This window comes from Oryctolagus cuniculus, chromosome 15, assembly GCF_964237555.1.
Source record: "Oryctolagus cuniculus chromosome 15, mOryCun1.1, whole genome shotgun sequence".
In the NCBI taxonomy this organism is placed as follows: Eukaryota; Metazoa; Chordata; class Mammalia; order Lagomorpha; family Leporidae; genus Oryctolagus; species Oryctolagus cuniculus.
Genome location: NC_091446.1, coordinates 60,224,748 through 60,446,199, shown reverse-complemented (window position 1 = coordinate 60,446,199; position 221,452 = coordinate 60,224,748). Strand labels below are relative to the sequence as shown.

At 44.5% G+C, this 221,452-nt stretch overlaps 5 protein-coding genes, 1 long non-coding RNA gene, 1 other non-coding gene and 1 pseudogene across 33 annotated transcripts in view; 6 read left to right on the top strand and 2 right to left on the bottom strand.

The window, feature by feature from the left end:
- The first annotated feature begins 18,560 nt into the window (after nucleotides 1-18,560).
- SLC25A16 (solute carrier family 25 member 16) lies at nucleotides 18,561-83,171 on the top strand. The gene is made up of 9 exons (XM_002718453.5): nucleotides 18,561-18,831; nucleotides 33,026-33,118; nucleotides 51,772-51,905; nucleotides 55,020-55,083; nucleotides 56,050-56,171; nucleotides 56,425-56,491; nucleotides 73,565-73,727; nucleotides 76,932-77,000; nucleotides 81,522-83,171. The coding sequence occupies exons 1-9, from the start codon at nucleotides 18,708-18,710 to the stop codon at nucleotides 81,676-81,678; spliced, it is 993 nt and encodes a 330-aa protein (XP_002718499.1). The 5' UTR covers nucleotides 18,561-18,707; the 3' UTR covers nucleotides 81,679-83,171.
- LOC138845373 (uncharacterized) lies at nucleotides 41,257-43,792 on the top strand. The gene is made up of 2 exons (XR_011382426.1): nucleotides 41,257-41,408; nucleotides 43,564-43,792. It is a non-coding gene; the product is annotated as an uncharacterized lncRNA (long non-coding RNA).
- On the bottom strand, nucleotides 75,113-75,212 carry LOC127484325 (U6 spliceosomal RNA; annotated as a pseudogene).
- Nucleotides 83,172-92,217: 9,046 nt separating the features above from the next.
- On the top strand, nucleotides 92,218-150,089 carry DNA2 (DNA replication helicase/nuclease 2). Of its 2 annotated transcripts, XM_070057764.1 has the most exons (21): nucleotides 92,218-92,426; nucleotides 94,048-94,230; nucleotides 96,377-96,560; nucleotides 99,418-99,563; nucleotides 108,074-108,199; nucleotides 112,316-112,535; nucleotides 118,236-118,353; nucleotides 119,413-119,578; nucleotides 122,539-122,733; nucleotides 125,664-125,894; nucleotides 129,315-129,431; nucleotides 129,520-129,629; nucleotides 130,328-130,437; nucleotides 133,869-134,093; nucleotides 136,991-137,184; nucleotides 137,908-137,997; nucleotides 138,082-138,286; nucleotides 141,944-142,033; nucleotides 142,632-142,814; nucleotides 146,174-146,319; nucleotides 148,926-150,089. In XM_070057764.1, the coding sequence occupies exons 1-21, from the start codon at nucleotides 92,353-92,355 to the stop codon at nucleotides 148,993-148,995; spliced, it is 3,183 nt and encodes a 1,060-aa protein (XP_069913865.1). In that variant the 5' UTR covers nucleotides 92,218-92,352; the 3' UTR covers nucleotides 148,996-150,089. The 2 variants fall into 2 exon arrangements, with proteins under 2 accessions (XP_069913865.1, XP_069913864.1); XM_070057763.1 differs by having other exon boundaries at nucleotides 92,219-92,426; nucleotides 146,174-150,089.
- A 7,712-nt stretch (nucleotides 150,090-157,801) lies between these two features.
- On the top strand, nucleotides 157,802-199,224 carry RUFY2 (RUN and FYVE domain containing 2). 9 transcript variants are annotated; one of them, XM_008270046.4, is made up of 18 exons: nucleotides 157,802-158,139; nucleotides 160,572-160,745; nucleotides 164,436-164,553; nucleotides 168,299-168,400; nucleotides 170,334-170,457; nucleotides 170,631-170,692; nucleotides 171,901-171,966; nucleotides 174,377-174,446; nucleotides 175,942-176,043; nucleotides 176,167-176,283; nucleotides 176,751-176,918; nucleotides 179,271-179,368; nucleotides 181,776-181,895; nucleotides 190,783-190,912; nucleotides 191,252-191,346; nucleotides 192,461-192,509; nucleotides 196,762-196,839; nucleotides 196,925-199,224. In XM_008270046.4, the coding sequence occupies exons 1-18, from the start codon at nucleotides 157,932-157,934 to the stop codon at nucleotides 197,066-197,068; spliced, it is 2,025 nt and encodes a 674-aa protein (XP_008268268.3). In that variant the 5' UTR covers nucleotides 157,802-157,931; the 3' UTR covers nucleotides 197,069-199,224. The 9 variants fall into 9 exon arrangements, 6 of the variants coding, with proteins under 6 accessions (XP_008268268.3, XP_017204229.3, XP_008268269.3 ...); XM_008270047.4 differs by having other exon boundaries at nucleotides 157,871-158,139; nucleotides 174,380-174,446; XR_011382422.1 differs by having other exon boundaries at nucleotides 157,874-158,139; nucleotides 181,733-181,895.
- Nucleotides 199,225-199,544: 320 nt separating this feature from the next.
- HNRNPH3 (heterogeneous nuclear ribonucleoprotein H3) lies at nucleotides 199,545-210,389 on the bottom strand. 18 transcript variants are annotated; one of them, XM_070057750.1, is made up of 10 exons: nucleotides 209,863-210,389; nucleotides 204,961-205,095; nucleotides 204,318-204,456; nucleotides 203,668-203,807; nucleotides 203,083-203,169; nucleotides 202,793-202,908; nucleotides 201,405-201,540; nucleotides 201,029-201,124; nucleotides 200,856-200,948; nucleotides 199,545-200,748 (listed from the first exon to the last, which is right to left on the bottom strand). In XM_070057750.1, exons 2-10 carry the CDS (start codon nucleotides 205,070-205,072, stop codon nucleotides 200,672-200,674), a joined length of 996 nt encoding a protein of 331 aa, XP_069913851.1. In that variant the 5' UTR covers nucleotides 205,073-205,095; nucleotides 209,863-210,389; the 3' UTR covers nucleotides 199,545-200,671. The 18 variants fall into 18 exon arrangements, with proteins under 18 accessions (XP_069913851.1, XP_008268275.1, XP_002718501.1 ...); XM_008270053.3 differs by having other exon boundaries at nucleotides 203,623-203,807; nucleotides 209,844-210,384; XM_002718455.4 differs by having other exon boundaries at nucleotides 203,623-203,807; nucleotides 209,863-210,384.
- Nucleotides 208,868-221,452, top strand: part of PBLD (phenazine biosynthesis like protein domain containing) — a 38,485-nt gene continuing 25,900 nt past the window's right edge. The window contains exons 1-3 of the mRNA XM_070057146.1: nucleotides 208,868-208,891; nucleotides 209,076-209,301; nucleotides 213,685-213,730. Of these exons, the coding sequence (XP_069913247.1) occupies nucleotides 208,868-208,891; nucleotides 209,076-209,301; nucleotides 213,685-213,730 (296 nt within the window). The remainder of the gene's footprint in view (nucleotides 208,892-209,075; nucleotides 209,302-213,684; nucleotides 213,731-221,452) is intronic.
- On the top strand, nucleotides 210,832-212,857 carry LOC127484265 (uncharacterized). The gene is made up of 2 exons (XR_011382425.1): nucleotides 210,832-210,964; nucleotides 212,649-212,857. It is a non-coding gene; the product is annotated as an uncharacterized protein (transcript).

Sequence of the window (221,452 nt, the reverse complement as noted above, 5' to 3'; positions counted from 1 at the left end):
AGTGGGTTAAGCCGCCACTTGAGACACCTGAGTGCCATAGTGGAGTGCCAGGGATCAAGTCCTGCCTCTGCCTTCCTGCTAATACACACCCTGGGAGGCAGGAGGTGATGGCTCAAGTGATTGAGTATCTGTCACCCACATGGGAGACCCAGTTGGAGTTCCTGCTCCTGGCTTTGGGCTGACCCAACCCAGCCCCAGTCATTGTGAGCAGCTGGGGAGTGAACTAGTAGATGGAAGATTGATCTCTCCCCTCTCTCTTTCTCTCTCTCCCACGCTCTGTCTCCCCCTCTCTCTATCATTTTGCCTTTCAAATAAACAAATAAAGAGTCAGCTTAAAAAAAAAAAAAAAGAGCCAGAATCCAAATCAGAAACTATATAAAGGGTGGGAGGGAAGTTATGGGGGGTGGGGGGAGCCATTGTAATCCATAAGCTGTACTTTGAAAATTTATATTCATTAAATAAAAGTTAAAAAAAACTCAAAAAAAGGAAACTATATAAAAAGTAATTGTTGTGGCATAGCAATTAAGCTGCTGTTTAGGACGCTTGCATTCCATTTTGAAATACCTGCTGACAGTTTGGAGTCCTGCCCCTCCAAACTGCTTTTTAAAATTTTCATTATTTTTTAAGATTTATTTATTGAGTCAGTGTTGTGGCATAGTAGGTTAAGCCTCTGCCTGTGGTGCTGGCATCCTATATAGGTGCCAACTTGAGTCCCGGCTACTCCACTTCTGATCCAGCTCCCTGCTCATGGACTGGCAAAGGAGTAGAAGATGGCTCAAATGCTTGGGCCCCTGCACCCATGTGGGAGACCCAGAAGAGGCTCCTGGCTCTGGTCTGGCCCAGCTCTGGCCATTGTGGACATTTGGGGAGTGAACCAGCAGATAGAACACCTCTCTCTCTCTCCTTCTCTCTCTAACTCTGCCTCTCAAGTAAATAAATATTTACAGAGTTACAGAAAGACAGAGGGAAAGAGAGAAAGAGAAATATTCCATCTGCTGCTTTACTCCCCAAATGGTCACGAGGACCAGGGCTTCATCAGGGTTTCCCTTGTGAGTGCAGGGGCCCAAGGACTTGTGCCATCCTCCACTGCTTTCCCAGGGCATAGCAGGGAACTGGATCTGATGTGAAAGCAGCACAGACTGGAACCAGCACCCATATAGGATACCACTGGCTCAGGCAATGGCTTAACCCACCATGCCACAACACCGACACCCAAACTGCTTTATTTATGCAGTTCTTGTTCTCTTAATAAGTCCCTCTTTCTAACAGGTTCAGTCTCTTATTCATTTGTTCCTTCTCTCCTGTCCATAGATCTTTTGTGCTCACCATGCCCAGATGGCTCCTTTGCTTGATCTTGGTAATTTCAGCCTTATTCCTCTCCCTGACAATTGCTAATGCTTCTTGTTCCTGCAATGCCCATTTATTCCTCAGTCCACAGACATGCTCCCCTAGGGCTACACTCACAACCTATCTTCATTTTCCTTTGTCTAAAAATGCCTTCTGCCTGGAGTTCTGGGACATCTACAGGCCACCTGGGTCTCCCTTCCATGTCAGCCAAATTGCCTTCAGCATCTTATCTCTCCCTTCTTCAGGAATCCTTGGTACTGCAAGCGCCTCAGGACTCCTGGTCCAGGCAGAAGACTCCCAAAGTGAAGTCTGAGCCCTGAAAACATTCATCTGTAATTCCAGTCTGTTATCTCTAACTTGCAAAGCCACATGCTGAATTCCTGGTGCATTTTCCTCTTATTCTCACCTGAGACCTGCTGGGACCCGCTCTACCCTGCTACTTTATGTCATATGTCCTGACCTCCAGGTGGTAAGAGCTTTAAAAAAACCAGTGCATGAATTGAGTTATTTCTTTTTTTTTTTTTTTAAGATTTATTTATTTTACTGGAAAGAGTTACATAGAGAGAGAAGGAGAGGCAGAGATAAAGAGAGAGGTCTTCCATCTGCTGGTTCACTCCAGAATTGAGTTACTTCTCAACATTTTCTTCCTCCTTCCTGTGAATTCCTTTACAGCTACCTTAACTACCTTTGTGACTTGAGGGGCTCATGGGTTGGAACCTGTGTGGGTCTACCTAGGATGTCCGCAGCCAACCTGACCATCCTCTCCTTCCCACATCCTCACACTGACCTTATTCTGACCTGGCAAATCCATGCTTCCCCCTTCCCCCTAGCTCTCAGAGCTCCTAGTCTGTGAAGCCTTGCGCAATTATCCAGGCAGAATCAGGGGCACCATAACTCTATAAGCTTGCTTCTCCAGCATGTCCACCTCTCTCCTTGTAATTCTCTCTGTCTCTCTCTCTGTCTCTGTCTCTGTCTCTCTCACACACACACACACACTTCATAAAGATTTATTTATTTATTTGGAAGTCAGAGTTATGGTGGGGGGTGGGGAGTGGGACAGAGACATCTTCCATTCATTTGTTCACTCCCCAAATGGCCACAACAACCAGGATCAGAGCTGAGCCAATCCAAAGCCAGGAGCCAGAAGCTTCTTCTGGGTCTTCTACATGGGTGCAGGGGCCCAAGAACTTGGGCCATCTTCCACTGCTTTCCCAGGTGCACTAGCAGAGAACTGGATCAGAAGTTGAGCAGCTGGGACTCAAACAGGCACCCATATGGGATGCTGGCATCGCAGGCAGCGGTTTTACCCGCTACACCACAGCACCAGCCCCTCTTTTTGTTTGTTTGTTTGTTTGTTTGTTTGTTTTAAGATTTATTTATTTATTTACTTGGGAGGCAGAGTTACAGAGAGTCAGAGAGAGAGAAATATCTTCCATCTGCTGGTTTTATCCCAAATGGCTGGAGCTGCACTGATCCGAAGCCAAGAGCCAGGAGCTTCTTCTGGGTATCCCACGCAGGTGCAGGGGCCCAAGGACTTGGGCCATCTTCTGCTACTTTCCCAGGCCATGGCAGAGAGCTGGATCAGAAGTAGAAAAGCCAGGACTCAAATAGGCGCCCATATGGGATGAGAGCACTGCAGGCAGTGGCTTTATCCTCTATGCCACAGCCCCAGCCCCCCTATAATTCTATTATTTAAATTACCCTGCTAAGGGTGGAGATTTAGCCTGGCAGTGAAAGTGCCACTTGGGATGCCACACTCTGTATCGGAGCACCTGGGCTTGACTCCCAGCCTACTTCCAATCCAGATTTCTGCTAAAGCATGCCCTGGAAGGTAGCCAATGATGGCTCAAAGGCTTTGAACTCTGCCACCCACATGAAAGACCCAGACTGAGTTCCAGGCTCCTGACTATAGCCTGGCCCAGTCCTGAAATTTGTGGGCATTTGGGGAGTGAACCATTAGTAAATAAGACTTATCTGTCTGTCTCTGCCTCTCAATAAATAAATACATACATACAGTGGCAACTCAGTTCCTCTAGGAAACCTTCTTGAACCATGTCAAGACTTTCTCTGTGTGTGTGTGTGTGTTTTAGATTTATTTTATTTATTTGAAAGACAGAGTTACAGAGAGAGGTAGAGACAGAGAGAGAGGTCTTTCATTCTTTCATTTGCTGGTTCACTCCCCAGATGGCCGCAACGGCCGGAGCTACACCAATCTGAAAACAGGAGCCAGGCGCTTCTTCCAGGTCTCCCACATGGGTTCAAGGGTCCAAGGACTAGGCCATCTTTCAATACTTTCCTAGGCCATAGCTGAGAGCTAGATCAGAAGAGGAGCAGCCGGGACTAGAACTGAAGCCCATATGGGATGCCAGTGCTTCAGACCAGGGCTTTGACCATAGTGCCGGCCCTGAGACTTTCTGTTTCTTTTATCTTATTTTCCAGTAGGTTCTCATATGCACTACCCATACAAAATCTGACAAATCAAATATTACTTGCAGAAACAATTGGATAATTTTTCCTCTTCTGGGAGTTACACATTAAGTGAAAACCTCCAGTATTGTTGCTGGGGTGTGTGACTAGTAATTGCTACTGTTGATTGAGTGCCATCCTCACACAATTATACTCTACACTGTAAATCAAGGGTAAGGACTCCAGACTGCAAGTTGTATTGGTCCTATGAAATCATTTGGTCTGGTCCTAACAAGGCAAACATAGGCAGGAATCAAAATTCAATAAATCTATAGCAGGCTAGTTTTAAGGGGATCATTTTGCACGGACCATGAATGCTATAAATATCCAAATGGCCTTTGGCAGAAAAGATTCCCCACCTCTGGAAATAGGAGTGTTTCTGAAATCCAGAATGACTCTATCTCAATCTGAAGGCCTCAGAGACTTTTTAAATGTTGTTGGTAGCTTTTTAAAGTTTTTTTTTTTTTTAAGATTTATTTATTTGAAAGTCAGTTACACAGAGAGAGGGAGAGATAGACACAGAGAGAGTGACTTTCCATCCACTGGTTCACTCCCCAGATGACTACAATGGCCCAGGGCTGGACCAGGCCAAAGCCAGGAGCCAGGAGCTTCTTCCAGGTCTCCCCCATGGGTGGCAGGGGCCCAATCACCCAGGCCATCTTCCACTGCTTTTCTTAGGCCATTTAGCAGGGAGCTGAATCAGAAGTGGAACAACCAGAAATTGAGCCAGCTCCCATATGGGATTCCAGCATTGCAGGCAGCAGCTTTACCTACTATGTCACAATGCTGTCACCTTAAATTTTGCTTTTTTAAAAAATATTTATTTGAAGTGCAGAGTAACAGAGAGAAGGCAAGGCAGAGATTGATCCTCCATCCACTAGTCCACTCCCCAAATGCCTACAATAGCCCAGGCTGAAGCCAGAATCCAGGAGCCCCATCTGTCACCTCTTTGGATGGTAGAGACCCAAGTAGTTGGGCTATCATGTGCTGTCTCCAAGTGCATTAGCAGGAATCTGGGTTGGAAGCAGAGGAGCCAACAGCTTTTGATAAGGGATACAGGTGTTCCAAGTAGCAACTAACCCAACTGTGCTGTAATGCCAGTCCCTGTTTCCAGAGACTATTTCATCATGCTCTGGCCTCTACTTCTTTTTTAAAAAAAATTGTTTATTTATTTGAAAGGCAGAATTACAGAGAGGCAGAGACAGAGAGATCTTCCATTTGCTAGTTCACTCCCCTGATGGCCGCAATGGCCAGAGCTGGGCCCATCCAAAGCCAGGAGCCAGGAATGTCCTCCGGTTCTCCCATATGGACGGCGGCTTTACATACTATGCCACAGTGTCAACACCACACTAGCCTTTTTTTTCAGAAGCATTTAATCTAATTTAAATTTTCCATTAGTTTCTGCAATTATCTGCTGAAGATCTGTCTCTCCCACTAGAACGTAACCTCTCTGAGGGTCAGAACCAAGGTTTTTTGTTTTTGTTTTTTAAGATTTATTTATTTGAAAGGCAGAGTTACAGAGAAAGAGAGTGACAGAAACACAGAGATCTTCCATCCATTGGCTCACTCCCCAAATGACCACAGTAGCCAGGGCTGGGCCAGGCTGAAGCCAGGATCCAGGAGCTTATTCAAGTTCTCCCACATGGATGTAGTGGCCCAAGGACTTGGGCCATCTTCTGCTGCTTTCCCAGGCCATAGCAGAGAGCTGGGTTGGAAGTGGAGCAGCCAGGACTCTAACTGGCACCAATATGGGATGCCGGCACTACAGGTGGGGGTTTTACCCACTATTCTACAGCGCTGGTAAATTAATAATAATTTTAAAAAGTTTATTTGAGGGGCCAGCCCTGTGGCATAGTGAGTAAGGCTGCCACTTGCAGTGCCGGGATCCCATGCAAGTGCTGGCTTGAGTCTCGGCTGCCCTACTTCCAATCCAGCTCTCTGCTATGGCCTGGAAGGGCAGTAGAAGATGGTCCAAGTCCTTGGGCCCCTGTACCCATGTGGGAGATTTGGAAGAAGCTCCTGTCTCCTGGCTTTGGATTGGCCCAGCTCCAGCCATTGTGGCCATTGGGGAGTGAAGCAGCTGATGGAAGACCTCTCTCTCCGTCTCTCTTTGCCTCTGCTCTCTCTGTGTAACTCACTCTTCTTTCTTTCTTTCTTTCTTTCTTTCTTTCTTTCTTTCTTTCTTTCTTTCTTTCTTTCTTTCTTTCTTTCTGACAGGCAGAGTGGACAGTGAGAGAGAGAGACAGAGAGAAAGGTCTTCCTTTTGCCGTTGGTTCACTCTCCAATGGCTGTGGCTGGCGCACCGCGCTGATCCAATGGCAGGAGCCAGGTGCTTCTCCTGGTCTCCCATGGGGTGCAGGGCCCAAGTACTTGGGCCATCCTCCACTGCACTTCCCTGGCCACAGCAGAGAGCTGGCCTGGAAGAGGGGCAACCGGGACAGAATCTGGCGCCCCGACCGGGACTAGAACCTGGTGTGCCAGCGCCGCAAGGCGGAGGATTAGCCTAGTGAGCCGCGGCGCCGGGCTGTGTAACTCTTTCAAATAAATCTTAAAAAAAAAAAGTTTATTTGAGAGGCTGGTGCTATGGAGCAATGGATTGCTGCTGCCTGCAATGCCAGCATCCTATATGGGTTCTGGCTCAAGTCCCAGATGGTCCACTTCTGATATGGCCCCTTGCTAATGGGCTTGGGAAAGCAGCAGCAGATGGCCCAAGTGCTTGGGCCCCCTGAACGCATATGTGAGACTTGGATGAAACTTCTGTCTCCTGGTTTTGGCCTGGCCCAGCACTAGCTGTTGTGGCCATCTGGGGCATGAACCAGCAGATAAAAAATTCCTCTGTCCTTCCTCCTCTGTAACTCTGCTTTTCAAGAAAAATAAAAAAATAAATTAGAAGAAAAAATAAGCCTCAAGTGAAGTCTCTATCTTTTCCTAATCTCCCTGTCCCTCCCATGAAACTGATCTGTTCCCACTTCATACCTCTCTGTACTCCAGGTACATGGTAATTTAGTACAGATAACTGACAATCTATACTTACTATTTGTAGCTGCTTGCTCTGTTATAAATATCCTTGTAGGAATTTTATGTTGCTCATTTTTTAAAGCATTTCTTAAAAGATTTATTTATTTACGATTTTATTTATTTGGCCAGCGCTGTGGCTCACTAGGCTAATCCTCTGTCTGTGGTGCCGGCACCCCAGGTTCTAGTCCTGGCTGGGGCCCCGGATTCTGTCCCGGTTGCTCCTCTTCCAGTCCAGCTCTCTGCTATGGCCAGTGGAGGATGGCCCAAGTCCTTGGGCCCTGCACCTGCATGGGAGACCAGGAGGAAGCACCTGGCTCCTGGCTTCGGATCGGCTCATTGTGCTGGCCACAACGCGCCAGCCATAGCAACCACTTAGGGGGTGAACCAACAGTAAAAGGAAGACCTTTGTCTCTGTTTCTCTCTCACTGTCTAACTCTGCCTGTCCAAAAAAAAAAAAAAAAAAGATTTTATTAATTATTTGAAAGGTCAAGGTACAGACAGTGAGAGGGACAGAGAGAAAAGTCTTCCATCTGCTGATTCACTCCCCAAATAGCCAGAACAGCCAGAGTTGGGACAATCTGAAGCCAGGAGCCAGGAGCTTCTTCTGGGTCTTCCAGGCAGGTGTAGGTGCCCGAGTGCTTGGGCCATCTTTTGCTGCTTTCCCAGGCCATAGCAGAAAGCTGGACTGGAAGAGGAGCAGCCGGGACTAGAATCGGCGCCCATATGGGATGCCAGTGCCACAGGCGGAAGATTAACCTACTGTGCCACAGCACCAGCCCCCAATAATTATTTATTTATTTGAAAGAGTTATAGCAAGAGAGGCGGAGACAGAGAAAAAGAGAAAGAGAGGAGAAAGATCTTCAATTCTCTGATTCACTACTCAAATGGCCACAGAAACCAGGGCTGGGTCAGGCTGAAACCAGGAGCCAGGAGCTTCATTCAGGTCTTCCATGTGGGTGCAGGGGCCCAAGCACTTGAGATATCTTCCACTGCTCTCCCAGCCACATTAGCAGGGAGCTGATCGGAAGTGGAGCTGGATCAGAATTGGCAACCATATGGGATACCGGCATTGCAGAAGGCAGCTTAACCTGCTGTGCCACCGTACTTCCCCAAAACATATTTTTTAAAAGATAGATTTTATTCATTTGAAATGCAAAGTGACAGAGAGGGAGAGACAGAGAGAAAGAGATATTCCATACACTAGTTCACTTCCTGAATGGCCACAATATTTGGGGCTGGTTCTGGCCAAAGGCAGGAGCTAGGAACTCCATCGGGTTTCCCAGGTGAGTTGTAGGGGCCCAAGTATTTGAGCCATCCTCCTCTGCTTTCCCCAGCACATTAGCAAGGAGCTGGATTGGCTGGGAGTAGAACTGGTTCTCTTATAGGATGCCTGTACTGCAGGCAGGGGCTCAACCTATTGTGCCACAATCCTGGCCCAATGTTACTCATTTTTATATCTCAACCACCTAATATAATGTCTAGCACACTAAAGGTAATCAGTATTTATTGACTAAAAGTGGTTTGTTCTGAAGGCCTAGTGGTGCACATATTAAGGAAAAGAGAGGAATATGCATCACTTACTAGGCATTAAGTGCTGTGGTGAGGCCTATGCCTAAAATATTGTATTTCATGTTCATACCATAGCTTAGAGGAAGAGTCACCCACATTGCACTGGTTATAAACTAAAGATCATATAGTAAATCCTTACAGTCACTCACCTAGTAAGGAGTGAAGCAGACATTCCATGTTCCTGTTCTTTTACCCCACACTGTATTGGCAGGAAGTTAATAGTTAATGTGTGGATTTGATATGCTGTAGAAAAAGACTTGACCAGAGAATATCAGTTTTCTTTCTTTTTTTTTTAACAAATATCTGATTACCAAAATCAAATAGAAATCTGCAATTTCTTAAAATCCCTGCTTTCCTGATGAAACATCTCTGTTTACTAACATTCCCCAAGTACCTGTGCACGTTAGCCATGAAATTCTAACTTCCTTATTTAAGAATACTGTATATTATTTCTAGAGTAAAGATAGTTGACTTGGAGCAGGCATTGGGTGCAGAGGTTAATTCACTGCTTGGGACTTCCACAACCCACATTGGAGTGCCTGGTTCAAGTCCAGGCTCCTCTGCATTGCAACCAGCTTCCTGCTAATGTGCAGCCTGGGAGGCAGCAGAGGATGGCTCAGGTACTGAGTCCCTGCCATCCAAAGGGGTCAAGTTCATTGTTCATGACTTTGATCTGCCCAACCCTAGCTACTGTGGACCTCTGGGGTATGATCCAGTTGGTAGAAGATCTCTCTCTGTCTCTTTCGTTCTGCTTCTCTGCCTTTCAGATATAATGAAAATAAATAAATAAAGAAGATAAATGAAATAGAAGAAATTATGTTTATCTCATGGAATTCCTTTTTTTTTTCTTTTTTAAGATTTATTTTATTCACTTGAAAGAGTTAGAGAGAGAGAGACAGAGAGAGAGGTCGTCCATCCGCTGGTTCACTCCCCAGATGGTCACAACAGCTGGAGCTGTGCCGATCCAAAGCCAGGAGCCAGGAGCTTCTTCTGGGTCTCCCACGTGGGTGCAGGGGCCCAAGGACTTGGACCATCTTCCACTGCTTTTCCAGGCCATAGCAGAGAGCTGGATCGGAAGAGGGGCAGCCGGGACTAGAACTGGTGCCAATATGGGATGCTGGTGCTTCAGGCCAGGGCATTAACCCGCTGTACCACAGCACCGGCCCCATGGAATTCTTTAGTATCTAATTACTTACAGCCAAAAATATAATCATAATATGGTTTTAAAAAATTGAACTATGTGGAAAGTGTGCAATGACAAGTCAAAGATAGAATTCCTCATCTTTGATCCATCCCACACCCCAGTGATCATTGTGGGTCTGACTGATCTTTGTGTGTCCTGCCAGAATCCATATGGCATTTTGCCTGATATATTACAATGTCATACTTTATGCATATGGAAAAGAAAATTAAGATGTCTTATTTTATGCAAAATTGTGTAACATATACAATACCTAAAATTTTATCTATAGATAAATTTTACTGGAGCAGTGATATATAGTGGGCAAATTATCTATGACTTCCAAATTTTTGAAACTCACACTCATTCCTAGTAAATATAAACTCAAGTTAATGATCTGTGGTCTAAAACAGAGTACATAAAAGAAGACTTGAAATTTGCTGGCCGATGCCGTGGCTCACTAGGCTAATCCTCTGCCTGCAGCGCCGGCACCCCAGGTTCTAGTAGTTGGGGTGCTGGATTCCGACCCGGTTGCCCCTCTTCCAGTCCAGCTCTCTGCTGTGGTCCAGGAGTGCAGTAGAGGGTGTCCCAAGTGCTTGGGCCCTGCACCCGCATGGGAGACCAGGAGGAAGCACCTGGCTCCTGGCTTCGGATCGGCACAGTGCCAGCTGTAGCGGCCATTTGGGGGGGTGAACCAACAGAAGGAAGACCTTTCTCTCTGTCTCTCTCACTCACTGTCTAACTCTGCCTATCAAAAAAATAAAAATTAAAAAAAGGCATTTAAAAAAATAAAATTGCTAAGGTCTAAGATAATATTTAATCAAAATGCACATTGATTCCTCTGTACTTTTTTTTAAAGAACATTTATTTAGGGGCTGGCGCTGTGGCGCAGTGGGTTAATGCCCTGGCCTGAAGCACCAGCATCCCATATGGGCGCCGGTTCAAGACCTGGCTGCTCCACTTCCTGTCCAGCTCTCTGCTATGGCCAGGGAAAGCAGTAGAAGATGGCCCAAGTCCTTGGGCCCCTGCACCCATGTAGGAGACCTGGAAGAAACTCCTGGCTCCTGGCTTCAGATTGGTTCAGCTCCGGCCGTTGCGGCCGTTTGGGGAGTGAACAAGTGGATGGAAGACTTTCTCTCTCTCTCTTTCTGCCTCTCCTCTCTCTGTGTAACTCTGACTTTCAAATAAATAAATAAATCCTTTTTTTAAAAAAAGAACATTTATTTATTTGAAACTCAGAGTGACAAGGGAAAACACAGAGAAATCTTCCATCTGCTAGTTCACATCCCAAACGCCTATAGTTATGGCTGGACCAGGCTGAAGCCAGGAAGTCTGTCCTGGTCTCCCACATGAGTGGCAGGGTCCCAAGCACTTGGACTGTCATTTGCTTCTTTCTAGGTGCATTAGCAGGAAGCTGGATTGGAAGTGGTGCAGCCAGGACTGGAACTGGAATTCTGATAAGGGGGTGCAGTTGTTCCAGGTTGTGGCTTAACCTGCTTCTTCATGACGTCAGCCCCTAATGTTTATTTGTTTTCATTTACTTCAAAGGCAGAGAGAGAGTGAAGGAGAGAAAGAGAGGTTGATTTTCCACGTACCAGTCTACTTCTGAAATGTTTGCAACAGCCAGGGCTGTTCCACGGCAAAGCTAGGAGCCAGAAATTCCAGCTAGGTCTCCAGTGTGGGTAGCAGGGACCCTAGTGCTTGAGTTATTATCTGCTGCTTCCTAAAATACGTTAGCAGGAATATGGATTGCAGGAGGAATAGCTGTTACTCTTTCCATGGACTCAGATATGGAATGTATGCACCCCAGGGAGGGGCTTAACCCTCTGTGCTGCAACGCCCACCCCTTCTCCCTATATCATGATATGATTGGGTACATATGGAGTTGGGAGGAAACTCAAAAAAGGCTCCATATGGTTGTATGGTAAATATAATATGTCTATTTAAAAAAATGTATTATCCAAGTGTGAGCCTTTTGGTGCTTTTGTATGCTTTTATTGCCTTTACAGTTTGTGCCAACCAACCTCAACCCCCTTCTGGGCCTTAAATAAGTGCCTGTTTTGTCTTGCCTACTCCGTTCATGCCATTATCAAGTATAGAAAAAAAAATCCAGCAAAAATGAAAAAGATCTCTGCAGCAGCTTTGGCTTTCCTGTACCTTGGCCTTGCTCTCCATATTTAATTTCTTAGCAAGGTCATAGGTTCTCTCTTCTCTATCCATTTCCTTCCTGATCACCTCATTTCCATGCTCCTACCTGCCCTCTTGCCTGGATTGTTGCAAAAGCTTCCTGATTGGTTTTCCTACTGTCAGGTCTGTCACTGCTTTCCCAGTCATCCTATCCATCTCTCTCGAATTAGTTTTTCTAAAACATAGCTATCACCATGTCGCTCCCCCTCTTCGTGGAGGAACGACACCAAACCCTGCCTAGGCTTCATATCCGAGTCACGGCACCATTATGTCGCTCCCCCTCTTCGTGGAGGAACAACACAGGACCCTGCGCTGTTCTTTTGTCTGCTCGGCCCTCCCGGGGTTTGCTGCTGGTTCTTCCCGGGTTGGCTACCGTCCCTTCCACCTCCGTGGAAGGGCGGTTCCCCCTGCCACATTCCCCACTTCCGCAGGGGAGCGGCACACCGCCGGCTGGCTCTCTCGGGGGCTGCACAGGTGTTCCCTTAGATGTTCCCCTTAGATGTTCCTGGTGCATGTTGTCTCTCTCCTCCTTTATAGTCCTCCTCTGCCAATCCTAACTCGGCTGCCCACACGCCGAGTACGCTGCTCTCCTCCAATCAGGAGCAAGTCCTACAGTTTATTGGCTGAACTGGAGGCAGCTGTGCAGAAGCTGTTTTCTTCTCTTCCAGCGCCATATTGTGGGAGAGCAGATGCATAGAATAAGTCTTAATTCCAGTAACTTAGTCTAGTCCGAGCTGCTCCCCACATCACCAGTTTCTTATTATCTACTGGATTCAATCTAAACCCTTTAGCCAAGATGAAAACAGTTTATGGTACAACCTTGACCTACTTCTCTCATGTTATTTGTCAGTGGTATGCCTTACAGGAACTGGGGAGTCCCAGGATAGGGGTCAAGGAACATGAGCTAGGCACACTGGACTATTCCTTGTTCTTTTAACAAGTTCTGGTTCCTTATTTGATTGCGTGGGTGTCTGCCAGAGCCCAGGCTTAGCCAAACAATAGTTCAACTACCTCCTTCCCTGATGACCACTGGCAAGCTTGGTCTGTCTTTTGTCTGCACCCTCATTTTTTACCATGTTTGTGTATTATATATATTTTAATATTAGATTCACATTTGTCCTGGAACTGAAGAAATTCCTGGAAGGACAGCGGCGTTTTTCTCTCTCTTTTGGAGCAGCCAGGTCTTGAACTGGCGCCCAAATGGGATGCTGGCACTGCAGGTGGTGGCTTTACTCACTATGCCACAGCACCGGCCCCCAAGGCTTGATCATTAAGTAGATTTATCAATATTTATCTGTTATTCAGTGCCAAGTAACACATTCATAAACAAAGCAGATAATCTCTATCTTCATGGAGTTTATATTCTGGTGGGGGAAAACTTGGGTAGGCAGGGTGTTGTGTACAGGGGGTTAAAGCACCAGCTTGGGATGTCTGCTTGCCATGGTGGAGTACTTGGCATCAAGTCCTGCCTCTGCTTTCAATCCAGCTTTTTGCTGTGCACCTACGAATCAGTACACGATGGACGAAATACATGGGTCCTGCCACCCATGTGGGAGACCTGGACGGTTCTGACTTCGGCTTTTTCCAGCCCTGGCTGATGCAGGCATTTGGAGAGTGAACCAGAAGATGAAAATGCTCTCTCTCTCTCTTTCTCTTCCTTTTTGTCACTCTGCCTTTCAAAGAAAAACAAAGAAAAATCATTTCGGGGTCAGGTGTTTGGTATAGTGGTTAAGATGCTTCTTGAGATGCCCGTATCCCATCCACTGCCTGGGTTCATGTCCTGGCCCCACTCTTGATTCCAGCTTCCTGTTTAATACACACCTGGGAGGCAGCAGTAATGACTCAAGCACTGAGGCCCTGCCACCCATGTGGGAGACATGGATTGAGTTGTAGAACCCTGGTTTCAGCCTGGGCCTGTTTGGGGAATGAACCAGTGTGTGAAAAATCTCTTTTTGATTGTCTTGCTTTCAAATAAATAAAGTTAAAATATTTCACACATAAATAAATGTGTATATTGAGTGGCTGCAAAATGCTTTGAAAAAATTTAAAGCAGAAGAAAGAGGGTGAATTGTGGTAGAGATGAGGTATCGTGGGTGGTGAATTTAGATATAGCAGCTGGTAAAAGCCTCTAGGGGAAGGTGGCATTTGTGTAAAGACTTTAAGGACTAGGAGGGAAGGGGAAGTTACACAGGATATCTAAGGGGAAAAGCAGTACGAGCAGAGGAACAGCTGTGCAAAGGCCTTGAGGGGAAGGGTGCTTGGTTTGCACATTTGTTTTAAGATGTATTTATGTATGTGAAAGGCAGAGAGAGAGAGAGAGAGAGAGAGAATCCACTAATGACCTCTCCAGATGTCCAGGATACCCTGGCCAAAGCAGGAGCCAGGGACTCCATCCAGGTCTCCCACTTAGGTGACAGGGGTCCAGGTACTTGGGCCATCATCTGCTGCCTCCCAGAGCTTTAGCAGGAAGCTGGTCAGGAGGAAGGAAGCAGAGACAGAGGCCATACTCAACCCCAGGCAGGTATCGGAAGCAAGGCCTTAAGCTGCCCTGCTACAACACTTGCCCCAGGTGCTTGGTGTTTGGAGCAACCACACAGCAGCCAGAGCGACTGAAGGAGTGAACGGAGTCCCAGTTGAGGTCAGAGATGCACAGGAGGAATTCACTGGACCATTCCCAATGGGACTTCTTCTGTGTGAAACTGGAAGCCATCAAAGGATTTTGGGAAGAGGAATGACAAAATTTGTTTCAGGTTTTAGAATTGCTTTGATTGCTATGTGGAGAACAGACAGCAGGGGGCAAGAGAAGGCAAGAAGACAAATTGGGAAATTAATCAAGGTTTATGGGAGGATGGCATTGCTACTCACTGAAGAACTGGAAGGCTGCAGGAATAGCATGTTTGACAAAGAAAATCGGGAATTTAGTTTGTTTTGTTTTTGGGAATTTAGTTTTGAGTATGATAAATATGTGCTAGTTACACACACAGATGGAGATGTTGTAGATGTGAATCATCGGCATTGAAGAGTGGGTAGGGATGACTGGATATGGAGAGTTGGCAGCAGCAGATAGGTGGTGTTTAAAACAATGAGGTTGGGGGCCAGCACTGTGGCATATGGGCCAGCATCCCATATGGACACCAGTTCATGTCTTGGCTGCTCCTCTTCAGATCCAGCTCTCTGCTCATGGCCTTTCCCCATATCTCCTGAACCCACGTGGGAGATCCAGAAAAAGCTCCTGGATCCTGGCTTCATTATGGCCATTTGGGGCCGTTTGGGGAGTGAACCAGTGGAGGGAGATTTTTCTCTCTGTAGCTCTGCCTCTCAAATAAATAAATAAAATCTTAAAAACAAACAAACCCGGCCGGCGCCGCGGCTCACTAGGCTAATCCTCCGCCTAGCGGCGCCGGCACACCGGGTTCTAGTCCCGGTTGGGGCACCGGATTCTGTCCCGGTTGCCCCTCTTCCAGGCCAGCCCTCTGCTGTGGCCCGGGAGTGCAGTGGAGGATGGCCCAGGTGCTTGGGCCCTGCACCCCATGGGAGACCAGGAAAAGCACCTGGCTCCTGGCTCCTGCCATCGGATCAGCGCGGTGCGCCGGCCGCAGCGCGCCGGCCGCGGCGGCCATTGGAGGGTGAACCAACGGCAAAGGAAGACCTTTCTCTCTGTCTCTCTCTCTCACTGTCCACTCTGCCTGTCAAAAAAAAAAAAAAAAACAAAACAAAACAAAAAAAAAAAAAACAAACAAACCCAAGACTGGGTGAAACTCCTGAGAGTGAGTGTTATTACAGGAGAGATACACAGACTGAGCTCTGTGACATGAGAATTTGTGCAGGCTAAATGAAGTAGGAATCATTTTTCAGACATAATGTAAATCAACTTTCATTTTTTTTTCCAAAGAGTTTTTAATTTGTTTGAAAGGCAGAGGCAGAGAGAGAGAAAGTCTTCTTTTTTTTTTTTTTTTTGACAGGCAGAGTGGATAGTGAGAGAGAGACAGAGAGAAAGGTCTTCCCTTTGCCGTTGGTTCACCCTCCAATGGCTGCCGCAGCCAGCACACTGCGCTGATCCGATGGCAGGAGCCAGGTACTTATCCTGGTCTCCCATGGGGTGCAGGGCCCAAGCACTTGGGCCATCCTCCACTGCACTCCCTGGCCACAGCAGAGAGCTGGCCTGGAAGAGGGGCAACCGGGACAGAATCCGGCGCCTGGACCGGGACTAGAACCCGGTGTGCCGATGCCGCAAGGCGGAGGATTAGCCTAGTGAGCCGCGGTGCGGGCCAAGAGAGAAAGTCTTATATTCACTGCTTCACTCCCCCAGTGGTCGTAATGGCTGGAGCTGGGCCAGTCTGAAGACAGGAGCCAGGAGTTTCTTCCGGGTCTTCCACTCGGGTGCAGGGGCCCAAGGACTTTCCCAGGCCATAGCAGAGAGCTGGATCGGAAGTGGAGCAGCCGGGACTCGAACTGGCACCCATATGGGATGCTGGCACTGCAGGCAGTGGCTTTACCTACTACACCATAGCGCCAGCCCCAATAGATACTTTTAAAAAAGATTTATGAGTTGGCTGGCGCCGCAGCTCACTTGGCTAATCCTCCACCAGCGGCACCGGCACCCCAGGTTCTAGTCATGGTTGGGGCGCTGGGGTCTGTCCTGGTTGCTCCTCTTCCAGTCCAGCTCTCTGCTGTGGCCAGGGAGTGCAGTGGAGGATGGCCCAAGTACTTGGGCCCTGCACCCCATGGGAGACCAGGAAGGGGCACCTGGCTCCTGGCTTTGGATCGGTGCAGCACGCCAGCTGTAGCAACCATTTGGGGGGTGAACCAACGGAAGGAAGACCTTTCTCTCTGTCTATCTCTCTCTGTCTAACTCTACCTGTCAAAAAATAAATAAATAAATAAAGATTTATGTGGGGCCGGCCTGTGGTATAGTAGGTTAAGCTGTTGCATGCAGCACCAGCATCCCATATAGGCACCGGTTTGAATCCCCACTGTTCTGCTTCTGATCCAGTTCCTTGCTAATGTGTCTGGGAAAGCAGTAGAGGATGGCCCAAGTGTTTGGGCCCCTGCTCCCATGTGGAAGACCCAGAAGGGTCTTCTGGCTTTGGCCTGGCCCAGCCCTGGCCATTGCAGCCATTTTGAATGTGAACCAGTGGGTGGAAAACCTCTCTCTCAGTCTCTCCCCCTCTCTCTAACTCTGCCTTTGAAATAAATAAAATAAATCTTCTAAAAAAATTATTTATTTAAAGGCAGAGAAAAAGAGAGAGAGAAGGACAGAGGGAGGGAGAGAGATTTTTTCCTTTCACTGGTTCACTCCCTAAGTGGCTGCAACAGCTATGTCTGGGCCAGGCTGAATCTAGGAGCCAAGGACTCCATCCTGACCTCCCACATGGGTAGCAAGGGCCTAAATACTTGGACCATCTTCTGTGGCTTCCTAGGTGCCCTAGGAGGAGCTGGATCAGAAACAGAGCAGCTGCCACTCCAAGGGGGCATCCCAAGTGGTGGCTTAACCTGCTGTACCACAACACAGGGCCCTGCAATAGAGTCTTAGGTTTTATATCTCACCTAGCCGTTAAGATGCCACTTAGGACTTCCCATAGAGAATGCCTGCATGTGAGTCTCAGCTCCACGCCTGATTCTAGCTTCCAGCCAGTGCACAACCTGGTAGGCATCAGGTGATGGGTCAGTGTCACCCTCCTAGGAGATCCCGGATGAATTTCAGCTTCAGCTCTGCCCAGCCCTAGCTGTTACTGGTATTTGGGGAATGCACCAGAGGATGACAGACCACTCTTTATTTTTCTTTTCTTTTTTTAATATTTATTTTATTTATTTGAAAGAGTTACAGAGAGAGAGAGAGAGAGAGAGAGAGAGAGGTCTTCCATCCGCTGGTTCACTCCCCAGCTGGCTGCAACAGCTGGAGCTGCACCGATACGAAGCCAGGAGCCAGGAGCTTCTTCCAGGTCTCCCACGTGGGTGCAGGGGCCCAAGGACTTGGGCATCTTCTACTGCTTTCCCAGGCCACAGCAGAGAGCTGGATCAGAAGTGGAGCAGCCGGGACTAGGACTGGCGCCCATATGGGATGCTGGTGATTCAGGCCAGGGCTTTAACCTGCTGCGCCACAGAGCCGGCTCCAGACCACTCTTTCAAATAAATAAATAATTGAAAAAGGAAAAGAAATAGAGCCTTGTAGGGCAGCAGGACAAGGGAGAAGAAATTACAGGTTCCTAAGACTTGGGTGGGGGCAGTCTTGGGGTCGGTAGAGTACAGCTCAGCAGAATTTCAGAACTAAGCAGAAGACACAAACACAATGGCAGAGCTGTTTGTGTTAAGGGTCCCAGGTAAAAGGATAACCTGGCTTAGCAATTTGGAGATGGGGTGGAGTGGGCAGAGGTCCTAAGGATGGACCAGAAGCTTAATGGAAATTTAGGCAGGGCAGAAACTGAGGTTCAGGGACCAGCTCTGAGAAGCCAGAGCAATTAGGTGGGAAATGGGAGCAAGTTCAGAGATGCCTGGAGTGGGTGAGGTGCCCTAACGTGGTTATAAAAGAGTGCATTTTAGCCCTGTGCAGGTTAGCGGCTAATATAGGTCAATGTTCGAAGGAGAATTTTCCGAGGCAGTTGACTTCGATGGGGCCCTCCCGCAGACCATCCTTCTCTCCCTCAGTCAGCACAGAAGGGGTCTGCAAAAGGAAGCAGGCAGTAGGGGGTTTGGGGACGCCCCCTACGGAGCTCTCGCCTCGTCGGTCACCCCGCTCCTCCCGGAGCACTTCCGGCCGCGACCCAGGCCCCGCCCCACGGTCACGCCATCAACACGCGCCGCGCCGCGCCGCGCCGCCCTGCTTGGTGTATTCGGCCCCGCCCGCGCGGCGGTCGGCACCCTGGCACAGCCAGTTCTTGTCATGGTCCTGGCTTGTGCTTTGTGAGTTGGCAACCGCAGTTCCCGACGCGGCCCTTTCCTGATGGCGGCAGCCGCGGCGGCCCTGGCAGCGGCCGACCCCCCTCCCGCAATGCCGCAGGCGGCAGGGGCTGGAGGGTCCACCGCCCGCCGAGACTTCTATTGGCTGCGCTCCTTCCTGGCCGGAGGTGGGTGTCCGTCCGCAGGACCTGGTCGCCGGGGCAGGGTCGCGGGCAGGGCAGTTGCAAGCATATGCTACAGTGCCCTGCTGAAACCTCTTTCTAGTGATAGTCACCTAGCTGGTGACAGCCGGGTCCTGGGGAGCGGGCCTTGGGCTGTCGTGGGAGAAGCCGGGCAGGTGGAAGGACTGAACTAGAAAAGTGTCCTTCAGGGTTGGGACCGCGTAGAAAGACCCCAGGTTTTAACGCAACTCGCTGGATACCTCTTCGTTTTACAAAGACCGTAGGTGACCAAATGTAGAATTGGATTTCACTGTTTGCTTATAGGAAAACAGTTACTAGAGGTTAGCTTTTTAAAGATGACTGGAAAGCTTTGTTAAACTTTACAGCCAAATCTGCTTCCGGTGATTCTCTTTAAACTGTTTTAAACTGCCAGAACTACTTGACAAGCTCGGCTGTTAGTATGACTGTGGAGCCACAGGTTCCTGTGCTTTCTGCCTACTTATAAAGACACCTTTAAATCTTTTCAGAGATATTTATTTTTATTTGTTTGAAAAGTAGAGCAACAAAGAGAGATCTTCCATCCGCTGATTCACTCACCACATGCCTATAACTAGCAGGGCTGTGCCAGGCCAAAGCTAGAAGCTGCGAACTCCATCCAGGTCTCTCAAGTGGGAGTCACCTGCTGATTCCCTGGATTGTAAGAGGAAGAATGAGAACTGCAACCAGCACTTTTATACTGGCTGTGGGCATGCTAAGCAGTGGCTTAAACTGCTTTGTGCCACAGTTCTTTTCCCAAGAGATGTTTCAATCTTTGCATTCCCATAATTGCTTGTCTGAATTGTCATCACTTAATTAAGGCTGGAAATTTTAAAAGTCTTACATTATGAGGACTTACAGAAAGTAAGATTTGTAGACTGTAACACCAGTATACCTGGATGTTGTTCCAGGCTCGTGGCTTTGATGTGCCCAGCCTTGGCTGTCGGTTTGGGGAGTGAACCAGCAGATGTAAGATCTCTCGCTTTCTCCCTCTCTCCCCCCTTTTCTTTGTCACTCTGCATTTCAAATACGAATAAATGAATCTTGTAAAAATTGGTGATTTTTTTCTTCTGAGAAAAAGGACATTCATTCCTGCCAGGAATATTGGAGTGCCAGCTATGTGCCTGCTTTGTGCTTGGTATACATCACAGAACAAAATAAAGATGTGTGTCCTCCTGGAATTCACATTGCTTGGGGAATTGTGGGGAGAAAGACAGTAAACAAAATTAAAAAGTTATATTGTATGCTAGAAAGTGGTGAATGCCCAAGAAGCAGTGAAAGGGAGAGCATGCAGAGATGTGAAGTGGGGTATGTGCAGGATTAAAAAGGATGCAAACACTTGAGGATGCAAGGGAGTTTAGCAAATTGATGTCTAAGGGGGAGCATTGCAGGTGGAATGTAAAGCTAAAGCAAAACCTGCAAAGCTAGAGAAGGCCTGGTCTGTTCAAAGCATAACAGCAAGACCTATGACTCAGGCAAGTGTTGATCAAAGGACATTAGAGGCCAGAACCGCAGCTCACTAGGCTAATCCTCCGCCTTACGGCGCCGGCACACCAGGTTCTAGTCCTGGTCGGGGTGCCGGATTCTGTCCCGGTTGCCCCTCTTCCAGGCCAGTTCTCTGCTGTGGCCTGGGAAGGCAGTGGACCCCATGGGAGACCAGGATAAGTACCTGGCTCCTGCCATTGAATCAGCGCGGTAAGCCAGCCGCAGCGCGCCAGCCGCGGCGGCCATTGGAGGGTGAACCAACGGCAAAGGAAGACCTTTCTCTCTGTCTCTCTCTCTCACTGTCCACTCTGCCTGTAAAAAAAAAAAAAAAAAAAAAAAAAGACATTAGTGCCGGCACTGTGGCTCACTTGGTTAATCCTCCGCCTGTGGCGCCGGCATCCCATATGGGCACCGGGTTCTAGTCCTGGTTGCTCCTTTTCCAATCCAGCTCTCTGCTGTGGCCCAGGAAGGCAGTGGAGGATGGCCCAAGTGCTTGGGCACCTGCACCCGCATGGGAGAGCGGGAGGAAGCACCTGGCTCCTGGTTTTGGATTGGCGTAGTGACTGCCGTAGCAGCCATTTGGGGGGTGAACCAACGGAGGGAAGACCTTTCTGTCTCTCTATCGCTGTCTAACTCTGTTGAGTTAATTAAAAAAAAAAAAAGAAAAAAGAAAAGAAAAAAAAAAAGGAGATCAGAGAAAGGGAAGCCAAAAAGGAGTATACCTTGTATACCATTATAAAGATTCTTTTGGGGCCTGCATTTTGGCATAATGGCTTAAGCTGCTGCTTGCAATGCCAGCATCCCATACAGGCACTGATTCTAGTCCCTGCTGCCTTTCTTTTTATTTTTTATAGGCAGAGTGGACAGCGAGAGAGAGAGAGAGAGAAGGGTCTTCCTTTTGCCGTTGGTTCACCCTCCAATGGCCGCTGCGGCAGGCGCGCTGCAGCCGGCGCACGGCGCTGATCCGAAGGCAAGAGCCAGGTGCTTCTCCTGGTCTCCCATGCAGGTGCAGGGCCCAAGTACTTGGGCCATCCTCCACTGCACTCCCAGGCTACAGCAGAGAGCTGGCCTGGAAGAGGGGCAACCGGGACAGAATCCGGCGCCCCGACCGGGACTAGAACCCCGTGTGCCCCGGTGTGCTGGCTCTGCAAGGTGGAGGTGGAGGATTAGCCTATTGAGCCATGGCGCCGGCCCATGCTGACTTGCTTCTGATTCAGCTCCCTGCTGATGTGCCTGGGAAAACTGCAAAGGGTGGCCCAAGTACTTGGGCCCCTAAACCCACATGGGAGACCCAGATGACGCTCTTGGCTCCTGGTTCCAGGCTTTGGCCTCACTCAGCCCAGGCGTTTGCAGCCATTTGGGGAATGAACCAGCAGATGCCAGATCTCGGTCTCTCCCTCTCTCTGCCTTTCAAATAAATATTTTAAAAAATGTATTTTATTTTTTTTTTTTTTTTTTTTGACAGGCAGAGTGGACAGTGAGAGAGAGAGAGACAGAGAGAAAGGTCTTCCTTTGCCGTTGGTTCAGCCTCCAATGGCCACCGCGGTCGGCGCGCTGCGGCCAGTGCACTGCGCTGATCCGATGGCAGGAGCCAGGAGCCAGGTGCTTTTCCTGGTCTCCCATGGGGTGCAGGGCCCAAGCACCTGGGCCATCCTCCCCTGCACTCCCTGGCCACAGCAGAGAGCTGGCCTGGAAGAGGGGCAACCGGGACAGAATCCGGCGCCCCAACCGGGACTAGAACCCGGTGTGCCGGCGCCGCAAGGCGGAGGATTAGCCTAGTGAGCCGCGGCGCCGGCCAAAAATGTATTTTATTTTTTAAAAGATTTATTTTATTTATTTGAAAGGTAGAGTGTCAGACAGGAAAAGACAGAGATCTTCCAATTGCTGGTTCACTCCCCAGATGTCTGCAACAGCCAGGATTGGGCCAGGAGTCATATCCATCCCACTTTCCAACTTGGACAACAGGGGCCCAAGTACTTGGGCCAGTCTCCAGTGCCTCTCAGATGCATTAGCAGGAAACTGGATCAGAAGTGAAGCAGCAGGAACTGGTGTTGTAGTGTGGCTGGTAAAGCCACTGCCTGTGTAATACCAGCATCCCATGTGGGCGCTGGTTTAAGTAATGGCTGCTCCATTTCTGATCTAGCTCCCTGCCCATGCACTAGGGAAAGCCACAGAGGATGACCCAAGTGCCTGGGCCCCTGCATCAAATAGGAGACCTGGAAGAAGCTCCTGGCTTCTGGCTTCATCCTGGCTCAGCCCTGGCTGTTGTAGCCATTTTGGGAGTGAATCAGCAGATGGAAGACCTCTCTCTCTGTCTCTGCCTCTCCCTCAGTAACACTATCTCTCAAATAGATAAAATAAATTTTTTTTTTTTTAAAGAGAAGCAGCAGAACTTGGGATGTCGCCATCACAAGGGGTGGATTAACTCACTGCAATACAACGCCTACCACCCCTGTTATAAAAATGTTATTATTGGAGTACCTTCCATGGTGGTTGTTGGGAAGAGATCAGAGTTCATTTTTGGACATATTAAACTTTGTGATGTTGATTAAACACTGAACTAGTGTTTTGGGAGTGTGGAAATGATAGTAACTGGGACTTTTATGTACTTATGCTGGTAGGAAACCACTTTGAGGAACTGGTTGGTAACTAACTATAAATACATTGATCATTTATATGACATATGATCTAGTGGTTCCAAGATATATACCAACGTATATATATTTCTTTTTTCTTACATAGTAAATACAGTAAATAATATCTTTAAAAAAAAAAAAAGTCACCGGCGCCGTGGCACACTAGGCTAATCCTCCGCCTTGCGGCGCCGGCACACCGGGTTCTAGTCCCGGTCGGGGCGCCGGATTCTGTCCTGGTTGCCCCTCTTCCAGGCCAGCTCTCTGCTGTGGCCAGGGAGTGCAGTGGAGGATGGCCCAAGTATTTGGGCCCTGCACCCCATGGGAGACCAGGATAAGTACCTGGCTCCTGCCATCGGATCAGCGCGGTGCGCTGGCCGCAGCGCGCCAGCCGCGGCGGCCATTGGAGGGTGAACCAATGGCAAAGGAAGACCTTTCTCTCTGTCTCTCTCTCTCTGTCCACTCTGCCTGTCCAAAAAAAAAAGTCTGAAGGGACTGGTTGTGGGGAGCAACTCGGACTAGACTGTTACTGGAATTAAGACTTATTCTATGCATCTGCTCTCCCACAATATGGCGCTGAGAAGGGAGTAACAGCTTCTACACAGCTGCCTCTCACCAACTTGAGTGATGACCTGCAGGAGCTGATCCTGCTCCTGATTGGAGGAGAGCAGTGTACTCGGCGTGTGGGTAGCAGAGTTGGGATTGGTGGAAGAGGACTATAAAGGAGGAGAGAGACAACATGCACCAGGAACATCTAAGGGGAACACCTGAGCAGCCCCCAAGAGAGCCAGCCGGCGGTGTGCCGCTCCCCCGCGGAAGTGGGGAAAGTGGCAGGGGGAACCGCCCTTCCACGGAGGTGGAAGGGTCGGTAGCCAACCCGGGAAGAACCAGCAGCAAACCCGGGGAGGGCCGAGCAGACAAAAGAACAGCGCAGGGTCCTGTGTCATTCCTCCGCGAAGAGGGGGAGCGACATAATGGTGCCGTGACTCGGATAGGAAACCTAGGAGGGAAGAAGCGGGAAGAAACGGGAAGAAGTGGGAAAATACCGGAGAGAGAGACTAGCAAAGAGCCTAGGGAAAAGCCGGACGGAAAAGGTGCCGAAAGAAGCTATCGAAAGCCTAGACATAGACTCGGATATGGACTGTGGGAAAGAAGTTAGGATTGAAAGCTAGGATTGAAAGTGAAAGTGAAACCAAGAAGAAACTTAGACTCGGATGCAGACTATGGCGGGGAAGCTAGGAGATTAAAAGCGAAAGTGAAACCTAGAAGAAACTTAGACTTGGATACGGACTGTGGGGAGAAGCCAGGAGAAATGAGAGGGGAATATTGTTGGAAGAAAAGTTAGGAAACATACCGGGTAGAGAAAAATGTTAGGGAGGATGAAGCCGCGGGGGCAGGCTGAGGTGGAGACGGAAGCTAGCTTGGGGTTCGTCAAGTCAGCCCGGGGAGCAAAAGGCGAAAAGCTAAAACCAGAGGCGGAGATGCGTAAGCTAGGTTGGAATCCTTCAGATTAGCCCGGGGAGCAAAAGACGGGAAGCCAAACCGAAGCGGAGACGTGAGCCAGGTTGAATTTGCCAGGTTAGCCCGGGGAACTTAGATTGAATACCGGTGGCGGAAACGTGAACTAGGCTGTGTGATTCGCGGAAGCCGCCGCGCGCAGAGAGAGCGCGCAGGGCACAAGTGGGGAGAGCGCACGGGGGCGAATAGATAGGGAATGCAGGGCTAGTGCGAAGGCCGTGGTGCAGGCGCGAAGGGCACGGAGACCACGGAGTGCGCGCGAAGCCGGGAAGCCGCCGCGGGGCGAGGCACCGAGAAGCTGCCTCGGGGCGGGCGCCGGGAAGCCGCGGGGATAAGAGAAACAGAAGTTTAGAAGTAAAATGAGAGAAATAGGAATGCTGGCAGATAGAAGTGAAATAGGAGAAATAGGAATGCCCGGAAATAGAGAAATAGAGAAAAATAAGGCCTCCCCACAACATGGCAATGAGAGGGCTTGGATTCGGTCTGCCTGATTAGTAAGACGATAAGCACCTGCAGGCAGTATGCGCCGCAGGTCACCTAAGAAAGGCATGAATCAACATCAATAAGTCTCCCCACAATACGGCACTGAGAAGGCTTTGATTCGGTTTGCCTGATTGGTAGGGCTTGTAAGCACCTGCAGACAGTTCTAGCAGAGCAGAGCATGCGCTGCAGGGCACCGAACTCAGGCACGCATCAGCGCCTAAAAACCTCCTCACAACATGGCGAAGAGAGGACCCGGATTCGGTTTGCCTGATTGGTAGGGCTTGTAAGCACCTGTGGGCAACTCTAGCAAGCAGAGCAGAGTGTGTGCCGCGGGGCACCGAAGACAGGCGCGTTTCAACGCCAAAAATAAAAAGGGGGATCTGTGGGGAGCAACTCGGACTAGACTAAGTTACTGGAATTAAGACTTATTCTATGCATCTGCTCTCCCACAATATGGCGCTGAGAAGGGAGAAACAGCTTCTACACAGCTGCCTCCAGTTCAACCAATAAACAGCAGGACCTGCTCCTGATTGGAGGAGAGCAGCGTCCTCGGCGTGTGGGTAGCAGAGTTGGGATTGGTGGAAGAGGACTATAAAGGAGGAGAGAGACAACATGCACCAGGAACATCTAAGGGGAACACCTGAGCAGCCCCCAAGAGAGCCGGCTGGCGGAGTGCCGCTCCCCCGCGGAAGTGGGGAAAGTGGTAGGGGGAACCGCCCTTCCACGGAGGTGGAAGGGTCGGTAGCCAACCCGGGAAGAACCAGCAGCAAACCCGGGGAGGGCCGAGCAGACAAAAGAACAGCGCAGGGTCCTGTGTCATTCCTCCGCGAAGAGGGGGAGCCACATAATGGTGCCGTGACTCGGATATGAAGCCTAGGCAGGGTTTAGTGTTGTTCCTCTGCGAAGAGGGGGAGCGACAACTGGTATTGTGGTGTAGTGGGTTAAGCTGCTGTCTGCCACACCAGCATCCCATATGAGCACTGATTCCAGTCCCCATTAATCTACTTTGATCCAGTTTCCTGCTAATGAGCCTGGGAAAGCAGTAGAAGATGGCCCAAATCTTTGGGACCCTGCACCCGTGTGGAAGATCTGGATGAAGCTCCTGGCTTCTGCCTCGCCCAGTCCTTTGCATTGCAGCTGTTTAGGGAGTGAACCAGTGGATAGAAGATCTCTCTATATATATATCTCTGTCTTTCCATTCCTCTCTGTAACTCTGACTTCCAAGTAAACAAAAACAAAATCTGTAAACATTTGTTTGAAAATGGAATTAAAACATGAATTAAAAATACTATCCTTTCTAAATATAGGTTTAAAAAGTTGGAAGAGTGGTTGATTACCTCTGAGAATGAGGGGCAGATGGTGATTTGGGGAGTGTAGGAGAGCGGCTTCTGGACACCTTTTTCTTGACCTGGGTGTCCTTACTTGGGTGTGTTCCTTTGCAGTAATTTCATGCATGAAGTGACATTCTTAAAATTTGTGCAGTGTTCTGTTTCCAACTTATACTTCAGTACAAAATAGCTATTGTAAGGGGGAAAGGAATTGGAGACAGAAAGTATAGGATACACTCAAAGGACTCTTGATTCAGCTGTTTGTTTTTTTGACAGTTACAGAGTTTTTCTTAAAAAGGATTACTGAAATATAACTTACTTACTTGTTTTTAACTCTATAAAGAAATGAGGTTTATTTAGCTCACAGTTCTGAAGGTTTGTGGGCATGGTTCTGTCATCCTGGCAAGGACCTTCTGGCTATATCACAACATAGTGGATAGCACCATGGTGAGAGTGCTGGGGAGAGGGAGGACTTACATGGTGAGACAGGAAGCCAGAGAGTTTTGGTGGGGGCGGGGAGGGGCTGGCTTTTTTTTTTTTTTTAAGGATTTATTTATTTAGGGGCCAGCATCATGGTATAGTGGGTAAAGCTGCCGATTGTGATGCCGGTTCGAGTCCCGGTTGCTCCACTTCCAATCCAACTCCCTGCTAATGGCCTGGGAAAAGCAGAAGAAGATGGCCCAAGTCTTTGGGCTCCTGCCACCCATGTGGGAGACCCAGTTGAAGTTCCAGACCTCTGGCTTCAGCCTGCCCCATCCCTAGTGGCCATCTGTGGAGTGAATCAGCAGATGGAAGATTTCTCTCTCTCTCTCTCTAACTCTGACTTTCAAAATAAATAAATATTTTAAGAATATTTACTTATTTGAAAGGAACAGTGATAAAGAGATTTATCTGTTGATCTTCCATCTGCTTGTTCATTCCCCAGATGGCTGCAACAGCCATGGCTGGGCCAGGCTGAAGCTGGGAGCCTGAATCCCATCTGGGGCTCCCATGTGTATGGTAGGGGCCGAAGTATTCATGCCACCTGCTGCTGCTTTCCCAAATGCATTAGCAGAGAGCTGGATTGGGAGTGAAGCAGCTCAGTCTTGAACCTGTGCTCCAATGTGGGATACTAGCATTGCAAGTGGTGGCTTAACCTGCTGAGCTACAATACCTGCCCCCAGACAATCTGCTCTCATGGAAACTCATCAGGGAGTTGAGGGACTTACATTAATGCCTTCTGAGAGTAGAGCCCCCAAGACCTAATCACCAGCCAGCAGCTTTCATCTCTTAAATATGAAATATACACACAGTAGAATCCACTCATCTTAAGTATATAGTTAAATGTGTTTTGAAACATGTTGTATAATGACCACCAAAGTCAAGATATAGAATAGTTCATCACCCCAAAATGTTTCCACCTCTCTTTGTAAAAGTCATTCTCCCTTTATCTCAGCCCCTGACAAACACTGATTTGTTTTTTTTTTTTTCCCTCAGTAGTCTTGTCTTTTCTAGGGTGTTATATAAATGGAATCATACAATATGTAATATTTTGATTGTGGCTTTCTTAGCTAAAGGAATTTGAGATGCATCCATGTTGCATTTATCAGTAGTAAATTCCTTTTCAACCAGTGATCATTATTCCTTTGTGTGGATGTACCACTTTTCATCTGTTGATGAAAATTTTGTTTATATTTTTTGGCTATTTTAATAAAGTGATTACAAGAAGTTGCATACAGATCTTTATATGGGTGTGTGTGTGTATGTGTGTGTGTGTTTGTATGTTTTTAACTTATTTGAAAGGTGGAGAGACAAAGAGAAAGCTAGGAATACACAAAAGTGATCTCTCATCTGCTGGTTCATTCTCCAAATGCTTGCAACAGCCAGGGCTGAGTGAAAGAGTCCAGAACTCAGTCAAGGTCTCTCACATTGGTGGCAGGGGCCCAAGTACTTGAGCTGTCACCTGCTAACAGGAAGTTAGAATCAGGAGATGAGCCTTCATTATGGTTTGGGGGCATACTAAGTAATGTCTTATGTCTTAACTGCTAGGCCAAATGCCCACCTGGATGGTTTAGTCTTAAGAATTATTAGAGGGGCCAGCCCTGTGGTGCAGTAGGTTAAAGCCCCAGCCTACAGTGCTGGCATTCCATATGGGTACCTGCTGCTCCACCTCTGATCCAGCTCCCTGCTAATGTGCCTGGGAAAGCAGCAGAGGATGGCCCAGGTCCTTGGGCCCTGGGCCAAGGAGACCTGGAGGAAGCTCCTGGCTCCTGGTTTTAGATCAGCCTAGCCCTGGCAGTTGTGGCCATTTGAGGAGTGAACCAGGGAATGGAAGATCTCTCTCTTTCTCTTTTTCTCTACCTCTCTCTATGACTCTGCCTTTCAAATAAGTAAAACAAATCTTAACGAAACAAAAACAAAAAAAATCACTGGACATTTCATCCTATATCAGGTGCCTGGGTTCAATTCCTGGACCCACTTCTAACTCCAATTTCTGCTAACACAAATCCTGAGAGGCAGCAGGACCTAAATAATTGGGTCCCTGCCACCCACATGGGAATCCTGGATTGCATTCTCAGCTCTTATATATTTGGGGAGTGAACAAGCAGGTGGGATATCACTCTCTAAATAAATAAATAAATAAATAAAACTTCAAACGGGTTTAAAAGAAAAAAGATTGTTATATGTTTAACTTTATAAGAAACTGCAAAACTATTTTCTGAAGTGTGTGTCCCATTTTGTATTCCTGCTGCCTTTCAGCACTTGTTACTGAGCTATCTATTTGTGCTCATTAGTTTGCATTTTCAGAGCATCTTTTCACATGCATATCGGCCATCTGGTCTCTGGTTAGGTGCTGGTTCAAATTTGGGGGATTTATATACTTTGAAAAGTATGTAGGAGTTCTAGGCCCAAATGAAAAGTTAGCATTAATCAAGTTATTTAAATGCTCTGTGCCTCAGTTTCTCTGTCCTTAAAATAGAATACTTAGAGTAACTACCTTAAAGGATTGTTGTAATGCCTACAGTTCAATCTCTTAGCCTATTGCCTGGTACGAAGTAAAACTCAATACTTATAACTATTACTGTTAACAGTGAGTGACCTTGGGAAAATCTCATAACTTTAGTTGTTCACAGTTAAAAGGAAGATAAAAGCTACTTGACCTAGCTCAGTAGACTGTTCAAATGATTGAAATCTAAGGTAGTGTGAAAACAAGTTAAGATACTGATAAAGGAAACTGCTTACTGAAAGCATTCCAAAAATTTTTATTCTACGTTTAATTCATACGTAAGTAACTAACAAGATACTAGAACAAAAGAGTCTGATAGCAAATAAAAAATATTTTTAGTTTATCCTCAGTTTTGGGTGTGTATGGTTGTAACTGCAAGGTGTCTGGTGTGTAACAGATCTTCCCAGGCAGATGAATCGATTAATTCACAGGCTTTTATTGGGGTTCCGCTCCCGGGTGAGGTTCACTGGTCCCAACAGAGCAACAGTGGGGATGGGGGAGGCACAGGAGAAGTCAGAGATTGGGAGAGCTCCTTTTATAGATTCAGGGCATGGGAGTTAAAGGTTGAGGCGGGTCTGATCCTCATTGGTTGACCTTTAGGCACCCGCAGGGACCTTGACAAGGACTTTCTTCCCAGGAAGTAGGCCTCTCCCTCCTTGCGGATCCCAAAGCTACCAGTAACTTCTATTAGTTCAGACAAGAAAAGTTTGATAACAAATTATATGTGGATATAACATTTGAGTACAGATCTATTTTTGGATATCTCAGAATATAGTTTTTTGTTTTATTTATTTATTTTTAAGATTTATGTATTTATTTGAAAGAATTAGAGAGGTCTTCCATCCCTTGTTCACTTCCTAAATGGCAGCAATGGCCAGAGCTGGACTGATCTGAAGCCAAGAGCCAGGAGCTTCTTCTGGGTCTCCCATGTGGGTGCAGGGGCCCAAGGACCTAGGTCATTTTCCACTGCTTTCCCAGGCCATAACAGAGAGCTGGATTGGATGTTGAGCAGCTGGGAGTTGAACCGGCACCCATATGGGATACTGGCACTGCAGGCGGTGGCTTTACCCACTAAGCCACAGCTCAGGCCCCAGAATATGGGTTTTAATATCAATTGCATACAAAACTAGTAAGTATATATGTGGACTTTGATTTTGTCTTACATTTTTATTTTTAAAATTTTTATTTTTTTTTTAGTGCAAGCAAGCGAGCTTCCATCCTCTGGTTCACTCCCCAAATGCCTGCAACAGCTGTGGTTTGGCCAGGCCAAAATAGAGCCTGGAATTCAGTCCAAGTTTCCCAGATGAGTGTCAGGGACCCAAGTACTGGAGCCATCTCTTAGTGTTTTCCAGATCGTTCATTAGCACAAAGCTGGAATCAGGAGTAGAGCAGGGAGTCTAACCCAGGCACTTTGATATGGGATACAGATGTCCCAGGCTTCATCTTTTAATTAAAAAAAATTATTTGAAAGGCAAAGTGTCAGAGGGAATTGGTGGGGAAGGGGTGATAGTTCATCTTGCTGGTTCATTTCCCAAAGGGCCACAACAGCTTGGGCTGGGCCAGGCTGAAGCCAGGAGCCAGGAACTCCATCCCGGCCTCCCACATGGGTGGAAGGGACGCAAGCACTCAGGCCATTTTCTGTTGCTTTTCCAGGCTAGCAGGGAGCTGGACCTGGAAGTAGAGCAGCTAGGACCCAAACTGGCACTCCTAAGGGATGCCAGAGTCTCAAGTGGTGGCTTAACTCCTTAGGCCACGCCACCAGTCCCTGGGCCATCTTTCACTGCCTCCCTAAGCACATTAACAGGACCTGGAGCTGAAGCATGAAGCAGCCAATACTCCAACCTGTACTCCATTGTGGGATGCAGGCATTGCATGCAGTAGCCTGTCCTGTTGCACCCCAATGCCAGCCTCTCAAGCTTTTCTTAACTGCTAGGCTAAATGCCTGCCCCTTGTCTTACATTTTTAAAAGTTTGTAAAGAAAGATTGTCTTCATTCAATCAGCCAATAGTTACTACTATGTACCAGATCAGATCCCTTTCCTGGTCAATGAGGATGTAATAGTGAGGGAGACCCACAAAATCCTAGTCCTCTTACATCTTCTTTAATACATATTCAATAATAAAGAATTTAATGTTATAAAATACACCAAGGTCTTTTTATTTACTTTTTAATAGTAGCAGCACTAGGGCCAGCACTGTGGCACATCAGGTTAAGCTGCCATTGGCATCCCATATCAGAGTGCTTGTTCAAGTTTCATCTGCTCTACTTCTGATCCAGTTCCTTGTTAATGCTCCTGGGAAAGGAACTGAAGATGGCCGAGTACTTGGGCCCATGACGCCCACATGGAAGACCCAGATGGAGTTCTTGACTTAAATCTAGCCCAGCCCTAGCTATTGTGGCCATCTGGGGAGTGAGCTAGTAAATGGACAGACTCACACCCATACTTTCTCTCTCCCCTTCCGCACTGCATCACTCTGCCTTCTAAATAAATAAATACATCTTTTAAAAAAGCAACTCCTCATATTATTGCCCACATACTACGTGCTAGGTATAAAAATATTATTGCTTTTTTTTTTTTTTTTTTGACAGGCAGAGTGGACAGTGAGAGAGAGAGACAGAGAGAGAAAGGTCTTCCTTTGCCGTTGGTTCACCCTCCAATGGCCGCCGCTGCAGCCGGTGCACCGCGCTGATCCGATGGCAGGAGCCAGGAGCCAGGTGCTTTTCCTGGTCTCCCATGGGGTGCAGGGCCCAAGCACCTGGGCCATCCTCCACTGCACTCCCTGGCCATAGCAGAGAGCTGGCCTGGAAGAGGGGCAACCAGGACAGAATCCGGCGCCCCAACCAGGACTAGAACCCGGTGTGCCGGCGCCGCAAGGTGGAGGATTAGCCTATTGAGCCATGGCGCCGGCAAAAATATTATTGCTTTAGAAACGTGCCAACCTAGTAGGATTAGCCTGCCTTCTGACCTGCACCAAAGCCATGTACCTCACTGTACTCTTACCTGTATATCTGCTCAGTGGCACACTCTAGGGACCAAACACACATTTGCTGAATGTATAAATGAATGACTTATTGGTAAAAGTTGGTTGTTTCAATGACAAAGTCATTCAGAGGAATTTTTTTTTTTTTTTTTTGACAGGCAGAGTGGACAGTGAGAGAGAGAGACAGAGAGAAAGGTCTTCCTTTTGCCGTTGGTTCACCCTCCAATGGCCGCCGCACCGCGCTGATCCGAAGTCAGGAGCCAGGTGCTTCTCCTGGTCTCCCATGGGGTGCAGGGCCCAAGCACTTGGGCCATCCTCCACTGCACTCCCTGGCCACAGCAGAGAGCTGGCCTGGAAGAGGGGCAACCGGGACAGAATCTGGCGCCCCGACCGGGACCAGAACCTGGTGTGCCGGCACCGCTAGGCGGAGGATTAGCCTATTGAGCCACGGCGCCAGCTGATTCAGAAGAATCTTATACCTTTAAGTGTCATTGTTTGTAACCAATTTTAGTAAGATTTCCCATGTTAGAGATTAAGGACTGATGTGCACTCCTGAAACTTATTGTTGAGTTTGAGATACTAAGTTACTAAGTTACATGGAAGGAGGACTCATTATCTGCATATCCCTGCTGCTCTTCTGCCCATGGAGACCAAATTAGAGCTCAGAAGGTTTGCTGGCTGAGCAGTAATGATTTCCATCTGGAAAGAAATTGCATGCAGTTTCTCCATGACCTTTTACAATTCTTTTAGGTATTGCTGGATGCTGTGCCAAGACAACAGTTGCTCCTTTGGATCGAGTAAAAGTTCTGTTACAAGCTCATAATCACCACTACAAGCATTTAGGTAAGTTAATAGATGTTAAAGATAAAAATGAATGAAAATGTTGTCCACCTGACAGTTTGGTTTTCAGATGTGATTTATAGTGGAAAGATGACACAAAAGGGAATTCAGGTTTGGGGGTAAATTTTGCAAAGAGTTTTCCATTCTAATCATTGCATTTGCAATAGTGGTTATATACATATTATTATAGGGTACTGATTTTTTTCAAGCCAAAATCTTGGAATCGTTGAAGTATTATTTGTTTATTGGGATGAATGAGTCACATACTTCACAGACACCTTTAATTGCTTAGCCTAGTTTTTAAATCTAGTGGTAGAGACAAGGTTTGGTCATCATAAACCTGAAATAATTACTCCTTTAAGCACTGAAACAAGCTTTTTAGAAATCTTAGTGTGAGAAGTATCCAATATAATTAGTATATATGAGTGAACTTGCTCATTAACAAACATTAAAAAACTTCCATTTAATTAACATGGGCTGTAATAATTTATCATGGAGGGAGTTGGTTGTTTCAATAAAAAAGTTATCATTCTTAGCTTGAGGATTGATCACCATCATTAAAGACCAGAGAGTTCCTGACCAACTGACTACAGAGGAAACAAATCCTGGGAAAGAACTTACCTAAGATAGAAATTCAGGAAAGGTTGGTCAAAATTTATATATATATATATTAAAGACTTTTATTACTTATTTGAAAGATAGTTACAGAGAGAAGACAGAGAGAAAGGTCTTCCATCCACTGGTTCACTCCCTAAAAGGCCATAACAGCAGAAGCTGAGTCGATCTGAAGCCATGAGCCAGGAGCTTCTCTGGGTCTACCATGTGGGTGCAGCAGCCCAAGGACTTGGGCCATCCTTCCCAGGCCATAGCAGAGAGCTGGATTGGAAGAGGAGCAGCTGGGACGTGAGCTGGTATATGGGATGCTGGCACCACAGGTGGAGGCGTAGCTCACTATGCCACATCTCCAGCCACAGTCAAAATTTGTATTATTACCACACCAGGCATAATCTTTGTATTTGGATTCAAAACCCACTTTGTTGTGGTAAGACAATTGGATTTCATATTATTTATTTATTTTTACAGATTTTTTTTATTTGAAAGTTAGAATGACAGGATAGAGAGAGAGAGAAGAGGGGACGGAATGGAAGGGGAAGAGAGGAGAGGAGAAAGCTTGGGGGGTGGGAAAGATCTTTCTGCTTGTTCATTCCCCACATGGCTGCATTAGCCAGGCCTGGCCCCAAGCCAGGAGCCAGAAACTCCCTCCAAATATCCTGTTTGCTTGGCAGGGACCCAAATACTTGAGTCATCATCTGTTGCCTGCCAGGATGCATTTAGTAGGAAGCTGGATCAGGAGTAGCCAGGACTGTCACCTGCACTCCGACAGATATAATATGGGTGTCCCAAGCAGCAGTGCTACAATGCCTGCCCTTAAAAGAATGTTTTCAGTTTTTTGGGAGGACAGTTTGGCAGTCTGCATCAAGAGTCTTGAAACGTATGTACTTTTTTTTTTTTTTTTTTTTTTTAGATTTTGTTTATTTATTTGAGTGGTAGAGTTATAGACAGAGGGAGAGATAGAAAGGCCTTCCATCCCCTGGTTCACTCCCCAAATAGCTGCAACAGCCAGAGTTGGGCCAGTCTGAAGCCAGGAACCAGGAACTTCTTTTGGATCTCCCATGTGAGTGCAGGGGCCCAAGCACTTGGGCTATCTTTCATTGCTTTCCCAGGCCACAAGCAGAGAGATAGATCTGAAGAGGAGCAGCTGGGACTTGAACTGGTGCCCATATCGGATGCTGGCTCTGTGGGCAAGGTTTAGCCTGCTATGCCACAGCACTGGCCCTGTGTATATACTCTTTTACTTTGTGATTCCAGTTCTAGGAAGTTATTTCAAATAAGTAATCAAAAATGTGTCAAAGATTATATGAAATGATCGAAGCATTATTTGTGTTAATGAGGAAAAAAATCTAAGCAAGCAGAAATATTCAACAATAGGAAATTGGCTAAATAAGTCTTGATTTGTCCATGTCATAGACTATTTTTACAATCATAAATTAGAATTGGGGGGCACTGGCCAGCACCACGGCTCACTTGGCTAATCCTCTGCCTGCCTCCGTTCTAGTCCCGGTTGGGGCGCCGGATTCTGTCCTGGTTGCTCCTCTTCCAGGCCAGCTCTCTGCTGTGGCCTGGGAAGACAGTGGAGGATGGCCCAAGTGCTTGGGCCCTGCACCCCATGGGAGACCAGGAGAAGCACCTGGCTCCTGGCTTCGGATTGGTGCAATGCACCGGCTGTAGTGGCCATTTGGGGGGGTGAACCAACGGAAAAAGGAAGACCTTTCTCTCTGTCTGTCTCTCTTTCTAACTCTGCCTGTCAAAAAAAAAAAAAAAAAAAAAGTGGGGGGCACTGGGAGTGCTGACATCCCATATGGGCACCTATTCCAGTCCTGGCTGCTCCACTTCCCGTCTCGCTCCCTGCTGTTGTGCTTAGGAGGGTAGCAAAGCATGGCCCATGTGCTTGGGCCCCTGCACCCGCATGGGAGACCCAGATGAGGCCCCTGGCTCCTGGCTTTCACCTGACCCAGCCCTAGCTGCTGTGGCCATTTGAGGAGTGAACCAGTGGATGAAAGATCTCTCTCTCCCTCTGTCTCTCTCTGTAACTCTGACTTTCAACTAATAAGTAAATAAATCTTAAAAAAATTATAATTGGGGAACAGTGTTAGTAATCCATTAGTTTGGGGCTAGTGCTGTGGCCTAGCTGGTAGAGCCACCACCTGCAGTGCCAGCATCCCATAGGGGCGCCAGTTCGAGACCCAGCTGCTCCACTTCTGATCCAGCTCTCTGCTGTGGCCTGGGAAAGCAGCAGAAGATGGCCCAAGTCCTTAGGCCCCTGCATCCACGTGGGAGACCCGGAAGAAGCTCCTGGCTCCTGGCTTCGGATCAGCGCAGCTCCAGCCATTGCAGCCAATTGGGGAGTGAACCAGTGGATGGAGGACCTCTCTCTCTCTCTGCCTCTCCTTGTTTCTCTGTGTAACTTCTGACTTCCAAATAAATAAATAAATCTTTAAAAAAAGAAAACCCATGAGTTAAATGAAGGAAGAGTATTGCAAAATGGTTTAATCATAGTGTATTTCACATAATTTTATATAAATTATAATTATATAAGTTTATATAAACATTTGCTTAGGCCACAGATTGTAAAGACAAACATTAACACTTAATAGTTAGTATTGCATAGTGGGGCCGGCAACGCGGCTCAGTAGGCTAATCCTCCTCCTTGAGGCACTGGCACATCGGGTTCTAGTCCCGGTCGCGGCACCGGATTCTGTCCCGGTTGCCCCTCTTCCAGGCCAGCTCTCTGCTGTGGCCCGGGAGTGCAGTGGAGGATGGCCCAAGTGCTTGGGCCCTGCACCCCATGGGAGACCAGGAGAAGTACCTGGCTCCTGACTTTGGATCAGCACGGTGCGCCGGCCGCAGCGGCCATTGGAGGGTGAACCAACGGCAAAGGAAGACCTTTCTCTCTCTCTCTCTCTCTCTCTCTCACTGTCCACTCTGCCTGTCAAAAAAAAAAAAAAGTATTGCATGGTGGGATTATAGAAAATTGTTTCTTCCAAGCCCATTTGTAATACATTTTGAACATACATTACTTTTTCACTTAGGAAGGGAAAAAATTTAAAAGAAAATGAACGTGGATAGAGGCCAAGGGAGAAATTAGGTTTGGGCAACTAACGCATCCCATGCCAATGCTTTACAGTTTCTCACCTCAGCAGGTAGGAAAGCTATGTGCAGTGCATGATCTCTGCAGCACTGCTGCACAGAAGATTGTAGCATGGTGAATAGTTGTCAGTTATTTTTCTGGGGCTGGCGCTGTGGCATAGTGGGTAAAGCCACTGCCTGCAGTGCCAGCATCCCATATGGGTGCCAGTTCGAGTCCCAGCTGCTCCACTTCCTATCCAGTTCTCTGCTATGGCCTGAGAAAGCATAGGAGGATGGCTCAAGTCCTTGGGCCCCTGCACCCATGTGGGAGACCCGGAGGAAGCTCCTGGCTTTGGATCGGTGCAGCTCCGGCCATTGCTGCCAATTTGGGTGTGAACCAGCGGATCTTAAAATCTAATTAGGGGGCCAGTGCTGTGGCACACTAGGTTAATCCTCGCCTGCAGTGCCGACATCCCATATGGGCGCAGGTTCTAGTCCCAGTTGCTCCTCTTCCTGTCCAGCTCTCTGCTGTGGCCTGGGATAGCAGTGGAAGATGGCCCAAGTGCTTGGGCCCCTGCACCTGCATGGGAGACCAGGAGGAAGCACCTGGCTCCTGGCTCTGGATCGGAGCAGCTCTGGCCTTGTGGCCATTTGGGGAGTGAACCAATGTAAGGAAGACCTTTCTGTCTGTCTCTCTCTCACTGTCTGTAACTCTACCTATCAAAAAAATAAATAAAATCTTTTTGGAAAAAAAAAAAAATCTGGGGTTGGCGCTGTGGCACACTAGGTTAATCCTCTGTGTGCAGTGCCGGCATCCCATATGGGTACCAGTTCTAGTCCTGGTTGCTCCTCTTCCAATCTAGCTCTCTGCTATGGCCTGGGAAAGCAGTAGAAGATGACCCAAGTGCTTGGGCCCCTGTACCCATGTGGGAGACCTGGAAGAAGCTCCTGGCCCCTGGCTTCAGATCGGCACAGCTCCGGCCATTGCGGCCACTTGGAGAGCAAACCAATGGAAGGAAGACCTTTCTCTCTCTCTTTCTCTCTCTCTCTCTCTCTCTCACTGTCGGTAACTCTGCTTGCCAAATAAATAAATCTTAAAAAAATCTAATTAGAAAATAATTCTTTTAAATATTTCTTTATTTATTGGAAAGTCAGAGTTACAGAGAGAGAGAAGGAAAGGCAAAGAGAGAGAAAGGTCTTCCATCTGCTGGTTCACTCCCCAATTGCCTGCAATGGCCGGAGCTGTGCCGATCCAAAGCCAGGAGCCAGGAGCTTCTTCCGGGTCTCCCATGCGGGTGCAGGGGCCCAAGGGCCTTGGCCATCCTCCACTGCCCTCCCGGGCCACAGCAGAAAGCTGGATAGGAAGTAGAGCAGCCAGGACCCGAACCAGTGCCCACATGGGATATCGGCACTGCAGGCTGGCGGCCTTACCTGCTATGCCACAGCGCCAACCCCTCTAATTAGATTTTTAAAGTGTCATTTTTCTTAATTCCAATGGATATTTATCCTGTATGTTAATAATAGGTCATTTTCTTGTCAATGTTTTTAATATTAAGGAAGTCTATACTTAAAATTGAAAGAAAAAAAAACAAACTACGACTATTTCTATATCCACCAGTGAGTGCTGTATCTTCCTATAGTGTCCTGCTTGTGTATAGAAAGAATCAGATGCTTGTGTATAGAAGAATCAGAATTTAAGAGATTACAAAAAAGCTGGAAAGGAAGGAATTGATACTCATCTGTTGTGTAAATTGATGGTGAAAAGGGCGTGAATACCAGTATCAGAGGGCGTTTACAGTGACCCAGCATCTGAATGCCTGAACAGGATTGTTTCATTCCTTTAACCTCCTCTCCATGCTCATGTGTGTTGTTTTGTTTCCTAATTTGTAAACGTTAGACTACATATTCACATTAGATTTCACGCTCTGTGGGCTGCTGTGCTACAGGCTACAGTGTATCCAGGCATCCAGAATTTGAAATAGAATTCTTTTAGTGCATCAGTGAACTTTTGGCAGAGTATTTGGAGTGTTATGTATCTTTAAAATATACAAACAACAAAAAAAGCTTTGATGGCTTTTAATTTTATATTTAAAATATTTTTGGATATTTTATTCTTTGTTTTGTTTTTGTTTTTGTTTTTGTTTTTGACAGGCAGAGTGGACAGTGAGAGAGAGAGACAGAGAGAAAGGTTTTCCTTTGCCATTGGTTCACCCTCCAATGGCCGCCGCGGCCGGCGCACCGCGCTGATCCGATGGCAGGAGCCAGGATCCAGGTGCTTTTCCTGGTCTCCCATGGGGTGCAGGGCCCAAGCACCTGGGCCATCCTCCACTGCACTCCCTGGCCACAGCAGAGAGCTGGCCTGGAAGAGGGGCAACCGGGACAGAATCCGGCGCCCCGACCGGGACTAGAACCTGGTGTGCCGGCGCCGCTAGGCGGAGGATTAGCCTAGTGAGCCGCGGCGCCGGCCTGGATATTTTATTCTAGGTATTTCCCTTCTTATATGTCTGATAGTTCTTAGAAGTTTGCTTTTTTATTTATTTTGAAAGTCAGAGTTAGAGAAATCTATCCTCAGCATCACTCCCCAGATGGCTGCAATGGCCAGTACTGGGCCAGGGTGAAGCCAGGAGCTTTACCTAGGTCTCCCATATGGTGGCACAGGCCTAAATAGTTGGGCCATCTTCTGTTTCTTTTCCCAGACCATTAGCAAGGAGTTGGATTGGAGGTGGAGCAGCCTGGACTCAAACTGGTGCTGCTTGCAATGCCAGTGTTGCAGGTGGCACATTACCCGCTATGCCACAACACCTGTCCCAAAAGTTTACTTTTTCTTTTAAAATTCATTTTAATTTATTTGAAATCTAGAGAGAGATGTTTTCATCCACTGATTGGATGTTGCAGGCATTTGAATATGAATATGCCTGCAGCATCCACCTCTGGGTTAGATCAAAACCAGAAGCCCAGGACTCAGTCTGAGTCTTATAGATGGGTGCCAGGAATTCAGCTACTTAAGCACTACCTGCCACTTCCTAGGGTGTATACTAGTAAGAAACTGGATTCTGAAACTGAGCTCTGACTGGAACCCAGGTGCTCCAATATGGCAGCATCCTGAGTTTAGTCTTTTTTTTTTTTTTTAAGATTTATTTTATTTATTTGAAAGATAGAGTTACAGAGAGAAGTAGAGACAGAGAGGTCTTCCATCCTCCGGTTCACTCCCCAGATGGCTGCAACGGCTGGAGCTGTGCTGATCCGAAGCCAGGAGCCAGGAGCTTCTTCTGGGTCTCCCACATGGGTGTAGGTGCCCAAGGACTTGGGCCATCTTCTGCTGCTTTCCCAGGCCATAGCAGAGAGCTGGATTGGAAGTGGAGCAGTCAGGAGTAGAACCAGCGCCCATATGGGATGCCGGCACTGCAGGCCAGGGCTTTAACCCACTGCGCCACAGCACCAACCTCCCAAATGTAGTCTTAAACACTGTGCCAAACTCCTGCCCCCACATTTTTTTTTTAAACATGACTTTTTACAGTCAAATTAAAGATAAAGATACTGCTATTGAACAAACTTTACTTTTACTTTAGATGATTATTATTATTATTATTATTTGGGAGGCAGAGTTAGAGAGAGAGAGGGAGAGGGAGGGAGGGAGAGAAGGAGAGAAAGAGAGAAAGAGGTCCTCCATTTGCTGGTTCACTTCCCAAATGGCCACAATGGCCAGGACTGGACCAGTCTAGTGCCTGGAGCCGGGAGGTTCTTCCAGGTCTCCCATGTGGGTACAGGAGCCAAGCACTTGGGCCATCTTCTGCTGCTTTTCCCAGGCCACTAGCAAGGAGCAGTGGGACTTGAATCAGTGTTCATATGGGATTCTGGCACTGTAGCCGGCAGCTTAACCTGCTACAGTTTAACCAGCCATAATGCTGGCCCCCTTAGATTCTTTCTAAAAATTTGTTCTGTTATTTCCAAGGAAGCAAAAACTGTTTGTTACTTCAAATCAAAAATTATTGTGGCACAACATTATTGTGGTATAGTGGGTTAAGCCACCATTGCAAGCTTAACATATGAGTACCAGTTCCTGTCCTGGCTGTTCCACTTGTAATCCAGCTCCTCATTAATGCACCTGGTAAAACAGGAGAAGATGGCTGAAGTACTTAGGCCCCTGCCACCCACATGTGAGATCTCAGATAGAGGTTCATGCTTTGGCTTTGGGCTGGTGCAGGCTCAGCCATTGCTGCCATTTGGGATTGAACCAGTGGATGGAAGATCTCTCTCTCTCTCTTTCTCTCCTTCTTTCTAACTTTTTTTTTTTTTTTTTTTTTTTTTTTTTTTTTTTGACAGGCAGAGTTAGATAGTGAGAGAGAGAGAAAGGTCTTCCTTCCGTTGGTTCACTCCCAAATGGCCGCCACGGGCATTGTGCTGCGCTAATCCGAAGCCAGGAGCCAGGTGCTCCCTCCTGGTCTCCCATGCAGGTGCAGGGCCCAAGTACTTGGGCCATCCTCCACTGCACTCCCGGGCCACAGCAGAGAGCTGGATTGGAAGAGGAGCAACCAGGAGAGAACATGGCTCCCCGACTGGGACTAGAACCCCGGGGTGCTGGCACCGCAGGCGGAGGACTAGCCAAGTGAGCTGTGGTGCCTGCCTTTCAAATAAATAAATAAATGTATAAAAAAAAATTTGTGACCAAATGAAAATGATGAAATATATTTAAAATTTCTACTTCCTCCAATTTGTACTCTTAGTGTAAAGAACTTTTCCTGAAACATATTGAAAATCTTTTTAGACTTATTTAGCTTTTTGCAACCAAATGTGATATAAAAATGAGTAGGGCAGTCATAATAGAATTATTTTAAAACCTTTATTTTTAATATTATTGCTTTTATACTTTATTTAATATGTAATATTTTCACAAAGTTCATAGTTCAAAAAGTATAAAAACATCTTTTTGCTGTTCTTGTGCCTTCCTTAAATTCAGTATTTTTGGCCTGCACCGCGGCTCACTAGGCTAATCCTCCGCCTGTGGCGCTGGCACCCCGGGTTCTAGTTCCGGTTGGGGCGCTGGATTCTGTCCTGGTTGCCCCTCTTCCAGGCCAGCTCTCTGCTGTGGCCCGGGAGTGCAGTGGAGGATGGCCCAGGTGCTTGGGCCCTGCACCCCATGGGAGACCAGGAGGAAGCACCTGGCTCATGGCTTTGGATCAACGCAGTGCGCTGGCCGCAGTGGCCATTGTGGGGTGAACCACCGGCAAAAGGAAGACCTTTCTCTCTCTCTCTCTCTTTTATTGTCCACTCTGCCTGTCAAATAAATAAATAAATTCAGTATTTTTACAAGTTTTTTTCATTTTCTTCCACAGCCAATGAATATAAACAAAAGCTTACATTTACATTTTGCCAAATGTTAGTTCCTTCTAATTCTGGCTTGGTAAAATAAATAAAGATATAGAGAAGGCTTACATAATAACAGGCAAGTTTGATATAATTGATACACAGGGAACTTCCCACCCTGCTATGAAAACACATTCTTTTCAAATATCCTCATAATACTTGGAGAAGTTGGCTCAGTGTTATGCCATGAATAAATTCTTCATCCATTTCCTAAGTAAAAATAGTATAGATTGTAGGCTGAAGAAGGAAAATGGTGTGATTATTTTCACAGCTATTTAAAAGTTGGGAAGATATAACATCCATTCTTTGTCCATTTATTTGGCATTGCCTATTATTTTGTGTTAGGTGAGATTTTTGTAAAAAATGATTAAATATGGTCTTTTTAAAAAAATTTATTTGAAAGTCAGAGTTACACAGAGAGAGGAGAGGCAGAGAGAAAAGACTTCCATCCGATGGTTCACTCCCCAGATGGCTGCAAGGGCTGGAGCTGTGCCGATCCAAAGCCAGGAGCCAGGAGCTTCTTCCCGGTCTCCCACGTGGGTGCAGGGGCCCAAGGACTTGGGCCATCTTCTACTGCTTTCCCAGGCTATATCAGAGAGCTGGACAGGAAGTGGAGCAGCCGGGTCTCGAACTGGCACTCATATGGGATGCTGGAGCTTCAGGCCAGGGTGTTGACCCACTGTGCCACAGCGCTGGCCCCTAAATATGGTCTTTTAACGCAATTTAAGGGATTTTTGGCTTAGAAGAGAAATTTAAGGTGTTTGTGGATGCCAGCACTGCTGGTGGTGGTTTAGCCCATTGGGTCACAACATCAGCCACACACTATGTTATATTCTCTTTTGTTAATTGAAAATTGTATTTATTTAGTTTTTAATTTTAACTTTCTTCATTATTCCATTGGGAATTTATACATCAGATTCAATTTCTTTTCTTTCTTTTTTTTTTTAAGATTTATTCATTTAATTTATTTGAAAGGCAGAGTTACAGAGAGAGAGAGAGAAAGAGGTATCTGCCATCTGCTGCTGGTTCACTCCCAAAATAGCTGCAACGGGCAAAGCTGGGCTGATCCAAATCAGAAGCCAGGAACTTCTCTGGGTCCCACAGGGTACAGGGGCCCAAGCACCTGGGCTGTCTTCTGCTGCTTTCCCAGGTGCATTAGCTGGGAGTGGGATCAGAAGTGGAGCAGCCAGGATTCAAGCTGGTGCTCATATGAGATGCCTGTGGCAGTTTTACTTTCTATGCCGCAGCACGGGCCCCCAGAGCCAGTTTCAATGTTAGATTTCTTTGTCATCTAAGATCAGTACCTCTTGAATGTACAGAGTACACAGTTGATCCCCAAATCCCAAAGATTCTTTAGCTCTGATTTACTAACACTGAAAAGTCTCCCTCTTTTTCAGCTGCCCAATTAAGATGTGAACTTATTTGGCTGCACAGATGGGCGCTTTGACTGGAGTCAAACAGGGACAGGTGAAATCCTCTTCCAGCAAATGGATTGCTGCATGATCCTGCACCCAGTCACTTAGTCTTGGAATGCCCTCTCCATTTCCTTATCTGTTCAGTGGGACTAATACATCCTAGAGGTTCTTTGATCACTAAATAAAATAAATTTTAATTGCTTAAGGATAATACGGTGCTTGACTGGAGTCTTTTACTAATGTATACGTATATACACTTGGATAATGGTTTGTTTCTGAAACAGTATATGCATAAATATGTGCATATTCATATACACACAGATAGTTCTCTAAAAAATGGTGTGCTACATAGATGAATGCCTCTTGAAATTGTGCAAAACGGTGATACTTCCTGACAAATAGAAAGAGGCTATTTTCACATTTTTTGTTTTTGAAAATTGTTATTTTTTGTTTTTTAATTTTTATTAATATAAACAGAACAGATTTCATGTATTTCATAGATAAAATTCTCAGAAGTCACTATCTTATTGTCTGTTAACTGTATGTTCATATAGCCTGTACTTTCCAGCCTTCCTCTGACATTTTTGTTTCCAAGATTTCCTTTTATTGAAAATTCTATATCTATCTCACTTCTAATGATTTCTCTGAAAAAATATATATTTTTAAAGATTTGTGTATTTTATTTGAAAGACATAGAGAGAGAGAGAGACAGAGAGATCTTCCATCTGCTGGTTCACTCCCCAGATGGCTAACAGCCAGTACTGGGCCAGGCTGAAGCTAGGAGCCAGGAGCTTCTTCCAGGTCTCTCATGTGGGTGCAGGGGACAACATTTGGCCATCTTCTAGTGTTTTCCTAGGCCATTAGTAGGGAGCTGGATCAGAAGTGGATCAGGTGGGACACAAACAGGCACTCACATGGGATGCTGGTGTCACAGGTGAAGACTTTACCTGCTACACCATAACAATGGTCCTTTGAAGATTTTTTTATTTTTATTTATTTATTTATTTATTATTTTTATTTTTTGACAGGCAGAGTGGACAGTGAGAGAGAGAGACAGAGAGAAAGGTCTTCCTTTGCCGTTGGTTCACCCTCCAATGGCCGCCGCGGCCGGCGCGCTGCGGCCGGCGCACCACGCTGATCCGATGGCAGGAGCCAGGAGCCAGGTGCTTTTCCTGGTCTCCCATGGGGTGCAGGGCCCAAGCACCTGGGCCATCCTCCACTGCACTCCCGGGCCACAGCAGAGGGCTGGCCTGGAAGAGGGGCAACCGGGACAGAATCCGGCGCCCCGACCGGGACTAGAACCCGGTGTGCCGGCGCCGCTAGGTGGAGGATTAGCCTAGTGAGCCGCGGCGCCGGCCACTATTTTTTATTTTTTTGACAGGCAGAGTGGACAGTGAGAGAGAGAGACAGAGAGAAAGGTCTTCCTTTTGCCGTTGGTTCACCCTCCAATGGCCGTCACGGCCGGCGCGCTGCGGGCTGGCGCACCGCGCTGATCCGATGGCAGGAGCCAGGTGCTTTTCCTGGTCTCCCATGGGGTGCAGGGCCCAAGTACTTGGGCCATCCTCCACTGCACTCCCTGGCCACAGCAGAGAGCTGGCCTGGAAGAGGGGCAACCGGGACAGAATCCGGCACCCCGACCGGGACTAAAACCTGGTGTGCCGGCGCTGCAAGGCGGAAGATTAGCCTAGTGAGCCGTGGCGCTGGCCTGAAGATTTTTTTAAAAGATTTTTTAAAAAAATATTTGTTTATTTGAAAGAGTTACAGGAGCTGGCGCTGGGGTGTAGAGGGTAAAGCCTCCGCCTGCAGCACCAGCATCCCATATAAGCAACAATTTGAGTCTTGGCTGCTCCTCTTCCTATCCAGCTCTCTGCTATGGCCTGGGAAAGCAGTATAAGATGGCCCACGTGCTTGGGCCCCTGCACCTGCATGGGGGACCCGCTAGAAGGTCCTGAGTCCTGACTTCAGATTGGCCTAGTTGTGGCCATTGTGGCTATTTGGGGAGTGAACCAATGGATGGAAGACCTTTCTCTCTGTCTCTCTCCCTCTGTAATTCTACCTCTCAAATAACTACATAAATAAAAATCTTTAAAACAAACAAACAAAGACAGGGAGAGACATAGAGGGATCTTCCGTCCACTGGCTCACTCTCCAAGTGGCTTCAACATCCACTGCTGGGCCAGGCCAAAGCTAGAATACAGGAGTGTCATCTGGGTCTCTCATGGGGGTGGTAAGGGCCCAAGCACTTGGGCATCTTCTGCTGCTTTTCCCAGGCCATAAGCAGACAGCTGGATTGGAAGAGAAGCAGCAAGGAAATGAACTGGTACCCCCATGGGATGCCCATGTTGCACGTGGTGGCTTTACCTGCTATGCCATATCTTCAGTCCCAAGATTTTTTTTTTAATTTATTTGAAAGAGAGAAAGAGAGGGAGAGGGAGGGGAAGGGGAAGGAATTGATTTTCCACCTGCTGATTCACTCCCTACATGGTCACAATGACTGGGGCTGGTCCAGGTCAAAGCCATGAGCCTGAAATTCCATCTGGGTTTCCTTCTTGGGCATCAGGAGCCCAGATATTTGGCTTTAGAAAAAACATTGTCAGTTATTTCTATGAACAGTTGAAATTGATGTTCTAAATTTGGTTACTGTTAAATAGTTTTAAACACTTTCCTATCATTAAACAGTGGTTAGGGCTGGTGTTGTGGTGTAGCAGGTTAGGCCACCACTTAGCAATGCTGCCATCTGATGTTGGAGTGCTGCTCTGCTTCCAGTCTAGCTCTCTGCTTATGTGCCTATGAAGGCAGTGGATATTGGCCCAAGCGCTTGGACCCCTGCCACCCACATGGGAGACCCAGATGGAGTTTTGGGCTCCTGGCTTCTACCTGGATAAGCCCCAGCCATTGAGGTCATTTGGACAGTGAACCAGAGGATGGGAGAACTCTTTCTCTTTCTGTCTCTCCCTCTCTCTGTAACTTTGCCTTTCAAATAAATAAAAAATTGTAAACAGGGCTCAACCTTTGCTTCCTGATAGCAAGAGGAGGTATTAGAATATATATATATTTAAGTTTATTTACTTTTATATACTTGAAAGGCAGAGCGAGAGTGAGCAAGAGAGAGAGAGAGAGATCTTCATCCCCTGGTTTGTTCCCCTAATACCTACAACAGCCAAGGCTGGGCTGGGCCAAAGCCAGGAACCTGAAACTCCATCCAGATTTCCCATGTCGGCAGCAGGGGATCTAAGCACTTGAGCTATCGTCTGCTGCCTCTCAGGATGCATCAGCAGGAAGCTAGATCAGAAACAGAGTAGTCGGATCCGGAACTGGCACCCTGACATGGAACAGATGTGGACGTCCCAAGGAGAGGGTTAGCTGCCTGTACCACAACACTTGCTCTAAAGCCAGGAGCCAAGAGCTTCTGGGTCTCCCACGTGGGTGCAGGGGCCCAAGAACTTGGACCATCTTCTGCTGTTTTCCCACTTGCATTCACAGGAAGCTGATAGGAAGTGAAGCAGCCGAGACTTGAACTAGCACCCATATGGGACGCCAGCCTTGCAGGTGGTGGCGTTACCCTCTACGCCACACAGCACTGGTTCTTGGAATTTTCCATTTAATATTTTATGTCACACTTTACTGCTGGTCCATAAAACCTCAGGAGGTGAAACCACAAGTAAAAGAGGACTGCTGAATATAAACTTACCATCAACACATCAGTACTTTCAGTATTTAACACTTTGCTAAAGGCTTCCTTCCCAGGTTGTTGTTTTTTCTTTCCTTTTTTTAAATGACTTATTTATTTGGAAAGCAAAGTTACAGAGAAACAGGGAGAAGAGAAAAAGTGAGAGACAGGGAGAGATTTTTCCATCTGCCAGTTTACTCTCAAATGGCTGCAACAGCCAGAACTGGGTCAGGCTGAAGTGAGGAGCCAAGAATTCTTTCCTGGTATCCCACATGGATAGCAGAGGTCCAAGTACTTGAACTATCTTTGGATGCCTTCCCAGGTGCAATAGCAGGAAGCTAGATTGTAAGTAGAACAGCTGGAGTCAAACTGGTACTTCAAAATGGGATGCTGGTGTCACGAGCAGTGGCTTAATCTGGTGGGTTACAACTCTGCTCCCTTCCCAGTTGTTGAAGCAAAGAGTTGATTGAATATGCAATAAGTGGCTGGTGTTGTGCAGCGGGTTAAGATGCTGCTTAGGATACATACCCACATACCATATCAGAGTGCCTAAGACCGAGTTCCACTTCCACTTCAGATCCAGCTTCCTGCTAATGTGCACCCCAGAAGGAAAAAGATGATGGTTTAAGTATGGGTCCCTGCTACCCAAGTTGGAGACCTGATGGATTTCCTTGTCCCTGAGTTTGGCCTGGCCTATTCCTAGCTGTTGTGGACATTTGGGGAGTGAAGCAGCAGATGAAACTTCTCTCTCTCCTTCTGTCACTCTGCCTTTAAAATAAATAAATCTTTAAATATGAAAGTCACTAGACTCAATTAAATTTCTAAAATATAAGAATCATAAGCCGGCGCCGTGGCTCAATAGGCTAATCCTCCACCTTGCGGCGCCGGCACACCGGGTTCTAGTCCCGGTTGGGGCGCCGGATTCTGTCCCGGTTGCCCCTCTTCCAGGCCAGCTCTCTGCTATGGCCAGGGAGTGCAGTGGAGGATGGCCCAGGTGCTTGGGCCCTGCACCCCATGGGAGACCAGGAAAAGCACCTGGCTCCTGGCTCCTGCCAGGATCAGCGCGGTGCGCCCGCTGCAGCGGCGGCCATTGGAGGGTGAACCAGCGGCAAAAGGAAGACCTTTCTCTCTCTGTCTCTCTCTCACTGTCCACTCTGCCTGTCAAAAAAAAAAAAAAAAAAAAAAAAAAAAAAAAAAAAAAAAAAGAATCATTAAGAGTACTTCTCAGCAATTAAAACTATAGATGGGGCTGGCTCTGTGACTCAGTGAGTTAAAGCCCCAGACTGCAGCACCGGCGTCCCATATTGGTGCTGGTTCCAGTCCCGGCTGCTCCACTTCTGATCCTGCTCTCTCCTGTGGCCTGGGAAAGCAGTAGAAGATGGTCCAAGTCCTTGGGCCCCGGCACCCATGTGGGAGACCTGGAAGAAGTTCCTGGCTCCTAACTTTGGATCAGTTTAGCTCTGGCTGTTGTGGTCATCTGGGTAGTGAACCTCTGGCTCTACCTCTTTCTCTAACTCTGTCTTGCAAAGAAATAAATCTTAAAAAAACTATAGGTGCCTAATATCCAAGAAGAGATATATCCCAAGTATTTTTATAGAAGCAGGTATTTACATGGACTGGAGTAAAAGAAATTCTACCAGAGCAGAATCTACTGGAGGTAGAGACACACACACACACACACACACAGAGAGAAAGAGAGAGAGAGAGAGAGAGAGAGAGAGAGGTCTTCCATGCATGATTCACATCCCAAATGGCCGCAATGGCCAGAGCTGAGCTGATCCAAAGCCAGGAGATTCTTCCTGGTCTTCCATGTGGGTGCAGAGGCCCAAGGACTTGGCCATCTTCTACTCCTTTCCCAGGTGCATTAGCAGGGAGCTGGATAGGAAGTGGAGCAGCTGGGACTCAAACTGGCACCCATATGGGAATGGTGGTACTACAGGCTGGAACTTAAACACTGTGACACAGTGCTGGCCCCCATAATGCATGAGTTTTATATTGCATGATGTAGTAGTCAACTTTTCGTTACTTTAACTAAAATACTTCAGAGGACCTTTTGGAAAGGAAAAGGTTTATTTTGGTTTACAGTTTAGAAGTTCACAGTTTAAGATTGAGTTACTCTACTTAGGAGAACTGGATGAAGCTCCTGGCTCCTGGTTTTGGCCTGGTCCAGTCCTGTCTACTGTGGCCCTCTGGGGAGGGAACCAGATGGAAGGTCTCTATATCTCTCCCTCTCTGTAACTCTGACTTTCAAAAAAAAAAAAATCCTTAAAAGAAAAAAAGATTGGTGTCACTGTTAGTCTGGTATCTGGTGGAGGCTGGCAGTGGTGGAGAGTGAGCAGATTAATGATAATATGGTGAGCCAGAAAACAGAGAGAGATGCAAGACCCAGTTTATGTAAGTAACCATCTTAAGGGAATCATGTTCTGAGGGAACGTTCCACCAGGCTCATATATTAGGTCATAATTAGATCAAGCCTCTACCTTTGATCCATTGGCTGTTAGCATAAAAGACTTCAGGAATGACATATCCTCATGAGATTCAAAAATAATCTCAATTCCTTCTAAACTGTCCACATCATATAAACCACCTGCCCTTTAGTCAATGCCCCACATTTAAATAGTTTTAGTAGATGGTCTTGGGGCTAGTGTTTGGGATCTGCTTTCGTAGGAGTGCCTGGTTCCAGCCAATATACGCCTGGAAAACAGTAGATGATCCCTTAGGTGCTTGGATCCCTGCTACTCATGAGAGAGACCTCTTTGTATTCTGGGCTTCAGCCTGGGCTAGCCCTGGCTGTTGGGACTATTTGAGGAGTGAACTAGTAGATGGAATATCTCTATCTTTCTGTCTCTCTCTCCTACAAATAAAATGAAAATAAATAAAAATTCAATTAAAAAGTTATTTACTTGTTTAACAGTTTTCTTATGTAAATGAATAACACACATGACCTGGATCAGTCTGAGAAACCTGCCTTCATTTTTCCAGGTAGAGTTGATCATCTTCAAGGCAGTTTCTGGACTTTGAAATATATATATATATATATATATATATATATATATATATTTAAATATATATATATTTAAACATTTTTACAGTAGAATGTATTTCAGTTACTATTATTTTTAGGTTACTGTAGTTCACTATAATTTGTTGTAATTACAAATATAGTTGACTGTATTATAGCCGTTCTTGCTGCCATATCTTAATAAGTAAAAGTTTATTTTTTGAAAGGCAGAGTGACAGAGAAGGAGCTTTTTTTTTTTTAAGGTTTGTTTGTTTTATTCAGAAGGCAGAGTTACAGAGAGAGAGGGAGAGACAGAGACTGAGAGATCTTCTGTTCACTAGTTTACTCCCCCGATGGCTGCTATAGCTGGAGCTCAGCCAGGCTGAAGTCAGGAGCTAGGAGCTTCTTCCCGGTCTCCCACTTGGGTGCATGGGCCCAAGCTCCTGGACCATCTTCTTTTGCTTTCCCTGGCCTTTAGCAAGGAAATAGATTGAAGTGGAGCAGCCAGGACTTGAACTGGCACCCATGTGGTATGTAGTGCCGCAGAGGCTTAACCTACATTGCCACAGTGCTGGCTTCAGAGGTTTTGTTTTTTGTTTGTTTTTAAAGATTGATTTATTTGCTTGAAAGGCAGAGTTGCAGAGAGAGAGAAAAAGAAAAAAAAAAAAACACAGAGGAAGAGAGAGAAAGAGATCTTCCATCTGCTGCTTTACTCCCCAATGGCTGTAACAGCTGGGGTGGGCCAGACTAAAGCCAGAAGCCTGGAACTCCATCTGGATATTCCACATAGGTGGCAGGGGCCCAAACTCTTGGTCCATCTTCTACTGCTTTTCAGGTGTGTTAGCAAGGAGCTGGGTTGGAAATGGAGCAGTGAGGACTCGAATCAGCACCCATATGGGATGACAGCCACTTGTAGGTGGTGGCTTAACCTGCTGAACCATGACAGAGATCCTTGAAAAAGATTTATCTGCTGGTTCACTCCACAATTGATCACAACCTCTGGGGCTAGGCCAGACTGAAATCAGAAGCCAGGAGCCAGGAGCTCCATCCTGGTCTCCCATGTGGGTAGCAGGGGCCCAAGTACTTGAACCATCTTCTGCTGTTCTCTCAGGTGCATTAGTAGGAAGCTGGATCAGGAGCAAAGCAACCAAGTACTTGGGCCATTTTCTGCCGCTTTTCCAGGTTCATTAGCAGGAAGGCAGATGAGAAGCAGAGCAGCCAGACTTGAACTGGCACCCCAATTTGGTATGCCAGTATTGAAAGCTGCAGCATAAACTACACTGGCATGCTGGCCCCAGGTTTTATATTTTTATATGAGGTATACTTATATAATTTGGATATGTGTTATCTTTTAAGTAAGTTTATTATAGAACATTTACTATTTATGTAATTTCTATGGCAAAATTATATCATGAATGATAGCATAGTAATCTTTGTTGGTGATTGCAAGGACAATTTGAATTTAGATAGTTTTCTGCATCTTAATAGTATTTTTCTTCTTAAATCTTTCTTAAAATAGGAGTATTTTCTGCATTGCGTGCTGTTCCCCAAAAGGAAGGATTCCTGGGATTGTATAAAGGAAATGGTGCCATGATGATTCGAATCTTTCCCTATGGCGCAATCCAGTTCATGGCATTTGAGCATTATAAAACAGTGGGTGAACTTTTCTGTTTCTGTCTCTTTCTTTCTTTCTTTTTTTTTTTTAAATATGATGCTGATTTACCAGGCATCTCCTCTGAACTTTAAAGATACTTTGAATAAATGAATAAAGTAATGGCTTCGTTAAGGAGTAAGATTTGAAGGAGCTTAAATTTTTAGTATAGTTTGGGTTTTAGAGTTACTTATTCCAAAATCGTTAGTCATTCGTGAGTAAATGTTTTTTGTTCATGCTTAGGAAAAAAAGACAAAATATATTTCAATAAGATAAAGATAAATACATAAAATATAAATTTTTTTAAGATTTATTTGAAAGTCAGAGTTACACAGTAACAGAAGGAGAGGCAGAGAGAGAGGTCTTCCATCCACTAGTTCACTCCCCAAATGACCACAATGGCCGGAGTTGGGTCAGTAGAAAGCCAGGAGCCAGGAGTTTCTTTTTTTTCTTTCTTTCTTTTTTTTTTTTTTTTTTTTTGACAGGCAGAGTGGACAGTGAGAGAGAGAGAGACAGAGATAAAGGTCTTCCTTTTGCCGTTGGTTCACCCTCCAATGGCCACCGCGGCCGGCGCGCTGCGGCCGGCGCACCGCGCTGATCTGATGGCAGGAGCCAGGAGCCAGGTGCTTTTCCTGGTCTCCCATGGGGTGCAGGGCCCAAGCACCTGGGCCATCCTCCACTGCACTCCCTGGCCACAGCAGAGAGCTGGCCTGGAAGAGGGGCAACCGGGACAGAATCCGGCGCCCCGACCAGGACTAGAACCCGGCGTGCCGGTGCCGCTAGACAGAGGATTAGCCTAGTGAGCCGCGGCGCCGGCTGAGCCAGGAGTTTCTTTCTTCAGATCTCCTATGCAGATGCAGGGGCCCAAGGACTCTGACCATCTTCTACTGCTTTCCCAGGCCACAGCAGAGAGCTGGATTGGAAGTGGAGCAACCGGGACTCGAACTGGTGCCCATTTGGCATGCTGGCACTGCAGGTGGCAGCTTTACCTGCCATGCACAGTACTGGCCCCTCAATTGCTTTTATTATTTTTTTAAATATTTATTTATTTATTTGAAAAGCAGAGTCACAGAGAGGCTCTAGAGGTAGAGAGGGAGAGAGAAGTCTTCCATGTGCTGGTTCACTCCCCCAGATGGCTGCACTGCCCAGAGCTGAGCCAATTTGAAGCCAGGAGCTTTTTCTGGGTCTCCCACGCGGGTGCAGGGGCCAAAAGACTTGGGCCATCCTCCACTGCTTTTCAAGGCTGTAGCAGAGAGCTGGGTCGGAAGTGGAGCAGCTGAGACTTGAACTGGTGCCCATATGGGATGCCGGCGCTTCAGGTAGTGTCTTTACCCTGTGACACCACAGCACCAGCCCCTCAACTGCTTTTTTTTTTTTTTTTTTTTTTTTTTTTTTTTTTTGACAGAGTGGACAGTGAGAGAGAGAGACAGAGAGAAAGGTCTAACTTTTGCCGTTGGTTCACCCCCCAGTGGCCGCTGCAGCCGGCACGCTGCGGCCGGCGCATCGCGCTGATCTGAAGCCATGAGCCAGGTGCTTCCTCGTGGTCTCTCATGTGGGTGCAGGGCCCAAGCACCTGGGCCATCCTCCACTGCACTCCTGGGCCACAGCAGAGAGCTGTGCTGGAAGAGGAGCTACCAGGACAGAATCCAGCGCCCCGACCGGGACTAGAACCCGGTGTGCCGGCGCCGCAGGCGCAGGATTAGCCTATTGAACTGTGGCGCCGGCCCCTCAACTGCTTTTTAATACTCCTTGTTTCTCAATTTTAGGAAAGGAACACTGTGTCTTTTGTTTTGCTTATTATTATTATTTTTGAAAGGCAGAGTAGACAGTGGGAGAGAGAGAGACAGAGAGAAAGGTCTTCCTTTTGCTGTTGGTTCACCCTCCAATGGCCGCCGCGGCCGGTGCACTGCGGCCGGCGCATCGCGCTGATCCGAAGCCAGGAGCTAGGTGCTTCTCCTGGTCTCCCATGGGGTGCAGGGCCCAAGCCCTTGGGCCATCCTCCACTGCACTCCCTGGCCACAGCAGAGAGCTGGCCTGGAAGAGGGGCAATCGGGACAGAATCCGGCACCCCGACCGGGACAAGAACCTGGTGTGCCGGCGCCGCTAGGCGGAGGATTAGCCTATTGAGCCGCGGCGCCGGCCTTGTTTTGCTTATTAAATGAAATTGTGAGATCATATTGTAAAAGTATATTTTGGAGTAATATAATAGCTATTCCTAACCAACTTATTAAGTTTCCTTCTGTTCCTGAGTGAGTTTATCCCCTCAAACATTATCTTTTTTCTTTTTAAAGATTCTTTTTTTTTTTTTTTTTTTTTAATTTAAAGAGAGAGACCAACAGAGGGAGTGACAGAGGAAGATTGAGAGAGAAAGATCTTCATGTGCTGGTTCACTCCCCAAATGCCTTTTAACAGCTTGAGCTGAGCCAGGCTGAAGCTAGGAGCCAGCAGCTTTACCTGGGTGTTCCACATGGGTGGCAAGAAGCCAACTACTTGGGCTATCTTCTGTGGCCTTTCTAGGGGTAGTTTCAGTAAGCTGTGTCAGAAGCAGTATATCCCGATCTCAGAGCTGCACTCTCATGTGGGATGCAGGTGTTGTAAGCCAGGGCTTAACCCACTGTGCCAAAACACCTGCCCCTCTGACATTATCTTAACACAAGAACTAGGAACTGTAAGTTTCAAAGGGTGTCTTAAGAATGAAACCTAAATGATAGGGGTGTGAACAGCTTTTAAAGCTAGGCATTAAGAGTTGATGCCATTAGTATATCAAGACTTCGTTGTTGCATTCCTGTAGTAGCATCTTACTCCTACTATGCCCACTCACAACCTTTCAGGTTTGTGCTCAGTAATATATAGTATTATGTATTTCCTATTTTACAGTTCTAAGCTAGATTGCTTGTGCAAAAGGACAAAGAATAGAATGGTGACAACAGAGGAAAGACCTTGTTCGGATGTAATACAATACTGCCCAGATTTGTATAATTGTGCTCATTTCGTTAACTTTATTAAGTTGCTTTTTACTAGTCTAGCAACCCTTTTGAAGTTAGTCATCATTATTAAACAGTGAACGGGCAGCATTTAAAAAATACCTTGTTTAATTCAGTGTTTTCGATTTCTAGTTAATTACTACAAAGCTGGGAGTTTCTGGTCATGTGCACAGATTACTGGCTGGATCTATGGCAGGTAAGAGGAATAGGTATATTTTGCTTCTGACATTGATTTTATTTTATTTTTTTCAGATTTATTTTATTTATTAGAAAATCAGAGTTAAAGAGAGAGAAGGTGAGAAGGAGAGACAGAGATCTACTATCTGCTGGTTCATTCCCTAAGTGGTTGCAGTGGCCAGGCTGAAGCCAGGAGCTTTATTCTGATCTCCAACACGGGTTTGGGGGCCCAAGGACTTGGGTCATCCTCTACTGCTTTCCGAGGCCATTAGCAGGGAGCTGGATCAGAAGTGGAGCAGCTGGAACTCAAACTGGTGCCCATGTGGTATTCAGTGTTGCAGGCAGCAGCTTAACCTGTTCTACCACATTGCCAGCCCCTCTGACATTGATTTTCTATGGAAATACTTAATTTGGTTTAGGTAATATGTGTGACATTGACTACATAGCACGCCACACATTTGTTATCTTTCTGTTCTTAGTCATACTTGTACAAGAAATCATTAATATCCCAACTTAAAAAGTATTTTACAGTGGATCGTAAGGAATAGTCTAAATATATGGCTATATGAAAAGCATACAGTGCTTTTGACAATTCTACTTGTGGAAATTTGTCTTTTTTCTCTGAGAAAATTTTCTTTAGATTTATTTATTTGAAAGATAGAGTGACAACATGAGGGACAGACAGAAAGAACGTGATCTTCCGTCTCTTGGTTCATTCCCCAGATGGCCTCAACAGTTAGGGCTGAGTCAAGCCGAGCCAGGAGCCTGGAGCTCCATCCAGATCCCCCACATGAGTGGCAGGGGCACAAGGACTTGGCCATCTTCCACTGCTTTCCCAGGCACATGAGTAGGAAGCTGGATCAGCAGCAAAGCAGGCAGGACTTGAGCTGTCACTCATACGGGATGCAGTGCTTTAGCCTGCTGTGCCACAGTGCTTGCCCTTGCCAAATTATTGTTTACATTTAAGTTTCTACTTTGTTTTTAGGTATGACTGCAGTTATCTGTACATACCCTCTTGATATGGTGAGAGTACGCCTAGCATTCCAGGTGAAAGGAGAACATACTTATAAAGGAATTATTCATGCATTCAAAACAATTTATGCAAAGGTATATATTATGTTTGCTTTTCTCATTTATAACATGTCATTTTATATTTAGGAAAATATTCTAAATTTTTTTCTAAGTGATTATTCTCTTAGTTATAACTATTGATATTGATAATAATTATGAAAATGTATCTTTGTGTTTCGGAGGGTGGTTTCCAGAATATTGATTTCATGATAATGTGTACATTTGTTCTTTGATGTTTATCATAATGAACATAGTGTAATCTCACTTCAAATTTTCCTTCACTTGAAAGGAAGGTGGTTTCCTTGGATTTTACAGAGGTCTCATGCCTACCTTATTAGGAATGGCTCCATATGCAGGTATGTTTCAAATTGAGCAGAATTGTAATTGTGTGTACATTTAAAGAATGTCACCAGTTTTCTTCTGAAATGGTTACATGAAAAGATGCTATCTGAGCCGGCGCCGTGGCTCAATAGGCTAATCCTCCACCTTGCGGCGCCGGCACACCGGGTTCGAGTCCCGGTTGGGGCGCCGGATTCTGTCCCGGTTGCCCCTCTTCCAGGCCAGCTCTCTGCTATGGCCAGGGAGTGCAGTGGAGGATGGCCCAGGTGCTTGGGCCCTGCACCCCATGGGAGACCAGGAAAAGCACCTGGCTCCTGGCTCCTGCCAGGATCAGCGCGGTGCGCCGGCTGCAGCGGCGGCCATTGGAGGGTGAACCAACGGCAAAAAGGAAGACCTTTCTCTCTCTGTCTCTCTCTCACTGTCCACTCTGCCTGTCAAAAAAAAAAAAAAAAAAAAAAAAAAGAAAAGAAAAGATGCTATCTGGAAAGTACTTTTACTCAAGAAATTTTGAAAATTATGGTCTGTATGTGGTCAATAATATATATGTGAATATAACTATTAACATATAATGAATAGAAATACACTTTTACATATTTTCCTTCATATATGAGCCAGTTGTGGTGTTGCGTTTATACATACTCAGGTTAGATGAATGCTAAGGATTCAGTATTTTTGAGTGTGTTAATTAGAAATAAGAATTAAGAAGTGTATTTTTCCTCAAACAGGAAAAAGATTTTCCTATAAATAGTGAATATTTTCATAATGTGAAGTTAGGAAATAAAGAAAAATATAAACAAAAAAAATAAGGATTCTTATCATCCTGCAGTCAGTCTCCATGGATATCTTGTTTACATTCCTGTTTTTTTTAACTATTCATTTTGAGATAATTTTGAATATACATCCATTTATAAAAAATAATACAGAGGAGATTGGATTAAGATTGCGGAGCAGGGAGGGAGCTTACTGCTCTAATCCACGAAAAGATAGTTTAAAAAAGTGGAAAGAGTGCAGTCTCAGGGAAGAGTTAGAGAAAACAGCAGAAGAAACTACACAAATTAGAGGGACACAGTGCACCTACACGGAGGACGTGGACATGCACAACTCAGGACCCCAGCAGCCAAGAGCCTCCACACCAGTGTTGGAGAATGAGGTGAGACCAAGCCACTGGTGAAAAAGCTGCAGGAAGAGCCTAGAGAGAATCTGGCTTGGAGCCCCATGAAGGATAGTGTACCTGCCAAACTAGAGGAGAAAACACAAACGGGGGCACGTTTCTCTCTCCCCAGTCAACCTGCAACAACATCCTGTAACAAGCTTATAACAGGCACCACTTTGGACATATATAACAGCTGTGTCAGTTTATGTCTACACCCAGCAACCAGCCAAGCAGAGACTCCTGAGTCTGGGTGCTCATGACTGTGGCTTTGTTTTTGTTGTATAAGATTGCTGTAGCTATTTGAGGTCTTTTGTGTTTCCGTATAAATTTCAGCATCATTTTTTCTATATCTGAGAAGAATGTCTTTGGTATTTTGATTGGTATCACATTGAATCTGTAAATTGCTTTTGGAAGAATGGACATTTTTGATGACGCTGTTTCTTCCAATCCATGAACATGGATGATTTTTCCATTTTTTTGAATCTTCTTCTATTACTTTCTTTAATGTTTTCTAATTCTCATCATAGAGATCTTCGACATGCTTGGGTAAATTTATTCCAAGGTATTTGATTTTTTTTGTAGCTATTGTGAATAGGATTGATCTTAGAAGTTCTTTCTCAGCTGTGGTATTGTCTGTGTATACAAAGGCTGTTGGTTTTTGTGTACTGATTTTATATCCTTCTACTTTACCAAACTCTTCTGTGAGTTCCAGTAGTCTCTTCGTGGAGTTTTTTGGATCTCAAGACATACTACAAGGCAGTTATAATCAAAGCAGCCTGATAGTGCTACAAAAACAAATGGATAGACCAATGGAACAGAATGGGGATGCTAGAAATCAATCCAAGCATCTACAACCAATTTATTTGGCCAAGGAGCTAAAACCAATCCCTGGAGCAAGGACAGTCTCTTCAATAAATGTTGCTGGGAAAACTGGATTTCCACATGCAGAAGTATGAAGTAGGACTCCTAACTTACACCTTACAAAAATCCATTCAAAATGGATTAAAGACCTAAATCTATGACCTGATACCATCAGATTATTAGAGAATGTTAGGGAAACGCTGCAAGACATTGGCACAGGCAAAGAGTTCTTGAAAAAAAAAAAAAAACCCAGAGGTACAGGCAATAAAAGCCAAAATTGACAAATTTTTTGGATTCCACCAAATTGAGAAGCTTCTGTATGGCTAAATTAACACTCAGGAAAGTTAAGAGGCAACTGACAGAATACAGGGAATTATTTGCAAACTATGCAACTGATAAAAGATTAATAACCAGAATCTACAAAGAGATCAATAAATGCCACAACAACAAAACAAACAACCCAGTTAAGAAATGGGCAAAGGACTTAAACAAACATTTTTCAGAGGAGGAAATCCAAATGGCCAATAGACACATGAAAAAAGTTTGGGATCACTAGAAATGCAAATCAAAACCACAATGACGTTTCACCAACCCCAGTTAGAGTGGCTTAAAATAAATCAACAAACAACAAATGCTGGCCAGGATGTGGGGAAACAGGTACCCTAATCCACTGTTTATGGGAATGTAAACTGGTACAGCCACTATGGAAGAGAGTATGGAGATACCTCAGAAATCTGATTATAGCCCTGCCATATGACCTAGCCATTCCACTCCTGGGAATTTACCCAAGGGAAATGAAATTAGCAAATAAAGGAGTTATCTGACCCCCATGTTTATTTCAGCTCTATTCACAATAGCTAAGACATGGAATCAACCTAAATGTCCATCAACTGAAGACTGGGTAAAGAAACTATGTGATATATACACTATGGAATACTACAAAGTGGTAGAAAAAATGAAACCTGATCATTTGCAACAAAATGGAGATATCTGAAAAACATCACATTTAGTGAAATAAACCAGTCCTAAAGGGACAAATATCATATGTCCTCCCTGATATGTGATAAAAGAGCACCTAGAAGGAAATCTGTAGAAGGGAAATTGACACTTTGAGAAACAATTACTTGAACAGCCCTTGTCTCAGCTGTTTATAAACTTTTTTTTTCTTTTTCATACTATTTGTTGAATTCCCTTCTTAACATAGAGTTAATCATATGTGAATAAGAGAGGGAGAAGAAAGTTTGTAATTGTAAAATAGCATAGTTCTGCATACATTCCCTCATATGTCTAAGGATACTGTTTAAAAACTTGCCATGGGACCCCAAATCCCATTAAGCTGGGTGGTAAAAATGCCATCTTAAGTGTTAAAGTGATCGTATAGATAGGATTAAGTGTTAAAGGGATCATATAAATAAGATCAAATGTTTGGCAATAATAATAAATAGAGTTAAAGGAGAGAATGCTCCAACATGGAGAGCAGTCCATACAGCAGACTCATAGAATGACAATTGCTTTAAATAGCACTCTGACCTCAGAACAGCCCTTAAGACATTCTGGCCTGGTTGAAAAGCCCATGAGAGAATTTCAGGCATGGAAAGCCAAGACACTGCAGCAAAAAATGTCCTACATGAAGGATCTCTGTGAGTGAGATTCCAGTGGAAAGAAGCAGCCATCAAAGAAGGATGTGCTTGTCCCTGAAGGGAGGAGAAAACTTCCACTTTGCTTAAGGCCTTGTGTAAATACTAACAGAAATTGTGCATTCAAAAGGCTCCCATAGCCTTTGCAGCTCATGTCAAGAGCCTTGGGTGATTATTGATGTCATACATAAGATTGTTAATTGTTAAATTAACAATAGGAGTCACTGTGCTCTTACTTACCATGCAGAACCTCTGTCCTCAATGAGTTGTATTATGAGAGTTAACTGTAAAACTTGTTCTCAAACAGTTTTTCCTTTTGTGTGTGTGTGCGAACTTAGTATAGAGTTGGTCTTCTGTGTATAAAGTTAATTGAAAATGAATCTTAATGGAGAATGGGAATGGGAGAGGGAGGAGGGGGTTGGGTGGGAGTGGGGGTGGGAGGGTGGGTTTGGTGGGAAAAATCACTATATTCCTAAAGTTGTACTTATGAAATTTATACTCATTAAATTAAAGGTTTATTTGGGGAGAAAATAATAATACAGAGATTCCCTTATACCGTTTACCCAGTTTCTGCAGTAATAATGTCTTCCAAAACTGTAGTACAAACTCACAACAAGGATACTGACATGAATATAGTTAAGATACAAGATAGGTCCATCACCCAAGCATGCATCCTGCTGACTGTCACAGGCACTTCCTCCCCATCCCCTTCCCTAACTCTTGGCAAGTGCTGATCTGTTTTTTCAGTTCTATATATAATGCTTCACTTCAAGAGTTTATATAAATGGGCCGGCGCCGCAGCTCATTTGGATAATTCTCCGCCTGCGGCACCGGCACCCTAGGTTCTAGTCCCTGTTGGGGCGCCAGATTCTGTCCCGGTTGCTCCTCTTCCAGTCCAGTTCTCTGATGTGGCCCGGGAAGGCAGTGGAGGATGACCCAAGTCCTTGGCCCTGCACCTGCATGGAAGACCAGGAAGAGGCACCTGGCTCCTGGCTTCGGATTGGTGCAGTGCGCTGGCTGCAGCACGCCGGCCACAGCAGCCATTTGGGGGGTGAACCAACGGGAAAGGAAGACCTTTCTCTCTGTCTCTCTCTCTCACTGTCTAACTCTGCCTGTCAAAAAAAAAAAAAAAAAAAAGTTTATATAAATGGTATCATACAGTATGTGACCTTTGGGGGATTGGCTCTTTTTCCACTCACCATTAAGCCCCGAGGATTCATCCATGTAGTTTATGTCAATGGTTTGTTCTTTTTTTATTGCTTAGTTTTTTCTGTGGGATGGGAGTATCAATACTTTTTTTTTGTTTGTTTCTCAGATTCATTATATTTCAAAGATTTATCCATGTTGTGTATAACCATTCATTTATTTCTCCAGTGGTCATCTGGTTAAAGAGTTTATTTCTGGAGGATATATCTAGGACCAGAATTTCTGAGTCTTAAGTCATGTATACTGAGTTTTATCAAATGAGATCAAAATAATTGAAAATGGTTGTATCTTTTATATTTCCACCAGCAGTGGCTAAAAAATCCCATTGATATTTATTACATGAGTTTTAAAAAATATTTATTTATTTGAGAGAGTTACAGATAGTGAAAGGGAGAGACAGTGAGAGGGGTCTTCCATCCTCTGGTTCACTCCAGATGGTTCCAGTGGCCGGAGCTGGGCTGTTCCAAAGTGAGGAACCAGGAGCTTCTTCTGGGTCTTCCATGTGAGTGCAGGAGCCCAAGTGCCTGGGTTCTCTTCCACTGCTTTCTAAGGCAATAGCAAGGAGCTGGATCAGAAGAGGAGCAGCTGGGAGTAGAACTGGTACCATCTGGGATACCTGTGCCACAGGTGGAGAATTAACCCACTGTGCCAAAGTACCGGCCCCAAATGAGTTTTAAATATTTGTGATTTTTAAATTTGGTATGAAAAGTAATTTATGGGGTAGATGTATGGCTTAGCTGTTAGGTTAGGACACCTGTGCCCCCACGTTGGAATACCTAGGTTTGATTCTCAGCTTTGGCTCCTGACTTTAGCTTCTTTCTGAGATGGAACCTAGGAGACAGATGATGGCACAAGTAGGTGGGTTCTTGCTACTCATCTGGGGGAATAGGATTGAGTTTCTGTGTCCTGTCTCCCAGCTTTGCCCTACCCTTCTGGCCAGTTTGGTTATTTGGAGTGTGAAACAGCAGATGGGAACTCCATTTCTCTGTTTCTGTCTTTCTCTGTCTCTCAAGTAAATATATTTTTTTTAAAAAGATTACAATGGGGATTGGGGTTGTGGCACAATAAGTCAAGTCACTGCCTGCAGCACTGGCATTCCATGTTGGAGCATTGGTTTACGTCCTGCCTGTGCCGCTGCTGATCCAACTCTCTGCTGATGTGCCTGGGAAAGTCATGGATATTGGCCTAAGTACTGGGCCCTTCCCACATTGGAGACCCAGGTAGAGCTCCAGGCTCCTGGCTTTGGCTTGGACCAGTCCTGGCCATTTTGGCCAATTGGAGAGTGAACCAGCAGATGGAACATATAAAGATCTCTCTTTCTCTCTACTCCCTTCAAATAAATAAATAAATAAATAAATGTTTAAAAAGGTGGGGGGAGGGGATGGCACAGCATTGTTGTGTGGCAGGTAAACCTACCACATGCAATGCCGGCATCCCATATGTGCACCAGTTCAAGTCCCAGCTGCTCCACTTCTTATCCAGCACGCTGCTAATGCACTTGGGAAAGCAGCAGCAGATGACCCAAGTCCTTATGCCCATGCACTCACTAGGGAGACTTGGGTGAAGCTCTTGGCTCCTGGCTTCAGCTTGGCCCTGCTTCAGCCCTTTCCTCTGTTTGAGGCATGAACTAGTGGATGGAAGATCTCTCTATTTCTCCCTCTCCTCTGACCCCCCCCCCTTAACTCTTTCATAAATTTTTTGAAGATTATTTATTTATTTATTTATTTGACAGGTAGAGTTACAGAGAGAGAGAGAGAGAGAAAGGTCTTCCTTCTGTTGGTTCACTCCCCTAATGGCTGCTACGGCTGGCACTGCGCCGATCCAAAGCCAGGAGCCAGGTGCTTCCTCCCAGTCTCCCATGTGGGTGCAAGGCCCAAGCACTTGGGCCATCCTCCACTGCACTCCCAGGCCACAGCAGAGAGCTGGCCTGGAAGAGGAGCAACTGGGACTAGAACCCAATGCCCATATGGGGTGCTGGCACTGCAGGCGGAGGATTAACCAAGTTAGTCATGGTGCCGGGCCCTCCTGTAACTCTTTCAAATAAATAAAAAAGAAATCTTAAAAAAAGAAAAGATGATGCTGGAGCTGAACAATTTGTATTAAGTAAAAATGTAAGTGGGCCGGTGCTACGATATAGTGGGTAAAAGCCGCTGCCTGCAGTTCCGGCATCCCATATGGGCACTAGTTCAAGTCCCAGCTGCTCTACCTCTGATCCAGCTCCCTGTTAGTGCACCTGGGAAAGCAGCAGAAGATTATTGTCCTTAGGCCTCTGTACCTACATGGCAGACCAGGGAAAAGCTCCTGGCTGCTGGTTCCTGGCTTAGGATCAGCCTTGCTTGTAATGGCCATTGCAGCCATTTGGGGAGTGAACCAGTGGATGGAAGACCCCTCTCACTGTCTCTCCCTCTCACTATGGATGGAAGATCTCTCTCTCTCTATCTGCTTTTGCTTCTCTGGATTTTTCTTTTTCTTTTTTTTTTCTTTTTTTTTTTTTTTTTGACAGGCAGAGTGGACAGTGAGAGAGAGAGACAGAGAGAAAGGTCTTCCTTTGCCATTGGTTCACCCTCCAATGGCCGCTGCGGCCGGCGCACCGCGCTGATCCGATGGCAGGAGCCAGGTGCTTCTCCTGGTTTCCCATGGGGTGCAGGGCCCAAGCACTTGGGCCATCCTCCACTGCACTCCCGGGCCACAGCAGAGAGCTGGCCTGGAAGAGGGGCAACCGGGACAGAATCCGGCGCCCCGACTGGGACTAGAACCCGGTGTGCCGGCGCCACAAGGCGGAGGATTAGCCTAGTGAGCCACGGCGCCGGCCTTGCTTTTGCTTCTCTGTAACTTTACCTTTCAAATAAATAAATGAATCTTAAAAAAAAAAATTTATGAGGTCTTATTTTCTATTTCCCTGATTACGAATGGGGTTGAACAACTTTTGATATTTTTATTTTCCAGTTTATATATATATATATTTAAGATTTAATATATATTATATATATATATTAAGATTTATTTATTCCTTTGAAAGTCAGTGTTAGTGGGGCTGGCACTGTGGCTCAGTGAGTTAACGCCCTGGCCTGAAGCCCTGGCATCTCATATGGGCACCAGTTCAGCTCTTGGCTGCTCCACTTCTGATCCAGTTCTCTGCTGTGGCCTGGGAAGGCAGTGGAAGATGTCCCAAGTCCTTGGGCCCCTGCACCCACATGGGAGACCAGGAAGAGGCTCCTGGCTCCTGGCTTTGGATCAGTGCAGCTCCGGTCGTTGCAGCCAATTGGGGAGTGGACCATCGGATGGAAGACCTCTCTTTCTTTCGCTCTCTCTCTCTCTCTCTCTCTCTCTGCCTCTCCTCCCTCTGTGTAACTCTGACTTTCAAATAAATAAATAAAGCTTAAAAAAAAAAAAAGTCAGTGTTAGAAAGGCAGAGACAGAGAGAGAGTGAGAGACAGATCTTGTTCATTCCCCAAGGCCTAAACCACGTTGAATCCAGGAGCCAGGAGCTTCTGGGTCTCTCATGTGGGTGCAGGGGGGTCAAACACCTGGGCCATATTCTGCTGCTATCCCAGGCACATTTGCAGGGAGCTGGATCAGAAATGGAACAGCTGGGACTCAAAAAGCCATATGGGATGCCAGCGCCACAGATGGCAGCTTTGTCCTCTATGTGACAGTTCTGGCCTGGAGATACATTTCTTTTTCTGTGAATTTTATATGTGTTTGACCTAGTTTCCTATTCAGTAGCCTTTCTGTTATTGATTTATATTAATTCCTTATATAATTTGATTACAATCTCTTGTTACTTACATATGTTGGAGATTTTCCTTTGTTTGTTATTTGACTTTTTGATGTCTTTGTGGTTTCATTAATTAACAGAGAAATTCTACTTCCCTTTTTTGGTAACAGCTTTATTGAGATACAGTTTACATATCATAAAATTTACCCATGTAAGTGTACAATTTGATTTTTTAATTGATTTATTTATTTACTTGAAAGGCAGAGAGGCAGAGAGAGAGAGAAAGAGAGAGAGAGAGAGAGAGAGAGAGAGCTTCCATTGCTGGCTCACTCCTCATATGACTGCAACAGCTGGGACTAGGGGCCAGGTTGAAGCCAGATGGCAGGAACTCCATCCAGGTTACCCATGTGGGAGGCAGGGGTATTTTGCTGCTTTCCAGGCTCATCAGCAGGGAGCTGTATTGGAAACAGAGTAGATGGGACTCAAGCACTCCAATTTGTAGTACAGGCATCCAAAATTCTGGCTTGGCTTTACACTGCTCCACAATGCCCACCCCTATTTTTTCATTTCTTTTGGTTTTATACTTAGGAATGTTATTGCTGAATTAAATGGTCACTATGGTTAATATTTTTAGGAAACACCAACCCCTTTCCCTAGTGTCAAAACCTTTTTCTAGTGATACTGTCATTTTAAATTCCAGTTAGCAATATATGAGAATTCCAAGTTCTCCATGTCTTTGCTGACACTTGTTATCTGTCTTTTGGTTATGCCACTGGACATGAAGTATATCTTGTGGTTTTGAACTTCATTCCCTTTTTAATTGCTGAGTAGTATTTCATTGTATGGGCATACTATATTTGTTTATCTATTCTGATGATGGACATTTGGATTATTTACAATTTAGGGATGTTTTGAATAAAGTTGCAATAAACATTCTTATAAAATTCTTTTTGTGGGTATATATTTTTATATCTTTTGGGCAAATACTGGAGTAGAATTGTGGTGATGGAATAAGTATATGTTTAACTTAATGGGGAACTTCCAAACTGCTTTCCAGATAGTTCTGTCTGCCTGCTATGTATGAGATATGTAGTTCTTCCACACTTCCCTACCTTTTGCTATTATTACTAAAAATTTTTACCTTTTCTAGTAATTCAGAAATTCAAATTTCTGTGAACTTATCAATATATTCTTTTATGGATAGTGTTCTTTGTGTTTGAATACATTTTATTTTTTAAGATTTATTTATTTATTATTTATTTGAAAATCAGAATTACACAGAGAGAGAAGGATAGGCAGAGAGAGAGAGAGAGAGAGGTCTTCCATCTGCTGGTTCACTCCCCAGTTGGCCATAATCGCTGGAGCTGCGCCAATCAGGAGCCAGGAGCTTCCTCTGGGTCTCCCACGTGGGTGCAGGGGCCCAAGCACTTGGGCCATCTTCCACTGCTTTCCCAGGCCATAGCAGAAAGCTGGATGGGAAGTGGAGCAGGTGGAACTTGGACCAGCGCCTATATGGGATGCTGGCACTGCAGGCAGCGGTTTTGCCTGCTACACCACAGCGCCAGCCCCTGAAATACATTTTCTTCAAACGCATTTTAAAGTTTAGCATTTTATCTTTAAGCCCCTAATTTTCTGGAAACTTTTTTTTATCTTTCTTAAGGAAAACTACTAGACTTGTACCATTCATTAACTAGTCTGTCCTTTCCCCAGTGTTCTGCTGTGCTACTTAAAAAAGTGCAGTGCAGTTTTGTCATGAATCTTTATATTTGATTGGACAAATCCTGCTCCCTTATGTTTCTTTTTTCAGGAATGTCAAGACTGTAGGTATTTCTGCATCCATGAATGTTTTAGAATTACCTTTTGATGTTGTACAAAAGCCCTTTTTGGCATTTTGAATTTCAGACAAGTCATATATATATAACTATATATATATATATATAGTTCAGTATATTTGTAGATACTGTTAGGTTTTTTGTGTGTCCTTTAGATAATTAGACTGCTTGATTTAATTTTATATGATTTTTTTTCCTGATCATTTTCTATTTACTTATAGCCAGTCACCATGTTACTTGTAGGTGTTTTGGGTGGGTTTTCTATATAGACAGTCACATCCTGTACAAATAATAATGTTTTTATTACTTCCATTCCAGTCCTTATTTTGTTGTGTTTGTGTCTTATCTTACTGATACTACGTAAGGACCTACAGTGAAGCAATTAATAGAAATAATGATAATTAGCATTTTGGCTCATGGTTGATCTTCAGAGGAATGTTTCCAATACTTCTTTATTTAGCATAATGTCTGATTTAGTTTTTAGCATATACTGTTTATCTGCCCAAGGAAATTCTCATAAGAATTTTTGTTTGAATTTGTATTGAATTTTATCAGATTCCATTTTCTGTAGTTACTGAGATGATCATGAGTTTTCTGTTTTAATCTGTTAATATGATGAGTGATATTAATAGGTATTCTAATGTTAAATGATTTTGAAATCAACCCAAGCTATGCATATAATGATTTTTTTAATATCCAGCTGGATTCACTTTGTTAAATGTTTTTAGAAGGTTTACCTGCATATGTCTCAAGTTGAAGAGACCATTCAGATTTTCTCTTTATGATAGTCATTTTTTGTAATTCATATCTCTTTTTACCCCTTTAACCTTGAATGTTTTATATTAGCTCCAAATTTTTTGGTAAATGGCTTTCCTTATTTATTCATTTCTTTTTATAAGTGCTTTATCTGTTGTCATCCTTTTTTTCATTTTTGTTTTATTATCAATTTTTGCAAAGGATCAAATTGTTCATTTCTCATTTTCTTGATTTTTCTTCTTCATTCCTTCTTTCAGCTCATTCTTTTGGTTTCTTACTTGGGTATGTACTTCATTAATTTTCAACCTTTCTTCCCCCTAATTTAAGCACTTTTTCTAGATACTGCTTCAGCTGCACTCTATAGGTTGGTTATTTTATTTAGTTTTACTGAATCTTTGGAAAATTTCAAATGTACTTAAAAGTGCAAACAGTGATGCAATGAGTCACCATTTACCTACTATATAACATCAACAATGGCCAATTTTGTTTCCTTTATTCCTCTAATTACTTCATCTGTCTCCATCCTAAACTGTTTTAAAGTAAATTCACTTGATTACTTCTACCACAATATTTTCATATTTAGTTCTCTATCCTTCTTTAAAAGCTATAACCAGGGGCCGGCGCTGTGGCTAGCGGGTAAAGCTGCCGCCTGTAGTGCTGGCATCCCATATGGGTGCCGTTTTGAGTCCTGGCTGCTCCACTTCCAATCCAGCTCTCTTCTGTGGCCTGGGAAAGCAGTAGAAGATGGCCCGAGTCCTTGGGTGCCTGCACCCACATGGGAGGCCTGGAAGAAGCTCCTGGCTCCTGGCTTCTGATTGATGTAGTCCGCCCATTGCAGCCAATTGGGGCATGAACCAGTGGATGGAAGATCTCTCTCTCTCTGCCTCTTCTCTCTCTGTGTAACTCTGACTTTCAAGTAAATAAATAAATCTTTTTTTTAAAAGCTATAACCATATACTATTATGAAGCTAAAATTTTCTTTATATCATTTATACTGTCATGGTTCAAATTTTCTCATCTCATAATGAGTTTTTGGCCAGATCCAAGTTAGTATCTACCCGGTTTTTTTTATTATTATTTTTTTAAAAAAATTTTTGACAGAGTTATAGACAGTGAGAGAGACAGACAGAAAGGTCTTCCTTCTGTTGGTTCACTCCCTAAATGGCTGCCATGGCTGGCGCTGCGTCGATCCGAAGCCAGGAGCCAAGTGCTTCTTCCTGGTCTCCCATGCGGGTGCAGGGGCCCAAGCATTGGGCCATCCTCCACTGCCCTCCCAGGCCACAGCAGAGAGCTGGACTGGAAGAGGAGCAACTGGGACTAGAACCCGGTGTCCATATGGGATGCTGGCGCTGCGGGTGGAGGATTAACCAAGTGATCACAGTGCTGGCCTCATTTTTTTTTAATTCTTTTATTTTCTGCCTTTTTTTTCCTTGTTTTTTATGTTTTGGATGTTTCTTTTGTAATAATATCATGGAGCTACCCACTTTTAAAAATCCAATCTGAAAAATCTTTTGATTTTCATTTAGTCCACTTAAATGTTTGTTGTGATTGTTGGTTTATTGGAGCTTATTTCTGTATCTTACTATTTGATTTCTACGTGTTACATTTATTTTATCTTTCTTTTTATGACTTTCTAATCTTATTTATTTATTTTTCTGAATTCTTCTTCCCCTACTCTTTCATAAATATTTATTTATTTGCTTTGTCCTATGCCTGGTGCTTTTTAATTAAAATCTCCTTGCTTGTTCTTAATCTCTGAGTACTCTAGAGGTCTAAATTGGGAATTGTTTTTTCTAGAGTATTCATTCTGTTCAGCTTCTGCCGGGAGCTCCTCTTGGGAACTGTGCTGACTTAGGTAGGCCCAGTGGCAGGGTCCATCTCAGTGCTCCTGCTGCTACTGCATCTGTGTGTAGAGTCCTTCCAACTTAGTGTCACGGGACACAGCTCCCATTCAGGCCTCAGCTTATATTTTTGGGAGGTGATGGTACTAGAGTGATTCCTGGAGACCTTCTTATCCTTTGTGTAAGGCTGGATGTAAATGCAATTATTCTTCAATGGCAAAGTCATTCAGACTCCTTAGACTCCCATTATGCTGGAAGCAGGACTCTCAGATCTGCTGTATTTTCCTTACTCTTCTTAGAGTTTTTACAATATATTTATTGCATAGTAATAGGAGGTTATATAGTTTCTTTCCCCAATTCCCAACTATTTTTCAGTTTTATATATTCTTCACAAACATTTTTATTGTGTCATGTTACACTGAATGCCATTCCATAGCATGAAGATATTTAAATTTTTTCTCTAGTAATGTTTAATTGGCTACTAATTTCCTTATCATGGGACTGCTGTTGTGGCACAGCAGGTTAAGCCTCTGGTTGTGATGCCATCATCCTATATTGGAGCTCTAGTTCAAGTCCTGGCTCCTTCACTTCCAATCTAGCTTCCTGCTAATGTGTCTGGGAAGGCAGTGGAAGATGGCCCAAGGCCTTGGGTCCCTAATATACACGTGGGAGACCAGACCACAGTTCCAGCTCCTACCTTCAGGCTGGCCCAACCCTGGCTGTTGAGACATTTTGGAAAGTGAGACACCAAATAGAAACTCTCTGTCTCTCTGTCTCTGTCTCTCTGTCTCACTACCTCTGTGCTCTTGTACCTTTCAAATAAGTAAATAAATGAATCTTTAAGTGAAATAAAAACAAAATGAATTTATGTAAGTCTAGGGTAGGCATTTGGCCTATCTGTTGAGATGTCTGCTTCCTATCCCAGACTGCTGGGTTTGATATCTACCTGTACCTACTGGCTGTGAACCCTGGGATGTGAAGGCTGAAGTGGTTGCATCCCTGCCACCCATGTAGGAGACTAAAATTGAGTTCCTGACTTCCAGCTTTGGCCTGTCCCGACTTCAATTGTTCTGGTCCTTTGAGGAGTGAACTAGCAGATGGGGATTCTCTCTTTGTCTAACTCTCAAATAAAGATAAAAATAAGTTAAAAAATAAAAAAGAAATGATTAAATGGGCTGGTGTTGTGGCACAGTGAGTTAAACCACTGCCTGTCATGCTGGCATCCCATATGAGCGCCGGTTCAAGACCTTGCTGACCTGCTTCCAACCAAGATCCCTGCTAATATACCTGGGAAGGCAGCTGAAGATGTCCCAAGTGCTTGGACCCCTGCCATCCACTTGGGAGACCCAGATGAATTTCCTGGTTCCTGGGTTCAACTTGGCACAACCCCTTCTATTGAGGACATTTGAGGAGTAAAGTAGTCTATAGAAAACCAATTAATCAACTTCTCTGTGTAATTGCCTTTCAAATAAATCTTTTCAAAAAGATTTAAGTTATTAGACTTCACAAATATAGAAGTATATGAATATTCTGAGGCTGGTGCTGTGGTGTAGCAGGTAAAGCTGCTGCCCATAGTGCCAACATCCCATATGTGTGGTGGTTTGCATCCCGGCTGCTCTACTTCTGATCCAGCTCCCTGCTAATGCACCTGGGAAGGCAGTGGAAGATGGTCCAAGTCCTTGGGCCCCTGTACCTATGTGGGAGACCTAGAAGAAGCTCCTGGCTCCTGGCTTCAAATCAGCCCAGTTCTGGCCATTAAGGCCATCTGGGGAGTGAACCAGCAGTTAAAGATCTCTCTCTCTCTGCCTCAGTCTCTGCCTTTCTGTAACTTTGCCTTTCAAATAATAATATAAAATAAAATAAAAATATAAATAATAAGAAACATGTATTTGTTTATTATTTGAATGGCAGAGTTAGAGGCGGAGAGAGAGAGAGAGAGAGGTCTTCCATCCACTGGTTCACTCCCCAGATGGCCACAACAGCCGGAGTTGAGCCGATCCAAAGCCAGGAACCAGGAGCTTCTTACAGGTCTCCCATGTAGGTGCAGTGGTCCAAGGACTTGGGCCATCTTCCACTGCTTTCCCAGGCCATAACAGAGAGCTGGATTAGAAGTGGAGCAGCGGGACTGGAACCACTGCCTATATGGGATGCTGGCACAGCAGGCTGGGACTTTAACTCACTGCACTATAGTGCCAGCCTCTAAATAAATCTTTTTTTTTTTTAAAGAAGTATATGAAGGGCCGGTGCTGTGGCATAGCGGGTAAAGCTGTGGTCTCCTGCAGTGCTGGCATCGCATTTGAGCACCGGTTCAAATCCCAGCTGCTCCACTTCTGATCCAGCTCTCTTCTATGGCCTGGTAAAGCAGTGGAAGATGACCCAAGTGCTTGGGCCCTTAAAACCATGTGGGAGACCTGGAAGAAGCTCCTGGCTCCTGGCTTCAGATTGGCCCAGCTCCAGCCATTGCGACCATTTGGGGAATGAACCAGCAGATGAAAGGCCTCTCTCTCTCTCTCTGCCTCTGCTTCTCTGTTACTCTGCCTTTCAAATAAACAAATCTTTTAAAAAGTTTTTTAAAAGTATATGAATATTCCAAAATTGTATAGGGGAGGGCTTTGAGTCTCAATGGATTAAGCAGCTACTTGTGCTACTGGCATCCCATTTCATAGTGCCAGTTTACATCCTGACTGCTCTGCTTCTCATCTAGCTTTCTGTTAATGTGCTGGGAGGCAGCAAATGGAGGCCCAAGTAGTTGGGCTCCTGCCATCCACAAGGGAAACCCAGATGGAGTTCTTGGCTCATAGGTTCAGCCTGGCTGAGTCTTGCTGTTGCGGGCATTTGAAGAATGAACCAGCCAATAGAAGATCTCTCTCTTTCCCATGTCTCCCTTTCTGTCTGTTACTCTGTCTTTCAAATAAATATTTTCTTAAAATATTAAAGAAGTATCATTTCAAGATGTCAGATTGTAATTTGTGTGAAGCGTAAGTGTATATATTGAGGCATTATCCTAGACTGCGTATTTGTTAGTTCTTATTCTTCAGTGTCAAATATTTTTTCAAATACATTTTTTATTTTATCTTTTTAAAAATATTTACTTATTTGAGAGGCAGAGTTATAGACAGAGAGAGGGAGAGACAGAGAGAAAGGTTTTCCATCCACTGGTTCACTCCCCAAATGGCTGCAACAGCTAGAGCTGGGCTCAACCGAAGCCAGGAGCCAGGAGCTTCTTCTTGGTCTCTGAATGGATTTAGGAAGAACTTGGGCCAGCCTCCTCTGCTTTCCCAGGCACATTAGCAGGGAGCTGGTTTAGAAGTGGAGTAGCCGGAACTCAAACCAAAGCCCGTGTGTGATGCCAGTGCAGTAGGTGGATGCTCAGTCTGCTGAGCCACAGTGCTGGCCCCTCAAATATGCTTTTTCAATTTAGTATATACAGAGATATCTTGAGTACTGCTTCCTTAATAGGATTCTTGAATTCCATTCTTAATTTTCTTTCTATATGACTTTAATGGTTCTATTATAAAATCATGTAAATGTTTAGCTAACACCATCTGTGTACCATTTTTTTTATTCAGTTCTATGTGTCTTATGGAGCCAATATGAACATTTACCTTATGGTCATAATTCTTCCTTGAAGACAAAATTAGACATTGAATTATAATAGCAATACTTTATCACTTTGAATTTGCCTTTTTCTAACATTGTCAATATCATTGTTATTGTAAATATAAATTGTCATATTTACTTATAATTATTAATCATAAATTTAATTTTAATTCATGTGGAACCTTGGAAACTAGTTCTGTTCAGCTATCAGGTGGCTTTCTATTTGCAGCTGCTTCCTTCAGTGCCTTGAATTACAGATTAATGTGTGAAAAACTATTGCTATAACTTTTTGTAGGTGATAATTTTGTCAGCTTTAAATTATTTATAACATAATTAAGTATTCTTGTCTTACAATAAGCCACATAACAGAAAATAGAAAATGTATAATTAGGTCCTTTAGTAAATTGGTTATTATGTAAGAGTGGTGACTTTTTCACAGCTCATGTTCTGTTAACCATCATGGTGAATTTATATTTTGTTTTTCAGGTGTTTCATTTTTTACTTTTGGTACCTTAAAGAGTGTTGGGCTTTCCCATGCTCCTACCCTTCTTGGCAGACCTTCATCAGACAATCCTAATGTCTTAGTTTTGAAAACTCACATAAACTTACTTTGTGGTGGTGTTGCTGGAGCAATAGCACAAACAATATCGTAAGTTTCTTCATCAACTTAATTCAAATTGCAGTTAGCCAATCCTGATTTTCAGCATTGGTTAATAATTCTAATTTTTCTAATAATTATTCACAAACATGATCCCTTGTGAAACGAAAGTATTAATTTAATAAATTTTTCATATGTATCTGTACTTTAAACATATTATAGTTACACGCAAATTGTCCAAATTAATCTGAATCCATTCAATTTCCTGTGCTTACTTAAAGGAAAAGAAACACTGTAATCTTCATTCATATTTCCTAATGAATTTACCTTTATGAAGTTTCTGAAATTTTCTTAATTATTATATACACATGTAAGGGGGCGTAGCTTCTCTTCCATTAAATCTTGAAGGCCTACTTTGTGCCAAACAGTAGGTGTTAGGAAGTTCACTGAGGAAAAACAAAGTTGCTACCAGTAAACTTGTCCTAGATGGCCCTAGCAGTGGAGTTAAGTTACAGGTCACAGTATAGTAGGAACATACATGTGTCACTATATTGCAGTAGGAAAGGTGGCTTCAGAGAATTTCCTAAACCAAGATAGATGGAACAGGGAGAGATAAAAAGAGGCTGGAATACTAAGAACGTTTCAGGAACCGGAAGAAGAAAATCTTTCTGTGACTGAGAGGAGTATCCTGAGAAACAGGAAGACAAAAAGGAAACGATAATGTCATAAAGAATGGAAAAGAAGGATCCAGTGGGAAAAGAATGTAAAGGATGAGAACCAGGGTATTCATTGGAGTTTATGACTAAGGATTATCCTTGGGTAGACTCAGTGTATTCTACTAGACTGAGGGAAAGAAGAAAAGGTGTGTGATTTACTTGGTTGTGCAATGATAATCATTTCAGAGACATGATCACCTCTAGCTATTCTGATTTTTGCTTCATTTTAATGCCTCTTTTTCTTCACTATTCACTTTCAGTGTGGATCCTTTAGTCTATCTTGTGTTGCCTCTTTCTCTTCTTAAGCTATATTTTACACCCATTGGCTCTTAATCCAGTGGCTCCCTTTCTAGTTCTTTTATCCTTGTTCCAACTGTTCTAGTTCTTGGCTGTTTTAACAGTGCCCTGTCTTGGCAGTCATCCTCACTAGTTATCTCATATCCTCCTCTTCCTGTCCATATGGATGGATTTGTTAAGGCCCGAATCTTCTGCTCTTCCCTCAGATATCTAGAACAGCTTATCTGTCTTGGTGGTTTCAGAGGTCACTTTGGTTTAGATAACTGTTTCTGTTTAAATCTTTGTTACTGACTCCCCATTATATCTTTACTAAACTTTTGGGTGTATCTCTTTGGATCTCCTGCTGTTGGTGCAAGTGCCATGTTTCAAATATTACTTTCTTGTACTTTTCTTTATGACAATCCTCTGCTCCCAACTCCCCTATTTTTTATTTTATTCATTTAATTTTGGTGTACCATCCTTGTGCAGGGACCATGCTAATCTCTGCGTTGTTCCAATTTTAGTGAATATACCTCTGAAACACGCTCCTTATTATTCATATCTGTCAGTGTACTAGTCCTGGTAACTTGTAATCATTTTTCCCATCAGACGTATCCGAAAAGCTGCTTAGTCTTTTTTTTTTAAACTTAAAACAATAGCTACAGTGATGTTTTCTTTCTTTCCCACCATTATTTAGCTGGTTCTGGTCCTTGAATTCTTATAGTCTCTTCTTCCTACTAATCATTTCCTTCTACCCACATATATCTTTCCATGGTTGGAAACTCAATCCCTCAGGTTTTGAGGTTTTTGGTCTTTGCACCCCATAGGATTTTTTTTTTTCTTTTTTTTTTTTTCCTCCCTCATCAAAAAATAATACCTGGAGATGCAATTGAGGTACATGGGGAGCTTCAACGATAAGTAATGCTACTTTTTTTTTTTTTAAGATTTATTTATTTTATTTGAAAGTCAGAGTTACACAGAGAGAGGAGAGGCAGAGAGAGAGAGAGGTCTTCCATCCGCTGGTTCACTCCCCAGATGGCCGCAACGGCCGGAGCTGCGCCGATCCAAAGCCAGGAGCCAGAAGCTTCTTCCAGGTCTCCCAAGCCAGTGCAGGGACCCAAGGACTTGGGCAATCTTCTTCTGCTTTCCCAGACCATAGCAGAGAGCTGGATTGGAAGAGGAGCAGCCGGGACTAGAACCGGTGCCCATTTGGGATGCCGGTGCTTCAGGCCAGGGCGTTAACCCACTGCGCCACAGCGCTGGCCCCCAGTAATGCTATTTTTTAAGTTATTATGGTTCGTGGGAGTTTCTTTTTAATCATATTGATTTCATTGTAAACGTGAATGTGAATAAGAATATATAGTTGTTTTTTGGATCTATCCCTTTTACTTACATTAGATACCTTGAAGAATGTCAAATGAGAAGATAGTAAGTAGCTTTGTGACACTGAGAATGTCTCAGACTTAGTTTTTTTTTTTTAATTTTATGTTTATATTGGGATAATAGTACCTACTTCATGCAATTGTAAAGATGAAGTGAGATAATGTACATAAATTGTTTAGCACAGGACCTAAAATAAGTAGTTAATATTATCAAAATCAAAGTACCTTAAAAAAACCACCTAGACTCCTACTCCTAAAAGATATAACGTTTACATTTCTATGTCCCTGAAATGCAGTTAACTGTATGATGAATTTTAGCCCTTAAGATATATTTTGTATATTTTGAGTCTGTGGTATTTGAGGGGACTTGCTGAGTACTGTTAGAGTGATACTTCTCAACTAGGCTGGTTTTGCCTCCAGGGGCGTTTGTTAATGTTGGGAGACATTTTTGGTTGTCAAAACTAGGGGAGTGTTATTGGTATCTAGTGGGCAGGGGTCAGGGCTGTATAGTAAAGAATGATTCAACTCAAAATGTTAATAGTAGCAACATTGGAAAACCCTATTTTAGGTTGACAACAATGAAAAGCACCCAATTTGTTGTCTTCAGGAAGTGGCATTTAATTTTCTCTTTAGGAATGAATAGCAGTTGATATTGTGGTGATAAGACAGAAAAATTGTCCTACTATACTGCAAGGAATCACATAAGCAAAGAAGGAGACTCCTATATTGTTAATTTGGTTTATTCATGTGCCCATATCCTGACTCCCCAATCAGACCAAACAACAGAAGAACACATTATTTCCTAGCTTACACAGGGCTTTGCTTTCAATAGCTGTTGAGTAAAAGACTATTTATGTCTTTATGCCTCTTTCTTCTTTTAGCTACCCGTTTGATGTAACTCGTCGACGAATGCAATTAGGAACTGTTCTGCCAGAATTTGAAAAGTGCCTGTAAGTTCTCTCTATGTCATTGCTCATTTTATTTAAGAAGTATAATGTTTAATGTAAGTAGAGAGACAGGACTTTGATCTCACCAACAGTCTATATCTTCCATTTTATTTCCTATTGTACACTTAGTTAATTTCATCAGGTTTCAATCAATTTCTGATTCTCAGAAAAATTCTGTTTAATGGGGTACATGTTTAATCTGGTGATTAAGACTGATTAAGGGCTGGCGCTGCGGCTCACTAGGCTAATCCTCCTCCTGCGGCGCCGGCACACTGGGTTCTAGTCCCGGTTGGGGCGCCAGATTCTGTCCTGGTTGCCCCTCTTCCAGGCCAGCTCTCTGCTGTGGCCCGGGAGTGCAGTGGAGGATGGCCCAGGTCCTTGGGCCCTGCACCCCATGGGAGACCAGGAGAAGCACCTAGCTCCTGGCCTCGGATCTGTGCGATGCACCGGCCGCGGCGGCCATTGGAGGGTGAACCAACGGCAAAGGAAGACCTTTCTCTGTGTGTCTCTCTCTCTCACTGTCCACTCTACCTGTCAAAAACAAACAAATAAATAAAAATTAAATAAATAAAATAAAAACAGCGATAGGAAGACCTATTTAAAAAAAAAAAAAAAAAAAGACTGGTTAAGATGCCTGGGCCTAGCCGGCGCCGTGGCTCAATAGGCTAATCCTCCACCTTGCGGCGCCGGCACACCGGGTTCTAGACCCGATTGGGGCGCCGGATTCTGTCCTGGTTGCCCCTCTTCCAGGCCAGCTCTTTGCTATGGCCAGGGAGTGCAGTGGAGGATGGCCCAGGTGCTTGGGCCCTGCACCCCATGGGAGACCAGGAGAAGCACCTGGATCCTGGCTCCTGCCATCGGATCAGCGCGGTGCGCCGGCTGCAGTGGCGGCCATTGGAGGGTGAACCAACGGCAAAGGAAGACCTTTCTCTCTCTGTCTCTCTCTCTCACTGTCCACTCTGCCTGTCAAAAATTAAAAAAAAAAAAAAAAAAAAAAAAAAAAAAAAAGATGCCTGGGCCTTGGCCGGCGCCGTGGCTCAACAGGCTAGTCCTCCACCTAGCGGTGCCGGCACACCGGGTTCTAGTCCTGGTCGGGGTACCGGATTCTGTCCCGGTTGCCCCTCTTCCAGGCCAGCTCTCTGCTGTGGCCAGGGAGTGCAGTGGAGGATGGCCCAGGTGCTTGGGCCCTGCACCCCGTGGGAGACCAGGAGAAGCACCTGGCTCCGGGCTTCGGATCAGTGCGGTGCGCCGGCTGCGGCGGCCATTGGAGGGTGAACCAACGGCAAAGGGAAGACCTTTCTCTCTGTCTCTCTGTCTCTCTCACTGTCCACTCTGCCTGTCAAAAAAATAAAAATTAAAAAAAAAAAATAAAAAGGTGCCTGGGCCTCACATTATAGTGCTTGAGTGCTTGATTCCTGACTCTGTTTCTAACTCCTGCTTTGTGCTAATGCATACTCTGGAAAGTAGGACTTGATGGCTCAAGTCCCATATGAGACACTTGGATTGAGTTCACAGTTCCTGGCTTTGGCCTTCACCCCTACCATTTGTGGACCCTGGGGAGTAAACCAGTAGATGGAAGCTGTATCTGTCTATCTGACTCTCAAAAAATAAGAATTTTTGTAAAAATAAAGTTTAAAAACAATTCTGTGAAATAGAAATATGTGAGTTATGTATATAATTTAAATTTTTAGATGGCCAGATTATTTATTATTATAAAAACATAAAATTGTTTTAAAAGTTTTTTTGTTTAATATACCTAAAATATTATTTCAACACTTGAATATTTTGTACTTTGTTATATTAGATGTTTGAATATATATATATTTAAATATTTTATTTATTTATTTTGAGAGGTAGAGTTATAGACAGTGAGAGGGAGTGCAGAGAGAAAGGAGCCAGGAGCTTCTTCACTTCCAGGTCTCCCATGCTGGGGCAGGAGCCCAAGGACTTGGGACATCTATTGCTTTCCCAGGCTGTAGCAGAGAGCTGGATCAGAAGAGGAGCAGCTGGGCCTAGAACCAGCAACCTTATGGGATGCCGGTGCTACAGGTGTAGGATTACCCTACTACACCACAGCCCTGGCACCTGAATGTATTTTATTCTCATAGCACATCTCAGTTTGGACTACCACATTTCAAGGGCATAGTAGCCACATGAGGCAAGTAGCTACCATTATTGCCCAGCACGGTTCTAGAATTTTCTATAGTCTGTAGAAATTTAGAATCCTGTGTGACGATACGTTGTCTTCAGTAAAAGATCTGAATGTTTGTTTAGGACCTTAGATTGCCTTGTTCACCCCAAAGATCTTTAGAAGATTTTATTCAGATTGCCTAATAAAAAGGAAAGGCAAACCCCAAAACGTTGATTTGAAAGGAAAGGGAGCGGCGCTGTGGCTCAATAGGCTAATCCTCCGCCTTGCGGCGCCGGCACACTGGGTTCTAGTCCCAGTCGGGGCGCCGGATTCTGTCCCGGTTGCCCCTCTTCCAAGCCAGCTCTCTGCTATGGCCCGGGAGTGCAGTGGAGGATGGCCCAGGTTCTTGGGCCCTGCACCCACATGGGAGACCAGGAGAAGCACCTGGCTCCTGGCTTTGGATCAGCGCGATGCGCCGGCTGCAGCGCGGGGGCCTCGGCGGCCATTGGAGGGTGAACCAACGGCAAAAAAGGAAGACCTTTCTTTCTCTCTCTCTCTCTCTGTCCACTCTGCCTGTAAATAAAAAAAAAAAAAAAAAAAAAAGAAAGAGAGAAAAGGGAAGTCTTCACTGCTGAAATCTAAAAAGTAGGGTTTTAAGCTTAAGTTCTATAGTTACCTACTAGTTATAGAATAGAACCTGAGCTTTAATGAAAGCTTAAAGGGCTACTATTCATACATCCTTTAGTAGGATTATAGCAGTGTTCCACATGTGAAATAGTGTTGTCAGTAAATGTCATAGACATAACACGAACATCATGCATTGTGTTGATGAGCCTGAAAGTCAGTGCACATTGCTTCTGCTTGTTCAGAGTGACTGTAAAATTTTAGCTTGTTAAAAATATTTGCCTTCCAAAAGCTATTCAAGTTGGCAATTTTTTTTTGCTTAATATTTATTTATTTATTTGAGTGTCAGCGTTACACACAGAAAGGAGAGGCAGAGAGAGAGATAGAGAGATCTCCCATCCAATGGTTCACTCCCCAGATGGCTGCAATGGCCGGAGCTGTGCCGATCTGAAGCCAGGAGCCAGGAGCTTCTTCCAGGACTCCCACGTGGATGGATAGGCCCAAGGACTTCGGCCATCTTCTATTGCTTTCCCTGGCCATAGCAGAGAGCTGGACAGGAAGTGGAGCAGCCGGGTCTCGAACCAGCGCCCATATGGGATGCTGGCGCTTCAGGCCAGGGCATTAACCCACTGTGCCACAATGCCGGCCCTGGCATTATTTTTATATTTATTTATTTTTGACAGGCAGAGTTAGACAGTGAGAGACAGAGACAGAGAGAAAGGTCTTCCTTTTTCCGTTGGGTCACCCCCCAAGTGGCCAGTACAGCTGGTGCGTTGCAGCCGGCACGCTGTGCCAATCCTAAGCCCGGAGCCAGGTGCCTCCTCCTGGTTTCTCATGCGGGTGCAGGGCCCAAGGACCTGGGCCATCCTCCACTGCACTCCCGGGCCACAGCAGAGATCTGGACTGGAAGAGGAGCAACCGGGACAGAATCCGGTGCCCCGATCAGGACCAGAACCTGGTGTGCCGGCACTGCAGGCGGAGGATTAGCCTAAGTGAGCCGCGGTGCTGGCCGGCATTTTTATTTAAAGATTTATTTTATTTACTTGAAAGTCAGAGTTACACAGAGAGAGAGGAGAGGCAGAGAGAGAGAGAGAGAAGTCTTCCATCCACTGGTTCACTCCCCAGATGGCCACAATGGCCAGAGCTTCGCCAATCCGAAGCCAGGAGCCAGAGGCTTCTTCCGGGTCTCCCACATGGGTGCAGGGGCCCAAGGACTTGGGCCATCTTCTGCTGCTTTCCCAGGCCATAGCAGAGAGCTGGATCAGAAGTAGAGCAGCCGGGACTCAACTGGCACCAATATGGGATACCAGCACTTCAGGCGGTGGCTTTACCCGCTACACCACAGTGCCTGCCCCCCCACCCCGCCCCGATGGCATTTTAAGCTTTTAAAAATACTGTTATGGGTGTTGGCATTTGGCCTAGTGGCTAAGATCGTCACTGTGCCTGCATCCCATATTGGAATGTCTGGGTTTGACTCCCAGCTCCATCTTCCAATCGCAGCTGGCTGCCAGTGCAGACCTTGTAGGCAGCATGTGATGACTCAGGTAGTGGGTGCCTGCCACCCCTTGCGGCTGGCTTCAGTCCAGCCCAGTCCTGGCTATTACAGGCATTGGAGGAGTAAACCAGCAATGGGAGCTCTCTCTTTCTCTTCCTGTTTCTCAGCCTCTTGAATAAATTAAATAAAATAGCATAAAAATTCACTGTGGATCCTAAACTTGTGTCTTCATGAGTGAGCATAGAAGTGTCATCATTTAACCACTGTCTTTCAGTACCATGCGGGAGACTATGAAGTATGTCTACGGACACCACGGAATTCGGAAAGGATTATATCGCGGTTTGTCTCTTAATTACATTCGCTGCATTCCCTCTCAAGCAGTGGCTTTTACAACATATGAACTTATGAAGCAGTTTTTTCACCTCAATTAAAAATAGCTGTGATTTCATTTCCTTAATAAACTCTCAGAAGGAATAATTTTAAAATGTTACTTTAATTATGGAGGGAACATTACTTGAAGGGGATATTTACCCTATCACAGGAACCACTGGTATGTTAGTAACTTGATTTTTTTTTTTTTAGTCACAACTCAAAGTGCTTACCATACTTTGGGATGCCAAACATTATATTTTGGAACATTGGAAAACCATTCCTATGCTGATGTTGGCTAATCAGTTAGGTTATTTGCAACATTTAAAAAGTGTTATTTGGAAGTTGAACTAACTTCACAGGGGGTCCAAGGGGTTGCAGTTAGCTTTATTGTGCTGTTCCAAGCTTTTAATTGTAATTATGGTTTTCTGAAGACTGTAACATTGTTTATTATTATGGAAATAATTGAACTTGGTTATATTGCAAAAGAACAATGAGAACTGAATTTTTAAGTTCTTTAAAACAGCCAGCATTGAAGTATTATTCTTACCTCTCTTCTCATACTTCTGTTCCATTGGGAAAAAGGACAAATGCTTTTTCCTTCATTTTTAGTAAAATAAGTGTAGTATTTAAAAGTAGCCATGTAGCAACTTAAAAATGAAGTATCAGGTCTTGCTGAAATGTTATTACTGAGTACTTTGAGTGACTTGTGTTTGTTTTTAAAAGTCCATGGAGTAGTTTTCATGCCATGAGGGGAAAAATTCAATGTATTTTTCCCAAAGGCAGTGATAATACTGAATATCTCTGCACACAAAAACAGAGTAGCAATATACGTATGTTTTTGTTAGATGATTTGTTTGTAAACTAGAAAATTTATTTAAGTGGACTGTGAAATATCCATTAATATAGATGTGAATATCAAAGAACGTTTCTAAGATATTATGTCATGATATCTCAACTAGTTCTTCCATGTAACATAATTTAAATACAATATAAACTTAAGTGGAAATGTAAAATATGATTTAAATTGTTATCCTTTATATTAAGAAAATAGTTTCAAATGTCAAATTTCCACTTACTGTGTTTTAATGTTTTATTGTAAGCATGATAGAAATGGGTGGGGAAGAGTTAAAGTTCTATATTCAAATATAGTGATTTGTAGAATTGATGTGATTTTTTAAGACATCGAGAAACTAAGTATTATTTCTGCATCAATTTTTATTTTATTTTTTGTATAAAAATTTCTTGTTATTCCTTGGTAAAAATTTAAACTGTTTTTGTTTTTCAAGTCTTTAAGAATAAATATGTATCTTTGTGTGATTTATAAGTGTACCAGCAAGTAAAAATTACATATGTTCCTAAAACTATTTTGCATATTTTCATTTCTGGGTCACATTGTAACTAACTATTGTTATTAAATCTTAAGATAATGTAAGTATAAGATAATTATGTTATGTTATCAATAAAAGGGAATTGCAAATATTTTTAAGTAAAAATTCTATGTCTGTTAAGAATACATAGTATATTAAAAATAAATTTTACCTATGTTTCAAAAGTGTCTTTCTTTTAACTATATTATTGAAGCAAATATGCTAAACATAGGGGCTGGTGCTGTGGTGCAGTGGGTTAAAGCTCCAGCCTGCAGCACCAGTATTCCATATGGACACTAGTTCAAGTCCAGACTGCTCCACTTCTGATCCAGCTCTCTGCTGTGACCTGGGAAAGCAGTAGAAGATGACCCAAGTCCTTGGGCCCCTGCACCCGTGTAGGACACCCAGAAGAAGCTTCTGGGTCCTGGCTTCGGATCAGGCCGTTGCAGCCATTTGGGGATTGAACCAGCTGATCGAAGACCTCTCTCTCTCTGTCTACCTCTCTCTGCCTACCTCTCTCTATAACTCTGTCAAAGAAATAAAATAAATCTTTAATAAATGCTAAACATAAGAAGTCAGAATGGAATAATATGTATATCTGTTATTAAATATTTTTGTTTATTTAAATATTTATTTTTTTTTTCTAAAGTCAGTTACACAGAGAGAGGAGAGTTAGAGACAGAGAGAGAGAGAGAGAGAGGGAGGGAGGTCTTCCATCTGATGGTTCACTCTCCAATTGGCCACAATGGCTGGAGCTGCACTGATCTGAAGCCAGGAGCCAGGAGCTTCTTCCCAGTTTCCCACACAGGTGCAGGGGCCCAAGGACTTGGGCCATCTTCTACTACTTTCCCAGGCCATAGAAGAGAGCTGGATTGGAAGTGGAGCAGCTGGGTCTCGAACCGGCACCCATATGGATGCCGGCACTTCAGGCCAGGGCGTTAACCCACTGCGCCACAGCACCGGCCCCTTTATTTATTTATTTGAAAGTCAGAGTTATACAGAGAAAGAGAGGCAGAGAGAAAGGCAGAGAGGTCTTCTATCCGCTGCTTCATTCCCCAAGTGGCTGCAGTGGCTGGAGCTGCACTTATCCGAAGCCAGGAGCCAGGAGCTTTTTCTAGGTGTTCCCATGCAGGTGCAGGGGCCCAAGCACTTGGGCCATCTTCTACTGTTTTCCCAGGCCATAGCAGAGAGTTCGATCAAAAATGGAGCAGCCTGGACTCAAACCGGCACCCATATGGGATGCCAGTGTTGCAGGTGGTGGCTTTACCTGCTATGCCACAGTGCTAGCCCTGAAGAATATTTATTTACTTTTTAAAAATATTTGTTTATTTGAAAGCATCACAGAAAGAAGGAGAGACACATAGAGAGATCTTTAATTCACTGGCTCACTTCCCAAAGGGCCACAGTGACCGGGGCTATGCCAAGCCAAAGCCAGAAGCTAGGACCTTCCTCTGGGTCTTCCTCCTGGGTGCAGGAACTCAAGAACCTGGGCCATCCTCTTCTGCTTTCCTGGGTGGTGCTTTAGTAGGGAGCCAGATCAGAAGTAGAGCTTCTGGAACTCGAACCAATGCACCTATGGTATGCCAGCATCACACTTTAGCAGCTTTAACTTGCTGCTAGCCCTGAAGAATATTTAAAATAATGACAGTGTTTCTGTCTGATTTATTTCTGATTAATAACCCACAGTGCATTTTGCTGGATAATCTGAAGATTAGCAGTTGATTTCTTTTTTGATCTTCATTGTCCCTCTTTCTGCTTTTCATTGGATATAAACTTGTGGTCTATAGAATGGGACAGAGCAAGTTATCACCTTTAGCTCTCAATGGTTGTCTGTATAGAAGTGGAAATGTTGGCCAGTGCCGCGGCTCAATAGGCTAATCCTCCACCTGCAGTGCTGGCACACCGGGTTCTAGTCCCGGTCGGGGCACTGGATTCTGTTCCGGTTGCTCCTCTTCCTGTCCAGCTCTCTGCTGTGGCCTGGGAGTGCAGTGGAGGATGGCCCAAGTGCTTGGGCCCTGCACCCCATGGGAGACCAGGAGAAGCACCTGGCTCCTGGCTTTGGATCAGCGCCATGCACCGGCCACAGCGGCCATTGAGGAGTGAACCAATGGAAAAAAGGAAGACCTTTTTCTCTCTCTCTCTCTCTCTCTCTGTCCACTCCGCCTGTCAAAAAAAAAAAAAAAAAAAAAAAAAAAGGAAATGTTGTTAGGTGTATATATAACAGTATGTCACTCCGTTCTCCACCAGAGTTCTAAACATCAGTTTATTCAACACCTCTAGTCCCAGGCATTGTGTCAGCATTTTGGGAGACTTCCCTCGGGAAGCCCATTAGCTATACTTGCAGCCAAACACTGCAATCTGTACAGCACTTAACACTAGGTATTTCTTTAATAGTGTATATACCAAGCTTTATGGCTGCCTGTTGATCCATATCCTCCTGCCCCTCAAAGGTAGAGTCATGTCTTTGTCGCCAGCAAGCAGCATAGAGTATAACACTGTAATGTAACAGGTGCTTAGTGACTTTTACTGCTGGGAAAGAAGGTCTTAGTCTCTGTTTTTGGAGACTTTAAACTCTAGTAGAAGAAATGAAGTACAAATAGTTCAAGAAAAGGACGATTTAAAAATAAAGTTTTAGGGGCCGGCACTAAGACGCAGCAGGTTAAGGCCCTGGCCTGAAGTGCTGGCATCCCATATGGGCGCGGGTTCAAGTCCTAACCGCTCCTCTTCTGATCCAGCTCTCTGCTGTGGCCTGGGGTAGCAGTGGAGGATGGCCCAAGTGCTTGGACCCCTGTACCAAGTGGGAGACCCAAAAGAAGCTCCTGGCTTCTGGCTTCGAACCTGCACAGCTCTGGCCATTGTGCCCATCTGGGGAGTGAACCAGCAGATGGAAGACCTCTCTCTCTGTCTCTACCTCTCTCTGTGACTCTGTCTTTCAAATAAATAAAATAAATCTTAAAAAACACCCAAAGTTTTGGGGCTGGCATTTAGCTAGCTTGTAAGATGCCCATGTCCCACTTTGGAGTAACTGTGTTCAGTACCTTGTTCTGGCTCCAGACCCCCTCTTCTTGCTAATGGGGCCCTTGAATGGCAGTGGTGATGGTTCCAGTGATTGTGTTCCTGCCATCATGTGGGATACCAGAGTAGCATTCCTGGCTCCTGGTTCTGGCTCTGGCCAGTGCCATGTAGGCATTTAGGAGTGAACCAGTAGATGGGAGCTGTCTCTGTCTCTGTCTCTGTATTCAAATAAAACTCGAAATTCATATATAAAAAAATTAAAAAAAGAAAGAAGGGTCGACATTGTGGCACAGCGGGTTAAATCATGGCTTGCAACACTGGTATCCCATATGGGAGGGCTGGTTCAATTCCCAGCTGCTTTGCTTCTGAACCATATCCCTGCTTATGGGGTCTGGGAAAGCAGTAGAAGATGGCCCAAGAGCTTGGGTCCCTGCCACTCACGTGGGAGACAAGGATGGAGTCCTGGTCTCCTGACTTTGGCTTGGACCAGCCTTGGCCAATGCCACCATTTAGGGTATGAACCAGTATATGGAAGATCTCTGTCTCTCCCTCTCTCTCTACCACGCAGCCTTTCAAACAAGCAAACAAATTTTTTTTAAGATTTATTTATTTACTTGAAAGAGTTACACACTTAAAGATTTATTTGAAAGGCAGAGTTATATACACATGAGAGAAACAGTGTCCATCTGCTTGTTCACTCTCCAAAATGGACACAATGGCCAGAATTTGGCCAGGCCAAAGTCAGGAGCCTGGACCCCTATCTGGGTCTCCTGGGTTGGTGGCAGTGGCCCAAGGACTTAGTCCATCTTCTGCTGCTTTACCAGGTGCATTGGCAAGGAGCTCTATCAGAAGTGGAGCAGCTAGTACTTGAACCAGCCCTCATATGTGATGATGATGACTTAGTAGGCAGTGGCTAACCTGCTGAACCACAATGATTGCCCGCAAAATGGGCGAATTATTTAAACAGCCATTTTACAAAGGAAGATATACAAGTGACCAAATTCATGATGAAGTACTTAATATCATCAGTGATTGAATCATACAAATTAAGACTAAAACGGCTGATAGCATCAACTGTTGTCAAGGATCCATAGACACTCGAATTTTCTGGGTCTGGTGTTGTGGCACAGTGGGTTAATTTGCTGCCTGCAGTGCTAGCATCTCATGTGGGTGCCAGTTCATGTCCCGCTGTTCCACTTCCGACCCCATTCCCTGTCGCTCCCCCTCTTCATGGAAGAACGACACTAAACCCTGCCTAGGCTTCATATCCGAGTCACGGCACCATTATGTCGCTCCCCCTCTTCATGGAGGAACGACACTAAACCCTGCCTAGGCTTCATATCCGAGTCACGGCACCATTATGTCGCTCCCCGTCTTCGTGGAGGAATGACACAGGACCCTGCGTTGTTCTTTCGTCTGCTCGGCCTTCCCCGGGTTTGCTGCTGGTTCTTCCCGGGTTGGCTACCGACCCTTCCACCTCCGTGGAAGGGCGGTTCCCCCTAGCCACTTTCCCCACTTCCGCGGGGGAGCAGCACACCGCCGGCCAGCTCTCTCGGGGGCTGCACAGGTGTTCCTTCAGATAGATGTTCCCGTTAGATGTTCCTGGTGCATGTTGTCTCTCTCCTCCTTTATAGTCCTCTTCCACCAATCCCAACTCTGCTACCCACACGCCGAGTACGCTGCTCTCCTCCAATCAGGAGCAAGATCAGCTCCTGCAGCTCAGTCAATCAAATTGGTGAGAGGCAGCTGCGTAGAAGTTGTTACTCCCTTCTCAGCGCCATATTGTGGGAGAGCAGATGCATAGAATAAGTCTTAATTCCAGTAACTTAGTCTAGTCCGAGTTGCTCCCAGTTGCTCCCCACAATTCCCTGCTAATGGCTCAAGTCCTTAGGTCCTGAAGCCACTAGGAGACAGGAATGAGGCTCCTGCCTCCAGTCTCTTGGCTTCAGCCTGTCTGAGCCCCCACTGTTGCAGCTGTTTGAGGGAGTGAACTAGTGGGTGGAAGATCTCTTTGTCTCTCCCTCTCTCTCTGCAACTCTGTCTTTCAAATAAATAATCTTTTTTTAAAAAGGGACCAACATTGTGGTATAGGGGGTTAAAGCTGCTGCCTGTGACATGGGCATCCCATAAGGGCACTGGTTTGAGTCCTGGCTGCTCCACTTCCAATCGAACTCCCTGCTAATGGGCTTGGGAAAGTAGCAGAAGATGGTCCAAGTGCTTGACCTCTGCACCCACGTGGGAGACCTGGAAAAAGATGAAGCGCCACAGGGCCAGCCCCAATACATAAAACAAAAAACTGAAATTTTCATGCATTGATGATGTAGTATAAAATGTTACAGCCACTTTGAATAAACATCTGACAGTTCTTTGTTTTTTGTTTTTGTGGTTTTTTAAAAAGATTTATTTATTTGAAAGAATTATAGAGAGAGGCAGAGACAGAGAGAGGTCTTCTGTCCACTGGTTAGCTACCAAAATGGTTGCAATGGCTGGAGCTGGGCCCATCAGGAGCCAGGAGCCAGGAGCCTTTTCTGGATATCCCAAGTGGGTGCAGGGACCCAGGGACTTGGGCCACTCTATACTGCTTACCCAAGAGCATTAGCAGGGAACAGGATGGAAAGTGGAGCAGCTGGGACTTGAACCAGTGGACATATGGCATGCAGGGTGCCGCAGGCTGGGGGCTTTATTCCTCTGCACCACAACACCAGCACCCAACAGTTCCTTATTAACTGATGTATGGCCCAGAAATTTCATTTCAAAATACTTCACAAGAGAAATAGAAGCATATATCCACAAAAAGTCTTGTATAAGAATATTTGTAGGGGCCAGCGTTGCGGCATAGCGGTTCAAGCTGCTGTTTACGATGTTGCCATTCCATAAAGGTGCCGGTTTGAGTCCCAGCTGCTCTACTTCCAATCCAACTCCCTGCTAATGTCCCTGGGAAATCAGCAAAAGATGGCTCAAGTGCCTGGGCCTCTCTACCCAAAGCTCTTGGCTCCTGACTTAGGGCTGGCTGTAGCGGCCATTTGGGGAATGATCCAGTGTATGGAAGATGTCTGTAATTCTGCCTTTCAATTAATTAAATAAATAAGTATTTGGAAAAAAAGGAAGACTATTTGTAGTAGCTTCATTAAAGGTAGTCATTGTCCATCATCAGGAGACTGGCTGAATAAATGTGAATTCACACAATCAAATACTGTTCAGCAGGGGCACACTTTTGGCACACAGGTAAGATGCTGCTTGGGATGCCTACATCCCAGGGCTAGGTTTCAGTCCCAGCTCTGTTTCCAGTTCCAGGGTTCTGCTATTGCTCAAGTACTTGGGTCCCTGACATTCAGGAAGGAGTCCCAAATTGAGTTCCTGGCTGTTGGCTGCGGTAGCTGCAGCTGTTGGTGGGCATTTGAGGTGTGGATCAGTGGATAAAAGATTTCTCCAGTTTTTTTTTTTTTTTAAGATTTATTTATTTTATTTGAAATGCACAGTTACAGAGAGAAGAAGAGACAGAGACTGAGAGAGGTCTTCCATCTGTTGATTCATTCCTCAAATGGCTGCTACCCCATCAGAGTGCCTGGTTTTAGTCCTACCCACTCTGCTTCTGATCCAGCTTTCTGTTCATGTGCACTATGGGAAGCCACAGATACCTGATGGCTCAAGTATGTGAGTCCCAGGGCTGGTGCTGTGGTGTAGCAGGTAAAGCCACTGTCTGCAGTGCTGGCATCCCATCGCCAGTTCAAGTCCCAGCTGCTTCACTTCTGATCCAGCTCTCTGCTATGGCCTGGGAAAGCAGTAGAAGATGGCCCATATCCTTGGGCCCCTACACCTGTGTGGGAGACCCAGAAGAAGCTCCTGGCTCCTGGCTTCAGATCAGCACAGCTCTGGCTGTTGTGACCATCTGGGGAGTAGACAGGTGGATGGAAGACCTCTCTCTCTCTCTCTCTCTCTCTCTCTGCCTCTGCCTCTCTGTAACTCTGCCTTTCAAATAAATAAATCTTTAAAAAAAGAAAAAAGTGAGTCCCTGCCACCTATGTGGGAGATCTGGATGGAGTTCTGGGCTCCTGGCTTTTCGCTGGCCCAGCCCTGGATGTTGTGGGCAATTTGGGAGTAAACCAGCAGATGGAAGATATGTCTCTGTCTCTGTCTCTTTTCTCTCTTGCTCTGCCTTTCAAGTAGATGAAAACAAATCAAATTATGCATTTTGTTCATCCATTTATCTGTTTATGGGCACTGAGTTTTTTTAACTCTTCGTTTATTGTGAATAATGACACTCTGAACATAGATTTACAATTCTCTGTTTGAGTCCCTACATTCAATTCTTTTGGGTGCAGATCCAAAAGTTAAATTGCTGTCTTGAGGCTGGTGTTGTGGTATAGCAGGTTAAGCCGCCACCTACAAAACTGGCATTGCATATGGGCACGTGTTCAAGTCCCAGCTATTCCACTTCCAGCTCTGTTAATGCACCTGGGAAGGCAGCAGAAGATGGCCCAAATACTTGGGCTCCTGCCACCCACGTGGGAGACCCAGATGGACTTCTGGGCTCCTGGCTTTACTCTGGCTCAACTGGTTGTTGCAGGCATTTGGGTAGTGAAATAGCAGATGGAAGATCTCTCTGTCTCTTTCTCTCTGCGTAACTCTGCCTTTCAAATAAATGAATAAATCTTAAAAAAAAAAAAGTTGCTACCTCATATGGTAATTCAGTGTTTATTGTCTTTGAGAAACTGCTGTCCTTATTTATACTCTTTAGATTTATTCTCATTTTCTTTCAAGTTCTTTAGGCGCCATCTGCTGCTTCCCAGGTGTATTAGCAAGAATCTGGATCAGAAGTGGAGTAGCTGGGGCTCCAACAATTGGCACTCCGTTATGGAATGTGGGTTTCCCAGGCAGCTGCTTAACCCACTGTTAACAGCACAACAAAATTCTTTTTTTTTTATTTTATTTTATTTTATTTTTTTGACAGGCAGAGTGGACAGTGAGAGAGAGAGACAGAGAGAAAGGTCTTCCTTTGCCGTTGGTTCACCCTCCAATGGCCGCCTTGGCCAGCGCGCTGCGGCCGGCACACCGCGCTGATCCGATGGCAGGAGCCAGGAGCCAGGTGCTTTTCCTGGTCTCCCATGGGGTGCAGGGCCCAAGCACCTGGGCCATCCTCCACTGCACTCCCTGGCCACAGCAGAGAGCTGGCCTGGAAGAGGGGCAACCGGGACAGAATCCGGCGCCCCGACTGGGACTAGAACCCGGTGTGCCGGCGCCGCAAGGCGGAGGATTAGCCTAGTAGCCGTGGCGCCGGCCAAAATTCTTTTTTTATTTAAAGATTTATTTTATTTATTTGAAAGAGTTACAGAGAGAGGTAGAGACAGAGAGAGAGAGAGGTCTTCCATCCGCTAGTTCACTCCTCAGATGGCTGCAATGGCCAGAGCTGCACCGATCCGAAGCCAGGAGCCAAGAACCTCTTCCGGATCTCCCACGTGGGTGCAGGGGCCCATGTACTTGGGCTATCTTCTGCTGCTTTCCTAGGAGCATTAGCAGATAGCTGTATCTCAAGTGGAGCAGCCGGGACTTGAACCAGCATCCATATAGATGTCTCCAGCGCAGGTTGTGGCTTTACCTGCTAAGCCATAGTACAGGCCCCAATCTAACATCTTTTAAAGATGGGAGAAACTGGGTCCTATTAAAAATGTGGTAGCAATCCAGTAGTGTGGGTGAGGTTGATTACAGGAGAGAATGAGGGAGTAACTGAAGCAGCAATGCCATGGACAGTGCCAGAAGTCCGGGGTACGGGTTGGGGGAGTAACCATTTCTGGGAGGAATACGTATTCACCATTGCGAAAAAGTGTGGAAGGGTCGTTAAGACGGGTGCAGATCTTGGAAGTTTTGTGGATTTCGTCGCTGTGTTACGAGGGAGTTCCTATCCAACGACTTCTCTTTTTCTCAACAAGTTTTCCAGCAAAAAAAAAGAGATTGTTTCCCCGCGGATGTGAAATTCCAAAGGCCAGCACAGGCAGCTGGTTTGGGCGAACTCCAAATGCTGCTGCTCAAACCAACAGCGTGTGTCTGGCTCGGGCCCGAGCTCTGAGAGCGACGGCCTTGCGCTTTTAGCCTGGGCCGGGTATGAAGACTCCGGTTTTGCAGGCCTGGGGCCAGGAGGGCCTCAGCCGGGCAGGTGCGGCGCTCCACGTGTAGCCGCCGGCGCTGCCGGGCCCGCCCCGCGCACGTCACTCGGGGCCTCGGCGCGCCGGCGCATGCGCCCTTGCTGCGCGGACGCTCGCCCCTTTCCCGCGTTTTGGCGGTTTTTGTGTTGTTGCCCGCCGTCCCCCCTCCCCTGAGGTTCCCCGGTGACAGTCTGTGGTCTCCGCGCCCGGGATGGAGCCGCTGGACGAACTGGAGCTGCTCATGGAGAAGACCTTCGGGGAGGAGGCCGCGCCGCCGCCGGAGCTGTGAGCGGAGGCGCGGGGAGGCTGTGGGAGCGCAGCGGGAGATTTGAAAGTCGGGAGCGGGAGAGACCGCCGCGGCCCCGGCTCGCACCGGGGACCCCGCGTCGCGCGGTGCTCTCTGCGGGCGCACTCGGCAGCTGAGGCTTTCCCTTGATTTCGCCTCTTTGCCGAATGTGGGGAGTCCCGGCCTCCTGCGGTAGTGTCTTCGTACGTCGATGGTTGCTTGGTTGTGAGACTAACGTCAGGGAGAGCTCCGAGCCCTCGGCTTAGCCGCAATGGCGGGTGTCGGAAGGACAACCAGGCTAAGCAGTGCCTGCGCCTGCGGTTCTCCGTCTGCACCTTTTGCAGAGACCATTAAAGCCTCGCGGCCAGCCTTGGGCTGTTCGTGGGCTGCAGCCAGGTGGGGTAGCCTAGTGCAGCGTTCACAGAGCCGTGCAGCCTTCCGTGAGCGAGCTGGGTGGCCTGTAGCGTTACAGGAAGGCTGTTCGGTACACGCCTTGCGGGAGATAATGGCTCTGGCCTCTCGTTTGGCCCCACACCGGTTAACACCTGCTGTGGTCGAACAGAGAGGACTTCAGAGGGACTTACTAGGAACAGCGCGGGTTTCTACAGGAGAATTCTTTTGTAGAGTTTCAGGCGGCTTGGACAAGTGCGTAAAAGGATTACCAAATTCACTGGCCCTTTATCAGTAAAACATCTGGTTATTCTATGAACGAGTGAGCTAGTCTCGACGGGTGTGACAAGCTTGCTTTCCCGACCACGCAGGGACTAGCCCCAGGTTTATAAAAGTATTTCCTACCCTAAGTTCTAGGTTGGGCTAGACGATTTCTAAGCAAGCTCCTGACTTAAAGACGAATGTAGTTCTGTGTCTCAGGATTTCCAGCAAACCACACCTACCATGCTTACCTCTCATCTGTAAGTCACCCGTACGCCTCACAGCACAGAGAATAGTGTACAAAACGTCTTGTACTAATACTTTGGAAAGGCTTGCTCCAGTGGTAGTCATTGTTTAATATTTTCCATTTTTTTAAGGCTACTTATTTATTTTGAGAGGTGGGGTTACAGACAGGGAGAGGGAGAAACAGAGGAAAAAATCTTCCATCCACTGGATCACTCCCCAAATGGCGGCAATGGCCGGAGCTGAACCGACCCTAAGGCAGGAGCCAGAAGCCTCTTCCAGGTCTCCCATTCGGGTGGCGGGGCCCAAGCACTTGGGTCATCTGCTGCTGCTTCCCAGGCCATCTGCAGGGAGCTGGATAGGAAGTGGAGCAGCCGGGACTGGAACTGGCGCCCATATGGGATGCCGGCACTGCAGGCAGATGCTTAACCTACTACGCCACAGCACTGCTCCCCTCCCCATTTGTTTTTAATCCTGACAGTGATAGATGGTCCACAAAACTCATAGAGGTTAAATTGGAAAAGCTCTTAGCATAAGCTTGTTTTAAAATGGCATTGCGTCTGGGAAGTTTTTATAACAGGAGTTCTTTGCTGTCTTAATTTTACCTGAAGATCTTTGTGAAGAAGCAAACCTAGAAAGCTAGACAGCTGCTTTACAGGTGAAACTGGTTGAGTGGCTTGTTATTTCATGTTTGTGCTAAAATTGTTTTGTATGTATATGTTTTAGATTTCAGAACAAGGTGGAAGCTTCCTTCCCAAAAACAGTCTTGAGCCGAGGAATGGATAACCGATACCTGGTGTTAGCAGTCACTGTTGTACAGGATGAAGAAGGCAGCCAGGAAAAGCACTTAATCATCACTGCTTCCCAGTCGCTGGAAGACAAAGAACAGTGCATCCTTAGGAATGGCTGGTAATTTTTTGTGTGACTTTGAGCATTGAATTGGCAATCTTCAGGGTAGCATCTTAAAACCCATCACATGGCTTGTGTGGATGTTCCTATAATTTAATGGTGTAAAAAAGGGATAGCTTAAAATAGTTATTTATTTGACAGAGAACTTCCATGTACTGGGTCACTCCCCAAATTCCCACTCATCTAAGACTGGGCCAGGCTGAAGGCAGGAAGCTAGGAGCACAATCCAGATCTCCCATGTGGGTGGCAGGAATCCGATCGCTTGTGCCCTTACCACTGCCTCCCAGGGTCTACATTAGCCAGAAGCTGGAACTAGGAGTCAAATGGTGGTACTGTGATGTGGAACATGGACATCTTAACCACTAAGCCAAATGTCTAATTCATTAGATTTAGTAGATTTGAACCTGGCTTAATTTTACATGAAAATTGTATCTATTACCCCAACATCTGTAGACTCTTAATTCAAAAATTTATTATTATTATTATTGGGAAATCAAGTGAAGGTTGAGTATCTCTTATCCAAAATACTTGGGACCAGAAGTATTTCAGATTTTGATTTTGTCATATTTAGAATAGTTTCACATACATAATGAGATCTTGAGGGTTTGACTCAAGTCTAAACACAAAATCCACTTAGGTTTCACATACCCATAGCCTGAAGGTAGTCTTTTTTGTTTTTTATTTAAAGATGTATTTTATTTATTTGAGCAAAAGAGTTATAGACAGAGCGAGGGAGAGACACAGAAAGGTCTTCCATCCGCTGCTTCACTTCCCAAATGGCTCTTGCAGCTGTGGCTGAGCCGATCTGAAGCCAGGAACCAGGAGTTTCTTCTGGATCTCCCATGTGGGTACAGTGGCCTAAGCACTTGGGCCATCTTCTACTGCTTTCACAGGCCCTCAGCAGGGAGCTGTTTCAGAAGTGGAGCAGCTGGAACTCAAACCATAGCCCACATGGAATGCCGGGCAGAGGTCTAACCCTGTACATCACAGTACCGGTCCCTGAGGTTATTTATCTATCTATTTTTTTTCTTTTCTATTTTTTCTTTTGATTTTGTTTATTTGTTTGAGAGATATAGACACAGGGAGAGTTAGAGAGAAAGGTCTTCCATCTGCTGGTTCAGTCCCCAAATGGTCACAATGGCTGGAGCTGAGCCATTCTGAAGCCAGGAGCCAGGAGCTTCTTCCAGGCCTCACACGTGGGTGCAGGGATCCAAGCACTTGGGCCATCTTCCACTGCTTTCCCAGACCACAAGCCGAGAGCCAGTTTGGAAGAGGAGCAGCCAGGACATGAACCAGCTCCTATATGGGATGCTGGCACTCCAGGTGGGGGCTTAGCCAACTACACCACAGTGCCAGCCCCTGAAGGTAATCTTATACAGTATTTTTAGTGCACGTGGGTTTGACTGTGACCTGGCACACAGGTGTGGAAATTTTCACTTATGATTTCATGTTGATACTCAAAATACATTAAATTTTAGATATTCAGATTAGGGATTCTCAATCTGTCTTAAGGGGCAGTGACTGCAGTACATTCTGTTTTAAGGTTGTTAGTTCTCAGTAACAGCAAAATTAATTGCAATGTAGGAGCAGTCTCAAACCTTAGATGTCTCTACTCAAGATGTGGTGCATGGGAGGTGGGAGGAAGATGCAGAGAAGGTGGAGGCCTAACTTTGTCTTTGCCTTGGCTGTGAGTGAGATTGAACTAAATAAAAGTGATGTTGTTCTTGCTGCACTTGGTTTGGCTTTATACCTCAGAATAAGTGGAAGCTATAGGACTTAAGAATGACAAAATTAATGATTTAAACAACCCAGTTCCTAACTGGATCTATCTATATATTACACTAGCATAGATTTGATTGCTTTTGGAATAGACATTACTAGCACTAAGTAAGTTGCCTCTTTGGTGCTTAAGCAGAATTCTTGCATATTCTGCAGGATGCTTCACCAGGTGAAAAGGGATGGTGCGACTAGGAGTTGACTCAAAAGACTGCATCTTGGTATTTCAGTTTTTAACAAGACCTAGAAACTTAGAAATACTTACTGTTTCTTCAGATAAAACATTCATTAATTTTCAAAGCCTTCTTTCTAGGTTTTAATGTAGGCACTTAAACTATGTGTTTATCCTGTCATTTTGTTTAATTTGCAGGTGTTCTGTTCCAGTACAGCCAGGGGATATCATTCATTTGGAGGGGGACTGTACTTCTGATACTTGGATAATAGATGAAGATTTTGGATATTTGATTCTGTATCCAGACATGCTGATTTCCGGCACAAGCATCGCCAGTAGTATTCGATGTATGAGAAGAGCTGTCTTGAGTGAAACCTTTAGGGTAAATAACATTTGTTTTAATATTTATTTCATTGTACTTGTTTATTTTCCTAAATATCCCCTTTACTTATTTGAAAGGCAGTGACATAGAGAGAACTCTTCCATCTATTGGGTCACTCCCCAAATGGCAGCAATGGTCAGTGCTGGGCCAGACAGAAACTAGAACTCCATCTGGGTCTCCTGCCTGGGTGGCAGTGACCCCAGTGTTTGGGCCATCTTCTGCCGTTTTTCCAGCTGCATTAGCAGGGAGCTGGATTGGAAGCGGAGCATCTGAGAATCCAACAAGTGCCCAAATGGGATACCGCAATGCTGGCCCCTAAAGATTTACTTTATTTATTTGAAAGGGAGAGTGATAGAAGGGGTGGGAGAGACAGAGATTGATCTTCCATCTGCTGGTTCACTCCCCAGATGCCAACAATAGGCAGGGCTGGGCCAGGTTGAAGCCAGAAGCTGGGAACTCTGTCTTAGTCTCCCACCTAGGTGGCAGGGACCCAAGCACTTGGGCTACCTTTTGCTGCTTTCCCAGGTACATTAGAAGGGAGCTGGATCGGAAGTGGAGCAGCCAGGACTGTAACCAGTGCTCTAATATGGACAGCTGGTATTGCAGATACTGTGCCACAACACCAGCCCCAGGGTGAACAATATAAACAGTTAAGTTCTTAAAGGATCTTAGAGTTTACAGAGCACTTTCGCATTTATTATCTCATTTGATCTTCCCAGCAGTCCTGCAAGGTAGATGCATTTTGCAGAGGAGGAAATGAGCTCAGAGAGGTTAGGTGACTTGCCTGGGGTCATAGAACTAGTAAAGGGCAGTGCTGAGACTCAAGGCCAGATGTCTGACTCCTCTGAATCTTCTTCAGCACTTAATAGTTTATTTTGTTGGTAAGAAAATTAACAAGTGATAAGATTTTTTTTTTTAAGATTTATTTATTTATTTGAAAGTCAGAATTGCACAGAGGAGAGAGAGAGAGAGAGAGAGAGGTCTTCTTTCCAATGGTTCACTCCCCAGTTGGCCACAGCGGCCGGAGCTGCGCCGATCCAAAGCCAGGAGCCAGGAGCTTCTTCCAGGTCCCCCACTCGGGTGCAGGGGCCCAAGGACTTGGGACCATCTTCTACTGCTTTCCCAGGCCATAGCAGAGAGCTGGATTGGAAACGGAGTAGCCGGGTTTCGAACTGGTGCCCATACGGGATGCTGGCATTTCAGGCCAGGGCTTTAACCCGCTGCGCCACAGTGCCAGCCCCGATAAGATTTTAAATTTAATATACTTAGGCATTCCCAAACTTAACTTCATGTGATTGCCAAAAAACTAAAAATCTGAAAGTCTCTTTAAAAAAATTAAGGAATATTTCAAATATCTGTAAAAGTATGATTACAATAAACTCTCGTAATAAACCTACCATTAATCACTAACATTCTGTTCTTAAACATATATATTTTTAAATTTATTTATACTCAGTAAAATTACCAGTAATTTCTTACATTAATCAATTGTCCAGTTTATCTTGATAATGTTCAAAGAAATTTTTTATTTTTTTGCATTTTATTTGAAAGGCAGAAAACTTGGAGAGTCAAAGGGAGATCTTTTATGTACTAGCTAATTCTGCAGATACCCACAACAGCCAGGGCTGGGCTGGGCTGCATTTAAGAGCCTGGAATTCATCTAGGTCTCCCTTATGAATAGCAGGAGCCCAAGCACTTGGGCCATCATCTGCTGCCTCCCAGGCACATTAATAGGAAGCTGGATCAGAAGTGGAATAGCAAGGACTGAAACCTGTACTGTGATATGGCATACGGGCATTCCAAGTGGCAACTTAAAACCCATTGTGTCACACCAGCTGCTTTAACTATGCCTTTATTGACTTTTCTATTTGAGTAAATTATAAAGTCAAATTAGAGAAGAATTCTTTGAAAATATTGAATATAATTGAACTTTTTAATATTATTTTAATTTTTCCCAAGTGGAAATTATTATTTTTAAAAATAACTCATTCATAAAATAATACAGCTTGTAAAAATAATTCAGGGGTGGGCATTTGGCTTGGTGGTTAACACACTGCTTGGGTCACCTATGTCCCCTATCAGAGTGCCTGGATTACTGTCCTGGCTCTGCTCCCAATTCTAGCTTCCTTCTTACGTATACCCTGGAAGGCAGCAGATGATGGCTCATGTACTTGGGTCCTTGCTACCCTTGTGGGAGCCTGGATTGAGTGCTGGGCTCCTGGCTTCAGTTTGGCTCATCCCTAGCTGTTACAGATATTTGGATAATCCGACAGATACAAGATCTCTCTGTCTCTGTCCCACTGCTTTTCAAATAAGTAAAAATAAATGAGAAACTTTTTTTTAAAGATTTATTTATTTGAAAAGCAGAGTTACAGAGAGGCAGAGGCAGGGTGAGAGAGATCTTCCATCTGCTGGTTCACTCCCCAAATGGCTGCAGTGGTTGGAGCTGGGCCAATCTGAAGCCAGGAGCCTGGAGCTTCTTCCAGGTCTCCTATGTGGGTGCAGGGGTCCAAGGACTTGTGCCATCTTCTGCTTTCCCAGACTGTAACAGATAGCTGGATTGGAAGTAGAGCAGGCAGGACTCGAACCAGCAGCCAAATGGGATGCTGGCACTGAAAATGGCAGCCTTAGTTACTACACTGCAGCACTGGCCCCAATAAATAAGAATTTTTAAATTCTGAATAGAGGAAAGGGGAAGCTACCTATGATCTCATCTGCCAGAAAAAGCATTATTTAATATATTTGTATTTTTCTATTCAGTGTACTTTGGGCATAATAGTTTAACAGATTTAGGCAGTAAATATGTGCTCCTGTGTGTTAACATGCTGTGAAATAAAATGTATGATTTGTTTCTTAGAGCTCAGATTCAACGACCCGCCAAATGCTAATTGGTACAGTTCTCCATGAAGTATTTCAAAAAGCAATAAGTGATAGCTTTGCCCCAGAAAAGCTCCAAGAGCTTGCTTCTCAAACTGTTCAAGAAATAAGACATTTGAAGGAAATGTAAGTAGTTATGAGAAAAACTGCAGGTACAGTTTTATTTTGTCACTTCTTTCTTGGTAGCTATATGGTTTTGTTTTGTTTTTGAAATTTTATTTACTTTGATAAGCAGAGTTAGAGAGAGAAGTGTTCTATCCACTGGAGCTGGGCCAATCCGAAACCAAAAACCAGGAGATTCTTACTGGCCTCCCACCTGGGTGTCGGGGCCCAAGGACTTGGGCCATCCTCTGGTGCTTTCCCAGGCACGTTAGCAGGAAACTGGATTGGAAGTGGAGCCTCTGGGATATGAACTGGCACCCATATGGGATGCCAGCACTGGAGGCGAGGAGCTTAACCTGCTGTGTCATGCACTAGCCTCTGTATGGTTTTTAGAATTAGACTACACTGTATATATTGACGTAGTCTAGATTGTGGATTGTAGAGTTGCAGTACCCCATTGCAGCATTGTGAAGAGTTTCTGAAATTGTAGAACACCAAGTCTTTAGCTAAAATGCTGAAATTATCTGAATGTATACAACAGATTCCTTAGCTGCTCTCAGAGATGCGCAAAAAATCTTTTTGCACTAGTTCTAGAAACTGTGACATACTAAAAATTGTGTGGGTGTAGGAGTCAGATGGAATGAGTTTGAAAATACAGCTTTGCTAGTTTGATGAGTAACTAAAGATTATGAAGAACAGGGTAGGCATTTGGGCATAGTGAGTTAAGTTGCCACTGGGGATGGCTGTATCCCACATCAGAGTGCCTAGTTCATGTTTTGGCTACTCTGCTTCCTATCTAGCTTCCTGCTCATGCACAGCATTGGTGACAGCAGATAATGGCAGGCTTTGGGTCCTACCACCTTCCCACTCAGATTGAATTACAGTCTCCTGGAGCCAGGAATCAAACCCAGGCACTCTGATGCGTATGAAGGTGCCCTAATTGCTAGGCTAAATGCCTGCTTCTTTCTTTTTAGGTTTTTTTTTTTTTTTTTTTTTTTTTTTTTTAAGATTTTATTTATTTATTTGAGACAGACAGAGTGAAAGGTCTTCCTTTGATCACTCCCCAAATGACAGCAACAGCTGGAGCTGTACCAATCTGAAGCCAGTCTTCTCAGTCTCCCATGAGGGGGCCCAAGCACTTGGGCCATCTTTTACATCTTTTACTCTTTTTCTAGGCCATGGCAGAGAGCTGGATTGGAAGAGGAGCAGCTGGGACTAGGAACTGGAGCCCATATGGGATGCCAGTGCTGCAGGTGGAGGATTAACCTACTGCACCAGTCGCTGGCCCCTCTTTTTAGTTTTTTTTCTTCATACACTTATTTATTTATTTAATCTGAAAGCTGCAGAGAGAGATCTTTCATCAGTTGGTTCACGCCCCAAATGCCTATAACAGCCAGTGCTGTGCCAGGCTGAACCAGGAGCACAGAATTTAATGTGTGTTTCCCATGTGGGCGGAAGGGATGTGCATTAGCAGGAAGCTGCAGTGGAGAGCAGAGCTGGGACTCACGCCCAGACACTATGATACTGGACGCAGATGTCCCAAGTGACAGCTGCTCTGCCAAATACCTACCCCCTTTTCTTTCTTTTTTGGCTCCTATGCAGTCTGTCTTTTTTCCACATAAATGTTTTTATTAATGGTGACTTTGACTCCCAAGCTAGTTGACATGAAGCTACATTTTCCAGAATATAATTCTATGGCTAACTCTCTGTGTGTTTATATGTATGTGTGTGTTAGTTTCATTTTTATTTGAAAGGCAGAGAGAGACAAAGAGAAAGGTATTCCTTGTGCTGGTCATGCCAAATGTCTGCTATAGCATGAGCTAGGCTAGGAAGAATCCAGGAGCTAAGAATTCAGTCTGGGTTTCCTGGATCACATTATCAGGAAGCTGGAACTGGAAGTAGATCTTGGACTTGAACCCAGGCACTGTAATATGAAATGCAAGTGTCCCAAGTGGTATCTTAACCACTGTATCAAATGCCACCGTAGTTAACACTTTAAATATATATATATTTAAAGGCCGGCGCCGCGGCTCACTAGGCTAATCCTCCGCCTTGCGGCGCCGGCACACCAGGTTCTAGTCCCGGTCGGGGCGCCGGATTCTGTCCCGGTTGCCCCTCTTCCAGTCCAGCTCTCTGCTGTGGCCAGGGAGTGCAGTGGAGGATGACCCAAGTACTTGGGCCCTGCACCCCATGGGAGACCAGGAGAAGCACCTGGCTCCTGCCATCGGATCAGCACAGTGCGCTGGCCGAAGCGCGCCGGCCGTGGCAGCCATTGGAGGGTGAACCAACGGCAAAAAGGAAGACCTTTCTCTCTGTCTCTCTCTCTCACTGTCCACTCTGCCTGTCAAAAAATAAATAAATAAATAAATATATTTAAATTATATATGTATTCAATATTAATTAATATATTTAAATATTTATTTTGTAAGTTAGAGTTACACAGATAGAAGGAGAGGCAGAGACAGAGAGAGAGGTCTTCCATCTGCTGGTTCACTGCTCAAATGGCCGCAATTGCTGGAACTGTACTGATCTGAAGCCAGGAGCTTCTTCCAGGTCTTTTTTTTTATTTTTTTTTTATTTTTATTTTTTTATTTTGACAGGCAGAGTGGACAGTGAGAGAGAGAGACAGAGGGAAAGGTCTTCCTTTGCCGTTGGTTCACCCTCCAATGGCTGCCGCGGCCGGCGCACCGCGCTGATCCGATGGCAGGAGCCAGGTACTTCTGGTCTCCCATGGGGTGCAGGGCCCAAGCACTTGGGCCATCCTCCACTGCACTCCCTGGCCACAGCAGAGAGCTGGCCTGGAAGAGGGGCAACCGGGACAGAATCTGGCGCCCCGACCAGGACTAGAACCCGGTGTGCCGGCGCTGCAAGGCGGAGGATTAGCCTATTGAGCCGCGCGCCTGCCCTTCTTCCAGGTCTTTCACATGGGTACAGGGGCCCAAGGACTTGGGCCATCTTCTACTGCTTTCCCAGGCCATAGCAGAGAGCTGGATTGGAAGAGGAGCAGCTGGGTCTCAAACCAGCACCCATATGGGATGCTGGCAATGCAGGGCTTTTCCCGCTACCGCACAGCACCGTCCCCCTGGCTTTGCTTTCTATTCCAGTTAAGTCATTAAAGGAAAATATGTGTTTTGTAATTATGAATTATGTAATTATGAAATATTCTATCGTAATTCTCCCCATCCAAGGTCACATCTTAAGCAAGAGAATGCTTCTTTAAAATGAACAAATCCTGTGGTGGGTGTTAGGATGTTGCTTGAGATACCCACATCCCATATCAGAGTGCATGGTTTCACATCCCAACTCCGTCTCCAATTCCAGCTTCCTGGTGGTGCACACTGTCAGAGGCAGCAGTGATAACTCAAGTGTTTGGGCCCCTGTCAACTACATGGGACCCTGGTAGAGTGTTAGGCTCCTGACTTCAGCCTGGCTCAGCCCCAGCTCTTGTGGGCATTTGGAGAATAAATGAGTGGGTTAAAGATCTTTCTGTCTCTGTCTCTGTCCACTTCTTAAAATAACTAAATAAAAATGAAAACTCCCCCAATCCATCAACCTTTCCCCCTTGGTACAGGGAAAGATCTGTTCCTGTGCTACTCTTTCTTCTGGACAGACCAGCCTTGAAAATCCTGCCTTAAATTCCTCAATAATCTCAGCAAAAACCAGGCTGTTATGTGACATTTGTTGAGGCTGTGCTAAAAGTAGTAATGGAGACTTTGAATGCCAGAGTTTTTAAGTAACCAGTATGGACTGTTTTGGAAAACTAAGAGGCTTGGTATGTGAAAAACCAAAACTCTGAAAGAATCTAAGCAGATCATGACAGTGAAGAAAAGCTCCTGGGGGCTGGCATTGTGGCGCAGCAAGGTTTTTGTTTTTTTGTTTTTTGACAGGCAGAGTTAGAGAGAAAGAGAGAGAAAGGCCTTCCTTTTTCCGTTGATTCACCCCCCAAGTGGCCGCCACGGCTGGAGTGTTACGGCCACCGCACTGCGCTGATCCGAAGCCAGGAGCCAGGTGCTTCCTCCTGGTTTTCCATGCGGGTGCGGGGCCCAAGGACCTGGGCCATCCTCCACTGCCCTCCCGGGCCACAGCAGAGAGCTGGACTGGAAGAGGAGCAACTGGGACAGAATCCGGCGCCTGGACCGGGACTATAACCCCGGGGTGCCGGTGCTGCAGGCGGAGGATTAGCCTGGTGAGCCGCAGCACCAGCCGGTGCAGCAAGTTAAGCTGCCACTGCAACACTGGCATCCATATGGGCATGGGTTCGAGTTCCAGCTGCTCCACCTCTTCCAATTCAGCTCCCTGGTAATGCATCTGAGAAAGAAGCAGAAGGTGGGCCAAGTGCTTGGGCTTTTGTACCTACATTGGGAGACCTGGATAGAGTTCCAGCCTCCTGGCTTCAGTCTGGCCTAGCTCCAGCTGTTGATGGACATAAAGGGAGTGGACCAGCAGATGGAAATAAATATATATATATGTGTGTGTGTGTATATATATTTATATATTTTTTAAAGCTCCTGGTTCTTGGAAAAAGTAATTTAGGAAAAAGATTATCCAATTGTGCTTGATTTTTAAAATTGTTCTTTAGAATCTCTAAATGGGTTATGGGGGAGGCATTATGGTGTATTGGGTTAAGAATCTTCTTGGAATGCTTATAGCCCATATTAGAGTGCTGATTCATGTTTTGGCTTCTTAGCTTCCAATCCTTTTTCCTGCTTATGCATACTGGCAGGCAGTATGCATGGCTTAAGTGCTTAGATTCCTAGTTCTCACGTGAGAGGCCAGGGTGGAGTTCTGAACTTACGGCTTCTGCCTGGCCCAGTTCTGGCTGTTGTGGGGATTTGGGGAGTGAAATAGCAGATGGAAGATTGCTCTCTGTCTCTCTGTATTATTCTACCTTTCAAATAAACATTTAATATAAATATGTTATAAATTCATGTATACCGTGTTATAATAATACAAGAGGGTATATACAGTGAAAAATAAATCTGTTGTGGTATGGTGGGTTAGGCTGCTGCCCGTTACGCTGGTATTCCATGTGCGTACTTGTTCACATCCTGGGTGCTCTGTTTCCAATCCTTCTCCCTGCTAATGTACCTGGGGAGGCAATGGAGAATGGCCCAAGTATTTAGGCCCCTGCTACTCATATGGGAGACCCAGATGGAGTTCTGGCTCATGGCTTCAGCTTGCCACAGCCCCTGCTGCTGGAGCCATTTGGAGAGTGAACCAGCAGATGGAAGATCTCTGTTTTCTTCTCTGTAACTGTCTTTCAAATACATAAATAACTCTTTAAAAAGATTAAACTTTGGAGGCAGGTGTTTGGCCTAGTGGTTAAGGTGTCCATTTCGCTCATTGGAGTACCTGACTTCAATTACTGGCTCTTTGTCCTGACAGTCCAGACCCTAAGAGGCAATGATGTTGGGTCCCTGCCACTTGCATGGGAGGACTAGATTAGAGTTCCTGGTTCTGTGCTTTGGCTCCAGTCCAGCCCTGGCTTGTTGTGGGCATTTTGGAACGAAATCAGAAGGGAGCTCTTGCTTTATCTCATCAAATGAGAATTTTAAAAAAATGAAAGAAAAAATATTTTATAAATTTGGAGATAATTTCAAATTTAGAGAAGAGTTATAAGAGTGGTACAAGGGGCCGGTGCTGTGGCATAGCGGGTTAAAGCCTTGGCCTGAGGTGCCCGGCATCCCATATGGGCGCCGGTTCTAGTCTGGCTGCTCCTCTTCCAGTCCAGCTGTCTGCTGTGGCCCGGGAGGGCAGTGGAGGATGGCCCAAGTGCTTGGGCCCCTGCACCCACGTGAGAGACCGAGAAGCAGCTCCTGGCTCTTGGCTTTGGATTGGCTCAGCTCCAGCTGTTGCAGCCATCTTGGGGGTGAACCAGGGATGGAAGACCTCTCTCACTGTCTCTACCTCTACCTGTAACTCTGTCTTTCAAATAAATAAATCTTTAAAATAAAAAAAAAGAGTGGTACTAAGAGCATTCATATACCCTTCACCCAGACTCACCAGTTAGCATATCTCCTCCTTTGCTCTGTTATTGGTGTTTTCTCCCTCTCCTTCCTTCTCCTTCCCTTCCTCTCTCTAGATTTTTTTTCTAATCCACCTGAGAGTAAATTGTATACATGATGGTCTTACCTCCAAGTGTGTGGTTGCCAAGAGGCAGAATTTTCTCTTAGTGAACTGCATATAACATTGCTAGAATACTTTTCTCTGATAAACTTTGCACATTTCAGTGTTGTCAGTTGTCCACTGATGTCCTCTCTAGAATTCTTTTTTTCAGAGTAGGATCAGCCCTATGCCTTTAAAGTCTTGATCCATCTAGCGCCAGATTGCTGCAGTCATCGTCGCAGTTCCCATTTCTGCCAGTCGCATGCGAGTCCCTGTTTCCCACCGCGATCCCTTAGCCGTCCTGTGTTAGGACTTCAGAGAGCCTTTTGCGAGGATAGCTTCCCATTGGGCAGCCGCAGTGTGTTGCTGTGGGTTTTGGCTATTAGCAGTAGCTACCACGAGCTTGCTGTTGTGCTTGAGACAAACAGTTTGAGAGCGCTGCGGTTGCCAGTGTCGTCCTCCCTGCTGACCTGGCTCACTCGGAGGCCTGCACAGCTCTGTTCTCTCCTGTTCCGGAAAGCCAGAGGCAGCAGAAATCTCGGAAAGTGAGAGCTTATTAAATGTGGTGTTGAAAGTATTGCAAAGTTACCATACAGTACATTCGTAGTATCCTAACATTGCCATGTTTATGAATGTGTTTAGGATGGAGCTGTTGTGAGTATGTTAGAAAAATGACAAATTATTTTTGAAATACTCATTGGAGAGTTTGGCAGTACTGAAGGAAGTGAGCTCAGGTCTTCAGGGAGACAGGAATGGCAGTAACTGTTCCAACATGGTGTAGAAGGGAGCATGGAATAAGAAGTTAGGTTCCACAGCTAAAGCTATATGTCCTTTTGAAGTTAGAAGTAATCTGACCTGTGGGCTCAGTTCCCTTGGCTATAAAGTGGCGATGACAATGCCAATGCCTGTCTCATAGAATTATGGTGAGGTATGAAGGTGTGTGTTCGCGGGAACCCCCTAGAGTCCTGCCTGGCCTGTAAGTCAGCGTGTTATAAGTATTCCTCATTACCTTCCTCTTCATACCCTAAAACATTCTTACCATAAGCTCAGTACCTTGCGTTCATTGAAAACTGACTCTGAGAGGTGGTTATTTTTCTCTGCCATACAGATGAGGAAACAGATCTGATGGACAGTCAACACATGGGGTTACTGCAGAGTTAGCACTCACAGCCAAGTATGGTCTGACGCACACACTGACGGGCTTCTCATCTCCTAGAGTAGTTATAAAGGTTGGGAAGCTTAAAGTAGGGGCCATCCTGGGAGTGTGAGTCTACTCGTATACAGCAGTTCTCCAGACATTTAAATTTTCTTTTATTTACTTGAAAGGTGTGAGGGTGGGGGATAGGTCACAGGCAGGCAGAGAAAAGTCCTGTCCACTGACTTACTCTCCAAATGCCCACACCAACTGGGGCTGGGCCAGACCAATCCGTATCTCCCACGTGGGTGGTAGGGACCCAACTACTTGAGCTGTCACCTTTTGCCACCCAGGGTGCATATTGCAGGAATCTGGAATCGGGAACCGAGCCAGAACTCAAACCCAGGCACTCTGATATGGGATGCAGGTGTCCTAAGGAGCATCTTTTTTCTTTAGTTATTTTAAAGATTCAAAGATTTTTTTTTTTATTTGAAAGGCAGATGTATATATATAGAGGTCTGTCTGCTGGTTCACTGTCCAAATACCACAATAGCCAGGGCAGTACCAGGCCGGTGATTGGAGCCTGGAACTCCATCTGGGACTCTCACGTGGGTTCAGGGGCCCAAGTACTTGGGCTGTCTTCTGTTGCTTTCCCAAGTGCATTAGCAGAGAGCTGGGTTAGAAATGGAGCAGCCTGGACTCAAACTGGCGCTCTGATGTAGGACGCCAGCCTTGAAGGCATTGGCTTAATCTGCTGTGCCACATGCTGGGCCTCCAACTGGCATCTTTTTTTAAAGAAGATTTATTTATTTGAGAAGCAGTTATAGAGAGAGAGAGCTTCCATCCACTGGTTCACTTCTCAAATGGCCGCAAGGGCCAGAACTGGGCAGATCCAAAACCAGGAGCCAGGAACCAGGAGCTTCTTCCAGGTCTCCAGGTAGGTGCAGGGGTCTAAGCACTTGGGCCGTCTTCAGCTGCTTTCCCAGGCCATCAGCAGAGAGCTGGATCAGAAGGAGAGCAGCCGGGACTGAACCAGCACCCATTTGGGATGCTGGCTCTGTAAAGGAAGGCTTTACCTACTGAGATGCAGTGTCAGCCCCCCAGGTGCCATCTTCATCACTAAGTCAAATTCCTGTTCCAATTGCCTTCCTTTTAAAAACTGTAGTACTCCCATTCTGTATCTGCGCTACATTTTGCTTATCCATTTGTTATCCAGTGGACACTTGAGTTTCTTGCTTGGACCTTGTCCTTCTCTCATGTGTACATTCTCATGTTTAATATCTACTTTTGGCAGGTACCGCTTAAATCTCAGTCAAGATGAAATAAAACAAGAAGTAGAGGAGTATCTTCCTTCATTTTCTAAGTGGGCTGGAGACTTCATGCATCAGAACACTGACTTCCCTCAGATGCAGCTCTCTCTGTAAGAAATGTATTTTCTTTATTTATTGTTCATAGGATCCCATCTTGTATGTTGAATCAAAGCTTTTTAAAGATTGAGCTATGATGATTGGCCTTTTCTTGTTTATTTTTAAATTATGGTCTTGACAATCAATGGAATAGAAATTTTATTTTCATTATAATAAAGCCATCTAATTTTTCTATGTAGACATTTTTAAAAATAATTAGTTTATAAATATTTTGGGGGGCCTACTCTGTTAGTATTGTATGGCTTGTGTTGTATATTTAAATACTATGTTGGCCATTTAATGCCATTTGTCATTTTGCTTATTTTTCAGGTTTTTTAAAATTTGTTTAAAGTTTTACTTATTTGAAAGGCAAACTTTGGGGAAGGGGGCGGTGGTCGAGTTTCTGTCCATTGGTTCACTCTCCAAATGCCCACAATAGCATGGGCTGGGCCAGGCTGAGGCTAGGGACCAGGAACTCTATCTGGTCTCCCTCAGGGGTGACAGGAACTCAAGTACTTGAACCATTATCTGCTGCCTCCCAGGCACATTAGCAAGAAAGAAGCTGTATCAGAAGCACAGAGTATCTGAGATTTGAACCAGTGCTCTCTTATGAGATGTAGGTGTCTCAAGTGGTACCTTACCCCTTATGCCACAGCGCTGGCCCCTCTACTTTATATTTTTAAGAATTTGACCACTTTAGATACCCCATATAAGTGGGATCATACAGTAGTTGTCTTCTTGTGGCTGGTTTATTTCACTTAGCATAGTATTTTCTTTTTTTATTTTACAACATTTAAATTTTTTCTCTGCCATAAAAAAATCATACCATTTTTTATTTTCAACAGTTGATTGATTTTGGGTGCATATTATTCCAGTGTTTAAGAACCAGCTCTGTTTCCTGACTTCCTGAGAGGCAGCAATAATTCAAATAATTGGGTCCCTGATCTCACAAGGTAGACCTGGCTTGTGTCACTGACCTCCCTGGGCTTGGAATCAGCCCTGCCCTTGAAAATTAGTGCATTTGGAGTGTGAAACAGTGATCGGGAGCTCTGTGTCTGTCTACATATACAAACTGGTTGTTTCTTCACAAACTCACCCTAGTAGAAGAGTTTCTTTGTTTTAATCAAAAGTTGCAGAGTGTTTTATTAATAATGTTTACGTTGATTACATGTTGAGATAATAATTCTTGGTCATTTTATATTAAATCAAGTACATTCTTAAAAGTAGCCGGCGCCGTGGCTCAATAGGCTAATCCTCCGCCTTGCGGCGCCAGCACACCGGGTTCTAGTCCCGGTCAGGGCGCCGGATTCTGTCCCGGTTACCCCTCTTCCGGGCCAGCTCTCTGCTGTGGCCAGGGAGTGCAGTGGAGGATGGCCCAAGTGCTTGGGCCCTGCACCCCATGGGAGACCAGGAGAAGTACCTGGCTCCTGCCTTCGGATCAGCGCGGTGCGCTGGCTGAAGCGCGCCGGCCGCGGCGGCCATTGGAGGGTGAACCAACAGTGAAAGGAAGACCTTTCTCTCTGTCTCTCTCTCTGACTGTCCACTCTGCCTGTCAAAAAAAAAAGAAAAAAAAAAAGTAATTCACAGGGCTGGTGCTGTGGCATAGCATGTGAAGCCGCCGTCTGTAGTTCCAGCATCCCATATGGGTGCCAGTTTGAGTCCCAGCTGCTCCACTACTGATCCAGCTCTCTGCTATGGCCTGGGGAAACAGTAGAAGATGGCCCAGATGTTTGGGCCCCTGCACCTGAGTAGGGAGACCCGGAAGAAGCTCCTGGCTTCTGGCTTCAGATGGGTGCAGCTCTGGCTGCTGCGGCCATTGGGGAGTGAACCAGCAGATGGAAGACCTCTCTCTCTCTCTGCCTCTGCCTCTCTGTAATTCTGCCATTCAAATAAATAAGTAAATCTTTAAAAATTATATATAAAAAAGTAATTTGCATGTTTTACTTACTGAGAGGCGGGGACAGAGCAAGAGAGCTCCCATCCACCAGTTTACTCCCCAAATAGCATAGTATTTTCAGAGTTCATCTGTGCTACAGTGACAGGATTTCCTTTTTTTTTTTTTTTTTAAAGATTTATTTATTTATTTGAAAGGCAAAGTCACAGAGAAGCAGAGGTAGAGAGAGGTCTTCCATCAGCTGGTTTACTTCCCAGATGGCCACAACGGCCGGAGCTGGGCCGATCCAAAGCCAGGAGCTTCTTCCGGTTCTCCCATGTGGGTACAGGGGCCTGAGGACTTGGGCCATCTTCCACTGCTTTCCCAGACCATAGCAGAGAGCTGGATCGGAATTGGAGCAGCAGAGACTCAAACCAACTCTCACATGGGATGCTGGCACTGCAGGTGGTGATTTTACCCACTGTGCCACAGCACTGGCTTGGATTTCCTTTTTAAGAAGAAATAATAATCTGTTGAATGAGCAAGTGTATCTGTTTTGTTTATCCATTCATCCATGGATGGGCATTTGTGTTACTTCTAACTCTTGGCTCTTGTAAAGAGTGCTGCTATGAATAAATTTGCAAATCTTACTTAAGAATCTACTTTCAAAACTTCTGGATATGTGCCTAGAATTGAGTTTGCTAGGTCAAATCATAGTTCTATTTTGAGTTTTTAGAGAAACCTCCATTCTAGCTTTGGAGCCATTGGACCATTTGACAGTCCCAGCAAGAGTGCACAAAGGCTCCAGTCTCTTCACGTCCTTGCCACCGTTCTTTTTTTCTGAGTTTTTGATAATCGCAATTCTTTTCATATAAGATTTTCATTAGATATGGCTTTGCTTATGCTTACACAGTCTAAAAGTTTAAAATATAGCTGAGATTAATAAATATGAGATAGCTGTTGTCTGACTTTTTTCTGATCCTTTCAGCAGAATAGCTATAGCTGCTCTGAAAAATGAGTAAATCTTGATCATGCATAAGGATTAATTTTGTTGTTGTTAAAGATTTATTTGTTTGAAAAGCAGACTGAGAGAGGGCAAGAGAGCATGTGCGTGCACAAGAAGGATATCTCTTCTGTCTGCTGGTTGACTCCCAAGTGGCTTCAAAGGCCAGGCTTGGCCTGGCTGCATTCAGGAGCCAGGAAGTGCATCTGAGTTTCCTACATGGGTGATAGGAACTCAAGTATTTGGGCCATCATCTGCTGCCTTCCATTCACATTAGCAGGACAGTGGCTCAGAAGCTGAGTAGCAGGACTTGAACTGGCACTATGATATGGGATGTGGGTATCCCAAGCAACTGCTTGAGCTGCTGCACCGAAAGACCTGCCTTTGTATAATAATTTTCATTGTTGTTTCCATTTGTTCCAATTCTCTCAACACTTATTATATTCCCTTTTTTTCTCCTTTCTTTGCACTTGGCTAGTTAAGATATTAACGTCTGAACCTCCTTTATAATTAAAAAGCAATATTGAGTGCTTAATTTTAGATGTTGATAGAGGCCAAGATGGATTCACTTAATGATTAAGTAAAGAACATAATGGGGATGTGTAGGTGTGGTCACGAGGTCCTTTGAAGATTGCTCTGTGTGGATTGTGGGTGAAAAGTTAGGTGAAGAAGCCCAGTGCTTCATAGATGGTGGGCTGAGCACACGTGCTTACACAGTCTAATAAGGTATTACATGAAGGAACACATCCCTTGCTGTATAGGTGCAACACATTCAAGCCATTGCATATTAATTTGTGTAATAATTGTCAGAATACTCAAATTGATAATTGTGCCTCCAGCTGTCCACATAGTAATCTTGGCTTCAGGAAAGGTCTTGAGAAGATTGTAGTGGGAATGAACTGACAAGCATAGATGATAAATATTAGCAAAGATTAAATTACATGAGAGCCTATAGAACCATGACACTTAAACTTGAGTGCACATCAGAATTGCTTAGGGGGTTTGTGAAGTAGATTGCTGGGCTTCATCCTTGCAGATTCTGCTTGAATCAGTCTGGAGAGGGAACCTTTGAATTTACATTTATATCAGGTTGCCAGGTGATGCTGATGTTACTGGTCCAGGGACTATACTTTGAGAATCATTGCAGGAAAACTTTCCAATCCCCACATTTTTTGTGTGAGGTAGTCAGTCAAGACCAGCAAATGTGTAATGAGCCAAATATTCTAATTGAGTATTTTGTGTTTTCTTTTTTAGGCCAAGCGATGGCAGTAATAATAATTCGACATGTCACATTGAAGTAATCAATTCATTGGATATTGAAGAAAGCATTTGGTCCCCTAGGTTCGGACTAAAGGGCAAAATAGATGTTACAGTTGGTGTGAAAATACATCGAGGTCATAAGACGAAATACAAGATAATGCCCTTGGAACTCAAGACTGGCAAAGAATCAAATTCTGTTGAACACCGTAGTCAGGTATACATTTTAAGAAAATAGTTACAATGGAGGTGTTTTGTTTTGTTTTTAATTTGAGAGAGTGAGAGCAAGTGAGCTAGCCAACTCCTGTCTGCTGGTTCACTCCCCAGAGCAACAGCAGGGGTAGGGCTGGGCTGGGTCAAACCTGGGAGCCGGGGACTCAGTCCAGATCTCCCAGATAGGTGGCAGGGAACCAGGCCCTTGAGCCGTCACTGTCACTCCAGAGTCTGCAATAGCATGATGCCAGAGCTGGGTAATGAACCTGGCCCTGCAGGGTGGGATGCAGAACCCTAACTGACATCTTCAACTGCGAGGCCAAACGCTCATTCTGAAGACGTTTTTTATATGTAACATTTACTTAGGGTACTTACGGATTCATTGGTGTAAGTTCGTTCTTTTATTTCTGACATTATATTGATTTTTTATCTGAGATAAAACAGTAGAACTGCCTCTTATCATTATAATAAGTTGAAGTTTAAAAAATCATCTATTAAATAAATATTCATCTTGGATAAACATAACAGTCTTCTCTTTCAAACTTATTTGAAATTTAGGGGCAGGTATTTGGCACAGTGGTTAGGATGCTGCTCGGGATGCCTGCATCCCATTTCGAAGTCCTGGTTTGAGTCCCAGCTACTCCATTCTGACCCAGCTTCCTGCTAATGGAGTCAGTAGATGATAGCTTTAATAGTTAGTTACATGCCTCCCACATGGGAGACCTGAATTGAGTTTTAGGCCCTTGGCTTTGGCTTGGCCCTGCCTTGGCTATTGAAGACTTTTTTGAAGTAAACCAGTAGATGAAGATCTCTCTTCTCTCTGTCTTTTTGCCTTTCAAATAAACTGAAAATAAAATAAGTAAAAATTACAAAATAATTTTGAAATTTATATGATAGTGACTTAACAGATCAAAGTAATTAATTAACACAGAGTTGCTTTTTGTTTTCTACTTATTTCTGTCCACTCCACCCATATCTACAGTGGCAATATGTGATCTGTTTTCACAGGAACTGAAATCTGTGAAGAGAAAACTCAAAGTAGTAGTATTTTATTTTTATGATATACTAAGGAAGTTATATGATGTAACAGCATAGCATTTGTGATAAAACACAAATGTATTCTTGCCTTTGAAATTTTGCCTGTTATTTGAGCAGATTTTATGTAAAATAAGGTTCAGATTTAAAGTATTGAATTGGATAATCAGTAGTAAAAAAAGATTTGCTAAATCTTTCTTGCCATTCTTAATTGTATACCAAACATTAAAGATTCTCATGAAAGCTTTGAAGTTTGAGAAAAAAAATAAGATAGCCTTCTTTTCTTTTCTTTTTTTTTTTTTTTTTTTTTTTTTTGACAGGGTGGACAGTGAGAGAGAGAGAGAGACAGAGAGAAAGGTCTTCCTTTTGCCCTTGGTTCACCCTCCAGTAGCCGCCGCGGCCAGCGCGCTGTGGCCGGCGCACTGCGCTGATTTGATGACAGGAGCCAGGTACTTATCCTGGTCTCCCATGGGGTGCAGGGCCCAAGGACTTGGGCCATCCTCCACTGCACTCCCTGGCCACAGCAGAGAGCTGGCCTGGAAGAGGGGCAACCGGGACAGAATCCAGCGCCCTGACCGGAACTAGAACCCGGTGTGCCGGTGTCGCAAGGTGGAGGATTAGCCTAGTGAGCCGCAGCGCCGGCCCAATAGCCTTCTTTTCTTAACTATTGCTGGGTTATAGAGACACTGAACTTTTCACTTTAGTAATACACAAATGGCTGAAATTACAAAGTAATTATTTGGCTAGATTAAAGCCCTCTTCAAGAAGGAACGTTGTATCAAGATAGAAGAAAGGATGTTTATGAGATTGAAAATTTTACTTGACTTTATTTTAAGCACAAGTTTGGTGTCACTTTAGAATACTACTTGGAGGGAAATATAAAAGCATTTCAAGGTATAAGGTGATTTGGATTTGTGAATCCTTTTTCATTTAGTTTACTGTTCTAATATTTGCTATACCATCAAGGCAATGAATATTACTGCATTAAATTTTGTTCAGTAGGGATATCTTTTTTTAAAGATTTATTTATTCAAAAGTCAGAGTTACGCAGAGAGAGCAGAGGCAGAGAGAGAGAGAGAGAGAGAGAGAGAAAAGTCTTCTATCCGCTGGTTCACTCCAGTTGGCTGCAACAGCTGGAGCTGTGCCAATCTGAAGCCAGGAGCTTCTTCCGAGTCTCCCATGTGGGTGCAGGGGCCCAAGGACTTGGGCCATCTTCTACTGCTTTCCCAGGCCATAGCAGAGAGCTGGATAGGAAGTGGAGCAGCCAGGATTAGAACCAGTGCCCATATGGGATGCCAGCACTGCAGGTGACTGCTTACCTTCTATGCCACAGTGCTGGCCCCTTGTTCAGTTGGAACTTTGTCTTCCCCAGAAGAGAAGCTACAAAAGGAACTTTAAAGGAAAAAAAAATAGTAATTCTTATATTGGGGAAAATGAAAAATTTTCTGGTGCAAGGTTCAAACAGAAATGTTGGGTTTGGGGGCCAGCCTCGTATAATGGGTTAAGCTGCTACCTGTAATGCTGGCATCCCACATGGGTACTGGTCAAGTCCCAGCTGCTCCACTTCCCATGCTGCTACCTACTAGTGCACCTAGGAAAGCAGCAGAGGATGGACTGGGTGCTTGGGCCCCTGCATCCACATGGGAGACCAGGATGAAGCTCCTCGAATTGGCATCTGGCATAATAGTTAAAAAACTTGTTAAGATGCAGGTCCCACATTTTTGTGCCTGGGTTCAATTCTTGGCTCTGGCTCCTGATTTCCAGCTTCTCAGCAAAACAGACCCTGGAAAGCAGCAGGTGTTGGCTTAAGTAATTGGGTCCCTGCCACCTACACAGGATACCTGTATTGAGTTCCAAGCTTCTGACTTCGGCCCCAGCCGAGCCCCAGCCTTTCTGGACACTTGAGGAATGAACCACTGGATGGAAACTCTCTTTCTCTCTGCTTCAAATAAATAAGTGAGTAAATAAGTAAATTTATGCTGCAGATAATGCTGTCTGCCTCCTATGTGTTAATCATATTTTAACTGCACTTTACAAAGCCGGAGTATAATTATAGTCTGACATCTTTATGTATGCTGATTTTGTGATTTTAAACACTGGGCCTTCTTAAATCGTTTAATCTTCGAATCTTGGAGATCTGGAAAACAAGTGAACTTGTCCTTATTTTGTATATGAGTCCACCTAAATGATTTGCTCTTGCTGTTAAAGCTTTCTGTTAAACTAAAGGGATTTTTTTTCTTTCTTTCTTAATTTGAAAGACAGACAAATACATATGCAGACACAAACACACACTGAGTGATCTTTTATCCGCTGATTCACTCTCCAAATGCCCACTCAGCCAGGGCTGGCCAAAGCTGGCAGCTCAGAACTCAGGATAGCTTTTCCATGTGGTTGGCAGGGACCCAAGTGCTTCAGCCATCCTCTTGCTGCCTCCCAGAGTGCACATGATTAGGAAACGAATCCAAACTGAAACTGGGACTCCAACATGGAATGTTAGCAGCCCACGTGATAATTTAACTGCTGTGATAGATGCTCATCTCTAAAGGACTTTTTTTTCTTTTTTTTTTTAACGTATTTTTTTAAATTTTATATTTTATTTTATTTAATGAACATAAATTTCCAAAGTACAGCTTATGGATTACAATAGCTTCCCCCCCATAACTTCCCTCCCACCCACAATGCTCCCCTCTCCCACTCCCTCTTCCGTTCCCTTCACATCAAGATTAATTTTCAATTATCTTTATACACAGAAGATCAATTTAGCATATATTAAAGATTTCAACAGTTTGCACCCACACAGAAACACAAAGTGTAAAATACTATTTGAGTACTAGTTATAGCATTAATTAAACACCTAAGAGTAATTGTGTATTAATTACAGAGTTCAACCAATAGTTTTAAGTAGAACATAAAAAATACTAAAAGGGTAAAGTATTAAGTTCTTTTTTTTCTTTTTTTTTGTTATATAGTTATTTTTTTTATTTAATAAATGTGAATTTACAAAGTGCAACTTTTGTATTGTTGTGGCTCCCCCCCCAACCTCCCTCCCTCCCGTGGTCTTCCCCTCTCCCACTCCCTCTCCCATCCCGCCCTTCATCGAGTTTCATTTTCAATTACCTTCATATACTGAAGATCAACTTAGTATATATTAAGCAAGGATTTCAACAGGCTGTACTCACACAACCGCACAAGGTATAGGGTATTGTTCGACTAGTAGTGTTGTTTTTAAGTTTCATAGTAAAACATATTAAGGACAGACATCCTATGTGGGGAGCATGTACCCAGTGACTCCCGTTGTTGATTTAACAATTGGCACTCTTATTTATGAGGTTAGCAATCACCCGAGACTCTTGCTATGGGCTGTGTAGGCTATGGAAGCCCCTGGAGTTCACCGACTCTGAACTTGTTTAGTCAAGGCCGTATCACAGTGGAGGTTCCTTCCTCCCTTCAGAGAAAGGCGCCTCTCTCCTTGATGGCCTGTTTTTTCAAGTATTTTTAAAAGATTTATGGGGCTGGTGCTGTGGCGCACTAGGTTAATCCTCTACCTGCAGTGCTGGCATCCCATGTGGGCGCCGGGTTCTAGTCCTGGTTGCTCCTCTTCCAGTCTAGCTCTCTGCTGTGGCCCGGAAGGGCAGTGGAGGATGGCCCAAGTGTTTGGGCCCCTGCACCCGTATGGGAGACTGGGGGCGGGGCGGAGGCACCTGGCTCCTGGCTTTGGATCGGCATAGCTCCGGCCATTGCGGCCATTTGGGGAGTGAACCAGCAGACGGAAGACCTTTCTCTCTGTTTCTCTCTCTCTCACTGTCTGTAACTCTACCTGTCAAATGAATAAATAAAAATCTTAAAAAAAAAAAAAAAAAGATTCATTTATTCATTTGAAAGGCAGGGTTACAGAGAGAGAAGGAAAGACTGCTGGTTCATTCCCCAAATGGCCACAACAGCCAGGACTGAGCCATGCCAAAACCAGGAGCCTGGAGCTTCTTCTCGGTCTCCTACCTGGATGCGAGGGCCCAAGGGGTTGGGCCATCTTCTGTTGCTTTTCCAGGCACATTAGGAAGGAGCTGGATTGGAATTGGAGCATCCAGGCTTTGAACCTGCATCCATATGGGATGTTGACACTGCAGGAGGCCTCTTAACCTGCTATGCCCCAACACTTTTCCCAGAGGGGCTATTTTCTAACATCTGAGTTTTTCTGAAGAGCATTAGTAAACTTAAAGTAGTTTAATGATGCGTCATACTTTGGAAAAATAGCATACTCTCTGTAGATTTATTTGTCTCAGTAGCTATCATGTAAATGCTAAACTTTTTAGTGTTTTAAATAGTAAAAATAGTGTCTAAAGACCATTGACTTAAATGTCAAACATAATTTGATTAATTTCTCTCCTTAATTTATTGGAAATCTAAATATTTGCTATGTAAGAGAGATTCACTATATTTCATTATTATCTTAAGTAAAACCAGGCAGCATGAACTGTGGTTGTTTTGTAGAAGTTGAATGTTTGACATCAGTTTTGTTGTGTTACCTTCACCAGTTCAGTTCATGTTATTTTCAAAATGAAAATAGGTTCATTTTCCTTTTTATTATAAAATTATGTGTTGATTGCAAGACAATGTAAGGAAGTAAAGAGACCTGTGGTTTGGCTTAACAGTGTGTTCAATGTCTGTGCAGGTTGTTCTGTATACACTGCTCAGCCAAGAGAGAAGAGCTGACCCCGAGGCTGGCTTGCTTCTGTACCTAAGGACCGGTCAGATGTACCCTGTGCCTGCCAACCACCTAGACAAAAGAGGTTGAGCTGTTTTTTTTTTTTTTTCCATTTTACATCTCTAGTTCACTTCCTCCCACTTTAACTTTCGCAGTATCTTTGCAGGGAAATAAAATCAAGGAGAAGTTTCTTTTGATGTGAGAATTTTTGAAATCCAGGCATATAAGGGGTCTTCAGAATGTTAATGGAAAAATATGTATTTTTTAAGAATTATGCATGATTTCAAAAATTTTTTGCATCAAAATAAATGTCTCCTTTACTTCCATTTTCCATGAAATTATAGAGCTATCTTCATGTTTATACCTGACAGTTTGCTTGCTGTACTTGCTAGGCCTACTACAGGTTGTAATTTGTAGTTGTGGTAGTTTTTTTTTTTTTTTTTTTAAAGATTTATTTTATTTATTTGAAAGGTAGAGTCACAGAGAGAGGTAGAGACAGAGAGAGGTCTTCCATCCACTGGTTCACTCCCCAGTTGGCCGCAACAGCCGGAGTTGCACCGATCTGGAGCCAGGAGCCAGGAGCCAGGAGCTTCTTCCGGGTCTCTTACTTGGATGCAGGGGCCCAAGGACTTGAGCCATCTCCTACTGCTTTCCCAAGCCATAGCACAGAGCTGGATCAGAAGAGGAGCGGCCAGGACTAGAATGGTGCACATATGGAATGCTAGTGTTTCAGGTCAGGGCTTTAACCTGCTGCACCACAGTGCTGGCCCCCAGTTGTGGTAGTTTTTAAAAGGAAGTTGATGTTAACTCATCTTTAAAAATTTTATGACTTGAAACTTTCTTTTGAAATTCTTGTGTTAGAGATAATCTAGATAGCTCTGTTTATTCTCAGCATCTAGCCAATAAAATATCAACATCACAGTACTTCCAGTACTTTGACATATGTAGTTATTTAAAGAAGCTGTTCAAGTGAACACAAGTTAGAGCTAATACATTACAGTGGTTATTCTACTATGGTGGGGAAAATATGTTCCCTAATTTTTTAATTCTGTTTAAATCTGGAGGTTTTACTTTTATAGTATAAGAAGATATATGGTATACTTTATTAGATTCTTAAAAAAACACTTACCTTTTTTTTCCATAGAATTATTAAAGCTAAGAAACCAGATGGCCTTCTCTTTGTTTCACCGTATTAGCAAATCTGCTACTGGAAATGATAAGACACAACTTGCTTCTTTGCCACAAATAATTGAGGAGGAGAAAATCTGCAAATATTGTTCACAAGTGGGTACCTGTGCTCTTTACAGCAGGTAAATGCAAGAGCATTATTTCCGAAAGTACAGTTGAATGTGGATTGATGCACTATGATTCAACATTGATTGTGGGCCTTGGCTTTTATGATTATACACACAGAGAGAAACAGATTTATTTCTCACTTTTTTTTAAAGATTTATTTATTATTTGCTTGAAAGGCAGAGTTAGAGGCAGAGGCGGGGCGGGGGGGGAGTCTTCCATCTGCTGGTTCACTCCCCAGATGGCCGCAATGGCTGAGGCTGCACTGATTTGAAGCCAGGAGCCAGGAACTTTTTCCCGGTCTCCCACGTGGGTGCAGGGGCCCAAGGACTTGGGCCAACTTCTCAGCTTTCCCATGCCATAGCAGAGAGCTGGACTGGAAGTGGAGCAGCTAAGATTCGAACCGGCACACATATGGGACGCCGGCACAGCAGGCAGTGGCTTTACCCACCACGCTGGATCGCTGGTCCCTAGATTTATTTCTCTTCTGCTGGTTTATTCCCCAAATGCCCACAATATCCAGGGCTGGGCCAGTCCCAAGGCAGAAGGCGGGAACTTCTTCTATTTTTTAAAGATTTATTAATTTATTTGAAAAGTAGAGTTACAGAGAGGCAGAGAGAGAGAAAGAAACAGAGTTCTTCCATCCACTGGTTCACTCCCCAAATGGCTGCAGTGGCTAGAACTGGGCCGATCTGAAGCAGGGAGCCTAGAAATTTCCTCCAGATCTCCCACACAGGAGCAGGAGCCCAAGGAATTGGGTCATCTTCCACTGCCTTCCCAGGCCATAGCTGAGAGCTGGATCAGAAGTAGAGCTGGATTGAAAGTAGAGCAGTCAGGACTTGAACCCATGCCCATATAGGATGCTTGCACTGCAGGTGGCTGCTTTTACTGCTGTGTCACAGCACCAATTGTCGACAGTGACTTCATCTGGATCTCCTGTGAGTGCAGGGGCCTATGTACTTGATCTGCTGCCTCCCAGGCAATAAGCAGGAAGGTGAAATCACAAGTGGAACTGGGCCTTGGGTCCTGGTACTTGGATATGGGATGTGGGCATTCTAAGTAGTGTTTCCTCTCTCTTTTTCTTTGTCTCTCTCCTTCCTTCCTTCCTTCCTTCCTTCCTTCCTTCCTTCCTTCCTTCCTTCCTTCCTTCCTTCCTTTCTTTCTCTTTCTCTCTCTCTCTCTCTCTCTTTCTCTCTCTCTCTTTCTTTCTCTCTCTCTTTTTCTCTCTTTCTCTCTCTCTCTGTTTTTTTAGATTTTATTTATTTCTTTGAAATGCAGAGTAACTAAGAGGCAGAGAAAGAGATTTTTCATTTTCTGATTTACTCCCCAAACTGTGGCTGGGGCTGGGCCAGGCCAAAGCCAGAAGTCTGGAATTCCATCTTGGGCCATCTTCAATTACTTTTCCAGGTGCATTAGCAGGGAGCTGGATCAGAAGTGGAGCTGGGATGCTGGTGTTACAGGTGGTGGCTTAACCTACCCCTTAAGTGGTATCTTAAACAATGTACCAGACCCCAAGCCCTATTTTTCTTTTGTGTTTCCCTTTGTGTGTTGTATTTCTAAGATTAAGAGAATAGAAAAAACACAAGAACTAAGTTAGTTTATATTTTCTAACAAGCTTATTTCCTTGGAAAATAATAGAATGGTTTAAAACTTTCTCCAGAAATATATATTTTATTCTTGATGCATATAATTTTTGTGGAATAAAAGAATTTTAGGACATATGTAATCTGGTTAAGAAATACGTGTAGGCATTTTAAATACCATACAAGTTTCCTTAAATGATAGTTCAAGAAGTCTTCCATGTCTTTGTTGCTGTTTTAATCTTGGGCCTTTTGTAGTTAGATATAGGGAAGTTGGGTCATCCAGATGGATGGTTTGATATGATTCAACAGGAGACTGTCCTGTTGATATACGGCTGTTTTTCTTTTTTTTCTTTTTTTTCTTTTTTTTTTTTTTTTTTTTTTTGACAGGCAGAGTTAGACAATGAGAGAGAAAGACAGAGAGAAAGGTCTTCCTTCCGTTGGTTCACCCCACAAATGGCTGCTACTGCTGGCGTGCTGCGCCAATCCGAAGCCAGGAGCCAGGTGCTTCCTCCTGGTCTCCCATGCAGGTGCAGGGCTCAAGGACTTGGGCCATCCTCCACTGCCTTCCCGGGCCACAGCAGAGAGCTGGACTGGAAGAGGAGCAACCGGGACAGAATCTGGCGCCCCAGCCAGGAGTAGAACCCTGGGTGCCGGCGCCACAGGCAGAGGATTAGCCTAGTGAGCCGTGGTGCTGGCCAATATGGCTGTTTTTCTACAAATGGCAAGTTTATTAGCTGTCATGTGGTCATAGGTCAGTGAAAGTTTTGAAGGACACAAAGAAGTGACTAAATGTAAATATAGACTAGGAAACAAGGCAGGATCAGAGCTGAAGTTCTAATTCAGTTTGAAAATTCACATCAAGTGCTTTTATACTATTACAAGTATTATACAAACTTTCCTTATGGCAGGGGACTGACACCCAAGGGAGTTCAGGGCCTATAGTCCAAGCACATTTCTTTGAACTCTTTATTTCTAGCATTTGTCTTATATTTGTTTCAATATGTAAATGTTTTAAGTTAGTATTAACCAAAATTGTAAGTTGAGATAATAATTCTTTCTGTGCTTATGTTAACTTGCTTATGTCACAGAGCTTGTGGTAGTAAAAGGCCTACCTTGCTGTGTGTTGGAATGAGGACTACACCAGAATGAGGTTGTCATTTGGGGGATAGTCACTGGAGGCAAAATAATGCAGTATGGGATTTCTTACGTATTTTTGTTTGGTAAAAAGCCATATGGCTTATTCAACATTGACATGCCTTTTAAGAGAAATTAGTGGCTGTGAATTTGAGTTGTGTTAATTATCATGTGTATGTACTTGTTTTAGAAACACCTCATTTCATAGCCAGCCATTGAAGTTTTTTAAGTGCTTCTCTAACTGGGATCTTCCTGTTTAGAGCAGTTGAACAACAGATGGATGACAGTTCCATCCCAATTGTCATGGTGCCCAGAATAAAAGAAGAAACCCAACATCTGAAGCCTACACACTTAGAGTATTTCAGACTTTGGTGTCTAATGTTAACCCTGGAGTCGCAATCAAAAGAGAATAGAAAGAATCACCAGAATATCTGGCTAATGCCTGCCTCAGAAATGTAAGTGATCTGTTTAATATGTGCAATGAAATTTCAGTAGTTTGAGTTAACTGGCTTGATGGCATTTGAAATTCATGACAAATACAAGTGTTTTTTTTTTTTTTTTAATATTTATTTATTTATTTGAAAGTCAGAGTTACACGGAGAAGGAAGGGTAGAGAGAGAGGTCTTCCATCCACTGGTTCACTCCCTAGTTGGCCACAAGGGTTGGAGCTGCACCAATCCAAAGCTAGGAGCAGGTCCCAGGGGCCCAAGGACTTGGCACATCTTATACTGTTTTCCCTGGCCATAGCAGAGAGCTGGATAGGAAGTGGAGGAGCTGGGACTCGAACTGGCGCCCATACGGATGCCAACACTGCAGGTGGCAGCTTTACCCCCTATGCCACAGCTCCGGCCCTGACAAATATAAATTTTATAGCATGGTAAAGGTAAGTGATTTCATCCATTCATGACAACTCCAGATGGTTATTGGTGAATTGTTTCTATATGCAGCAGCATCTCTACATAGGCTGTGATGTTGCAGTCAGTGTTATAAGTATTTTTTTTTTAAGATTTATTAATTTATTTGAGAGGTAGAGTTACAGACAAAGAGAGCGAGAGAGATGAGAGAAAGGTCTTCCATCAGCTGATTCACTCCCCAAATGGCCTAAATGGCAGGAGCTGGGCTGATTCAAAGCCAGCAACTTCTTCTGGATCTCCCACAGTGAGTGCAGGGGCCCAAGTGCTTGGGCCATCCTCTGTTGTTTTCCCAGGCCATTGCAGAGAGCTGCATCAAAAGAGAGAACAGCTGGGGCACAAACTGGCGTCCATATGGGATGCCAGTGCCACAGATGGAGGCTTAGCCCACTACGGCACAGTGCCGGCCCCAGTAATTCATTTTCTTTTTTCTTTCTTTTTTTTTAAAGATTTATTTTATTTATTTGAAAGAGTTACAGAGAGAGAGGTAGAGCCAGAGAGAAAGAAAGGTCTTCCATTTGCTGGTTCAGTCCCCAAACGACCACAACAGCCAGAGTTGTGCGGATTCAAAACTAGGAGCCAAGAACTTCTGCTGTTCTCCCATGTGGGTACAAGGGCCCAAGGACTTAGGCCATCTTCTACTATTTTCCCAGGCCATTGCAGAGAGCTGGATGGTAAGTGCAGCAGCCGGGACTTGAACTGGCACCCATATGGGATGCCAGACCTGCAGGCTGGGGCTTTAACTCGCTTCGCCACAGTGCTGGCTCTGTAATGTATTTTCAATAGATAAAATATGCCTCAAGGGGGCCAGTGCTATGGTGTAGTAGGTATAGCCACTTCCTATAGTGCTGACACCCTATATGAGTGCCGATTCAATTCCCATCCAGCTCTCTGCTATGGCCTGGGAAAGCAATAGAGGATGGCCCAAGTCTTGGGCCCCTGTACCTGTTTGGGAGACCTGGCAGAAGCTCCTGGCTCCTTGCTTCAGATTGGCATAGCCCCGGCCGTTGTGATGGTCTGGGGAGTGACAGCAAATGGAATACCTCTCTTTCTGCCTCTGCCTCTCTGTAACTCTGCCATTCAAACAAATAAGTAAATCTTTAAAAAGAAATATGCCTTGAGGCTGGCGCTGTGGCACAGCAGGTTAAAGCTGCCGTCTTCAGCACTAGCATCCCATATGGGCACCAGTTTGAGTCCTGGCTGCTCTACTTCGGATCCAGCTCTCTGCTATGGCCTGGCAAAGCAGTAGAAGATGGCCAAAGTGCTTGGGCGCCTGCATCTGCATGGGAGACCTGGAAGAAGCTCGCTGCTCCTGGCTTTGCATCAGCTCAGCTCTGACCATTGTGGTCATTTGGGGAGTGAACCAGTAGATGGAAGACCTCTCTCTGGCTCTACCTCTTTCTGTAACTCTGTCTCTCAAATTAAAAAAAAAAAAAAAAAAAAAAGCCTCAAGAAATCTTACTTTAAATATTATTCGTAACTTTTTTTAATCAGTGATAGCCATGTAAACTTGATAATATTTTAAGATGAATTTTTACTTATTGTAGAGAACAAATTAACCGGCTTTTAAAATTAATTAATTTGAAAAGCAGACAGAGAAAGATCTCCCGTCTGCTGGTTCATTTCCTTATTGGCTGCTACAGCTAAGGCTGGGCCAGCCTGAAGTTGGGACCCTGGAAATCAGTCCAGGGCTCCTGCATGAATGACATTTTTCGAAGTATTTGAGCTGTTACTTTTTTTCCTCCCGGGGTCTGCACTAGCAGGAAGCTGGATTGGAAACAAAGCTGAGGCCGGCGCCGCGGCTCACTAGGCTAATCTTCCGCCTGCGGCGCCAGCACACCGGGTTCTAGTCCCGGTTGGGGTGCCAGATTCTGTCCCGGTTGCCCCTCTTCCAGGCCAGCTCTCTGCTGTGGCCAGGGAGTGCAGTGGAGGATGGCCCAAGTGCTTGGCCCCTGCACCCCATGGGAGACCAGGAGAAGCACCTGGCTCCTGCCTTCGGATCAGTGCGCCGGCTGCAGCAGCCATTGAGGGGTGAACCAACGGAAGAGGAAGAACTTTCTGTCTCTGTCCACTCTGCCTGTCAAAAATAAAACTAAATAAAAAATAAATTAAAAGAAAGGAAACAAAGCTGAGACTCAATCTCAGGGACTCTGTTATGAGATGAGAGCATCCCAACTAGCAGCACAGCACAGAGCTGGACTGGAAGAGGAGCAATCGGGACTAGAACCTGGTGCCCACATGGGATGCTGGTGCCGCAGGTGGAGGATCAACCAAGTGAGACACGGCGCCGGCCCCAATAGCGTGAATGTTTACTAGGCATTGCTAATGCTAAGACTTTGCTGTAAATTGTGGAAAATTGAAAACAGACAGACTCATCATTAGCGTTCATGTTCAGGGGTCAGTTAAAACATGTAAATTGTGGGAAAATGCAAATACTGTACTTACCATAAGATGTCTTTCTTTATCCTTCATAGGGAGGAGAGTGGCAACTGCATTGGCAACCTGATTAGACGAGAAAGTGTAACAAGAGTGTGTGATGGACAATATTTACATAACTTCCAGCGGAAAAATGGTGCCATGCCTATCACAAATCTAATGGCAGGTGACAGAATTATTTTAAGTGGAGAAGAGAGAACACTGTTTGCTTTGTCCAGGGGGTATGTGAAGGAGATTAACCTGACGACAGTAACCTGTTTGTTAGACAGGTAATGAAACTACTTTTTTTTGGTCATAGCTGTATCAATCTAATTGGCAGCATACAACTCATATAGTTGGTTTTCTAAGTATGCACAGTATTGTCCAACCATCACCACAATCCATTTTAGACTAATTTTTTCACCCCAGAAAGAAACCTGTACCCTACAGTGGTCACTTCTCATTTTCTTTCAACTCCTCTGTTGCCTTGGCAACCATTAATCCACTTTCTGCATTTATAGATTTACCTGTTTTAAACAGTTCATGTAAATGAAGTCATACAATTTGTGTTCTTTGGTGATCCGCTTCTTTCACTTTGTATTGTTTTTGAGGTACATCTTTGTGTTACAGCATTTATTGGTATTTTATTCTTTGTTTGGAAACATTGAGATAAAATTCACATAAACTCACATAAAACTGACATTTATCCATTTTAAAGCATATTACTGAGTGCCATTTTCATCTCCCTAAAAGGGAACCTCATACCCACTAAGCAGTCACTTCTATTCTCTCATCCTTGTAGCCCCTGGCAACCACTAATCTGCTTTCTGTCTCTATGGATTTATCCACTTTGGATATGTGATAGAAGTAGAATCCTGTACTCTGTGGCTTTGCTTTGCTTTGCTTTTCTTTTCTTTTCTTTTCTTTTCTTTCTTTCTTTCTTTCTTTCTTTCTTTCTTTCTTTCTTTTTTTTTTTTTTTTTTGGCCTGACGTCTTCAAATAAGCGAAATATTGATAAGATTGGCATGTGACCTCATCTCTGTGGCTGGTAATGCTCCATTCTGTAGATAAGACCTCACTGTGCTCATCCATGTGCCAGCTGATGGACATTTAAGTTGTTTCCACTTTTTTCCTGTTAGGAGTAATGTTGTGAACCTTTACATGTAAATTTTTATGTGGACATTTCCAATCTCCTCTGTGTTGAGCTGGGAGTGGAATCGCTGGGTCTTGTGCTAATGTCTTGTTTCGCAATTTGAGGACCCAGCAAATTGCTAAACTTTTGTTTAGTACATTATATTCCGTAGTGCTAATGTGGACAAAATCTTATCTGATTCTTTTTTAAAAAATCTATTTATTTGAAAGGCACAGTTCCAGAGCGAGTAAGAAATCTTTCATCTGCTGGTTCACTCCCCAAATGGCTGCAACAGCAAGGCCTGGGCCAGAAGCTTCTTCCTGATCTCCCACGAGTGACAGGGACCCAAGTACTTGGGCGATCTTCTGCTGCTTTTCCTAGATCATTAGCAGGAAGATGGATTGGAAGTGGAGCAATTGGGACACACACTGGCACCCATTGAGATGCCAGTGTCACAGGCTTTACCTACTGTGCCACAACACTGTCCCAAATCTTATCTAACAACTGCCCATAACAGAATAGATACTCCCTGTGGTCAGTGAAAGACTCCTTCCTCCCTCCCTTCCCTTCCCTTCCCTTCCCTTCCCTTCCCTTCCCTTCCCTTCCCTTCCCTTCCCTCCTTCCCTCCTTCCCTCCTTCCCTCCTTCCCTCCTTCCCTCCTTCCCTCCTTCCCTCCTTCCCTCCCTTCCCTCCCTTCCCTCCCTTCCCTCCCTTCCCTCCCTTCCTTCCTTCCTTCCTTCCTTCTTTCCTTCCTTCCTTCCTTCCCTCCTTCCGACAGGCAGATTGGACATTGAGAGAAACAGAGAGAAAGGTCTTCCTTTGCCGTTGGTTCACCCTCCAATGGCGGCCACAGCCGGCGCGCTGCGGCCGGCGCACCGTGCTGATCCGATGGCAGGAGCCAGGTGTTTCTCCTGCTCTCCCATGGGGTGCAGGACCCAAGCACTTGAGCCATCCTCCACTGCACTCCCGGGCCACAGCAGAGAGCTGGCCTGGAAGAGGGGCAACCGGGACAGAATCCAGCGCCCCGACCAGGACTAGAACCCGGTGTGCCGGCGCCGCTAGGCGGAGGATTAGCCTACTGAGCCGCAGCGCCGGCCTAGAAGACTTATTTCTCCCTAGCATTCTGACCCTCCCCATTCCTTTTTAAAAAAAGTACTTTTTTTTCTATTAATCACTGCTATGCATTTTATTTCAGTTTAAGTGAATAGAATTTAGAAATCTGTCTTGGTTATTATCTGTATTCCTTCTTCATTCTGGCCAAGGCTTTCTTGTAGTTAATTCAGGCCATCTCTTTTTTTTTTTTTTCTTTTTTTTTTTTTAAGATTTATTTATTGATTTGAAAGGCAGTTACCAAGCGGTAGAGGCAGAGAGAGAGAGGTTCCCCCATCTGCTGATTCACTCCCCAAATGGCTGCAACAGCCAGAGCTGGGTTTATCCGAAGCCAGTGGAGCAGGGTCCAGCACCTTGGCGTAGTGGGTGAAGCTGCCACCTGCAGCACCAGCATCCCATATGGCTGCCGGTTTGAGTCCTGGCTGCTCCACTTCTGATCCAGCTCTCTGCTATGGCCTGGGAGAGCAGTGGAAGATGATCCAGGTGTTTGAGCCCCTGTGCCCACATGGGAGACCTGGAAGAAGCTCCTGGTTCCTGACTTTGGATTGGCTCAGCTCTGGCTGTTGCGGCCATCTAGGGAGTGAACCAGTGGATGGAAGACCTCTCCCTCTCTCTCTCCCTCTCTCCCCATCTCCCTCTCTCCCTCTCTCCGCCTCTGCTTCTGCCTCTCTGTAACTCTACCTTTCAAATAAATAAATAAATCTTAACAACAACAACAAAAATAGTGGAGCAGCGAGGATGGGATATGGGATGGCAGTACTGCAGGTGGCAACCTTACTCTCTACTCTCTATGCCACAGCACTGACCCCAACTCAGGCCTTCTTGAAGTAGGCCTTTTTGGGACTTGGTGAGGTATGGGTAACCACAGTGGAGATGTCCAGACTTGTTCCCTACCAACCAGTAATCCTAGTTGAGCCATAGCCCTAGTCAGGGGTTCAGACTAGTACGGGAGCATTAGCCGCACCATTGCTTTTGTCCTTAGGATTCTCTGAAGTTCATAGTGCTTACCATGTGTTAGGTGCTTTGCAGATTCTTGAGGAATTTAATCTCATGTGTGGACACATACACATATTCTCAATCTAATATAGTAAGTGTTTGAATTGATGGGAGATACAGGAAGCACTTAACCCAATTTTAGGAGGCTTCAGGAAGACTTTTTGAAAGAGCTAATTCTGGGTCTTCATCCTGTGGATTAATAAATTATCCTGGTGAAGCAGTGTGAGAAGAATATGCCAGACCAAGCAAACATGCAAAGGCATGATTGTCTGAGAGGAGGGGGCAAATTCACATTACCCTCTAATTCAGTTTTTCCACTAACTTTCTGAGGCCCCCCTTTTATATTACAACATGGATTTTAATAGCTGTTCTGGCCCATTTAACTCTGTTAGTGGGTAGCAGTGTGTTTCTTGCACAGACTATGTGAAATTTAAAATATTCACATATATATATGTATGTTTTGCTGTTTCAGGAATTTGTCTGTACTCCCAGAATCAACAATATTCAGATTAGACCAGGAAGAAAAAAATTGTGACATAGACACCCCTTTGGGAAATCTTTCTAAACTGATGGAAAATACTTATGTCAGGTTTGTAACAATGAATGAGTCTGATATTCCACCTCTCCCCTTCTAGGGAGTATTACTAAAAGCATGCTTTGCCTTTTCATCTTTACAGCCAAAAACTTCGAGAGCTGATCATAGACTTCCGTGAGCCCCAGTTTGTATCCTACCTCAGTTCAGTCCTCCCACATGACGCAAAGGATACAGTTGCCCACATTCTAAAAGGTGGGCTACAGTCAGCACTTTTGCTTTGTTTATGTTCTCTTGATTCTGGTTGAATTTAAACTGAGCTACGATCTAATAGAATCATTGATGAGGAGTACAGTTATGTTTAGATAGAGACTCAGGAAGTCTTCCAAAGGTTATATGAGAAGTCTTCCAAAGGTTCATGAAAAATTCACATTTTTTTAAAAGATTTATTTACTTTATTTGAAAGGCATAGTTAAGAGAAAGAGAGAGATCTTCCATCTGCTGTTTGAGCCCCACAAATGGACACAATGGCTGGAGCTGGGTCAGATTGAAGCCAGGAGCCAAGAGCTTCTTGCAGGTCTCCCACGTGGATACAGGGGCCCAAGCACTTGGGTCATCCTCCACTGCTTTTCCAGGTGAATTGGTAGGAGCTGGATTGGAAGTGGAGCAGCTATAGAAATTGAACCAGTCCCATGTGGGATGCCAGCGTCATAGGCAGTGGGTTAACCCACTATGCCACAGCACTAGCCCCCACATTGTCTTTAGTTCCATTTTCCTACCTGCTTTTTGAAGCCTCCTCGTATATATTATTTAAAGTGACCATGACATGGTTTTTACTCTGGAAAGATGTGTTGGAGAACAAACTCGGATAGAAACTGCTATTGTTATAAAATAGTTAATTTGTGTTTTAAAATTCAATACTTTTTCCTGTTCTTTTTCTAATTTAATTGTAGGTTTGAATAAGCCTCAGAGGCAAGCAATGAAGAAGGTTCTTCTCTCCAAGGACTACACGCTCATCGTGGGAATGCCTGGGACCGGGAAAACAACTACGATATGTACTCTCGTAAGGCTACCATCCTTTGGCTTAGAAGCTAAATGTTTTTATCAGCTTCTTCTCAGCTCACAGTATGTGATATTTGATATCAGAAGGGCAGAATTTTAATTAGAAAATCTTCATTTCAAATTAACTTTAGAAAGACACAAGAAATAAGCTCAATGACAAAGAGTTGTGGTCATGTTACTGATTTCTTGCATTTTCACTATTGTAAGGGCTTTTGTGTTGGTGGTGAGAGAGATTCATTTTTTGGTTCACTCACCAAATGGCCACAGCGGCTAAAGGCTGGGCCAGGCAGAGCCAAGATTCCAGAACTCCATCTGGGTCTTCTGGGTCTCCCATAGAGGTGACAGGTGTCCATATGTACTTTGAGCCATGTTCTGCTGCTTGCCCAGACACATTAGCAGGGAGCTGGATTGGAAGCACAGCAGCTGAGACGTGAACTGATGTTCAGATATGGGTTGCCAGCTTTGCAGGTGATGGCTTATCCTTCTATGCCACCAACTGGCTTCTCCTTTCTCTTTAAAACTAATAAATTGAAGATGATTTTTTTTTTTTTTTTTTTTTTTTTTTGACAGGCAGAGTGGACAGTGAGAGAGACAGAGAGAAAGGTCTTCCTTTGCCATTGGTTCACCCTCCAATGGCTGCTGCGGCCAGCGCACCGCGCTGATCCGATGGCAGGAGCCAGGTACTTCTCCTGCTCTCCCATGGGGTGCAGGGCCCAAGCACTTGGGCCATCCTCCACTGCACTCCCGGGCCACAGCAGAGAGTTGGCCTGGAAGAGGGGCAACCAGGACAGAATCCGGTGCCCTGACCGGGACTAGAACCCGGTGTGCCCGGTGTGCCGGTGCCGCAAGGCGGAGGATTAGCCTAGTGAGCCGCGGTGCCGGCCCGAAGATGATTATTAAACCTCTGCTTGGGATGCTTGTATTCCACATCCAAGTGCTGATTCGAGTCTCTGCTATTTCGTGCTTCCCACTAATAATCATCTTGGCAGGCATCAGGTGCTGATGTCTCATGTACCTGAGTCCCTGTCACTCATGTGGGAGACATAGATGGGGTTCCAGGCTCCTGCCTCGGACTAGCCCAGCTCCAGCTCTTACAGCCATTTGGGGAATGAACCAGCAGATGGAAGATTCTCTCTCTCTCCCACTCTTCTCTTCATTGTTCTGCCTTTCAAATAAATAAGCATTTTTAAGAATGATAAATTAGTGGCAGGCATTTGACTTACCAGATAAGAAACTAGTTAGGATACCTGTGTCCTCTGTTGGAGTGTATGAGTTTGATACCTGGTTGTGACTCCTGGTTCTGGTTTCCTGCTAATGCAGACCATGAGGAGGTAGTGGTAATGGTTCAAGTAACTGGATTCCTACCTCTCACATGGGTAACTTGGATTGAGTTCAGGTTCCCAGCTTCAGTCCTGGCCATTGTGGGCATTTGGGTAGTGAGCCAGTGAATGCGAGATCTTTTCTACCTCTCAAATAAGCAAAAAGAAAAAAATTTTTTAAATAAATTATACAGAGGTGATTGAGCAGCTTTTTTTCCTTCATGGCACTAAATTTCCAAGCTGTCTGAGAATAATCAGGAAGATGGCAACAAATAATTATTTTTAAATTTTCATTTATTTGTTTTCATTTTGTTTGGAGAGAGAAAGATATGCCATCTGCTAGTTCATTCCCTAGATGCCTGCAAAAGCTTGGACTGAGCCACGAGCCTAGAACTAAATCCAGGACTCCCTGTGGGTGTCAGGGACCCAAGTTCTTGAGTCATCACCCGCTGCCTTCCAGTGTGTGCATCAGCTGGAATCGACAGCAGAGCTAGGACTCAAACCCAGCATCTCCGTATGTGATGTGGGCATCCCAAAAGACATGTTAACCATTGTGCCAAATGCCTGTCCCAGCAAATATTTATTGACTGATACTGTCTGCCAGATACCACTAAAAGCTGATAGGTATTCAATTCATTGTCATCTATAAGGTATTATTCACATATCATTGATACATAGTAATACTGTATAATTTTTGTTAAAATATTTGGTTTTATGATCTTTTAAAAATTTAAAAATTTTATTTGTTTTTATTCATTTGAGAGACCGAGACAGACAGATCTCCTTCCTACACCTCCCAAACTGTCGTAACAGGGCTGGACCAGGCTGAAGAGTGGGGCCAGGAACTCAGTCCCTATCTCCCTCATGGGTGATAGGGACCCTATCACCTGTTACCTCCCCTATGTATTCTAGGAGGAGGTGGAATGGGGAGCAGAGCTAGGACTTGAACCTGGACATGTCCCAATTGGCATCTTAATCACTAGGCCAAATACCTACCATTTATAGTGCTTTTTTTTAAAAAAAAGATTTATTTATTTATTTGAAAGTCAGAGTTACACACAGAGAGAAGGAGAGGCAGAGAGAAAGGTCTTCCATCCACTGGTTCACTCCCCAGTTTTGCAGTGGCTGGAGCTTTGCTGATCTGAAGCTAGGAGCCACGAGCTTCTTCTGGGTCTCTCAACGGGTACAGGGGCCCAAGGACTTGGGCCATTCTCTCGTGCTTTCCCAGGCCATAGCAGAGAGCTGGATTGGAATTGGAGCAGCCAGGACTAACTGGCGCCCATGAGGCAGATGGCAGCCTCACCCACTACACCACAGCTCCGGCCCCTATAGTGCTTTTAAAAAGTTACTTGGTGGCGCCAACACTGGCTCAAGTGGATTAAACTACTGCCTGTGATGCTGGCATCCCATGTAAACACTGGAGTCTTGGCTGCTCCATATCTGATGCAGCTCCCAGCTTCCCTGGGAAAGCAACAGAAGATGGTCCAAGTGCTTGGGCTCCTCCTAACCCATGTGGGAGATGCAGTTGGAGTTCAGGCTCCTGGCCTGGCCCAGCCCCAGCTGTGCAGGCATTTGTGGAGTGAACGAGTAGATGGAAGGTATCTTTCCCTCTATCTTTGTAACTTTGCCTTTCAAATAAATAAATAAATCTCTCTCACTTTTCAAGTTACTTGGTAGGGTAGGTGTTGTAGAGCACAGTAGATTTCACTCTTTGGAATACCCTGCATCCCATATCTGAGTGCTCTGCGATTCTGATTCAGCTTCCTGCTAATGAACCTGGGAGGCAGCAGATGATGGTTCAAGTGCTTGGGCCCCTGCCACCACGTAGGAGACCTGGATGGAGTTTTGGGCTCCTGGCTTCAACCTAGCCTAACTCTGACAATGGTGGGCATTTTAGGAGTGAAGAAAGGGATGGAAAATCTCTCTCTTTCTCCCTGTCTCTCTTTTTGTCTCTATCTCATTCTGCCTTTCAAATAAATAAATCTCTAAAAAAAAAAGTTACATGGCTCAGCTCTTACGTGTGCTTCCTGTTAAGTTTTTTGAAACATATAAGCATCATAAAATTTATCTGGAATCTAAAATAATGCTAATTTTCTTTCTCATCCATTTTTAGGTAAGAATCCTCTATGCCTGTGGTTTCAGCGTTTTGTTGACCAGCTATACACATTCTGCTGTTGACAATATTCTCTTAAAGTTAGCCAAGTTTAAAATAGGATTTTTGCGTCTGGGTCAGACTCAGAAGGTTCATCCAGATATCCGGAAATTCACAGAGCTGGAAGTTTGCAGATCAAAGTCCATCAAATCTTTGGCTCTTCTAGAAGAACTCTATAATAACCAAGTAAGTACAATTGTTGTATACTACTGACAGTAATTTCTATAGCCAGATGAGCAGAAAAATTATACCCTGGGAAGTTCAATCACATTGACCAGATTTGCATGTGACTAATTTAATACATTCTCCAGGACTGGTTTATTTTTTGCTGTTTTTCTTCTGAACTGAAATCAGATTTTTGGTTTATTCGGGATTTCTCCCTTCTCGTTTCTTAGAAAACTACCGATAATATTTTTTAGTGAGTTTGAATCAGAAGCAATAGTAGTACCTAGCGTGTTATAATATATATTTTTTGGTTTTGATGTAGAACCTGTTTTTGTTTTTTGCTTTAATGTCTGTTTTTTCTTTTTTTTTTTTAAATTTTTATTTGAAAGACAGAAAGAATCTTTTATCTTGTGGTTCACTCTCCAGATACCCAGACTAGCCAGAGTTGGGCCAGGCTGAAGCCAGGATCCCTGAACCCAATCCGAGCCTACCACATGGGTGTCAGGCCCAAGTACTTGAGCCATCAACTGCTACCTCCCCAGAGGGTGAGGTGGTAGGAAGCTGGATAGAGGAGTATCCAGGACTTGAACTGGACACTGGTATGGGATGCAGGTGTCCCAAGTGACAACTTAACTGTTGCTCCATGTTTGTATTTGTTTGTTTAATTAATGAGGAGGCAGATACTGAGAGCACGCTCCCATATGCTAATTCACTCCCCAAATGTCTGCAGTAATCAGAGCTGGGCTCAGAGTCAAAGGCAGGAGCCAGGATTGCAATCCACTAGGGTGATGGGATCCCAGTTATTTGAGCCTTAAGCTTCTGTCCCCCAGAGTCCCTGTTGGAGGGAAGGTAGAGTCAGCAAATAGATCTGGGAATTGAATTTTGGATTCAGGTATCCTAATCAATAGACTAAATGCCTGTCCCTGGTACAAAAAATTTTTGAGATCCATGCATACAGGGAATCTTCAAAAAGGTATGAAAATTATATAAAAATACTGTGCTGTTGGGGTACTAGTGATGTTTTGTTCTTTTTTCTTTTATTTTTAAGATTTATTTATTTATTTGAAAGGCAGAGTTACAGAGAAGCAGAGACAGAGAGAGGACTTCCGTCCGTTGGTTCACTCCCCAAATGGCCGTAACGGCCGGACCTGGGCTGATGCGAAGCCAGGAGGCAGGAACTTCTTTTGGGTCTCCCACATGTATGCAGGGGCTCAAGCACTTGGGCCTTCCTCTTTTTTTTTTTTTGACAGGCACAGTGGACAGTGAGAGAGACAGAGAGAAAGGTCTTCCTTTGCCGTTGGTTCACCCTCCAATGGCCACCACGGCCGGCGCACCGCGCTGATCCAAAGGCAGGAGCCAGGTGCTTCTCCTGGTCTCCCATGGGGTGCAGGACCCAAGTACTTGGGCCATCCTCCACTGCACTCCCTGGCCACAGCAGAGAGCTGGGCTGGAAGAGGGGCAACCGGGACAGAATCCAGCGCCCCGACCGGGACTAGAACCCAGTGTGCTGGCGCCGCAAGGCGGAGGATTAGCCTATTGAGCCCCAGCGCCGGCCCATAGGTTCATTCTTTAAATGCCTTCAAGAGTTGGCGCTGGGCCAGGTGGAAATCAGGAGCACAGAAATCAGTCTGGGTCTCCCGTGTAGATGGCAGGGATCCAGTTGCTTGAGCTATGACCTGCTTCTTCCCAGGGTCTGTGTTAGGAGGAAGCTGGAATCGAACAGAGCTGAGAGTCAAACCCAGGCACTCTGATAACTACTTGCCATGTTCTGAGCAGCGTCTTAACCACTAGGCCAAATGGCTCACTGCCATAATTGTTCTATGAAACATATTTATCATGGCTGCTTTAAAATCTTGGTCACATAATTCTGGCATGTCTGTTACCTTAATGTGTTCTGTACTATGGTATTTAAAGGTTCTGTTTCAGCTGCTCCCTCTGACACCACTGGAGGGAAAGCTGGTGTGCTGCCTTACTATTGCCATATGGAGTTGGAGCCAGTTCCCCCATCCAGCTTCCACTGACCTACACAAGAGGGTGCTTCTCTTTTGGGGAGAGGCTGGGAGCCTGGGTTTCTCACATGGTTTCCACAGGCATTGTGGGTTGAGAACTTGTTACCAGCCATGGGGATGAAAGACCTGACTCCTTATTCTGTTGTCATTGACACCACCCTGGTGGGCTACCAGGGCGCCTTGTGATAGCCTGGAGAGGGTAGCAGTCTTAGCGCCCACTGAGGTTTGTTGGCATCAGTGGGGGTGGAGCCCACATGTTTTGTTTTATGGTGCTGGGCTAGAATGAGTGACTGTTTTATGAGAGTTTTCTGTTTTCTAGGCTTTTCTGTTCTTTGAGGTAGAGACCCGGCTTTTGTTGGTGTTTTGGTCTGTACCTATTGGTGTTCCTGGATTGCCGACTTCTCAGTTCCAAATTTGGGCAAAAAGAAAGCATAGGAAATTAATTACTGTGTTGTTCTCTGGGCACGAACTCCCTCGCTGGTCTGCCTTCTTTCTTTCTTCCAAAGTCATGTGTATGTGTAACATCCAGGGTTTTTATTTCTACATGTGGGAAGGAAATGAAGTCCATCTTTCCAGAAACAAAGTCCTAGTTGACATTAAAAACAAAAACAAAAAAAACCCTGTTAACCTGTTGCCTCTTGAATATTTCAGATTTCCATTTGGAAATATACAAATGTGAGCATTGTTCAGGGCCTGCAAATTTTGCTTGATTTTTTTTTTTTAATTCATAGAAAGAAATTTAACAATTAATTTTACATCCTATATATATTTAAGATTAGATAATATTGGAAAATTCCTGTTCCTGTGGAACAGAAAGCTTTTTTTCACCTTTTAATTTCAAAAATGGGAAAAATACACTGCATTTCTTCTGCATATTAAAAACCTGATCTATTTTCTTTTTGCTTAAAGCTCATAGTTGCAACAACATGTATGGGAATAAACCATCCAATATTTTCTCGTAAAATTTTTGATTTTTGTATCGTGGATGAAGCCTCTCAAATTAGCCAGCCGATTTGCCTGGGACCACTTTTCTTTTCACGGAGATTTGTGTTGGTGGGAGATCATCAGCAGCTTCCTCCCCTCGTGCTGAACCGTGAAGCTAGGTGGGTAGAGATTTCTGTTATAAGTTTGAACTGAATTCTTTGCTTTTTAAAAAAATGTTGGGGTTGGCATTGTGGCATAGCAGGTAAAGCCGCTACCTGCAATGCTGGCATCCCATATGGGTGCCACTTTGATCCAGTTCCCTGCTAATGGCCCGGGAAAGCAGCGGAAGATGGCCCAGGTCTTGAGCCCCTTCTATCCACATGGGAGACCCAGGGGCTCCTGGTTCCTGGCTTTGACCTGGCCCATCCCTGCCTATTGTGGCCATTTGGGGAGTGAATCAGTGGATGGAAGATTTCTCTGTCTCTTCTCTCTGTGTGTCTTCCTCTCTCTATTTAACTCCGATTGTCAAATAAATAAATAAACCTTTAACAAAATTATTTACTTATTTTCATCTATCTGACTGGCAAAGTGACAGAGAGTGCACTCTTCCATCCACTAGTTCATTTCCCAGATGCTCTAAACAGCCAAGACTAGACCAGATTGAAGCAAGGAGGAGTCCAGAGTTCTAGTTCCACATGTGGGTGGGCTGGAGCCCAAGCACTTGAGCTGGATTGAAGCAGAGCGGTCAGGACTTGAACCAGTGCTAGATATGGGATGCAGACATCCCAAGTGGCAACTTATCCTGGTGTGCCAGAGCATGGGCCCCTGAATTCTTTTGAAGTATTCTTGAAATACTGATCCTTTCCACTATGTTGATAAGCCCGAATTTTATTCGTTGACAGAGATCTTGGCATGAGTGAAAGCTTATTCAAGAGGCTGGAGCAGAATAAGAATGCTGTTGTGCAATTAACTGTGCAATACAGAATGAACAGGTATTTGTATGTGTTAGCTGTGAGTAAGTCTCCTATTTATTGTCATCTGTTGAATCTAAAATTATTTTTTGTCCATTTTCTTAGTAAAATTATGTCCTTGAGTAATAAGCTAACCTATGAGGGGAAGCTGGAGTGTGGCTCAGACAAGGTGGCCAGTGCCGTGATAAACCTGCCTAACTTCAAAGATGTGAAGCTGGAACTGGAATTTTATGCTGATTATTCTGATACTCCTTGGCTGCTTGGAGTATTTGAACCAAACATTCCTATTTGTTTTCTGAATACAGACAAGGTAAAAAAAATAGTTTTTCTTCCTTTTGTCCTGTTATTTCAGTTTCTCAGTTTGCTTTAGTATGTGTTCCATCAGGGCTTTCTAAGGTAAAAGGTAGAACTAGTGGTACTCCTCATACTTTAGCATAGAGACTTTTCTTTGTAGAGGCTCAATATCTTTGGGAGGAGGTGTATTTTGGGGATTGATAGATGCCAAATCGACATTTTAGAAGTGTATTGTCATCTACTTGAATAGCAGAGAGAGAGAAAGAGATCTTTCATCTGGAACCCACAGCAGCCAGGGCTGGGCTAGGATGAAGCCAGGATCTTCGAACTCAGTCTGGGTCTCCCATGTGGTGACAGGGGCCCAAGCACTTGAACCATTGTCTGCTACTTCCTAGGATGCATCAGCAGGAAGTTGGACTGGAAGTGGAATAGCTGATATGGGATGCAGGTATCCCAAGAGATGGCTTAAGCCAGAGCACTGTAATGCCTGCCCCTACATTGACTCTGAAATTTTTAAAATTTTATTCCTTTGTTTCAAATGTACAATGATAAATCCTAGAATTTTTTTTTTTTTTTTTTTTTTTTTTACAAAAAACATTTTTTAGGGGCCAGCTCTGTGACACAGCAGATTAAAGCTCCAGCCTGTGGTGTCGGCATCCCATATGCATGCTGGTTTCAGTTCCAGCTGCTCCACTTCCAGTCCACTTCCAATCCCGTTCTCTGCTAATGCACCTGGGAAAGCAGTAGAGGATGGCTCAAGTCCTTGGGCCCCTGTACCCATTTGGGAGAGCTGGAAGAAGCTCCTGGCTCCTGGCTTCAGATCAGTCCAGCTCTGGCTTGTTGCAGCCATTTGGGGAGTGAATCAGCAGATGGAAGACCTCTCTGTCTCTGTCTCTGTCTCTCTGTCTTTCTGTCTCTACTTCTCTACTCTGTCTTTCAAACAAATAAAATAAATCTTGAAAAAAATCCCAATTTTTAATTTGCAAAGTGTTTGTAATAAGTGTGAATCATATATGTTCAAGGAGAACCATATATTAAAATTTTTTAAAGAGAGAGAAAGAGATTTCTTCTGTTTGCTGGTTCAGTCCTCCAGATGCCTGCAGCAGCTTGGGCTGGATCAGGCCAAAGCCAGGAACCTGGAATACCACCCCAGTCTTTCATGTGGGTGACAGGGATTCGAGTACTTGAGCCAACATCTGCTGAGTCCTAGGATATGCATTTTGCAGGAAGCTGGATCAGAAGCAGAGGAGTCAGAACTTGAACCAGGCTCTCCTGCTGGGATGTGGACATCCCAGTCAAAGACATAATCATTGAGCAGAACACTCACTCCCAAATTGACCTTTTTTTTTTTTTTTTGAAGATTTATTTTATTTATTTGAAAGAGTTAGAGAGGTGGAGACAGAGAGAGAGGTCTTCCATCCAATGGTTCACTCCCCAATTGGCCGCAATGGCTCGAGCTGTGCCAGTCCTAAGGCAGGAGCCAAGAGCTTCTTTCGGGTCTCCCACACGGGTGCAGGGACCCAAGGACTTGGGCCTTTTTCTACTGCCTTCCCTGGCCATAGCAGAGAGCTGGATCAGAAGAGGAGTATCTGGGACTAGAATTGGCAGCCATATGGGATGCTGACGCTTTAGGCCAGGGCTTTAACCTGCTACGCCACAGCGCCGGCCCCCTAAATTGACTTACAAAAAAAGTAGCCCAGAAAGTGAATTCACAGGTATAATTATATTGCCTAGGAAAGATACTGACATAGATACTGGGCTGGGTTTTCAAGTCAACAGAAAATATATCAAATTCATTCCTTTTTGTCAATTTTTAAAATAGGGGTGCAGTGGTTAAGTTTATAATGTCAGGAATTCCACATAAGAAACCATCAAGGTTGCATGGGATGATGTAGGAAGGAAGCAGTCTTTGGAGAGTTTTATTGGGTGTGGTAGAACCTAGAGAAGCTTATCTGCTCCATCGTTTGTTAAAATAGTGCTAAGAAAATGGAAAGAACACAGATATTGGAGTCAGATGTAAGATTGAGTCCTCATGCTGTGCTTTATTGTGGGGACTTGGGCAATTACTTATCTTTCTGCTTGTGATTCTGGTGAAATGTGGGACAGAGTAAAAGCAGTGTGTTGTCAGCTTTCCTAGAAATTTTAGCCACAATTACATGGAGCATGTTTAAGATGGGTTACCTCTTTGTGGGTTTATGAAAATAACTAGTATCACTTTTTGTTATTGTTGATTCTTTCACCTTCAACTTTATATATATATATATATATATATATATATATATATATATTTGAAAGGCAGAGTAACAGAAAGCAAGGGAAAGAGAGAGATTATTTTCTGTCCTACTGGTTCATTTTTTGAATGGTCACAATGTGCAGGTCTGGGTTAGGAGCCAGGAACTCCATCTGGGTCTTCCACAAGGTGGCAAGGGTCCAAGCACCTGGGCCGTCATCGTCTGCCTTCCCAGGTGCATCAGAAAGGAACTAGATTGAGAGTCCAGCATTGCAGTGTGATGGGTTAAGCCACCACCCGGAATGCCAGCATCCCATAAGGGCGCCAGTTTGAGTCCTGACTGCTCTACTTCTGATTCAGCTCCCTGCTAATGCACCCTGGACAGTAGTGGAAGATGGCCCAAGTCTTTGGGTCCCTGCAGCCATGTGGGAGACCTAGGTGAAGCTCTTGACTCCTGGCTTTGACTTGACCTACCCCTGGCTGTTGTGGCTTTATGGAGAATGAACCAATGGATGGAAGATTCTTACTCTCTCTCCCTCCCTCCCTCCCTCCCTCCCTCCCTCCCTCCCTCCCTCTCTCCCCCCCTTCCCTCCCTCCCCCTCCCCCTCTAACTCTGTCTTTCAAGTAAATAAAATAAATCTCAAAACAAAAGCAAAAAGACTGAAAGCAGAGCAGCTGGAACTTGGACCAGCATATAGGATGCTGGTATCACAAGCTTAATCTGCTACACCATAATGCTGGCCCCACCTTCAACTTAAAAGATGCTTCTGTGTCCCACATCAGAGTACCTGGGTTTGATTTCTGGCTCCTGCTCTTGACTGTAGCTTCTGTAATGCACACCTTGGGAGGCAGCAGGTGATGGCTCAAGACTTGGGTCCCTGTCATCCATGCAGGAAACCTAGATTGTGTTCCAGGCTCCTGGTTTTGCCTTGACTCAGCCTTGACTATTGCAGACATTTAGCGAGTGAACTAGCAGTGGGAGCTGATCCTGTCAAGTAATAAACAAGATGTTTTCACTTGTCTCCCAACCTGGTAGTACAGTCTCTCTGGCTACCTGTGCACTTACAGTATTCTCTTTTTAAATTTAAGTAATTAATTTAACTTTATTAAATGTGAATGATCTTCCATCCCTTGGTTAACTCTCCAAATGCTTACAACAGCCATGACTGGGCCAGGCTAAAGTTGAGAGCCTGGAACTCAATTCAGGTCTCGCACTTGTGTAGCAAGGACCCAAGTGCTTGAGCCATCATCTGTTGCTTCCTAGGTTGTGTATTAGCAAGAAGCTGGATCAGAAACAGTGGAGCTGGAACTCATATGCGGGAACTCTTACACTGGATGCAGGCATTCCAGGCAGCGCCTTAACCACCACACCAATGCCTGGCGCTACAGTACTCTTAGCTTTAGAGATTGTGTTGTAAGCAAACTGCATGTTCTTCTACTTAGGTTCCAGCACCAGAACAAGTTGAAAAATGTGGTGTGAGCAATATAATAGAAGCCAAACTCATTGTTTTCCTGACGTCAATATTTATTAAGGTAATTAAGAATTTTCAAGGCTAGTTAATATTAAAACCCAGAATAATATAATATTAGACTGTAAGAAACTTAAGACCTGGTGTTAACCTTGTTTATTAGCCTAAGGACACTGAGTGAAGCCAGTTATTTCTCAGTTTGAGGAAAATTATCTAAAACATGTAACTTTTTGGCTGACATTTGGAATAACCACTTAGGATACCTTTTTTGCTATGTCAGATAATTCCAATTGTGTCTGTCTTGTGCTAACACATTATGGTGTGTTGTTGGAAACTTCTACAGTAAGGGATGGCACAAAGTGAAGCGTTTTTCCTAGTGCAGAGTTGTGTGTGGCAGTACTGTTCTAGTGGCACACAAAGCTTTACTCTGTCGAGAATCACTAAAAATCAAGGGAGCAGTGTCTGCAGAATCACTCGTCAGAGGAAGTAGGAACACAGATTTTCAGCAGATTCAGTAATTGTGTGCACTCCTTGAGATAGGAACATCTGTCAAAACCGTCAGTTGAGTGTATGATAAAATATTTAATTAAATAAATTTAGTAATGCTTAAGTATCCTAAAAGTCAGAACTTTTTACTTTAAAGTGTGTTCTTTTCTCTTTAGGCTGGATGTAATCCCTCTGATATTGGCATCATTGCACCGTACAGGCAGCAGTTAAAGATCATCAATGATTTATTGGCACATTCTTCTGTTGGGATGGTGGAAGTTAACACGGTAGACAAGTATCAAGGAAGAGACAAAAGTATTATCCTTGTGTCTTTTGTTAGAAGTAACCAGGATGGAGCTGTGAGTTAACTGGGCATTTCTCTCTTTAAAAATTGTTGTTTAAAAAAATGTAAAACTTACCATCTTAACCATTTGTAAGTGTACAGTCCAGTAATGTTCAGTGTTATTTATGTTGCTGTTCAAGAGATCGCTAGAACCTTTTCATTTTGCAAATCAAACTCTGGGCGCAGGAGCAGCTCCCGTTTCCTTCTTGCAGCCCCTGTAAGCACCATTCTCCTCTCTGTGGATTTGACTACTCAGTAGAGTTATACAGTATTTGTCTTTGTGTGACTGGTTCGTTTCACTTAGCCAGTTCCTCCATGTTGTAGCATGTGACAGGGTTTCATTCCTCTTTTTTTAAAAAAATTAATTCTTAATTGATACATAAAAATTGTACATGTTTGTGGGGTATCATGTGGTGTTCCAGTACATGTATACATTGCGTAATGTCCAATTGGGGAAATACACCTATCTTCTCAAACACTTATCATTTCTTTTGGTGAGAACATTCAAAATCCTGTTAGCTTCTTTCTTTTTAAGAATAATTCACGCGGCCGGCGCCGTGGCTCCCTAGGCTAATCCTCTGCCTTGCGGCGCCGGCACACCGGGTTCTAGCCCCGGTCAGGGCACCGGATTCTGTCCCGGTTGTCCCTCTTCCAGGCCAGCTCTCTGCTGTGGCCAGGGAGTGCAGTGGAGGATGGCCCAAGTCCTTGGGCCCTGCACCCCATGGGAGACCAGGAGAAGTACCTGGCTCCTGCCATCGGATCAGCGCGGTGCGCCAGCTGCAGTGCACGGGCCGCGGCGGCCATTGGAGGGTGAACCAACGGCAAAGGAAGACCTTTCTCTCTGTCTCTCTCTCTCACTGTCCACTCTGCCTGTCAAAAAAAAAAAAAAGAATAATTCACGGTATGTGAACATTATATATAATCACCCTGTTGTGCAGAATAATATTACAACTTTCTACTCCTATCTTAGTGCCTGATGAATAACCCTTACCCATTGTTGCCTCTCCTGCTCGCCCCAGCCTCTGGTGACTGTTAACACTCTCAACTTCCAAGAGAGAAGCTTCTTTAGGCTCCACATATGAGTGAGATTATGCAGTACTTGTCTTTCTGTGCTTGAGATATATCCTGAAACATATGACCTACAGTTCCATTCATATATATATATATATATATTTTTTTTTTTTTTTTTGACAGGCAGAGTGGACAGTGAGAGAGAGAGACAGAGAGAAAGGTCTTCCTTTGCTGTTGGTTCACCCTCCAATGGCCGCCGTGGCCGGCGCGCTGCGGCCGGCGCACCGCGCTGATCCGATGGCAGGAGCCAGGAGCCAGGTGCTTTTCCTGGTCTCCCATGGGGTGCAGGGCCCAAGCACCTGGGCCATCCTCCACTGCACTCCCTGGCCACAGCAGAGAGCTGGCCTGGAAGAGGGGCAACCAGGACAGAATCCGGTGCCCCGACCGGGACTAGAACCCGGTGTGCCGGCGCCGCTAGGCGGAGGATTAGCCTAGTGAGCCGCAGCGCCAGCCTCCATTCATATTGTTAAAAATGACTGGCTTTCATCCTCTTTCATGGCTGAATACAATTTATTGATTTATACCTTTCTTATTTATTTATTTATTAATTTACTTTACTTTATTTGAAAAGCAGAGTGACACAGAGGGAGACACAGAGACAGGTAGAGATCTTCCATACACTGGTTCACTCCCCAAAGACTGCAACAGCTAAATCTGGGCCAGTCTGAAGGCAGGAGCCAGGTTTCCCATGTGGGTGGCAGGGCCCCAAGTACTTGGGCCATCTTATGCTGCTTTCCCAGGTGCATTAGCAGGGAGTGGGATTGGAAGTAAAGCAGCTAAGACTTGAACCAGTGTCTATATGGGATGCCAGTGTCGCAGATGGAGGCTTAACCTGCTGTGCCACAATGCCAGCCCTGGACCACATTGTCTTTATCCATTTGTCAGTTGACAGGCACTTAGATTGTTTCATTTTTTGCCTGTTGTGAATAGTGCTGCAATAAACATGGATGTGCAAATGTCTCTTGGACAAACTGATTTCATTTCCCTTGGAAATATACCCAGGAGTGGGATTCCTGAATCACATGATAGTTGATGGAATAAGGATTAAACTCAGCCATTCTTGCTCATTGCCCAAAAGATAAACACTGGAATGTATTCCTTGCCCTTGACTCTCAGTTGGGTCTCACACCCTATTTTGCCTTTATACCCCACCCCACACAGCCACCTGAAAGACCAGTTCCAGGAATTCCCATCTGCCTGCTGTCCCCTACCCCACCCCATCCCTAGCCCTGCTTAAAAAGGCCCAGCCCCTGGGCGTCAGGGCCTTCTGCCACGTGTTCCATCAATGTGTAGTTGGTCACCCACCTCTATGAATTTATTTTCTCTGAATAAATTCGGTCTGGTTGTAAATTCCTACACTGCCTCCTCTCTATTCTGCGCCTCTTTTCCTAGCATTTTGGTGCTCCATGTGAGGAGGCACCAATCTGCAACTCTTACTAGTAACAGTTATACCAATTTTTTGAAGAAACTCCATACTGTTTTCCACAATGACTGTACTAATTTACGTTCCTGCCAACACTGTGCAAGTGTTTCCTCTTCACATCCTCACCAGCTCCTGTCATTTGTTGTCTTTTTGATGATAGCCCATATAATTTGAGTGGGGTGATTTCTCATGTGGTTTCTGTTTGCATTTCCCTGATGGCTATTTTTTCATGCTTCCATTTAAAGTCTGAATAATAATTCTGGTTTCATTTTATTTGTTCTTTGCATTTTTGCCTTTAATTCATTTTTGTATGGTTTTTACAATATGCATGGTAAAAAAGTCTCCTTCCTACTGCATCTCTCATCTTCTCCTTTCTTACTTCAAGTGTATTCACGTTTTGGTGCTTTTGGTAACCTAGGTAGTATACACACTATCCTGGGCTTTGCTTTTTCCACTTAATTGGCTCAGAGACCTTTCCAATTGAGTACATTCATAGAGAGCAGTTCCATTTTGTTCTTAGGGTTGTGTGGTTGTCTGTTGTATAACTCTGTTACATTATATTCAGCCACTCCCTGAATCTGTCAGTGTAACAACTTTTTGTTACTATAACAACCATTGCCACAGTGAGTAGAGATAACATCAATTTTTTATTTTTATTGTATGTAATAATTTAAAATTATGACGAGGGTATCACATAAAATATGTGAAGTTGATACTGTGAGCAAAGTTTGCGGACAGCCTAGCATTTTCAACGTGTTTATGTATCTTTTAGGTAATCTGTGTTTAAAAGTAGGAAGATAATTCAAGACAACCCTGTTTTTTTGTCAGAACAAATGGGAATATAATGACACTCAAATAATTGAAAATTGTATCTCTTACAGCTTGGTGAACTCCTGAAAGACTGGCGCCGTCTTAACGTTGCTCTAACCAGAGCCAAACATAAACTGATTCTCCTGGGCTCTGCGCCCTCATTAAACCGCTATGCTCCCTTGGAGAAGCTGCTTGGTCATCTAAATTCAGAAAAACTCATATCCTTTTTGTCGTGTGCTCACACTTGTGCCAGAGTGAGCATTTAAAATGCACTTTTGTGTATAAAAGCTCAGTATCTTGTGTTTTCCATGGGCCTGCTTCAGAGAACTGATTGTAGAGAGGAAAGAGAAAACAGTTCACTGCAGATGATGTTAAGCCAGCAGTGAAAGAAGGAAGGAAACAGAGAAGGATGTTTGTGAAATGGGGAAGGCAAAGAAGGTACTTGATCTGTGGCCCTAGGACCAGCACTGGTGGGGTGATTGCTTATCCCTTTTGGCTCCTCTCACCCCAAATTTATAGCTTTTTATTTTATTTTTTGAAAGAGAAGGAGAGGCATAGAGAGAGGTCTTCCATCCACTGGTTGACTCCCTAATTGGCTGCAACGACCGGAGCTGCACCAATCTGAAGGCAGGAGCCAGGAGCTTCTTCCCGGTCTCCCATATGGGTGCTGGGGCCCAAGGACTTGGGCCATCTTCCACTGCTTTCCCAGGCCATAGCAGAGAGCTGGATTGGAAGTATAGCAGCCCAGCCAGGACTTGAACTGGCACCCATATAGGATGCCGGCACTGCAGGTGGCAGCTTTACCCACTACATCACAGCGCTGGCCCCTATAGTCTTTTTAAAATCTCAGACAAAGCATTATATTAAAAAGTGGAAAATCATTCCTTATCATGTGGTAGGTTTTTTTTTTTTTTAAGATTTATTTACTCATTTGAGAAACAGTGTTACAGTGTTACAGACAGAGCGAGAGACAGAGAGGTCTTCCATCCACTGGTTCACTCCCCCAAAAGACTGCAATGGGTAGAGCTGGGCCAATCTAAAGCCATGAGCCAGGAGCATCATCTGGATCTCCCATGTGGATGCAGGGACCCAAGCCCTTGGGCCATATTCCACTGCTTTCCCAGGCCATCAACAGGGAGCTGGATCAGAAGTGGAGCAGCTGGGATTCGGAACTTGAACTGGCACCTATGTTCTATAAGATGCCAGTACCACAGGCAGAGTCTTAACCTACTATGCCACAGTGCAAACCCCCAGGTTAATTTTTAAATAGATAATTTTTTTAAAAGATTTATTTATTTTACTCGAAAGTCAGTTAAACAGAGAGGAGAGGCAGAGAGAGAGATCTTTCACCCGATGGTTCACTCCCCAGTTTGCCTCAATGGCTGGAGCTACGCCAGTCCAAAGCCAGGAGCCAGGAGCTTCTTCCTGGTCTTCCATGTGGGTGCAGAGGCCCAAAATCTTCCATTGCTTTCCCAGGCCAGAGCAGAGATCTGGATATGAAGTGGAGCAGCCGGGACTCAAACTGGCACCCATGTAGGATGCCAGCACTGCAGGCGGCTTCTTTACCCACTACGCCAAAGTGCCAACCCGATAATTTTAAAAGTAAAGCTTGGGGCTGGCACTGTGGTGTAGTAGGTTAAGCATTTAAGGTACTGGCATCCTGCATGGGTGCTGGTTCAAATCCCAGCTGCTGTACTTCTGATCTAGCTCCCTACTGATGGCCTGGAAAAGCAGTGGAAGATGGCCTAAGTCCTTGGGCCCCTGTACCCTCATGGGAAACCCAGAAGAAGCTCCTGGCTTCAGATCAGCTAGCTCTGGGTGTTGTAGCCATCTGGGAAGTGAACTAGTTGGTGGAAGACCTCTCTGTCTCTTCCTGTTTCTGTAACTCTCTCAAGTAAATAAATATATATATATATTTTTAAGTAAAGCTCATAGGCCGGCGCCGCAGCTCACTAGGCTAACCCTCCGCCTGCAGCACCGGCACCCCGGGTTCTAGTTCCGGTCGGGGCGCCAGATTCTGTCCCGGTTGCTCCTCTTCCAGTCAGCTCTCTGCTGTGGCCCAGGAGTGCAGTGGAGGATGGCCCAAGTGGTTGGGCCCTGCACCCACATGGGAGACCAGGAGGAAGCATCTGGCTCCTGGCTTCAGATCGGTGCTGTGCGCCAGCCGTAGCAGCCACCTGGGGGGTGAACCAACGGAAGGAAGACCTTTCTCTGTCTCTCTCTCATTGTCTTAACTCTGCCTGTCAAAAAATTTAAAAAAAAAATAGTAAAGCTTATATATATATTAAGGTATTAGGCTAACATGTATAAATCTTACTGCTTACATATAAATCTTAAATACCTACCTATGCATAGAATGTTATAAAGATCTTTCCATCTTTCTTTTTGCAGTCTCGCAAACCAAATTATAAAATGTTAAATAATAATGTCATAGAAGTTTTAATATGTCGGACCGGCGCCGCGGCTTACTAGGCTAATCCTCCGCCTAGCGGCGCCGGCACACCGGGTTCTAGTCCCGGTTGGGGCGCCGGATTCTGTCCCGGTTGCCCCTCTTCCAGGCCAGCTCTCTGCTGTGGCCAGGGAGTGCAGTGGAGGATGGCCCAGGTGCTTGGGCCTGCACCCCATGGGAGACCTGGCTCCTGGCTCCTGCCATCGGATCAGCGCGGTGCGCCGGCCGCAGCGCGCCGGCCGCGGCGGCCATTGGAGGGTGAACCAACGGCAAAGGAAGACCTTTCTCTCTGTCTCTCTCTCTCACTGTCCACTCTGCCTGTCAAAAAAAAAAAAAAAAAAAAAGTTTTAATATGTCTTCCTTAATTTCTTTTATATTGTTGATCTTCCATCAAGAGAACATGAAAGTCTTTGCTACATCCTGGGTGATTTTCAAAGAGGATAAAGCACTGTTTTTCCTTTCTTACTTGGACGTTGTCATGCTAGCTAGTGCCTCCTCATACTCGTCCTTTGAGTTTGATATAAATAATGGCTGGTTAGACTGTGAAAATAACTTGTGTCCAAGAAGTACAAAATGAGCTGTGTGTTCAGTGTTCCAGTAGTTTATTTATTTATTTTTTGGAATAATTTTATTAAACCTAAAACTCTTCTGCCACACAAATTTAATGGTGTTTTTGTAAGTACAGGTTTGCCCCAAGCTGTGTAAAGTCTACATTTATCAGTTGTATGTCAGTTGTATTTTTGCATGACCCAAAGAAATGGATTAACTTTTGGATGGATTAACTATTGGATCTGAACTCCACACTTTGAAGCCCAAAATTTTAAGACTAATTTAATTTAGTTGAATTTACTTGTAAGAGTTTTATTTGAAAGATGGAAAGAATAAAGTTGATTTTTTTTTCATCATTTAAGCACAATTTTGTTATGATGAGAACATAGAAGTGATTCTTCTCTATTAATTGAGGCCCCTGATCCAAAGGCCATTATGCTGTTTGTCTTTTTCCTGACCTTGTTTTCTGGAACTAAATATGTTTTCACTTTAAACCTGGTGTTTTAAACTACAACTGTGAATTGATTGTGTCTGGTTCATTTCCTATGCCCCCTTAATGGCCTCTTTTTTTATATTCAGTATTTTGGTATTCTAGAGTAGATTTGACATGAAGGAACATAATTCTTAATCTTTTGAGAAGAATTTTTTTCTGAATTGATAAATTGAAAAGGCATATCCCTGTTTCCCCTTCATTCACATTCATTTACTCCTTAGTCTGGAGCCTTTCTGGATTTTTCCTGATTGTGTAAAGACATTTCTAAAGCAGAGTTATCTCAAAGTGGTGAATTTGTGCATGGTAAGAGATTTTTACCTCAGTGTATCCATGTCCATGGTGGGGAGCCTTCCCTTTCTGTTGAGGTTTTTGTTTTTTGTTTGTTTTTTTGTTTTTGTTTTTTCTAAATGAGTGTTAATGTTAAAATAGTTGCTTCTACCTCTTTTTCTTAAGTTAATACTTGAAGTTGTTATTTAATAAATTGTTTTCTACTGAAGGATTTTACTGTGTTTATTATTACTACTGAAAAATGGTTATAATCAGGGTTGTTTGGCATTTTTTCCAGCAGTGCTAAGTGAAGTATTAATCATTTTTTAAGTAGCTGAAACCAAAGAGTGTTGATTTTTATGGAGATTTTTTTCTCAAGATTTATTTATTTATTTGAAAGGAAGAGTTTGAGAGAGAGAGAGAGATCTTTCTCCCGCTGGTTCATTCCCGAGATGGTTGCAATGGCCAGGGCTGGGCTAGGCTGCAGCCAGGTACTTGAAACTCCATGTGGGCCCAAAGACTTGAGCTATCTTCTGCTGCCTTGCCAGGTGCATTATCAGGGAACTGGGTCAGAAATGGAGCAGCTGGGACTTGAACCTGCACACATTTGCAGATGCTTAGCCCACTGCACCACAGCATTGGCCCCTACAAAGAGATTTATGAAGGAGAAACAGGATGGGCTTGAATATGGAAACAGAATAGATCAGACTGGTCTGGAGAAACTAGAAAGGTTGCTGTGACGGAGCGCAGGTGTTGCTTACGCATCATGAGAGTGTGAAGCAGGGAGGAATCTGAGCTAATTTCAGGTCCTGGGAGTGAGATGAGTAGGACCATTGTTTTGGTTTAGTCAGTGACCTCGTCCTACCAGGTCTGTTTGGCCTGGAAGGTAAAGCCCCACGGAAGAGCTTGGGGAGTTCAGCCTTCCTGCTGTTTTCCGTCGTCTTGGCCACAACTTTCTAGCATTTTCAGTACTTGAAAGAATTTAGGATATGTCTTCTATAAATAGATGCTGTGAGTTGAGGGTTAAACCCAGACCAGGCCCTCTGGGAGCTACAAGTGCAGCACAGTTGTGTCACGCATGCTAACGACTAAGAGCAGCAGTGGCTACCAGCCACCAACATTTTTGGACTCTCCTTGTTTGTGGTTCCAGATCAGAGTCACCATTCGTCTACAGGAGGCTTTTCTCGCACAAGTGTGAAGCCAGGGTGGGGAACCAATACAGCCATTCCAGTAGCTTCCCTCGGGTCAGGGTTTCTGCCTCCTGACCTCTTCTTGCTACCACCTGATTCTTTTTCTTTTCCTGTCCCTCATTCTCTATAAAGACAGGTCCTCCCCAGAGCTCTGTGTCCAGTGTTGTCCTCCTCTTTCTCCCTGGAGAGTCACTGGCTACAAACTTCATCTACTTGGCTGTTTACCAAACCTATATCCTCCCTGTTTTCCAGATTCCAGTTACATAACTGCTTTCTGGTTCATTGCACACAAGATGGAAATTTCCACTTTCATCTAATGCCTAAATCCTGTGATCACTATTTCTGTAAGTGATAACATCTAGCACAGTTCTCTGAGCTTAAAAGTTTTGACATAATTTTTCTTTCCTTACAACATTTTTCCTTCTAATTAGCGAGCAGTACACAATTTTTGTGAGACTTTGAAACAATAGATTTTAGTTAATGAAATTTCTTTGTAATCTCACCTTTCAGTAGCAACTATTAGTAGTTTGGTTTATTATAATCTAGACTAGTTTTTAAAAAACTGGAATAGCCGGCCAGCGCCACAGCTCACTAGGCTAATCCTCCGCCTGCGGCGCTGGCACACCAAGTTCTAGTCCTGGTCGGGGCGCCGGATTCTGTCCTGGTCGCTCCTCTTCCAGGCCAGCTCTCTGCTGTGGCCAGGGAGGGCAGTGAAGGATGGCTCAAGTACTTGGGCCCTGCACCCCATGGGAGACCAGGAGAAGCACCTGGCTCCTGGCTTCGGATCAGCACGGTGCACCGGCCGCAGTGTGCGGGCCGTAGTGGCCATTGGAGGGTGAACCAATGGTAAAGGAAGACCTTTCTCTCTGTCTGTCTCTCTCTCTCACTGTCCACTCTGCCTATCCAAAAAACAAAAAGTACCTGGCTCCTGCCATCGGATCAGCGCGGTGCGCCGGCCGTAGCGTGCTGGCCGCAGTGGCCATTGAGGGGTGAACCAACGGAAAAAAGGAAGACCTTTCTCTCTGTCTCTCTCACTGTCCACTCTGCCTGTCAATAAAAAAAAAAAAAAAAAAAAAAAAAAAAACCTATAATAGCCATCATCCATAATAAGAAATACAATTAACATTTTTTAAAGATTGATTTATTTAAAAAAAAAAAGACAAAGATCTTCCGTCTTTCTTTTTTTTATTTATTTATTTTTTTTTTATTTTTGATAGGCAGAGTGGACAGTGAGAGAGAGAGACAGAGAGAGAAAGGTCTTCCTTTGCCGTTGGTTCACCCTCCAATGGCCACCGCTGCAGCCGGCGCACCGCGCTGATCCGATGGCAGGAGCCAGGATCCAGGTGCTTTTCCTGGTCTCCCATGGGGTGCAGGGCCCAAGCACCTGGGCCATCCTCCACTGCACTCCCTGGCCACAGCAGAGGGCTGGCCTGGAAGAGGGGCAACCGGGACAGAATCCGGCGCCCCAACCGGACTAGAACCCGGTGTGCCGGCGCCGCAAGGTGGAGGATTAGCCTATTGAGCCACGGCGCCGGCTCTTTCTTTTTTTTTTTTAAGATTTATTTTTTTGGGCTGGCACCGTGGCGCAGTAGGTTAATCCTCTGCCTGCGGTGCTGGCATCCCATATGGGCGCTGGTTCTAGTCCCGGCTGTCCCTCTTTCAATCCAGCTCTCTGCTATGGCCTGGAAAAGCAGTAGAAGGTGGCCCAAGTGCTTGGGCCCCTGCACCCATGTGGGAGACCAGGAAGAAGCTCCTGGCTCCTGGCTTCGGATCAGCGCAGCTCCAGCCATTGTGACCATCTGGGGATTGAACCTGTTACTGTCTGTAACTCTACCTCTCAAATAAATATTTTTTAAAAAAGATTTTATTTATTTATTTGAAAGAGTTACACAGAGAGAGGAGAGGCAGAGAGTCTTCCATCTGCTGGTTCACTCCCCATATGGGATGCCGTCGCTTCAGGCCAGGGCGTTAACCCACTATGCCACAGTGCTGGCCCCTTTCTGTCTGTTGATTTACTCCCCAAATGGCCACAACAGCCAAGCCTGGACCAGACCAAAACTAGGAACCAGGAACTCTATCTGGGTCTCCCATATGGGTGGCAGGAACTCAAGTACCTGAGCCATTATCTGCTGCCTCCCAGGGGCATTAGCAGGGAGCTGGGTCAGAAACAGATGACCTGGGACTTGATGCCAAGCCTCCAATATGGAGTGTGGGGTCCCAAGCAACAGCTTTACCCACTCTACAACAACCACCCACCCTAGGAAACACATTTCTTAAAAGAACTGCTAGTTTGTGCCCCAAATACTGCAATGGCTGGGGCTCTGCCAAGTGGAAGCTAGGAGTCAGGAACCCAGTCCAGTTCTTTCACACAGCTTGGGTTGCAATTGCTTGAGCCAGCACCACTGCCCTCAAGGTCTGTAACAGCAAGAAGCTGCAATCAGGAGGTGGATCCAGGTATTGAACCCAGGTACGCCAGTGTGGGACATGGGTATATTAACAAGCATCTTTTTTTTATTTATTTTTATTTTTTTTTTTTGACAGGCAGAGTGGACAGTGAGAGAGAGAGACAGAGAGAAAGGTCTTCCTTTTGCCGTTGGTTCACCCTCCAATGGCTGCCGCGGCCGGCGTGCTGCGGCCGGCGCACCGCACTGATCCGATGGCAGGAGCCAGGAGCCAGGTGCTTTTCCTGGTCTCCCATGGGGTGCAGGGCCCAAGCACCTGGGCCATCCTCCACTGCACTCCCTGGCCACAGCAGAGAGCTGGCCTGGAAGAGGGGCAACCGGGACAGAATCCGGCGCCCCGACCGGGACTAGAACCCGGTGTGCCGGCGCCGCTAGGCGGAGGATTAGCCTAGTGAGCCGTGGCACCGGCCAACAAGCATCTTAACTGCTGGGCCAATGGCTGCCACAGAAATATATTTTACATCATGAGTGAGCGTAGATATATGTATGTGTGCATCTGAAACACTACTGTTAACCCTATATGTGATATGCCCTGATACTTCCTCCTCCATTCCATTAAAAATAAAACTGATTGCAACCTATGAAAATTTCTTTCATATCCCACTAATAGATTCGAGCCCATGGCTTGTAATAGGTGTTATTCTCTAATTTTTTTTTTTTTTTTTTTTTTTTTTTTTTTTTTTTGAGAGAAAGGCAGCTAAACAGGAAGAGCTCCTACCAGTTGGGCCCAGGCCCGGAGCTGGGAGGTAATCCAGGTCACCCACGCGGATGGCAGGAACGCAGCTACTCGAGCTCTCTGCTGCTTTCCAGGGTCCGCGTTGGCAGAAAAGGAGTCAGGAGCCAAGCAAGGGACTGAACCCAGGTGCTAGTTATGCTCCCCATACTACACTTTTTGCCATTCCCTTGTGATGTCTTTTCCTATTTGCTGTACTTTCTGAGTTTGTATATTCTTCTATTAGCATTTAAAAAACAGATTTATTTATTTATTTGAAAAGCAGTGTAAGAGAGAGAGATTTTACACCTATTGGTTCATTCCTCAAATAGCTGTAACAGCCAGGGCTAGGCCAGGCCTAAGGCAGGAGCTAGGGACCCCCATCTGGATCTCTCATGTCAGTAGCAGGTGCCCAAGTGTTTGGGCCATCTTCTCTTGCTTTCCCAGACACGTCAGAAGGGAGCTGGACTGGAAGCAGAGCAGCCAGGACTTGAAACTGGCACTCTGATATAGGATGCTGACATCAGAGCAGCTTGACACACTGCCCCACAACACAGGCCCCTTCCATTATCATTTATGCGACTTTACTGGTGGAGCCAGTATTGTGCTACAGTGGGATAAGCTGCCACCTGTTGTTAGGAAAAGAGGCACAGATTAATGCCTCCTCACATAGGGCACCAAAAATGTTGGGAAAAGAGTCGCAGAAAGGAGGAGGTATTATACAAATCTACAGCCAATTTATTCAGAGAAAATAAATTCATAGGCCAGTGCTGCGGCTCACTAGGCTAATCTTCCACCTGCGGCACTGGCACCCGGGTTCTAGTCCTGGTCGGAGCGCCGGATTCTGTCCCGGTTGCTCCTCTTCCAGGCCAGCTCTCTGCTGTGGCCAGGGAGTGCAGTGGAGGATGGCCCAAGTGCTTGGGCCCTGCACCCACATGGGAGACCAGGAGAAGCACCTGGCTCCTGCCATCGGATCAGCGCGGTGCGCCGGCTGCAGCAGCCATTAGGGAGTGAACCAACGGTAAAGGAAGACCTTTCTCTGTCTCTCTCTCTCACTGTCCACTCTGTCAAAAATAAATAAATAAAATCATAGAGGTGGGTGACCAACTGCTGGCATACACATTGATGGAACATGTGGCAGAAGTCCCCAATCCCAGGGGCCGGGCCTTTTTATATTTTAGGAGCGATATGGATGGGGGTGGGGGTAGGGGGCAGCAGGCGAGGTAAATTCCTGGAACTGGTCTTTCAGGTGGCCCAGGGGCCTTGGGAACCTGGGAAAGAATGCAATGTAAAGGCAATAGGGTGGGAGACCCAATTGAGATTCAAAGGCAAGGAATAAATTCCAATATTTATCTCTTGGGCAATGAGTGAGAATCTAAGGCTTATGTCCTTGTTCCATCACCTGTGATACTGGCATCCCTATGGGTGCTGGTTTGTGTTCCGGCTGCTCTACTTCCCATCCAGCTCCATGCTAATGCACCTTGGAAAGCAGCAGCAGATGGCCCAAATACTTGGGCTCCTGACACCCCCATGGGAGACACAGATGAAGCTCCTAGCTCCTTGTTTTGGCCTGGCTCAGCCCTGGCTGTTGTGGCCATTTGGGGAGTGAACCAGCAGATGGAAGATATCTGTCACTCTGTCTTTCAAATAAACACATAAATCTTAAAACAAAAAAACCTCTAATAAGACATAAAGCTCATTCTCATTTTTTCCTCTGCCAAAAGAATTATCTTCATCTTTATACAATAATACTACTTATAGGTAGCTTTATAGCACTTACTGCTTTTTTAGGAGTAGTAGTAACAATAGCAGACTTAAATTTTACCAGTAATTTTCACAGATACCCTGCCAATTGGATTAGACCCTGTGGCACACCTAGCAGAAATAGTCTGTATTAGCACATGACTTTGGGCAAGTCATTTCCAGACCCAGGTGTTTTATAAGTTAATAGCCTTCCCAGTTCTCCACTCAGGGTTATATACATTTTCCAAATGCTATACAAATGTCTGTAAACTTTACAGTTATCATTGTAAGAAAATCATGTCTTGTTATGACGCAAGTACTTGGGTCTCTGCCACCCATGTGGGAGACCCAGAATGAGTTCCAGTCTCTTAACTTCTGCCTGACCCAGACGCAACAGTTGAAGGCATTTGGGGGAGTGAACCAGCGGATGGAAGATCTCTCTTCCTCTCTTTCCTTCTAATAAATTGAAAAAAGAAAACCATGTTTGGGCCATCCTAGTGCAAGTTCCAACTCTGTTTCTGATTCCAGTTTTGCTAATGCATACTCTTGGAGGCTCAAGGACTTAGGCAGGGGAGGGTTTTCTCTCTCCCATTGTGGGAGACTTGCATTGAGTTCTGTGCTCCTTGCTTTGGCCTGGCCCAGCCCCTGCTGTTGCATTTGGGGAGTGAACCAGTGGAAGGAAGATCTTTCTTTGCCTTTCAAATAAAATCAAATAAAAAGATGGGGCAGTGGTTGTGGCACACAGGTGAAGCATCTCATGTCAGAGGCAGGTTTGAGTTCCAGCACCTCTGCTTCCAATCCAGCTTCGTGCTAACGCATCATGGCAGGCAGCAGTAGTGACTCCAGTGCTTGGGCCCCTGTCATCCATCTTGGAGATGGGGTGGGGTGGGGGTGTAGTTCCAGGCTCCTGGCTTCAGCCTGGCCCAAGCCCTGGGTGTTGCAGGCATTTGGGGATTGAACCAGCAGATAGAAGATCTTTGTCTCTCTTTCTGACTTTCAAATATATATATATATATATTTTTTTTTTTTGAAGGGTAGCATTTACCTCTGAGGGGATTGTGACTGGAGCTTGGGGCATTTCTCTGGGAGGGGGCCACTGTTCAGTGCCTGATTTAGTGATGCTAACCAGCTCAGCTATCCACTTTAAACTGTATATATATGTTTCATATTTTTAAAAAAGATTTGTTTATTTGAAAGGCAAAGTTACAGAGAGAGAGAGGGAGAGACAGAGAGATCAGGGCTGAGCCAGGCCAAAGCCAGGAGCTTTATCTGGGTCTTCCCCTGGATTTCCCAGGAGGCTAGATGGTATGCCCGCATACCAGGCAGTGGCTTAACCTGCTATGCCAGCCCCTGTTTCACACATTTTTATCCAGATGTGATTATATCATAATGAAGAAAAGCTAAAACCCAAAGAGGTTTTAAAAAATTTTATACTGGCCAAAGCGATGCAGAGAAAAACGTCGCCCCATTACAAGAATATATGGGTTTATTATCTAGCTCAGCCAGTCTCAGCAGGCGCTGATGTAACTAGGTAACAGCTCTATTTTCCCAAGCTGATATAACTTAGACCTGGTGTGTGCTCTAACCTTGAAGCCTTAAATCTCCACCTCCCTGGGACAGGAAGACACCGGCTTTATCTCATCTGTTGCCCTTGACTAAGGAGGCTGCTGCTCGCCGCGTTTCCCAAGGCACTTCACAGGCCGATTTAAACGTCGTGCTCTGGGGCTTTCTACACAGTTTCAGCAGATTTCTGCCCGCTGTTAGCCTCTGTGCGTTTGTGAGGGGGAAAGCAAGGCCGGGCAGGTGCGGTCGATGTCATCCCCGCCGGCCCGCGGGGGTGCAGGCAGTTTCCCGGGGCTCCAACCCTCTCGCAAGGCCAGCCCCCGCGACTGGCGGAGGCCCCGGGCGAGGCTGGTGGTCTCGGGCGGGAATCCAGCCCTCCGGCTCCTCCCGCACGGGTCCCTATGGACGCGAGGGGCAGGGGCGGGTTTTCTCTCCTGCCTGGAGCGGGCGCCCCGGCCCTCCGGAGCCGCCCGGATGTCCTCCCGCCGCCGGGGGCGCTGTGGGCCGCAGCGGGCCTGCTTGCAGATGCGGTGGTGGCCGCCCGGCGCCTGGAGGGAGCTGCTGGCCGGGCCCTGGGAGCCCCTGCCCGAGACCGCGACGCCGCCATGGGTAAGGGGAGCGGGCCGACAGCGAGCCTCTGGCCCTAAGTCCCGGGGCTGCCGGTCGCGGCCGGGCGAGGAGGGCCGGGAAGGGGGCCGCGGAGGGCCGCCGACTCCGAGCTGGGGCCCGAGTCTAGGGTGGGCGGGGGCAGCCCAGGACTCGGGGGCTCCCGGGGTCGCCATGGCAACGCGCCCCCCTCGTTTCCCTTCGCGTCCCCGCCCCCAGTCTGAGGCCCAGTGACTGAGGACTCGAGGTCCGACGGCTCCCCGGGAGCGAGGACAGGGCCGGCCTGGGTGTCTCCGGGTCGAGGGACAGTGGCCGACAGGGCGATGACTTTCCAGGTTTGGGGGTGGCGGAGGGAAGACGCGTCTCAGGCTTCCGCCTGGGTGCCCGACGCCGAGGGAGGGCGAGGGCGAGCCATGCCGGGCAAGACGCTGGGTGAGCCCACGCGGGGTCCTGGGGGCGCCCCCGGACCTTCGGGTAGCCTGGGGGTAGGGGAGGAAGAGGGGCAGAGAGGGGGCTGTGGGCCCGGGCGTCCCCGGTGCTTTGCAGCGTGGCGGTGCACCTGCGGCCCGCCGGGGCGTGGCGGCCGTGTAGGCGGCCCTGGGCGTGGGAACTGCGGGTGCCTTTCTGTGGTGGTCCTGTCGCACCTTGCTGGTGGGGTGGGCACTGTTAGAAAAATGAGAATGGCCGTAACTCAGGGGGCGTCAGGCGATGTCGCTCCGGAAAATAAAGAGGGAGTCATACATAGCGCGATGCAGATTTGCAGAAAAGGGGCGAGCGGGTGGGGACGGTGTCGGCCGCCAGCTTGGTCACAGCCTTTTATGTTGGTGAAGAATCGGCGTCAGGCTTCACGCCCGGCTCAGAACTGGAATGCTAGGTCCCTGGGAACTCTGGGTTTGTGTCCAGTGGGAGAAAAATGGGCATTTTGCGTACTTGGATTTATACATTTCTCGGAGATGATGAAATGATATTTTACTAGGTGCTTCATTTTTTTTGCATCTCCGTTTTTAAAGAATGTTTATTATTTTCATCTTCTTGGAGAGAGAAATAGAGAGAGATCTTAACATCTGCTGGTGCACTTCCCAAATGCCTGCAACAGCTCGGAGGCCAGAACTCCAGCAGAGTCTCCCACGTGGATGGCAGGGGCCCAAGCACTGGGGCCGTCCTCTGCTGCCTCCCAGGAGGCATTAGCCGGAAGCTGGAGCAGAAGCCAAGGAGCAGCCATCCCAAGCTGTGGCTTAACCCACCGCACCACCATGTGTGCCCTTAGCTCCTCAGTTTTGTCATCTGTGTTTACTGAAAATACTCCTGCCAGTCACGGCGATGGTGCCAGAATGGGGACGCATCTGAGTGTCTTAAGTAAACTGAGAATAAAACTTGTGGGAAGAAAACTATTTTTGTGAATTTGAAAATAGCAATTAAAAATAAGGCTTTTTGCAAGTGCATCCGTTAACTCGGTACCAGTCTGAAACAGTGGACAGCGTCGGCTATGTGGAAGGGCGGAGGGCTTTAGAATGGAATCATGCAATGCAGAATTCCTGGGAGAATGAAAAAACAGGACAAAGTGAAAATGAGAAATTGAGTGACTGCTGTATTTTCTTTTTTGTCAGTGTATTTTACCTGTTTCATTTGTTACGAGTATTACTGAAATGTTAGAATTTCAACTACTTTTTATTTATTTTTTATTTTTGACAGGCAGAGTGGACAGTGAGAGAGACAGAGAGAAAGGTCTTCCTTTGCCGTTGGTTCACCCTCCAATGGCTGCCACAGCCGGCGCGCTGCAGCCGGTGCACCGCGCTGATCTGATGACAGGAGCCAGGTGCTTCTCCTGGTCTCCTATGCAGGTGCAGGGCCCAAGCACTTGGGCCATCCTCCATTGCACTCCCTGGCCACAGCAGAGAGCTGGCCTGGAAGAGGGGCAACCGGGACAGAATCCGGTGCCCCGACCGGGACTAGAACCCGGTGTGCTGGCGCCGCAAGGCGGAGGATTAGCCTAGTGAGCCGCGGTGCTGGCCAGAATTTCAACTACTTTTTATTGCTAGTTTATTCTGAACATTTTTGCCTTGAAATTCATCTTTACACAGTGCCTACCATCCAGCATTTACGTGAGCCCCTTAAACATGTTGTCTATGACTGCAAACGTACCTCTGCAGAATACTGTTTTTAAAACTTTCCTTGCAAAGAGATACCGCAAAATTAAAATACAGAATGGCAAATTTGCAGAGCCTTGAGCATGACTTACACACCCTGGCAGCAATGGGCGTGGTGGTTTCCTATGGTATGTGTGAGGGAATCGTGAAGTTACCTTAGTTGGGAAACAGTCAGGTTTTCCCTGCAAGAATAAGCAAATCACTGTTGGTGTCACTGGGGGAAGAGAAGAGTTTGTCTGTTTCTCACTGTAATGCCTTGCAATGATGTTGGACTTCTTGTGCTTTCAGCTACAAAAGACCCCACAGCTGTCGAGCGAGCAAACTTGCTAAACATGGCTAAACTGAGTATCAAAGGGCTCATTGAATCGGCTCTGAGCTTTGGCCGCACCCTGGATTCTGACTACCCTCCCTTGCAGCAGTTCTTTGTCGTTATGGAGCATTGTCTGAAACATGGTCTTAAAGGTACCACAAGATTATTTAAAAAAAAAATTGCCTTAGAACCCTCCCCCCCTTCCATCTTAAATATCCTTGAAAATGTAGTATTTTTTTTTCCAGGCCATAATCACTGTTATATGGAATTTTAAAACACTTGAGTGGATTATTTAGGGAGAAAACATCTTAACTACTTTGTTTTCGAATAGATGCTCTTTAGAAAATGCTCACCTGTTAGTATCTTTTTTTTTTTTTTTTAAGATTTATTTATTTTCCTTGAAAGTCACAGTTAAACAGAGAGAGGAGAGGCAGAGAGGGGTCTTCCATCCGCTGGTTCACTCCCCAGATGGCCACAACTGCACTGATTAGGAGCCAGGAGCTTCTTCTGGGTCTCCCATGCGGGTGCAGGGGCCCAACAACTTGGGCCATCTTCCATTGCTTTCCCAGGCCACAGCAGAGAGCTGGATCGGAAGTGGAGCAGCTGGGACTAGAACTGGCATCTATATGGATGCCGGCTCCACAGATGGAGGATTAACCTGTGCCATGGCACTGGCCCCAATAAAATATACTTTAAGAAGGAAACCTTGGCCGGCGCTGGGGCTCAAAAGGCTAATCCTCCGCCTAGTGGCGTTGGCACACCGGGTTCTAGTCTCGGTCGGGGCGCCGGATTCTGTCCTGGTTGCCCTTCTTCCAGGCCAGCTCTCTGCTGTGGCCCGGGAATGCAGTGGAGGAAGGCCCAAGTGCTTGGGCCCTGCACCCCATGGGAGACCAGGATAAGTACCTGGCTCCTGCCATCGGATCAGCGTGGTGCGCCAGCTGCAGCACGCCGGCCGCGGCGGCCATTGGAGGGTAAGCCAACAGCAAAAGGAAGACCTTTCTCTCTGTCTCTCTCTCTCACTGTCCACTCTGCCTGTCAAAAAAAAAAAAAAAAAAAAAAAAAAAAGAAAGAAAGAAAGAAAGAAACCTTGACAACAAAATTTGAGCTATCTTATGTGATATAAATATACTCATTTTTATTTCTTTAATTAGAGACATAAAGTTATTTATTTATTTGAAAGGCAGAGTTACAGAGGAAGAGAGAGAGAGAGAGAGAAAGAAAAGAAATATCTTGTATCCACTGGTTCACTCTCCAAATAGCTGCAACAGCCAGGTCTGGGCCAGGCTAAAGCCAGGAGCCAGGAGCTTCAGCTAGGTCTCCTGCGTGGGAGCTAGGTACTTGGGACATCTGGATTAGAAGTGGAGCAGCTGGGACTCAAACCAGAGCCCATATGGAATACCAGTGTCGCAGGCTATGGCTTAACCCATTACGCCATGATGCTGGCCTCAAATTATTTCTTCAAGTTATATAAATAATAATGAGATAAGTGCTTTTTGTATCAAAAACTTAGAACTGTATAAAGCAAGTTTCTGTCCGTTTCCTTTGATCTCCCTAAAGGAAGTCATTCTTTTAATCCTTTTCTGTTTTTTTCTTTTACTATAAATATCATGCTATAAATATTATTCTATAAAACTTAGTGGTGTGGTTTGTGATCTTCCCATTTGTATAAAAGTTTAGATCACATTTTAGTAAGTTTATTTTCAGCTACTTGAAAGGCACAGTGAGAGAGAAAGAGAGAGAGCCTGGAGCCCTGAAATCCATCTGGGTCTTCCAAATGGTTAATAGGGGCCCAGGTGCTTGAGCTGTCACCCCCTGCCTCCCGGGGTGCACATCAGCAGGAAGGTGGACCAGAATCAGAGCCCGGGGGCTGGCGTTGTAGCGCAGCAGGTTAGCCGTCACCTGCAGTGCTAGTGTCCCGTGTAAGCAACAGTTCAAGTCCTTTCTGTTCCGCTTCTGATCCAGCTCCCTGCTAATGCACCTGGGAAAGCAGCAGAAGGTCTTGGGCTCCTGCCCACCCATATGGGAGACCTGGATGGAGTTCTAGGCTCCTCGCTTTGGCCTGGCCAAGTCTCAACCATTTGTGAATTGAACCAGCAGATGAAAGAGTTATCTTTCTCTTTCTCTCTCTCTCTCTCCCCCCCCCCCCCCATAACTCTGCCTTTAAATAAATAAATAAATCTTTTTTTTTTTAAAGAATTAAAAAATGCTGGAGCTCCAACCCAGGCATTCTGATATGGGATGCTTAACCAAGTAGTTGCTTAACCCACTGTATCGCAATGCCTGATGCTTATTATCCTCCACTTCGTAAAACACAGTGAACTGTGTTATGGCAGTCATAGGCTTATCTTGATGTATCATTATAAAGCTGCTTTGTGGGGCTGGTAGTGTGGCACAGTGAGTAAGCCACCACTGTGATGCTGGCATTCCATATCAGAGTGTGGTTGGAGTCCCAGCTGCTGTGCTTCTGGTCTTGCTTCCCGATACACCTGGGAAGACACCAGAAGATGGCCCAAGTATTCGGACCCATGCCACTCCTTTTTTTTTTTAAAGATTTATTTATTTGAAAGTCAGAGTTACACAGAGAGAGAAGGAGAGGCAGAGAGAGAGAGAGACAGACAGACAGAGAGAGAGAGAGGTCTTCATCTGATGGTTTACTCCCCAATTGGCCACAATGGCTGGAGCTGCACCGATCCGAAGCCAGGAACCAGGAGCTTCTTCCGGGTTTCCTACTTGGGTGCAGGGGCCCAAGGACATGGGCCATCTTCTACTGCTTTCCTAGGCCACAGCAGACAGCTAGATCGGAAGTGACGAGTAGCCGGGTCTCAAACTGGAGCCCACATGGGATGCTGGCGCTTCAGGCCAGGACATTAACCTGCTGTGCCACAGGGCCGGCCCCTGGACCCATGCCACTCATGTGTGAGACCAGAATGGAATTCCTGGCTCCTGGCTTTGGACTATCCAGACCTGGCTGTAGTGACATTTTGGGGAGTGAACCAATGGATGGAATATCTCTCTCCCTCTCCCCCTCCCCACTCTCTGTGTTGCTCTGCCTTTTGAGTATATAAATACATCTTTTTTTGGAAGATAGATTTATTTATTTGAGAGGTAGAGTTATAGGCAGAGAGAGGGAGAGACAGAGAGAGAGGTCTTCCATTGCTGGTTCACTCCCGAAATGGGTGCAATGATGAGAGCTGGGCCGATCTGAAGCCAGGAGCCAGGACCTTCTTCTGGGTCTCCCATGCAGATACAGGGGCCCAAGTACTTGAGCCATTTTCCACTGCTCTCCCAGGTCATAGTAGAGAGCTGGATCAGAAGAGGAGCAGCCAGGTCACAAACTGGCACCCATATGGGATGCTGGCACCACAGCTGGAGTCTTAGCTCATTATAACACAGAGTCAGCGCCATAAATACATCTTTTAAAAAAAGGAACAATGGGGCTGGTGCTGTGTTGCAGCAGGTTAAAGCCCCGACCTGTGGTGCTGGTATCCTATATGGGAGCCGGTTTGAGTCCTAACTGCTCCACTTCTGATCCAGCTCCCTGCTAATGCACCTAGGAAAGCAATAGAAGATGGCCCAAGTGCTTGGGCCCCTGCACCCAAGTGGGAGACTTAGAAGAAGCTCCTAGTTCATGGCTTTGATCAGCTCAGCTCTGGCCATTGCAGCCATTTGGGGAGTGAACCAGTGGATAGAAGATCTCTCTCTCTCTGCCTCTCCTGTCTCTCTGTATCTCTGCCTTTCAAATAATGAATAAATACTGTTTGTTTAAAAAAGAAAACTTAAGTTACTATACTTTTATATGTTGAAATTGTGTAGGTGCATTGTATTTATTTTCTTTTTTTCAGTAAGAAAATCATTTTTGAGTTACAACAAAACCATCTGGGGCCCTTTGGAGCTGGTGGAGAAGCTGCATCCAGAAGCAGAGGAAATAGGAGCCAGTGTCCGGGACTTACCTGGTCTTAAGTAAGCAAGTGTGTTCTAGTGCACCCCTGGCTGCACAGGGTGCCCGCGGTTCTGCCAGAACACCTCCCACTCTACGGCCTTACCTGCTCTCCGCCTCATGTACCCTTCTCTCCTCTGTCCATGAATTTTGGACATTCCTTAGTTCGGCTCCAATTCCATTTCCTTTATGAAGCTTCTCTTGTCCCCTTCAATAAGAATTAACTGCTTCTTCCATTGTGCTCTTATTACAATATTTCCCACTTTGTTTTATCACTTACTTCAGTTCTGCTTTGTATTGCAGGAAATTGCATGTCTCTTTAAGATAGGTGTAACATTAAGCACCTCTGTTTTCTAAGTGCTAACCCAGTGTGCACATAGCAGGTAGGTGTCTTGTTGCAGATTGAATTAGGTAGGCCCGATTTAGGGCAGAGGCTCAGGAGACGGCAGTCCTCAGCTGAGCCATTTACAAACCTCCACATATTAGACTTCCGCATATTACTTTTGTGTCTCTGAAAATTGAAAGCATTAGTGAGACCTACCTGTTTCATCAAACAAGTATATGTGTAAGGTACTAAAAACTTGAGTTTTCTAGTTAGAAACTCATGAACATTGAACATTTTTTGCAGGTATAAAGTGTTAAGGCTAAGTTTTTAGGTTCTTGATGGTGTAATTAAAATTAAGTGCTCCCATTAGTTTATCTTAATTCTTGTGAGTGAGGTGCTTTTTATGCTTAGCACCTCTGTCAGATTATAAGTTTTCCTCCTAGATAGCTTTACAATTTAGAGTTTTATATGTTATGGGGAGTATAATAGTTGGACTTTATTGAGTGATAAATAGCCACTGTTTATAACAAGACAACCTTTTTGGGGGCCAGCACTGTGGCATAGCAGGTAAAGCCACCTCCTGCGTTGGCAGCATCCCATATGGGTGCAGGTTTGTGTCCTGGCTGTTCTATATCAGGTCCAGCTCTCTGCTAATGACCTGGGAAAAGCAGCAGCAGATGGGCCAAGTACCTGGTCCTCTGCGCTCACATGGGGGACCTAAAAGAAGCTCCTTGCTCCTGGCTTCAGCCTGGCCCAGCCCTGGCTGTTATGGCCATCTGGGGAGTGAACCAGCAGATAGAAGACCTCTCTTTCTTTATTCCTTCTTTCTCTCTAACTACGTTTCAGATAAGTCTTTTTTTTTTTTTTTAATATTTTATTTATTTAAGAGGTAGAGTTACAGACAGTGAGAGGGAGAGACAGAGAGAGAGGTCTTCCCTCTGTTGGTTCACTCCCCAGATGGCTACAAGGGCTGGAGCTGCACCAATACAAAGCTAGGAGCCAGTTGCCTCTTCCTGGTCTCCCACGCGGGTGCAGGGGCCCAAGGACTTGGGCCATTCTCTACTGCTTTCCCAGGCCATAGCAGAGAGCTGGATGGGAAAAGGGGCAGCCTGGACTAGAACCAGTGCCCATATGCGATGCCGGTGCTGCAGGCAGAGGATTAACCTACTATGCCACTGCACTGGCCCCGATATGTCTTTTTTAAAGATAACATTTTATATAAAATATCTTATTTAGTGCTTAAGTCACTCTTAAAGGGTAGAGATGTGTACAGATGTGAAAAATCAATGCCAGAGAAGTCATAGTTAAGAAATGTCAGAGTGGGGCCGGCATTGTGGCCTAGTGGGTAAAACCGCGCCTGCAGTGCTGGCATCCCCTATGAGGATCAGTTTGTGTTCCTGCTGCTCTGCTTCCAATCCAACTCTCTGCCATGGCCTGGGAAAGTAATGGAAAATGGCCCAAGTCCTTGGGCCCCTGCACCCACGTGGGAGACCCGAAGGAAGCTCCTGGATCCTGGCTTCGGATCAGCCCAGCTCCGGCTGTTGTGGACATTTGGGGAGTGAACCAGTGGGTGGAAGATCTCTTTATCTGCTTGTGCCTCTGCCTCTCTGTAACTCTGCCTTTCAAATAAATCTTAAAAAAAAAAAAAAAAAAGAGAGAGAGAGAAGAGAGAGAAATGTCAGAGCAAGGATTCAAACCCAATTTTTATAATTAAATACAAAGTGGTATTCATATGTGATACTGTGTACAATATCATATTAGGTGAAGTTTTTTTTTTAAAGATTTATTTATTTATTTGAAAGGCAGAATTGCAGAGAGAGAGGGAGAAACAGAGAAAGAAAGAGATCTTCCATCCACTAGTTCACTCCCCAAATGGCCACAATGGACAGGGCCGGGCCAGGCTGAAGGCAGGAGCCTGGAACCCTGTTGGGGTCTGCCACATGGGTTCAGGGACCCAAATAGTCGTGCCATCTTCTGCTTTCCCAGGTGCATTAGCAGGGAGCTGGATCAGAAGCGGAGCAGCCAGGGCTTGGACTGGTGCTCATGCGGGATGCTGCTGTTGAGCTGGCAGCTTAACCCACCACGCATGGCTCTGGCCCTGTCTTTTATTTTTTAAAGATTTGTTCACTTGAAAGGCAAAGAGAGAGAGAGAGATTCCATCTGCTGGTTCACTCCCCAGATGGCTGCAGTGGCCGGGGCTGGGCCAGGTTTAAGCCAGGAGCCTGGAGCTCCACTTCGGTCTCCCTTGTGGGTGCAGGGTCCCAAGTATATGGGTCATCGTCACTGCTTTCCCTGGCACATTAGCAACTGGCACTCTGATATGGGCTACCCCTTCACAAGCAACAGCTTAACCAGCTATACCACAATGTCAGCCCCTAAATAATTTAAAAAAAATCACATCAGGGGCCGGGTAGAGTTCCTGACCCTGAGTTTCCTGGCCCAGCCCTGGCTGTTGAAGCCATTTGGGGAGTGAATCAATGGACGAAAGATATCTCTCTGTCTCTCCCTCTTCCCCTCCACCCCCATCACTCTGCTTTTCAAATAAAAAGATGAAGACAAAAAAATTTTTTAAAGACTTCTTTCTTTATTTGAAAAGGTTAGAGGGAAAGAGATCTTCCATCTGCTGATTCACTCCCTGGATGGCTGCAGTGGCTGGGGCTAGGCCAGGCTGAACCCGGAGCCAGGAGCTTCATTCAGTCTCCCACCTGGGTGCAGGAGCCTGAGAACTTAGGCCATCCTCTGCTGCTTTCCCAGGCACATTGGCAAGGACCTGGATTGGAAGTCTAGCAGCTGGGACTTGGACTGCCGCCCATGTTGGGTGCTCGCATCGCAGGAGGTGGCTTTACCTGTTATGCCACAATGCTGGCCCTGAAGAAATCTTTTTTTTTTTTAAAGATTTATTTATTTATTTATTTGAGAGTCAGAGTTACACAGGGAGAAGGAGAGGCAGAGAGAGAGAGAGATCTTCCATCTGAAGGTTCACCCTCCAATTGACTGCAACGGCTGGAGCTACGCCGATCCAAAGTCAGGAGCCAGGAGTTTCTTCCGGGTCTCCCACGTGGGTGCAGGGGCCCAAGGACTTGGGCCATCTTCTACTGCTTTCCCAGGCCATAGCAGAGAGCTGGATCGGAAGAGGAGCAGCCAGGGCTCAAACTGGTACCCATATGGGATGCCGGTACTTCAGGCCAGGGCATTAACCTGCTGCGTCCCACAGTGCCAGCCCCCTGAAGAAATCCTTAAAAAAAAATTTGTACTTAGGTGTTCTACAAGTGTAGATTTATAGAATGGGTTTGCATGCTCAAAAATTGGGTTTAAAACTGTAGAAATGAAAACAAAGCTGTGACAGAGTGCCCTTCTTCCTTGTGGGATGTGCCTCAGCAGCAGTGGAACGAGTAGCGGCTCTCCGGCCAGGGCTGTTTTTCTGACCGCTGTTTTCTTTTCAGGACCCCCCTGGGTCGTGCAAGAGCATGGCTTCGGTTAGCCCTCATGCAAAAAAAGATGGCCGATTACCTGCGCTGCTTAATTATTCAGAGGGATCTCTTTAGGTTAGTATCACTAAGTCATGTTCACTTTCATTTTTCATTTCAATTGTATCTTGTTTTCCAAAAAGGATATAAGATGTAGTACAAGAAGGTACATAAAATACAATAAGATGGCATAAAATAAAAAAAAGGAGGTAAGTAAAAGAGAAGAACACGTGGTAGGGGAGAACACGGGTCAGGAACTGGCCTAAAATATGAATATCATAAATTTACTATTTGCCAATAAGGGGAAATTTATGTATATTTATAAGTTAGTTTTGGTTTTCTGAATTATAATTAATTTTATGGATAACAGTATTTTATGGAATTTAATTGCTCAAGTTTCTTTTTAGATCGTGAATGTCCAAGCCGTGTCTTCAGTAGTAGTGCAGGCCCAGGTGAGACCGGAAGCCCAGTGTTGAGGGCAGACCCGCAGGGAGGAGGTCTGTGGCGGCCCTACGTCCGTCCTGGCACTTCCTGTGCCTTTCTGGTGTTGTCAGGAACTTGGCCCTGGTTTTGGTCTTTCTTTCTTTCTTTCTTTTCTTTTCTTTCTTTTTTTTTTTTTTTTTTTTCATTTTTTGGCAGGCAGAGTGGACAGTGAGAGAGAGAGAGAGGGAGAGAAAGGTCTTCCTTTGCCGTTGGTTCACCCTCCAATGGCTGCCACGGCCGGCGCACCGCGCTGATCTGAAGCCAGGAGCCAGGTGCTTTTCCTGGTCTCCCATGGGGTGCAGGGCCCAAGCACTTGGGCCATCCTCCACTGCACTCCCTGGCCACAGCAGAGAGCTGGATTGGAAGAGGGGCAACCGGGACAGAATCCGGCGCTCCGACCAGGACTAGAACCCGCTGTGCCGGCGCCGCAAGGTGGAGGATTAACCCAGTGAGCCACAGCGCCGGCCTTGGTCTTTCTTATGGCTCTGGTTTTACACCTCAGTTTTCTCATTTGTTAAATGGCAATGACTGTGCTACTTGGTATGCTTAGTAGCATGCTGACTATGAGTTGAAGTCACAGTTAATATTGGCAATTCTTAGTGTTTAGATGGTCCTGTTTCTTTCATGGGTTTCTTGTTTGGACATTTTTTTTTTTTTTAGAATTAGATATTCTTCAGTGTCTTTAATTGGTTTATCTGTTAAGAACATTTATGATGTACCTACCAAATGTGTTGACTTGAGCACAAGTTTTGAAATGTTTCGTGTTCATTTCCCACCTTAGTCTTTATCCCCATAGACTTAATGAATCTTAGAGATGAAAATTCAACTCTGAAAAAGTGTCATGATCAGGTCAGTGCCAGTCCCCTGTCCTGAGAGTCAGGAGTTGGAGGCTTCAGTGTTGCCTTTTTCTTTTGATCTCTTTTGGCTTCTCTTTTCCTTTTCTCAAAATTCATTTTCTACTTTTATCTCCTTCAGTCCTTTTTTTAAGAAGTTTTTCAATATTGATGTTTAAATTTCTTTTTTATTTATTTGAAGATCAGAGTTACACAGAGAGAGGCAGAGAGGCAGAGAGAGGGAGAGGGAGAGGGAGAGAGAGAGGTCTTCCATCTGCTGGTTCACTCCCCAGTTGGCTGCAACAGCCAGAGCTGAGGCGATCTGAAGCCAGGAACCAGGAGCTTCTTCCGGGTCTCCCACGTGGGTGCAGGAGCCCAAGGGCTTGGGCCATCTTCTGCTGCTTTCTCAGGCCATAGCAGAGAATTGGATCAGAAATGGGGCCTCTGGGACTCGAACTGGTGCCCATATGGGATGCTGGCACTGCAAGCAGCAGCTTTACCCGCTATGCCACGGTGCCGGCCCTGACGTTTAAATTTCAAAATTCTAAAATGTTATTCACATGTAGAAAGGTATATTTAAAGATGCCTGACTCTCCATGTCTATTAAGTACACAGTTAGGAAGGTAAGGCGCTAATATTCTGTAATTGATTTTTGAAATACACTTGTAATGTTTTTTATTGTTTGAATTTTGCAGCGAGTTCTATGAGTATCACGCACTGATGATGGAAGAGGAAGGAGCAGTGATTGTGGGGCTGCTGGTTGGCCTGAACGTGATCGATGCGAACCTGTGTGTGAAGGGAGAGGATTTAGACTCACAGGTAAGTAGAGTGGTTGCCCTGCGATGCCCAGGTTCCTCCTTGATCCAGGGGCCACCTGGAGCCACAACAATGCTGGTGAATACTAAAGAAATGCAATTCGTTTACATGTGTAAGGTACTTCCAGTAATGTATTATTTCTTCCTTTTAAATAAAAATAACTTTGTTTACTTCAGGTTGGAGTGATTGACTTTTCCATGTACTTAAAGAATGAAGAAGATATTGGAAATAAAGAAAGGTATGATTTTTTTCATGTTATTCCACATGTATTTTGTCATAGCTCTCTGAAAGTCAGTATGAGATTGATTTACCTGCAATTAGTTTTTGTTTGCTTTTTTTCCTCTCTCCTGTGTTTCCTGCTTTTAATTTTTACTTTTTATTACCAATTTTTCAAAGCAAATTTAGGAAAATCACTTAGAAGAAGGAGGCTTTAGGATAAAGTAGGACTTTTGGTCCTATCTGTAGTTATGAGACTCATTTTAATAGTATAATTTAGTAGCTATGTTTTGTGATATAAGGGATGAAAGTGTATTATTTACAAGCTTACATGTGCTGATTTATTTATTTAAGATTTATTTTATTTATTTGAAAGAGTTAACAGAGAGGTAGAGAGAGAGAGGTCTTCCATCCACTGGTTCAGTCCCCAAATGGCTGCAGTGGCTGGAGCTGGGCCAATCCAAAGCCATGAACCAGGAGCTTTTTCCAGGTCTCCCATGGGGGTGCAGGGGCTCAAGCACTTGGGCCATCTTCTACTGCTTTCTTAGGCCCATTAGCAGGGAGCTGGATCAGAAGTGGAGTGGCCAAGACTCAAACCAGCATGTATATGGGATGCCGGCACTGCAGGCCAGGGCTTTAAACCGCTATGCCACAGCGCTGGCCCCCATGCTGATTTATTTTGAGATCTACCTGTTTAAATTTAAAGTATACTAATTTGGGACTTGCATTGTGGCAGAGTGGGTAAAGAGTCATATTGGCACCGGTTCATGTCCTGGCTGCTCTACTTCTGACCCAGCTCCTTGCTAATGGCCTGGGAAGAGCAGCGGAAGCATAGTGTTTGGTCCCCTGCCATGCACTGGAACACCCCAGTGGCGCTCCTGGCTCCTGGCTTCAGCCTGGCCCAGCTCTGGCCATTGCGGCCATTTGGGGAGTAAACCAGCAGATGGAAGACCTCTCTATTTCTCCCCCTCTTTGTAATGCTGACTTTCAACATAAATAAAACTTTAAAACAATGATAAAATGCACCAGTTATGCTGAGTCTAGTATTAGCCAGTGATTTCTTCAACAAAGATTAGAATTGATACACAGCTTGCTGCTCTGTGACTACAAAGATTCTTAAATTTTGTTTGAAAGACAGGACAATGATGTTTCACAACAATTTTTGATAATTTTTTTACATCTAATAAATAACTTTCTAATTAGTACAAAGCTGCTTTTTCCTCCCTATAGGAATGTTCAAATTGCTGCCATATTAGATCAAAAGAATTACGTTGAAGAATTAAATAGGCAACTGAAGTAAGTATTCTGGATTCTTACTGTGTTTCTGTTTTTGTTATTTTCCCTTAAGTTCAGCTTAACCCAATCCTTTCTTCCAGGCGTCTTTGGGAAGGGTTGAGGGCCTAGAGACTGGAAATTAAGAACAGAGAGAATTATTGCAGCTAATTCATGTTCAGCAGAAAATGAGAGTTTGATTTTAAATGGAATCTTTGTAGAGTATAAATAGAATTTTAAGCTTATTTTCTTGAGGGAAAAAAAAAACCTAGATAAGGTGGAAGTCTATATTAATTTGATGGTTCAAAAATTCATTTACCTAGGCTGGCGCGGTGGTGCAGCAGGTTAAGCTGCCGCCTGCATTGCCAGCATCCCATATGGGCGCTGGTTTGAGTCGTGGCTGCTCCACTTCCAATCCAGCTCCCTGCTAATGCGCCTGGGAAAGAAGTGAAAGAGGACCCAGGTGCTTGGGCCCCTGCACCATGTGGGAGACCTGGAAGAAGCTCTTGGCTTGGAACTGACTCAGCCCTGGCTGTTGCAGCCATCTGGGGAATGAACCAGCAGATGGAAGATCGCTCTGTATCTCTCCCTCTTTCTCTGTAACTCTGCCTTTCGACTAAATAAGCAAATCTCTTAAAAAATTCGTTTTCTTACTGCAAAGGGCTTCATGTGTGATTTGGCTTTGTCTTCTGTGGTGGAAGTTTTCACCTTGGTAATGAGGCCATCAGTGACTGCTCTAGCTTAGAAGACTTTCGGAGATTTCTGTGTCAAATCCTGTAGAGCAGGGGCAGGCATTTGGCGCAGTTAAGGCACTGTTCATGCCACATCCCGTATCAGAGCGCCTGGGTTTGAGGCCCCACTCTGCCCTGCATTCCAGCATCAGCACCCTGAGAAGCAGCAGGTGACGTCTCAAGTACTCGGGTCCCTGCCATTCGTGTGGGAGACCCAGGTTCCATTCTGGGCTCTCGGCTTTGATCTGGCCCAGCCTTGGCTGTTACACACATTTGGAGGGTGAACCAGCTGATGGGAACACTTGATCTCTGTCAGTCCTAAATAAAATAAATAATATAAACAAAATACTGTACTGCAGTTCTAGTAAAAATATAATGTAAGGCAGATAATTTCAAATTTCTGATAATTTAAAAATAAAAATTAGTTAAAAATACATTTTGGCCGGTGCTGCGGCTCACTAGGCTAATCCTCTGCCTGCGGTGCTGGCACCCCGGGTTCTAGTCCCAGTTGCTCCTCTTCCAGTCCAGCTCTCTGCTGTGGCCCAGGAATGCAGTGGTTCTTGGGCCCTGTACCCACATGGGAGACCAGGAGAAAGCACCTGGCTCTTGGCTTTGGATTGGTGCAGCGTGCCAGCCTCAACGCACTGGCCATAGTGGCCACTTGGAGGGTGAACCAACGGAAAAGGAAGACCTTTCTCTCTCTCTCTCTCTCTCTCTCTCTCTCTCACTGTCTAACTCTGCCTGTCAAAAAAAAAAAAAGTACATTTTATTTAACCCAGTATACCCTAAGTATTATTTTAACATATAATCCAAAAAACCCTTATATAACCAGTAAAAGAAATTACTCATTTTTATATATTTTACATTTTTTGTGATACTTGCTTCAAAATCTGTGTGTCTTTGACAGCACATTCTAAGTCTCACTAGGCACGTTTTATGTTCTTGGTAGTCACGTGACACTCATGGCGGTCATACTGTCAGCAGAGAACCTGCACTCTGATATGGGATGTGGGTGTCCGAAGTGGTAGCTTAACCTGCTGTGTCACAACGCCTGCCCCAGACATAGGATTTAATAAAATGTATGATAATGCCCATTCTTGTTCCACTTAAAAGTGCAAAAAACAAGTGTGTTCACGGGGTGTAACCTAACCTTTGATTGTATCCTTGAGAGAAAGGGTGTTAACAGATAGGGTACCTGATGCTGAGTGTCTCATAGTTCTCAAACTATGACTTTGGAGGTCTCTACGTTATGGAAATAGAAAGGGAAAACAGAGTCAAGCTTGAAATGTAGATCACTGTGTAAGTGGTTGATAAAGCCCATGATTATCAAGTGAATATTTAAAGTTCAACCTTTTAAAAATAATTTGAAGTATAATTTTAACAGTATTTAGTCATCTTTGTGTGGAATTTTTACTTTCAACTAGTATCATTTAAATACAAGAAGGACTCTAAGAAGATGATAAAAATGCATGAGTAGCAGCAAAAGAAATTTTAATGGAAACATTGATTCGTTTGCTTTGGTCTTTGCTGCTTTCCTAGCCAAATCAAGTTATCCAAGTTGATGAAATTTCCCACACTCAGAAACTTTAGGCCCGGTAGTTGGTAACATGTAAGTCAATATAATGAATGCAAAACAACATACTTCTTCTTGCCTTTGTGACGTGGGGTGATTTTGAATGAATTTTTTTCTTTACTAATTTCAGCAGCACAGTCAGCAGCCTTCATTCCAGAGTGGATTCATTAGAAAAGTCAAATACCAAGCTGATTGAAGAGGTATGGTCAGCCAGTAGCAGAGCTGCTTCCCTGCACCTGTTGTCCGTGACCTTTTTCCGTTTTAAGTGTGATTGAGCATGTGTGGGCACACACACTTGAGTTGTGATGGGAGACTTACAGATGCAGTTGATGATGATGTTATACAGAAACCACATATTCTTTAGGCAAACTCCCAGTTTTGTGAATCTTTGAGATACTCAACTTCTAGAAATGAGCTCCAGAGACAAAATGCAACACTTCTATAGATGACCTGTGATTATCTTAGAGCCTGGATGACCTGGTATTTGGATGGTGGAATCACCGACGATGGTTAGAAATTCTCGTTGGAGTGATACTGCCCCTCTTGTTCCACTGCTCGGGTGACTTCTCTTCACAGGCCTCACTGCATGATCATGTCCACCCTTTGTCCACCTCCCGTGGGTAAAACTTCCTGTGTGCTCTGCTTCTCTGCACTGTGGGAAGTGACTGGCTGATGGTCCCAGAGCTCACTTGAAGAACAACCAGACACTTAGCTCTCTTTAAATACTATTTGGAGAATTGCTTTTTAGAGACATTTTTCATCTTCTTTTAAAGAAAATCTGTTACACAAAGTTATTGCTTCCTATTTTTAGAACTATTTACGTTACAGGAAGATGTCTCTTATTAATGCTATCAGCCCTATTTTCCATGACAAAATTCTTTTTTCTTTTAGAATTGGCCCCCTTTTTCCAAACCAGGGAGCACATTTTAAAATGCATTTTCATTTTGATGGTGGGACTCTGGATTGGGACCATTTTGGAGCTATTTACTGTTTGTAACTCTTTTTGATGTTAGATACAATGTGAAGTATAAGTTGTATCCTGGATAAAGTGTTCAGAAATTAGCTAATTGCAAGCCAACATTAGGGAACGGTTCCTGCTTTGCTTTCTTGGGATTCTTTTTTTTCATTCTGGTCTCAGAGCCAAGCCACTTAGTTACTCAAGAGTTATTCATGTTTACCTTAAGTGGTGAGAGCTGTCTGATGTTAGTTGTAATCATTCAGATTATTGTTATGAACCCAGATTTTACAGTGTATGCTATTCAGTAACCATGAGTGTCTGTGTTAGATTTTTCAGTGATTATACAACTTTCTCTCCTTACATGTGTTTGTCTCTTTAAGCAAGTCTTTATGGTCTTATTACTAATTGCATGGTTCTTTATGTGCTTACTCAGATACTTTGTATTCAGGACATACTGTACATCAGACAATAAGTATAATGTAGGTATAATTATAGGCATAACAAATAAGTGTAATATATTTCAACTACAAAATAGTAGTACAAAAGTAATTAAAAATGTAATTTTTAAATGGTATTTTGGGATAATAGGGGTGCACTTTTCCTATCAATGTTTGAAAATTACTATTGAAGATTTTTATTTTCTGTTGTTTATAGCCATGAACATTACCTGTGAAGCACATATAAATAAAAAATCTTTTAAAATCTTTTTTTTCTTGCCCCCTTTGCATAATTTTTAGTTGGCTATCGCGAAAAATAATATCATTAAACTGCAAGAAGAAAATCATCAGTTACGAAGTGAAAATAAATTGATTTTAATGAAAACACAGCAGCACCTAGAGGTATGTGTGGACTACTTTCAGCCTTGTGTCAGAAATGATCCTATTTTCGCATAAACGAGGTAATTTTTGTCCTGTGTTCATGGAAGTTAATATGGAATAGACAACTTTATGTTTTCTCTCTAGGTCACAAAAGTGGATGTGGAAACTGAGGTGCAGACGTACAAGCATTCTCGGCAGGGGCTGGATGAGATGTACAGTGAGGCCAGGAGACAGCTTCGAGATGAGTCTCAGCTAAGACAGGTAGGTCACACGAGTCACATCGCAAAATCCTGGGGATAATTTACTCTCAGCCAGGCACAACTTCAGGTCTCCTTGAGCTAGCAAACTCACTCCCTTAACCCTCTCAAATTCTTTAAGCTCCCACTGTAGTGATTTTTTTTTTTAAGATTTATGTATTTGAATTGGCAGAATGACAGAGTGAGAGAGGGAGAGACAGAGATCTTCCATTTGCTAGTTCACTTCCCAAATGGCTTCAACCACTGGGACCGTGCCAGGCCAAAGGCAGGACTCCGGAACTCCATCTGAGTCTCCCATACGGGTGGCAGGGCCCAAACACTTGGGCCATCTTCTGCTACTTTCCTAGGCGCATTGGCAGGGAGTTGGGTTGGATGTGAAGGGAAATCCAAGTTGATCTCAATTGCTGTCATGTATCTGATTCTGATACCCTGAGAAGGGGCATGTGAATTGAGGAGTCATTGAAATTGCAGGATGTGGAGAATGAGCTAGCTGTACAAGTAAGCATGAAACATGAGATTGAACTTGCCATGAAGTTGTTGGAGAAAGATATCCACGAGAAACAAGATACTTTGATAGGCCTTCGACAACAACTAGAGGAAGTTAAAGCAATTAACATAGAGATGTATCAAAAGTTGCAGGTAAGGAATTTTCTTAATCTCTTGTAATTCTTTTTGTGTACACCGAAAATGAATATTTGTAGGAAGGGTTTGGTTTTTAAGAGATCAGCCCTTTTTAACTATGTCATATTGATTATAAGAGCCAGTGTGTATTTTTCTTGATGGAAGTGCTAAGAAATTTAATGCAGTATATAAATATATGGAAATATCACATCATATCCTATAAATATGTGCATTTTTAACTTAATATCTTAAGTTAAAATATCACATCATATCCTATAAATATGTACATTTTTAACTTAATATGTTAAGTTAAAAATAGTAAAATTAATGAAAACCGAAAAAGCAAATAAGTGTTATAAAAACATGATAAAGGACAAACATATCACCTGTCTGGAGGTTTTTAAAATATTTATTTATTTGAAAGGCAGAGTTACTGAAGAGAGGGAGGGAGAGGCAGAGAGAAGGAGGTCTTCCATCTGCTAGTTCACTCCCCGAGTGGAGCGGGGGTGATCCGGAGCCAGGAGCCAGGAGCCATGTGGTTAAAGGGGCCCAAGCACCTGGGTCATCTTCTGCTGCTTTCCCAGGTGCAGTCAGGGAGTTGGATCGGAAGTGGAGCAGCTGGGACTTGAAACTGCTGTGCCACAGCTCTGCCCCTGAATTTGTTAATATTGAATAACAATATATTTAATATTGTTAATATTGAAATGTTAACAGTATAAACAAGCATCCAAAAGTGTTTTGCATGTTTAGACAGTGTATTACTGAGAAAGGTTTAATTTTGACTGAGATGCTTCACTATCGTAATTGTGAATTTCTAATAAATGACATTGCTGTTAAATAGATTTGTTGTCAAAATCCCCTTAAATTTAATTAATTTGAAGAATGACATATTTTACAAGAATTCTATTATCTTCAAAAACAGAGATTTTTTTCTTTATTACATTTTGAAAAAAATATTTTATTTATTTATTTGAGAGGTAGAGTTACAGACAGTGAGAGGCAAAGACAGAGAGAAAGGTCTTCCTTTCATTGGTTCATTCCCCAAATGGCCGCTACGGCCGGTGTAGCCAGGAGCCAGGTGCTTCTTCCCGGTCTCCCATATATGTGCAGGGGCCCATGCACTTGGACCATCTTCTGCTTTCCCAGGCCATAGCAGAGAGCTGTATTGGAAGAAGAGCAGCTGGGATTAGAACAGGCACTCATATGGGATGCTGGCACTGCAGGTGGAGGATTAACCTACTGCACCATGGCGCCAGCCCCTCTTTATTACATTTTAAATGAAGACTGGTAGCACTGTTTTTATAATAGAATTACTTAATGTGTACATTAATACTCATTTCAAAGTCACAATTCCTATGACAGAATAGTCTAAAAAAACTTAAAATATCCAGGTTCAAAAGTAAAAATGGTGCAGGTCTTTAGCCTAGCAGTTAGGACATTGGTTAAGGTGCCCATGTCATATATTGGAGTTTGATACCCAGCTCTGGCTCCTGTGTTCAGTTTCCTGCTAGTACAGTTCCTGGGAGGCAGCAATGATGGCTCAAGTAATTGGGTTATTGCCACCCACATGGGAGACCTGGCTTCTAGTTCTGGCCCCAGTCTAGTCTCAGCCATTGGGAGCATTTGGGAAGTGAATAATGAATAGGAGCGCCCCCCCCCCCTTTTTTTTTTATTTTATTTATTTGAGAGGTAGAATTACAGACAGTGAGAGGGAGAGACATAGAAAGGTCTCCATCCATTGGTTCACTCCCCAATGGCCACAGTGGTCAGAGCTGCACCAATCTGAAGCCAGGAGCTTCTTCTGGGTCTCCCGTGTGGGTGCAGGGACCCAAGGACTTGGGCCATCTTCTACTGCTTTCCCAGGCCATAGCAGAGAGCTGGATTGGAAGTGGAGCAGCCGGGACGAGAACCGGCACCCGTATGGGATGCCGGCATCGCAGGCAGAGTGTTAACCTACTGCGTCACAGCGCTGGCCCTGAGAGTGCTCTTTCTAACTGTGACAGTCTGTCTCTGTTGGGGCGGCATTGTGGCATAGCAGGTAATGCTGCTGGTTTGTGTCCTGGCTGTTCCACTTTCCTTCCAGCTCCCTGCTAATGGCTAATGAGAAAAGCAGCAGATGGCCAAAGTGTTTGGGCCCCTGCCACCTACGTGGGAGACCCGGGCAAAGCTCCCGGCTCCTGGCTTCTATCTGGCTCAGTACTGGCCATTGTGGCCTTCTGGGGAGTGAACCAATGGATGGAAGATGTCTCTCTCTTCTGTCTGTCTCTTCCTCTCTCTGTAACTATAATAAGTAAATTTTTTTAAGAAATGAAAATAAGTAAATTTTTTTAAGAAATGAAAACCAGTATAGTTTCATATTTTTATAAATAGGGTTCTGAAGATGGCTTAAAAGAAAAAAATGAAATAATTGCCCGACTAGAGGAAAAAACCAGTAAAATTACTGCAGCCATGAGGCAGCTGGAACAAAGGTACACCACTTCCAATCTTAGTTTCTTTCTCCCCCCTTCTTCCTCCCTTTTTTCTTTATTCAACTCTGACACCTGCCACAGAGGCCATTAGGAAAATATAAATTAGACATGTTTTTGTTTAAGCCCAGCAGGATTTTGCCTTTTGTTTTGGTTGTTGCATGGAATCAAGTTGCTTTATATTAGGCTGATTTGTTTGAGTTTGCCATTTTGTAGATTTTTTTTAAAAGCCTAATATCAGCAGTTTTCTGTGGTTCAACCTGCTATATAAAACAAATACACAAACAAAAACCTTACAAAAATTCAAAATGAACAAAATCCATGGTGGGACTATCCCTGATTGATTCCCATGCATATTAATTGTCATGTTCTTTTCCATTCACCATCTCTTTATCTGAAATCAGGCATTCTGAATTGGTGGTTTAGTTCTGTTTCTTTGACCTAGGACCCTCAACCCAACCCAAGATACAATTTTGTTTAAATTGAATTGGTTTATATTAGCATTTTTCACTTTTATTGTTGGAAAATGTAATGTATTTCCATTGCCCCGTCATGTTGGTGTCAACATATGTCTTATCATTGCTTTCTTTGAATCTACTTATGAAAAACATAACTATTAATGCTTTATGGACATGAATATTCTTTTATTGACATCCTCTTTCTTCTTTTTTCTTTTTTGTTTTCTTTATCCCCATTTTTACATTTTGGACATCTTTATTACCTTTTTCTGTCTTTGATTTCTGTCCATTCCATTATGAAGTGACAATGATTTGTTAACTCAAACTAGGACAATTGCAATGTCATTGGTGAAATGTGCCAGCACTGACACTCAGGACCAGTACAAGCTGGTCAAGGATATCTCTTTCTGAAAACTACTCATTTACCCAGACTAAAAGAGAATCAACAGTTTTGTAATATATTAAATAGAAAAGAATGTATGCTATTAAGTAAAAGGGTGTTAGGAACCCTGTCCGTTTCTTGGTTGGCTGCTGTGGTACCTTGCCATACAGCAGAGCGGGTACACTTGGATTTCTAGAAATGCTCCCCTCAAACCTCATGTACGAGGGTCGGTTCGAGTATTGGCCCTTTGGAGGTCAGGATTTACAAATGCAGTTTTATCTTTTTTAGCAACTTTTTGATGGAAAACGTACAAATTGTTTAAAAACAAGTTAACCTTTAGTTTCACAATGTGTTGGCACTGATTTTGTTCTCCACTGGCCCACTGTTGGCTTGACGACCCCTTTCCTGGCTGTCATGTAGTTGACCGCCCACGATGGCCGCCGCCCCCTGCTTCACCGTCACAGTCTTCCAGTCCCCACAGTTCTCACTGGTGATAGCACAACTTCGAGGCCTACCTCACTCTGACATTCTCTTACTCTCTCTAACCTGAAAGAAGAGCACCTCCACCACCCTGACATTTAAATTTAAATTTTGATTAGAGATAACGTAAACGTTACTCTCCATTCTTTGGAAGCAGCATTTCTGTTTCTGAAATGTGTGGGGGTTACCCTATGGGGTATGGTTTTCAGGCAAAAAGATAGTGACAGGTTTTTTAATAGTTAATTGAACAGAAATTTGTGATTTGCAATAAGGAGTTAACGTTCCTCGAATCTTTGGAGATATTTTCTTATAAAAATACTAAAATTAAACTGAGAAATCCTAGGTGGCCAAAGGAGGCAGGAAGTAGAACTAGGCAGAGGGAGAAGCAATGAGTCACGAATAAAAATAGAAAAAAATCAAAATTACATCTTAGCTGATTTTTAATATTCAGTTGGAGGAACAAAAATGATCTCTAGACAGTGATGCCAACTAGCACTAAACCTGTTTTGTCTCTTTAAAAAAAAGCCCATCTATGTCCACACCCATAGACGTCACACGGCTTTGGCATAATTGAGTGAATGCATAGAGATCCCATAGGAGAGACTCGGCTGTCATTTGGAGTAGTGCAGGTCTTTGCTCTCGGCCTTGCAGCACACGTGATTCCTGGCGTACACATCTGAGCGTAGCGCGACAGTGTGGCTTCTTTACCTAGTGTAGGCATAGTTCTATGATTTTCATGGTTTTGTATAAAGGCAGTAACATACCTGTTAGACTTTGAAATTTGATTCATTACGCTCTACCTAAGTGGTAAAGGCTGTATTGCTTTGCATTGTTAATTATGAAAGATAAATAAAACAAATTTGAAGATCGTATTCTGGGCATATTATATGTTATATTGGAAAAAAAAATCACAAAATAGTTTCTAGACATTGTGTGGCTCTTTCACGTTTGAGTTTGTGAGTTTTCCCCAAACTTTGTTTTCATTTAGAAATGTTTCTATTTCCCCATTTTTCTTTTCTTTGTCTTCTTCACCCTTTTACACCCTAGTTCTAGCCTCAGTTTTACCCAAAGTTGATTTGAATTACACCAGATTGCAGCAAGCAGAGAAGGCGCAAATGGAAGCTGAAGCTGAAGATGAGAAATATCTACAAGAATGTCTGAGTAAATCCGACAGTCTGCAGAAACAGATCTCCCAGAAGGAGAAACAGCTGTGAGTATTTATTCCCTGGAAATAAATACTTGAATTAGCATAGTTCTACTGCCCCACCTCCTTTTTTTGGGGGTGGGGGGAGGAGACACACAATGGTAGAATATCAATATTTTTATTTATCTAATGATGCCTGTGAGGTCGTAATGCTTACTTTACAAACAAAAAAATTTAGGAAATATAATTGTGGTAATATGCTTCTTTTTTTTTTAAAGATTTATTTATTTATTTATTTTCAAGGTAGAGTTTACAGAGGACAAGAGAGAGGGAGGGAGAGACAGTGATCTTCCATCTGCTGGTTCACTCCCCACATGGCTGCAATGGCCACAGCTTAGCCGGTCCAAAGCCACGAGCCAGGAGCTTCCTCGGGGTCTCCCATGTGGGTGCAGGGGCCCAAGCACCTGGGCTATCTCCTGCTGCTTTCCCAGGTACATTAGCAGGGAGCTGGATCTGAAGTGGAGCAGGTGGGACTAGAACCAGTGCTCATATGGGATGCCAGTGCTACAGGCAGTGGCTTCACCTGCTATGCCACAGTGCTGGCCCTGATAGTGTGCTTTTGTTCCCTTAACTGTTTTTGTTTGTTTGTTTGTTAGATAGTATTTATTTGAGAGGTAGAGTTGCAGACTGAGAGGGAGAGACAGCCAGAAAGGTCTTCCATCTACTGGTTCATTCTCCAAATGGCCTCAGTGTTCACAGCTGAGCAGATCCAAAGCCAGGAGCCAGAAGCTTCTTCCAGGTCTCCCATATAAGTGCAGCGGCCCAAGGACTTGGGCCTTCTTCCACTGCTTTCCCAGGCCACAGCAGAGAGCTGGGTCTGAAGTGGAGCAGCTGGGACACAAACCTGTGCCTGTGTTGGATGCTAGTGCCACGCAGGTGGATTCTTAGCTTACTACACCCCAGCCTCTTCCTCAACTCCCTTAACTGTCTGGAGCAATTTCAACTATCTTGCTGTTTTCTAGTTCTAGGAGAGTTTTATTCTTTCTGCTGTTAATATTATGGCCATTGAATTTCTAGATATCGAGTATAGTATGATTTTGTAACTTCAGTGAACTTCTGTTATCAAAGAATATGTGATTTTCTGAGAACATTTTAAGTAGTACTTCATATGATGGGTACTATGTCTATATCCAGGGACCGGCATTGTGGCATAGTAGGTTAAGTCTTCACCTGTGATGCTGGCATCCCATACAGTTGCTGGTTCGAGACTTCGCTGCTTTACTTCTGATCCAGCTCCCTGCTAATGGCCTGGGAAAGCAGTGGAGGATGGGCCAAGTGGAGGCTGGGAGCCAGGAGCTTGATCTGAGTCTCCTTTATCGGTGGCAAGGACCCAAATACCTGAGCCATCATCTGCTGCCTCCCAAGGTGCACGTTAGCAGGAGTCTGGAATGGAGAGTAGAGCCCAGACTTGATCCTAGGCACTCCAGTATGGGTTGTCCCATGCAGCATTTTAACTGCTACACCAAATGCACACTGCCAAATATCCAATTTTTTTAGATAAAGTTAAAATGCTCGTATGTGTATTTACACATCAAAAAGAGTTAAAGGATACATATTCTGGCAAGTTAATATCTCAAAGGACTGATGCAACATTGACAGGGGAATTTTCATTTAACTGTATAAACATCCTGAGTTTTCTGCTAGTAAATACATACTGTTGTTGTTATTAAAAGAAAGCAACTATGGAAAATGAGAGTTAAGCTTCTGTTAATAGATCATTAAACAAGACCACATGTTGTGTGTTATATATAAGTTTCTAAGTTTTCTCTCTTTCTTAAGATTTATTTTATTTATTTTAGAGAGTTAGAGAGAGAGAGGGGAACAGACAGAAAGGTCTTCCATCCGCTGGTTCACTCCTCAAATTCCTGGGGCGGCCAGAGCTGGGCCGATCCTAAGTTAGGAGCCAGGAGCTTCTTTGGGGTCTCAGAGGACTTGCAGGGGCTCAAGGACTTGAGCCATCTTCTGCTTCTCCAGGCACATGAGCAGGGAGCTGGATTGGAAGTGGAATAGCTGGGACTTGATTCAGCACCTGTATGGGATGCTGGCTGCAGGTGGCGGCTTAACCTGTTACACCACAATGCCAGTCCCATCATCTTTCTTTCTTTATTAATTTATTTGAAAGAGTTACAGAGAGAGGTAGAGCTAGAGAGAGAGAGGTAGAGCTAGGGAGAGAAAGAGACAGACAGGTAGAGCTAGAGCTAGAGCTAGAGAGAGAGAGAGAGAGAGAGATATCTTCTGTTCCACTGGTTCACTCCCCCAAATGACCACAGTGGCTAGAGCTGTGCTGATCAGGAGCCAGGAGCTTCTTCCAGTCTCCCACGCAGCTGCAAGGGCCCAAGGTCTTGGGCCATCTTGCATTGCTTTACCAGGCCATAGCAGAGAGCTGGATTGGAAGAGGAGCAGCCGGGACTCTAATTGGCATCCATATGGGATGCTGACGCTGCAGGCTGGGACTTTAACCCACTGCACACAGTGCCGGCCCCAGCCCCATCATCTTTCAATGTATCTGTGTATTTGAAGTGAGTTCCTCTTACACAGCATAAAGGTTATGTTGTTTTAATCCTGCCAACTCTGTGTTTCATAGTATGTTTGGTCCATTTACATTTAGTATAATTATTGACATATTGGAGCCTAAATCTACCATTTTACTGTTCATTTTGTTTTCCTGTGTTTTGTTCCTTTTTTTTTTATTTTGCTTGCTTTTTCCTCTCCTGTTTTGCTGGAATAGAGCATGGTCAAAATGGCTTTTATGTTGCTATGTTGCCTCCTTTCTAGCCCTTTGGAAAAAGAGCAGACTTTTCTTGGGGCTTTTTTGGTCTGTGCCCATTTGGTTTTTATAGGTTGAGGGTTAGGTTATCAATCTGAACTACAGGAGAAAAATCTTAGCAACTCACCACCGTATTGATCCTTGAGCCTTGAATTTCCTAACTGATCTTTCTCTGTGTCCCTCAGAGGCATCGTGTTTATTATGTGCATAATGGAAAGGGTTTTGAGCCTAAGTTAGCTGGAGAGATAGGAGTAATGTGTTTACTCCATCTCATTTAGAACCAGAATTCTAAGCTGCTTCTCCGTTTACTGCAAAAATAATATTTTGGGGGCTGGCACTGTGGCATTGTGGGTAAAGCCCCTGCCTGCAATGCCGTCATCCTGTATGGGCGCTGGTTTGTGTCCTAGCTGCTCCACTTCTGATCAGGCTCCCTGCTATGGCCTGGGAAAGAAGTGGAGGATGGCCCAAGTCCTTGGGCCCCTGAACCCGCGTAGGAAAAGAAGAAGCTCCTGGCTCCTGGCTTCTGACAGGCCCAGCTTTGGCCACTGCAGCCATTTGGGGGAGTGAACCAGTGGATGGAAGATACCTCTATGTAATTCTGTCTCTCAAATAAATAAAATAATTCCTTAAAAATATTTTTGAAGAATTGATATATAGAATAAATCTTTTTTTAAAAACTTATTATTTGTTTATTTGAAAGAGTTACACAGAGAGGAGAGGCGGAGAGAGAGAGAGGTCTTCCATCCGATGGTTCACTCCCCAATTAGCTGCAACAGCTGGAGCTGTGCTGATCCGAAACCAGGAGCCAGGATCTTCTTCTGGGTCTCCCACGCGGGTGCAGGGGCCCAAGGACTTGGGCCATCTTCTACTGCTTTCTCAGGCCTCAGCAGAGAGCTGGATTGGAAGTGGAGCAGCTGGATCTCAAACCGGCGCCCATATGGGATGCCGGCGCTGCAGGCCAGGGCATTAACCCACTGCGCCACAGCGTCGGCCCCTAGAATAAGTCTTTAATCTGGGGAATCTTGGCCTATTTGAAAACTTGTGTCATTTGAATATTGTGAAACTAAAGCTTACCCTCCAAAAACAAAGATAGCTCATCATCTGCAATTCCCTCTTAATTTTAAGCGCGTTCAGAAAGGTATAGCCAGAGCTTTCAGGGCTTCCTTTGGCAACCAACATCCTAGGGAACGTTTAAGTCATCAAGTTTATTGTTGGTGCCCCAGCTTTGCTGTGTCCGTTCCTGTGCCCTGGCAAATGAAACACAGGAAAAGCAAGACTGGGGCACTTGGCCAGGTAGCAGGATGTTGTCTTGAAGCAATGGCACTCTCCCATTGAGTCACCTTTTTGCTTCACAAAATCCTAGGTCAGGCAAATCTGATATTGATTCTGCAGTGATACAGCATATTCTTCAGTAATGCTATTACGTGATCCCCACCCAAAGGAAGATACAGCCAGGTCCCTCCCCTGTGTGGGTAAAGTTCTGAGCAGGACTGAGTGCAGTGCAGAGAGGTGTTGTCTCTGGTGAAACTGAAAATCACTCTGTCTCTCGGTTGGCACCATTTTGGTAGAACATGACCACATTATCAGTTTGGAGAGCAGGGGAACCCCTGATGGTTCTGAAAACTTGGAACTGTGTGTTTGGAGATGGGCAGCTGAGACTTTGTCAGAGAAAGGTAAATTCTGTTTGTCCCCCTAAAATAGAAATAACTGTATTAGTTTCTCCTTATGAAAAGATTACACACTCTTGGTGAAAACCTTAGAAAATATGAAGAAAATGAAAACTAACCTTTTTGAAATATTTTAACAAGTGTCCCTAAGTCTTCCTGATATACATAAATTTTTTTGTATTTTTTAGAAATAGGACCATGCTGTACACTCGTTAGTATCTTGTATATTTACTACATCATGGATACTGTATCTTATCCATTAACGTAAGTCTAGACCATCATGTTATAGTTAATCTAAAGTAACCCTTTTTTTTTTTTAAAGATTTTATATATTTATTTGAGAGGTAGAGTTAGAGACAGTGAGAGGGAGAAACAGAAAGAAAGGTCTTCCTTTCATTGGTTCACTCCCCAAATGGCCACTACAGCCAGAGCTGCGCCGATCTGAAGCCAGGAACCAGGTGCTTCTTCCTGGTCTCCCACGTGGGTGTAGGGGCCCAAGCACTTTGGCCATCTTCTACTGCTATCCCAGGCCACAACAGAGAGCTGGATTGGAAGAGGAGCAGCCGGGACTAGAACCAGCACCCATGTTGGGGGATGCCTGTGATGCAGGCAGAGGATTAACCCACTGCGCCACGGCACTGGCCCTCTAAAGTATCCCTTTAGCCTGGAAAATTGTACCTTACTGTTTTGAGTTTTTATATCTTTGATTACTAGAGATAGCCTTTTGTATTTTTTTTTTGTGTGTGTGAGTATCCCTTCAGCCTGGAAAATTGTACCTTACTGTTTTGAGTTTTTATATCTTTGATTACTAGAGATAGCCTTTTGTATTTTTTTGTGTGTGTGTGAGTTGCTCTTTAAAGTCACCTATTTCTTTCCTTTGAAGTAATCAGCTTTTTAATACTTATTTGTAAGAATTTTTTATGTGTTTAGCCTCAGCCTTTCACATTTAAAAAAAAAAAGATTATTTATTTGAAAGGCAGAGTTTCAGAGAGACACACAACACACAGAGATCTTCAGTTTGCTGGTTCGCTCTCCAGACAGCTACAACAGCCAGGGCTGGGCCAGGGTGAAGCCAGGAGCCTGGAACTCAATCCTGGGATCCCACGCGTGAGAGCAGGGACCCAGATATTTGGGTCCTCTACTGCTGCTTTCCCAGGAGTGTTAGCAGAGAGCTGGATCGGAAGTGGAGCAGCTAAGACTTGAACTGGCACTCTGATATGAGATACCAGCATTGTAGGTGGTGGCTTAACCCACTGTACCACAATGCTGGCCCCCAGTCTTTCAAATTTAGTGAAATGTTTTATGCATTTATTGTTTATTTTAAAAAACTGAGAAGCAGAGAGCGTGAAAGAGAACAAGCATATTCACATCCACTGGTTCATTCCCCAAATGCCTACAATGACCAGAGAGCTGAAGCTGCAGACTGGGAATCCTGTGCAGGTCTTCCGCATAAGTGGCAGGAGCCCAAGCGCTTGGCCTGTCAGCACCTTCCCCAGGCTCACGGTAGCAGGAAGCTGGAGTCAGGAGCCAGAGCCAGGTATCGAACACAGGCACTCTGATGTGGGGAGTGGGCATCCTAGTTAATGGCTCAACCACTTGCCCAAATGCCTGCCCTTGTTTATTTTAAAATTTTGTTCTTAATTTTTTTCCATTTAAATATTTTTTATGTAACTATATTTCCTCCTTTTTTTCTTTGTTTCTGCCTTTGTTATTCAACATGTATTTTTACTACATATTTATATAACTGAAAATTTTTCCTTTGCTTGTTTCTGGTTCTGGTTGATGAGGCCACCCAACAGGTTTACTCTAAATACTCTACTTTAGTTACTTCAGTATAAGTAACATATACTTATCAACATTCCTTTTAAATGAGTAGTGAAATAGTGCTTATCACAGTTTTTAAATTCCATTTTCAGCTATCTCTTCTTTTCAGCCTGAATTATAAAATGTAATATTTATTCTGTAAGATAGTATGTTGCTGTAGATGAAAATGCTTACTATGAGAAAACAGCTAAAAGTAATGAAGGTGTTAACACAAAAGATATTGACACAATACTGTAATATGTTCAGTATTATAAGAAATACTATTACAGTTAAAATGTAAAGCATTAGAAACTACAATGTGAAATGTATTTGTCTTGTACGGAATTATGGAGGTTACATTTTTGGCAGAACGGCAGGCACTCGATTCCTTTCGTTTCTCCAGCTAGCACCTTTCGCAGTGCTGTGGGAGTTAGCACCTTTCGCAGTGCTGTGGGAGTGCTCTCAGATGGGAACTGACATTCCCACGCGGCGCGGACTTTCCCAGTGCCTGGGTAGTCTTCGATCTGTCCTGTACTTAGTTTCCAACAGTAATCTCCAAAGTGATACTTTGTACCAAGGCTGATTATGTTAAATTGATTTAGTAATTGCTGTAATACTTATCAGAATGTGTTTAATTAATTCCTTACGTCATTTTTCATGTGGCATAGAAGTATCAATAATTAAAAGTCCCCGTTCCTTTCTTAGTTCTATTCCCAGGGTGTAACCAGTTGTTATAATTCAGTATAGCATAGTATGTTTATACCACATTTATGAATATAGAATTAATAGATGATAAAGTCATTTAGCAGGGATTTTTTTTCCTGGCTAGCAAATGAGCTGACACTTAGTGATCAGAAAATTCTGCTGCTGACCTTGTTTTCCAAAAAATATGTAGGATGAGGTAGGCGTTTGGTGTAGTGATTAAAATACCACTTGGGACGCTTCCATATCAGAGTGCCTGGATTCAGATCCTGGCTGCACTCCTGGTTCCAGCCTCTTGCTAATGCACACCCTGGGAGGCAGCAGGTGATGGCTCACGTACTTGGGTCCTTGCCACCCGTGTGGGAGACCCTGATGGAGTTCCTGGCTCCTGGCCCAGCCCCAGATTGTGTGTGCATTTGGGGAGCCATCCAGCTAAAAAGGGAGGTTATCTGTCTATCTCTTTTCTGTTTCTGGGCCTTTCAAATAAAATAAGTTTTAAAAAGAAACAAATTGGGGCCTGGTGCTGTGGCGTAGTGGGTAAAGCCGCCGCTTGTAGTGCCGGCATCCCATGTGGTCACTGGTTCGAGTCCCGGCTGCTCCACTTCCAATTCAGCTCCCTGCTGGTGGCCTGGGAAAGCACCATAAGATGGCCCAAATGTTTGGGCCCCTGTACTCATGCATGTGGGAGACTCCTGGTTGGCTTCAGGCAGGCCCAGCTCTGACTTTTGTGGCCACTGGGATAGAAGACCTCTCTCTGTGATTATTCCTCTTAAGTAAATAAATGAATCTTCAAAAACCAGAAAGGAGAGAAAGTGTCTGGAGGAAATGCGTAAGAAAGACAAAAATGGGGGCTGGTGTTGTGCAGCAGATTAAGCTACTGCTTGTGACGTCAGCATCTCATGTTGGCACATCAGTTTGAGTACTGGCTGTTCTGCTTCGGATCCAGCTCCAGATTAATGCATCTGGAAAAGTAGCACATGATGGCTCAAATACTTGAGACCCTGCCACCCACGTGGGAGACTCGGCTGGAGTTCCTGGCTTCTATCTGGCCCAGCCCTGGCCATTGCAGCCATTTGGCGAGTGAACCAGCAGATGGAAGATTCTCTCTCTGTCTGACTGCTTTTTTTTTTTTTTTTCTTTGACAGCAGAGTGGACAGTGAGAGAGAGAGACAGAGAGAAAGGTCTTCCTTTTGCCATTGGTTCACCCTCCAATGGCTGCCGCACCACACTGATCCGAAGCCAGGAGCCAGGTGCTTTTTCCTGGTCTCCCATGCGGGTGCAGGGCCCAAGCACTTGGGCCATCCTCCACTGCACTCCCTGGCCACAGCAGAGAGCTGGCCTGAAAGAGGGGCAACCGGGACAGAATCCGGCACCCCAACCGGGACTAGAACCCAGTGTGCCGGCGCCGCAAGGCGGAGGATTAGCCTAGTGAGCCACGGCGCCGGCCCCTGACTGCTTTTAAATAAATAAGTAAACCTTTTGTTAAAAAAGTAAAAGTAGGCCGGTGCTGCGACTCCCTAGGCTAATCCTCCACCTGTGGCGCCAGCATCCTGGGTTCTAGTCCCGGCTGGGGCGCCAGTTCTGTCCCAGCTGCTCCTCTTCCAGGCCCACTCTCTGCTGTGGCCCGGGAGTGCAGTGGAGGATGGCCCAAGTGCTTGGGCCCTGCACCCGCATGGGAGACCAGGAGGAAGCACCTGGCTCCTGCCTTCAGATCAGCACAGCGTGCCAGCCATAGTGACCATTTGAAGGGTGAACCAATGGAAGGAAGACCTTTCTCTCTGTCTCTTGTCTCTCTCTCTCACTGTCTAACTCTGCCTGTCAAAAAAAAAAAAAAAAAAAAAAAAAAAAAAAAAAAAAGCAAAAGTAATCAGAAAGTTGCTCTTATTAAAGAATGCTTACAACTGTTACATGAGAAATAGCACTTGAACTTCTGTTTGTTATTTTGTCATTCAAGGGTTCAGCTGGAAACTGATTTGAAGATTGAGAAGGAATGGAGGCAAACTTTGCAGGAAGATCTTCAAAAGGAGAAAGATGCCTTATCTCATCTTAGAAATGAGACCCAACAAATGGCTAGTCTTAAAAAAGTAAATAGTGGTAAAACTTTAACAATTATATCTTAATAAATGTTAACTTATTTCAGAATGTTAATTTATTTCAAACTTAAATCATAAGTTACATTTATACCAAGAAAACAGGATGTACTAGTCATCTTAAATATCAATGAGGAGAAAGTGAATGGAAAATAGTTGCTACACAGAGCAGCTAGGAAAGAGCTCTGGACACATGGTTTTGTTTCTTATTGAAAGCTAAGGGATATTTGTTCCTTATTAAGGGTACCCATGCACATACACACACACCATGTGGAGTTTCTTTTTTTTTTTTTTTTAATTACTTTTTTTTTTTTCTCACTTCTTGTTTTGAAGGAGTTCCTTAGCCTCCAGGATGAAAACCAGCAATTGAAAAAAATCTGTCATGAACAAGAGCAAGCGCTCCAAGAACTCGGCAACAAGCTCAGCGAGTAATTGGTCTTTTTTCCTTTATTTAAGTAGTCCTTGATTCTTCTAAAAGGTGAATGAGTGTTACCAAGCCAGTTAGGCAGAAGAGTTTAGGTATAGGAAAGAAAGATATGAACTGTATAGAAAAATCACACAATAACTTCACAAATTAGAAAGTACTAGATTGGAGAGATTTTATTGAAAGTGTTTTCATTTTAATGGATCTTAGCTGTGAATGTGTCTGAGTAGGTGACAGCAAAGAATCTCGTTTCATTTCTTCAATGTCAGATAATTCAGAAGTTCACTTAATACTTTTTCTCCGTACAACAGAAGCTGAAATTTCAAAACAGCCAGAGCACTCTGTTTCAGACTGTTCTGAGAAGGAGCCGTAATTGAGAGATGTGGATTGGTTTTTACACCTTCTGGAGGCAGGGCTTAACTTCATACCATGCGGTCTTTTTTTCTTTTTTTAAAGATTTATTTATTTGAATGTCAGAGTTACACAGAGAGAGAGAGAGAGAGAGAGAGAGAGGTCTTTCATCCGATGGTTCACTCTCCAATTGGCGGCAACAGCCAGAGCTGCGCCAATCCGAAGCCAGGAACCAGGAGCCTCTTGCAGGTCTCCCACGTGGGTGCAGGGGCCCAAGGACTTGGGCCACCTTCATCTGCTTTCCCAGGCCATAGCAGAGAGCTGGATCGGAAGTAGAGCAGCTGGATCCCAAACCGGTGCCCATGTGCATGCCGGCACTTTAGGGTAGGGTGTTAAGCCGCTGTGCCACAGTGCCAGCCCCCCTGTATTCATTAATAGATTTTTGTGAAGATGAAATGAGAGAAGGCAAGCAAAGGGTCAAGCAGGGTGTCTGGCACACAGTAAGTCTACAATAAATGATCACATGAAATGCCAACATTTCTTTCCTTAGAGAAGCAAGTTTTAAATCTAAAAAATACATTTTTGCCTTAGGGAATTCAGGAAGTATAGGAAAATAGGAAATATCCCACTAGCCAGAAAAGATCATTAGGGTCATATACCATATACAATTTTATATTCTATGAAAAAAATAATACTTTCTGATACATTACTGGGGGTTTTGTTTAAATATGTGTACTGAAATTTGTACCTATTTCTAATCTTCTTAGATCAAAACTTAAGATAGAAGACATAAAAGAAGCCAACAAAGCCTTGCAGGTGAGTATAACATGTTTCCCTACGTAGAAAGGTATTGATGCACGTGAAAGTCTCCTGGAGAAGGAAAAGCCCCGGGTAGACACAGGGATGCAGCACAGAATGGAGAGCTGCATGACGACAGTCTTGCTCTTCCTTGTGCTCCAGCATCACAGTATTAATAAGCTTCCTGTTAGAAACTGGCCATAGAAGTATTTTTGTATTTAAGTATTTCGTATATTTAAGTATATTGTATTTTGTATGTAGGTCCCTATGAAGCCTGACATGATAGAGTGAAATAAAGTGCCTCTGAACTCGAGAGTCCCTGAGTTCATATGCCAGTCTATTTGTTTTTAGCTTTCAGGAAATCACATACCTTCATTAAACCTGTTTCCTCTTCTGAAATGGGCTTGTGATTCTGCAGAGTTGCTCTGAAAAAATCGCATGCATTAGTCTGTGTGAAAGCGGCGGGTACAGTTTATAGTACATAGTGTGAACGTGTCTTTCAAGAATACCAGCGACAACACAGGAGAAATAGTGTCCTATTTACCCTACCATTACATACCCTTTTTTTTTTTTTTTTCCTAAAAAGATGTATTTATTTAATTGAAAGGCAAGTTAAGAGAGAGAGGAGGAGTCAGAGAGGTCTTCCATCTGCTGGTTTACTCCCCAAATGGCTGCAGTGGTTGGGACTGGGCCAGGCTAAAGCCAGGAACCAGGAACTCTTTACTGGATCTCATATGTGGGTGGCAGGGACCCAAGCAGTAGGGCCATTTTCCACTGCCTTCCCAGGCACATAAGCAGGGAGATAGATCAGAAGTGGAGCAGCCGGGGGCTCATTCATGGGATGCTGGTGTTGCAGACTGCAAGTGAACACGCTTCATTACAACACTGGCCTGCTACTTCATTTTTTTTAATCAGTGTCACATGAAAATATTTTAGAAAATAGTACTTGGGGCTGGTGCTGTGGTGTAGCAGGTAAAGCCACTGCTGCAGTGCTGGCATCTCATATGGGTGCCGGTTCGAGTCCCAGCTGCTCCACTTCCAACCCAGCTCTCTGCTATGGCCTGGGAAGCAGTAGATGGCCCACGTCCTTGGGCCCCTGTTGTAGTCCCAAGGGAGTTGTTTAGCTGTTGTGGCCCTGGGGAGTGAACTAGCAAATGTCTCTCCCTCTGTGTAATTTTTTTTTTTTAAAGATTTATTTATTTGAAAGAGTTACACAGAGAGAGAAAGAAAGACGTCTTCCATCCGTTGGTTCACTCCCCAGTTGGCCGCAACAGCCAGAGCTGTGTCAATCCGAAGCCAGGAACCAGGAGCTTCCTCTGGGTCTCCCACATGGGCCACCTTCTACTGCTTTCCCAGGCCATAGCAGAGAGCTGGATCAGAAGTAGAGTAGCTGGGACTTGTACCTGTGTCCATATGGGATGCCAGCGCTGCAGGCGGCAGCTTTACCCACTATGCCACAGCGCCAGCCCCATCTGTGTAACTTTCAAATAAATTATTTTTCAAGAGCCTTGCATACCTTCTGCTTATCTTCTAATGGAACATGAGCAATATCTTAGAAGTCAGTCCCCCAGATACTTCCTTATTGTACTCATTATTAGTAACTCTTCTATATTACATAATCTTTGTTGCTTTTCTTATTATTCACATCTTTTTTTTTTTTTTAAAGATTTATTTATTTGAAAGAGTTAGAGAGAAGCAGAGGCAGAGGCAGAGAGAGGTCTTCCATCCCCTGATTCACTCTCAAGATGGCTGCAATGGTCAGAACTATGCGGATTTGAAGCCAGGAGCTTCTTCTGCATCTCCCACGTGGGTGCAGGGGCCCAAGGACTTGAGCTATCTTCTACTGCTTTCCCAGGCCATAGCAGAGAGCTGGATCAGAAGAGGAGCAGCCGGGACTAGAACCAGTGCCCATATGGGATGCCGGCACTGCAGGCGGCAGCTTTACCTGCTGTGCCATAATGCTGGCCCGTTTACCTCGATCTTTAACAAAATACCTAGTTTTCCCATTTTGATAATACAGGTAAATGGATTTATGTGACTTTTTTTTTCTTCCACGCTGTTCAGCAGTTGAAGGGTCTGGAACAGCTCTCCTAAACTGTTTTTCACATTTTGGATTTTAGTCATTGCTTGCTTTAGATTGTTAACTTGTTCCTTTATCTCCTTACTGCTTATGAACTCAGTTTACTCCCAGGCCTTCATTAAATTAGGTACAACTTTCTGTGGGATTTTTAAATCCTGCTACTGGATCTCCCACATGGGTGCAGTGGACCAAGCACTTGGACCATCTTCCATTGCTTTCCCAGGCCATTAGCAGAGAGCTAATGTGAAGCAGCCAGGACTGGGGAGCAAACCAGAAGATAGATCTCTGTCTCTCCCTCTAACTGTAGATGAATTTTTAATCCTTTGTTCTGAAGAGGCTTAGACTTCCTTGTGTACAAATAGCACACATAGTTTTGCTAGTCTGTGAAACAAATACCTGAAATTAATCTTGTGATCTAACCTGTGACAGGCAGACAGCTCTCCCAACTACTTGTCACTTCCCAGGCTGGGGTTGTATCCAGGAAACTGGAATTTCAGTCCAGCCAAGATTGGTTAAAAAAAGGGCCAATTTATAAATTTTAGGGGGTTGGTGCTGTGGCGTAGCAGGTAAAGCCACTGCCTGCAGTGCTGGCATCCCATATGGGTGCCGGTTTGAGTCCCAGCTGCTCCACTTCAGATCCAGCTCTCTGCTGTGGCCCAAGTCCTTGTCTAAGACTTAGAAGCTCCTGGCTCCTGGCTTTGGATCAGTGCAGCTCCGGCCATTGTGGCCAGTTGGGAATTGAACCAGCAGATGGAAGACCCCCTCTCCTTCTCTGTAACTCTGACTTCCAAATAAAATAGATCTTTAAAAATAAAATAAATTTTAGGTATTGGGTCCTAAGACTACGTATGTCTGTTTCTAAAGGTTACCTAACAGCTAATTAAACTTGACTTTTAGAACTTGCGGGGAGGGGCAGGCCTGTGGTAGAGTGGGTTGGGCTGCCATCTGGAGCACCAGCATGCCATATGGGCGCCAGTTCAAATGCTGTCTGCTCTGCCTCCAATCCAGCTCCCTAACGTGCCTGGGAAAGCAACTGCTTGCAGCTCTGCACCCACGTGGGAGTACCAGATGGAGCTTTTGCCTTCAGCCTAGCCCAGCCAGGAGCCAGGTGCTTCTCCTGGTCTCCCATGGGGTGCAGGGCCCAAGCACCTGGGCCATCCTCCACTGCACTCCCTGGCCACAGCAGAGAGCTGGCCTGGAAGAGGGGCAACCGGGACAGAATCTGGCGCCCCAACCGCGACTAGAACCCGGTGTGCCGGCGCCGCTAGGCGGAGGATTAGCCTAGTGAGCCGCGGTGCCGGCCAATCAGTAATATTTTTTAAAAAATTATCCTGCATTATAGTAAACATAGAATTGTACAGAAAAGAACCAAATGAACCATTACCCAGTTTCAGTATTAATATGTAAGCAATCTTGCTTTTCACAAATATTTTCTTATCCAAAAGACAGAGTTCACAAGAGGGAGAGACAGAGAACTTGCATCTGCTGGTTTATTTATTTATTTTTTTAAAGATTGATTTTAAAGTCAGTGTTACACAGAGAGATGAAGAGGCTGAGAAAGAGTCTTCCATCTGCTGGTTCACTCCCCAAATGGCTGCAACGGCTGGAGCTGAGCCAGTCCGGAGCCAGGAGCGAGGAGCTTCTTCCGGGTCTCCCACATGTGTGCAGGTGCCCAAGGCCTTGGGCCATCTTCTACTGCTTTTCCAGGCCACAGCAGAGAGCTGGATCGGAAGTGGAGCAGCTGGGACTCGAACCGGCTGCCATATGGGATGCTGGCACTGCAGCCAGTGGCTTTACCCACTACAGCATAGCGCCAGCCCTGGTTTACTCTCTTAAGTGCCCACAGCAGCCATGTCTGGGCCAGGTAGAAGCCAGAAAGCTCCAGCCTGGTCTCCCACAGGAGTCACAGGGACCCAGACTCTTGGGCCATCTTCTACTGCCTTTCCCTGCCATTAGCAGGAAGCTGAGCAAATAACGAGTTGGGCTAAAGGCAATCTTTTAATGCTCAACCTGCACTGACCCTCCACCAACCCAGAATATGCAAGATTACTGCATCTACTAGTATTTGTTATCTAGGTCTCAAAGATTTTTTGACTATTTATTCATATAAAACACCTTAGGCAAAACATTTTCACGTGTTGTTTTGGTGTGACCAATTTGAGCACTTTGTTCATAATTTCCTCCTACTAGGGACTGGTTTGGCTGAAAGACAAAGAAGCAACACACTGTAAACTTTGTGAAAAGGAATTCTCACTTTCAAAAAGAAAGGTAAGGGAAGTAGGCAGCAAGTCCAAAAATTGTGCTAAAATGGTCTGTTTTATTCATAGCTTTCTTTGTTCTTCCCATTTACTAGCACCACTGTAGAAACTGTGGGGAGATTTTCTGTAATGCCTGCTCTGACAACGAGCTGCCTCTGCCTTCTTCACCAAAGCCAGTCCGGGTCTGTGACTCCTGTCACGCAATGCTTATTCAGAGATGCTCATCTAATGTGCCATAAGACTCCAGACCTGAATCCACCTGTATGAAACCTGCAGCGAATGTTCCATGACCGTGTACACAAGGCATCCAGCCGGCCCTTCCTGAGCAGCTTTCAGCCAGTTACTGGTACCATGGATCTGCTTATTCAGCTCATGGGAATTATAAAATTCTATCATTTAGTATTTCCTTCCTGACATTGTTACTCAGAATTTTCAACAGAGCATGCTTTAAAAGAACTTTAGCCTAATTTGTAATATAGTAACCATGTAATAACCCTTGTCTCCATCTAAAGGCCAGATAGCTGACACACATTTGCCTTATCTTGTAAAAAGCCTTTTCAAAAATAAGGCTTCAGATATATTCTAGATTGTCAGATTGGTATTTGATGGTGCCTGCAATTTTCTTAATGCACTTTAAAGCTTCAGAGCTCTAAGACTGGAAAAGCACCAATCTTGCTTTAAGTATTAGTACTCTAACTCCACACATTTTTCATTATCTTAATAGTACTCTAATCTTATTACATTTGCACTTTCTCCTCCTTTTCTGCATTGGAAAAGGCTAGTATTTGTATTTACCTTACAAATTCTTGTGTTTGCTGGTGTCTTTCAGGGACACTGGGCTAATTCAGTCTCTACCTTCCCTTTGCAATCTATTTGACAGAGATATAGACAGTGAGTGACAAGGTCTTCTTTCCGTTGGTTTACTCCCCAAATGGCTGCTACGGCCGGCGCTGTGCCAATCCGAAGCCAGGAGCTTCTTCCTGGTCTTCCATGCGCGTGCAGGGCCCAAGCACTTGGGCCATCCTCCACTGCCTTCCCGTGCCACAGCCGAGCTGAACTGGAAGAGGAGCAACCAGGACTAGAACCTGGTGCCCATATGGGATGCCAGCACCACAGAGGATTAACCAAGTGAGCCACAGCGCCGCCGCCGCCCCGCCCCCCCCCCCCCCGCCGGAATCTTGAAGTGTATAACTATCATCCTTTTATCTTAATTGCCAGATCAAGATTTTCCCATATGCTGCCTGTTTTCACCGAATTGCTAACTTTGGTAGAGGTGGCTCAGACTCCACTTCAAAGATCTCTCAGAAAAGAAAGTTTGTAGTAAAAAAGGATTACAAACTCCTGATTCTCTCCTTTAGATGTTAAACGTACATGAAAAATGAGAACTTTGCCTTTTGATAGGACTTAGGCTTGAGTCTTTCAAACTTAGGAAGGATGCTTCCTAACACTGCCACAGTATGTGCACAGTAAAATTTCACTGTCTACCAAGCACCTGTGTGCCAGAGTTTTGAGGATGAGGGTCTGCTCTACCATGAAACACTTAAACTATTTATAAACTCAAAGATAAATGGACATTAATCCAATCACACTGCTTACAGTAAGAACTTTATCTGTAAAACTATTACGTTTATATAATCACTTACATGGCATCACCATTCAAGATCCTATTTTTGTATGTCATGCATGAATTTTACACTACCTAGGAGCATTAATTTAATGATTCATCATAGATACCTGTGCCCCTAAGTACTTATTTTTCAGCGTTCTCATTAAAATCTAAAATTTTCTAAATTGCCAAGGTGTGAAACCAGTATTTTACTTCTAAGGTCTATTTTCTCTAGAACCCATAAATTTCTAGTCAGCTTTTGAGGTAACTTCAGTTAAATTGGACATACGGATTTTTAGATGGTCTTTCTTGAATACTCACAGGAATGTCCTTAAGAGAATTATATTCTTAGAAACTGTTTTATATTGATGAAGTGCTTTTGATTATCAAAAAATAAGCATAAATGGAAATTATCAAATTTTATAATGCAAGTTTAAATTCTAAGTGATTTCATTAAGAAAAATTTTAGTCAAATTTCTCACCACACAAAACTCACATGTCATCGTTGATTTGTGTTTTTTGGAGGCAGGTTTTACAACAGCAGTAACTTAGTTTTGGCTTGTTTTAAACCATGTATACTAATTTTGGATTCTTCTGTTATGAAACTTGTTTATTTTGTTATGATGGACCCCTGACACCAACTTTTCTAAACAAACCTCACACCATTCCCTCACCTAGCCAGTGTTATCACAATAATGCTATCATGGTGCCAAGGAATTGCAATTGTAATTCTAATCTGTTTTAAAAACAAAATGTGAATTTTATAAAAATAAAGATTTGAAAAATCAATCTGTTTTATAAGGGCAAACTTCATTTCTAAAGTGTTTAGGGTAATCCTGGGAAAATAAAAGTATGTGTGACCTTTGTAAAAGGTGATTCACTCTAGAATTAGAATACTTAATCAAGGAAAGAAGGTTAAAGCTTTAAGATGAATCCAGACTGGGCTCAACAGGCTCCATATATATAAGCTATCGCATCTCATTTTCTAATCCAGAAATCATTTAGGAAGTCACACTTTGTATGAATGCATCCTCAGTTAAACACAATACCTTGTACTAGTTTGATTTATACATTAACCAACACAAAGCATTCTAGGACAGACAACACTGTTATCTCCCACATTGACATTTATTACATTAATAACATTTCTAGGAAAAACAAGTAACAAGTTCAATAACTGAATATTCACATTGACAGTTTTATTTTGATCCATTAGCCAATTTTGGAAAAAAGGTATATTGACCAAGGAGATTAAAATTAAAAAGCACCTTTTCCTTGCTACATAATAGTAAACTAAAATTCCAAGCAGGTATCAGATGCAAAACCAACCGCAGGATTCTCATTTCACTATGACATGGACTTCTCTTACATTTTTTTAGTAGTCATTTACACAATTATTTAAGGAATTATATGCTATATTGGGCAGCAAACCGAAAATACACCTGTGAGAATTATATTCCATGGTAAATACCTATGTATTTACATGGAATCCTCAAGAACCTTAGTTTTCTAAGACATTTTAAGTTAACTTACAAACCATCACTTTTTGGAAGCATCTGTACTTCAGTCAAGTGCTGAAGGAATTTTCATCTTAACACCTAGGAGGGTATGAATTTAAACTTACAACACTCCCATCCCCAGGTAACACAATTTTGAATATTCAGAAACCTCAGGATCAACATTTCAGAGCTATGCTTGATAAATGACATTTGAAAGAATAGTTAGCTGATCTTATGTTCCTGAAAGCCACCTAAACTCATCTTTAGGCTTTATATTTACAATATTGTCCAAGAGAAATTAAAGGAAGTTACACTAATTATTCTTCAAGCTCTATTCCAGATGTCTGCTTATTAAGACTTGCAGTTTATGCAGGGGTGAACCATTATCCTCTAGTAATACACTAATAATACTACTTACTACTTGTAGAGCTAATAGTAAAATACATCAACCCAAATCTTATGAAGGCAGCACATCCTTAGGAGTAACTAGTATATAAAAAGTATCAACATCAGTGGTTTGAATATAAAAATTTATTTTTAAGTCAAAGTATGCAACAAATAAAACCTACAGAAAACAGATTTTCCCATCACAATCTGTTGCTTTACCAAATAATATTTTGAAAACACATTCCTTCAGTCATTATAAAGTTCTTAAAATACAAAAGAAATCTGTAAGAAAGTCTAGTAGACCAGATGCTGTTGTTAGGACTTGTACGTATGTGTTGGTGGTGATGCTTTCAGTACATCCCACGCCATCCACCTCCACTCATGCCACCTTGCCCATAGTAACCTCCACTGCCTCCACCACCACGGCCTTAAAAAAAAACAGACATTAAGAATAATTTAGTGGGAGTTATCTATGCACATATGTTGTAAGTAGTATCTGCATTCCATATGAGTACTTAAACTAGAGACACTTACCATAACCACCCAATCCATCAGGAGTACCATATCCTCCACTGTAATTGTTCCCCATTCCCATTCTTCCAACAGATCCATATCCTCCTTGATTATCTTTTCAAAAGGAAAAAATAAGTTTATAGAGATTGATTGCTTAAGTAGCTAACACTGCTTATTTTAAAGACTTTACATACCCATTCCATCTCTGCCGTAGCCTCCCATTCCAGAACCTCCCATTCCAGAGCCACCGCCAGGAGTAGAATTCAAGAAGAGTTCAATGTATCGATGTTCTTTAAATGAAAAAATAAAGAGTAACAGGAGAAAAGAATAGATCAACTTTATCAATAAAAGCTTCAAGAAGTACATTCAATTAAACTGAAAGCACAGTACCATCAACAATTCCTAATACAAGCTGCCAGGAAGCCATCAAAGTTTCAACTTGAGTCAAATGGTTTTGAATTCCAGTGACCTAGCAATTACCTAGATTCTAGAACTCATTACATTTAAACAAATGAGAAGCTGATAAGGTGCATTCAACAATCCAGACAGCACGCCCAGGAAACCACTTACGCATATTATTTTTATCTTTAGACATGGCAGCTACTGCATCTTCATGTGTCACAAACTCTACATCTGCTTCTCCTGTTGCTCTGCCATCAGCTCCAATATCAATATGAACTCGTATTGGATTTAGTGGTGAGAAGAACTAAGAAGAAAACACATCAGTTATTCTATTTAGATGATGCAAAGTGAACTACACATATCTAGATTTTTCCCATAAACCCTTCCATTGTTCTGTATTGAAGGCTAATTCAACCAACTCTAGATTCTGTCAATTAAGAGCCTAACACTTGCTGTTTGAAGTATATAATGGGTCACCTGACAATGAGAAAACAAGTTTAAAGAGATTAAATAAGGTGTTATGTTCAGAACCACGGATTTCCAATAATCTACCAACAGTACCACAAAACTCCTAAAATCTATCATTTAGTTTCAATCACAACTTAACCAGTTTTAACCTTTCCTTAAAGAAGGCACTTGGAACTTCAGCCAGCTGGTTTCCTCAAAAGACAGAGCAATCTTTTGCTTTAAGAGCCAGATGGTAATGTATTTTTTGGCTTTGCAGGCCACTGGGTCTCTAACACAACCAATTCAGTGTATAAATAAGTGGGTTTGACTGGATTTGGCTGAATGACTAGACTGCTGATCCTCTAACCAATCAATCATAAACCAATGGACAGCAGAAGCACTTTTCCTGTTTTCAACTCCTCAGTTTCCACTAATAGCCTAGAATATCAACAAAAATCACTATTACATTCACTTTGATAAACCTGTTTCAAAACAACAAAAAAGTTACTACAATGTGATCATCAGTGTTTCACTATACTCAGTATCTTCATGCCTGCAATAGCAGAACTGGGCTGCAGAAAAGAGGCTGGAACTCAACCTGGGTTTCTCACATGGGTGGCAGGAGGCTGGAGCCAGAGTCACAGCTGGGGAGCAAACCCAGGCACTGATAATCTGCGTGCCAACTCCCCTCCCATTCTTTACTGGACTTGCTTGAATCCTATGTAGGTCAGCACACAGACACTGAAATATGAACTAAAGGTAAAAGTAAATACTTCAGTATTCAAGGGATTTTGACACCAGACATTAAATTACAAGATGCAGATATTAAGAATGCAAAAAAATTTATAACAGAGGCCGGTTCGGTGGCACAGATCCAGCTCCCTGCTAATGTGCCTGGGAAAGCAGAAGATGGCAAAATACTCAGATCCCTGCCACCCACACAGGAGACCCAGATAGGATTTCCAGGCTCCTGGGTTCAACATGGCCTAGCCATTGTGGCCAGAAAACAGCAGATAGATCTGTCTCTCCCTATCTCTAAAATTCTGCCTTTCAAGTGAGTAAATATTTTAAGAAAAAATTTAGGACATCAATATTATAAAATTACTCACATTAGCAATGTCATTTTCAGTTGCACGAAAAGGCAGGCCTCTCATATGCACAAAATGACCACCATGAAAACCTGAACTTGCATCACCAGCCCCACCATAGCCATGTCCTCCCATACCTGGAAAATAAAAAATTACCAAGAATATATACATGCAGAAAAGTATGCATATCTATAAGGTGAAACTATTGAAGAGGAATGCACTGAAATACACCAGTCTCTTCATGTCACCTATATTACCACTCAGCATCAAAGATTAAAATCAACCTCAGAATGAAAATGCCTAATGTTTACCTCTTCCATCTCTCATTCTGTCATCAAAGCCATCATTTCCATAGCCATAATTATTATAGCCACCATAGTCATCAAAACCTCCATAGCCTGTATAATTTAAGAAAAAAGTAATTTCAAGAAATTAATTTTCATAACCTAATTTACAAAACACACTTTTATAGTAAGCAGTCTGTTAATTCTTGTTTATTACCAGTCTGTATCCAGTCCCCTACTTAGTTTATATGAAAAAGTATTTAACAGTTGATGGAAATGAAAAATCTTCAGGAGGACAAATTCAGACATAGGTTAAATTTCCATCCTTATGCAAAAGAGAAAATGTCAGAATATGCCAGTATCTTCATTTCAATTACTGCGTAAGTTTTCTAGGTGCCAATATGTGCATCAACCAAATCCCATAGCTGGCCATGGGACATCTATTTTCATGAACAGGTTTTAAAACCCAGTAGGTACTGAAATTACTGCCATTTCTGTATTTCTTGACAAAGTGTCAGGAACATTAAGAAAATGACAACAGAACCTGTGTTCATTAGATACACATACCACCATCATATCCATCACCTCCTCGTCGCATTCTGTCATACATACTTCCACGCCCAGCTCCATAATAACCCCCTCTTCCTCCTATTGGTCTATCATATGGTCCCGGTCGCTGTCCCAGCAATCTTCTTGGTGGATCATAAAATCCCTTGATTTCACTCCTGCTACTTCTGAAGATCTCAATATACCTATTTAAAAATGTTTTAAAGGTACAGGTTTCAGCATGGATGTATTAGAGTAATTTAGATATGGGCAAAATGCAATAAGCTTTTCTACGTCTAGATACATAACCCAATTTATTGCCTAAATACACCATAAGTTAACAATTTTTACACCTATGAACTTAAATAATTAAATATTTAAGTTTCACATAGACAAATTAGTCATTGAAAACAATTCATAATATAAATATTTAGTTTGTTTCCTTTAGTATGTGATAAGTGTTTAAAGAAAACATGATTATACAAAAGTATCAACAACATCCTACAGAGAAATGGAAACAATCTAATTTTAATTTAAGCAAACTATTAGCATTAATTCCCCACCCAAATCTGTAGTTTCCAAGTTAAATTTAGATAATTATCAATTCTTTTAAACTACCCCATAAAAATGTTATTGTTACCCCCCCATTTAAGCAATAGTGACCCACAACCCCCAAAAATAAAAATTTAACACCATCCCAAACTCTCCATCCCCACCTGTGCCCTATTCTTTCCTTGTGTTTCCCCAGAGCATTTTCTGCTATCTCCTTTGAAGCAAACTGCACGAAGGCCTCCCCTGTGCTTCTCCCCTGGTAGTCCATCGTCAATGTTATCCCATTTGGCACGATTTCCAACCCTTTAACCCAAGGACAAATAACCCCATCAAGGGGAACAGTGTTAAAGGCTGAAACATTCCCATCTGAATCAAATATTTAAAACAAATCTAAACAAAACAAAACAAAACAAAAAAAGCTTAGTTTCCCCATCACCCCATAACACAAACGGATTTTTTCAAATATTATTGGATTAAGTATTTTTTGCAGTGTCTTTTAAAAATTACATTTTCTAAAAGCCCACCTAAATTACATGAAAAAGGCTACAAATAAAATTATGCTCCACAATACTAATTCACTGTTCATCACAAAGTATTCTCAATTAAATTTACTGTATATCAATTAGGCTTTACATATTTTACACATTCTATATTGAATTTTAACTGGAGCACATTTCATACTTTAATACATTAATTAGGATTATCACAAACTTCAAAAGTCTAAAATCAAATGGATTTAATAAAAACTGAATATAATACAAATAGAAAATTAAAATACTACTAAACTTTGACTAATACTAGAGGTACCTTGAAAGAACTGAACTATTTCCTCTTTGCTGCAACCAAATGGTAGTCCACGAAGTCGTACTGTCCCATCACTAGCGTCATTTGGACCATTATGTTTCATAACCCAATCCATCTCAATATCGTTTGACTTAAATGCTATAAAAAATAAACAAGCACATAAAGCAGTCAATCAACACATACTCTTGTCAAGAGGTACTGAAGAGACACCCCTCAGAGGTGTCACAACAGGAAATTTAACAGGATAAAGTAACTCCTATGACAATGCCACAACACAATGGCATACCATCTTCTATCATGGAGTAGGGAGAAAAGGCAGTGAAATCTGACCCCTCCTACCAAAAAGCACAAAATTCCTGAAAACCACATCTTACTGCCTTTTTTAGAGAACTCACATAATCCCATTACCATTCAAATTACTTATGTCATCATCTTAACACCAACTTCTAGCCGTCTAAAATTTTTAGTCACACCTTTCAGATTTCATTGTTCATCTGAATACCTGTATTAATTCTTGAGAACCCAAATTGTTCGGAAGCTGCATAGGGTACTTCTACCTATTCTTTAAAAGAGCCTTAGAAAAAACTGTAATGAGTCCTTGTTGCTAGCAGTTGGAAAAATGGTATTTCAAAAGTCCAAAGCTTTTTAGATGCACTAAAATTTTGAACATATCAAATTGTCTTTGAAAGAGGAAAATTCCTATCTCTAAACTTAGCTTAAACACTCACCAAGAACCAGTTTTCAAATGAGTTTTGGGTTTTAGAATTGAGATACATGGCCACTCAGAACTGAATGCCTTCCAACATCCATGTTTTTGAAATCACCCATTTGGAAGTCAATGCTGTCTCCATTGACAGTTTACTCGTTGCTTTAACTTCTTAATCAAATAGACTTACAACACAAATTTTAAGAAAAAGGTAACATTCACATTCAAGTATTTAAAAGGTACAGTGAGAAGTCCCCCTCCCCTCCAGAAAGAAGTCAACCACCCATTTCCCTTCCCCAGAGGCAACCATTCTTCCTTTCAAAATTCCACATTTTCAAAAGAAGCTAATGCAGAAGTCCTTCAGCTGCAGAAACTTACCAGAACCTTACAAATTTCACTAGGCAGCTGTAGGAATCCTACTCACCTGAATATTTCAAACCTTTCCCTCACCACCTCCTCCCCTGTAAACAAAACAATTTGTTCACTTGATTCCTTTAGGGTTGAGGATCATATTTCATATCAACAGCATTCACTAACGCTCAAAAAAAATAAAAAATCACATGATCTAATCAGTCCAACTATCACGTTAGCATCTGTAAAGTGTAAAGCTTTTTCTTGGAATTCATGCACTTAAAATAAGATATGTAGGAATTCTCCAAAAGTGCATAATTAAATACCACTAACATGGATCCTTCAGCACCTGCTTTATTAATGCAAAACCCCTAGGTGCCACTCTAGATAAAAGACAACCAAAGTGGGAATACAAACTTTAACTGGCATTACAACTAATTATGTACACAAGTTAACTGGTATGAACTTTATAAACAGAAGAAACTCTGGATATGAATAATCTCTACTTTGCCATTCAGTGACTACCCAACCTCTAAGCCTACTCAGCTGTAAAACAGTAGTACCTATACCTAACTGGAACACAGTAAGAATTACTTCAAAGTGCTGGATCTGCCTCACAGTAAGCATTCACTGGTTGTTACTGATTTTCATAAAACCAAGACATAGAAATTATGAAATGAACCTTAAAGGACAGAAAACATTTCTAAGTCTTAAAAGGAAACAACGTCTGTTAAAAATTCTCTTCCAAAGTCAAAGGCTTTGAAAAGTTAAATACCATTAATATAAGGTATACTATTAAATACTATTAATATAAAGTATCCTCATAAAGAACTTCCTTTATCAGTTCGGAAAAATGTCATATTTGAAGATCTCCACCATTTTCTTAAAATTTCCCCCCTAAAAAACAAGGCACCAACCTAAGAAGTGTTTCCCATAGAGGGACTTAGGAACAAGAGAAAAAGTGGAAGGGATCTAACATCAAATATTAGTTCACCATGAAAAATTTAAGAACTCTGAAAAATCGATCTAATTCATGGTGGGAAGATCTTAGCATTTTTTTTTTTTTACCATTTCGTACTGTTTTTTACCACCCCTTCATACAAAAAGGTCATCTGTTTTAATACCTTAATAAAGCTGTCAGAAATTACCTGAACAGTTTATTAACTATTCAGGATAATCCATCTCAACCTTTCTTTGCTGTAACAATGTCATGTCTAATCACCGCTCTGCTTGAAGAATTCCAAGTGTTAACACCAATTAAAAATACCAGCAGTTGAAATAGGAAGATAAACTAGTCAATTCTGTATGACTTTAAATACAAGGGCACTGCAAAAAGTTCATGGAAAATGGAAATATTTTGATTAAAAAACCTGAAATCCAGGCATATAGTCCCCCCCCTTGTTATAAAATTCCCATGACTTTTTGAAGGCCCTTGATATTGCCTCTATTTAAACCAATATCTACAATACAAAAAGCTACCAGACTGCTTCACCAATGTTGTAGACCTGAGGGGAGAGAGGGAATTAGCATGTAGGATGACCGCTAATGGGTATAGCAATCTTTGAGTGATAAATTCTAGTGATGGTTACAAAACCGTCCATGCACTAAACCCCAAAGAACTTAACATTTTAAATGGGTGAAGTTTGATTTGCTCATTATCTCAAAGCTACTTTTTTAAAAGAACATCTAATAGAGATTAACTGAAATACAGAACTCCCCTAACATGGAAAACTATTTTATTTGTTGAAGTGTCATACAGGATCTGATGTATCAAAAAAAATAATTTTCTAAAAACTAGGAATGGCCTGGGGGGGAGGAAGCACCATGAGTGCCAAAGGAACTTTTTCCATTTTTAATATAATGCCAAAAAATAAAAGAGAATGAACTTTTTGACAAAAAAATTGGCAAACATGTTTAACGCAAATTTTACTTGGTTCCTCTTTTTCTGAAGTTCTTGCTCCTCAATTTTAAATTAGAAAATCAGACACCACTAATATCTAAAGGAGCCTAGTCTTCAAAAATTATAAATACGTTTACTAGGACCAAGGTTTTACCTACTGCAGTCCACTCCTGTTTACCAGGTAAGACATCAAAAGGTAACATTATTGCTTAAAAATGCAATTAGATTTCCAGACTATGATAGAAAGATGGCCAGTAAAAAACAGGTGTGTATGGTAGTTTAACACAATCAGAAAAGCTGTGGGTCATCTCCTACTAAAAAAATCTGAGCTGGTTTCACAAACTCCACGAAAATCTGCGTCTCAAGCTAAGATTTAGTTAAACTTATCCTCGATTAAAGCATCACAAAACATTTTCAACAGCACGCAGTTTTTTTCTGGTTCTAAAACTGGAAAAGTAGGTAACACTTCCCGTAAAGACTTACAGGTATTTTTTAAACCGCTTATTCTTAAGCCTGGCCCCTCGTCTCTATCTTCAAGGAAAATTACCAAGCCAGCTCTCCGATGTTCTGAGCCCTCCCCCATCGCACTGCCATGTGACTGAGCTTACATTATGCCGTAGTGTTCAGAACGCTTATTTCCTGTTCAAAGTATTAATATACTTCTGTATCAAGTATTTTACTTCTACGGCCTTCATGGTAAGGGAAAATATTATCTGCACAAAATACTCTTCGAGATTTAATAGCGACTCAACTCCTACATACATAAACACATTTTGGCCATCGCTGGCTGTGTTTTAACAACTGTTTTCCAAAAGCAAAACTCCTACTTAAAAACAAATTCCAACCCATCTGTGCCAAACTACACAAAGCCATTGCTAAGCCACCCACCCACCCCGGCCCAAAAGTCCAAAAAGTGCTCACAGTTCACTGGGCCTCGACGGCCTCTTTGAAACATGCCCATTTCACAGTCCTATTCGGTAAGTCCCCCAGCTTGCTGCTGGCAAAATCACCCAAAGTCGTTACAAACGTTCAAGCGTGAGAAAACAACCTCTTTGGAAAATGAGTACGTACTCTTTTCGAAGTTCCAAATCTGGAATCTAAGGGCCGGCTAAGCGTCCTTTATTCCTCCCCGGAGGCTTTCCGTTTATCTAGCTGCCCTAGAGACCGGAGAGCTCGGGAGAGCGCGCCCCTACCCCCTCCCCGGCCGGCAGCCAAGCTGGGCTTAAAAACCTTCGCCACCGGGCGGCGGAAGTACAAAGGAGGCCGTCTGCCTCCTTTGTCCTGGATTTGGGAGCTGAGCGCCTCCGTCGCCATTGGCTTTCCTGCCCCAGCTCCGGCCTCTCTCATCTTGGGAATCTGCGTCAGAAGTCACCGGCAGTCCCGCCAGGTAGCCCTGCCGAGGCTGCGGAGGAAGGGAGGCTGCGGTGGGAGGCCAGGCCCATCCGGCGCCATTTCCATCGGGAGCGCGCCCGGCGGCAGCCCTGACCCTCCCCCCAGCCCCGCTGCCGGGCCTGGCCCTGCTCGCTTCGCGCCCACCCTCATCCCCTGCCAGGGAGCTGGACCACCCCCCGCCCCCGGCCCCGGCCAGCTCAATCCGTCTTTCCAAAGCTGGGAACAAGAAGTAGAAGGAACGGGGAAGGGCGGGAAGCCAAGGTGGCCGCGCCACCGTACCCAAAATGGCGGAGGCCAAACCAGCAAGGCAGAGAGAAGGGCTGGACGCCCTCCACTTCGGGCCTCCGCGTCGTCCACCGAGCTCCACCCGAGCAAGTCCTCGCCCGGCAGGCCGCCCTCCTAGAAGTGGGAGATCGCCCGGGAGGCGCAGCCCCGCCCGCCTCCGAGCGGCGACCTCCACACTTCCCCCCCGCCCCACCCCCTCCTGGGTCTCGTCCTTCTCCCGACTCCGCTCTCGAAACCACCAGCCCAACCTACCCCCTTTTACTTCAGATACCCTGTCGGGCGATAGAAGCGCCGACGCCGGTGCTCGTGAGGGTCCGGTCGTGAGGAGGGGGCAGTCGTTCGCCTCGTGCGGCGCTCCCTACAACGGTCCTCCCAACCGTCTCCAGCAGTGGCAACCGCTAAGGGAGCTGCGCAGCAGAGCGACTGGCTTGGGGGGATGGGAGAGAGGGAGCGAGAAGGAGGGGGCGGAGCGAGCGCGACGAAAGCCGGCCTCAGGGTCTCGCGAGACCGGTCCCGCCTTGACGCGGCCCGGGCGAAGTGCGCTTGCGCGTCAGCGGGCCGCTCCGCGGAAAAGTGAAGAGCCGCCCTACTCGGACGGCTTAGTGAGGGAGCCGGGTTGACTCCGCCTTTCTTGCTCACCTTACCACCGTCTAAAGCTCAGAGTACACCTTTCTGTACCCTCGGGGAGGAGGAGAGAGGGGCGGAGGCGCTCCCGTTACTGTGTTTTGAAGGAAGTTCCCCAGTGCTAGGCTCCACAGCCAGCAAATTCCATAGAGGCCCCACCTTCTTCCCCGCGTCAAGTGCGTGGAAATGGCGCCACGTGACTCGGCCGCCAAAGGCCGAGAGGGCTCTTTCCTTCCACCATGTTTGCGTTATGTAGTAAAAAACGGGACTCTGCCGAGAGACAAAAATGTCCACAGGCCCGATTTCGGCTTCAGGACGGGGTCCTCCTGCCCCCCAACGGAGCCGCCTCCGCGTGCGCGGCGTAGGCCGGCGAGTCTATCCTGCTCTCGGCGTTTCCCTCCTCGCCCCAGATCGCTCCTCGCTGTCTCCTCCGCCTTCGCGGAACCTTTCAGTCGCTCATGGAGCCCTACTGCGTGTTTTCTAAATACGGCTTTGCATTCTTGAAAATTGCATTTGCAAGTGTCCCCTGATAAGTACTTTTTGTTTGTGCTGTCAGGCCACCCAGGTTCCTAATGACACGTCCTGGTTCTTTTTTCCTAACTGTAAAAAAAACATGCAAGCTGAATTTCCGTGGGAGGAGTGGAGGGTAATCCTGGTAAAAAGACCATGTGCGTTGAAGTGGAGATAGGAACCTGCTTGGAGAGCGAGCGAGAGAAGTCGGTTTGGATCACAGTAGAGAGTTGCTGAAGGTTGGAAATGTGGACGAAGCTAGGTTATAACCTACCTAAAAATTCCCAGCCAAAAGATTTGGGGCGTGGTGCAAGAGGCATTTGCCCTCCCGTTGGGAGTGGGGTGAAGGGCGTTAGCAGTGGAGGAGGGTAGTATTCTGTGCCCTGTGAGATCCGCAGCGTGTGCGGTGGAGACGCGAGGCCACTTAGCTTCGAGGAAAAGAAGCTTGCACTTCATGGCTTTAATTCATCCTCACCCCTGCCGAAGACCAATGTGGGACTACAAAAATTACCCAGTTTATAGTGCCTGACTGCCATTCTTGAGTTTCACTCCCTCAGAATCCCGCTCTGAGGAAGCCGGAGCCGCAGAGTGTGATCCCTATCACAAGAGATGAAAAAACAAAATGAGGATGCTGTAGTAATAGCTGTCACAAGTATTGAGAGCTTGCTTGAGCTAAGCAATGTACTCGATTCACCAACTCTTTACATTTTTCCTAAAATATATTTTCATTTCTATTGGAAAGGCAGGGAGATCTTTCACTCACTGGATCACTCCAAATGCCAGCAAGAGCCAGGCACTACAATGGCTCCCTACAACCCTGAACACTAACCACTATTATCATCTTCATTTTACACTTGAAGTGCCTGAGCCCTGGAGATGTGGAAATAGTTGCCTGAGATCACACAGCTGAGTGGCACAAGTAGGATTCAAATCCAGATGGTATTACACCAAGGGTTAGGGTCTTAAGGCACTGAACCTTCCTGGGGTTGCAAGTAACTTATCCATGAGTGAAGTGAACAGGCAGCATTTTTAGGCAAATCACAGTTCTTCCCATGACAACACTAGAGTTGCCATCACTGGGGACCTGTGGTTCTTGGCTTATTGGCTAGAGACTTTTGAACAGTCCAAAAACTTGATTGTCCTGCTGTCACTTCACCTCTTTTTTTTTTTTTTAATTGCTGTTAGTAAGGAAGCTTTCATGCTTCAGGTGAGGTTTTCCCTTGACCCCCTCCCCCGTGGTTTGAGTTACATCACTACTTCATCCTTTCAGTCTTTCAACCTGATTTGACAGAATTCTGAAATCTCTTGCCTGAATTCAGTTTATTTACTAGCCTGATTAGATTTGGCATTCTTTCCACATAGCAGGACACTTCAAAAAACTCATAGAAAATGGAATTAAAAGTTTATTGTGGTGCAAAAAATTCTGAAATCCTTTTATACACAAGTATTTACTTTGTGTGGTTATAAGCTACAACCCCAAAATCATTCTAATGATATGAATGACTTTTCACCACCAACGGTGGACGTTTTCTTTGTTTTTGAAGTAATTTCGTTGTTTTGGGCACTCTTTTGCCAATATGAATGCTTAAGAAAGAATTGAAATTAGTGCCTGCATTCCTTTTGCCTTTTTATTATTACAGCAAGTAGGAAGTTTTCATTTTAAAAAAATACACTATAGTGGTAAATGTAATTTTTATCTGACCTATTTTATTTTCTCTAAAACAGTCTATCAACTACTATATTCTGATTTGCAAGTTGAATCCTGTAAGTAAGCGTTGGTGAGATTGGTTCCCCGATGCTCCAGTGATCTCTAGGGAATTGTTTCCAGATCGATCTCTGTGGCACTGTTACCATAGAGATGCTTAGAACTGAGGACTCCCAGCTGCTTTTGGATGATTTTTTTTCTCTTTGTCTTCCTTTCAGTCATTTGGTGCTATTCTATTAGCATAAAGATCAGAGGGACCCTGGAGAGGATCTTGTTAGAGGCCATAATGAAAGGAAAAAGATGAAAAGGAGAAGGAAATAAGAGTCCCCACACCACCCAGAGGAAAACCAGACAGTGAGCACGTGACCATGTGTTACACCATCAGGATGAAGAGGGAAGGAAAATCCCACGCAGAGCCTTAGAGAAAGAGGAAGAAAGAGACGGAAACAGACTACACTCTTCTGGGGGAGGAAAGGACGTTGAAAATTAGTTGTTAGTTGTCCATATACCCCCCAAAGGTATTGCAAAGTGCCATAAAAACTGGATTATCACAATCATTTTGCCTACATGAAAGGCAAATAAACTAAAACGTAACAAAACTGTTTCTAGGAGTGTGTCTAATTAAGGTAGCTAAGCCTTTTGAACGCTGATCTGTTATTAAAGCTTTGTGAAATGCTTGTGCTTTGATTTCTGACATATGTATCTACTTTCCTTACAAAACACTGATCTCCTTTGTCATGATTCAGTGTTGTTTCTCTAGCCTTCGTTACACAGTTTATATTCTTGATTTTGTTTTCTTGGTATTTTTTGGTTTCTCAAGGATACCTAAGTGTTCATTGTGGGAGTATGGGAACCAAAATACTTCATTCAATTTTCATAATTAAAATACAGAAATGGAAACTCAAAAGGAAGAAAACACCTAGCATTCTTTCTCTGATTTTTGAAAATTAGAAGTATTGAACATTCTTCTTTTTTTTTTTTTTTTTTTGACAGCAGAGTGGACAGTGAGAGAGAGAGACAGAGAGAAAGGTCTTCCTTTTGCCGTTGGTTCACCCTCCAATGGCCGCTGCAGCCAAGTACTTGGGCCATCCTCCACTGCACTCCCGGGCCATAGCAGAGAGCTGGCCTGGAAGGGGGCAACCGGGACAGAATCCGGTGCCCCGACCGGGACTAGAACCCGGTGTGCCGGCGCTGCTAGGTGGAGGATTAGCCTATTGAGCTGTGGCGCCAGCCTGAACATTCTTTCTGTTTCAGAGAATTGCTGTGAAGGCCAGGGAAAACAGCTACAAAATGTAACTACGTAAGTAATCTAAATGAGATTACTGTACTGCTTTTGGTATATCATAAACACATTAATAACAAAAAATACAATATAGATAATAGAATAACAGACCATTTACTCCAAAATGATTTTAAGTTCTTGGTGGTAGGTAAAAATATAGGTTTCATTATATATATACATATGTCTTTCAGTGTGCAAACAATAAGGATGGTTACTTAATGCTGGATATGGGGGCACTTTAAATAATTTATTTTCACCACAGTCTAGCAAACTTATTATGTGATAGACAAATAAATTGGAGAAACAAGAAATAAAATAATGCTCCAAAGTTCGGAAGTAGGTTTTGAAATAGCAGTTAAGATGCTGATCGGGGCACCTGCATCCAATACAGTAGTGCCAGGTTCTAGTCTCAGCTCTGGCTCCTGGTTCCAGACTCCTGCTCAGTCAGGAGCTGGAAGAAACAGGTGATGGCTTAAGTACTTGGGTCTCACCCCCTGCTTAGGAGGCCTGGATCCACTTTTTCTCCCTTTATCTGATTTGGCCCAGCCTCAGCCATTGCAGGCAGCAGAGGAGTGAACTAATGGATAGGATCTCTGTCTGCCTCTGACCCTTTGCCTTGCAAATTATAGCTTAAAAAATACAAAATCTACAGTTCAGTATTGAGAAACGTAAACTCATGGTTAATTTTTGTGATTTTTAAAATTTTAATTTTATTTGAAAGGCAAAGTTACAGAGAGAAAAGAGACACATAGAGGTCTACCATCTGCTGGTTTACTTCCCAAGTGGGAACCCACTTGAACCCAGCTCTCTGCTGTGGCCCGGGAGTGCAGTGGAGGATGGCCCAAGTACTTGGCTGCAGCGGCCATTGGAGGGTGAACCAACGGCAAAAGGAAGTAAACTTGGGAAGTAAACTTGGAAGTAAACTTCCAGAGCTGAAGCCAGGAGTCTGGAACTCTCTGGGTCTTCCACATAGGTGACAGCAGCCCAAGCACTTGGGCTGTCTTCTGTTGCTTTCCAGGGCAATTAGCAGGAAGCTGGATTGGAACTGGAGCAGTGGGACTTGAACCACTGCACCACAACACCAGTGCCAACACAAGCATTGTTTAAAAAACAAAGTTTGGGGTGGATTAAGCTGCTGTATGTGGGCCCTGATTTGTGTCCTGGCTGCTCTACTTCTTTTTTTTTATTATTTTATTTTTTATTTTTGACAGGCAGAGTTAGACAGTGAGAGAGAGAGAGAGAGAGAGGTCTTTCTTTTCCGTTGGTTCACCCCCCAAGTGGCCGCCACAGCCGGCACGCTGCACGGATCTGAAGCCAGGAGCCAGGTGCTTCCTCCTGGTCTCCCATGTGGGTGCAGGGCCCAAGCACTTGGGCCATCCTCCACTGCCCTCCCGGGCCACAGCAGAGAGCTGGACTGGAAGAGGAGCAACCGGGACAGAATCTGGCGCCCCAACCGGGACTAGAACCCGGGGTACCGGTGCCGCAGGTGGAGGATAAGCCAAGTGAGTTGCGGCGCCGGTGGTGTGTTTTAATTATCTAATCTTGGTTGAAGTTTGGAGTGTGGATATTGAGAGGAAAAGAAAAAAGACTAGGAGAAGGCCCAGCAGAGATGATGAGCATTTAAACAAGAATTAGGGTATTAGGGACACATCCTCCTATAAAAGGATGTCTGAGAATTATTTAGGAGCTATGTATTATCTGAAGGAATCTGTGACTGAGTGGAAGGGGCTGTTGATAATTAAGTGAAAATAAGTCAACGATGAATTATTTTAGGGTTGAGTAGTGGGACTAGCTATTGACATATGAAATATGAAAAATTATTTGATATGTTGATTTAGAGATACCACATACAATCCAATGAATATGATTAGTAGGAAACTAATGTGGTCTGGGAATATAGATTTGGCATTCATCAACATATATATGTATATGTTTTTAAAGATTTATTTGTTTATTTATTTGAAAGAGAGAGAGGGTGAAACAGAGAGAGAGAGAGAGATCTTCCATCTGCTGGTTCACTCCCCAAATGGCCACAATGGCCAGGACTAGGCAAGGTCGAATCCACGAGTGTCATCTAGGTCTCACCAGTGGGTGCAGAGGCCAAAGCACTTGGGCCATCTTCTACTGCTTTCCCAGGCACGTTATCAGGTTGGAAGTGGAGCAGCCTGGACTTAAAGTGATGCCCATAGGAGATGCTGGCACTGCAGGCGACAGCTTAATCAGCTATGCCACAGCACCAGCCCATCATCAGCATGTGTTTTGCTTTTATACTCTAAAATAAATTTATTTAGAGGATGTAGTAAAGTAAATCCTAAGTAAATTTGCTGTTGAGTATGTTGTAAAAACCAGAATGAGAATATACTGACGACTGCAACTACCACACAGATGGAATTCAAATTACACCTGTGTTATACTGGAGGTGTTTCTGAATATTAAAGGCATACAAGGAATTGTATTATTATTGCTTGTAACAAATTGCTCCAAGATTTAACAACTGAAAACAACAAAGTTGGATTAATAGGCAGTTTCTTTAGATCACAAATCTTGGGGCAGTTTAGCTGGATGCCTCTGGCTGTGAGTCTCTTACAAAATTACGATCCAAGTCAGCTGAGTTACAGTTACCTCAAATCTCAGCTGATGAGAATATGCTTAAAGGCTCATTCCCATGGCTACTGGCAACTCATCATTTAAAAATTATTTATTTATTTGAAAGGCAGACAGACTGAGCTTCCATCCTCTGATTCACTCCTCAAATGTCCATAATGGCTTCTAGCCAGGGCTGAAGCTTGGAGCCAGGAGTTCAATCTGAGTCTCTCATGAGGATGCCAGGAACCCCATTACTTGAATCATCACCACTGCCTCCCCAGGTCCCTATTAGCATAGTGCTGGAGTCAGGAGCTGGAGGTGGGTATCAAACAGGCACTCCAATATGGGATGCAGGCATTTAACCAGTTTTTTTTTTTTTTAAGATTTATTTGTTTATTTGAAAGTCAGAATTGCACAGAGAGAGAAGGAGAGGCAGAGAGAAAGAGAGGTCTTCCATCCATTGGGTCACTCCCCACTTGGCCACAACGGCCAGAGCTGCACTGATCTGAAGCCAGGAGTTCCCCTGGGTCTTCCCACGCGGTGCAGGGGCCCCAGGACTTGGGCCATCTTCCACTGCTTTCCCAGCCATAGCAGAAGCTGGAGCAGAGGTGGAGCAGCAGGGACTTGAACGGCACCATATGGGATGCCGGCTTTACCCGCTACCCCACAGTGCCTACCCCTAACCAGTTTTAATTGCTAGTCCAAACTTCTGCCCCAGGCCTCATTTTTTCAGATTTTTTTTTTAGATTTCAGAATAGTTTTAGATTTACAGAAAAGGCACAAAAATAATACAAAGTTCCTGTAGACTCCTCAGGCAGTTTGCTTTATTGTTAATGGTTTACCTCAATGGTAGCATCTATGCTACATGTGTTACAACTAATGAATCTCCAAATTTCATCTTGGGTTTGCTAATTTTCCACTAATGTCCTTGCTCTGAATCAGGATACCACTTGACATTAATCATCATGTCTTCTTATTATCCTCTGGTCAAGTATTTTATAGAATATCCTTCAACTGGGATTTTTCCAACAGTTTTCTCATGATTACTCGGAGGGTAATAGTTTTTGGGAGGAAGACCTCAGAGATAAAGTGCCTTCCCCTTTATGTCAGAGCAACAGGACTCATCACTGAAAACATTACCTTTCATCCCCTGGCTGACATAATGTTGACCAGGTTTCTTCACACTAAGGTTAATTTTTCTCTTCTTTCTATGCTTTATACTTTGGATCTAGGACACTGAATGCAACCACACTCAAGGGAATGGGTCAGATAATCTCTGTCTAATCTTTTACTATGTCAGTATGGACTGTAGATATTATTTTATACTTTAGGTTATGATCCAATACTGTGTTTCCTAATTTCTTACTCAAATTGTTCTTGCTTTGACCATAAGGCATTCTTTCAGATTGCCTCCTGAATCCCTTTGCCATCCCCCCACCCATCATTTTTATTTATTTAAAATATTTTTTAGCATTGTCCTATTTTCTGGTAGTAGCAGATGCTCCAGGCTCTGCTGCTCTTTTCCCTGCCACTTCCCCAAGAAGCCACAGTTCCTTTAACTATTAGGGAACGCGGTTTCATTTCTACATTTTGTGAATTTATTAAATTTCCTTTTCCTTCTGTTATTGATAATGTGATTTCATTTCATTGTGGGTGGAAGGACTTGTATGATTTCAGTCTCGTAATATTTTAAAAAAAGATTTATTTATTTGAGAGGCAGAGTTAGAGAGAGAGGGAGAGACACAGAGAGAGATCCTCCATCTGCTGGTTCACTCCACAAACAGCCACAACAGCCAAGGCTGGCCCAGGCAGAAGCCAAGACCAGGAGTTTCTTCCAAGTCTCCCATGTGGTTGCAGGGGCTGCTTTCCCAGGAGCATTAGCAGGGAGCTGGATCAGAAATGAAGCAGCTGGGACTTGAACAGGCACCCATATGGGATGCCAGTGCTGCAGGCCATGCATTAACCCCCTGAACCACAGTGCCAGCCCTAGTCTTGTAACTTTTTTGAGACTTGTTCTGTGACCTAACAAATGGTCTGCCCTAGAGAATGTTCCATATACATTTGAAAAAATGTCTATGATTGTTAAGGAGTATTCTATAGGTGTCTTTTAGATCTAATTGGTTTATTCAAGTCTTGTATTCCTTTATTGATATATCTATTTTTTTAAAGATTTATTTATTTATTTGAAAGAGTCGCACAGAGAGAGAAGGAGAGGCAGAGAGAGAGAGGTCTTCCATCTGCTGGTTCACTCCTCAATTGGCTGCAATGGCTAGAGCTGTGCTGATCCAAAGCCAGGAGCCAGGAGTTTCTTCTGGGTGTCCCATGCAGGTGCAGGGGCCCAAGGACTTGGGCCATCTTCTACTGCTTTCCCAGGCCACAGCAGAGAGCTGGATCAGAAGTGGAGCAGCCAGGTCTCAAACTGGTGCCCACATAGGATGCTGGCACTGCAGGCAGCAGCTTTTCCCGCTTTGCCACAGCGCCGGCATATCTAGTTGTTCTTAATCATTATTGAAAGTAAGCTTGAAATCTCAAACTATTACTGTTGAATTGTCTTTCTTCAGTTCTGTCAGTTTTTGCTCTGTGTACTTTGGGGCTCTCTTGTTCAGTGCATTTATGTTTATAAGTGCCATATATCTCTGATGGATCAATCCTTTCATCATTATAAAATGTCCTTTGCTTCTAGTAACATCTTTTTTTTTAATATTTTATTTATTTATTTGAAAGGCAGAGTTACAGAGAGGCAGAGGCAGAGGCAAAGGCCGAGGCAGAGGCAGAGAGAGAGGTCTTCCATCTGCTGATTCACTCCCAAATGGCTGCAATGGCTGGAGCTGGGCTGATCCAAAACCAGGAGCCAGGAGCTTCCTCTGGGTCTCTCATGTGGGTGCAGGGGCCCAAGGACTTGGGCCATCACCACTGCTTTCCCAGGCTATCGCAGAGAGCTAGATTGGAAGTGGAACAGCTGGGACTCGAACCAGTGCCCATTTGGGATGCCGGCACTGAAGGCAGCAGCTTTACCACCATGCCACAGCACTGGCCCCCAACTTTTATCTTAAAGTGTGTTTTGTCTAACCCTGAGACAGCCACTACCCAATCCCTTTTGGCTACTCTGCATGACACATCTTTTTTCCACTATTTTGCTACCAGTCTATCTTCATCTTTGAATCTAAAGTTAACCTATTGTAGAAAGGAATTATGTCATTTTTATTTTAAAATGTTTATTTTCATCTACTTGAAAGGCAGAATGAGAGAGAGTTTTCTGTCTGCTGGTTCCCTCCTCAAATGCCCACAGCAGCCAGGGCTGGGCCAGGCCAAAGCTAGGAAGCTGGAACTCATCCAGGTCTCCTACATGAGTGGCAGGGCTTCCTTTCAGGATGTATTAGTGGGAAATTGAATCTGAAGCAGAGTAACTGGGACTAACAGGCACACTGATAGGAGATGCAGCTGTCCCACGCAGGGGCACAGTGTCTGCCTCAGTTAGACCATTTTAATTTTTTTTGTTTGTTTGTTTAAATTTGTTTTAAAGATTTATTCATTTGAAAGGCAGAGTTTCAGTTACATCTACCATATGGATGACAGTAATCCAACTATTGAGCCATCATCTACTGCCTCCCAGGCCCACTAGTAGGAAGCTGGATCAGAAGCAGAGGCAGACTTTAATCCCAGGTACTGCTGTTTACCAGTGCCGGAGGCTAGGGTGGTTGTAGGAGCGAGTTTCATGGGTTCTTTTCCTCAGCTTAGTATAGGCATAAAAAGCCGGGAAACAATTTGCAAAGAGGCAGAAACTTTTACTTGATAGGAAAGCATCTGGTCAAAGAGGAGACCAGGCGGAGTGCCCGAGGCTTGGAGGTCTCCTGGAGACAGCCTGACTCTCCCTCGGGACTCAGCCCCTTCCTCTGCCAGCTGGATTGCAAACTGGATTGCAACCAACCTGAAGGCCTGACTGAAAACTGCAAGGTCACACATGCAGCACAGGAAGCTGTTAGTGGGAGAGAGGCCTGCCAGTCTGGAGACAGGCTTTCCAGCCACAGCTGGCAGCCTGCTTGTGCAGGACATTCTGTCTATGTCTGAGGGGTGCACAGACCTCCAACCCCACTGGATGGCCTCACTCCTGTATGGATTATGGACCTCCCAAGGGGTGACTTAACCCACTCTACCACAATGACTGCTCCTGGAACATATGTAAAATAGCTGATTTAATGTCTTTCTCTGGTAAGTCCAATACCTGGGCTACCTTAGGGTTGGTTTTTATTAACTACTCTTTTTCCATCTTATGTCATACTATTTTTGTCTTACGTTCAATCAAATGTGTTTATAAAATACAATTGATAAATGATAAATCACAAATGATGAGAACTTTCACTTTCAGCAGAAAATGAGAAGTTTCCAGAACAATGGCTGTTTGAACATAAATGTGATTGAGGAATTCAGAATTAGCCTATGAATATTTTTAACAAAGGTGGTGTTTTGGAGCTACTGTGAAATCTAGGAACTATTCATGAAAGTAAACATACGGGGGCTGCTGGTGTGGTGCAGTGGAGTAAGCTGCTACTTGTGACGCTGGCAACCTATTTTAGAGCATCAGTTTGAGTCCTGGCTGCTCCAGTTCTGATCCAGCTCTCTGCTAATGTGCTTGGGAAGGCAGCAGAAGATGGCCCAAATGCTTGGACCTCTGCCACCCATGTGGTAGATCAGGATGGAATTCCTGGCTTCTGACTTCTACCTGGCCCAGCCCTTGCTGTTGCGACCATTTGAAGAGTGAACCAGCAGAAGGAAGATCTGTCTGTCTCTCCACCTTTAAAAATAAGAAATAAGAAAATAAATCCTCTGCCTTGCGGCGCCGGCACACCGGGTTCTAGTCCCGGTCGGGGCACCGGATTCTGTCCCGGTTGCCCTTCTTCCAGGCCAGCTCTCTGCTGTGGCCAGGGAGTGCAGTGGAGGATGGCCCAAGTACTTGGGCCCTGCACCCCATGGGAGACCAGGAGAAGTACCTGGCTTCTGCCATCGAATCAGCGCGGTGCGCCAGCCACGGCGGCCATTGGAGGGTGAACCAACGGCAAAGGAAGACCTTTCTCTCTGTCTCTCTCTCTCACTGTCCACTCTGCCTGTCCAAAAAAAAAAAAAAAAAAAAAATCTTAAAAAAAATAAGAAAGTATG

What these genes read in the sequence shown, in the direction of transcription:
- SLC25A16 (XM_002718453.5), top strand. Translation starts at nt 18,708, where the DNA reads ATGGCGGCAGCCGCGGCGGCCCTGGCAGCGGCCGACCCCCCTCCCGCA. An exon ending in TCACCACTACAAGCATTTAG is followed by an intron (nt 33,119 to 51,771) that starts GTAAGTTAATAG and finishes TTCTTAAAATAG; the next exon opens with GAGTATTTTCTGCATTGCGT. An exon ending in GCAATAGCACAAACAATATC is followed by an intron (nt 73,728 to 76,931) that starts GTAAGTTTCTTC and finishes TTCTTCTTTTAG; the next exon opens with CTACCCGTTTGATGTAACTC.
- HNRNPH3 (XM_008270053.3), bottom strand. Translation starts at nt 205,072, where the DNA reads ATGGATTGGGTTATGAAACATAATGGTCCAAATGACGCTAGTGATGGG. An exon ending in AGGTGATGGATATGATGGTG is followed by an intron (nt 203,170 to 203,622) that starts GTATGTGTATCT and finishes TAAATTATACAG; the next exon opens with GCTATGGAGGTTTTGATGAC. An exon ending in CAGAATGAGAGATGGAAGAG is followed by an intron (nt 202,909 to 203,082) that starts GTAAACATTAGG and finishes TTTATTTTCCAG; the next exon opens with GTATGGGAGGACATGGCTAT.
- RUFY2 (XM_008270046.4), top strand. Translation starts at nt 157,932, where the DNA reads ATGGACGCGAGGGGCAGGGGCGGGTTTTCTCTCCTGCCTGGAGCGGGC. An exon ending in AGACCGCGACGCCGCCATGG is followed by an intron (nt 158,140 to 160,571) that starts GTAAGGGGAGCG and finishes TTGTGCTTTCAG; the next exon opens with CTACAAAAGACCCCACAGCT. An exon ending in AGATGTATCAAAAGTTGCAG is followed by an intron (nt 176,919 to 179,270) that starts GTAAGGAATTTT and finishes TTTTATAAATAG; the next exon opens with GGTTCTGAAGATGGCTTAAA.
- DNA2 (XM_070057764.1), top strand. Translation starts at nt 92,353, where the DNA reads ATGGAGCCGCTGGACGAACTGGAGCTGCTCATGGAGAAGACCTTCGGG. An exon ending in CAACTACGATATGTACTCTC is followed by an intron (nt 130,438 to 133,868) that starts GTAAGGCTACCA and finishes ATCCATTTTTAG; the next exon opens with GTAAGAATCCTCTATGCCTG. An exon ending in AAGAACTCTATAATAACCAA is followed by an intron (nt 134,094 to 136,990) that starts GTAAGTACAATT and finishes TTTTGCTTAAAG; the next exon opens with CTCATAGTTGCAACAACATG.